The 214678-nt window shown below is 40.5% G+C and overlaps 6 protein-coding genes and 5 long non-coding RNA genes across 20 annotated transcripts; 4 read left to right on the top strand and 7 right to left on the bottom strand.

The window, feature by feature from the left end:
- Window positions 1–8710: 8710 nt before the first annotated feature.
- LOC125003648 lies at window positions 8711–9198 on the bottom strand. Its single transcript, XR_007112255.1, has 3 exons — window positions 9085–9198; window positions 8883–8995; window positions 8711–8791 (listed from the first exon to the last, which is right to left on the bottom strand). It is a non-coding gene; the product is annotated as an uncharacterized LOC125003648 (long non-coding RNA).
- A 25979-nt stretch (window positions 9199–35177) lies between these two features.
- On the bottom strand, window positions 35178–38296 carry LOC125004444. 2 transcript variants are annotated; one of them, XR_007112333.1, is made up of 3 exons: window positions 38011–38296; window positions 37199–37396; window positions 35178–37108 (listed from the first exon to the last, which is right to left on the bottom strand). It is a non-coding gene; the product is annotated as an uncharacterized LOC125004444 (long non-coding RNA). The 2 variants fall into 2 exon arrangements; XR_007112332.1 differs by having other exon boundaries at window positions 35178–36898.
- Window positions 38297–47902: 9606 nt separating this feature from the next.
- On the bottom strand, window positions 47903–51353 carry cbx8b (chromobox homolog 8b). 2 transcript variants are annotated; one of them, XM_047579093.1, is made up of 5 exons: window positions 51185–51353; window positions 51027–51070; window positions 50735–50800; window positions 50545–50611; window positions 47903–49366 (listed from the first exon to the last, which is right to left on the bottom strand). In XM_047579093.1, exons 1-5 carry the CDS (start codon window positions 51251–51253, stop codon window positions 48521–48523), a joined length of 1092 nt encoding a protein of 363 aa, XP_047435049.1. In that variant the 5' UTR covers window positions 51254–51353; the 3' UTR covers window positions 47903–48520. The 2 variants fall into 2 exon arrangements, with proteins under 2 accessions (XP_047435049.1, XP_047435048.1); XM_047579092.1 differs by having other exon boundaries at window positions 51027–51350.
- Window positions 51354–57588: 6235 nt separating this feature from the next.
- ccdc40 (coiled-coil domain containing 40) lies at window positions 57589–101460 on the bottom strand. 2 transcript variants are annotated; one of them, XM_047579354.1, is made up of 20 exons: window positions 100852–101460; window positions 100386–100513; window positions 78993–79086; window positions 78514–78644; window positions 78182–78265; window positions 77282–77501; window positions 76118–76275; window positions 75880–76002; window positions 75075–75196; window positions 74584–74827; window positions 74309–74491; window positions 70942–71187; window positions 70605–70818; window positions 70236–70405; window positions 70055–70146; window positions 69709–69829; window positions 59595–59741; window positions 59018–59206; window positions 58777–58935; window positions 57589–58548 (listed from the first exon to the last, which is right to left on the bottom strand). In XM_047579354.1, the coding sequence occupies exons 2-20, from the start codon at window positions 100506–100508 to the stop codon at window positions 58297–58299; spliced, it is 3072 nt and encodes a 1023-aa protein (XP_047435310.1). In that variant the 5' UTR covers window positions 100509–100513; window positions 100852–101460; the 3' UTR covers window positions 57589–58296. The 2 variants fall into 2 exon arrangements, with proteins under 2 accessions (XP_047435310.1, XP_047435311.1); XM_047579355.1 differs by lacking the exon at window positions 59595–59741.
- A 130-nt stretch (window positions 101461–101590) lies between these two features.
- Window positions 101591–183208, bottom strand: LOC125004621 (testis-expressed protein 2-like). Of its 7 annotated transcripts, XM_047579351.1 has the most exons (15): window positions 182909–183207; window positions 182318–182409; window positions 146243–147797; window positions 145216–145416; window positions 144871–144983; window positions 144653–144780; window positions 133084–133322; window positions 131365–131517; window positions 124733–124832; window positions 117672–117798; window positions 112790–112903; window positions 105068–105193; window positions 104074–104283; window positions 103613–103733; window positions 101591–103334 (listed from the first exon to the last, which is right to left on the bottom strand). In XM_047579351.1, the coding sequence occupies exons 3-15, from the start codon at window positions 147770–147772 to the stop codon at window positions 103191–103193; spliced, it is 3306 nt and encodes a 1101-aa protein (XP_047435307.1). In that variant the 5' UTR covers window positions 147773–147797; window positions 182318–182409; window positions 182909–183207; the 3' UTR covers window positions 101591–103190. The 7 variants fall into 7 exon arrangements, 5 of the variants coding, with proteins under 5 accessions (XP_047435307.1, XP_047435305.1, XP_047435308.1 ...); XM_047579349.1 differs by having other exon boundaries at window positions 144653–144983; window positions 182909–183206; XM_047579352.1 differs by lacking the exon at window positions 105068–105193 and having other exon boundaries at window positions 144653–144983; window positions 182909–183204.
- An 11613-nt stretch (window positions 183209–194821) lies between these two features.
- On the top strand, window positions 194822–196650 carry LOC125000996. The gene is made up of 5 exons (XM_047576876.1): window positions 194822–194847; window positions 195111–195135; window positions 195600–195902; window positions 196076–196536; window positions 196641–196650. Exons 1-5 carry the CDS (start codon window positions 194822–194824, stop codon window positions 196648–196650), a joined length of 825 nt encoding a protein of 274 aa, XP_047432832.1.
- LOC125004583 lies at window positions 196651–197924 on the top strand. Its single transcript, XM_047579292.1, has 3 exons — window positions 196651–197265; window positions 197360–197582; window positions 197679–197924. Exons 1-3 carry the CDS (start codon window positions 196673–196675, stop codon window positions 197859–197861), a joined length of 999 nt encoding a protein of 332 aa, XP_047435248.1. The 5' UTR covers window positions 196651–196672; the 3' UTR covers window positions 197862–197924.
- Window positions 197925–199909: 1985 nt separating this feature from the next.
- Window positions 199910–201628, top strand: LOC125004514. The gene is made up of 2 exons (XM_047579160.1): window positions 199910–200018; window positions 200633–201628. Exon 2 carries the CDS (start codon window positions 200756–200758, stop codon window positions 201464–201466), a length of 711 nt encoding a protein of 236 aa, XP_047435116.1. The 5' UTR covers window positions 199910–200018; window positions 200633–200755; the 3' UTR covers window positions 201467–201628.
- Window positions 201629–204301: 2673 nt separating this feature from the next.
- Window positions 204302–207232, bottom strand: LOC125004523. The gene is made up of 3 exons (XR_007112348.1): window positions 207176–207232; window positions 205424–205516; window positions 204302–205051 (listed from the first exon to the last, which is right to left on the bottom strand). It is a non-coding gene; the product is annotated as an uncharacterized LOC125004523 (long non-coding RNA).
- A 950-nt stretch (window positions 207233–208182) lies between these two features.
- LOC125004691 lies at window positions 208183–210311 on the bottom strand. Its single transcript, XR_007112376.1, has 3 exons — window positions 210255–210311; window positions 208836–208928; window positions 208183–208463 (listed from the first exon to the last, which is right to left on the bottom strand). It is a non-coding gene; the product is annotated as an uncharacterized LOC125004691 (long non-coding RNA).
- Window positions 210312–210830: 519 nt separating this feature from the next.
- On the top strand, window positions 210831–211768 carry LOC125004685. The gene is made up of 6 exons (XR_007112375.1): window positions 210831–210849; window positions 210938–210985; window positions 211145–211192; window positions 211287–211395; window positions 211482–211601; window positions 211693–211768. It is a non-coding gene; the product is annotated as an uncharacterized LOC125004685 (long non-coding RNA).
- The last annotated feature ends 2910 nt before the right edge of the window (window positions 211769–214678 follow it).

Genomic DNA, 214678 nt, shown 5'->3' with positions numbered 1-214678 from the left:
GTGGCTAGGTAGCGGCCGTTATAGACTACGTTTTTTCCCTCCTATGGCCTATATGTTAGGATTAAAACCCGGTGAGTGGTTTACGAGCGGTTTACTCGGACACTCTCCTCGCCCCGCTGATATAAAAGGTTTTATCATATGTTCTGTTATAGCGACGTGGTTCAGCATCAGGCAGTGGGTGACACTTATGCCCCGCTCTTAAGAACGGTTCAAATTGAGGGTAAATTTGGAAATGTTTTTTCACACACCTTCAGCTACTTACCAGTAGCAAAAAGACATATTGAAAACATCAGCACCAAGCTCAAAACCGATCAGAACCGGCCGGTAGATTTCAGGTTCGGGAAAGTGGTTGCGACGTTACATTTTAAACCGTGTAAAACAGTGAGCTGAAAATGATGGTGGTGGAGCCTCACCCTGATCTTTATCGATTTGTAAGTTATTATGAAGATCAAGTGGGAAGTGGCCTGCCAGGATTTCATGGAGCCCCCATGATGTACGGTAGGGGGCTGGGATCCATATTTTCAAAACTATTTAGGTTTGTGACGCCGATGGTTAAAAAAGGTTTTACCATCGCAAAACCTCATCTTCAAAACGCCGCTAAGAACATAGCATCTGACGTGGTCAGCAGGGTTGTTCGGCGCGTGAGAGGTTCAGAGGAAGAGAACCAAGAAGGATCAGGACTTATGCTTCTCGCTTGACGAGCCGGGAAGAGACCCCCCGGGCGTCGCGTAGCAGCTCATAAAAAGCGCAAGTCAACCGCTAATAGTAATTCAGTGCAGAGAAGAAGGTCCAGAGGAAGGAAGGCCGAAGATATTTTCTCCTGAAAATGGCTCTATTACATCACAAATCACCAGAATGCAGCATGACGGAACTGGACTTATTTGCTGCTCCGGTGACGCAGATGTCTATCGAGCAGAGTCAGTATACAGAGATTTCCCCTTTATCGGCTCTCATGGACACCGGTCCCATAGAATTTTTTATCCCGGGCGATGGAGAGAAATATCTGGATCTAGCCAACACTCTGCTATTCCTGCGTCTACAAATTACTAACGAGGATGGGACAAACTTGGCACAGGACACTCGTGTGGGCCTAATCAAGTATCCCCTCAACACCATTTTCTCGCAGGTCAATGTGACCCTGGGAGATAGATTAATCTCTCAATCCAGTGCTACACACCCCTACAGAGCTTTGATAGAGCTTTTATTGAACAGACATTCAGTCAGACAACAGTCATGAAACACTTGCTAGTCAGTGTTCAGCCAGTCTGTTTTATAAAGACACAGCCAGATTTATGGATTCAACCGTGGTGGCGACCGACGGTCCGAATCGGGGTCTGGTTAAAAGAGCTCAGTTTAGTGCCGCCTCGAGCGAGTTTCACGTGATGGGCCCCCTGCAAGGGGACATCTTCTTTAGCGAGAGACTTCTTTTGAACAGCATCGACTTGCGGATTAAACTAACCCAGGCGAGTGACGCTTTCTGTCTGATGAGTCAGGCCGAAGCGAACTCTCACCTCAAAATACTGGGAGCTTCTCTGTTTATGAAAAAAGTAACCATGTCCCCCGCAGTGCGATTAGGTCATTCAGCAGCTCTGATGAAAGGCAACGCCCTTAACCCCTTGTCGAGAATTAATGTGAAAACCTACTCCATTCCTCAAAACTCCAGACTATGCAATCAGGAGCCCCGACAAAGATGTGGCGGCTCTTTCCCCAGTATCTAGCGGTAGTTTGAGGCTGGAAATGAGATTTTGAGGTCCCCTTACCTCACACTCTGACCCTGGTTGTCTACGCCTGCTACGACTCCATTCTGGAGATCAATTCAAAACGAATTGAAACAATGAATTCTACTGAGCTGGAAACACTCCTGAGCGGACTACTGGGTAGCGTATTCTGTGGTGTCTGGGCTTCAGATGAATTACCCTCCCTACAACCCTCGCTGCCCGCGTACTATATCGTGAACACCCACCCTCGTCATCTGCCAGGAGAGCACTGGCTAGCGCTCACTGTGGAAAAACATGGAAAGGCCACATTCTTTGACTCTTTCGGACTCAGCCCTGATTTTGAATATTATCCTACAAGCATCCTGCGTTTCCTGGAACGTCAACGTGGAATAAAACAGATCCTGCATCACAATTGTCAGCTCCAGCATGAATAATCGGATGTCTGTGGTCAGCACTGTGCATATTATTTGTGTCTGAGAGAAAGCGGCCTATCGTACGCCAACGTGCTATCTCACTATAAAGACGATCCTGTCCGTAATGATGCCATGGTATCTGAATTTGTTAAAAAATATCAGAAATGTCTAGCACACCTCTGCGGCGGGAATTCTAACCAGCTAGCCTGTTCTCTGCAAATGTTTAAAGACTGTTACTGTTTGTGAAAGGAAAAAGTCGTTGAACGGATTCAATAAAGCTTTATTATTCAATGACTGATTTACAGAGTCTTTATTGTCGTACAATCGTCGCAATCATTTATTTATTTTTTTTGGTGATCTTAAGGAGAGAAATCCGTCCACTCCATAGTCAGACGTTTTTTCTTTTTTCTCCCCCCCATTCGATGAACAGAGGGGACTCTGCAACAGCAGCAGCAGCAGCAGCGTGCGTCTGCAGGGGGCCAGAGTTTTTGAGTCTCTTTAACTGCTCACGGGCCTGGGGGTTAGTCACAGAGCTCTCTGGAATATTGATTTCTGACAGAGTACTTAGAAATTCTATCCATCCTTCCGGTGGCTGATCATTCACTTTCTTATAGGAACAGATCAGATGTTTTACCAGATCAAGCATATGAGAGCCTCTCACGGCTTTACCCCTGTAGATAAATTCACCTCTCGGCGTCCAGCTACCGGGGCTCTTAGATAGTTTTTTCATCACATACTCTGCGTTTTTTCGACTGTGTGTCGGAAGACTTTTTTAAAACATCTTCCTCCTCCCCCACTTTCTGACCTTTCACCTCTGCATTCTCTGCCTGATGTACCTCTTCTTGCGGTAGACTCAGAGTTATTGGTTGAAGTTGATTCTCCCCTTGTCTGCTGAGGCTGAGATAGCGTTGGAGCAAAGTGTTATACTTTTAATTTTTTCATAAGGATTTAAACCTCTCTCCTCTAATATATCACGCATCTTTACATCCAAATATCGCTGGGCTGTTTGCCTGATGGTGCTACCTGTAGCAACTGTGGGTTGACTCAGGCGGTTTAACTGATGCGGAGACACCAACAACATTTTCTGCGTCGTCTTCAGAGCCATGGGAGTAGGAGGGGGATTATCGTCTAGCGAGTCCTCCTATTAATTCCCCGATAATAGGAATGGCTGCTGTAAGCTGAGGGAAAAGGAAGCCTCCTGTTTCACCCTACGTTTACTCATCACGCTGGCTTTCTTATCGGCAATGAGTCTGATATTTTTCTTATATCTTTTTAACTTCTGATATTGTTGCAGTGAAAGGGGTATATTCCCCTTCAAAAGATTCAGCGCAATCTCACATAACGTCTGGAGAAGATCTGGGGAGCACCCCCTTAATATATCCTTCCGTCTCTTTGGTGTGACCTTGGCCAGAACTTTAAGCAAGGGTGCGTTCCTTTTCAGATGAGCGCTGGTCATGATTCTTTCTGAATGTACACAACAGGCCACTGCTAGGGACGTAGCCCCATTCTCAGTCTGAACCTGTCTGGACAACGGTGAGTTAAATCCAGTAATAAATAGGAGTGCGGTTGACTAGTGGCATCTTTGAGACTTTCTAAAAAATATTTTTTTCTAGAGGGAAACATCTGTTGAGCTAGTATATTCATCTGCAGTCTGTCTCTGTGATTTTTGAACAACACCAGATAATTGGTGTTTAGACTGATGGTTCGACTGAATTTCCCTTGATGAAAAACATTCTGAGTGAGCATTATAATGCTCATATTTTGGTGATGCCGGTATTGGGTAAAAATTCTTACCACCTCTGGGTGATCAGACGCTTGAAAGATGACATCATCCAAAATAACCAAGTGTGTTTGGTCGGCTGGAAAAAGAGACTCATCTTCAAAAGAATCCGGTAATCCTTTAATAAATCTTATCTTTTTATTTTTATTTTGCAGTTCAGTATACAAAGGTTGAAAAGAAGTATAAATCCATACAATATTATCAGGTACATCATTCATGACATGTTCACAGTTTTCCAGAACTTTGTTTACAAAAACAGTTTTCCCACATCCACTCGGACCCACCACCAAACACAAAAAAGGAAGCTGCAATCTGGGGTCAAACTCAATCTCTTCTCCTAGAGAGTATGACATTTTCTGATTAATAACAAGAGGGGTCGGTTCGCCCGCCAGCTAAAAGACACCTTTTGTCATACACCACCCTGAGCCTCTTTTGAAATGAAGAATTTTCAGGGCGAAGCCTTTTTTATCTCGCACGATGTTCTGCTGAGGCACTGTAATGACGGCGTCGCTAAGAGGATTCTCAATGTAACCCTCTACCAACTGTTTAATACTCTGACGGTTCAGTGTGATACCCTTCACGCGCAGTGACACTTTAACCGCTCTGGTCTGATATGCCTAACTTTTAGGACCTGGTGCTGCAAACTCTTGAATGTAGTGCCCACCCAGCTCGTCTGTCAGCTGCTGCCCCAGGTAGTTACCTGTGGGAAGAGGCGTCTCCCCCTCTCTGACGACATAAATCAAGCTGTGGGTGTCATAGTACAGAATCCTTTCGTGATCATGTACCATCTCCATATATCTGTAAAGAGTCAGTCGAGCGTAGGATGTGGTAAACGCTGCGATGAAGATGTTATTACTTTTCCCGGGAGGAAGGATGTACCTGTCCCAGTACTGCCACTGCACCATAGCCACCTCATCATTCAGAAAGCCAAAGTACTTTACATCGTACTGCTCTGAAAACAGAAACTTGAAAACTCTTCAGGTTTTCTGATGAGGGTGGTCTGACCTAAGTTGGTTCTCTGGGCAAACTTTCCCCAAAAGCTGTTGAGACAAAGTTTGGTAATCTGTCTTTTTGCAGGATTTGGTGTGATTTTACTGTGGTCTAATTCAATACCTTGGTTGGCTGCGTAGTCTCTGATGTAATTATCTCTGCTAGCCTCATCCGATGCTTCAGGGGGGAAATCAGAAGCTTCCTGTTTACCCTTCAGAAAGGTGTTGATGTAGCCCCTAAAAATAGAGTCGCTCTTTTGCTTGAAATGCCAGACTTCTGTTATCTGGGCTACACGGTATCCACTGTCTAGGGCTTTCGTGAATTCAGGCGTCGTCCAGGTACCGGATAGAGCGCTTTCTCCATCACTATGCGTGCACGAACCAGCTTGATGGTTGATCTCAGCACACACGCGGCAGAGAGTAAACACCAGTTTGCCTTGCTCAGTTTTATGCTGTAGAACAGGTAGAAATAGCTTCCAAGGGGGATACACGACAGCTTTAATCAGGCCGAAGTACTCACGCAGATCTTTTAAACACTGACGGATAATTTCGGGATGGCCGAGGGGGTAGTGAAAGTGTGCGTTAACGTACGGATACAAGGATGTAACATCGACGTAACGAACCTGCTCGGTGTCACTTGTCGTGTACCTCAGACGGATGGGACAAGTTCTACCTCCAAACAGTGCATCGCGAGGTTTTAAGGGCTGCGGTGCACTATACTGAAGGAGGAACTGTTTCACTCCGTCATGAGATTTTGTCATTCGGATCCAGTCATGCTCCCATATGAACTGTACCGAGACGTGTAGCTCCGATCGCAGGGTCAGCAGCTTGGCTTGCCAGGCTGAGTGGAGCTGCTCAAAGGAAGTCTGCAACAGACGATTCACTTCGGTAGGCGAGTAACACTTTGGACAGCTGTGAAAGTAAAACACCCACGAAACTCCCATGCTTTTTTAACACCGTCAATCTCTGCATAGCCGTCCACAAAGTATTTCCCCAGTTTTTTCTCTCCTCCGTTCACAGCGTGTCGAATAGCGACGTTTTCATTCTGTGAGACCCACTAACCACTGGATCCCAGAGTCGGAGTAGGTTTTGAATTGCCTGTTGTAGTTATCGGCGGGCGGTAGAGCCAGAGTGTTTGGAGGGAGGAAATTTGTTTTAAAGACTTTCATGCAGGCGGAAGAGATTGTAATGCATGTAAAGGGGTCAATGCGTGTCTCTCGGATGAATTCTTCGCGAAACTTTAAGCATGATGCTGCCAGGATTTCAGTATCGAGATTGCAATAAAGCACTGCTTCTCTTCTGAAATCAAATGTACAGCCAGCTTTGGTGGCGTACCAGGCATTGAACTTTTTCAGCGTGTCTGAAGGCATCCTGTCTACGCGGTAAGTGTCTGGGGGAGGGTAAGGGCCTACATAATTTGAGCCTCTGAACTGAAAAGATGGGGGAAGAAACCTTTGCTTAGTTCCTGGTCGCGTGGACAGCATCGAGGCCCATGGCTGCGGGCATATCTGCTAGGCGCATGGTTAAGAAGGAAATCGAGTCGATGTATGTTTGACGGAACACCTAGGTAGGGGTGCCCTACCTTGCTGAATTATATGATTGAGAAGCAGGTAACTGTCAAAACCCTTAGCTCTGTGTGCTATGAAGATGCAGCCTCTGTATTTCTGTTTTCTGAAGTGTTTAAAGAAGCTAGCTGTGCAACTAATGCCCCAGGAACCCCATTTCTTTCCAAGCATCGACTGTGTACTGATGTAAAATGGGATGTGTCTGCCTGTTTCATCTACAAATGTTTCAAAATCATAAAACACTATGCGGCCCGAATAATCAGTCTCAACCTTCAAAGGAGTCATGTAACACAGATGATCCTCGCCCGGGTCCTTTACGGAACAGACCAGACATGTCTTAGCCCGACATTTGTGCTGGGTGCTGCCTCTGTTGGCCGAGTAATACACCACTCTGCAGGTATTGCACTTTTTAATTGTATCACAGTTGCTGGTGGCTGTACCGACGGTGGGGCAGTGACGAGGTATTTTATGTTTTAAATAACACGTGTTGGATCGACACATCATATTACAATCGGGGCATTTAATCAGTTCGGTCTCGGTCTTTGTGCAGTCTGATGTGAAGCACGCAGAACAACGGCCCGGGCACTGATGCTGCCATAAGTTAGTAAAACCTGTGTGGCAGTAACCGCAGACGTACCGTGCACCTAGAAATGTTTTCAGGTTGGTGATACCATAGTAATGGTTCTGATGGAGGAAGAGATAGAGGGTTTTAGGATCCAATCCTTCAGATGTTTGGAATTTAGACAGGGCCCACTCACCGTCCACTCTGAAGAAGACGTCAATTTTGCAATCTAAAGCCTGTTCAAATTTGATAATATCATTAAATGTCACAGGCGTGTCGCCCGCTAACCCTGCATGATTCTGTAGCACTTTAGCGTGCTCAGTGGCCTGCCGTGTGGTTAATTCACGGTTTAAAAGCTGAGCGAGGTTAATGGCAAAGCAGAGCTGGTTGCCAGGATTGATGACTATGTTTAGGCAATGGGCTTTTTTCCTGCAGATATCATCATCAAAGATGGTTTGCAGTTTTCTTTTAACACCCCCTGTAGGACTACGTACCACCTGCACAAGTAGCTCCATCTCATCTTCCGGCATAATGGTCATGTTTTATTGCACTAGACAGTCGAGAGCCTCTTGAACATGGTTTAGAGGTAGACCGCCTTTGTGTGTGACTGTGACAGAGGCGCTGTTTGATCTTTCCCCCCTTAATTCTAGTTGCAGCACATTCCCCTGTCTGGCATAGGATACAGCCCGTTCAACCGCTGCTTGGAGAGTCTCCATCACATTAAGATAAAACTCTGCGTAATTACTCACAGGATTGGGAAAGTTCAAATTCAGCATCCGTCTTATTTCAATGTTATTAAACCTGTCTTTGGAGACCCTCCTGGGGGCTTCAGGATTTTGACCCGTACCCGAAGTACGAGGACAGACCGGGTGACAGATCGTTTACGGGTAAAAGGTTAGACGGGCCAGGCACAGAATCTTCGGTTGGACGAACAGAGGGAACCTGGGACGGCCGAGGTAATGGTACATTACACGGACAAACGACGCGGGGTTGAGAGGGAGGAGGTAAGAGCTCCGGGAGTGGAGGACTGGACAAAGCTTCTCTTAAATGTTGAAGGGCTACATCAATACTTTCCAAATTCTGAAAATCAGAAGGTTCGTGGTGAGACTGAGACTCGTTTGAAACCTCTAAAGGCTGTAATTCAATCGGTGGAGGTAAAAGCTTGGGGGATGGAGGACTGGACGAAGATTCTCTTAAACGCTGAAGGGCTACATCAATACTTTCCAAATTCTGTAAATCAGAAGGTTCGTGGTGAGCCTGAGACTCGTTTGAAAGCTCTAATTATTGTTGTATTTCAACCAGTGGAGGTAAAGTTTGCGGGTGAGGGATATCTCTTAAGACTTCAACCATAGACTGTAAAGATAGCAGAGCTGACTGGGAGACCGAATTTTCCCCTTGATCATTCATCATTACAACACACACGACTCTACCTAGTCAAAGCTGAGGTCAATTCACAAACAGAAGTCAGTATTTTCCAAAAAGTCTTCACAACCTTCCCTCTCGATAGGCCCCAACATCCTGAAGCTGATCTCCTTGTATTCCTCATGCCACTTCTTCTACTGGAATGCTTCAGTTTGGGGTATGGCCTGGAGTCTACAGAATAGATAAAGAAATATTTATTTTATTTAGCTGATTAGCTATTATTTATTTTAAGTTTGTATAAAATTTGTATTTTATTCTTACGGTCAGTCACTGCTTTCTCTGGCGCTTCTGGTATGTTCATTTTGGATCCAGATGGTCCTCCGTCAGTGTCAGTTTCTTTAGCTATTAGAAGCATGTTAAAATATCACAATGAGTGACATAGTTTACTTATAATCATTTAGTTTCTAAAAAAAAGAAAAAAAAATGTTCTTACTGTTAGCCAGTTGTCTGCCTTGCTTTTCTGGCGTGTCGGGTATGACGAGTAGTGGGTAGACACCATCTTCGCTGGTACAAGTAGCCTTGTTCACCTTGTGAGCGGGTTCTGGTCTGCACTCACACAAAATGGAGAGAGACGGGTTTAGATTTATTTTACTTATTTATTTAAAATTTATACTTTTTTTTTCTTTTCCTCTTACCGTTAGTCAGAGGTGTCTCGGGCCTGTCTGTTGTGATAATTTTCAGATTGAGATAGAAGTCCACTCTCTTTCTCGTAATCCAAAACGCTGTCTAGTATTGCATCGTCACCTGCTAAAGTATAATACAAGTCAATAGAATCTCTCACATACATTCTGGGATACAAAGTCAAAGGGAAAGACGAAGAGTGTTCTTCTACCTTCCACTCCCCTGTGTCCACTCCCCTGTCAGATTATGGTCTGAGAAGGATATACTATAAACAGAAAACTATTTATTATAATACTTGGGTGAAAACAAACACACACATAAATATATTCACACATGCAGTTTTTTTTAAAGGAAAGTAACTAACCATTCTGAACTGATACAGATGGGGTGGATGTGACTACTTCAGGGGTGCCTACAAAAAAAATACAAGAAACTTCCCGAATTTCTTTCTTTTTTTTCTGTAAAATTTATAGCTTCATTTGAATCAAATAACTGCCTTACATAAGATGCCCTGGCTGTCCTCATCATATGCACGACAAAAAAAGGCTGCTTTCTCAGTGTCTGGAAGAAAGGCTCTGTGTTATCCTTATACCGTAACAATGAAACATGTATAAAATCATGTAGGTCCTAAAATGTTACATACAAGAATCCATTTTTGATGCTTTCAAAAATATCTGTGTTCTGAAAAACAGGTTCGGGAAACTATGTTAGGTCTAGTAAAAAGAATCACCCGATAATAAAGATAGAGAGATTACTTACCCTCCCCAGAAAAAAAAATTTGCTTCTTTGCAGACTCTCAGGCAGGACTGATGTCACGTCTTCAGCGGCAGGCCGTGATGAAATGCGTGTATGACATCCACTGACCAGCGGTTTTATACCCTGTTTACTAGCCCCCGGTGTTGAGAGTGCGTGAGAGATGGACAGAGCTTCAGATCCATCGCAAAGGTACGGGGAGTCGTGACACCTGATAAAATGAATTTAACATAGACCCTGACTTCCCGCCTCGGGGCTCGGGACTCCGCTGTTTCAATTAATAAAAAACGTAAAACGTGTAAAACAGTGAGCTGAAAATGGTGGTGGTGGAACCGAGCCCATCTTTTTCGATTTGTAAGTTATTATGAAGATCAAGTGGGAAGCGGCCTGCCAGGATTCCATGGAGCCCCCATGATGTACGGTAGGGGGCTGGGATCCATATTTTCAAAACTATTTAGGTTTGTGACGCCGATGGTTAAAAAAAAAAAAAAAAATCTTCAAAACGCCGCTAAGAACATAGCATCTGACGTAGTCAGCATGGTTGTTCGGCGCGTGAGAGGTTCAAAGGAAGAAAACCAAGAAGGATCAGGACTTGCGCTCGACGAGTCGGAAAGACACCTCCCGGACGTTGCGGTTGATAAAAAGACTTTAACATAGATTCCGACTTCCCGCCTTGAGGCTCGGGACTCTGCTGTTTCTCCTGATAAAAAGACTTCAACATAGATTCCGAATTCCTGCCCCAGGGGTCGTGACACCGCTGTTTCACCTAATTAAAAAAACTTTAACATAGACCCCGAATTCCCCCAAGGGAAGTGAAATGCCACAACATCCAACCACCGTTGGTTACGCCCACCTTGACAGTTGGTTACGCACACTTGATCGGTCACGCCCACCCTTTGATCCATCAAAGTCAATCAATTAAATTTTAACAGATGGTGTTTTTCTATCCTCTCTGGGGAACTATTGTTACTACTGGATACAAAAGTAATTTCTTTCTGTACATTGTAATAAAATATCCTGTGTTCATCACATTATCCCATCCCATCCCATCATTAGTTGTGTGTCATTTGCTACCGAATCAGAATCTAGAGAAGATAGACCCAACTGATGATACTGATTTATAAGCACACTGTCAATTCACTGCTGCTGATTATACTATATTACAGTAAGTTACAGGTAGATTCTATTATTCTATTATTTCTCAGCCCATCTAACCCAAAAGAGTAATTGTGTGCAACAGATGCATGTAGTCACCAGAGAGGGGCATCTGGTCAGACTGTGTTACTGGACTTGTACTGGTACTGGCTCTGCTCAACTGCTGGTTGCTCTGGTTGCTTGGAGGACTGTCCAAGACATCTTGTTGGCCTTATTAAAGGACAGCTGGTAGTAATATTTAAACACAGAAATTACATAGCTCAATGTATACGGTATATTAATACCTAACATAATTATATCCTCAGTGGCCATTGATATATTTTAAACTGTTTCTTTCTCAATATAATGCAGTACACCACTACTAAGACCCACTATGAAATCACTAAAGAACAAGGTGTAGTGTGTAGTCATCACATTTTTCAAAACATCAACAAAAATGTAGAGAAGATTCTTTGAAGTATAATTCATAGTAGAACTGCTGTATTGGACTGCATTGATTAGAACAGGTGGACCTAATAAGTACATTTTGACTATGCACATTTTTTTAATGTGAAAGTTTATTCCGTTCAAATTGAAACACATACTTGTCTTATTGAGCAGTGACAGACGTTTCCTGGCTTCAACTGGTCTCAGGACAGAAAGGAGGTCACTCTCCTTAGCTCAGGTCCTCAACTCCTAAACATTGCAGATGCTCCAGGTCTCTCAGTTTAGGCACTGATTTGATGAAAGACAGAAGCGGACTCTGCATTCATGACTAGGAGGACTAGAAGGGATGAAAAATGCTGTTACTGTCAGATTTTAATCTTTCAAACTCCAGATGACTCGGAGTCAACAGTGCTATGCTTAAGTGAAATTACTCTTGTCCCACAAAGCTTGTACACATGCAAATGGTAATAATCTAGTTTCTGCTCAGGCTTCCAACATTTCATGCTCTGTCTTGCTTGTTTCACTTCATACAATGCAAATGCTGGCATATAGGACACATCATGAGGTGTAACAATAAATTATACATGCTGGTCCTGCATCACAAGCATGAGCTCAATCTGTCCAAATTCAAGTGCCTCACCTTGGTTTAAACACAGAAAGAGTCTCTTTTTGTTCGGAGTGCCTTTCCACTGCATCTCCGTAGCTGCTCAACATTGGGGTTCTCCTACTGTGGAGCGCACCGCTTCACTGTACAGTTCAGCATGGAAAGGACTGGAGTTCTTAACCACCAGTTTATGCCATGAAATCAACTCTCACCACTTATCTGCAGAGAGAAAGACAAAACAATGATGAATCATGAAATTTGCCAAAATCAAAATAAATGCTATTGGTTGTGAAATAGTCGACCTAAACTGTGTTAGCTGATCTCCCCTCAATAAACTAGAAGATGATCGTTAGCTTATCCTTTACATATTTATCAGTATTGTTTTGAATTTCATGTTGACCACTGACTAGTGTTGCACCAAAATTAAAATTTGAAAAACCTTGAAAAAGGCAGAGTAGGTCGGTCCTCCTATATTTGTGAGAGGCAAGAGGAAGATGAAAATATTAGTTCTAAGAAAGAGTAACCAGTTGAAATAAACAATTACTAAATCACAGTATCATTTATAAAACATTTGTTCTCTCTTCTTTGGAAGAAAATCCACTTAAAATGGCTTATTAGCGACACCTGCAAATGGAGGAGTAGGAGCAGTCTGTGTGGAAAGAAGACATTGACATTTTGACATGTTCCATAAAATCCAGCTTCCTATCCTAGCCAGAAATCATGCCATTTCATGTCACACAGTAAAGGTTGTCCAAAAAATTTGTAAAAATGTAGAAGAGGGTTAATAATCGATTATTGTTCACTGTTGCAGCTCTAAACAAATGTTGTTCCTCTTTCTCTCCGCCTGTGTCAGTTAGTTCACAAAAGTAAATGTAATGACTCACTGTTAAGTGCTAAGCTAACGTTAGTGTAAATAAAATAAAAAGCGGTTGGTCTGGCTGAATACTAACAGTCATAGATATATATCTATGACCAACACTGGCAGACACCACGTGAAGATGACTCCACTGCCGCCACCAGCCATACTTTTGTCATCATAGTTAGCTAACATTTCAATGACGACATGCTAGCGCTTTTGTCGACTGAGTAAAGTCAGAGGCATGGTGGTAAATAAAGCTAATACTACTCAGCTTCAGTTTGATACTTGCTTTCTGCCTTCATCCTTCCTCCAGCCTCGACATTAGCTGCTGTTTGCTCCAAGTTTCTGTGACCAAATGGGAACAGTCACGTGGTGGTTGTTGACCTTGTTAAGCGTAACGTCAAAGACGTTCAGTGTCCCAACAGCCAATGGCATGTCTTCTTCTTCTTCTTCTTCTTCTTCTTCTTCTTCTTCTTCTTCTGCTCCTCCTCCTCCTCCTCCTCCTCCTCTACCAACCGTTTCTGTGGACCATTCCAAACGGGACCCGCGCTTTTCAATGCACGCACTCCAATGACATGTCGCGTTCACGTTTTTTTCTTTTGTGAGACGTTGCAGCAGTAAAATGTCTCCTGATTACACGTGTTTTGTTCAGACATGCTGTGAAATAATTCAAGACGTTGTGATTTACATTGGATTATGTGTGTGTGTGTGTGTGTATACACACACACACACAATAGCCTACAGTGTTAAATAGTTATTTTACTATTAATTTTTCAGTAATTTTTAATGATTTTTTTGACTTTTTTATTTGGAGTTTATAGTTTAATTTTAGTTTATTCCATTAAATAACAGACAAATATTTGTAAAATTACGATATAATTGTGAACATATTTTAACAATAAATATCTGTATTTCTAATGTTTTTTGGAAAACAACAGAAATATCGTGTTTTCACACGTGTTTTCACACATGTTTTCACAGTTACAGTGATTTCATGTTATTTTATAAATCACAGTCTCTTTTTGTAAATTAAATGGCATTTTAAAAATACAGAAACAGTCTGTAAAATAAACAGTAAACTTCTTTTATATTCCATTTTTTTTTTTTTTTTACAGTGTGGCTAAATTCTGCAAAACTAAGGTAGTGTCATGCAGTGTGTGTGGACGGAGACACCACCCCACGATGTGTGATAAAGGTGAAACCAGTGAAACCCAGAACAGCACTCAAGAAACAACTGAGGCTGTCATCTCATCCGTGGCCCCTCAAGCACAAGCACAGCAAAGCAGAACACAGTTCTCCTGCAAACAATAACAGCATTGGCAGAGGGAACAAGGGGGAAGAGGAAGATACGTTGTCTGATGGATGGAGGAAGTCAACAGAGCTTTATCCTGGAGAAGCAGGCAAGGGCATTAGGATTACCTGTTGTGAGAAAAGAGACTTTAAAGCTCCACACCTTTGGCAGTGACACCCCAGTAACTATGGAATGAAATGTTGTGAAGTTAATTCTGCAAAACATCTGTGACAAAGAGAAAACCCTTAAGCTCTGCTATCATGCAGGTTCCAGGAGAGCAAATCCAGCAGCAGTTGGAAAGAAGAAGACTGATATCAGCAGATGTCTCAGGCAGCACTGACCAGGAGCTGGAACTGTCCGTCTTGATGGGCGCTGATTACTACTGGAAAATGGTTTCTGATAGAGTTGAAAGACTGTCAGACACCTTAGTTGCCATACAGACTATGTTTGTCTGGACAGTACAGGGCCCTGTGTCCATGTTAAGCATGAGTGAGACTTCATGCATGAAGATCTGTACTGAGGAGACCATGCAGGTTTCAAACTAGCTGCGTGCATTCTGGGAAATAGAGTCTCTGGGCATCTCCTGCAAAAGTTAAGAATGGGCAGCGGACACTGAGGGTCAAGAACACTTCAGTAGGTCAGTCCACTACAAAGAAGGGCGATATGAAGTTAAGTTGCCATGGCATCAAGATACAACAGAGCTTCCAGACAATATGAGAATTGCCCAGAAAAGATTTGAAGGTCTGAAAAGAAAACTAAAAGCTGATGTAACACTGTTTAAGAGATACAAAGATGTGATAGACGACTATCTTCAACAAGGCATATGCGAGGATGTCCCAGAGACCAAAGTCACAGTTGGAGCAGAGAATAACAATGTCCAATACTACTTATCTCACCATGCTGTGATAAAAGAGGATAAAACAACAACCAAGCTGAGGATCATCTTTGATGCTTCTGCACATGAGGAGGGCTGTCCGTCTCTTAATGACTGTCTGCTCACTGGACCGAACCTGAATCCAGACCTCCTCACGTCCTTGTCAGATTCAGGTTGCACCCTATTGCATTCATGTCAGACATCACAAAGGCCTTCGTACAGATATCCACTGCAGAAGAGAACAGATAACAAGAACACAAACCTGTGTGTGCTGAGAATGACTTGTGTAGTGTTTGGTGTGTCTTCAAGTCCATTTTTGCTGGGAGCCACAATCAGAAGTCACCTAGAGAAATACAAAGCAAGTCACCCACAGGTCATTAACACACTAAAAGACTCCCTGTATGTTGATGACTTTATTGCCAGCTCAAGCAGTGTTGAAGAAGCTTACATACTGACAACAAGTGCAAAGAGAATAATGTCTGACGCAAGCATGAACCTCTGTAAGTGGACTACTAATTCCCTTGAACTGAAAGCCAAGTGGCAGGCAAATTAACTTTGACTTCACCATGAATCCTGAGACAAGCAGCTGTGTGTTAAAGGTGCTTGGCCTAGTGTGGAGGCCAGAGACTGTTGACTTTGTTTTTAACCTGAAGCACCTTATGGACATTTTTAAAGACAAAGAAAACACAAAGAGGCGCATCTTGCATTCTTCAGCCAAACTGTTCGACCCAATGGGCTTTCTGACACCATTCACAATAAGAGTGAAATGTCTTTTTCAAGACATGTGGCAAAGAGGCATCAGCTGGGACAAGGAGCTGCCAGATGATCTCTAATAAAGCTGGCAGCAGTGGTGTATGGAGCTCCTTCAGCTGTATCAGATTGTCATTCCCAGGTAGTATGGAACGGAGATGCTGCAAAACAGTCAAGCTCAGACAGTCAAGAAAGCATATGGTGCAGTGGCTTATCTCCAAGGACAGACAGCTGAGGGAGAGTCCATGATGAGACTGGTCATGTCCAATACCAGAGTTGCACCCATTAAGAAACTCACACTGCCACGCCTTGAACTAATGGGGGCTCTGATTGCTGCAAGAATGGGAAATAATCTGCTTCAAGCACTGAATATGCAGTCGAACCAAATCTGAATGTGGACAGACTCCATAATGGGGTTTCCAGCTCACCACACAGATGGAAACAGTTTGTTGCCAACAGAGTGATGGAGATTCAGACCCTGACCACACCACAAACCTGGTCCCATTGTAGAGGGAAACTAAACCCCGCGGTTCTCACTACAAGGGGCCAGAAGGAAGAGGTGCTTTGCTGGTCAGGGCCACAGTTACTGAGTTCAGCAGTGCAGCAATACTCTCTATTATAAGGCGAAGAGGAAGTAACGACTGAGCTTAAACCAAGTCATGTCACAGTCCAGCTCCACAACATGGAACAAACATCTACAGATCCACTGTTAAAACTGGAAAACTACAGTTAGTTGAGGACAGTTCTCAGAGTCACAGCATGGATTCAAAGATTCACACACAACTTACGCTCACGTGAAAAGCAACGAAGAGAGCTGACGGCCGAGGAGTTGGCTGAAGCTGAATTGATACTGGATTCTGCAGGTACAAAATCAAGGTTTCCAGAGAGAAAAAAGTGAATTAAGAGCAAGAAAAGACATTCACAGAGGCTCAAGAATTAGAGACTTGAAGCCTTTTCTAGATGAGCACGGTTTGATCTGCCTGGGAGGAAGACTGCAGCACTCAGACATGAGCTTCATCAAGCTGTATCCATACATCCTGCTTTCAGACCACAGACTCTCTGAAATGTCGATCAGGCGCTGCCATGATCAAGTGATGCATTCAGGTATGAGAGACACTTTAATGCAATTAAGAGGCAAATGTTGGATTCCACAAGCCTGACAAATGACAAAAACAATCATTGCAGCCTGCACTACATGCAAAAGATTCAGAGTAAAAGCAATGCAGCACACAACAGCACCCCTGCCAAGAGATCGGATAACAGAAGCACCTCCATTTGAGACTGTTGGGGCGGACTTTGCAGGCCCTCTGTTTGTCAGAGCTAAACAATACAAAGTGGAAAAGGCATATATAGCACTTATACAATTTTTAAAGCGATTTTAAATTCAGATTTTATTAGCATTTTTGCCTGCTTTTAGGATCCGATTTAAATCATTGCTTTTAGCAGAGATTGTTAGTGGAGTAGCCGAAATGGCTATGTGCATGACTACCTCGCTGCCCTACCACCTGCCCCCAGATATCCTGCTTAGGAAAGCAAACAAAAAAAATGGCTGACCTCACAGGAGATATCCACAGTGTAGAGGCTGTCTTACATTATTTTCTTTGCTTTTTTGGGGCATAACAATTACATCTCTACACAATAAAGCGTCATTTAACCTGAAACACTGAAAATATAATGAACTTCCTTTTGTTCCTTTTGTTTATATGAACCAACACAAATTTCTTCATATAAACAGTACTTCAAATACACGTCTATCTAGCATTATCTTAACTCAACAATCATTCAAGCTTAGTGTGAAGCACAAATCACATGTTTTAAACACAGGTGTGTCACACACACACAACATGAAATTATTCTTCCATCTCAAGCAATGAACATAACTTATCTATTGGTCTTTTCAAAATGCTCGTTTTTGTTTTCAGAAAGGCACGTCTAACAAGATCTTTGGCATCAGGAACTGTCTTTTCAACCTTTCCCATCAACCATGAAATTCGTGGTGCACTGTCATCCACTAAAAGAACGACATCTCCTTTTTTCAAGTTTCTCCTGATTTCTGTCCACTTCTGCCTCTCCTGCAGAAGCGATAGTACTCCCTAGTCCAATGTCTCCAAAAGATGTCAGACAGGTATTGCACCTGTTTCCACCTCTTCCTGGCATACAAGTCCTCCTTCTGAAACACTCCAGGAGGTAGCAGTGGTTGTTTTTTTCAAAAGAAGCAAATGATAAGGTGTGAGAGCCTCAATGTCATGTGGATCAGCTGACACTCTTGTTATAGGTCTGCCATTTACAATAGCCTCAACTTCACATAACAATGTGTGGAGACGTTCATCGTCAAGAGTTTGCTGTTTTAATAGCTGGTTAAGAATTCTCCTCACAGAACGAATTTGTCTCTCCCAGATGCGTCCAAAATGTAAAACTGCTGGTGGGTTGAACATCCAAGTGATTCCTTTCTGCATGAGCATATTTGAGATTTTTGACTGATTCCAGCCTTTGATTGCTTCTCGCATTTCTTTCTTTGCATCAACCAGATTTGTACCATTATCTGACCTCATTACAGACACTTGACCTCTTCTTGCTATAAGTCATCTAAATGCATTTATACATGAATGTGTCTCAAGAGAATTAACAACCTCCAAATGAATTGCTCTGACTATCAAACGTGTAAACAAGACCCCATACCTCTTAACCATGCTCCGCCCACACTTGACTTCAAAAGGGCCGAAATAATCTATGCTCACACTAGTGAATGGAGGGCTGTCTGGTATGAAACGATCTTGTGGCAGATTTGCCATTCGGTTGTAATGTTTCCTAAGGAGATACAGACTGGAACACTGTCCTACGTGAGTAAGCGTATTGCGTCACTTCCCGATTCTGCACCGCACCCCCTGCAGCTCCTGAGCAGCCGGGAAACCAGGGCGGCTAGGTGACGGTACGAAGGAAGCATAGTCTTACCCGACCCACGGAGCACCACCAACTGCTTCACGTTTCAAACAGATTTTCCCCACTTGGCGACACACCCGCTGAGAAGCCAACTCTGGTAACTGGCGACTCGATTTTGCGGAACGTGAAGTTAGAGAAACCAGCGACCATAGTTAGATGTATTCCAGGGGCCAGAGCGGGCGACACCAAATCTTACCTGAAACTGCTGGCTAAGGCTAAGGCAGTTATGATGCCTGGTACGATGGTTATTCACGTCGGCAATAATGACCAACGGTTACGCCAATCAGAGGTCACTAAACTTAATGTTGAATCGGTGTGTAACTTTGCTAAAACTATGTCGGACTCTGTAGTTTTCTCTGGTCCCCTGCCCAATCTGACCGGTGACGATATGTATAGTCACATGTCATCATTCCACCGCTGGTTATCTAGGTGGTGTCCAGCCAACCTATGTTGATAATTGGAACTCTTTCTGGGGAAAGCCTGGGCTGATTAGACGAAATGGAGTTCATCCCACCTTGGCAGGTGCTTCTCTTATCTCTAGGAATTTGGCCGATTTTATTAACACCCCAAAACCATGACAACCCAGAGTTCAGCCCAGGAGGCAGAGCTGCAGTCTTAGACACCTCTCTGCCGCTTCTCTAGTACTGTCTCACACCCATAACTCCACAAACTCCATAGATGTGCTGTCGACTCCCAGATTTTTTAAATGGAGAAATAACAATAGAGGAGTTATTGATAGGAACCTTACCCAAATCAACACAAATTCCCTAGTACAACACAGCAATAACAAAATTAAATGTGGTCTTTTGAATGTCAGGTCTCTCTCATCTAAATCTCTTTTAGTGACCGATTTGATAACTGATCATCAGATTGATCTATTTAGTTTGACTGAAACGTGGCTGCAGGATGATGGGTATGTCAGTTTAAATGAGTCCACGCCACCCAGTCATAGTAACTATCACATTCCTTGAGGCATAGGCTGAGGAGGAGGAGTGGCAGCAATCTTCCACTCCGATTTATGTATTAATCCTAGACCTAAGCAAAGCTTTAATTCGTTTGAAAGCCATACTCTTAGTCTTGCTCATCCAGACTGGAAAACACAAAACACAATTCTCTTTGTTGTGGTGTATTGCCCACCTGCTCCTTACTTGGAATTTTTAGCTGAATTCTCTGAGTTTCTATGTGATTTAGTACTTAGAACAGATAAAGTCATTATAGTAGGTGACTTTAACATCCATATTGATGTTGGCAGTGACAGTCATAGCTCTTCATTTATGTCATTATTAGACTCAATTGGCTTTTCTCAGAATGTAAATGGTTCAACTCACTGTTTCAATCACACCTTAGATCTTGTACTAACTTATGGCATAGAAACTGAAGGTCTAACCATATATTCTCACAACCCTCTATTGTCCGATCATTCTCTTGTAACATTTGAATTTACTATAAGTAATTACACAGAAATTGGAAAGACATTTCGTTATGGTAGACACTTATCTGACGATGCTGTAACTAGATATAAGGAATTAATACCTTCAGTATTTACCTCAGTGCCTTATGTTAGTGATGTGGGTGTCAGCAACCACAATCTAACTCGATCACAAATAGATTATTTTGACGACAGCACGACAGCATCGCTTAGTACAACTCTAAATCTAGTTGCTCCTCTTAAAAAGAAGGTGGTAAATCGAAGGATGGTAGCTCCATGGTATAATTCACAGTTGCGTAGTTCAAAGCAGACAGTTCAAAAGCTGAAAAGAATTTGGCATTCCTCTAGTTTTAAGGAAGCCAACATAGTCTGGAAAGATAGTTTAACAACTTATAAAAAAAAAACTCTCCGTAAGATTAGGACAGCGTATTATTCTTCATTAATAGAAGAAAACAAGAACAACCCCAGATTTCTTTTCAGCACTGTAGCCAGGCTGACAAAGAGTCACAGCTCTGTTGAGCCATCTATTCCTTCAGACCTCAGTAGTAGTGACTTCATGAGCTTCTTCACTGATAAAATTGTTGGCATTAGAGATAAAATTCATAGCACCCTTCCATCTGTCAAAGATGTAAGTGCAGTGGCATTAGAAACCTCTGTAGGACCTAGTCAATATCTGGATTCTTTCTCCCTAATTGATCTTCCTGAGTTCACTTCAGTTATTACAGCATCTAAACCATCAACTTGTCTTCTAGACCCCATCCCAACTAAGTTGTTCAAGGAGGTTTTTCCATTAATTAATACCTCCATATTAAATCAGATAAATTTATCTTTATTAACAGGATATGTGCCCCAGTCTTTTAAAAACGCTGTAATTAAACCATTACTTATAAACCCACTCTTGACCCAGATGTTTTAGCCAACTATAGGCCAATTTCCAACCTTCCTTCTATCTCTAAAGTTTTGGAAAGGGTTGTTGTCAATCAGTTGCTTGATCATTTAACGGGAATGGTTTGTTTAAAGAGTTTCTGTCAGGTTTTAGAGCTCATCATAGTACAGAAACAGCTCTGGTTAAAGTTACCAATGATCTCCTCATGGCTTCAGACAATGGACTTGTCTCTATACTTGTCCTGCTAAATCTCAGTGCTGCATTTGACACTATTGATCACAATATACTACTACAGAGACTTGAAAGTGTGATCAAGATTACAGGGACTGCACTAGACTGCTTTGAATCATATCTGTCAGACAGATTCCAGTTTGTCCATGTAAACAACAACTCTTCTATATATACCAAAGTAAGCTATGGAGTTCCTCAGGGTTCTGTGCTAGGACCAATATTATTCACATTATACATGCTTCCCTAAGGCAATATTATAAGAAAGCACAGCATAAACTTCCATTGCTACGCAGATGATACCCAGCTATATTTATCCATGAAACCAGATGAACCTAATCCGCTGGTTAAACTCCAAGCATGCCTTAAAGACATAAAGGCTTGGATGACCTGTAATTTTCTACTTTTAAACTCAGACAAGTATCCAGTATAAGTTTCTCTTCATTGGCTCCCTTTAAAATCTAGAATTGAATTTAAAATCCTCCTCCTTACATACAAGGCCCTGAAAGGCCTAGCTCCATCATATATGAAAGACCTCATAGTACCATACTGTCCCAACAGATCACTACGATCTCTAAGTGCAGGTCTACTTGTGGTTCCTAGAATTTCTAAAACTAGAATGGGAGGTAGAGCCTTCAGCTATCAGGCTTCTCTCCTATGGAACCAGCTCCCAGTTTGAGTTCGGGAGGCAGACACAGTCTCTACGTTTAAGGTCAGGCTTAAGACTTTCTTTTTTGAAAAAGCTTATAGCTAGGGCTGGACTTAACCATCCCTTTGCTGCAGGGGGACGATGCACTGAGGACATGTCCTCTCCTCTTTCTTCTCTGGCTCCTGTCCTCTAATATCTTATCATTTTATTTTCTATCTCTTATGATTTACTAACCACTGTGTCTTACTCTCTCCCCTCCGCTCCCCTCCCCCTCCATCATCTTGTGAGGGTCTCTGGTCTGGAATGCTGAATATCTGACCTGTGGAGTTCTAAGCTACATCTGCTGCTGTGGCCTCATCAACCAGCCCAGTCTTCATGGTCTGGAGTGCTGTGTATCAGACCTGGGGAGCTCCACAGACTACATCTGCCCCAGTCATCATGGCCTCCTCCAGTTGTCCACTCCTACCTAGATGAGCAATTCACCAACCTGCCCATGATTCCTGTTATACTCACAAACTGTCACAGATCATCAGCTATGTGTTATATTACTAGACCCTACATGTTTCCTTCAGCTTGATGTATGTATCTATGACAGAAGTTTGTTTATATTGTTTCTCCTGCTCTTCTTTTCTCTCTATCTTCTCTGTCACTACCCACCTGGCCTTCGGCAGATGGGTCCCTCCATATGAGCTGGGTTCTGCTCAAGGTTTCTTCCTGTTAAAAGGGAGTTTTTCCTTGCCACCGTCGCCCTCAGGCTTGCTCTGGAGGTTGCAGACTGGTTTTTGTGAAGCGTCTTGAGACGATTTGTATTGTTATTGGTGCTTTATAAATAAAACTGAATTGAATTGAATTGAATTCTCTGTTCACCAGGTTTGGCTGAGATTTTTATGCAGATTACACACTTTGAAAGTACCTTTCTAAGAGCTGAGTCTGCTTGTGGAACCCAGAATCTTTCTCTTAGCTTGGACAATGTATAACTCTTTCCAACGTGTCCTGTTTCTTGGTGAACATGTCTGAGGATCAAGGTTGACACATGTTGGTTCTTAGGAAGGATCACGGGATGTTTAGCATCTGCTGGAAGTGCAGACTGATGTACCCTTCCTCCTACTCTTAAAACCCCATCCTGCATGATAGAATCAAGCTTTACAATATGACTGCTTCTTTTCAGCTTGTCACCTTTCTGAAGAGTCATCAGTTCATCACAGAAACCTTGCCTTTGACACAGTCTCTGCCAGTGCAATATCTTCAGCTGAGAGCAACGATCCAGTGACAGTTATTTTGAACTTTTGCATCTGGTTTGCAACAATCTCAGTTTTCTTTTCAAGACTCAGTCTATTACTTGCTTGTGATGCGAGTAATTTGCGATGTGCGCTCAGTTTGAGCAGCAGTTGTTTCAACTTAAATATCCAGGAAACTGCTCTTGTTAACCTGTGCCGTTCTGAATAATGACAAATTAACTTGTTAAGTGTATTCTCATATGCATTTGTTGCATTCACACTCACTGCAGCTTTAACTTCAACATCGTCTTTCTGGATCTCTTGGATATTGGGTGAAACTGGCCAGTGTTTCTCATCTTTCTTCATAAAATCTGGCCCACCAATCCAGTCCTGACACTTTATGAATGTGTCTGCATTCATGCCTCTGGATGCGTGGTCGGCTGTATTTAACTCAGAATTCACATACATCCACTGACTTGGCTTAGTGTTGTCTCTGATAAGTGACACTCTGTTGGCCACGAAGGTTTTAAATATGACACTCCCACTGGCAATATATCTCAACACAGTAGTACTGTCAGACCAAAAAATGGATTCTTCCAGTGGCATTTTTAGCTCCTTTTTCATAAGCCTGTCCATTTTTACAGCGACAGCAGCAGCTGTTAATTCCAGTCTCTGAGTCGTTGTTTGTTTCAATGGAGAAACTCTGGACTTTCCAATGATGAATGAACAGTGAACTGAACCTTTTTAATTTTTTATGCGAAGGTAGGTGACAACTCCATAACCTTTCTCACTCATGTCCGCAAAGTGGTGCATTTGTGCAGATGTGACTTTTCCAAAACCAGACGGTTTTGGCCACTGTGAAACCATGAAGTTTTGCAAGATCCAAAACCCTTTTTTGTGACTTTTGAGCCAATTCAGGAGGGAACGGGTCATATACAGCACTTACAAATGACAGGATGCCACGTCTAGTGTATGGTGTATTCTTTGCATTAATTCTGACCTAAATACATCTGACTGTACACCAGTTCACTCCAAGGACTCTTCCATCAGGTAATTTATCTTGACTGAGGTCCAAATCTTTAACCTCCTTGGCTCTTTCTGACTCAGGAATGGAGGCTAGAACAGTCCTGTTATTACTCATCCATTTTGTAAGGTGAAATTCTCCACTCTCACACAGTGTTGTCAAATCTTTGACCACATTAACTGCTTGGGTTTCATCTGACACTGACAAAAGACAATCATCTACATAAAAATTGTGCATGATTGCTTTCACTGCAGCAGGTGCCATTTTGTCCTCAGCATCCTCAGCTGTCCTTCTTAATACAAAGTTGACACAGCTGGGGGAGGATGTCACCCTAAACAAATGCACAACCATTCTGTATTCTTTCAAAGACTGATTCAGATTTCCATTTGGCCACACAGGTGGTCTTGATCCTCTGGTGGTACTCTCACTTGATGATACATTGCCTCTGTGTCTGACATTAAAGCAATGTGTTAATGTCTGAATCTTGTCAACACTCCTATCAACGCATTTGTTAAACCTGGTCCTTGTAAAAGCTCTGTGTACCACACTCTATCATTTTCAGACACAATCTCTTTCTTTGGCACTTCCACTGCATATTCTTTATTGATCAGGTCAGACATGAATCTCTGATACTCTTTATGAAAGTCTTTGTTTTTGACAAGTTTCTTTTTCAGGTTTTCTGCTAAGAAACTCTAATCTTCCCTTATAGGGCTGGTTTCTGATTTTGAGACATTCTGTCAATGTATGTTGTTTTTCACAGAATGTACATGGCTTCTGAAAGGCATTGACGACTTGACGAGAGGATCCTTTACAGTTTTCAGGTGAGTTCTCATTTACAGCTGGTGAACAGCTGATCTGCAGCTACTTGAGCTTGTCTATTTATGAATCTGACCAGGTATGCAAACATTGGTCTCTTTCTGCTAGCTTCTTGGATATCAAATGCAGAAACTCTCCACATCTCTCTCATTTTATATGGAGACAATGATTCTAAGATTAGTAGGATTCTCTATTTCTTGCAGCTGATCAAGGGCTTGCATTGCATTGTTATAACCAGTTAAGAACAAGGAGTAACTATGGAGAGCCTTAGCATCATCTGACTTGATTTGTGACCAATTGAGAGCCCTGTTCATGTAGGCAGGGACGATTTTCAACTCATTACCCTAGTAATAAGTAAGCAATTTTCTTGCTTCACTGTAGCCTTGATATGAACTAATGTGTTGGCAACTCCTGACTAAGTCTCTGGGCTCACCTCTGGTGAACTGATCAAGGTAGTATAGCCTGTCATTATCATTATCAGTTTTATCATGGATGGTCAAAGGCCCTCATGAAAGATTTAAACTCAAGGGGGTCACCACTGAAAACAAGTATGTGGCTTTGGGGCAAATGAGTCAGTTTCTGTTGTTTGACTAACATCTCAGTAATGTCATTTTGTTTTAACATCACTTCACACAGGTTTACTGCATCATCACTGATATTAGCGTGCAGTGTCTCATTTTCTTGTTTTACTTTATTTACCTGTGACCTTTCAGTGTGCTTACACTGTACTGCTGGCTCATGTCTGGACAGCAGATTGTCCACTGATTTTGTCCCAACCATTGTTGGTTCTCATACTCACAATTCTCCATCACTTTTAATTTTGCTGAAGATGCAGCGATTGCTGTCTCGATCTCAAGCTGATCTTTCCTTGCCTTTAACTTGCACTCTTCAAGCTCTTATGCCTCTTTCTCTCCTAGGGATGCTGCTTGTGCAAGTAAGGCGGCATGTTCTGCTTGTTCCTTCTGATGCATAGATGAAATGGATGATCTTGAAAATTCTGAAGATCTGGATGATCCTGAAGGTCTGGACGATCTAGGAGATCTGGACAGAAGAATGGCCAGTACCTGTGCTTTGTACCGCATGGAGCACAGATTCATCCTCCGTTGGTGCAGCAACCACAGATATGCTGTCACAGATACACTGATACACAGATTCACAGCTTCTTGATACTTTTGCTGTGATGCATAGATCTATTCTTCTGTTTCATTAATAAATTGATTGAACCTTTAATTTTTTGGTTTGAACCAAAATGTTTAAGTGAACAGTCTGAATAAACCATCATTTGCTTGATCAAGCATTCAATCAAGTGTTCATCAACAATGTCTGGACTCTCATTATCTTTCATTAGTCCATTAATTTTGTTAATTTTTGATGTCAACTGTGATAGTTTTGACTTTCTTGTATTCTGAAATCTGTTTAGTAGCTCTACTAGCCCCCTTTCAGTGGGCTTTTGTGCCCTCTTATAGTCATTCTTGCTCCCGAAGTTCTGTGTTCTTGGTCTCGTAACGACGCCTGCTATGTTTGTGTACACAGCGTCTAAAGTTTTCATGAAAGGGTATAAAGGTAAAGGTAACAAAGCACAGAATGGCTTTCTTTATGAGTGTTATCTTCTGAAGACCCAACATGCTTGTCGTCTCATTTTCGTCTTTCATGTTCTTGTACTTTGACTTATCTGGACGCGTATTCTTGTCTCGTTGTGTTCAGCTCTATGGACATCATCTGTGTGTGAACAAATGGATGGGTCAAACAACAGGACATAATTTGCCCTCGAGGATCAATATAGTATATCAAAATCAAAAAAAAAAAAGAAAAAAGAGGAGGAGGGACTACATCAATTAAAAAAAATAACATGTTCTCAAATGAAATGTTTTTTAACAGTTACACATCATTTGAGTATCATGCCTTTGTTTTTAGCAGCCTCTGTGTCACAATCTACAGACCACCCCGTTATTCCTCCTCTTTTATCAGAGACTTCTCCGATCTGTTATTAATTATCCACACACCATATAACATAATTTTAATAACTGGTGATTTTAAAATACAAGTGGATGTCTCCTCAGACTCTATGTCCAGAGAACTTTTAAACATTTTACAATGCTTTAATTTAGTCAATATGTCACGCAGCCGACCCACAGCGGGGGCACACCCTGGACCTTGTCATATCTTATGGTTGTGTCCTCTGTCGTGGATCTGGCTGTGTCTGACCATTTCTGTGTGTTTTTTAACATCACCATTTTTAACCACCGAGATGCCCCTGTGAGAACAGTGGATGAAACCCTACCTTACTCCTGAAGTGGCTGCAAATTTTATCCAGGTTCTACAGAGCACTCCTGCAGAGATTTTACCAGCGTCCTGTGATTTTGTTATTAAGGATTTTAACAACAAACTGAAGTCAGCGCTGCACTCAATGGCTCCACCTGTTATTAAAATGATTAAATTGAAACTTACACTGCCGTGGAGAAATGAAGAAATTTAACATCTGAAAAGAAACTGCAGGAGTGCTGAGAGGAGATGGAGAAAATCAAATCTTACAGTTCATTATGAAATATTACAAGAACTCCTCAAAACTTACAATAACTCAATCAGACAGGCCAGAATTTCCCACCTCCACAAACTAATCACAGAACACAAAAACGACCCCAAGTTCCTCTTTTCCATAATACACCGTATAACCAATGCAAATTTTAACAGATCACCAAGGATACATAGTGACGCCCTTTGTGAGGACTTTGCAGACCACTTTAGAGGTAAAATCAATGACATTAGGTCGAGACTTTTACCTCAGCAGAGTTTAACCATTGACACACATGGATCATTTATTTTATGCAAGGAGACACTGGAGAGTTCTGCCCTGGTTGATGGGAGGACACTTGGTCAAGTTTTCTCCCAAGTAAAGCCCACAACCTGCCTTTTAGACCCAATTCCCACACTGTTTTTTAAAACATTTTATGGATTCTTTGAGGAACAGCTGCTATATATGGTGAATTGCTCTCTTCAGACAGGTGTCTTCCCACCTCCTTTAAGGTGGCAGTGGTGAGGCCCCTTCTGAAGAAGGGCAAATGGACCCAAATCATTTTAATAACTATCAGCCAGTATCCAACTTACCATTTTTAAGCAAAATTATAGAAAAAATAGTTTTGATTCAAGTCAATGATTTTGTGAGTAAGAACAACGTCTTAGAGAAGCATCAGTCTGGTTTTAGGATGAACCACAGTACAGGGACAGCCCTTTTAAAGATCTTAAATGACGTCAGGTGCACTTTAATTAACCATAAACTCACAGTCTTGGTTCTGCTGGATCTAACTGCTCGGTGATGTTACTGTCTGCCCATTGGGGCGCCGTTCCTTGGGTCCCTTTGGGCTGGGAAGTTAGGCATTCTGCACCTTGGTGTGGGGGTCTCTCTGCCTGAGTCAGGGTGACCTTTACACCGACGCCTCTATGATTTAAGGGCTGGGACCTCTCGGTGTGTATATATATATATATATATATATATATATATATACATATTTATGTGAAGCACTTTGGCTTGCTTTTTAGCATGATGCGTGCAGTCCACCTGGAGCTGGTCTCCGACATGTCTACAGAGACAGAGGCATTCAAAAGATTCATATCCAGAAGAGGCCTGTGTATATTCAGATAATGCACGAACATTCAAACGAGCTGATGGAAGACCATCAAGGAGCCTGAGCTCTTAAAGTATTTCACTGAAAAGGGCATTACATGGAAGAACATTGCAGAGTGAGTTGCCTGGTGGGGGGCTTTTGGGAGAGACTGGTGAGATCAGTTGAAACATGTCTAAGGAAAGTGATGGGAAGAGCTTCACTGAGCTTCAAGGAAATGACGCCTCTACTGGCAGAATCAGAAGCAAGCATAAACTCACTACCACTCACCTTTGTTTGCAATGAACCCGAACAGCCTCAGCTCACTTTCTTACTGGAAGGCGAATCTGCTCCCTGTCACCCAAGCCCTTTCATGCTGTCAGTCGCACACCCAGCTCCAACAGATAGGAGCTAACAAGGAGATGGAAATATTGCCAGCGTCTTCTCAATGACTTTTGGACTTGATGGAAAAGGGAGTACTTATTGGAGCTGAGATCTGCCCACACCAGTAAGAACTCACGTTCTACCCTTCTTAAGGAGGGAGATCTGGTGCTCTTTGGAGAGGAGAGGACACTGTGCCAGATTTGGAAGACTGGGATTGTCAAGGAACTCTTTCCAGGAAGAGATGGACTTGTGTGATCATGTGCCATATGCACATCAGACAAGACAATATTAAGAAGACCAGTTAAACTGCTGTACCCCCTAGAGCTTTAATTTCCAGGAACTGTCTTCATGGGGGGGAGGATGTTGTATCCTTAATTCATTATTATTATTATATTTATTATTATTCAGAAATCTAAGTTTATTATTATTATTCAGAAGTCATTCTTTACTTGCTCATTGATTATATTTCATGATTTATATTCAGATGGTATTAAAAATACAGTTAAAAGTAAGATTACTTATATACAGGATTCATTTACTGATATGAGCTCCATTTTAACTCTCCAAACTGGGTTAAATTAACACTACATGGTATGAAAAATAACACTATTTTTACTTATTTGTTTATTTAGGTAGTTTTAATCCCTAAATTTAATATGCAATAATTGAATAGAACTATAATAATATAATAATAATAATAATAATAATAATACAATAATAATTAAAATGATGAGAGAATTAATTCCAAGAACAATACATTTTCAAAAACAATTGTGTTAGGCTTTTTTCACAAGCAGTAAATTAGAACATAATAAATGAAAATATAACAAAATAAATTCAAAAGCACACCATCATAAGACACATTGAACACAAAATGAGCTTTAAAAAGCTCATCAAATGCCCCAAGAGAGCAGTTGGCCTGGCAGGGGATGAAATGCTTGTCCATGGCTATACAGAAGCCGTCGATCTTCCTCTTCTGGCGCCCAACGTCTAGGACACAGGTGTCAAACATATGTGGGCCAAAAGCAGCCTGCCAGAGGGTCCGATCTGGCCCGTGGGATGAATTTGGGATGAAAGTGCAAAAATTACATTAAAGACATTAACCGCAAATTTTCCAATAAAAGTAACTACTTTTCCTAGGTTTCACACAATTTTAGTAAGAGCTGTGGACAAAACACAACATTGATACATACAGAAATTGCACTTCTTTTTCTTAAGAAACATCTGTTTTTTCTTAAATGATTTTGTAATAGTCCAGGTTATTAAATGTAAACACTTTCATAATGTACTTCATTGTGCTAAAATAAATGGAAACATTTATAATGACAAACAAGTTGTCATTATTTGAAGGTTTGACCCCTTTGAGATCAAACGGTTCTGTACGTGGCCCCTGAACTAACATGAGTTTGGCACACCTGGTCTAGGAGGTACAGTTCCTGACTCTGCTGATTCTGAAGATGCTCAACTGTAATTTGTTCCATCCACGTTTTACCCAGTGAGTTAAGACAGCGACATGACAAATTATCATAAAAATTCTCAATATTAAATTACCTAAGATTACAAGCCTCTCAACTGCATCAGAGGCACTGATTTTTCGATGCTTCTCCTGGTGGTGGCGGAAGGGGATAGAACAGTAACAACACAGAGGCCATCTCTTGGTCCAAGGCTATGGACAAAGAGTCACAAGAATGAAACTAACTGCAAATACAAATACAAAATGTATTCCTTTGCCAAAGCACAACACGTTTAAATGAAAACTAGAAAGAAAAAGCTCCTTTTCAGCGACCAAACATGCCATTGGTTTGTCAACAAAACACTTACACTTCACCCGTGAAAGACTGTGAACTTCATATTAGCTCATTAACATTAGCTCCAGCCAAAACTAGTTTTGACAGTTACAATGATGAAGCTTTGTTTTACACCACTTCAAGCATGCATGAGACTTGGTAAATTGCAATGGATGATGTAGGAAACCGTTTTTCAGCTCGTTAATGTTTAAATGTTAGCTAGCCTTATAATCTCATACATTAGCTGTTCAGTACCAGGGACAACAAAGCATAGAAAAGTAGCCTATATACTCCCCATAGATATTTCATTTTATACACAGCGTTTCATTTAATATTTTCCTTCCCGTAAGTTTGACTTACACTTACCGTCTGCGCAAAACTCTCCATACAATACAGCATTGATCAGTGGTGAAACCAGCAGAAGCACATGAAAGAATGGCACAGCAGAGCAAACTATTAGTTGATCCATGGGTTTACCTGGGCTGAAGCCCACGGGCTTGACTAACTCTGTCAAATAAATCCAACAGTGAACACTTTTTGAATCAGAATGTGTTAAAATAACACTGTGAGAGTCGAAATCAACATGTTTAATCCTGAAATTTCAATTTCATATGCAGTGGACCTAGCCTATCCCAAGGAGCTTTCAGTGCTGTTTAGGTTACAACAGATTTTTATGAAATTGCAAATAACATTCAGGCGTGTCACTCACAATTGTTATAAACAGTCTAATATACAGTGAGTGATGTTGATGCAAATTTGTGATGGGACAAGTCTGTTTTATTGTTTTGGTTTGGCCAAACATGTTGTTAAAGATGTTTACACTGAAATAAAATGAGATTCTTGACTGAGATTCTTCGTATGGATGATGATCTTTTTCATGACATTTGGGTAGATTAGACATAAAAAAAAATTGTGGCAACAAGGTGACATTCAGTGTTTTTGAGTAGATTTAAAGTGCTTTAGTATTCATTACACCTTGAATTATCAGAATATATTAAGATATAGAAAATTAAGACCTGAAATATATAATGTTGTATTTAGCAAAAATATGCTAACATATGAGTTGATATAATTGATTATTGATTAAGTGGATCAAGATCATTTTTTAAAAATTCACATAGAATTTCAGTAAATGTAACTTAATATTTCACAGATATTGAGTAAATCTAAATTACTTATCCACAGTATATTTAGTTAATATGAATTACATTGTGTCAGATACTTTGCAAATACTAATAGATTTTTGTTGAATAATTGTTTGTATTTACTAGATGTTCTTCAGCAGTGTTAACTCATGAATTGGCATACTATTGCTAAATGTTTCATATTTCAAAGGTAGTTTTTATTAACATTTACTTATTTTTTGGTTTTAATTGTTTTGATAAATTCAATACAGTTTAGTCAAATTTTAGATAATTAAAATGAACTCATTTATATTAAGTGTCACTTTGTTGCCATAATTTTATTGAGTAAACACTGCTCACAGTTTTCGCAGTGTAGTTTCCAAGAGAGACCTACTTTAAAACATCTGACTAGACAATAAACACAACTTTTCTAGTTTTAACAATAAACCAATAGTCATATGTACATAGTTCATATTTAAATTCAAGCAAACTCTAAAATCTTTTCACTTCGGTTGTTCAAACAATTATTCTCTAAAGTCTCATAAATATAATAAAATCACTGCTGTTAACATCAGATAATAAATAACAAATACTAAGTTAAATAATCGTCTTCTCTGATATTAAACATTATTATTACTATTTTACACAATATTCCATCACAGTCAATTTTTTTTTTTTTTTTTTTTTTAAACACACAATATATACATTCCTGTCTCAAGAGTCCAGGCTCATCTACTGAGTGAGGGAATTATTGTTACCCAGCATTTTCTCAGGGTAGGTGTTCACATTTTCTCATACTTCAAGTACTGGAGCAGTCCTGACTCTGACAGGATAGCGTCTCTTGTTCAGTGGAGTCTGTTTGTGACTGAAGTCACACCTCTCAGGGGTGACGGATGTGTCAGTTAGAGATGTAGCAGGATCTGCCAGAGTGGTGTTTTCCAGTGACAGGTCAGGGATCTCAGTGGGTGTGCCAGGCACCACAGGAGTCTGCGAGAGATGGAATCTGTTCCCCCGCGGGCTGCCTCTTCTTCAAGAGGCAGCCCGCGGGGGAACAGATTCCATCTCTCCACCATGTGGGATCTGGGTGTTCCTGCAGTGGACACCACGGTGCCTCTCTGTTGCATGTCCTTGACACACACAGGCTGCAGTATTGGCATGTCACGTGCTGTGTGGCGACAGTTGTAGTTCTGCTGCTGTGTGTGTGTGTAGCTTTGCTCCTTTCTATTCAAGTCCTCCATATCTGTGCTTGATGAGTTGAGCCGGGAGGGAAGGACAGGAATTGTTGTGCGGATCTTCCTCCCCATGAGTAGCTCTGTGGGACTGTATCCATTGGCCAGAGTAGCAGAGCGATAGGCCATTAGGGCCAGGTAGGGGTCACTAGATTTCTCGAGTAGATTTTTAATCGTCCTCACAGCTACTTCAAAGAAGTGAGAATAATAATTGACTATGACTAAATACTGTTTGTCTTTCATTTGAAACAGGTCTGCTCCTACATAGACCACGGCCTTTGCAGGAACTCATTGGGCAACATTGTTTCTCTGTCATTGTAACACTGTCAGTCAAGACTATTTACCTTTTGCAGTGGACCCTGTCTGATAGCCTGTTGCAATTAGCATCGTACACCAGCACAACCGTCGACCCTTAGATATTTGGAGGAAGTGATAGGCTACATCGCTTGACCGTGTCTGTCTGGCTCAAGGTCGGTCACCCAGTATCTGAGGGTCAACGTTTGTGTCGGTGTACAACGCCAAGCTTCTCAGCCTCCTGGTATGAAGTAACCTGCGTTAGCTTCCATAGTCATAGGCCCTTTTCACAGTGACGTCAGACAACTTCCATTTTGGAGTGAAGCAAGGTATCTCTATATCTGTTGAGCCCTTTGAACTGAAGACAGGGGAACACAGGACAGCGCTCAATAAAATTCAGTGTATTTTCTAAAGGTAAGATTGAGACTATAATATTTCACTTGCTGTAATATGTCATCTTCATTTTCCTTGGTATTGTTAACGATCGTTGCAGTTATGTTTATGCCTTGACATGCAAAGTAATGTCAAGGTGTAATGTGATGTAATTCATCTTTTTCATCTCATTCATCTCCCTGTTTTCCTTCTGTCCATCTCTCGATAGCATACTACATGGCACAGTCAAAGAAACACTGCTACTGCAGTGTCCCAGGCTGTTCCAACAATAAGAAGAATTTCCCATATCTTAGTTTCCATGACTTCCCAATTGATGCTGAGCTTCGTGCCTGGTTGGTGAGGGCAATAAGTAGAGATGAGGGGCCAATTTTTACAATCCTTCGTGGTAGCAGTTATATTTGCAGTCAGCACTTCACATCAGAAAAGAAATATGTTTCTGCCAGTGGGTGAAGCAAGCTGAAGAAAGGAGCAGTGCCATCTAGATTCCTGTGGAATGACTGGGGCAAAGATATGAGGGCTGTGTTGAAGTGGAATTACCATTTTTTACAAAAATACGATCATTTACTCACCCAGATAACTTTGGTGTCATTACAAGTCATTCCAGCGATAACATCTAGTTCACTCACCCACTGACTGACTGTTCATGCAGATGTATGTGTGTGACTCCATTCATGAATGTTTAATAAAACTCAAGAAAGACAGATGACGTGTAAAGACTTCTTTTTAAATTCTTCATCGAATAGACAGAAATTATTTTTGCTACCACAGATGACAATCAACATATTTGTTATCGTAGGAAGAGGCTCACAAGCTCGGGAATCGCCATATCAGCGTGCAAGAAAACACCTTGCAGAGGCACATGACACTGAGATGCCTGCCCCTGAGAGTATCACAGAGGATGTACCCCATTCGGATCCAGTGCTAACAGACCATGACTACAACTGCCATCCCTCTCCTGGTCAGTATTTAAAAACTTGAGCCCATTCCTTCTTTCTTACGGAACACTGTTAAGCTCATTGATATCATCCAGTTATGAGTACAACCTGAAAACAGATAAGTGATACCAAATAAGGTGTATGCTCTTTTGTCCTCTAATGGTGAAATGGACAGTGCTGCTAGGACTCAGCAGTTGAAGGTGCAAGTGGTTACACTGGAACATGAAATCCGGCAGCTGGCACTGAAGAATCAGCAGCCACTGATTTCTAGGTCCTGTGTCACTGATGAGGACTACCGTTACTACACAAGATTCAGCTCCAAGAAGGTCTTCACTGTGTTTTGGGAGTCTGTTTACCCCTCTGCATCGAAGCTTGTCTATTGGTTTAAAGCACAGCGATCAGCGGAAGTGATGCCTAGCCAACAGCGAAAGCTTAAACTGAGATGAACGGTTCATGTTCCTCTGTTGCATAGCAGCTGGGCTTCAGGAGAAGACCTTGTCATCGCTCTTTAAGGTGACTGTGTCGTCTGTTAGTCGCATCATTCTCACATGGACAAGCTATCTCTACCTGGTTCTGGGATCACTACCATCATGGATGACAAGAGAGCAAATGCAGGCCACAATGCCTGACAAGTTCAGGCTCTACTGTCCTCAGCTCAGAGTCATCATAGATTGCACCGAGATCTGCTGTGAAACGGCATCTTCCCTCTCATTACAGTGAGAGACATTCTCAAGTTACAGAAATCACACCACCTTCAAGGGTCTGATTGGTGTTGCGCCATGTGGTGTTATCACATTTGTTTCGACACTGTACACTGGCTCTGTTTCAGACATTGAAATAACAAAGAGATCACACCTTCTACAGCTACTCCAGCCAGGGGATGAGGTACTGGTGGAAAAGGGCTTCCTGACTGAGAAGATGCTGTCAGAGACTCATCATCCCTCCATTAAAAAAGTGCATCCCAGCAAGGAAGACACTCAGAAGACCCAGGCTATTGCTCGACTGAGGATCCTAATGGAAAGGGCCATACGCAGGGTCAAGGAATACCACATTTGGGATGAGCTTGTTCCACTCTCTATGGTAGGATCTGTCAATCAGCTCTGGGCCATCTGTTGCCTGATGTCTAACTACCAGGGACCTCTTCATATCAAAGGGGACAAACCAGTACCACATTTGGTGCTTTGATTCTAAGGTGTTTGAACTTTGCAACTATATGACCAATGTTTACAAGTTTATACATCACTGATTCAGTGTCCTTGTGTAACCACCCATCTTTAATATAATCTTGTGACATCATTAACAAAAGTGTGTCATTCTCATAAGAACATGAGATCAGTATTCGATTCTGTTTGAAAACTGCAAACACTGCAACGCTGCACTGTAAATGAGAACACCTTTTACATTAGACTTTCTTACCTAAAAAAAAATAAAAAAACTAAAACATTTTGAAACCAATTAAAACCCATCTAAACTATTGTTACACATTTGGTGTAGGAGGAACTGTTGTATCAGCTTCATAGGTGCACTAGTACAACTACAGCACTACTTCACTGCTCTCAAGTCATTTTTAAGCTTTACTATGTAAGACATCCATGTAGATATTGAAATAGTCATCCAGCTTTTGGCACATTGACAAGATAAGCTCTTCATCCCTAAAGATTTGTTCAACTGTAAAGTCAGTGTGCGTATCTGTAATGAAATCACAACACTGAAGGCCACGTATGGCCAGTTGTCCTTGCACCTAATAATAGTATTTGTGAGTCTTCAAATACGTAGGCTTTGCCTTTAACTGTGGTCAGGTGTTTCATTTGTGCATCACTTTCCACACTGCAGGTCTTGACCTCTGCCAGGCCAAATGGTGGTGCTTCACAAGGGTTGAAGACTTTGGCATCAGGTGACCTGTGTCTGGGTGGATTATTACTCCAGAAGGTGTCACAGAGACATCACAAAAATGTGAATATTGCCGCAATATCTCCGACTCCAGGTCCAAACCTTGTTTCATGGCAGCAGTCTGAGGTGTTTCCCCTCAGGATGTGAGAATCCAAGGCTTTGGCAGAAGACCCCCCACGAACATGGCATATCTCACGGAATCATCTGGCTGTGGGTCATGTTTTGCGTACCAGGGTCCATAACTGGCATTCTGACTGCTGTCTGGTCTGGCAGCTGAGATCCCCCGTCTTACCTTTAAAAAAAAAGAAGAAGAAAAAATCTATGTACATTACATTAATTGTAAATATAAACAACGTGACAACCCTCGAAAAATAAAGGTTAAATAAATTAACAAAAAGGCTCTCTTATGTTCTGTGCAGTGTGCACTTTGCACCAGTCCTCCACTCCTTTTTGTTTTGGGCTTACACACTGTCATACCAATTGCTGCCTCTGGTCCAATTCCCTATAAAAACAACAACAACAACAATAATAATAATAACAATGACAACTGCAAGTCCTACATTTCCAAGAGTAGTAAATATAAATATCTGACCTGTGTCCTTGGCCGGTGCCAGGTCTGCAGCATGCTGGTGTGGGACAGTGGCAATGGCACAGTCTTGAACCCCAAGGTACTGTAGTGTGCTGTCTGAAAAAGCAGGGCTACCATGTGATTACACCAAGCTTTACCTGCGGCACAGGAACATGCGATGCACTCCAGTGCCACAGGGTCCTTTCCAGAGTCAAATGTAAACTGCAAATAGAGACGTGATATGTTGAGTTAATTTGGATGATTTCTAAATTATCAAAACACTAACATGACAGAATATGAATTTATGGAACCTTTTTTTTCATTGAGTGCATTTACATGCCCAGAATAATAAGCAGTGTGCTTTTAAATTAGTCCTCTGGGATACAAGTTATTTGAATTGAATTGAATTGAATTGAATTGAATTGAATTGAATGACAGTGGAACTTCGTGGGATACTGCAAAGTCTGCAACTGCAGCATAACATAACAAATGAGAAAACTGAACGCTAAAATCCTATTTAAAAAACCTGGAGATAATGAGGCTCCTTGTGTTTCTTCATTGAACATGTGACCGAGTGGTCAACAGCGTTTGACACTGTTCCAAAACAAAGTTAGGTGAGATCGGCATTACACATGAATACATGTGTATTGTTACAAAATACACATGTAACAAAAAACAAGCAAACATATACTAAGGTATCACACCAGTGTATTTACATGAATGAAAACAATAAAAGCAACAGTATAATGTCATGTAGCCAAACATAGCCAAACATGGCTAGTCGCAGTGCATTTTCCATGTTGACTTTTCTTAAAAGTACTTTAAATCAGTCCTACCCGTCTTAATCCATGCTGGGTCAGATCCTGACGTTTTAAAAAGGACGCAAGGAAAGCAGAATAAAGCATTAGCCTTACTATATGCAGTTTTCCAAGCCTTGTTGCTAAACAGGTCCTGGAAAAAGACGAGTGTACTGTCTCCCTCTGTTTTTTGGACTACTGATTAACTGTGATGTTCGGCTGATCAGGTCCGAACTCTTTCACGTCGAGCTTCTCTTCTCAAAAGGCTTTAGGTGACTTCACTTTATTATTTCATTTCTCTTTCTCCGTTTTGCATCTTTGTCCGATCGGCTCCAACTCAAGCGGCTCGACCTGTCAAATAAGCCGCACTTTATGACAGACGGCTGTGACGTCGGCACCATGGCTGGAGGGTGGTGGTATGCAAATCAAGTTGCGTTGACCTTAGTGGTGGGAATTTAGGCTCCTTTAAGTGAGCCGGATCATTTGGCTCAGCTCACCAAGAAGAGCCGGCTCTTTCGGCTCCCAAACGCCTCTCCATGTTTTACCACTTATACATTTTAGAATTCAGCCAAATTTAGCGCTGTTTTGACTTGTGATTTGTAATTGAACACACATATCACTTAAATTTCAAGAAATTACTGTAGCCAATTGCACTTACATTTGTAAAATCCCTTGTAACTCTCTAACATGCTTGAAGAACTACTCTGCTACACAAATCAGATAGAAAACGCCTATAAAAACCTAAGCATAGAAATAAAAAATGGACAGCTATTGACATTTTAATTTTTTTTATTTAAACACACACACATCTAAAAAAGTAGTACTGAAAAAAAAAATAGAAATTAAATACAGCAATCAAGTAAATGTGCTTTGTCAAAATGAAACCAAAATGTTTTTGGTATAGTAATAATAACAAATAAACAATATAATAAAAAGAAATAAAATACAATCTGCAAAACAGCAGCATCCAACAGTTTTAGGTTGCTCTTTGAACTAACCACCGTCATCTAACTGTAACTTTTTATTATTTTTTTCAGGGCAGATTGGCATTGAGGAAGACCAAGTGTCTCAGCTTAGAGGGGCTGATCCGGTTTCTTCTCTTTGTTATTATCTGCCCTGTTTTACACCACGCCACGATACACCACAGAGCGCCACAGGAAATCATTCCTGCCGGTGGCCATTAGCCTGTGTAATTCCTCACTCTGAGGGTAAAGAACCCATATTATTTATTTAATGTGCAATAATTCATTAATTTACAAGAATTCAATGATGCAATAATTCATGTTCACATCATCTCATATACCAGTACACATTCCTTGTATACTAGGGGATGCTGGTCTTACTATGTGCAATAATGTTTATAACTATAATCCCTGTTTATGAGTATACTGACCCTGAAATTGTGCAATAACCAATGCATAACTTCATTATTTTCATACACTTGTATATATTTCCTTATGTATTTCTCACCATGTGCAATCATTTTTTATAACTCGAAACACAGGTTCACTTCACTTATACTTGGATCATATTGTTATATATACATTTCCTATATTTTTCACATTCTCTTACTCTGATTGCTCTTTGTTCCAAACACTGGTACACTTTAGGTTGGAGCTGCTGTAACAAAAAGTAATTTTTCCCTGGGATCAATAAAGTAGTTCTGATTCTGATTCTGATTAGAAAAGATCCTTTCAGAGGGGACTGATATTGCTACGATGCACAGTCGCCCTGCCATCACCATGACTAGTCTTGGGTACACTGAAGCCCTGGACTCCCACCGGGTCTGCGGTTCTTTGAACATGGGGTTCCCCAATATATGATCTTACTTCCAACATTGCATCTGCTGAGGGATTTCTGCTAGCAGTCTCTTCTGTTGCTCTTGCATCAAAGAATCTCCAAACAGCTGACGTTTCTGGCGCTGATGCACTCTTGGCCTCCTAGTGGCTGAGCTGGCTGGCTGCTGAGGGTGCTTCTTGCTGCTGCTGCTGATACTCTCTGCTGTGACTCATCAACAGCTCTGTTGTCATGAAATGCCAACCTTTTGAACCTTAAGTCGAGTACACTGGTCTCTGGGAGAACAGTGTTGTACTCCATTCTGTGGAATTTTCTGTCCATAGATGTAACAAATTCTGTCATTTTCTCCTGTGTTACCTGTGTCTGATTGTAAGTTGTAATTTTCTGCGTACCCCAGCACAGGAGTAGCATTTTGGAGGCTGTCACATATCTGAAAGACAGAAAACAAAATAACTCAGAAAATTATGCATTATGCATGTGGTATATAGAATTTGTTTATTTTTCAGTTTATTCTTGTGTAATACTACAGACATTTACATCTAAAATGATCCTTAATATGTCATTACATAATAATAAATAATATAACAACAACTTGCATGTCCCTTGTGGGACCTCCCACTCCTCTTGGCTCAGAGCATCAACAGGTGCATTGGTAATTGCCAGGGTAGAGATTACTGCATCCTTGGACTCCAGAATGCTTTTCAGCATATAAAATGTGGAATTCCATCTTGTAATGCAGTTTTGCTTCAGCTTCAGCTCAGGCATACCCATTTGGCCATTTTATAATTTTCTATAAAATGGCACGTAACTGACATGAAAGAGGTGGTGGTCCTTGATGTCCAGCAATCAGTTGTAAGGCAAACTGCAGTCACTTCTTTAACTCTTTCTTGTAGTGAAGCACGTTCTCTATCATACAGTCTTGGAATGATTTGTTGAGAGTGTTTTCCTGCTTGGAGAGCCTGTATGAAACTTCTAAATCCTTTGTCCTCCATAACTGAGAAGGGTTGGAAATTATTCGCAATCGTTTTGGCCAATTCTTCATCAATTCGGTTCTGTTGTGCTGGGGTTATCGCCTTAGATATAAATTGGTTTATAGAGGTCTGTGTTGTTGTTGGTCATGTACCTGATGCATGGGGGGTAGCAGCACCAGCAGCAGCAGCAGGAGCAACAGGTGGAGTACTGGCAGAAGCAGGCATGCTAGCCTGCCTTTTTTCTTCCAACTGAACTTCTGGATGTACAGTTCTTAAATGTCTGTGTAAGTTATTTGTAGACCCTGCTTGATATGAGAGCTTCACTTTACAAATTCTACACTGTGCTTTCATGTTGTCACAACTGTCAAAAGGCATTCCAATAACTACTTTTTTTTTATGTTTTCACTCACCTTTGCACCGCACTCCTCTCTCATCTTCACTCTCTCTCTCCTTCAGCGCGTCTCTCCCTCCCCTCCTCCTGGCACCATCTCAGTGCTGCTACCCCCACCCCTCCCTGCTTGGTGGTATGATCCTTGTCAATCCTCATGATTGGTTGCACAGCATGCACGTGACACCAGGAGCCAACGCCTGCAGCGCCCACAGGTACTTTTTCGAAAGCGAAAAGTGAAAAAAAAAAAAAAAAAAAAAGGCTCACATGAGCCGGCTCCCATCGTTCACTTAAAAGAACCGGTTCATTGAACCGTTTCATTCGCGACCGGCACCCCAGCATGGTCCTATCTCTTGATTAGAGAGGATTTACTGCGCATGTACAACTTTTAACGAGAATCTGTGCCACCGACTATATTAGGTCTATGCCAGACGGCAACCTCCGGGGCTGAGCGATGAAGCCCATGCGGAAGTGCAAAATATCACAGTTAATCGAGTGGCTGCTTGAGGCTGGTTGCAAAAGGGAGCAAATCTCCATAGACCCCCATGTTAAAAAGCCCAAATTTACAGCATTATTAAACATGTTTACAGCCTGGTTCAAAAAATGATTTTGGTCTCAATGGTTTATTTCACTATTCGTGACAACTGTACGGGGGGGTGAATTTTTTTTGAACTCATTCATTTATTTTTTATTAACGTGTAAAATTCTGCATAACTAAAGGCGTTCCCGCTTTGAGTGACAGGCACTGCCAGAGGCCACTAGCTGCTAGCCTTGGTCTCTCTGCTAGTCCTCACCTAAGCTAATGACAACCTTTCGGCTGAGTTTGAGGTTTTGGTCCATTTGGATCATTTAAAATCAAAAATAATAGTTGTCTACTTTGCTGCACCTCCCACAAGACCATCCGGTAAGTGAATTTGGAGAATTACTCTTATGGCCGGTGTCGGTGCCCAATATAGCCAGTCCGGCAGCTGAAGTTAACTATCTAATTAGCCAGCTAATGAATTAGCCTCAGGCTAGCTTTCCCGCCAGGCACCGGTGTGTTAGTCAGGCTAACAGGAGGCTATCTATCAAACCGCCACCGAAGTCAGAAAATAAATAATAATAATAAAACTTTTAAATGAAGTGTGTCAATTTGGGAAATATTAATCCACCACGTAAAGTACGAAACATTAATGTCTTGTTCACATTACTTTTTCTATACAACCAATGTTACGGTAAAATATGGAAAAAGATATTAATGTTACATTGCAGTATGGGTATTGAAACAAGGTTTATATGTTAGTAGTTTAAGTTAGACGGTAATATAAATTAAGATCGAGGAACCAAAATGTGAATATGCGTAATAATATTCGGTACACATACACATTATGTACACATAACACACATTATTTTATTTGTTTGTCCGTGTAAATTCAGGCGATCCAGATGTTCTACGTGAGATGAAGAACTGGACTAGCAGGACTTGAAATCTGGGCAGAGAACACTTTGAAAGTCATCACTCCATTGCTGATTTTTATTACAGCCCAGATGTGAAATGTGACTCATAACTTGTAACAGAACCCCAACCTGACCCCCATATCCATATTTGGTGTATACAAGTGTGGGCGGATTAAATCTCATCCAACATGTCGACCACAGGCTCCACTCACTTCGGGCTTCATTTTTGAGATTCAGAATCCAACGGGTGACGTCACAATGGGTTTGTCCATATTATATATTGTCACTGGTCTATGCATGGGCAAAGATTTTTGCGCCCCAGAGCAGAAATACGTCACCAATCAGACAACGTCAATGAATGAAACAACTTTACTCATCATTAACTATAAAATATTTATCTTGCACATCTAAATATATATATACATATATTTCTAAATATTTTTAAGTTATTATTTAATTTTTATTTAAATTTTTTATGTTTTATTCAAGGTAATGTGGTGAGAGTTGAGTGGCGGTTCGGCCCCCTAGCACCCTCTATTGGCCAGCCGGCACTGATATCTATGGAGCAGGTGAGCTGTGTGGCCGCCAATCATACAGGATGATTAGTTACATTGAGAACTAGTACTTTCATACTTTGCACACAGACAATAGGCTTAACAGTAATTGAATATTTTGAATCCATGTCCAGGTACATGATGTTTGTGGTGTATCACATAACACACAAACATACAAAGAAACAGTACTATTCAGTTCTTTTATTTACTTAAAAATAGAATAAATAATATCTGATTTGGTATATTAAAATCTGTAACAGCCATTGAAAGAGGACAGTTTGAGGGCATGTCCACTGCAGACAGGGACACAATGTAGTCCTGTTCTGCCACGTGGTCTGACTGAGACCGAACCATCAGATGGTGGAAGATGGACTGGAATGGTGTGCAGATCCGTTCCTTTTGTATGAGGGAAAACTCATACAAAACATACAGAACATAAAAACTTATGAAATATAGAATTCACTGAAATTGTAATTGTGTAACGAGCGGCCCCTCTCAATTTGAGCTGATCCTTACTTCTATTGAAATGTGATTCGCTCAGTCAGTCAGGGAAGGGTCTCTGGAGGTTTCAGGCTGGTTTTTATAAAGTGTCTCGAGACAATTTGTATTGTTATTGATGCTATATAAATAAAACTGAATGAACTGAATACCCACATGTCAATTTTGTTTCACAACTTTGTTCTGTCGTCATATTGTTCTTCTTTTTTTAATTCCATTTTAAAATGAGACATTTCCTGTACAATATTAAAAAAATGTGATTTATCTTACATAAATGTTTACAAGCACCTCATCTGTCTATTTTGCAGTAATCTAAATAATTGAATGCAAATGTTATAGAATATCATTGCAAAAGTGTTAGCTAGTCATCAGCTAAAGAGCACCAGTATGTTAATAATTTTCAATTCAATTCAATTCAATTCAATTCAATTCAATTCAATTCAATTCAATTCAATTCAATTCAATTCAATTTTATTTATATAGCGCCAATAACAATACAAATTGTCTCAAGACGCTTTACAAAAAATGGCCTGCAACCTCCAGAGTAGCCTGAGGGCAACAGTGGCAAGGAAAAACTCCCTTTAAACAGGAAGAAACCTTGAGCAGAACCCAACACATATGGAGGGACCCATCAGCCGAAGGTCAGCCGGGTAGAAACAGAGAAGATAGAGAGAAAAGAAGAACAGGAGAAACAGATAAACAAACTTTTCTGCATAATATAGACCAATGCCGCATATTTGGTTATAATTATTCTGTAATTAGGCTTGGAAAGTTGGCCTTCTAGATGACATACATCAATCTAATATCGATTTAAAAGGTAATCATCAATTGTATCGATACTAGGAAATAACGCAAATACTGCAAAACTGGACAAAACTAAATTTACAAATTAGTTTACCGAAAACACAGTTATAACAATAGGCATTAGATTCCAACTAACATCTATGGCAAAATTAATGTATACGTTAATGCTAACATTCGCCTTCCCGTCTCCTCGCCTCCCCGCCTCATCCCATCAGTGACACACAGTGACCTGAACAAAAAGAAAACAACCCGATGAAACGTCAGACAATTAACGTGCAGCGTCGGTTACCACCATCATGTGATATTGTCAACAGACCAGTGTGTAGTGAGTAAGAGTAAGTGAGTGAGAGTCAGCGCTCAAAAGAGAAGATAATAAACAGAAACGGCCATGTGGTGTTAAACTTCTGGGCCATAATAACCTTGTTTTTTATTGATGCGCCGTCCAGTGAATTGTTTCGGATTGTATCGCTCTAAATGAACCAAAATCAGCCTTGAATCGTATAGGCAACCACGAATTGTGAATTGAATCCAATCGTTGTTATTCATCATTACACCCCTATGTAAAATAGTTTTGCAGCAAACTAAAAATATGTAATTTACTGGCAACCCTGCTACCAGCAGCATTCATAAAATAAAAAAAGGAATTTACTGTAAGTCATTCATGGTGTTATTACAGTATTATACTGTAAAGATTACAGTACAAGTGCTGTAAAGTAACGGAAAAATGTTGGCAACCCTGCTACCAGTAGTTTACTTTTAATTTACGGGACAACTTGTTACAGTGTAGATTTTCACTATTATTTCATGTTATAGCGATTTATTATTATAATTATTATCATACTTGTGCTACAACTTTTGTGAATTATTGCACAACATATTTATTTATACTTGAAAGTATTTAATATACTTTATTTATAACACATAAATAACATGTAAATGTACCTTTGTTTAACATTATTCACAAACTGAAATGCTCTATCATCCAGAATTGTTCCCTCTGTTTATTCATCTGGGCAATTTAACTATGAGCTGTGGTGGATGGACCTGACTCAGGTAAGGTTTATTATGACTCGGTAATTCACCCCTGTGTGGTTTGAGAAAACCCATTTTTATTTTATTATAATTTATATCTTGATTTTTTCAAAAACGAATGCGAGGATATAAACAAGCTCACTGACACTGTTTCAGCATGTTTTCAAAAGAAAATGATCTCAACTTAACCTAATTAGATTAGATTTCATTACAAGAATAACAGGGGGTCACTAATATGTCGAAGATGGATAAATCAAAAGTAATTGCTCCTGTTGAGGTAGTTCAGTTCTCCCTGTGTTTGCGTGTGTTCTCTCCGAGTACTCCGGCTTCTTCCCACCTCCAAAGACATGCTCGTTAGGCCAATTGGTGACTCTAAATTGACCCTAGGTGTGCACATGACTGCGAAATGTCTCAGTGTTAGTGGGACAAATAAAGGTTGACTGACTCTGATTCTGATAGGCTGATGCCAGCTACGATAGGCTCCAGCAACCCCTGCAACCATAGTGCAGGATTAAGCAGAATGGAAGATGAGATGAGATGAGATGAGATGAGATGAGATGAGATGAGATGAGATGAGATGAGATGAGATGAGATGAGATGAGATGAGGTAGTTCAGAAGAATAATCCTTTAATTAAAGGTATTGCAAAAATGTCACAGAAGTGGTGTAAGCGTTGGCCTGAAATCGAGCAACCATGGCCAATGATATGAACCTGTAATCCAGAAGTAATAAAAACAATACAGGTGCTTGTGTCCACATATAAGATGAAAAGAAAGGAAGAAAAGATTAAAGATGTAATCAGAAGAGACAAACAGAGTTTGGCATTCTCCAGTTGTTTGAGAAGGAGTGGCAGAAATGGATGGACATGAAGAAAGACTGTGAAGAGAAGACTGTAGACTAAATAAAAAAAAAATATGAAGAAAACAGAGAAGGTAATTGCAGAGACTGATGCACCCTTCTCAAATATGGTTCCAGTACAAAGACTTATTGTACTGTCTTGTTGTATTGTCTTTGTTATGAGTAAAATGTGTTAACAGTGAAAAAACATTCATTCTTATACTGACTAACAATTACATTTTTCTTTTTCTTTTTCTTCTTTTTCTATTGTATCATCATATACCTGAAACAAACAAAATAATGATAATAATAATGGGGTTTAAACTTTGATATTTTTAAGACACTGTATTTAAATTAAAGCTGCACACATTTTATGTAAGAAACTAATATACACTCACTTGTCAATTCGTACTGGTGAAACTGAAGGCATTCTAATATGACAAGACTAGATTGAGGTTCAAGCGGTACTTTCTGAGAGGGGCTCTGATGTTGTTTCCATCCACCCTGGATGGCTTTTCTTCCTTTAACTGGCAGTGCAACATCTGTTTCGGAAGGCGTTTGTTGGGCATGTGTGTGACATGGCCTGTCCATCATAGATAGTGCCTAGTGATTTTTGTGGTCATTCTGGCAATGATGACTTCCTTCAAGGTCCACCTATCTTTCCAGCTGACCCCAAGGATCTTCTTAAGGAGACATCGCTGGTGATATTGCTCCAGGGCTTTGCTGGCTGGACATCAAAGGCGGTAATTCAAATGAATGCATATGGGTAGTCAAAATAATAGGAACATGCGTTGGTACAGTACAATTAAAATCATTAGAACTATAAATACAGCCTCCAAAAACAAAAAAGCCAGGTGCCAGCTCTCTGTTATTTAAAATAAATGCTGAATGCCATAACCTAGCAATGTGTGCGTGTGTGTTCCGACTCTGGACTGGAAACTTATACAGATGTAATGTGTCGCACATAAGGATAAGGAGTGGTAAATGTGCCCAGCATCTGAAGAACAATTTTCCCTCAGGGATCAATATAGTATATCAAAATCAATGAAAACATCAAATCAAATGAAACGAGCATGCGGTCAGAGACAGTAAAACACACATTTAAACAAGGTGTAATTGAAGTAAAAGCGTCCCAAAAAACAACCCAGGAACTATCGGTAAATCAGTAATTTAATAAAATGCTGCCTTTTCTTAAATAATATGGTTTTACCAAAATATGATCAAGGTTAAAATGCATAATTATGGCCTATATATTAGGATTAATAGCTGCATTTAGTAAATTATTTAGATTTTTCTTCAATATGATAACACATATGGCGTCTTATTCCAAAAACTAATGGGCGCAAACATTAAAATGATCAGTCTGCTACTGACAGCAGTTCTGTGAACTCACTGGGAGCTGAATAGTACTGGGTAATTAGGCCTCCAACCTATACTGGAATTATAGGATCCTTATTTATGTTGGGGAACCTCAAAATATGTTTTTGTTTTTTTTTCGGATTATCCACTGAGTTGTAATACGTAAGTCACTAATATAAATTTGTTGTGAGATAAAGCTGAGAATTTAACAGTAGCTGCATTCAGGTCTAAGGAGGCGAAAAAGCAACAATGAAATGAGAAACGTCTAATGATTTATTGAAAACGTCTGACAGTTTGACACTAACTCTTGGTATTGTTACATCAAAACTTTATGAATGACGTTAATGGAAAAAAACATACTTTTATTATGCAGCTTGGGAAGAGTTCCTGTTGAGTTTATTAATTTAATTTACAATTAGAAACATTAAAAGGCCATACAAACTCCAAAACAGACTTGGCTGAAACACAAACCATTTTGCAATGCTTTTAATTTCAAAGTGCTTAAAGTAATTGTTTTTTTAAATATAAGACCTGTTGAACTGAGCAGGACTCATTTTAACTGGTTCTATTAGTGATATTTGACTGTTTACTAGTCTGAGCTAGCAGTAGAAACAAAACTACACCTCAGTTAATTAGAACTGTAGTAAATTTTACAAGCCCTGTACCCGACATAGCCGCTTGCTGCAAAGAAAACTCATGTTAACTCATGCGATTAAATGACCTTCAATTGATTTGGTCAATACATCAAATAGATGTCCAACTTTATAATATGTACACATATGCACATTATGTAATCTGTTTTTATACATGACATACAAAAAATGCTTAGCAATCACACTATAAACTTCAGAGACATAAAACGAGGTGAATAAATCATCTTTTGTCCGTGAAGAAGCCTTTTGAAGTGCTGCTCTCCTTGATGGTGACGGTCAGGAAGTTGGTGGTAACATCTGTCACAAGGACCTTTTCCGCATTGCTGAGAGATGGCCTCCACGTCACCTCATCCGAGTCATCATCGAGTCGGGTGGGGGATGGCCTGTCCAGAAAGTAAGGCTTTTCCATCTGTGGATTTTCGGCAGGGTAACTCAGGCTGTGGCTCATTTTAGAATGGTGGTTGAAGTGTGCTGTAGTTAGGTAGCCGGAGCTGTCCTTGGTACTGTGTGTATTCATGTCTGTTCTGTGTGCGTGCAGGCTGCGGTCCAAGTAGAGCTGCTTCAAGGACCTTCCATCTGAGATACCCCGATTGTGAGCTTGTTGAAGATGGTGGTGTTTGTGGCTGTGACCGTGGTTGTCTGGATGTCTATGGGAAAATTTGATCAGCCTCATCCCTTCATCCCCATGGAGCTTATCCAGTTTGTAATGGCTGTGGCTCTGTTCCTCTGCTTTCCTCTTGTGAGGTTCAAAAACGACAGGGGTGCTGTCCTTAAACCGAAGCTTAGGCTTTGGGCCTCTCTTTTTGGTTATGTGAATGAGTCCATCTGAAACGGTTTGCTGAAGCGCAGACTGCCGGTGCTCACGGATGCTCCGCTCTGGCTGTTGGAAACGTATGCTTTCTCCACGGTTGACAGCACTTGGCGGGAAGATGGTGGGAACAACTGCTCTTAGACCTTCTCTGGCCCTGGGAGTAATAACTGGCTCTGTGGCTGGGTAGGTGATGTGCATCCCTCGCACTGCCTCACCTCGAAAATCATATGACTTGGCTTTAACTTTAGCTTGAGCCTATTAGAAAGTGAGAAACAAAGTATTCATAAAAATTAAACTAAAATTAATGTGAGCTGTACATAGGTGATTTCTCAGAGTGGCCATTAAAACAACACTTAAAGAAATCCATACATTCTTCATTGCTTGTTTTTATGTAAATGTCTGTTTTTACATATGTTCCCTGTTTTCGTTACTGCTCAAGCACATTTGATACTACTTTCAATGTATACAATATTTTAAGTTACAGACACTTAATAATATGAAGTTACAAACACATATTAAGGGCCATCTGCAACAGGTTCTCTTTCTACAGTACTTATTAGTTCAATTCCACTAACCTTGTTAACAATAGGCCCATCAGCAGAGATTCCGTCAATTTTGTTCAAGACAATCTGTTGGTCATTAAGCTACCTTCACAACTCACTGTCCTGAACAACTGAAACATTGCTGCCAAGGCCAACATTCAAACCAGTTTTAATGTTTTAAATTTTTCCTCAGATAACTTCAAATTTAACTCCTATTTGCTGACATGAATTAGTTTAATAATTTGCAAACCGAAAAAAGAACAATAAACTACATTAAACCAACATTCTTTCTAGGTTTATTAAAGGGGTTTAGACAAATTATTTGACAAAAATGCCAGATTCGGAACTTAAACTTGGGGTTAAAAAATGTTGTAAAAAGGTGTCAATCCAAAACAAAACTTTTATTTCCATTTCTATTATTTTTATTTCTGTGTAAAGTTATTCTAGATGCTTCACATGGCTGGTTCAATGAAATCAAATCATTAACTCATTGGGGGACCTACAGAAGGTGTATTGATCGTTTTTAATCGATACCTTCTGATTGCACAGTGATTTTTCTATGGTGAACGAATCCTCTTTATAATCCGATTTCATTGTTGGTTCCAGTAATAGAAAATGATTTTACAAACAGATAAATGAGTTCAATGGCAGCTCTGAAACAAGATTGTTAAGGCATCCAAAGCCATTTTAATTAACATTAGCATGGAAGCATGCTGAATATACACTATTCAATAAGGAGTTGTTAATGATATGGATAATTCGCATCACAAAATAATGTCTGCACGTTTATTGAATCCAACAGAATATATAAAATAAAGGCAATTAAAGCCATGCCTATAAATACTCATAAATATGCAACGAACTGTTTTAAAAACATTCCAAGCTTTCTACCTTGAGCAGAAATGTCTTGGGCTTTGGTCCTCTCTTTTTGGGCCCGTACAGCTCCCTTTCACGCTCCCTGTGAAACGGACACCCATATTGAAAGCCACGGTAGAAAAGTCCACCAAGGACGGCGAACAGTTATTGACTCTGCCCATTAAATAATGATCATGATAATAATAAAAGATACTTGACATCTTACCTTTGGTCAAAAGCGACAAACAAGCGTGAGTCCAAAATATTCTCCTCTGGCTCCCACGTGCTGTATCTACGGATTTTTTTAACAGTTAGTTAGACTGGGGAAGCAACAGCCTCCGTGTGGATGATCTTGGACGTTAGCCTGTGAGCTAAAACATCTCCATCTGTACTGTGAATCATTTTAATCTCGCTGTCTGGCTAGCTTTGTCGAAGCTAACGACAGCCGAGTTAGCGCGGCATAAACGCCACAATTCGAGTCGGAAATATCAAAGAGTCACGCAGTAAACAGGACTTACTTTGGAGACCACCCCTTCCATTTCACAAGATACTCAATCCGACCCTGCGTGCCATCAGAAACAGACATGACTTCGTTAGCTTGCAGGGCAACAACAGCACAAGGTGGTGCATTGTTAGATTTGTCGGTGAAACAGAGCACGTTACACCTCGCGTCTACCTTCCTGATCCTCCGTTTGATGATCGACTCTGCAGCGAACACCCTCTCCCCGACAGCAGACAGCTCCATGTTTACACTAGTGCTATCCACCGTTAGCTTCGCTAACGCTACTGGCAGGGCAGGTATTTTTCTCCAGTCCAAACCACTCAAAATTCCCGACAGACCATAATATTCGCGAACAGAATAGACGTCAGAGCGACTTTTATGGCGTTGCTAAGAAACCACAGTCGGCGTAACCTCTAGGAGGGCAACCATTGGCTAAAACTGCTAGAACATTGCTACGTGGTCGGGTTGCTGGGTGATGGGAGGAGTCTGTATGGATTTTTACCAGGGAGCGAAATTTATTTAACAATTTAATTTAATTGAATCAATGTTTTATATTTTGAGAAAATATAGCCGCATTAGGCCCACATGTAATTCAAAGAGTGGTCATAGATTTAATTTAGTTAACAACATGATAATACTTTTTCTTCTACCGTTATTGGTGTTTACTGATTTTGATTTATGAAAACCAAACTGATGTTTTCAGCCACAGTTAAGATTTCACCTATTTCCCAGGATTATGGAAAAGATATGCACGTCGACTCTTACTCTGATTCATTTATTCAATAGAATCAATTTCTTAACTATTATTCAAACAAAATGATGGCATTATGTCACTTTGATTCCGAGTTTCACGCCCAGGTTAAATTAAATTATTTTTTCCTTAAAGCAAAATAACGAATCTGCAGTCACATAGTCTATATCACAAATGTGAAATAAAAATTCATTTAAATGTATATTCAATGGGGCGATGACCTATTGAATCAACATGTTTCTTAGTTATTGGAAACTCATGCTGAATGCCATAACCTCCACGAAGAGAAGATTCAGTGCAAGACTGTTATTATTAAATAGTGAATTAGCAGAATGCATTTGTTTTCATCACGTATCAAATGAACTGGAAAGCGAATTTTTCTAATCGTGAATCCAGTAAACACTTTTTAAGATTCAGGTGATTTTGTTCAAGACAGTCGGATATTATGCCACTTCACTTCTGGATCATCAAATGTTTACACTGTTCATGTGCACAGTGAAGGGACGTATTTTAATCACTGGCACACACACACACACACTGTAACGAATTTCCTGTAGAATTCACAGTAAATACCAGGCAACAAAGTTGCCAATAAAGTGTTGTTACTGTAAAATAAAATTACAGTATATTGCTATTTTTTTATTTATTTATTTTTTTAGTAAATTGCTAGGTTTTTGGTGTATATAAATTACAGCAATATATTGTTGTTTAATATTAGAAACAACCATTAATTGTATTCTAGGTAACATTATCTTGTATTCCATTCAAATTACACGAGTTACCTGGCAACTAATGTTGCCTGTAAATAGCTGTTACTTATTCATGATTCAATATCTTATTGTAAAATGGTTTTTACAGTTAATCTTTGTTTGTTTGTCACATTAGCAAATTAAGCACACTGTGATTGGTGATAATCGAAAATGTATCAACACTAGATTATCTTCAGCTGTTAAATAAAACAAGTCAGTGCTGGAAAAGGAAAATAAAACATTTATTAGGACTCAAGAATGCATAAACATAAGACAAACTGTACAAGACTAGTGCTGCATAGCCACTCACTGTAACTCAAAGTAGCAACAACCTTGTAACAAACATGTTTAATATGTAAAAACGAACCATATTTAGTCTAAAAATCATTCAAAGTCCATTAATCTGTGGAGAAGTCCAGAGACATGAAGGGCAACTGGACTTGTAGATTTTCTTGGAGATGTTTCACCGCTCATCCGAATAGCTTCTACAGTTCTGAGGGACTAATGGAAGTTGAGGTTTAAATAGGAAAACTCCGCGGGTAACACCCACCACAAATTTGTTTGACCAGAAACTGGTGTCTCTGTTTCCATAATGGCTGGGTACTTAGACTACCTGTAGTTGAATGGAGCTCGAACGAGGCTATAGTCAGTGGGAGCCTCCAGTCTTAAGATGTGAATGTTGTTGAAACTTCTTGGGGACAGAAGTCAGAACACAATTGTAAATAGACGATAAATTAAATCTCAGTTCACCTCCTCTGTTTAGAGAAGTTTTTTTCACTTCACTCTCTCAAACCATCTGTCCAGAAGACAGATGGTTTGAGAGAGTAAAGAATGAGTAGAGGAGTAAAGGAATCTCTAAACGGTCTAAAAGGAGGTGGACTGAGATTTAATTTACCGTCTGAACACGATGCTGTTTTCTTCCGTATGAGTAGTTTTCTTCACGTAAGAGAAGTTCATCTAATGTTATACTACTCGTATAACATTAGATGAACTTGCATACTTACATTAGCACATAGGTATTCACACATTATATATTGACTTACGTACCGACATACACACGTACTAAGCACACACACAGAGAAGCAAGCATTTTATTTAAACAGTATTACCCGAGAGATGTAGTCTACTCGGCGCAAGTGCTTCGGTCCTGACCGCATCACAGTCGTAGTCAAATGACGTTGAAGCACACCCTCGAGGATAATTATCAACAAAATAAAGTGTATAATTAAATATATATTCATGTTGATGGACATTTTGCTCTCAAAATCTAAAGTTTTTTGCGAATGTGCTTCCAGTTTCCATGGAGATAAATGGGGTGCGACCAATAACTGGATCACAATCAGTCACGTCAGTAGACTCCTGTGTGTAATGGAACCTAGTTCACCACTACAACAAATATTTCTAACGTTAGAAATGACCAGTGATGGGAATAACAGTGTTACTTTTTCAGTAACGGGATAATCTAACTAATTACTATTTCCATATTTATAACGCCGTGTCCGTTACTGAAAATTAAATAGGGCGCGTTACTTGGTTCTCAGCCACGGGAGCCATGAAGCTGTTTTTTCTTCTCCCCCCTTTATTTTTGGCGAGGAGAGGAGGGAGGGGCGAAACAACCGCATATGTGATGATGATTGGCTAAGGTGGAGTAGGCTTTCACGATAAACAAATCTCAGGCAGTGTTCAGTTTATACACAAATCACACCCACACCCAACTAGCAGAGATAAGCGGCAGCAATGCTGAATGTGGAGGAAAAGTTGCGAGCCGTCACTGGTTGGAACGGGTTTTTCTCTCTGACTCATATCTGCCTGTTACATTCTGTCTCGACGGCCTGACAGACTGTATCATTGTAGAAGCTTCAGCTCAAAAACAAGTTTTGATCTTCTCCCATAAACACTGATCTCTGAAGGCCAGAGATTGTTGTTCCTTTTTTCAGTCAAACAAATCAAATGTGTTACACGATAGTTAATGGAAGCGCATAGGCGAACGGCGACTGTGTTTATATCCAGCTTGTATAGCGATCTCCCACACTATAACGATCACGAAAAGGGGGATTTGGTAGCAGATATCGGGCTCTGTGCAGGACACAGTGATTTATTCTAATATTAGCAGCCTTTTGAAAGAGCGGGGGTTTGAGTGGTCCAATCTTCAAGTCATCAACAAACTGCAATTTTATCTGCAATGTATGCGATGACGTATGAGGGAGGAAAAAACAGGCACGCAGCTCTCACAGCGGGAGGTCCAACCCGGGACTTTTGCCGATGTGAAAGCGGTAGGCCTATATGTCTACCAGTTGGGGTCTGGGGTGCAATAAATATTAAAAGTTCTGTGTAAGTATGTGTCTATACAATTCTACTCTATGCAACTGGCTTGTGAAACCTGCTAAGAAAAAAAATCAAATTTTTAGACATATTTAAACTTAAAAAAAAGAAGAGTAACGCAATAGTTACTTTCCCTGGTAACTAGTTACTTTTAAAGTGGAGTAATTCAGTTACTAACTCAGTTACTTTTTGGGAGAAGTAAGTAACTATGACTAATGCCCAACATTGGTAACTTTACCGAACTAAATCAATAATACATAAATGAGCAAAAAATGCTTAATTTTATTGCCCAAGTTATAACAAAGATGCAGATTTTTCTTCTATAATAACAATAACAATAACAACAACAACAACAACAACAACAACAACAACAGCAATAATAATAATAATAATAATAAAAATTATAAAGAACATGTTCATCACGGTCACAATGGGCCTAGGTAACTTACGTCAAACCGATTCATTTTTAGCGTATTTTTCAGCCGTTTCCGGTTACAGTGTTGCCATGGAGATGGATACAATGTTGCCACAGACTTGGTGGAGCAATATTTTAAGTGATGAGTCAGCCGTGCTGTAATGCTGATTTGAGCACGTTCTAAATGTCTGACTGACCAATCAGATTGCTTGGTCGGAACTACTTGTTGTATAAACAACCATTATTACCACAGTCCCTGGTTGCAAAAGCATTTCACTTTTCTTCTTCTTATTATTATTATTATTATGATTATTATTATTATTATTTGGATTTCTATCAATCACCCGAAAGCTAAAATATACAGAATTATATGAAGGCACAACTACAAAAGAATATAATTATTTTATTGAAAGAATATAAATCAAGCATTTCAAAATGCACATACTGCAGATCCTTTATTTAGAGATCCTTTATTGTTAAACAGTGCCTCACTGTTTCACGACCCTTTACCGTTTCCTGTGAATGCTATGTACAGTTTTATCCAGCAGATGTCGCCACATTCGGTTTCTCCATCACTACCGGCAACAGAACAACAAAAACACCATTTAAGTTGTGGAGAGCACGAAAAAATCAACACAAACACACAGCAAATCCTCACAGACTATAATATTAATTTTAACATTACTCCAACAACTGTAAACAAAGTTTTTGCCCACGAGCTTCGGGAGATGTTACATCTCGGTGGAATCCTGATTTCTTTTGAGGATTTCCCACAATCTCTCTGTCGATACGCATTTCAACCACACACACAATAGACAGCAGTGGGCGCTTATCCCACATTTAGCTGGATTTACTGACATTCTTTTATCTATGCTACAAATAGTTATGATTAGTAACGGTTTATTTACTTCCTAAATATTTGTCCTGTCATAATTATTATTAACTAACTAAAGACAAAATTACGAAGTTATTCAATATGCGATTCGAATTCGGTTTTTCTCCGCCATGTATACGGCTTAATCGCAGTATTGATTGGATAATGCGTGTGCGCATGCTCACATGCCAGCTGTGCTGGCATGTGACCCCGGAACAAAAACATCCAAGAAAGCCAGTCGTAGAAGAAAAATATAAACACAGTCGCTAGAAGCACCGTTTGAGGGATAGCGCGGATCTTACCTGCACCAGAAGTAGTGAGAACATTACATAAGAGATTTAAAAATTTTGTATTATCCCTATGGATGCTGTTGAAATGCCGATCTGCCGCATGAAGGACTCTTGTTTATTATAAAATGTAATAGGTCAACCGGAAATCGGGCCGTACTAACGCGGTATTATCCCACTGAAAAGACGCTTATCGCCACTTAGTGTGGAGGAGGAGAACAGTTATTCGATTTTCTACACTGCATGTAAACTGGGACAACAACTGTAGTCAGAAAGTCGAATTTTGAGCATAGCTGAGTGATCATGACATTTCAAGAAAAGGTATTGGTATTGGCGATACTGTATTATATATTATATTTACTTGGTATCGGATCGATACCAAAAATTCCCATTATCGCCCAGCCCTACTGTGAAGGATGCAGAAGGCCTCACAGAGGGGGAGAGAGACTGAGAAGGGCTGTCTATTATGCCGTTCTAGAGACCGAGCCCACATGGGCAGGTACATGCAGCAGACCCTCTCTGCTCCACCTGAAAGCCAGCATGAAACAAAGAAAGAGGGAGTGAGAGGGATCGTCATACGTGAGTCACCACCACCAAGTCTTCAGGACACTTATTGAAAGGTTGCTACCACATGTCTGTTCTGGCTACTGCAGACAACACCAAATGAAATATTTACACAGGCAGATCACTATAAAACAATGAAATGACAAGTGATTTAAAGATATTTGTAATTTATCACAACAGAGAACGGTTGCTTTAAAATTGCAGGCTTTAGGCTTGTGAAGTTAAATTGGTTTTGGTGTGCTTTCATAATTGTGAAGTCACTGATTGATTTTTTGAGGACAGAGAAGACAGAAGTATTTCTTATGTTCCTTAACAAATATAAGAACATAAAGAGCTCCCATGTGCTGACAGACAACCCGTTCTCATTCCCAAGGCGTTATACCGACGATTTGTCACGCCCCTAGACGTCTGATATTGACACTAAAGGTACCCTTTCACATCTGTATGAGACGCGCTGGGTTCTCAATTGACCAGCGTAAACCCGCTCGCGGCGGTAAGAGACGCTTAGAGCAGAGGCTGCAGTCCTCCATTCACTACAATAATATCTCGTTTGCGGCAAAATATGACGCTGCGAGCTTTAATCTGATTGAAGAACGGAGGACACTCTGCCCGGAAGTGTTTTTCTCACTATTTTAGGCATTTCTTTTAATGAGATCGTCAACATTTCTCAACACAAACACATCACTGATAGTATCAGTATCACTGATAATTCAACAATAAAGTAGCTTCATGTTGTGGATATCACTTTTAGTTTTTCCTCCTTTGATTCTGAGAAACTTTTATTCAGATGTTTTCGATAGCGAAAAAAGTCTACACTACCCATAAGCCTCTGTTGTGGCTGTTGCCCGTTCTCATTCCCAAGACGTAATATACCGACGATTTGTCACGCCCCTAGACGTTTGATACTGACGCAAAAGGTAACCTTCCACGTCTGAATGAGACGCTTGATAGATTAGTGCATGAATAGTATTTGAGCGGATTTTTATTTATTTATTTTTTAAACTGCATTCCCAACATCCTTATTGCAGCATTTCTGTTTCAGTTAAAAAAAGACTGTCAACTCTAGTCTAATCTGTTTAATTTTGAGTGTTACTAAATGGACTTTCCTAAAGTGAACTTTTAGAGCATCTCTTCATGAATCATTTCCATACTGGATTAAAAAAGCCAAACTCTATAAAGGACCTTTTTGTTGATTTCATGTATTATCTCATGTTGTTTTACAACCAGTATTTCATTCAAAACACAGAATAAAGCAAACACCAATGACCTCTTGGTCTTCAATATTTCCCTGCCATCAGCACCACTGCCTCTTCTGTGCTCACTGTCACTGCTTTATCTTCCCCTCACTCATGGATTTTGCAGCCAGTGTTAATGCTAGTCTGCGGAGTGCGCCCTGATGCTGGGGGAATTCCTCACACATGTGGTGCAAGATGGTGCTGGTAGTGTGAATTCGGTGCATCTGGCTCAGCAGAGCAGCTCCCACTGATGTGCTGGTAGACAAGGCTTGGTAGCTGCCCTCACACACTCCCTGGAGTATCTTGGTCCGACTCTGCAGTGTCAATAGATGGGCAAGGTTCTAGATGGAGGGGGAGATACAGAATGAGAGAGGACATGTTTTGTGTTTCCACTTGTAAAAAACTGAACTGGAAACTGATGTGCAAGCGGAAGTAAAACATTCTCACCACACTGTCATGAGTATTATACAATGCTGACTAACTGAGCTCATATTTCAGCTCTGTATGAATAACAGAGGAAGAACGAAGATGGTACTAATTTTGTACCATGTGCTCCTTGTGCTTCTTACCTTATCTTTGGTGTCCTTGAGGCTTACAAAGTCAGAATCAAGGATGCAGCTGGTGCCACAAAGTTCGATCACCTGCTGCTTCTGCTGCACAAGCCTGTTACTCAGACTCACCTGGCTCTTCTGGAGCTCCCTGATCACCTGCTTACTCTCTGACACAGTCTGAACACACATACACATATTTAATGTAAGATAACTTTACAACCTGATGTACCTGCAGATACAGAGAGTTCACTTGTCCTACTTTGTGTTTCTCCTGGATCTTGCGCTGGAGGCCCTGTATGAAGTGGCTCAGTTTACCCTTTGTGGTCTGTTTCTGCGAGTTGTGTACAACGGCCTCCCTGTGCAGGACAATTGTTTCTCTCCTTGCCACAGTTGCTTCACTTTCCCTCAGCAGCCGCTCCTGTTTTTTCATCAGCTGGTTAAGACGCACCTGCACAAACACAAACACAAACACTCATTGATTGACAAACACTAATCCATATATAAAACCAATATATTAAAGGATATATATTGGCTAACAAGTCCACAGAGGACGGTGTAGCCACAGTCCTACATACTGCTACATCCCATCTGGAGCTATGCACGGCTGCTCTTCATGGACTTTAGCTCTGCATTCAATACAATCATCCCCAACATATTAGTGTCTAAGCTGTCTGTACTGGGAATCTCCGACTCTGTTTGCCTCTGTATCAGGGACTTCCTGACTGATTGGTCTACAAGGATGAAATGTCATCAGCCTCAGCACCAGCCCCTCTCAGGGCTGTGTCTTGAACCCCTTTCACTACACCTTCTACACACATGACTGCACCTCCACTCACCCCAGCAGCATTATAATGTGTGCTGACTACACCACCATGGTCATGGTAGGGCTCATCACAGGTAGGGACAAGTTGGCATACAGAGAAGAAGTGGAGCGACTGACAGTGTGGTGCACGGAGAACAATCTCATCCTGAACACCACATGCCTGTGGTAGTGGGAAAAAAACATCAAAGAATGTTGCTCAACAGGGGGGTCTATGGCTGCACTCTAGCTTGCACTCTAATGTCTGACTCCCTTAGATTTCATGGAAAAAAGTCTTCAAAGTTGTCTGTTGACCATACCTTGTGTTCACAGGGTTCCTATACATTTGAAATGTCAAAGTTCCATACTTTTTACATCTATCTATCTATCTATCTATCTATCTATCTATCTATCTATCTATCTATCTATCTATCTATCTATCTATCTATCTGTCTGTCTGTCTGTCTGTCTGTCTGTCTGTCTGTCTGTCAGTCACACCAGGTGAGGTCATAAATAGAGGAAGAAAGGGACCGGTGAGCTAGGCACTGGGAAGGGTTATGGTTTTTTACCAGGGTGAGAGAGGCAGCAGAAGCCATTGCTGTATGTTTTCTGTTTGCAAGTCTAGATAAACCACACCAAACCACAAAAGTAAATTTTGCCTGGACAATGGACTTTTTTCTCTCAATCCCTGCGTGATCTGTATCTCAGAGCCTCAGTGGCCATTTGATTTGAATTCAGTTTGCTAATGAAGAATTTTTTTAATTTTGTGAATGGATATCATTGAAATTTATTCAAGGAGGATTGAGTTTGTGGCCTAAAGTGGACAACACACAGAACTACCCAACAGGATCGGTAAGAATATTTCTTGAAGCCTGTATTGGAAAACAGCATTGTTTCGAATCATTCATCCAATACATGAATATTGTGAGCTTGAAAGTTTTGCCTTGTCTTTGAGATGGGTGCTCAGTGTGTTCAATCTAAAATCTCATAAGCATATGCCTCTGTGTGACAAATACTCACCCCATTTCCTGATTGTCACAAATTAAAATCTTTGAAGGATATCTTGAAGGCTGGAAAGTGGCTTAGTAAATGCACTGTTTTAAGTCATCAATTAATTGGAGTTTTAAAGTTTGTTGGACTTTGACAGGACACACTTGCCATTGCACAATACTCCGCTCTGCTGGATGTCTCTGACACTGATTCATGTCTTTGAACAAATACTCTCCTCGATTCCTGACCGTGGCAAATAAAAAAAATCAAAGGACCAGTTTAATGGCTTCAAATGAAAATTAAAGGTGTTGGTGAAATGAATGACACAATGTCTAATGTTGCATCAAAAGCCAAAGGAATATCCGACTCTGTGAAATGGAGACCCACATTTACATAAACCTTTCCATAAATAACAAGCATAATAAACAAGCAAAAAGGAACATGGAACAAATGAGTGTTTTGATGAAATCCACTGACAATGTTAAAGCAGTACAATATCAGTTGGACAATTTCATTCAATGTCCTGCAGATGCCATTCATGAGGCCATCTTAAGTACGAATAGAGCATGTGATGTCATGGTGAGCGGATATCTTGGTGGTCAAGGCCACTAAGTGGCAAAAAGGGACAGTTGAGCATGGAGATTAACCATATTAGTTTGAACCATAGGCTTTAATAACATCTAAATTGTACAAATACATTTAAAAATGGAGAAGAGCTGTTGTGGAAATGACTGTACCAACAGATTTGAAAAGCAGTCGGATATAGATTTTTACAGATCTGCAGATTTCCAACTGCCAAAGAACAGGGAAGTAAATGGGTTGCTGCATTACTAAGAAACAACTGGAATCCAGGCACCAATACCTGATGTTGTGGTTTTCTTTTTGTGTCAAGTAATATTACAGTTTTTCTCCATTGGTTTGGCTCATTTCTTGAAACAGAAATTACATTCTCAAAACAACATGGACAAACCTCCAAACCACTTGGCAATTGTTCACAACAGAATTGTATTTCTGTTGTGAACAATTGGACTGGGCTAAGACTGAGAGGTGGACATAAGGGATATTTCAATGGTCCTCTGCCATAGTGACAAAACATCTAACCATTTTGACTTGCAGTGCTCACACAATGCCAAAGGGACAATGCATTTGGGGGGCACCGACTGTTTATATGCGAAAGAAATTTAGTTTTGACACATGAATGAACTGTTTTGGGAGAGATATGAGCTTTTGGAGGTGGTGTTGTGCTGAACCATCCAGGTTATTTTGGCAAAAGCACCAAGAGTGTTGAGAACATCCAGTCTGTTTGGAGAAATGAGCCAAAGCGATTGAGAAGGATCTTTTGCCTTTTGGTGGCACTGACTATTTATATGGAAAAGGAATTTAGTTTTGAAGCACGAGTGAACGGTTTTGGGAGAGATATGAGCTTTTGCAAGTAAACTATGGTGTTGTGCTGAACTGTAAGACTGTTCTGCCAAATGATCTTTGAGTTTTGAGAATGTAATTTCTGTTTCAAGAAATGAGCCAAACCAATGGAAAAAAACTGTAATTCATGCTGTATTTTATTTTTTTTTTGTTGTTGTTGTTGTTTTGATGAAGTCATACCTTAATTTACTTGTTAAGTTACGTTCTGGAGGGTTATCATTTAAGTTTGTCCATGTTTTGGCGTAGTTACTGCCAACAATAACTATATATATATACATATATACATATATATATAGTTATATACATATATACATATATATATATAGTTATATATATATATATATAGTTATATATATATGTATATATATATATACACACATAATAAGCCATTAGCCACTGGTAAGCTAGAGCTACGAGCGGCTTGCAAAGTCAAAAGTAAGTTGCATTATATTTAACACCAGATGACAAATTCTTAACGTGAGGACTATTTTTGGCAGTATATTGTGTATAATAAGTTATCACCCATTCCTACTGTGCTGCCAAGTGCCTTAAAAACAGATCGATCCATTTATTTATTTAGATATTCATAATTTTATGTTTTAGAAAATTGACAGTGGTAACAGTCTTGGACACATGAATATGTTTCCATACTGTTCAAATCACAATTCAGTGAGCAACCTTCAACCAACACCGCTCCCTCCTGCTAGGATCAGAAATAAAACACTATCAGACACCAGCTAATAAGCCTAGCCACGGAAGTAAACCACTAGAGAACACCAGCTAAATAGCCTAGCCACTAGCAGCAGGTAAGAAATGATGGGAATGTGACCACACTCCAAACAAACAACTCTTCCTTCTCCCTATATCAGAAATAAGAAACAACCAGACACCAGCTACATAGCCTAGTCCACAGCCGGAGGTAATGAAAGGTGGTTTCAGGAGTAACACACAAGAAAACACCAGCTAACATGCCTAGCCAACAACAGTAGGCAGTGTGCAGTGTGCAGCACATCATTGGGGTTTTCAAGTGGGCACCTCCCTTCACCGATGTTTCGTTAAGTTAGGCCCACAACACCTCAAGAAGGCTTAACAGTGAACTCCAGCTTCCCTGAATCACCCCCCTCAATGCAGCCACCACGCCACCGTGTGCCTATCAAACGACCAATTAGATTAATCCTACTACAACTGCTACCAATTAACAGTACACAGCTAGCTTTACCTTAGCATGCTCCCAAGTTAGCATGTTTCCTTCTTAGTCACAGCCACTCACTCGCTCGCTCCGCTGCCAGGGACATATTTTTTACCACGAACCTCTATTCTTTTCCGCAAATGCCCAACTCGCACAGGAGAACAATGGTAGATTTTGCAACAAATCCACGGCAGCCAACCTCCACTGGGCGCACCCGGGCAGCTTCCGATGCCAACTCCACGTATCTATCTCTATCTTTCTTGCGCTCATTCGTCAGTCTTTTGAGGGTCACGGCTAATCCGTTTTTCCTCAGTTGCAGCTGCTAAGCATTTCAGAACCTGGTTGTGACGCCAGGTATATCTCCCTTGGGAGAGGCTAACCCTGCAACCTGTCAGAATGTGGCTAAGCGTACATACACCAGAACAAAGTGGACAGGCAGCATCCTCCCCTAACCATGGATTTAGGTTCTGGGGAGATAACAGCACATCATAAATAGCCCCTATCATAAATCAAATTCTACTAGCCTCAATGTTCCATACCTCTCTCCAAGACAACTTCCTTTTCTCTACATTCTCCCAGTTCACCCACTGTCCTTGCTTAGCCTCCAACACTGCCGTAGTGGATCTCATCGCTTCCTCTTGCCTATGAATTTCTTCCACTACCATGTTCCTTTTTTCCACTGTGGATGGTTTGCTCCACAGAGGTTTCCCTGCACACAATCCCAGGCCTCCATGGCCTTGCTGTACATGCCCTATAATATCCCTAAGTCTGAGGGAAGCCTGTCCTTCCTGAACCGCGTCTCTCGGATTCCACTTCCTCCCTGTTTTAACCATGGGGCTGTGTGCCTAACTACTGGATCTTTTGGCTGAGTGAGAGTCATCTCCAGTCTAGCCTTAGCACACTTAAACTCCTCTGTTAGACTAGTTACTGGGAGCTCCAGTATGTCTTTCCCATGCAAGGCTCCACTATTTAAGCAGCGTGGGACACCAAGCCATCTCCTAATTGATGAATTAATCATCCTTTCAAGTTTCTCAACCTTTGTCAGAGGACCTCATATACTGTCAGTGGCCACATTAGTCAGGGCAATAACCCAAATTACACCATAACCTCAGCTTTCATGGGAGCCCTGACCGGTCTGTCCTTTAAATGTCTTGTATCATTTCTTGTCTCAATCCCTCGAACTGAATGTGAATGTGCCAACTTCCCTTTTGCAAAGAAGTGCATTATAGGGTAAATAATTTTGAGTTGAATGAGTTTGAGTTTATGACCTTCATTTGAAACTTTAATGTAAATTTAGAGAAAAGAAATTAGTTATGGTGTTTAAGTATAAATATGAATATATGACTGAGATCCTAAGTTAACTTTAATGAATTATTTTTGGAATACACTTTGAAATAAATTAATGGATTTGTGAAAGTAAATGTCAAAATGTGATGGCTAAAGTATTTTTCTGTTTATTTCTTAGTTTTTATTATTCAAGCAATCCTCAAGGCAATAAAATCCAAAAAATAAGAAAGAACTGAGTCATCCTTTGCATTCTTTAAAGTTGATTATGCAGTTTTTTAAGGTTGGACAGAGTTGTGGTAACAAATATCAGACGGAACATGAGTTGATAACCAGCATGGCAGTGAAGACAAGACAAAGGCCTGAAGTCAAGCAAACTGTTGACACAAAGGAAGAGGAAAGTCTTCATGGTAAAACAGTCAAGCAACTAAAGGAAGGGAGGACCTTAGCTAAAACGGCCTTCATCAAGCAAGCAAACTACTTGAGCAGAGCTCATGTCAGTAATTCAAATGATGAATACAGGGCTCGTCTACTGGCAGACAGTGAGGGTGGAACTGATGATATAAAGAAGTCAAACTCAAATACCAGCAAGAGGAGCTTGACAAGACAATGATAGAGAGTGGCGCAAGACTGGATGAAGTCCAAAAAGCAGTCCAGTCAAACCTCTGGCCAAGGTATGGTGAAGATGAGGTAAGCCATGTTGAGCCATCAAGAATCCCTTGATGATCAAGGAAAGGAGGATGTGTTGTATGTGGAGACGAACGGAATCATGAGAAGATTTTCTTTTGCAAGGAGTTCAAAGAATTAAGGCCATGTGAGAAGCTAATTGCTGTTGAAAAGTTAGGAGCATGTTAAAGATGCATTGTATGTCATGCAGAGGTGTGTATAGACACCTATCAGTGCAGCAATAGAGACTGAAAAGAGGAAGCTCCGTTTCACCCTTGCTTCCTTTGCCCGAAAGGACACTTCAAAAGGAAAAAGTCAGAGAAGGTGCAAAAACTCAGTACAAGAAGGCAAACATTCACAGAAGTGTAAGAGAAATTAATATCCGAGCTCCCCCTGACATGGTAGACAGATTCAGGAAAGCTTTCACAAATATGGTTGGAAAATCGCACTGCACTGGATAGAACCTACCTAGATTGATGGACTCAAACACACGTGAGTTACCAGTTAGTCTTATACTTCTGGAACTATCAACGCAGGACAGAAAATTGGAAATCTCATTGACCTGGCATCAGATGTCAACAACTTTACTTACAAAGCTGCCAGGAGACTGAATCTGAGGCTTAAAAGTGAAAAGATCACACTTGTTGCTCATGGAATCGGAGGCATGCAAGACCAAAAGATACTTTCCATTTTTTCCCCATTCTTCTGTATGTGGTAACTGAGTCCCATTTTTGCCACCCCAATCCCTCTCTTGTCACAGCATCCATATTTTTCACAGTATGTGCGTGGAAAAAACAAAATCGAAGACTAACTTCAACCTGTCGCTCACAATGTGTTCATTTTTTGTGTTCTTTCCAATTTGACATGTTGTATCAGGAAAATGAGACTAATTGTTTGGAGGGTAAACCGAGGGCAACTGAACCCTGAGCAGAGGCACAGAGGAGGCACAGAGGAGCCTCACGTGATCTGATTAAGATTATGATGCAGGATGTCTTCCTCTGCATGAGGAACCTCCTAAAATGTAGGGTCAGATTAAATACACACTGAAGGGCTCCCCCAGCTCAGAATGGTATGCCATGAGTACTCATGAGGAGACTCCGTCTGGGCCGGCTGCTTTTCTGGGAGCCTTGTTAGTTGTCAGGTCACCTGAGCCAAAATGATGGTGGTGGCGGTGGTGGTGTGAGGGGTGGTTACTAGCCACTTGTCTGTAGTAGTGACTGGGGAAGGTGGGGCTGAGTATAGTTTTGCTCGTGGGAGGCGGGGGCAGCTAGCTGAGCCAAAGCAGAAAGAGCAGTAGGGGGTAGGGCAGTTGAACCTGTAGAAAAAGTCATTGAACCGATTGGCCCTCTCCTTATCCCCCTCCACAGTGCTCATCTTCTTGGACAGATTTCTTTTCAGCACTGTAGCCAGGCTGACAAAGAGTCACAGCTCTGTTGAGCCATCTATTCCTTCAGACCTCAGCAGTAATGACTTCATGAGCTTCTTCACTGATAAAATTGTTGGCATTAGAGATAAAATTCATAGCACCCTTCCAGCTGTCAAAGATGTAAGTACAGTGGCATTCAAAACCTCTGTAGGACCGAGTCACTATTTGGATTATTTCTTTCTAACTGATCTTCCTGAGCTCACTTCAGTTATTACAGCATCTAAACCATCAACTTGTCTTCTAGACCCCATCCCGACTAAGTTGCTCAAGGAGGTTTTTCCATTAATTAATACCTCCATATTAAATCAGATAAACTCATCTTTATTGACAGGATATGTGCCCCACTCTCTGCTGTAATTAAACCATTACTTAAAAAAACTATAGGCCAATTTCCAACCTTCCTTTTATCTCTAAAGTTTTGGAAAGGGCTGTTGCCAATCAGTTGGTTGATCATTTAAACAGGAACGGTTTGTTTGAAAAGTTTCAGTCAGGTTTTAGAGCTCATCATAGTACCGAAACGGCACTGGTTTTAGTTACCATCTCCTCATGGCTTCAGACGATGGACTTGTCTCTATACTTGTCCTGCTAGATCTCAGTGCTGCATTTGACACTATTGATCACAGTGTTCTACTACAGAGACTTGAAAGTGTAATCAAGATTACAGGTACTGCATTAGACTGGTTTGAATCATATCTGTCAGACAGATTCCAGTTTGTCCATGTAAAAAACACTTCTTCTATATATACCAAAGTAAGCTATGGAGTTCCTCGGGGTCCTGTGCTGTTGACATTATACATGCTGCTCACATTATACATGCTTCCCTTAGGCAATATTATTAGAAAGCACGGCATACACTTCTATTGCTTTGTAGATGATACCCAGCTATATTTATCCATGAAACCAGATGAAACTAATCAGCTGGTTAAACTCCAAGCATGCCTTAAAGACATAAAGGCTTGGATGACCTGTAATTTTCTACTTTTAAACTCAGACAAAACTGAAGTCATTGTATTTGGCTCTAAACATGTCAGAGATTCATTATCTAATCACCTGGTTTCGTTGGATGGCATTGCCTTGGCCTCCAGTACTATTGTGAAAAACCTTGGTGTTATATTTGACAAGGATATGTCCTTTAATTCTCACATAAAGCAAGTGACCAGGACTGCTTTCTTTCACCTTCGTAATATCATCAAAATTAGGAAAATCCTTTCTCAGAGTGATGCGGAAAAACTAGTTCATGCATTTGTGTCTTCCACGCTGGATTATTGTAACTCATTACTATCTGGCTGTCCAAATAGCTCTTTAAAAAGCCTCCAATTGATTCAAAATGCTGCAGCAAGAGCACTGACTGGAATTTGCAAGAGAGATGATATTACTCCAGTATTAGCTTCTCTTCAGGTTCCCTTTAAAATCTAGAATTGAATTTAAAGTCCTCCTCCTTACATACAAGGCCTTGAAAGGCCTAGCTTCATCATATCTGAAAGACCTCATACAACCATATTGTCCCATCAGATCACTAGGGGGACGATGCACTGAGGAAATGTCCTCTCCTCTTTCTTCTCTGGCTCCTGTCCTCTAATATCTTATTATTTTATTTTTTTTTTCTAACCACTGTGTCTCGCTCTCTACCTTCCCCTCCCCTCCCCCTCCATCTTCTTGTGAGGGTCTCTGGTCTGGAGTGTTGAATATCTGACCTGTGGATTTCTAAGCTACAAAGGTGAAAGGTGAATAGGCATACTATGTTTGTTTGGGAGGGAGAAAAGGACAGACCAGCAAGGATCAGGTATAGCGTAGGGCCGCTAAGATTCGGCGGAGCTGGGGAGCATGCTAAAGGTAAGGTTAGCTGAGCAGTTTTAATAGTTTTTACAGTTGTAGTAAGGCTAAGCTAATCTCTCGGTTGAAAGTCACATGGTTGCGTGGCGACTGCATTGAGGGGGGTGACTCTAGAACGCTGGAGCTCACTGTTGAGCCTTCTTGAGGTATTGTGGGCCTAACTTAATGAAATATCAGTGACGGGAGGTACCCACTTGAAAACCCCAATGATGTGTCGCATACTGTCTACTGCTGGCGGCTAGGCTAGTTTGCAGGTGTCTTCTGGTGTGTACTGGTGTGTGTTGAAAGTTGTGTTGAAAGTGTAATCACTTCTCACCTGCTGTTGGCTAGGCTAGTTAGCTGGTGCCTTTTAGTGTTTTAATTGCATTCTTAGGCAGAGGGAGAAGTGTTGGCTGAAGTGTAGCTGCATGTCCCATCACTTCTTACCCGCTGCTGGCTAGGCTAGTTATCTGGTGTCTCCTTGTTGGTTGCTTGTTTGTAGCTGACTGCTAGCCTGCTGGTTGGCTTTTCAGTTGGACTAGGCTTCTAAATGTGTTTTGCCTCAGATCATGGCACAAGGGATTGTAACATCTTATCCTGTGTATTTATGAATGAATAAATTGTTTATTTATAGTCCCGTTAGCACTACAATGACACCAAATGATTTTGATAAAAAGGTAAATAGTAATCAATGTAAAGGGTCAAAGACATTGATCTTTGCTTCCTTCATCACTCCCTGTTGTGCGTTCAACAACAACACAGGGATTTTTATCAGGTATTTATTTATCAATGGAATCAATTCACCACTTTGCGACCTGACCTGTAGGTGTCATGGATAAATATGATTAAAAAAAAAAAAAATAAATAAAAAATGACAGAGAAGATGGGAGACATAAAAGAAGCATATACATATATATATATATATATATATATATATACATATATATATATATATATATAGTTTTTAAAACATCTAAAAATCTGATTTGCAGCATCTAATTTCAGCCAAAGCCGAAAGCCGAAGCCAAAGGAGATTTAATTCTGGATACCAGAACTATATATCTCATCTCATCTTCTATAACCGATTGTTCACAAGAGGGTCGCAGGGGGCGGTAGCCTATCCCAGCTGTCATTGGGCAAAAGGCGGGGTACACCAGGGACAGGTAGCTAGTCTATCACAGGGCTAACACAGAGAGACAGACAACCTTTCATGCTCACACATATGGTATGACTGAGATCATATATCTTAATGACTTTATCAGAAGTCCTTCCATAATCAAGGAGTGTATTTTTTGCACATCTAGATGTGATATCACTGTTTATGGTCTCATTACATAATCATATTGTGCTCGCTGTATTTACCTCCATGCAATGTATTTCAGCTTTCATCACCTGGATGTCTCCCCGGCCCACCTCTGAGTCCACAGCTGAACAAGTCTCCTTTACAATCTGGGTCCTCTTGTCCCACAGCATGATTTGACGCCTGCAGGACATAAATTCAAAGCATACATGCAAGTAATACATGTCAATAAAGCAACCAGGATGCAAGGCATAACCAAACAATATATGAGATTACTCTGTACAATACTTGTCAACATTTGCTGTATAAATAAAATGTCACTGACATCATTTTTAATGTAAGAAATCAGATGGATGGACAGAATGGACCTATACCATATTCATCAGGGAATAACAAAATATGACTGACTCGGCCTCTAGCAAACTGTTGAGGAGCCACTCTTTCTCTTCCCGTGTCTTCTCATGCTTCATCTGTATCTGGACAGACTCCTGCTCCGCCTCCTAGCCATAATATTTCACATTTTGTCATCATTTACTTGAAAACTGCAGAAAAGAGAAATAGTAAATGTAACTAAGCAACGTTGTTGTGCCTTCAATCTGTGAAGGAAGTCTGTCTCCATGAATGCGTTCTCTTGCTCCAGAACGTGGCTCAGCTGTCTGTTCTTGCACAGCAAGGCGTTGAGCTTCAGCAGGTCTCTCTTCAGCATCTTTGAGTTCTTCTCCAGCTGATTTTCTTCTTGATGCCATTCTTCAAACTGACCTAGGGGGTTGGAGTTGGTGTCAATTTGTATGAGCAGATAGAGTTAGTAATAGAGTAGATAGAGTCAAGTGTTAAGTGTATGGTTAAAGCTTCACATATAATTATCAAACTTGCTGTTTAGTAACTTAAGATAACAAGTGGCCAAAAAAATAATTTACTGAGAGCTGACTGACTGTGTGTGCTTGCATGTACTGCTTACTCTCCAGGCGGATTTTCTTCTGCTGCATTCCAGTATATTCTGTCTGCAGTTTGCGCAACTCCCTGCCGTTGGCCTCCATCTCCCGTGTCAGTCCTACTAGAGTCCCCTGACATCTAATCCAGAGCTGCTGGTCACTCTTAATATCTGCTGTCAGCTCATCAATCTGAGCCATTATTGCTTCCACCTTGATTTGCAGAGGACTCAGGTCTTCATGCTGGAAACAGACACACACAAATCACAAAGGCAGCTTGACATTCCCCATCACTAGCCAGTTCCATTGATTTATCCACACTAACACCAGATGGCCAAGGAGTACTCTTTCCCCTAAATCTCTTACCCCAGTGCTGGTGAGGATTTGAGAAATCTTGGTGTTGCAATTGGCAATTGCTGTCTGCTTCTGGTAAATGAGTTTAATAAATGAAGAAGCCTTAGTCTGGTGGTCAGTCAGTAATTTGTTGCAGTTTGCAATCTCCTCATCTAAGGCCTCTTGGGTGTGGACCAGGTTGTCCACGTGTTGGTCGATCTGTTGGCTCTCAAGTCTAACTGCGAATATTTTGTTCTCCAGCTGCTTCAGCTGACATATCTAGAAGGGAGAAAGAGATGATGAACAAAATGTTTTTCTTTTAAATATTATTATTATGTTTTGGCTATTGTGCATCTGCTGTTTATGCAGTTTTGTGTTTTCCACTTTTGCTGCTCATTTTTCTTCTGGTTTCTATGGGGTGTTACATACCGAAGCATGAAAGGACCAATCTATGGAAAATGCCATCTGTGTCTCTGAATGAAACATTTGAAATAATAACCCTGGATGAACAATTCTTCAACTTGTCCATGGTTCAACATTTAGCAGAATCTTTAAGAGGGCTGCCAGGTGTTTCCTCTGAGAATCTAAGTATCTACTGAATCCTTTCTGGCACTCTTAAATACAGTTGTCCATCGACTGATGTTGCATTGTATTGATACCTTTTACCTTTATCCAGTGTTGGGACTAATGCATACCAAAAGTAATGCAATTACTGTAATGCATTACTTTTTGCTGTAATGTGGTAATGTAAGGCATTACAAAAACTTATTGCATTGTAATTGTAATTGTAATATTTTATTTGGTAAAAAATATCAGCAACCTGTGTAACAATGGATTTTTAATGAGAAATTAATTAAATTAATTAAGCTGCGTGTTCTTATACAAATTCAAACATTCAAACATACAAACATTAGTAGAGGAGAAAAAAATTTGAGCAAATGTTAACTTTTTGTTAGTGCTAGAGAACAGCTGATCAGGGAGAAGATGACTGCGGCGGCAGAGTCAGACTCTACATTCGCAAGATGGACATATGCTCATTATTTTCAGTTCGTCAGTGAAAGGGAGACAGAGAACATTACAGTTAAGTGCACTTTCTGTGCAAAAACAAAATATTTCTGTACCTCGCAAAATAGCACAAGTAATTTAACAAAACATCTAGCGCAGTGCCAGCTTTCTTTAGGTGTTTGGTTACAATATATAGTAGTAGTCTCTAGTAATATTCATTTCAATATGAATACATCTAAATTTACAGTATCTCTATCACAATATGTATTGTGCCAACAATACATATGGGCGTATACTTGTGGGCAACAAGTGGCCATTACACTGTACTGTTATTAGCGTTAAGGCTAACTTAGTCAATCTATGTGTAAATCTAAATATGCAAAATCCATATTTCCAGTTATTTTTAGTGAAAGTAACACTGCCCATATCAACACTGGGGACAATTTAACAGTCCCGTCCAAAAGTATTAGAACAGCAAGGCAAATTCCCTTGTTTTTGTTGTTCACTGAAGACACTTGGGTTTAAGATCAAAAGATGAGTATGAGACAAGAGGTCAGAAAGTCAGCTTTTATTTTCTGGTATTTACATCTTGATGTGATAACAACTTGATTTACACCACAGCAGTTTTAGGTGAGCAAAAGTAATGGAACATGTGACTGACAGGTGTTTCTTGTTGACCAGGTGTTGCCTTTAAGGTTACTTGTTCAAACATTAAATAGCTCTCCATAACTAGTCTATTTTTTGGCCTGGGTTGAAACCTATGAAGTATGCATTTCTTGTTAAGAGGATAAACCAACACAAAGACCATAGAGTTGTCCATGGGAGAAAAGCAAGTCAATTTCAAGCTGAGAAAAGAAGGAAAATCAATCAGAGCCATTGGGCATAGCAAGCACAACAATTTGGAATGTCCTGAATAAGAAAAACTACTGGTGTACTGAGCAACAGACGTCGAACAGGTCGGCCAAGGAAAACAACAGTAGTTGATGACAGAAATATTGGGAGAGCTCTGAAGAAAACCCCCAAAACATCAGTGAGTGACATCACCAACAACCTCCACAATGCAGGGGTGAAGGTATCACAATCCACTGTTCTAGTAAGACTCCGAGAGCAGAAATATAAAGGCCATACCGAAAGATGCAAACCAGCTTTAAGAATCTGAAGGCCGGATTGAAATTTGCAAAGAAGTACAGAGATGAGCCACAAAAGTTCTGGTACACAATCTTATGGACTGATGAGGCCAAGATTAATCTCTATCAAAGTGATGGAAAGGCCAAAGTGTGGAGAAAGAAAGGAACTGCTTATGATCCAAAGCATACAAGCTCATCTGTGAAGCATGGTGGAGGTAATGCCATGGCTTGGTCGAGTATAGCCGCTTCTGGAACAGGCTCATTAATATTCATTGATGATGTAACTGATGATGTCAACAGCAGAATGAATTCCGAAGTGTACAGAAACATTTTGTCTGCCAATTTAAGGAGATATGCATCCAAACTGTCAGGAGGAATTTTATCATGTATTTTACCACAGACTTCATCAGGGGAAAAAAGGAAGGTTGTAGACTGGCAAAAAGTCAGTCACCTGATCTTAACCCAACTGAGCAAAACAAACAAGAACTGAAAGAAACTGCAGTCAAAGCCTGCAATAGTATCACAAATGAAGAATGCAACAGTTTGGTGATGTTGTGAATGTCTCCAGTCCAGTGAACAACAAAAACAAGGGAATTTGCCTTGCTGTTCCATTATTTGTGGAGGGGACTGTACATCAATTTGTTGAGTCTGTGGCTTCTGGGCCTACTAGGCCTCTGACTAACAGACGTGCATCAACATCACATCTTCAGCTTTTATCAAGTATTGGTACATCCTCATAAGATAAATCATGACTCGTAAAATGCTAAAACAACCCCAACAAAAGATTGGATGATGTTATTAGAGATGTCTGGGAGCTGAAGACCAGTTTGGAATTTATTCAAGAAAAGTTTGAAGGGAATAGAATGGGGTGCAATACGATTGTGACCAAAGTAAAGACATTTGAGATCACCATAATGGCAATGGATGTAATAGGGTACTGGTTCAAATCTACTCCACGTCCATGGAGGATCCTTGAGCTGAGGTTCACCTAACACCCCCAAAGCGCTGCCAGGGTGCTGCATGTATGGTTCAAGTGTAGTCACAACTGCTTTAAATAAGGCAGGCCCACTTTCGAACAGAAAATTACTACATATAATAAAAAGTGATATCAAACTGATTATTTACATGGAGGATCTCTAAACAAAAATACTTCATTATGACAGATATTTAGTGTCCGCTAAACGACTAATGACTAAACAATGATGAAGGCTTTCCCGTAGCTTGAACTTTCTTAAAGCTTTTCCCACCTTTATAAGGACCATTCTTACCTTCTCGTCCTTGAGACTGCTTATCTTACTGGTGAACCTTTGGGAGTACTTGACAGCCTTGCTGTGGTTGAGCTTCCGATTTATGTGCGTCATAATCTTGTCCTCCAGCATAAGACGCAAAGAGCTCTGTTTTTCTACCTGCCGTTGCTGATCCTTCAGTTCAGCCTGGTGTGTACTGGCTTCCTAGAAAAATTAAGGAGTAAAGATAGGAGAATGAAGGAACACATAAGGGTCTACACACTGGAAAAACACAGGAGCCTTTGTGTTCTATCTACCTTTGTGTGTGTGGAGAGAGTACACTCTATTGCACACAGAGTGCGGAGACATGTGCTGTAGTGGGCCTGCAGAGCCTCTTGCTGAACCTGTTTCTGACTGATCAGCTTTTTGGAAGTAGCTCCATCTATCTGAGACCAGTTCAACTGCACAGTCAGTGACTCATTTTGCTCTTGCTCTGCAGTTGTGGACTTCTTGTAGCTTTCAATCTCTCTGTCCAGCAAGGCCACCTGATGCACGACCGCTCTGAAGGAATCAAGCAGTAATGAAATTGGATATGTCTGTGAAGGTTCTCAGTCATCCAGGTCATGGTAATCCAAAAGACGTTTAAAGAAAGGCAATTGAACTTGCAACTGAAACATCGCAAAGATACTGTTAAAGAAACATGTCTCCTGGAGGGACATCATCGGTTACATGTACACTATGAGCACATTTAAAGTGATTTGATTAGTGATGAGATTAATATTCAGCCATCCTTTTCATTAGTTCTCACCGCATGGCCTTCTTCATGGCACTGAAGTCCTCATCTCGTCTCCTCATACTCATGAGGCTGCTGTTCCACTGCTGCAGTAGCTGTTTACGGACCATCAGCAGAGACTCAATTTCCATCTCCGCCTTGAGAAATAAACAAGAAAGGTGTTAAGAATGCTCTTGTTTTGATACTTCACTAAACTTTATACTTATACTACACTTAAACCTCAAAAACCCCTCTAAACAGCCTCAGTTACTCTTCCTTTCACACAATTCAGCACCACTGTACTCTGCCGGATTTAAGCTCAGTCATGCCCCTTGATAGTTCATTTTGTCATACAGTCAGTCATGTGCCAGTCATTTCTGATTTCTATTATTGTTGTTGTTACTAATTTTTGCCTGCAGTCTCCTTCAGCCTGACTTCAGACCTCCTGACTCTCTGCTTCCTTGACTCACTCTGCTTGGCTCCCTGCTGTATAACCCCCTGATTCAGTTGGCTCTTCTCCACAGCTCTACCCTCTACATCAGCTACCTGCTGTCACTACTGTGACAGCAGGTAGCTGTAGTGACGCCAGTGAAAAAAAATATATAATTTTTTTCCCCCAGCTTCCCATCTCTATGTTTCATACTCTTTTTCTTTCACTAGCCCATTTGTTTTATTAGTTCTGAAGGAATCAAATAATGCAGACAATAGTATACTGTGTGTGTGTGTGTGTGTGTGTGTGCGAGAGAGAGAGAGAGAGAGAGAGAGAGAGAGAGAGAGAAAGTGAGACAGAGAGACTGATTTGAGTCTTTGAGCATGCAGGTGGACACTGTTTCACAGTTACCTCAGACAGGGCCTCTTTGGCTGCCTGTGTCTCCCCTTCTTGAGCGCTGGCCTGGGTCTCATACAAGGCTTTCTGCTGTGTCAGTTGCTCCATCTCATTTGTTAGGCGCTCCACATACAAATCCTGAAGAAACAGGTGTTTTTATAACAGTGTGTTTTTATAACAGTAACCTAATAGATTATATTTTAATGAAATTTAAACTTTGAAAGATCAGATGTTTTTAACGTGTCTTGTCCACCTGCTTCAGTTTCTGGTCTTCTGCCTGAGTCTTCTCAGCTTCCACTTTGCATCTGGCATTATTCATGATTTTGACTTTAGAATGAAAATCTTCACTGACTCCTTGTGCAAAGATAAGGTGCAGCATCACATTGTCTAACTCAGCCTGTAGCTGAGACACTAGGAGAAGATAGGGGAGTCAGCATTAACAAAATTAACATCAGTTTACATATACTTCCAACCACTGATAATTGTGGTTTAAACCCGAGCTCTTGATCAAGTGGAAAAAGTCAAATCGTGACACACTAAAGTCTTGACCCATGAGTTTCAGTCTATACAACTTCACCCAAAACTATCAATGTATATGGAGTTGTGTCACTTTTCAGAAGTTACCATAATACAAGTAAAATTACAACAGAATTAAAACTGTTCTTACTGGTGACAGCTCTAATACCAAGTGCTTCTAGATGGGTATACAATATACCTCTTTGCCCGGGCATGATTGCACTTTTTTTTTTTTTTTATTCATTTATTTATTTTTTATTATTTGTTTATTTGGTGAGGGCAGTGCAAATTACTTGGTACACTTTATACAAACACATGACATTGTGTAAATATGCCAGATTTAGCGACAAACTAATTTCCATCCGTAGTCCTCAGACATTGGGAAACAAGCATAACATAACATAAACATACAGACACAGCAGCCAATATCTACAACACTATATGAAAGCAACAAATAACATTTCAGTACAATAAATTAAAGGCTGCGTAAAAGTGGGATACTATTTTTAGTGTATTAAAGTGGATATTCACATACTTTCACAATCTCGATTAGTTTTCAACCATTTATTGAGTTGTTTTGTAAAAGCAGTGAACCTTTGACAGAGATGGTGTTTTGACCGGTCTTTATAATCCCCTCTGGAGGATGATCTGGAGACTGATCTGGAACTGAGTCATTTCATCTAATAGAGGTTTTATAGAGGGAACACGTTTTGTTTAAAAGTTTTTTAAAGCTTAATAAATGGCACTTCTCTAAAGTAGCACAATGGTGAAATTAATATGTTTTTTGGCAAACACCTTGGTGGCGTTTTTGTGTACTATATGTTGCTGACTATAACTGTGCAACAGTGAAGTCATTTCCTTGATCACAAGACATGATGAACTAATAATGAGTCAGGCTCACCTTTGGCTTTAAGTCCCCTGTCCTGGCTGGTGATACTGGCATACTGACTCTTTGTGGCCTCCAGCTGATCCTGGGCCTGCCGATGTTTTGCTTCAGCCTGTGATTTGGTCTTATGGCGGTCTTCCAGTCTGTTCTGCATTCTGGCCAGCTGCTCCTGTACCCTGAACATCTCAATACCTGCTTCCTGTATGTGGCAGGCATCAGCCTTTTCTGTTGCCATCTGGGGCAGCGTGAAAGAGCACAGCAAAGAATGAAAAAAACAAACAAACAAACAAAAAACAATGAAAAATAAAAACAATAAAAAAAATGCTATGACACTTGACACGTGCATTCTTTGTCACAGAATTGATGTTATGTTAATTGATGTTATCATTTTATATAGAATAAATTATGTATTTGCAGCACTGAAGATAAATGCCAAAAGGGGCGGCTATGGATAGGTAGAGTGAGTTTTGTACTAACAGGTTAGTGGTTCAATCCCCGGGCACATGCTGAAATGTCCTTGAGAAAGACACAGAACTCCGAATTGCTCCCTGTGCGGAGCGCTGGTGAATGTGTGTGTGCTTGTGTGAGTGAATGGGTAGATGCATCTGTGACTGTAAAGCACTGAGTACCAACTGGTAGAAAGGCAAGAAAAACAAGGCCATTTAGCATTTACCAAAAGTGTGGGAGCTTAGCAACTGAATGCTCTGACACAGACAGTCGGACAGATAAGGCAATGAGTTCAATGACACAGCATGGTGTGAGAGTGCATGAATGTATATAAAGCTTGGTTTTGAAGGGCCTTCAAAGTTAAGTAGCAGTATATTGTAAACGTAATGTGTATGTGTGTTCAAATAGAGTAAAGAGGAAAAAGAACAGAAAATGGCAGAAAAAAATTGTTTACGAAAAATAGCCAACCTTTTCCTTTAGTCCCAGGTTGATCCTCTCCAGCTGTTGGCTGAGCTGGATGCTCAGAGCAGCTTGTTGCCTTCTGACCAGTGGCTAACAACAAATTAAGTGTGGTATCAATGAGATACAGTGAAAAAGATCTCATTTAATGTCCACAAACATGCCAGATGTACTGTCAAAAGTACACTGTGTGAATGGGATCACATTCAGCTCCGTGGAGAGCCACTTGAAGAGGAAAACTATTTTTTATTGACACCAGTGTCTACTCTTTGAGGAGAAGTAAGACAGAATCTATTTTAATCATCACTGATTGCATAAATATTGGAGGATAAGACACTAACATGTTCAGGGTCAAGAACTATGAACTCCTCTTCCTCATCTTCATCTTCTGGCAGTTGCTCCTGATCCTCTTCTGATGTACTGACGTTGAAAAGGCGAGGTGTCTCCAAGATCAGAGAAATATTTTCTTCCACTGAAACACACAAAATAAAAATGATTTATTTCTCATCTTTTCTTCTTCAATAACCACTTGTGCTTGAGAGGGCCACGGGATGGTTCTAGCCTTTTCTAGCTATCGCAGGGCTAACACAGAGAGACAAACAACCATTCACACCCACACCTACGGCCAGTTTAGAATCATCAACCATATACTGTGCAGGTATGCATCCTTTAAGCAGGGAGAGCCTGCCAAGGATTTCACTATCAATTTATTTCTGTCTGAAACTTTCCAGTTTAATTTCCACAGTATGTGGTTGTGATGTGTTGTGTCATGCTGTGGTGCTTTGTCATCAATCTCTCAGGAATTTTATGCGTGACTTACAAGAGTTTGCAGCTGCAGGGGAGTGTTCATATGCAATACTCAGGTCACTGTAAGGCTGCAGAAAGGGAAAATCTGACTGCGGTGATGACTGATCCTGTGGGTCACAGAGAAAACATATAATAATATATATATAATATACAGACAGAAACAGCAGCCTGCCGGGATAAAGTGATCTTGAATCTTGAATCTTGTATTGAAAAACGCAATGAAATATGATAACTCGTTTAAGTCCCTTGCTCAGTATGTATAGAGGGGCATATAAAACAAGGACCCAAATACTTAGGGTCTGGGACAAAAATGCAAATAAATCACAATAGAAGACCCGCCTCAACTTGACCCAAAGCATTAATAGTATTTTTTTTTTTTTTGTTGTTGCAAATTTTTCCTTTTTTCTATTATTATCAAATGCATTGCATGCAAACCCCGACTTGCGACTTGCGTTTATTAAATTTTGGCCCGCTATGAATTTGAGCATGACACCCTAGTGCTAGTTGGACCGGACGAGAGGTAGTGCATGAATCTGCAACCGCGAGTGTAAGTTGTCAACATGTTCGGCATTTGTTCTGCCTGGATCACATCAGCTAGACGGATTTTAATATCAGTGATGACATCTACATTTTTGTTTGTATTTGATTGCGTGCGTGTTACTTCAAGGGTATATAACTGTAGAGGCTCAATAATACAGATATTGAATAAAAGGCCATAGGGAGGTTTTCCTTGCCACCGTCGCCCTCAGGCTTGCTATGGAGGTTGCAGGCTGGTTTTTGTGAAGCGTCTTTAGACGATTTGTATTGTTATTGGCACTATATAAATAAAACTGAATTGAATTGAATTGAATTTATTGCAAAACAGATACACTTTAAAAAAAAAAATCTTATTTTCATGTATTTCAGTGGAAGAAAATTTGTGGTGAAAATACAATAAAACCTCTAAACTCTAGATGATCATGTGATTTTATGTGATTACACATACTACTTGTGTGAAAGTAAAAGCCTTTTTTGCTCAGACAATAACTACCATTCTATCCCTAATCTGTTCATATGTCATGCATCAACATATATTTTTTTAAGGTGACAGACAGTAGAGAGGCTGGAGGAGATGGAGGAGGAGAGGGTTCATTTCAGTTCATTTCTGTTACAGACCGGTGTAGGCATGTGTTTGGTTCTTTCAAATAGGAACTAGTGGACACTAATCTGCTTGTATTTGAGTATTAGTGACAAACACATTTACATTTCATTTATGTTTATTTACAGTTTGTATTGTATTTATGTATTTCCAGTATTGTTGATGGACAGTATGTTAGTATTGACAGTATGATGCAGAGTTGCACTACAGCCCTACAGCCCTGCATCACAGAGTAAAGATGAGAACTCTTCAAAGTTGTCAACTTTCAGGAGTGCTACCTTGGAGCACTTTTGTGTCCTTTTTGTATTAATTTGACTGGTAATTTAAATGATCTGGTAAAATAAAACCAACAGCCAAAATAATCACAGAATTAGCATGATTAACAACTGTACAAAAGTAGTTAACAAAACGGTGTCCAAGGTGATCCGGTTGTTTGGCCAGTTGCAATACTGGCATGTATCGTCCCGCATGCTGTTGCCTTGTCCACTGAGGGAGGGATGTAAGACCCAAGAATACATCTCTATCCGCCTGTAGAGTCCTGAAGCCGGGCATAGACGTACTGTGGTCCATATGAACCTAGGCCATACACTTCTCCAAAACAATCCCTCTCTGGCCTTGCTACAGGCGGATCAGGGTGCACAGACAGCACTAACAGCTGATCACTGGAATACACTAATGGACACAAGGCCACTACGCCAAACTCCACAGCCAGTGCCACAGCGAAAAACAAAAAGTCCAGAAAAAAATGACAATAAAAATATAAAAACAAGACAAAACGACCAAAAACCATGTTGATTGGTTCTCAGAACAGAAAGAGAAACAACAACAACAACAACAACAAAAACAAACAACCAATAACACAATAAGAATAACCTAAAAAAGTAAAAACCGGATAAGACCTGGTTCCTCCCAGTGGCACCCTGTGACTCCTGGATGCGATGCACACTGACACCTCCCTGATGCTCACCGGCACCCACTGACACCCTGTGACTACCTGTCAGGATCTTTCAGTGGCACTGATGCCTCGTGACCACTAGGTTAAATCCTGATACTGACGCCCTGGCTCGACACTGACGCCCTGTGCCTTATTGGCAGTGACTGCCACTCTTTTGAGAGATGCCGTGGCTCTTGACAAAGTTCGTAAAGTGCATTTTTATTCATTGTGTTGGAATTAAATTAGATTAAATTAAATTAAAAAGCAACCGGGAAGAGAAATACCCCGTTCAGTTTTGTTTGCAAGTTTATATTCAATATCGAGTAACAATGAACACCGCTAATGTATTTATTTGTTATTTTTGTCATATCAAACTATATGTAATTCTGCACCTATTGTTATATTGCTGTTATTATAGTTACGATTAGCAGTAATGACAACCAACTCCCGTTTCATTAATGAAATCCTAAATAATAAATAAATGGTGGATCATAATTGTCCAGTGTCCATGAGGTGGTTTTGAGCAAACAAAACAAAACAGAGGCAATGTGCACAGTGCCTCGGAGGCATAAAGATCCATGGAAACGATCCACCATTTATGTATTTTTTTTTAAGTTTTTGTTTTTCATATCCTTTCATACTCTAGATAGCGGTCTTACTCCAGGTCAGTGCAGTCAGCCTTCGCACGGTGTAACATTCAGCAGCAAGGATAATCAGTATCATCTGTCTTCTCCATACAGGCACCCACCACGCTGTGTGGTCACGATCGTGACCACCCACAAAAATACTTCTCACCCACTCACATTCTTAGTTCTCAGCCCACTCATGCCACTGGTTCCCATATGTTAGACTGAGATTTTTCTGTGACACCGGCCTGTTGCAATTTAATGACCAGCCAGAGGGCTACAGAGCTTGGCGATGCTCTTTCCTAAATGCAGTAGGAGGCCTCAAGCTGTCATACAAAGAGGAAATGTATCTCCTGGTCAAATGGCTGGGTAAAGAATCTGCCAAGCATGCTAAATGCATCAGATCCATCCACATAAATCAGCTGGGATCGGGGCTGCGAATGATATGGACCAGGCTCAGCTGAGGCAATTGAGAAAGGTTTGCATTTTGCATGAAACCCATAGAGGAAGGAAAAAACTTCCTCAAGGAGAATGGCATCTGTTTTAAGTGTTGTGCATGTACATCACACACTGCGAAAGAGTGCCAGTGTAAGGTGCACTGAGTTTGATAGCGACAGACACCTTACTGTTCTCCATCCAAGTCTAGCGTCATAGATCCATGAGGTAGAGAAACCTTAATCAGAGCATGGTGGGGAGCCAGAGCCCACTCAAATGTCAGAGGTCACAGCTCAATGTACAGAAGTCTGTAGAGGAGACCTCATTGACAGGGGTTGTTCAAAGATTCTCTTAGCCAAGGTCTATCCTGCAGGAGGCTATGATCAGGCGAAGAAGGTTTACATCATCCTGGATGAACAAAGTAATAGATCATTGGCTCGCTCTGACTTCTTTGACACCTTCAGCGTCCAAGGCCCCAATGCTTTATATTCTTTGAAGACATGGGCAGGACAGCCTCTGGCTTCTTCACAGTCACTGGACGGTGGAATAGTTCAGCCTCTTCCGAGACTGTTGGAATGCAATGAGATACCAGATAACCGAACAAAGATTCTGACACCCACTGCTGCCTTTTCCCATTGTCACCTAAAACCTATAGCGCATCTCATTCCAGAGATGGAGCCCAACGTTCCCATCATGCTACTCCTTGGTCGCGAGATCATCAGGCTACACAAGGTATGTAAGCGGATCAACGGCCCTCCAGATGCTCCTTATGCTAAAGCTCGACCTGGGATGGGTAACTGTGGGCAATGTCAGTTTGAGAAGAGCTCACAAGACACTAAGGGTGAATACTTTCTTTATCAACATGTTTGAAAAAGATCGTCCAACCATCTTCAAGCCCTGTCCCAGTGTTCTTAATGTGAAAGAGCAATATGGTCCCAAGTCCTTAGAGCTCCCTGTCACACACCTTAGAGAGGATACTTCTCTACATCATACGCTGTTCCAGCTCATTAGTAATGACAATAAATGCAGTCGCTATATCGAGGATCTCACCTTTATGGTGATAATGGAACAGGGTCTCAAGAAGGATGAGAGTAACAGCTGGGTAGCTCCTCTGCCTTTTCAGCAGCCAAGAAGACGGCTCCGAGGCAGATCCCAGGCTCTCAACCGCTTCTTCTCTTTCAAACGAAGCCTTGAGGGAGAGCCAGAGATGAGTCAACACTTTTTCTCACTGATGGAAAAAATATTTGAGAATGGACATGCCAAGGTTGCCACTGCACACAAGGAAAAGGAGGAATGGTGGTATCTACCTACCTTTGGAGTTTACCATCCAAAAAAACCTGGCAACATCTGTGTTGTGTTTGATTCTAGTGCCCAATATGATGCAGTGTCTCTTAATGATGTCCCACTGCTTCCTTGTTAGGGAACAGGATAGTAACTTCTTATGCTTCTTTTGGTTCAGAGACAATGATCCTGCTGAAGATGTTATTGAGTATCGCATGACCGTGCATGTCTTTGGGACCAGTCACAGTCCAGCAGTTGCCACCTACTGCCTCAGACAGTCCACGAGGGAAGGAGAACCACACAAGGATCCTGAGGTGAGGCAGTTTGTTGGCTGTGACTTCTATGTAGATGATAGGCTGAAGATGCTTCCCACTCCTGCTGGTGCAATCAGTCTGTTGAAGAGGACCAGGGACGTTCTTGCCATCTCCAATTTGAGGCTGCACAACATTGCCTTGAACAGTAAAGAGGTTATGGATGCCTTCCCACCTCCGGATCTTGCCAGTGACCTAAAGGGCCTGGATCTAGGCTCAGACACTCCTCCAGTACACTGGAGCCCGGGCCTTAATTGGGGTTTGAAGTCTGACACGTTCACCTTTAAAGTCGACATCAATGAGAAGCCTTTCACACGCCGGGGTGTCCTGTCAGTAATGAACAGTGTGTATGACCTACTTGGATTTTTGGTTCCAGTCACTATTCAAGGGAAGCATATCCTAAGAGAGCTCACACAAGAGAAGGGTGACTGGGATTCACCGTTGTCGGAGAAGATGGAGGAACAATGGGCATCCTGGCGAGAGGTCAGCTGAATCTTAGAACGTTTCGCCACTCATCCGAGTAGCTTCTTCAGTTCTGATAAACTAGTGGGAAATTGAGGTTTAAATAGGAAAAACTCTGTGGGTATGACCCACCCGAAACTTGCATGACCAGAAACTGGGGTCACTAATTTCCATAATGGCTGGTACTTACCTGTCCTTGAATGGGGGGAACTGTGCGCCTAGGCTACTTACCGTATGAATAGAGCTCTAATGAGGCTATTGTCAATGGGAGCCTGGAGGCTCAATGTGTAAATGGTGTTGAAACTTCTTGGGGACAGAAGTCAAAACTGAATTATAAATAGATGGTAAATTAAATCTCAGTCCACCTCCTCTGTTTAGAGAAGGTTTTTCCACTTTGACATAGATGGCTTCCTTTATTCCTCTCTCAAACCATCTGTCCTCTCTGGCCAGGACTTTGACGTTGGTATCTTCAAAGGAGTGTCCTCTGTCCTTCAGGTGGAGGTGGACCGCTGAGTCGTTCCCTGATGAGCTGGCTCTCCTGTGTTGGGCCATGCGTTTGTGGATGGGTTGTTTTATTTTCCCAATGTACAAGTCTATCCAAGCAGCTGGTTATTGGGCCACAGGTGTGAAGAGACGTGTAAGCAGCATCATACACCATTGTGTCATTTGTCACAGACTACCTGGCAGCCACAAAACACAAAAGATGTCCGACTTGCCAGTTGATCAATGGAGCCTTCATTTACCAACATGAGGTTGGATGTTTTTGGTCCCTGGGAGGTTGAGGCATGGAGGACAAGAGGTGGTCTAGCCCACTGTAAAAGATGGGCTGTGATATTCACCTGTATGTCTGTGAGAGCTGACAAACTTCTGTTGAGAGGTACCTTGAAGAAAACGGCTGATCATGGCTCTTCAAACCTCCACATGTGTCTCACATAGGGGGTTCATGGGAGAGGATGATATATAGCCATGTTCCTTCAACTCAGACCTTCCAAGCTAACACAAGGTCCTTGTCACACTGATGGCAGAGGTGGCAGCCATTATCAACACCAGGCCCCTCATACCTGTGTCTGTTGATCCAAGTGATCCTCGCATACTTACTCCTACCACTCTGTTGACTCAGAAGACAAGTTTCACCTCAGTTCCTCCAGGCAACTCTGGAGTCAAAGACACCTTTAAACACCAATGGCACAAACCTTCTGGAGCAAATGGAGGGCCAATATCTCTCAACACTGCAGCCAAGGAGAAAGTGGCAGAATGCTTAGCCTAACCTAGAGCCTAGTAGCGTTGTGCTCCTCAAAAGATCAGTATCTTGAGAGGAATGAATGGCCCCTGGGAATAATTACTCAGGTTTTCCCCAGCAAAGACGGCAATGTACGTAAAGCAGAGATCAAGGTTGCCCGGAAAATTGGAACAAAATTGTTCTTGAGACCTTTGTCCGAGATTGGTTTTCTTCTCCCCCCTAAATAAATGTGACTTTCTTGTTGAAGGGTTAGTAGTGGGATTTAATCACGCCAGACGGGGAGTGTGCTGTTACAGTTGTTCTTTACTGCCCTTAGTAGTGAGCAATGAGTTAGGTTTCTTTTTCTCGGGAAACAAGCAGATGTTCCAGTACTGGGTTTTCATGCTGTTAGACCTGACCACCAGAATCAGATGCCTGCTCGCCTTTCATCTTCTGTGGATTGTCTGTATGTATAACCTCCATTTTTCTGTGCCATTATTTGAAATTTCATGATGTTTGACTGTATGTGTTTTGTGATGGCAACTGAATTGTTGTCATGCTAGCTAACTGTAGCTTGCATTGTTGTCATGCTAGCTAACTGTAGTTTGTGTTGTTGTCATGCTTGCTAACTGTAGCTTGTATTGATTTCGCATTTGTATTTATTATAGTTTCACATCTTCATACATTATTAAATTTGTGGACTACGCGTACGTCTTCAGCGTCATGCTGTCAATGAGACAATATAATGGGGTAGGCTCCCAGTGCCACGGAGGCATAACAATGCACTATATTTGTCTTGTCTAATCCTTATCCACTTATCCGAGTCGCGGGGGCAGCAGCTTTAGGAGGGAGGTCCTCTCCCCGGGCCACTTCCACCAGCTCCTCTGGAGGAATCCCCAGGCGCTCCCAGGCCAGATGGGAGACATAATCCCTCCATCGCGTCCTGGGGTGACCCCAAGGCCTCCCAACAGTGGGACATGCCTGGAACACCTCTAAAGGGAGACGTCCGGGGGGCATCCTCACCAGATGCCCGAACCACCTCAACTGACTCCTTGCGATGTGGAGGAGCAGCGGTTCTACTCTGGGCTCCTCCCGAGTGTCCGTGCTCCTTACCCTATCTCTAAGGCTGAACCTGGCCACCCTACGGAGGAAACTAATTTTGGCCGCTTGTATCTGCAATCTTTTTCTTTTGGTCATCACCCAAAGCTGATGATCATAGGTGAGGATTGGAACATAGATCGACCAGTAAATTGAGAGCTTTGCCTTTCTGCTTAGCTGTCTCTTTACCACGACGGACCAGTTAAGCGCTCGCAACACTGCAGATGCCACTCTGATCCGTCTGTCGATCTCTCGCTCCATTCTACCCTCCCAAGGTACTTGAACTCTTCCACTTGAGGCAGGACTTCCTTCCCGAGCCGGAGTGAGCAATCCACTCTTTCTTCCGACTGAGAACCATGGCCTCAGACTTGGAGGTGCTGATCTACATCCCAGCCGCTTCATATTCGGCTGCAAACTGCCCCAGCAAGAGCTGGAGGTCGCAGTTCAATGAAGCTAAGAGGACCACATCATCTGCAAAAAGCAGGGACGAGATCCTCTGATCACCGAACTTGACACCCTCCTCCACCCGGCTGCGCCTAGAAATTCTGTCCATAAAAGTTATGAACAGAACCGATGACAAAGGGCAGCCCTGGCAGAGTCCAACCCCCACTGGGAACAACTCCGACTTACAACCTGCTACACGGACCAAACTCGCACTCCTTTGGTACAGGCACTAAATGGCCCTTAGCAAGGGGCCATCCACCCCATACTCCCAGAGCACCCCCTACAGGATGCTCCTGGGGACACGGTCGTAGGCCTTCTCCAAATCCACAAAACACATGTGGACTGGTTGGGCAAACTCCCATTTCCCCTCCAGCACCCTAGCGAAGGTAAAGAGCTGGTCCATGGTTCCATGTCCGGGACGAAAACCACATTGTTCTTCCTTGAGGTTCAACCATCCGGATGGTTAAACCTCAAGGAGGAACAAAGTGGTTTTCAATGATCAATGTGATCCCCCTATACACACACACCCTCTGGTCCCCTTTCTTAAAGATGGGAACCACCACCCTGGTCTGCCTCTCCAAAGGCACTGCCCCTGATGACCATGCAATGTTGTAGAGGCGTGTCAACCAAGACAGCCCTACAACATCCAGAGCCTTGAGATACACAGGGCGGATCTCAACCTATCCTGGGGCTCCACCGCCAGGTCACCACCTCAGCGACTTCTGCCCCAGAGATTGGACGGTCGAACCTCGGGCCCTCCGGCACTGTTTCCCCTATGGAATGCATGTTGGTGGGATTGAGGAGCTCCTCAAAGTATTCCTTCCACCACCGGGCAAGTGGAGATGTCAGCAGCTCCCTGCCCCCACCGAAAATGGTGTGGGCAAGTTGCCATCTTCCGCCCCTGGACGCTGGACGATTTGCCAGAACCTCTTTGGAGCCGATCAATAGTCTTCTTCCATGGCCTCACCGAACTCCTCCCACACCCGAGTTTTTGCCTCAGCGACTGCCCTGGCAGCAGGCCATTTAGCCATCCGGTACCGGTCAGCGGCTTCTGGAGACCCACAGACCAACCATGTCCTGTAGGCCTCCTTCTTCAGCCGGACGGCTCCCTTCACCTCTGATGTCCACCAGCAGGTTCGGGGGTTACCACCACGACCAGCACCAGCGACATGGCGGGTACACAACTCACAACAGCCGCCTCGACAATGGCGGAGTGGAACATGGCCCATTCGGACTCAATGTCCCCCACCAACCCCGGGACGCAGTTGAAGCTCTGTCGGAGGTGGGAGTTAAAGACCATCTTGACAGGTTCTTCCGCCAGGCGTTCCCAGCAGACCCTCACTATTCGTTTGGACCTATCAGGTCTGCGTGGCGTCTGCCCCTGCCATCTGATCCAACTCACCACCAGGTGGCCCACCTCAACATATTCCCTCTTGATGGATATAGGATGCAGGTGGGGCCTGGAACCTCTGGAATTCCACTGTCATCTCTTTGGTTTTAGCCGAAAGTCGTTCACACCAGAGACAAAGTTGTTCACCAGATTCCGGTACTCCTGCTCCTGCCCATCCCTGGTACACCACACAATTGCAGTGGGGTGCCTCTGAGAACTCCTGCATATGACATGACCCTGTGTTGTAAATGAAGTTCATGGTGCACAAGGTGAACAGGACGGGAGAACACAGTCCCCTGTGATGCTCCAGTGCTGCTAACGATAGTCCCGGACCAGTGATGATTCAATGGTCAGAGCCCCCCTAGTCTTAAAGACAATGATATGAAGGTCAGTATAGAAAAGCAACCCCGCCTAAGCGACAAAATCATTCTATCTTTTGTTTCTCTGTTTGGACTGAACAGACCCTGTTGACTCTATGCCGCCTCATCTTGAGAGATACAAATCTGTCAATTACTTTTTCGTGCTGGAATCTCCCAACCACTTCCTCCTCAATGAACATCACAGCTAGGTGCTGGAGTCTGCTTTGGCCAATGGTCCTTTTCAGCCAAGTTTAGCTTACAGGCAGTATTCTTACATCTTGGCTTTAAAATCTACACATACGCCTACCAAAAGAATAACTGCAGCACAATAGCGCCAATATAAACTGTGGACAGTGGTTCATTGACAGCCAAACCCAAGTCCTGGTTCACAGTCAACACGAGCAACGCAATGCGATGCACATCCGTTCATAATGGAAATCAGAGATGGGGACTTGAGTCAGCTCAAATCATTGTTTTAATAACTTCTGACTTGACAAAAAAAAACAAAAAAAAAAAACTTGAGACTCAACTTAGACTTGAAAGGTCAAGACTCTGGACTTGATGACTTGATTGTTGTTCATTTCATGTTTTCAGTTAATATGAAATATAAAATAAATATCTCTAGCCTGTTACCCAGTATGTGAGTACACGCTGGGGATGGTGTCTTTACCACTCTACTAATCTACTTGCACTGCCCCTCCATCAGACGTCCATCATCATGTGAGGAGTGGGAAAGGTGCCAAATGTCTTTGCTTTTGGCTTTAACTACTACACATGTGAAGGGACAGGTTCACTGCAGAAAGCAAAACAAGCAAAACAACAATTTTGCCTGTCTACAACATCAAACACATTTGAAGAGCCATTCTGCCGAGAATGTAAATTAGCTAATATTAGCCTGTTAGTTATTGTAGTAGCTAATCTAGTTTTCTATCTTTAACTTGGTATGAGCATGGATACAGCATTTTCAGTACTTAAACATGGTTTTAAAAGGCTGTAAATTTTATGTGTCATGACTTGAGAACAGAAAATAAATTAAGTAAATGTGGTTTAATAAGGAGTAAGTTAATAGATAAAAACACAGATTTACAGAGTATGGAAAGGCTAGAAAAGTCTGCAGTGATTCTACACAGTTTGCAATCTCTCAGTTCGTCCAAGCTCGTCCTCTGGAAGTATATTCCGTAAACAATAGAAAGAGTTGTTTAAAATAGTAAGTGAAGTAATTTTAAAATATATTTGTGTTTTATTTGATTCCTTGTATATCACTGAATATACGAGTATTTAACATGTTGGTAACACTTTCTATGAAGGACGTATTTATAATGCCCTATGAATGCATTAATAATGTTTTATAAGGTGTCTATAAAGTATTGTAATGCTCATTATTACCATCTATATGTATTCACAACTCGTCATAACAAACTTCATGATGCATTATGACAACTAATTATGAATTTTAATCTGAATAATGCATTATAAATATGTCAATATCTGCCTAGTCACTTGTCAGTTTTGATTAGTTATGATGCATCATAACTAATTTGGTTTGCTAAATGCGTATAGTGATGCATAATGAGTTTTGACTCCTACTATAGTCCTTTATATCTGTAGCTATAAGTATATGTAATAAAGTTATAATATTGTATACATCTCCCTACAGCACACAATTATAAACAGCTATGCAATATCATAAGTGCTATTTGTCAGCTCTAAGTAAAGTGACAAGAATATGATATACAGATATAACAGATATAAATTTACTATGAGCAATTAAAATGTGCAATAAACTAAGTACCAAGTCTGGTATCTTTACCACATATGCACAGTATTATGAATTACTAGGTTAATATCATAGGTGTTATTTGTCAGCTATAGGTAAAGTAGTACAAACTAGAAAATTCCCTCTGGGAAATTTTGAAGGGGCTACGGGAGCTAATGCCGGGGGTACCGTCTCTGTCAACATGGAAATTAGCACACTTTGCCTACATTTACCACAATTAGCTTATGGTTAGCACAGTTAACTTACAGTGAGCACAGTTAACCTGCAGTTAGCACACTTAACTCACATTTAGCAGAGTTAGCTTACAGTTAGCATAGTTAGCCTAAATTTAGCACAATTGGCCTACATTTAGTTCAGGTAACCCACATGTCGCACACTTGACCCACATGTAGCACAGTTAGCACACTTAACCCACATTTAGCACAATTGGCATATGGTTAGCACAGTTAGCTTACAGTTAGCCTGTGTGTGAGAGAGTAATGTTTGTAATGTAGAGTAGCATGTTTGTACATCCTACGACTCTTCCTGAGTGTATCTGTAACTGTAATAACATAAAGTTCTGTGTTTGTGTGTGCATGGGGAGGTTTGTGTGTTGGTGTGTGTTGTTGTAACATAAATGTATGGGACACAGGGATCAGCTGTATTAACAGCAGAGACAACTGATTAATGAATTGGTCCCAGCTGTGGCCCAGAGCTGCAGCTCAGGGGTTGCCGTGGCAACTCACAGTGGTCGTCAATGACGACGGAAGCGCAGAGCCGGGACACAGAAAAGAGCGAGATTTTCCTCTTTTTGCCGGTCTCACATTTGGACTTACTGTGACAAAACCGTAGCTCCTATCAGAAGACCTTCCTGAAGACTTTGATATGTTTTTTTGTCCTTGTAGAATAAATATTTTGGACACACTTGCGAGTTAAAGACAATGGTCCCTTCACCTTCTCTCAGAAAATCTTTGCATTGGAGTGAATGGACAGTAGACAGGTACTTTACCGCGAACAGAGGCTCGCAGTTTAAATTCTGTAAGTCTCACTGCTTTGCCAAGAACATTGTGAGAGACACAACAAGTTTGTCTACAACTGTGGAAAAAAATCATGTGTCTAGTGTGTAAATTGTGGCTGGGCCGAGCATGGAATGAGAAAAATTTCAGGCGATTTCACACACGTTCTCTCACTCTTAATACGAACATTCTACACTCTAAAACAAGTTTTTTCAAAAAAGATCATGGACATTGAACAGTGATTGATCAACAACGATAAGACCTATCAAAACGAGATGATAATACACCAATACACAAGGCTGGTGTCTACATTTTAAAGTTTAAATAAAATCTCTAGGTGAAAGTATGCCTGAGCAGTAGACCTTTGAAAGTCTGTCTTTTTCGGGTTCTTTTTTTCATCCGTCCCATTCATAATTAAGGGGAAATTTTTTGCAAAATTCGTATTTCGGATAGAAAAGTAATAGCACACCGATCCCGATCAAGCCGCACGTTGTCCCAGTGATTTCGAATGGTTTCAATCATTAAACGCAAGAATATGAAAACGATCTGACTTGTGAGTGAAAACTAGCTATGTCTTGAAACTTTCATCTACCTATCTTAAGCCACCTACGTGTAATCTGCGGTGCCTGCATGTAATGCGGTAACATAATGTCTCATTGGGCTGCTTTAAGCCTTCTGTATTTATTTAGAAAAAAACGTGATCTCTTTATTAGTTTTAAATCAAATCTTTCTGCATAAAAACCAACCCAGCTAGAGCACTAAAGATTTGCCTCCGTCTTGTAGTTGCTGTGAAAACATCCCGTGAATCACCTCACCAACCCAAAGGCACTTTTAAGAGCCATATCTCTATCTTTCTATCAATCTGTCTGTCTATCTGACCGTCTGTCTGTGTGTGTGTCTGTCTTTATATTTTTTCTTTATTACTGTCTTGTAGTGTGTCTCTCAGTGTGTCATAATGCTGGGAGGGTGCATGGCAGACCTTTAAAATGGATGTTTGGCGGCATCGTGGTAACCGTTCATATAAACTTTTAAAAAAATAACACCTGAAAGGTCACACATACTTGGCCACATCATACATTATATAAGAAAATACAATGTGCATGAGTGCTAAGTAGGTATATTTTGATTAGGGGGAAGTTGGGTGTTTTACAAATTTCAGTAATTATGTTGCTTGTAGACTACTGTTGGCCTGTTGGCCTATTTACTGTTATATGATTTCACTCCAGTTTTATGCCTGCATTACATCATTTGCAAGACTGGCATGCATATGAAAATTTTCCGAAGATAGATTTCAATGGCATTGTGAGTTTTGTTCCAATAATAACCACCACGACGTAGTATAGGACCATACCGTGCCACTTTTGTGGCCTGTTTCATGTGTTTCATGTGTGATGTGCTCACAGCATTGAAAATCATTCTGATTATGTGTGTTGGTTTCAATGAAAATAAAGTGAACTAAATTCCTTTTGTTGTTACTGTCCAGGCTCTCACTTCATTGTGCCTCATATTTGTTTATAATAATCTCATATCTATTTATAACAACACCTTATTTGTACTACTTTACCTAAAGCTGACAAACAACACCTATGATATTAACATAGTAATTTATAATATTGTGCATATGGGGTAAAGATGCCAGAATTGGTACTTAGTTCATTGCACCTTTTAATTACTCATAGTCAATTTATATCTGTTAATAATAGTGTCATATTCTTGTCACTTTACTTAGAGCTGACAAATAGCACTTATGATATTGCATAGCATATAATGCACTATTCAGATTAAAATTATAATCATTCATAATAAGTTGTCATAATGCATCATGACGTTTGTTATGACAAGTTGTGAATACGTATAGATGGTAATACTGAGCATTACAATGCTTTATAGACATCTTATAAAATATTATATTATATTATAAAATATTATTTGGCAATTTTCCCTTTATTAAGACTGGATTCTGCAGGTAAGATTGCAATAATGTGACTAGTCTTGGACTTGACTTGAACCTGTGACTTGATTTGGACATCCCTTGCCCAAAAAAATGTTTACTTAAGACTTATTTCAAACGAAAACTAAATACAGCTTTAAATAAATCAAGATGACACAAAATAATGCACTCCTTCGTAGATATTTTTTGATATTTTTGCATTTCTTTTGTTTGTTTGTTTTTTTCCGTTTGCAGACATATTCATTAATACACGATCCCTTGTGCCATGATCTGAGGCCGTTGTGCCATGATCTGAGGCAAAAACTCCTTTATAAGCCCAGTCCAACTGGAGGACTGACCAGCGGTCAGCTACTAACTAGCCTAGCCAGCAGCAGTAGGCAATAAAGATGATGGGACATGCACCTACACTTCAACCAAACATCTCTCCCTTCTGCCAATATCAGAATTAAGATAAAACCAGACACCAGCTACATAGCTTAGTCCACAGCAGGAGGTAATGAGAGGTGGTGGGACATGCGACTACACTGCTCCTTTCTGCTAGGATCAGAAATAGAACACTACTAAACACCAGCTAATTAGCCTAGCCACAGAAGTAAAACACTAGAAAACACCAGCTAACTAGCCTAGCCACCAGCAGTAAGTAAGAAATGATGGGAATTGCGACTATCCTTCAATCAACATCCCTTCCTTCTGCCAAGATCAGAAGTAACACACAAGAAATGTGAGCAAACAAGCCTAGCCAACGGCAGTAGGCAGTGTGCGGCACATCATTGGGGTTTTCAAGTGGGCACCTTCCTTTAATGATGTTTTGTTAAGTCAGGCCCACGACACCTCAAGAAGGCTTTACAGTGAGCTCTAGCGTCTCGGAGTCAACCCCCTCAATGTAACCACTAGGCCACCGTGTGACTTTCAACTGACAGATTAGATTAACCCTACTACAACTGCTACCTATCAACAGTACACAGCTAGCCTTACCTTTAGCATGCTCCCCAGCTAGTGTGTTTCGTCCTTAGCCACAGCCACTCACTTGATCGCTCCACTGCCAGGGACATATCGTTTAGAGCGACCCTCTCTTGGAGCAATGGTGGATTTTGCAACAAATCCACGGCAGCCAACCTCCACTGGGCACACCCGGGCGCTCCAGCCTCGCTGCTCAGCCTCGATGCCAACTTTGCGGATCTATCTTGCGCTCATTCGCCTCCTCAACTCTGTCTTCCCACAAGACAGTTAATTCCACAAAGTACACTTTCCTTTCTATCTCGGACCACAACAGCAAATCCGGTCTTTTGAGGGTCACGGCCAGCTGTTGTGGAATGCTTAACCTGCCATCTAAATCGGACCTCAGCTCCCAGGCTCCACCCACACTTAGCTGCCCCGCGCTGTGCCTGGTTCTTGCTGATCTGGCCCAATGGTCTGGCCTTATCTGCCTCCCGAACGAACATAATATGCCTATTCTCCTTTCTAGCAGATGAGGAATTTGCTTCAATCCGTTTTTCCTCAATTGCAGCTGCTAAGCATTTCAGAACATGGTTGTGACACCAGGTATATCCCTTGGGAGAGGCTAACCCTGCAACCTGTCAGAATATGGCTAAGCGTGTATACACTAGAACGAAGTGGGCAGGCAGCATCCTCCCCTAACCATTGGTTTAGGTTCTGAGGAGATGGCAGCAAATCATAAATAGCTCCTATCATAAATCTAATCCTTCTAGCCTCCATGCTCCACAGCTCTCTCCAAGACAACTTTCTTTTCTCTACACTCTCCCAGTTCACCCACTGTCCTTGCATAGCCTGCAACACTGCCTTAGGGCACCTCATTGCTTCCTCTTGCCTATGGATGCCTTGCTCCACAGAGGTTTCCCTGCAACCAATCCCAGGCCTCCACGCCCCTGATGCACATGACCTATGATATACCTAAGCCTGAGGGCAGCCTGTGCTTCCTGAACCGCATCTCTCGGATTTCACTTCCTCCTTCCTCACTTTTCCTCCCTGTTGTACAGCCCCCTCCCTGTTGGGGGCTGTATGCCTAACTACTGGATCTTTCGACTGAGTAAGAGTCATCTCCAGTCTAGCCTTAGCACACTTAAATTCCACTGTTAGACTAGTTACCGGGAGCTCCAGTATGCCTTTCCCATACAAGGCTGCAACGTTTAAGCAGCGTCAGACACTAAGCCATCTCCTAATTGATGAATTAATCATCCTTTCAAGCTTCTCAACCTTATATAAACAACGTTATAATCATTGTACAGTGGATTTCACTCGCAATGGCTCAACAAATTTACCTGGCTTAGGCACGGTGCGGATGGCATGACATGCTACGTCTGCCAAAAGCATTGTGCAGCCGCAGCGCAGCAACTTGCTGGTGGGTTTGTGAGGCAGCTGTCCACAAGCTACAGACTGGATTCCCTTAAACGCCACGAAATGAGAGACACTCATAAAGCGGCAGAGGAGAAAGAGAAACAACTTAGAGAAGGTAGTACTTTACAAAGCTATACTTAGTGGTTTACAAGACATGAAGGCTGCTTCAAAATAATATATGAATGTCTGAAGCAAAAATGGCCCCATCACACCAGCTATGAGTCCATTATTAATCTATTCAAGCGATTGGGCTGTGCTTATTTTGATGGTTTAAATGTAAGTCTGCAGCTAAACAATAATGATGGAGCTGAACATCTTCAAATTACTGTCAGTTAATCTAATCACTTTTCTGCCCCTAGGTCAGTGCCAACACCAAATACACAAGCAGCCACATAATCAATGAAATGGTGCAGATCATTGGTGACATTGTGGATGATCATCTATTGGCAGAACTGTCAAAATCCCCAGTGTGGGGATTAATGATTGATGCGAACACAGACATCTGTCACCCAACAACTGGGTATTACTGTGAGGTGAGACTACTCTTTATGAATAAAAAATCAAACTAAATAATAATAATAAAATATATATTAAAACTATTTAAATTATTTTGACCATAAATATTTATTTCTATAGTTTTTTGGGACCAGATGAACTGGGAAACACTACAGTGTAAACCAAAGCTGCAACTTTATATAACACTATACTGGGGGTATAGAGATGAAAAGAGGCTACGAATTTCATAGGGAGGAGGAAATGCTACCAGGTGGTAGTCAAATAAGGAAGCAACAGATGTGATGCGGAGGAGTCTGCCTGCTCTTGTTGCAGACCTCTCTCTCCAAGCCCAAACTGAACCAACAGCTCAGGGACTGTATTCCTTTGTAAAGCATGAGTTCTTTCCCCCTGCACTGTGCCTAATGCAAATTGTACATGAGAGGATCCACCCTCAGTTTCTGGTTTTTCAGAAGAGAAACATTTTCTTCTCCCAGGTGGAGCAAGAGGTAATGACATCAGCCCCACAGTACTTGTTTTCCTGTTAAATGAATGATATTCCAACTCAGCTATTACATTTGACTACAGGTCGCAGTGCTAAAAGCATCTCTGACACAGTTGAAAGAGATCAACACAGTCAAGGACCGCTGGCAGGCATGGCTTCAGTCAGATGCTGGTCTGACGCCTCTGCAGGATGAAATTCCTGCATTCTTCAGAGAAGATGTCTGGGAGAGGTTCAACAACACAAGTATTTTATATGACATAAAAATACATTTGAATACATAGATTCAAGAAGTCTTATTGACATATTTATATGGTGAAATGAAGACACTCTCAGACTCGTTTCCTAGACTGAATGACCCTGACCTGGTATCTGAGTGGGCCTCCTACAGACTGAGAGTGAGAAATCCTGATCTGAACGTATAATCAACCAATAAATCACAACTCACCCAATATATATGAAAAATTGCCTTTTTCTTTAAAAATGTTTAATTTGAATGGAATTTTCACATGATTATCTGAATAAATAAATATTAAGTGTTTGTGTCTTTGTTCTCACTTGTGCTGTACTTCAGAAAAAGTCATTGGAGGAGATGCTTTTATGGCTTGTTTCTCCTGAACCCTCTCTACTATATCCTGCTCTGAGCATTGTAGCTGCAATAGCCCTGACAGCACCTTTCCAGACAGCAGATGTTGAGAGGCTATTTTCTGCACTCAAGATTGTAAGATATGGGGAGGAACCTGATAGCTGAAGGCTCTACCTCCCATTCTACTTTTAGAAACTCTAGGAACCACAAGTAGACCTGCACTTTGAGATCATAGTGATCTGTTGGGACAGTATGGTACTATGAGGTCTTTCATATATGATGGAGCTAGGCCTTTCAGGGCCTTGTATGTAAGGAGGAGGATAAATTCAATTCTAGATTTTAAAGGAAGCCAATGAAGAGAAGCTAAAACTGGAGGAATATGATCTCTCTTGCTAATTCCTGTCAGTGCTCTTGCTGCAGTGTTTTGAATCAATTGGAGGCTTTTTAAAGAGCTACTTGGACAGCCAGACAGTAACGAGTTACAATAATCCAGCATGGAAGACACAAATGCATGAACTAGTTTTTCCGCATCACTCTGAGAAAGGATGTTCCTAATTTTGATGATGTTACGAAGGTGAAAGAAAGCAGTCCTGGTCTCCTGCTTTATGTGAGAATTAAAGGACATATCCTGGTCAAATATAACACCAAGGTTTTTCCCAGTAGTACTGGAGGCCAAGGTAATGCCATCCAACAAAAGCAGGTGATTAGATAATGAATCTCTGACATGTTTAGAGCCAAATACAATAACTTCTGTTTTGTCTGAGTTTAAAAGTAGAAACAGTTACAGGTCATCCAAGCCTTTATGTCTTTAAGGCATGCTTGTAAAAAAAACAGATGATTAGCTTCATCTGGTTTCATGGATCAATATAGCTGGATATTATCTGCATAGCAATGGAAGTGTATGCCGTGCTTTCTAATGATATTGCCTAAGGGAAGCATGTATAATGTGAATAATATTGGTCCTAGCACAGAACCCTGAGGAACTCCATAGCTTACTTTGGTATATATAGAAGAAATGTTGTTTACATGGACAAACTGGAATCTGTCTGACAGATATGATTCAAGCCAGTCTAATGCAGTCCCCGCAATCTTGATCACACTTTCAAGTCTCTTTAGTAGAACACTGTGATCAATAGTGTCAAATGCAGCACTGAGATCTGGCAGGACAAGTATAGAGACAAGTCCATCGTCTGAAGCCATGAGGAGATCGTTGGTAACTTTAACCAGAGTCGTTTCTGTATTATGATGAGCTCTAAAACCTGACCGAAACTCTTCAAACAAACCATTCCTTTTTAAATGATCAACCAACTGATTGACAACAACCCTTTCTAAAACTTTAGAGATAAAAGGAAGGTTGGAAATTGGCCTATAATTGGCTAAAACATCTGGGTCAAGAGTGGGCTTTTTAAGTAACGGTTAATAATTAAAAGTAATGGCAGTTTTAAACGACTGGGGCACATATCCTGTTAATAAAGACAAGTTTATCTGATTTAATATGGAGGTATTAATTCATGGAAAAACCTCCTTGAGCAACTTAGTCGGGATGGGGTCTAGAAGACAAGTTGATGGTTTAGATGTTGTAATAACTGAAGTGAGCTCAGGAAGATCAATTAGAAGGAAAGAATCCAAATATTGACTCGGTCCTACAGAGATTTCTAATGGCACTGTACTTACATCTTTGACAGAGGGAAGGGTGCTATGAATTTTATCTCTAATGCCAACAATTTTATCAGTAAAGAAACTCATGAAGTTGTTACTGCTGAGGGCTGAAGGAATAGATGACTCAACAGAGCTGACTCTTTGTCAGCCGGCTACAGTGCTGAAAAGAAATCTGGGGTTGTTCTTGTTTTCTTCTATTAATGAAGAATAAAATGCTGTTCTAATCTTACGGAGAGTTTTTTTTATAAGTTGCTGAACTATCTTTCCAGGCTATGTGAGCTTCTCCAGAACTAGTGGAATGCCAAATTCTTTCCAGCTCTCGAACTGCCTACTTTCCCATTTTACATGCAGCGCAAGAAAATCGAATAACTGTTCTCCTCTTCCACACTTGGTGACGATGCGTGTCTTTTCTGCAGGATACTACCACGTTAATACGGTCCGATTTCCGGTTGACCTATTACCTGATACATTAAACAAGAGTCGTTCATGTGGCAGACCGGCATCTCAAACAACAACCAGACGGATAATAGTACATTTTTTAATCTCGTACGTAATGTTCACACTACTTCTGGTGCAGGTAAGATCTGCGCTATCCCTCAGACAGTTCTTCTAGCGGCTCCGGGGTCACACGCCAACGCAGTGGTTGTGGAGCATGCACACACGCATTATCAGCTTGAAAAATCCGATTCTAATCGCATTATCTGAGTGTCTCAATCGAATAATGAGAACACTTGTTTACATGCACTTAAGTTCTCCTGTTATAGTCCGATTACGGCAATAATTTGTTTTTTTCAAGTGCATGTAAACGCACTGAGAGAGAAACTCGAGGTTCACTGAGTAAAATCTGGTCCTGACCAGTTTAGGTTCATAGAGTCTATTACTATGGTAACTGACCAAGAGCTTAAGTAACCTCTTTCTGTGGAACAGGATAGAGTTATCTGGCTTTCTCTGGTTTGAGTTACCTCCCTTTGTGAAACAGAAAACTCAGAGTTTTCCTCATGTCAGGGTTAATAAACTCAGAGTTTTCACTAAACCTGCTTTGTACAACGGGTCCATGGAGGGTGCCACCTGGTCGTGGGGGAGGGAGGGGTAAACGAGAGAGGTGGATCATACCACTGCAACGCAAGAGGGAGGACAGGGGTGCTGCACTTCCTTTTCGAAATATTACGTTTAAACCACTTACTTTCTACTATTGCGCTATTGGGTGTCATTTTATCATAGACGAGCGTTTTAGAAAAAAACCTTTTCAACTTTTATTTTTAGGGGTGTTGTGACCACTTAGCGAGTCAGTCAGTCAAAAGAACTGCGGTTCCCATCAATAACATACTGAGGTCTGATAGTCCTCTATCTCAGCGGGAAACCACACACATCACAGGTTTCCAGATACCATACCTGTGGAGCAGATAGGACAGTCGCATCACTGTCCTCTGCTGCTCTGTCACTTCCATCCTGCAGGTTGGTGTGTTTCTCTCTTTGGCTGGAGCTTCCCTCCGCATCCTCTCCTGTGCTCTGCATCAGGTCTGACGAGAGCAACAAGTACACTGACGTTATATTAACATATTTCACACGAAGTAGTTTTCTTTCAACAAATTAACTTTCACGAAAATACACCGTACTTCTATTACTGCATTTTTATTTAGTTAGTCTTTGTTTGTTATATGCGGATGTCACAAACTCATCAAAGTCAGAATCAAAAACACGTAGCTTGCTTAGTGCTTAATAGAGCGCAGACGGAGGAAGTTAAAATCAGTCACAACAGAGGAAGATAACTTTTGATTTATTATCAATCACAGAAAAAGTACAATATTTCTAAATATAAAATAACAACAATATCCTTTTATTTGTACCTCATACTTACCACCTTTACACGATTGCCGATAAACCAGCTAACCGACGTTTCTAGGCAACAGTAAACTTCTGCTGGAGGAGTCTGCGCAGTGCTCGGAATCTCAGACCGGATGTGGTTAATCGACCGACATTTTTAGTCATTATCTATTCAAAATAAAAGTCGTGTTTTGTGTTTTGAATCACCTATAACCGACCGATAAGGCAATAATATCAATAGTATATATAACTTTACAACGTAAAGGGGCGGATACTTTTATAACAGCTACAATCCTTAGTTCCTTCACACAAATCCTATAAAAACATAATACGTCAATAGGATAAGCGTAGCACCACCATAATATTGCATTCGTAAACATCATCAGGTGAAAATAATGACGATATATTATAATTACAATATAATGTAACAGTAATATAATATTTATACTATATATATAATCCCAGCCCAGTTGTCCAGTTTAGGTTAAATTTATCACCACCATAATATTACATTAGTAAACATAATCAGGTGATATGTACTGAAACGCTGGTAGAAGCAATTGTGACAACACTTTTTTTTACTTCTAATAATTCTGAATAACCTGACCTTGAAAAGCATTTTCTTTTAAAATGTCATGGATACTTCCTCCGCCACTACAAATACCTGTAAATGTAGATGGGCCTCAATAGAATACCTGTTTCAATCTAAAAGCAACAAGCAATATTTACATCTGCAATTCAGAATACAGAAACTGAAGAAAAAAAAAAATGTCTTTAGCTAATAGATTTATTTATTTTGCTCTATAAATAAGGCAGTTAGACGATCAATCAATAGATATCAATTATTAATTCACAGATAGAAATCTTATCATGATCTTCATATCTCATCCCTCAAAAATAGACATAATCTGAAACCACAACCCACTTCATGTGGTCATTCAACAATACATAACACAAAAGAGCCTAGGCATTAAGGAAAAAGGTGATCATAAAGAGCAAAAATAATTTTGTGTTGCAGTTAAGTATGCAATGAGAAGAAACAAAAACAGCATATCCTGTATGCAACATCAGCTGTAAATATCACCTCACTATGCTTTATTAGTACAGGACACGTACCTTTAGGCAGATTCAGTACTGCAGGCTTAACCGAGGTTTTTGTTTAAGATTTGAAATATGGGTACAAATATGAGTCCTGTAGATAAGGCTTTACATTTTTTGGCAATATTTAAGGCAAGTACCTTAACTTCAGTCAAGTGTTGTTTCTCTACACTGAAGTGTTACTGGTTATTTTTAAATCACTGTTACATATCAGAGAATGTCATTTACATTACTTCCAACATCATCATCATAATCACTAATACCTTCAAGTGTAAGTGATCCACAAATAAATACCCCTATTTGTACTTGCTTAGCACATTGACCAAGACAAAGATATGAAAAAGAAAACAGTTTACTAGTTTAGTGCAATCATTTGCATAGCCAGATGAAAATGTAAGTGGGTCAAAGCTGTTAGATTAGAATCAATTAGAACCAAATATATCCACACATGCATTCAAATAGAGCCCTTGAACTTCTTATCATACATACACTTTTATATCAATACAAGATCATTGTAAAGCCTATATTGCTTTTCTATCATTTTATAAAACAGTTTGTCATTGATTTTACATAGTGACTGACACTTTTCCTACATTGTGTTTGCTTGCTTTTGAGCATGACCATAAGACATTGGCCAGTGGCATAAAAAGAGGATTTTGGCAATTCAATGTGCGATCATGATAACACCCTTTAAAAATTTCTGCAATAGACATGAATAGACTGAATGAATAGACATCAAGTATCTGCACTATTTTACCTGATTCAAGATTAAAAAAGACCCTCTAATTTCAACACAAAATAGATCAACTTGCTGCAGCTCTAAAGTAGGGGCCTGCCATGTTCCATCTCATCATTTGCAGAATGTAAGGTATCTAATGAATGCTTCCACATTGACAAATTCATAGGACATAATATGTATACACCAATAGATCCCCATTTATTATATTAACCCAACCCCAGCTATGAGCCAAACATGACTCCATTCATATTTCAGCTCCCATTCAATAGGTTATTGTTAACCCTTCAAAGACAATTCTTCTTTCCCTCTGGCATAAGAAATACCGCAGAACTTAGTAGCAAACAATGGTCTTTAGTGTTAGCCTGGTCAACTACTTTGTTCGTGTAAAATCCTTGTGCTCTCTTTAATGTTAAGTAAAAAGGGTCCTTCCTATGGGAATGTGTTACAGTAGCGCCAGACATACTGACTTTGTCTCCAGTTCCTATTTTGAGACTTTGAGAACAAGATTTAGGAAACACTGTAAACAATATTCTTGGCTAGCTGGTGTTCTTCGTCTCTGGTTGGGACAGCTCTGGGTCCACGCAGCAGCCAACTAGGGGTCCACCAGCTGTGCGTAGATCCATGGCAGAGTGCATAATAGTCAGCCAAATATCGTCCATGTTTGGCATTACAAGGATTTTCTAAAAGAGTGCAGAAAAAACAGAAAGACAGTAAGTGGTGTATCAGATATTTAGTAGTCTTGACACGTTTTGGCACCTACTGTACAGTTAACCATATGAACATGATAGGCAGTGTGCAAATATCACTTACAGGATTAGGATTGTATTGCACAGATCCTAGATGTGTTTTGGGTAAATTGGTCAATTAACAACAAATATTTTTTTGATGAATGTTTTGGTGTGCTACATACCAGTGTGAACATCGTCATTGAATTACACAATGTCAATATTAACAATACCTGGAATTCCTGGTCCAGTTTTTTCTCTATCCAGTCTGTAACATGAGCCAGAGTGACTTCTCTTTCTCCCAGTTTAGGTCGAGCCTTCAGTTCTAGGCGAGGTGGAGTCCTAAAACCATACCTACAAAAAAATCATTCATTTATCAGATGAAGATCTTGGATCACCACGCAGTGCATTGAAAATTGTGTGCAACATTTCTTTCTTTCAATAAAACATGGGGCCGGTACAGTGGATAGGTGGTTAGCACTGACACCCCACAGCAAATAGGTTCCAGGTTGGAATCCAGGCCGACTGGAGCCTTTCTGTGTGGAGTTTGCATGTGCCTTTGCATACAAGAGGAAACTGAACTAATTAAGAGTAATCTTAAATACTTTTGTTTACACCAGATTTGCATTTTGATGACTGTGAGAAAGTGCCATCACAAATAAACAGACAGAAGAAAAAAAAATGGTTAACATACCATATCCTGTCAGTTGGAGGAGGGGGTATGTTGACAGACAGCGTTCCTTGGAGCTGCTGCAACTCCACTGTGAGCAGAAGCGGTGTATTGGACACTTCCTCCATCTTCTTTTTGATGAACTCCGTCTCTGTGGCCTTCTGGAAGTATTTGGACTTCGTAATCTTGTCCACAAAGCGCATGATCTTGCTCGGTTTATGTCCTCCGACTAAACTGTGGGAGAATGAGATAAAACAAACATGTGTTAACCCTATAGAAGTCAGGCAGTGAATGTTGTTTCTCAGTTTGTAATAGTTCTCAGTCACTACTTCAGTTGCGATGAGGCCTTTGTAACAGAAGGTCTGTCTCATAAAATAAAGCCTTTGTCTCATTTACAGTGATAAATACATATATAAAAAAACATTTATTTTTTAAAATAAAGTTTAGTTTGATGGGGAAATGAGGCACTCAAATTGGAGTAGTGAAAGACACGATGAATGAAAAACAGTGAAATACTGCTTTCATTCATGACCACCATATTCATAACAACAGCAAATCAAAATTCTAAACATATATAGCTGCAATAGGATGAATAATATTTATGCACATCACACTCTTCATTTCGGTTTCAGTCATCTGAGTTCAGTTAGTTTCTTGTCCCCAAACCACCGGCTTCCCCATTTCTTCCACTTGTAGTCAATAACAACAATGTGCCTTTCCATTTCATCTTGAAAGGGAAGGGAACAACACAGCCTCCTGCTGTCTCCCAGACCATAATCTTCAAGAAAGTTGGGTCTGCAATAAACAGAACGAGCATTTCCAAGGCATATTTCTCCAATAATACCCCAGCCCAAATCCAGTCTCAGAAAAAAAGCATTGACCAGCTCTTGCACTTTATGAATTCTTAAAAAGTCTGTCTCTAGCAAAAGTAGGATTTGAGCATATGCCTCAAGTTCAAGAATGTGATGTACCAATGACTTCAGTTGAGGATGACACTTTTGGAGTAGGTATTTCATACCTGTAAGTGGAAATTTGATCATACTCGATCAGTGGTGGTAAGGTAAGGTTGGATCCTCCACTCATTGATTCAGTTTGAAAGACTTTTGCCTTTCTGCCAGGAAAATAGATGACTCCCACACAGGTTCTTAGTGAGTAAGGAGAAGAGTGAAACAATTCAAAGAATTCTGGTCATGCCACTGAACGGCTGCTCTGTTCTTTTTTTTTTTTTTTTGCAAGTTTGTCACACTTAAATGTTTCAAATCATCAAACAAATATTAAATATTAGACAATTATAACACAAGTAAACACAAAATGCAATTTTTAAATGAAGCAAACAAGAACAAGAAACAAAATTCAAATCTAGATTGGCCCTGTGTGGATGTGGATGTGTGTGTATAAGGCCTGGGTGGAAATCTTAAGTTAAAAATTACCTGCCTAACAAAGTGAAGCAGACCAAAACATTCTCATCAATTATACACATTAACAGCAAAAGTCTATATGAAAACTTTATATATATCAAGCAATATTTGGATCAATTCACACCATCAATCAACATTGTTACTATATCTGAAACAAGGATTAACGCAGAAAAGGGGAGGAGGGGGCTTTGATCTTTACGGTTACGAGTTTGTGCACATGTAAAAAATAAAAAAAAATAAAAATAAAAATGGAGGTTTCAATATACGTGGACAAAAATACAATTGACAGCATGCTTAAGCTGAGCTACACAAAGAAAAGCATGGACACCAGCTTCAAATACTGAACTGTTCAAGGAGTGGATGGAGGAAGTATTTGTAAACAAGAGTCAATTTTCATCATGGAGACTTCAGTATCACCAGACCCAGCTGGATAACTTCCCCCACTGTTACTCTAGTTGACAATATATTCACAAATGACATTGTAAGCAATACAAGAAGCGGACTACTCATCAGTGGCCATCTTCCAGTTTTCACAGTATATGACAATGACCACAAGACAAATCTACCTGACAGAAACCTACTTATAAAAGATTGAGATCAGAAGCATCAATAACAGCATCCAAAAGGGATGAAAAAAATGGCACAAACTTGGGATAATGTATATAATAGCAATACCATATTACCCTTTCACATTGAATATCTATCAGAGCTGCGTGCCTATTTTGTCCTCCCTCGCATACATCATTGCGTTGACAACATCATTATTACATATTTAAATACAGTAGGCTACACTACAGGTAATTAATGGACAGCATAGTGTATTTTTTTAACGCTTTCAGTTTGTTGATGACCTGAAGAATGGACCAGTCAAACCCCTGCTCTTTCAAAAATCTGCTGATATTTGAATAAATCAATGTGTCCTGCACAGTGTCCGATATCTCCTCTTCTTCTCCTCAGATGCAGAGTAGCTCGCAGATCTCACAGTGATGTAGTATCCCAAAGTGTGTGTTATTGTTACACAAGCTGTATATAAACACAATCGCATATGCATTCCCTGATCGGTGCAATTTCCCAAACATGAGTAGGGCTAATTCACCTATGCGCTTCCATTAACGGTTGTGTGACACATTTGATTTGCTTGATTGAAAAAAAAAAATTAACAAAAATCTATGCCCTTCAGAGATCGGTCTTCTGCAATACACTTTTTAGTAAATACACTGTACAGAGAATTTATCTGAAATAAAACCAAGGAGACAGAAAATAAATATAAAAAAATATAAAAACTAATTATCTAATATTATAAGCCAAGAAAATTATATTACAACAGCATATTAGATGACAACAAGAATAAGATTAAAGGTACACTACCATCAAAGGTTTTAGAACATCCCAAGTTTTCCAGTTATTTATTGCAATTCAAGTCGTTCAAGTCCAATGAATACCTTGAAATAGTACAAGGTAAGTGGTGAACTGCCAGAAGTTTAAAACAATAAATAAATAAAAAAAAGAGGTAAGGTTCCCCAAAAATTGAGCATGGTCTTAGTTCTGGCAAGTCAAGTCAAGCCTAAATTAATGGTAACAGCAGCAGCTGCTTCCGTCAGCTGATGACTCAGTTGAACTCCTCACAGCCTCCTTGACCTCTTGGACAGTTGCTTTAGTCTGATGTATGTTTGATAGATGTGTGTTTATCTAGTTTCCCTGCTGTTCTCTTCTCTCTGTTCTCAGTTGTACCCAGCTGGCCTTAGACAGATGGGTCCCTCCATATGAGCGGGGTTCTGCTTAAGGTTTCGCCCGTTAAAAGGGAGTTTTTCCTGTGGCCACCATCGCCTGCAGGCTTGCTCTGGAGGCTTCTGGTCAGTTTTTGTAAAGCATCTCATATCAATTTATATTATTGAAACTATATAAATACAATGAAATCTCTGCTTCTGTCAGGTTGTTCTTTGCTGCTGTGGACTCTGCTGTAAGCTTTCATGATGGCTTGTGAAGGGCAGAAAGGTGTGGTCTTCTGCTTCTGGCTTCTAAAGCCCCTTTCATATTGAGCAAAAAATATCAACCCAGGTTTTCCGCTCGATGTGAAAAAGTCAGCAATCCGGCAATCGGTTATGGCTTGACGGCCGCTTTGATGAGAACAGGAATGCCACGTTGACCAGTGGTTTTCGCTTTTATATTAATGTATCTGCCTGTTACATTCTGATTTTGTCACCCAACAGCCTGATTGTATCACTGTAGAAGCTTCAGCTCAAAACCAAGTTTTGGTCTACTACCATAAAGATCGATCTCTGTAAGGCAGAAAGTTTTGTTCATTTTTTTCAATCAAGCGGTAGCGTAAAGCGGTAATGCAAGTGTGTGGAGAGCAGGGTCCCTGAAGGTTCTGTCAGTTTGTTCTTTGCTCCTGCAGAGCCCACTTTAGCCTTTCATGATGGCTCATGATGGCTGCAGGAAGGTGGATTTCCTGCCTCTAACGCAAGCATGGAGAGCAGGGTCCCTGAACAGAACCTCTTCTTGGATTTCCACACAAGTGCATAGAAGAGCAAGGGGTCCCAGAAGTCCCAGCGAGTATCAATTGAACAGTATCGTACTGCAGAAAGTACTGTGTTGCTACAAAAATGTCAAAAAGGCAATTAACGGGGTGGTGTTTAGCTCAATGAGTAGAGCACCCACCCCATGTGTTGAGGCTACAGTCCTCTGCAGGTGGTCCCGGTTTGAATCCTGAACCGGGCGACCTGAACCACACACACACATGTATACATATATGTATACATATATATATATACACACACACATATATATATGTACACACACACACAGCCACACACAGGTGCGTGCATTACTCTGTCACACACAGATTAACTGTGCTAACCGTAAGCTAACTCTGCTTACCGTATGCTAAATGTGGGTTAACTGCACTGAACTAAACTAAGCACTAGACTAACAGTGCTAAATTTAGGCCAACTGTGCTAAATGTGGTTTAAGTGCGCTAACTGTGCTAAATGTGCGTTAACTGTGTTAAATGTGGGTTAACTGCGCTAACTGTTCTAAATGTAGGCTAAGTGTGCTAACTCCCATGTTAACAGAGACGGTACCCCCGTGAGTAGCCCCCCATGGCCCTTTCAAAATTTTCCAGAGGGAATTTTCTAGTTAGGGCCACAGGGCCACGGGGCCACAGTTATATATCCAAACGTGCTTGATTGGTATTGGTGTGCTATTGCTTTTCTCTATGAAATACGAATTTTTCGCAAAGAAAGTCGTAAAAAAATTGCAACAAAATTCTATTGAAATGAATGGGATGGGTGAAAAAAAAAGTGAAACGTCTATTGCTCAGGCATACTTTCACCAAGAGACTTCATTTGAACTTTAAACTGTACACACAAGCCTTGTGTATTGGTGTATTAATCCTCGTTTTGATAGGTCTTACAGCTTTTGATCAGTCACTGTTTAATGATCATGATCATTTTGGGGGAAATTTCAAGATGAATGTTCGTGCTAAAGTACGTGACATCATCACATAGAGTGGAGGAAGGTGTCTGAAACTGTAACTTTTATTTTTCCACGCTTGTCCTGGCCACAATTAGACACATGATTTTTCCTACAGTTGTAGACAAACTTGGTCCGTCTCTCACACTGTGGAGACATTTAAACTGAGTCTCTGAGTGAGGCCATGTCTCTCTCTGCTCTCCATTGACTGTAATGCAAAGATTTCCTGAGAGAAGCAGAAGGGACCGTTTATGTTACAACAACACACACCTCTCCACCCACACAAGTAACTTTGTAATTACAGATATACACACAGGCGCGTGCAAGCGCGCCACACACAAACACACAGGTACCTTTATGTTATTACAGTTACAAATACACACAGGAAGAGTAGTAGGATATAGAAAGATACGCGCATTAATCTCTCACACACAGGTAACTTTGTGATTACAGATACAACACCTAGCCTCATAGTGCGCTGACAATAATCTGCTCCTTAAAACCAGCAAAACCAAGGAGTTCATTGTGGACTTCAGGAAGGAGACAAGCATGCATGACCACATCTCAATCAATGAGATGGCCGCCGAGCATGTCTTCAGCTTCAAGTTCCTGGGGACCCACAACTCAGAGGACCTGACTTGGACTGCCAACACCTCCAGAGTGGTAAAGGAGGCTCACCAGTACCACTTCTTCCTGAGGACACTGAAGAAGAACCATCAGTCTTCATCCATCCTGGAGAACTTTTACCACTGCATGATCGAGAACATCCTAACCAACTGTGTTACAGTCTGGTATGGGAGCTGCTCTGTTGCAGAGCACAAGGGACTGCAACAAGTAGGCTTACCACTGACTACCAGAAGCGTTGTCTGAAACGAGCTCACAGCATTCTGAAGGAATAATGCACAAATCCATCTGTATAATATGTTCATAGTAGCTCAATCAATCATTGTGTATATTTTGCTCACTCAACTGTAGATGTGTCAATGGGATCTCTCCCAAAACAATCACAGTGTCATGTTGTGTTCCAAGGATGAGGCTGTGTTGTTAGCAAGTAACTTATTTTTAATGACTCAGGTTATTAACAGCATACATGTGTCTTAATGCAGTCTTTCTCTAATCCATTATATGGTACGGTAAGTTGACTAAAAACCAGTATTGCCGCCTAGCAATAGGTCAAATAGGTCAATAGGTCAAACATGTAATAACATGCAATCATAACATCTCCCTTTTTACATAACCCTACTACACATGTGCAGTATAAACAGTATCAGATTGCATAACCCAAATCTAAGCCAACACTAGACCAGTTAGAATACATTCACAACATCAACCAATATACATTCTGTTTAACATGTATATTGAATTTCATTTGCTTATAAGTTCAGTCTATCAGGCTTTCTGATTTCTCTTGTGGACCTTCTTAACTCAGGTTCACTTGGATTAGGTGTGTGAGAGTCAGTTTTACAGTCTATAGCAGGTGAGGGAATTACCTCAGATTCAACACAGGTTAAACTGAGATCACCAACAGTCCCTTGAGGAGTTTTTAACAGACTGCAATGATTGCATCTGAGGATTTTTCCATCATCAGTTGTATGTATTAAACATCAACAGTGTATGATCGTGGAGCAACTTCTTGCAAAACAGTCGCTTTTGTACTCCATCAATCAGCATCCTCAATCCTGACTGTGTTGTTGGTAGTGAAAAAAGAAGCTTGGTTGTTCTGTCATAGAATGACTTTTTCATCATTTTCTGCTGTTGTAGCTTATGTTCAATCTTTGAGGGATTCTTTTGCTTTTATTTGTCGTTTGGATGACTCGGCAAGGTTGTTCAGAGCTTTCTCTTCATCAACAGTTCAGCTGGTGATAGACCGCACTGAAGAGGTGATGCTCTTCAAACATGTAACAAGCATGCATGACCACATCTCAATCAATGAACATGTAAGTCTTTCAGTGGAGAAGGAACTCTGCGTGCTGCATGCACAACTGGTTGGGCACCTTCTTTGGTGCTGTATTTTATATGTGAAGGGCAAAATACCAAAACCCTTGAAAACATCTGAAAAGTTCTGAACTATTGTGTGCATAGACTCATTTACTGGGTTTATGCTTGGGATGGTGCGACACACTCTTTTCACAAGCCCCAGTTCTTCGCAGGCTGTCACCCAGAAGTGATTCCCATCTCTCATTCACAACAAAGAAGAATAGGTGGTGCACTTTTCCTTTTACTGTGACACTCAACCTGGATGTGCCCAAACATTTAATTGGCAGCCCATTGTAGTCTTTCAGTCCAGATTCTTTCCTTTTTATTTGTGGCTTATTTTCATTGCATTTACATCACATATGCTTAAGAGATTTGCTTTCGCACCAGTGTCCAGTCTCATGGTGACTTCAGTCCCATTTATCATTAGAGGAGCTATCCATTTATCTTCTCCAGTGACATCATTTACATTGTCCGGATTATTTATTTGTTCAATTTCACAGTTCACCATACCAACAAAGAACGTGTCACTGACATCAGGCTCCTCCACTTTTTCCAAGTTTACAGAAAGTTTACAAATCCATGTCATCCATTACAGTTTTACTCATGGTACCATGTCATGTTTGTGTTCCAAGGATAAAACGGTGTTGTCTGCAAGTAACTTATTTTTAATGACTCACGTTATCAAAAGTAGTGTTGGGTTGTTCACGAATGATTCGTTCGAAAGAACGAATCTTTTGAGTGAACGAACTCTATCGAATCACTTTATGAACTGATTAGTTCTTTTCTCAGTTCAGTTCACAGAGCTCAGCCGCGAGCGCATGGCCCACGTGTGCATTCTCTGACTCGTGACTCTTCGTGAAACTTTGGCCAGTGCCGCAGTTTGCCGGCAGATAGCGCAGGGGAGGGTGCATGTGTGTGGTGTGAAGGGTTAGTTTTTTGTTTAGAGAGTTATTTAGATATTTGTTTTTATATTTTTAATATTGTTTTTATATTTTCTTTTTTATTGCATATTTAAGACTATTTAAGTTTATGTTGTTCTTCTTTGCATTTTTAATGCAGGTTCCATATCTTTATTTTTTATGGCATTTTCTTGTAATTGATATATTCGTTTTCTTGCACTAAACTGAACGAGGCCTATTTTTATTTTTGATTGAAATGTGTTAATATTTTTAAATATACAATAGTGTTTGTTTGTCATTTTGCATTATATCTATTTTCCACTTTCATAATTTTTTTTTATTAATTTCAGTGGAATAAAGCATAGACAGTCACAAAGGCTATACTTTGTTTATTTGAAAGGCTGTAAATGCATCTCTTAGTGTTGGGTCTTAAGCCTATCCTGTGGCAGATAGAAAGGTCAGCATTTCAGAGTCTATAGCTCTATATTTTGAGAACAGCTGCTGGAAACAGTGACAGAATCCTGACACCACAACCAATTGATGTAGACTGCCAAGCTGCTCTTTGTTTGCCAGTTAGTGTAGCTGACCGATCTGCTCTGTGTAGCGTTAACCCCTCTAGTAGGAAAGCAGAGTCAGTAATACTTTGATTCAGCCAGGTCTCCCTGAAAGCGGTCACACAAAAGTCTCTCACATTCCGATAGGAAGCCCTCCAAAGTCAGATGTAGTTGACAGCAGAAGTGTGGGTATAACTGGTTTGTGAGGATAAGTGGCTAGTCGGTCTATGTTAATACTGTACAGTTTCTTTTTTTTAATGTCCAGCAGAAATTGACGTTTGTACTGCTGGGTACCAAGTTGCTGTTTTGCACTACATAAAGTAAATGTCTTCAGCTGCCCTCTGCTGACATTTTATGGACACATATTTATACAGTACTGTATTGAACTGCTTTTGAACATCTTTAGTCTCATCCTTACCCTTCTGCTCCAGCCATATCATTCGAGAGGTCAGAGGAGTCTTCCTCATCTGATGAACCTGCGCTGGATGACTCTTCATCACTATCAGCCAGGCAGTAAGTGCGTGGCCTGTATCTGAAAACATATGAAAAAAATGGATTAGAGAGAGCACAGACATAAACATAGGAGTAAGCATGGACAAGCACATGTATGTGGTTTTACAGTGTTTCAACATGGTTACTGTGTGCATTACCAATCTCTTGAATTTGGATAGTCCTATCACTAACACTGATCTCCATCTCATAAGGAGGATGACAGAACATCATTAGTTTGACAACATATGTGCTACGAAGTACTAGTAACTAAGTGTATTGCGTCACTTGTCACCGTTTTTTGTGGCGCTGCAGTGTTTTAGTTTCTTCAAAGGGGACATGAAAAAAATTAAACACACACCAACATAGTTAAAGTGTACATATTTAAACACAATGCAGGAATAAATCATCATAAAAGGACGTTTTAAAGAAAATCAGATTTGAAATACATTTCTGATACATTTCTGCCTTAATTCTTTGTCAACAAGGTGTTGAAAGAGATTTTGATTCACATTGACATGATAGCATGATGCAGTTGATGCAGATTTGTTGGCTGCACATCTAGGACCCGTATCTACTATTCCACCACATCCCAAAGGTGCTTTATTGGATTGAGATCTGGTGACTGTGGAGGCCATTGGAGTACTGTCCACTCACTGTCATGGTCTAAAATGATGATATGAGCTTTGTGACATGGTGTGACTGTCAGAAGATGGATACACTGTGGTCATAAAAGGATGGACATGGTCAGCAACAATACTCAGGTATGCTTTAGCATTTACGTATTGCTCAATTTGTACTAAGGGGGCCAAAGTGTGCCAAGAAAATATCCTCCCGCATAATTACACCACCACCCGCAGCCTGAACCGTCGACACAAAGCAGGATGGACCCATGCTTTCATGTTTCATGCCAAATTCTGACCCTGCCATCTGAATGTCGCAGCTGAAATGGAGACTCGTCAGACCAGGTAATGCTTTTCCAATCTTCTATTGTCCAATTTTGGTGAGCCTGTGGGAACCGTAGTCTCAGTTCCCTGTTCTAATTTGACAGAAGTGGCACTCGGTGTGGTTTTCTGCTGCTGGAACCCATCTTCTTCAAGGTTCGACATGTTGTGCGTTCAGAGATGGTATCCTGCATTTATTGGTTGGAATAAGTGGTTATTGGAGCCCCGTGGCACTATTGTTATACCGCATGTTTCTTATTTTTCCTCTTCCTTTTTTTTTTTCGTCGCTTATATATCAAAACGTGTGGTTTGATCAGGAACGGTGTGTATTACTTTTCTCTATGAAATACAATTTTTTTTCTTGATGTAAGAGAAAAACTGTGAAAATTTTCTCATTGAAATAAATGGGATGGGCTTGTTCGCCCATCCCATTTATTTCAAAAAAGAGTGGAAAGAAAAATCAGTGGAGTCTTTCAAACGTCTACTGCTTAGGCATACTTTCACCTAGAGACTTGATTTAAACTTTAAACTGTAGACACAAGTTTTGTGTTTTGGTGTATTAATCCACGTTTTGATAGATCATATAGTTTTTGACCAATCACTGTTCAATGACCATGATCATTTTGGTAGAAATTTTGAGTTTATAATCGGTGTGTATTACACAGAATGTTCATGCTAGAGTGAATGTCACTACTTAGAGTGAGAGAGGTTGTCTGAAATTGTCTGCAACTTTTCTCTTTCCACGCTCGTCTCGGCCATAATTTACACACTAAACACAAGATTTTTTCCACATTTGTAGACAAACGTGTTCCGTCTCTCACAATTTGCTTGTCAAAGCAGTGAGAATTACAGAATTGAAACTGTGAGCCCCTGAGTGAGCTAGAGTAGCTGGAGAAAACCCATGTAGACACAGGGAGAACATGCAAACACAGTGCAAAATGCAAATTCCAATTCAAGATTCTTCCTTTTGAGTGTAGTTAGAACAGATGGCCGTATCAGCGGTAAATGATGGAAATGAACTGGTTTCTCCCTGTTTTAAACTTTATAAAACTCGTGTTAACATTCAGCAGCAGTGCAGAACATGCCCCCTTTAATTCCTTTCAGAATCAGAATCAGCTTTATTGGCCAGGTAGATTAAGTGTTAAGTGGCCAGTTTACAGTCGAATGATGTTCTTTCCACGTCCGGATTATGGCCCAAACAGTGCTCACTGGAATGTTCAGAAGTTCAGAAAACATCCTGAAACCAATGCCATCCAAATGTTTTGCAACAATAAGATTGCAAAGGTCTTGAGAGAGTTTGTTGCTTTTACCCATCATGAGATGTTCCTTGTGTGACACCTTGGTAGTGACACACCTTTTTATACAGTAATTTTCAAAATAATATATACCAGTAGGTGCAGTAGATTCTCAGAAAACCAACAAGACCCAGCATTCATGATATGCACACTCTTAAGGCTGTGCAATTGGGCAATTACCGTGTTTTCCGGACTATAGAGCGCACCTCAATATAAGCCGCACCCACAAAGTTTAAAAAAAAAATTGGAAATGTACATATATAAGCCGCACCGGGCTATAAGCCACTGATATCTACTGAACTGATTACTTTAACTGAACATAACTAAACTGATCAGTTTCTGAACGGTGCCTGTAACATAAAAGTAAAAGTGCTGATCAAATAAAACAAAAAAGTTATTGATTGGTTTATTCATCCTCCTCCTGCGCACTGAAACCACTGAAGTCATCTTCTTCTTGTCGGAGTTGAACAGCCTCAGAAGAGCTTCATCAAATACCTTTTCTGTGTCTATGTCAGTGTTGCTCTCCATATCGCTGTCATCCCGGGGTAAAGCTTTTCGCATGCGGCCAGTTTTTGTGAAGGATTTATCACAAAAAAAAAAAAAAATCCACAGAAAAGCCGCATTTTTGCATAAGCCCATGGTTCAAAGCATGGGAAAAAAGTAGCAGCTTATAGTCTGGAAAATACGGTAGTTGAAAGGGGTGTGTTCAAAAAAATAGCAGGGGGGCTTTCAGTGAGGTCATCAATTATGTAAAAAAAAACAGGTGTGAATCAGGTGGCCCCTATTTAAGGATGAAGCCAGCACTTGTTGAACATGCATTTCTCTTTGAAAGCCTGAGGAAAATGGGTCGTTCAAGACATTGTTCAGAAGAACAGCGTACTTTGATTAAAAAGTTGATTGGAGAAGGGAAAACTTATAAAGAGGTGCAATACATTACAGGCTGTTCAGCTAAAATGATCTCCAATTTTTTAAAATGGACAGCAAAACCAGAGACACGTGGCGGAAAACGGAAGACAACCATCAAAATGAAAAAAACAGGTGTGAATCAGGTGGCCCCTATTTAAGGATGAAGCCAGCACTGGTTGAACATGCATTTCTCTTTGAAAGCCTTTCCATTGAAAGATATGGCATGCTTTTCTTCCTAGCACATAGAAAATAGAATAGAAAAATACTTAAGTCATCCCCTTGGGAGAACATACCCAGACATAATATAACAGCAGAATCAACAAAGGTAATGGCAGTAAGAGCAGTGCAAATGGAAGACTGGCTATATATATATATATATATATGGCTGTATTAAATATGCATGTCTGTGAAAAAGAGCAACAACAGTGCATGAAAGTGTCAGTAGTAAACAGTTAACTGGGTATTTTTACATGGGAACATTTAATCATTTAAACAGTGGCGTTGTACAGTCTGACGACTGTGGGGAAAAAGGTGCTCCTGAAACTCTCAGTCCTGCATAATGGTAAGAGAAGCCTCTCACTGTTGCTGCCTGAACAGTCTCTTAACCAACCACCGTCAGGTAGAACACGTTGAAGGATCTGAGCCTTTAAAGGAAGAAGAGATGGTTCGTCTCAATCCTGTACATGCAGACCAGTCCAGTCTGTTGATGAGGTGCACCCCTCAACAACGTATAGGTTTGCACTCCTTTAATGTCCTCCCCTCTGATGCTGACTAGCAGCAGCTGTTGCTTAGACCTCCTTAAGTCAATGACCATTTCCCTGGTCTTGGAAGTATTTAACAGAAGGCAGTTGTTCGTGCTCTAGTCACTGAAGGCCCTCGTCAGGTTCCTGTATTCCTCCTCCTGCCCATTCCTGATATATGCCAAAATAGCCGCATTATCAAAGTACTTCTGAATGTGGCAGACTTTAGACCTGTACTTGAAGTCCAACGTGTACGGGGTAAACAGGAAAGGGGCCAGAAACGTCCCCTGAGGAGCCCCATTGTTGTTCATTGGCATCAATGTGGTAAAGTTCCTCAGCAGGACAAACTGCGGCCTACCTGTGGGGTAGTCCATGATCCAGGAAGTGAAGGAGAGATCAACCTCCATGTCTTCCAGCTGATTCTGGAGAAGAGGGGCTGGATGGTATTAAATGCACTTGAAAAGTTCAAGAACATGATCCTCACATATCCACCAGGTACATCCAAGTGCGAGTGAAACTGGTGAAGCATGTAGAAGACCAAATAATTTTCCCCTTTATTGTTTAGAATGAATTTGGAGGTTGAAAGCAGGGAAATACAATGATAAGTGCACTAAATACATAAAAACCAAATAAATATTTAATGATTGGCTGCACTGTGTGGAATTAGGAAATGAGACAAGTCCCAAATTAAAGTAATTTTAACTGGAAAATGAAAGCTGAAAGATAACTGTTGAATGTGAAGAAATACATCAGAGTAAGCACAGCATAACGGTATAGAGGGAAGAGAGACAGAAAAGATATAGAGAACTCAGTCAAACAGGTGAGAGATGTGACACTAGACAGAGACATAAGTAAAGGGGGAAGTTACATCAAATCCAGGATGTTCTAGGATATGTGTGAGGTGTGATGGAGTTTGACTGCCTTACCCATCTTTGCCATTTTCTCCTAAGCGGAAGCTTTCTCCTTCTTTTCCCAGGCGGACAAGGTTCATCTTGGTTTCCAGGGTCATCAGGAAGGAGCCACTATAGGAGACCTCCAGGTCAAACCACAGACCTAATAAACACACCACAATGATTACAAATATTGATCGGAGTGAAGGCATAAAATGGGAAAGTTAAGTTTAAAGTGTCAAATGTGGGGATGTGAGATCAAAGGGAAACAGATATTCCATCCATCTTCCTCCTCCAGTATTGGTTTGTTTTACGTATTAGTAAGTATCAGGCATCGCGTCTAGATGGGCGGTAGGTGGAGAAAAGCTGAAGGGAGGGCTTCGCCACCCTCCAATTAGGACCTACATGGGTGACATGACGAATGCATTGTCAACTGCTCCATGTACTAGAAGACCGCTGGATAACCTAAATGGCAACTTCCAGTGGGCTAGAATTAAAGAGAGCTGAGAGTGTATTTCAGTTGTTAAAGGAAAGGTAGTAGATAAGAGATTTGTTATAAATGAGGAGGTGGTTCCGGCAGTACTAGAGAGGCCAATGAAGAGTTTGGGAAGGCGGTATGATGCTAGTCTTAGTGATAAAATGAAGTTTGAAGGATTGAGGCAGGAAATGATTCAAGGCATTTGAAGCATAGACTAGTCAGGGCTCCCAGGAAAGCTGAGGTTTGGTGTTTCCAGTTTGGTTTATTGCCCCAGCTAATGTGGCCACTGACAGTATATGAGGTTCCTCTGTCAAAGGTGGAGAAGCTTGAAAGGATGATTAATTAGGAGATGGCTTGGTGTCCCACGTCGTTTCATCTGCGCAGCCTTGTATGGGAAAGGCATACTGGAACTCCCAGTAACTAGTCTGACAGAGGAGTTTAAATGTACTCTCGGTCAGTCGAAAGATACAGTAGTCAGGTGAATAGCGCCCATGGTTAAGACAAGTGGAATCCAAACGACGCAGTGCAGGAAGCACAGGCTGCTCTCAGGCATAGGGATATCATAGGTCATGTACAGCAAGGGCGTGTAGGAGATTCGTAGGCAAGAGGAAGCAGTAAAATGTACTAAGGACAGTGGGTGAACTGGGAGAATGTAAAGAAAAGGAAGTTGAAGTGGAGAAAGCTGTAGAGCATGGACTCCAGCAGGATTAGAATTATGACAGGTGCTACTTATGATGTGCTGCCATCACCCCAGAACACTGTTCTACTGTATGGACATTTAGCCACATTCTGACAGGTTGCACAACCAGGTGCTGAAATGCTTAGTACCTGTAATTGAGGAAAAATTGGTAGAAGAAAATTCCTTATTATGTTTGTACGGGAAAGAGAAAAGGCTTGCGAGGATCAGGCACAGCGAAGGGCTGCCAGTGGTGGCTGACGGCTAGCCTGCAGGTTGTTTTGTTTTGTTTTGTTTGTTTTTCCGCCAGTTGGACTGAGTTTCTAAATGTGTTTTTTGCATTGTGTTTTGCAGAGGGGAGATCCCCTCATTTCTTACCTATTGCTGTTGGCTAGGCTAGTTAGCTGGTGTCTTCTTGTTGGTTGCTAGTGATACCTGACTGCTAGCCTGCTGTTCCATTTTTCAGTCTAAATGCGTGTTGCCTCGGTTCTTGGCACTAGGGAATGTAACATCTCATACTGTATAATAATGACTGCTAGACATATTTAGTCAAGGGAAACATTCACACATTGAGCCTCCAGGTTCCCATGGACAATGGCCTCGTTAGAGCTCTATTCATAGGATAAGTTAGCCTAGGCACACAGTTTCCCCCCATTCAAGGACAGGTAAGTATCAGCCATTATGGTAATTAGTGACCCCAGTTTCTGGTCAAGCAAGTTTCTGGTGGGTGTTACCCACAGAGTTTATTCCTATTTAAACCCCAATTTCCCACTAGCTTATCAGAACTGAAGAAGCTACTCGGATGAGTGGCGAAACGTCTTCAAGAAATTCTACAAGTCCAGCTGACCTTATTCAACGCTTTTTTGGATTACCATGACCTGGATGACTGAGAACCTTCATAGACATACATATGGAATTCAAAAGTATATAATGCCCGTACATATACATGGTATATACATGGTATATTCATTAATACACAGGATGAGATCCAACCAGCAGACCAGCGGTCAGCTACTAACTAGCCTAGCCAACAGCTGTCGGTGATAGAGATGATGGGACATGCAACTACACTTCAACCAAACATCTCTCCCTTCTGCCAATATCAGAAATAAGATACAACCAGACCCCAGCTGCATAGCTTAGTCCAAAGCAGGAGGTAATGAGAGGTGGTGGGACGTGCAACTACACTTCAACCAATACCACCCCCTTCTGCTAGGATCAGAAATAGAACACTAGAAAACACCAGTTAATTAGCCTAGTCACCAGCAGTAAGTGAGAAATGATGGGACATGCACCTACACTTCAACCAAACATCTTTTCGTTCTGCCAACACCAGAAATAAGATATAATCAGACACCAGTTACATAGCCTAGTCCACAGCAGGAGGTAATGAGAGGTGGTGGGACATGCGACTGCACTTCAACCAACACCACTCCCTTCTATTAGGATCAGAAATAAAACACTATCAGACACCAGCTAATTAGCATTGCCAACAGCAGTAGGTAAGAAATGATGGGACATGAGACTATACTTCAATCAACATCCCTTCCCTCTGCAAAGATCAGAAGTAACACACAAGAAAATACTAACAAGCCTAGCCAACCACAGTAGGCAGTGTGCGGCACATCATTGGGGTTTTCAAGTGGGCACCTCCCGTCCACCGATGTTTTGTTAAGTTAGGCCCACGACACCTCAAGAAGGCTTTACAGTGAGTTCCAGCGTCCCGGAGTCACCACTCTCAACACTGCCACCACACCACTGTGTGTCTTTCAACCGATTAGATTAATCCTACTACAATTGCTACCTATTAACAGTACACAGCTAGCCTTACCTTTAGCATGCTCCCCAGTTAGTGTGTTTCCCCCTTAGCTACAGCCACTCACTTGCTCGCCCCGCTGCCAGGGACATCCACGGCAGCCGACCTCCACTGGGTGCACCTGGGTGCTACAGCCTTTCTCCTCAGCCTCGATGCCAACTCTGCGTATCTATTTCTCTTGCGCTCATTCCCCTCCTCAACTCTGTCTTCCCGCGGGACAGTTAATTCCACAAAGTACACTTTCCTTTCTATCTCAGACCACAACAGCAAATCTGTCTTTTGAGGGTCACGGCTATGTGTTGTGGAACGCTTAGCCATCAGCTCCCAGGCTCCACCCACATTTGGCTGCCCCGAGCTGTGCCGGATTCTCGCTGATCTGGCCTTATCTCCCTTCCGAACAAACATAATATGCCTTTTCTCCTTTCTAGCAGACGAGGAATTTGCTTCAATCCGTTTTTCGACAAATGCAGCTGCTGAGCAGAGCCTGGTTGTGACGCCAGGTATATCTCCCTTGGGAGAGGCAACCTGTCAGAATGTGCCTAAGCGAACATACACAAGACCAAAGTGGGCAGGCAGCATCCTCCCCTAAGCACTGGTTTAGGTTGTGGGGAGATGGCAGCACATCATAAATCCAATCCTACAAGCCTCCATGCTCCACAGCTCTCTCCAAGACAACTTGCGTTTCTCTACACTCTCCCAGTTCACCCACTGTCCTTGCTTAGACTGCGACACTGCCTTAATGCATCTCATTGCTTCCTCTTGCCTATGAATTTCTTCCACTATCATCTTCCTCTTTTCCGCTGTGGATGCCTTGCTCCACAGAGGTTTCCCTGCACACAGTCCCAGGCCTCCACGCCCTTGCTGTACATGACCTATGATATACTGGGTTTCTACAGTTATACTTGAATAACAATTATGATCATGATATGGGTTATCTGGGTGAAGAGTTGCATTTTGGCTCAGATCACTTGTTCCTCCAAGGGAAATTTGAGGGCAATACAAATTAAATGCATCAATATTATAATCATTATATGAATGAAATAAGAGGTAACAAGAAAGTTTTAAAGACAAATAGATGTAGTATGGGATCCACTGCAGTGCATACCAGGAGAAGGTGGAGGTGGAGGATGCCATTTTTTATTTGCTCCATCAGACTCTCTCACACTTGGACAGGGGGAATGCTGCTGTGACGATCAAATTATTATTATTTTTTTTTAACTTTTCCAATGCATTTTGGGGCAGCTATGGCTCAGTAGGTAGAGTGGTTTGTCATGAACCGAAGGGTTAGCGGTTCGATCCTCCGAGTGTGCCATATGCCGAAGTGTCCTTGAGCAAGACACTGAACCCCCAGTTGCTCCCAGTGCAACTGGCACTGGTGTGTGAATGTGTGCGTGCTTGTGTGAGCGAATGGGTGGATGTGTCTCTGACTGTAAAAGCGCTTTGAGTACCTTTGAGTAGGTAGAAAAGGGCTATATAAGAGCAAGACCATTTACCATTTACCATTCAACACCATCCAGCCCCTGTTGCTGAGGGACAGGCTACTAGAAACGAGAGTGGACTAACACCTCATTTGCTGTATAGCAGATTATCTAACTGGGAGACCTCAGTATATCAGGTTGGGGAACTGTACATCCGGGACTGTCCTCAGCAGCACTGGAGCACCACAGGAGACTGTGCTCTCCCCTGTCCCATTAATCCTGTAGGGACTTCAACTGCAACACTGGGGCTTATCATATGCAGAATTTATCAGATTACACTGCAATTGTGAGGTGTATCAGGTATGGACAAGAACGGGAGTACAAATATCTAGTGAGCAACTTTGCCTCACAGTGCAAAGCAAACCACCCTGGACTCAATATAGCTAAAACTAAAGAGATGGTAGTGAATTTTCCAAGGTCCATGCATCACCTGCGGCCTGTAACCATAGACAGGCAGTGTATAGAGGTGGTAGACTCAGTTTACAAAAAAGGTCACAGACGTCTCTATTTCCTTAGGCAATTGAGATCATTTAATATCTGCCTGAAGCTGCTGGACATTTTTTACCAGACTTTTGACGCTAATGCTTCCAAAGTTGGAAGCATGAAATTGTCCAAAATCTCCTCCTTAGTTCCTTACAGTGGAACTATGGGTCGAGCCCAATTTTTGAAAAACAAATCCACACCATAAATAATCCCCCCTCCGCCAAACCTCACACTTGGTACAAAGCAGTCAGGCTGGCAACTGCCAAACCCGATTTGTACATCTGAATGCCAGATTGAGAAGAATGATTCACTCCAGAGAATGCATCTTCACTGCTCTAGAATGCTTTACACCATTGCACCCGACACTTTGAATTGCACTTGGTGATTTATGACTTTAATGGCTAATCTGAAGGCCACTTGAAGTTTGGCGATCTGTAGCGACTGACTCTGCACAAAGTTTGTGAACTCTGCGCACTATGCACCTTAGCATTTGCTGATGCCGCTCTGTCATTTTACTTGGCCTGCCACTCTGTGGCTGAGTTGCTGTAGTTTCCAACCGCTTCCACTTTGTTATAATACCAATGACAGTTGACTGTGGAATATTAAGTAGCGAGGAAATTTCATGACTGGACTTACTGCACAGGTTGAATTATATCACAGTACAACGCTGGAACAGAGCTCCTGATAGCAACCCATGGTTAGTTTTAAGAAATTGCAGACCACCTTTTGTTCACCTTTTTTCATCTGCGTTCATCATTGTTCAGTTACCAGAATAAAGGACTGAACTGATCTATAGATCCAGTGTTCTAATGTGCACACCACATGGATGTTCAGTGAGCCAGCACCACCACCACCACAACCAGCATATTTTTTTCAACGACCTACTTGTGGTACCTAGAATTTAAAAAAAAACAAACAAACAAACAAAAAAAACAGCTGCAGTCTCCACCTCCCGTTCTATCGGGCTCCTCTCCTGTGGAACAGCTCCCAGTCTAGGTTTGGGATGCAGATACCCTCTCTACTTTTAAGGTCAGGCTTTCCTTTTTGACAAAGGTTATAGTTGGGGCCGGAATTAACCATCACGTAGTTATGTGGCAATAGGCCTCGGCTGCTGGGGGACAATGCACTAAGCACATGTTGTCTACTCTCTTCTCTCTCTCGCACCAAGCTAATTTGTTATCCAATTTCTTCTGTATTTATAGTCAGGCAATTATGTCAATTATACACATTGGATGTATGTCCCCTTCATGCTTGCTCTGGAGATTCCAGGACCGGTTTCACACCGGATTTTGCAAAGCGCTTTGAGACAGTTTGTATTGTACATAAGCGTATTACATTCACTTGAAGATTTATTTATTCATTTATTTTCTGAAACCCCACTCCTCTGTTTTCTGTGGTAATTTTTCTCCCTGCTGTTTCAATGTAATTTTTTCCTAAATTATTGAGCTACTTCAAAGTCCTGTGAGAATCTCAGTCTCCTGATTGTCTCTTGACTCACCACGTAGCCAACCTGAATGCATTTCAAATGCATCATCTGTACAGTATGCTGTATATTAGGACCAAATCAACCATGATTAAAAATAAATAAATGAATAAATAAAAAATACCTACAGATTTATGCCACAAATAAATTAATGAAGAACTAAATCATATAACACCAAAATGTATTTTTCATAAATAAATAAATACCTAAATATATGCCATGAATGTTATATATTTATTGACTGATTGATTGACTGACGTACGTATGCACTTCAGTATGCACAAAGAAATGTAATGCAGATGAGGGGGCTGTCCACATTCACTGAACTTCTCGCCTACTGGTTGATCGGTTGATTTTCACAGCCAGCCAGGTAGTTTGAACTGAAATGGTGCAGCAATGGAGGGGGTCAGCGCAGCCTCTTGGTGTGAGACTGGTGGGAAGGTGAGGTTTAAATAGGAAACTTAAACAAAAACTGGTCCACTCCAAAAACAAAATACCCAGGCAGAAGCAGAGTAATGTGGAGTAATCATGGCAACACCTTTTGTGTTGCCATGATGACTAAGAACCTTCACAGAGACATTCCTCATAAATAGTGCACAGAGCTCATGACCATTGTTACTGACCATAAATTTCAGTGTGCGTGTGTGTGTGTGTTATGGTTTTTAAACGGGTCTCTCTCTTGCCTCGATAATCAACACAGGGTTTCGATGCTCCAAGGATTCTGGGAGTGGCTGAGCCCATGTCCAGTTCTGTCAGAGTAAGCTCATTCATGAAGTAAGGTAACTGAAAGAGACAAGGATAAAATTGGGCTCAGGACAGTTTATGTGAACAATCAATTTCAAGAACATTACAAAGCCTATTTGAGAAAAAAAAAATACACAAATAAAACCCACAGCAGACATAGAGAACTACTATATACTACTAATCAGAGTTCGACTACAATCTTGGAAACAAGTATGAGATTTTAGTTAATAGTTCAATACCAGTATTACCGCTTTGTTTCAGGTGGTTTTACATCCTTCTTTCTGATTCAGGGAGCAATTGATACAGTATTGAATCAATACAGTATTGCATTTAACCTTGGTTTGTGTTCACAGGATGATCAAGACAAAGTTTTGACTTGACTTTCATTTTAACGCACCACACCTTGGGGGACTATCCAGGATTGGTCAGGGTCAGGGTAGGCTACAGGACGTTAGTGTGCTGCAGTCCTCTGACCCACTCGACCCGCCTGCTTTCCCGCTTTCTTAATGCACCATACCACATCCAGGGTCACAGGGTCACAGGGTCACAGTGAAGGGTTATGCTTCTGCATCAGGGACTGAGGAAGCACAGTAATAGGGACACTATCACTTTTCATTATTCCTTGGCATGGCTCGGGGGGCCTGGTCCTCCGCTGGTAGGGTCGTCTTGGGCTGGCAGTCTGTGGCCGCACGGTGACTGGTCGGGGTAGTTACCTAGGTTCTCTGGTGTCCTCTTGGCCGGGCTTTGTCTCCCGGCGGCTCCCTTGTGGCGGCTCCCTTGGGGCACTGTCGATCCAGCATAGATTGGTCTGGGTGGTGGCTCGGTGCTTCCCCTCTCCCTTCTGTTGGGGGCTGGGGTCTCCCCGTGACAGGTGTGGGTTCCCTCTTCCTGTGGTCTCCCTCGCCCGGGTGTGTTAGGGGCATGGGACCGGCACCATGGCCCCCCTGCTCCTATGGCCCATCCCTTGTTGGGCACTCGGCCTGGGGGTGATTGCCATCGCTCGCCATGTCCCCCGGGGTGTGGAGTGCCCCGTGGCTATGGTGGTTCTCTAGTCTTGGTACCCATGCAGCCCACACTGGGGTGGTGGTTCTCAGGGGTTGGGGCTCCTGACCTGACTCTGGGCCCTGGTAATGGTCTCACTCTTACTTAGGGAATGCCCACACGCATGTGTGATGTCACCTGCCAGCCTGTGCTGGATCACATCAATAAGAATTGATGAGTCCTGTCTAATAAGGGCTGGACTGTTCTGTAGCTCTAGCGCTGCCTAGAGCAGCAGCACGTCCGAGTAGCTCTGTGTTATGCCGTTGTTTTTTAGTCTGTTTATAGTGTTTATATATCTATTCTGTGTAGGTGTTTGTTATATTTACCATAGTCTTTCATCTTTATAGTATATATTACTTTTTTTAATTTTTTTTTTTAAACTTACCGATCGTGTACACGAGGGTAGACCTCCTAGTTACCAGGGAAATAACTATTGCGTTACTTTTCTTTTCTTTTTTTAAATATGTCTAATAATTTGGATTTTTTCTTGCAGAGTAGAACTGCAAAGACATGTACTTACACAGAACGTTTATTTATTGCACCTTAGACCTCAACTGGTAGACATATACCGCTTTTACATCAAAAATCCTGCATCGACCCGGGTCGACTCGCCTTTGGTGCTTTCACATCAGCAAAAGTCGAGACGGGTCTGTCTGCGGCCTGCAAGAGAGTGGCGTGTGGAGAACACAATGGAAAATCACGTTGAACCACGCGAGATGTAAGGAGAGACCCGCCAAAACCTAAAACAAAAAAGGAAGTGAACCAAAACAGCCCAAAAGTAAAAGAATGGCCGACTGTTAAGTGTCAGCATAATTTATTTAATACATGAATAAATGTATATAATAGTTGTATTCAGCAATGGACTAAGCAAGTAAGATATAGGCTATATTTATCCATAGTATAAAATATAAGTGGAGAAACAGAACAAAGCCGGCCCCTTGCTGTTTAAACTCAGCAAAATGGGGTAATGTTAGCAAAGTTTCAGAGGGTTACTTGCCTGTTTGATGAGTGACATACAGCATATACATACGTTTTATTGTAAATGATCCTAAAAGGTTGACCCAAGTTGATAGATAAAGATAGATACATCTAAGCTAATGGTAGTTGTAATGTAGCCAGCAATGTGATGAAAAGTAACTTAGAAATTGTGACTCTGCTATAATATTAACCAGCTCATTCAAAAACATTATTCTCAGTGTGGTCTAATGCAGCAATGCACAAACTGAAAAAAAAAAACAACTTTTATGTTTGCTTTCAGCTCCATCCAACCATCATCATTGACGATGGACATATTTAAATGTGTAATGTAACATGTAATTGAAAACCTTTAATGTATGTTCTTTTTTGACAGTGAATTAAAAATGATGGAGGAAGCGTTGGTGGGGCACTTGCCGGAGGAGGCACCAAAAAAGCTCCAACCATTCAAGGAGCAACTAGAAGTAGCCCTGTCCTCTGAGGCATTTCTCAGCTGGCTCTAAAATAATATTTTTGTGAGAAGCCTTGAAATGTTTTGTATTTTTTATGTAATTTTATTATATTTTATTTAAAAAAATGTTTTTGTAGAACATATTCAATTTCTACATTTGTGCACTCTTCAATACATTCATAATAGGGCAAAGAATGCGTAGGAAAAAACATTGACTTTTGTGCAGCTGGAACATGTTCATACTGTAGCTACTTGAATCGTGTTTAGGGCCTTTTTTTTAGTGTCGGGGAGCTTGTCGCGTAGTGACGCCACTACTCGACAGGTCCCCAATTCGACACGCCTCTCTCTCTTGCGGGCCGCAGTCACACTTGCTAAAGTCCCGGTTCGGACCTCCTGCTGTGAGAGCTGCGTGCCTGTTTTTTCCTCCCTCAAACGTCATCGCATACATTGCTGATAAAGTTGCAGTTTTTTGATGACCTGAAGAATGGACCCGTAAAACCCCCGCTCTTTCAAAAGGCTGCTGATAATAGAACAAATCACTGTACACAGAGCCCGATATCTGCCGCCAAATTCCCCCTTTTCTCGTTTGCAGAGCACTGCCATGATCGTTAAAAAAGTGGGAGATCGCTATACAAGCTGTATATAAACACAGTCCGTCGTGTAACAACACATTTGATTTGTGTGACTGAAAAAAGGAACAAAGATCTTTGCCCTTCAGAGATCAGTCTTTATGGAAGCAGACCAAAACTTGTTTTTGAGCTGAAACTTCTACAATGATACAGTCTGTCAGGCCGTCGACTGTAACAGGCAGAGATATATCAGCGTCAGAGCGGAAAAAACAAAAAACAAACGGGTCGACGCAGCCCAACCAGTGATGGCTCACAACTTTTCGGCTCCCGTGGCAGAGAACCAAGTCGGATGACAACAGACAGCTTTAGTTTGTAACACGCCCCATTTAATTTTCAGTAACAGATATGGCGTTACAACGATGGAAATAGTAATTAGTTAGATTATCCCGTTACTGAAAAAAGTAACGCCGTTTGTTTTAACGCCGTTATTCCCATCACTAGTGAAGACGCAATGACTGTACCACGAGTGCAGCCTTATGTGTTTAACAGAGACCTGGCTGAACAACACTACCGATTCCTGTGTCAATCTACCCGGCTTCACTAGTGTACTGGCAGACAGAGACGCAGCAACGAGCGGAAAGAACCAAGGGGGGTGGGGGGGCTTCTGTTTGTAAATAACAGATGGTGCAGCCATGGACATGTTACAGTCAAAGAGACGCTAGGCTGTTGGGATATTGAACTGCTTGCAGTTGGGCTGAGACCATTTTATGTACCGAGGAAGTTCTCACACATCATCGCCATTGTTGTTTACATCCAACCGCGTGCTGAGCGAAGTCGCGTGTGACGTCATCCACGAGACTATCGCGAGGATTCAATTCAATTCAATTCAGTTTTATTTATATAGCGCCAATAACAATACAAATCGTCTCAATACGCTTCACAAAAACCAGCCTACAACCTCTAGAGCAGCCTGAGGGCAACGGTGGCAAGGAAAAACTCCCTTTTAACAGGAAGAAACCTTGAGCAGAACCCAGCTCATATGGAGGGACCCATCTGCCGGAGGCTAGCCGGGTAGAGACACAGAAGATAAGGATACAGACTTAAAGTCGCTTAGAGATATCCAATTCATCCCCACTGTGTTCAAATCTCTGACAATCTATCGCAGAAAAGGTTAGACAGAAGCAACTGAGTAAAGAAACAAGAGTACAGATTTCTACATTTAGGAAAGAAGGATACACTGACAGAGAAATTGCAAAACACTTAATGGTGTCCAACAAAGAAGTTGACTACACTCTGAAGAGACTGGAAGAACCTGGACTTTATGATGACAGAAAAAGGCCTGGAAGAAAGAGTGTTACGACAAAAGCAGTGGATAGACATATTATTGTTACCAGTCAGAGACATCGGTGAAAAACAGCACCACAAATAAGGGAGGAAATCAACATGACAAGGTCAAACCCCATCTGTGACAACAGTGAAAAGATGCTTGAGAAAGGCTGGTCTGAAGGGGTGTGCATCTGCCAAAAAAAAAAAAAAACAAACAAACAAAAAAAAAAACTACTTCGTCCACCGAACAAGAAAAAGAGATATGAGTGGGCAAAAGTTCACAAAAAATGGACCTATGATGACTGGAAACAAGTTCTGTGGACTGATTAAAGTTTGAACTATTTGGTTCAAAACGCAGAGTCTATGTCCGCAGACAAACTAGTGAACACCTTAAGGGACCATGTGTAACACCCACAGTAAAGCAAGGAGGTGGTATGGTATGGGGATGTTTTGCAGGTGACTGAGTAGGAGATTTGTTTGAAGTAAAGGGTATCATGAAGAAGGAACAGTACCACTCCATCCTCCAGCATCAGGCAGTTCCATCTGGAATAAGACTTGTGAGGAAGGTGTTCTTCAAAAGATGTTTTGGCCCCCTCAGTCTCCAGACCTCTCTCTAATTAAGCTTGTGTGGGATGAATTGGATCGATCAGTCAGAAAAACACATCCCATGAATCAGCAGTCTCTTCTTGATGAACTTAAGAAAGCTTGGAATGTAATTTCTGGCACATACCTTAAAAAACTTGTGGAACGAATGCCTCGTATATGTCATGCTGTTATGAAAGCCAGAGGAGGTTACTTTGAAGAAAGCAAAGTCTAAGCAAGAAAAACTCAAATGCATGATAAATTATAGTAAAACTGTCTTCTGATAAGTTCCACACATATCTGGTCTATATACATATATTTTTTTGCACTGTAGATGATTTTGTTGGTGTGTGTTATGTTGATGTCTGTGTATGTTTGTGGACAAGCTACTGGACACTTGAACGAATAAAGTATTTTTCTATTCTATTCTATTCTATTCTATTCTATTCTATTCTATTCTATTCTATTCTATTACTAGTGAGGTGATTTGGGAAGCACAGAATCCTACACCACCAGTTCCTACCAGCACCACATGCCTCTCTTCCACTATCCATCCTTCCACATCTTTTCTGTCCTTTGTTCTCCCCCTCTATTCACTGAGGTGTAGTACTGCCTTCCCTGCCACACAAGGTCACTATATTCAATAAAGATCATCATGATAGTTCCCAGGGAGGGCTGGTGATGGTCACACAAACGCACTGAAGCGACAAAATATTCAGCTACAAGAATATAACTGCATCAATCTCATATAATGTTGACACCCTGTGGTGTTTAATGTAGACAAATGCAGACAACAAAAAACAAAAAAAACCCCAACAATATTATGTTTTTGCAAACAGTTTTGGGATTTTTCAGAGTTGGTAGGGGGAAAATGCCACCCATGTGCATGTGCTAAGGCCACCATCAGTAATGACTCAACTCGGTTTATTTGTTCCAAAACAGTGTGTGATTTCTGCAATCAGACTAATGAGGACTGTCGTGGAAATTTTCCTCTCTGCTGCTGGTGAATAAGGAAATTGAGACTTCTGCCAGCCAACAAGGATTTTATTTCTTTAAAGAAAGGTCAGTCTACACAGGAGTAAAAGCCCCATAGGGATTTGCTTGACAAACAACACATGTTAGTTTGCTTGCTGGCCAACACGAAAGCCTACAAACCTGGGTACTCTGTGTTAAGTTGCAGTTGTGTTTATATACCTTGTGCAAAACCTAGGTAACTGACCTTATCTGACTGTGTTTGAAGTGTGTCAGTCTAAATCATCTTCCAGTTGTTCTGCACTTAAAATAGATAGTTTCAGACAGAGCATATTGTTCACTCCACACTTCTTGTTGGACAACAAGGTTTCCACTGGGAATTTGGGATGTTCCCACAAATCAAAATATATTAATGCCTCTTTTCCTCTGCTTGTAAACCCAACATGAAGCTTCAAGGATATTCAAAGAGCTGCAAAGACATTTAGAGACCTTATCTGTGTCTCTACATGTGTGGCTGTAGACAAGTTGCCAGTAGGAAGTTGAACATGTTTTTCTCTGGTCTGCTGTTTCAGTTTCTATTCTATTCTATTCTATTCTATTCTATTCTATTCTATTCTATTCTATTCTATTTTGTTGTAGGCGTTGTTCCACTCACCCGTATTTTGCTGAGCTTCATCTGAATCTTCTTGGAGACCAGTTCAGACCAGCAGGACTCGGTCAGGAAGTCCCAGAAGATCCGACCAAGAGCCGCATTTATCCAGGCAACATTATCCTCCTCTCCCCTGAGCTGCACCAGAGGTGAAGTACCCTGAAGGCAAAGCAGATGAGTTATCACAAACACAAGGAGAAAATAAAGTGAATCTTACATGTCTCTGCTACAACAATTGGAAATGAAAAAGGTAGATAGAGAGACATCTTTACTACAGGTTGTACCCTGGTGAAGTCGTTCTATGTATTTACAAAATACGCAGGGAAGGAGCCCCTCTGAGACCTATTGTCAGCAGCATAAACTCTGTCACATACGGTTTAAAGGACGGCACCTCGACCAACCTCACCCCCAGACCTTGACCTGTACCTGACTTTCAGCTATTTTAATTTTAATGGAGGTTTTGTCAGGCAAAAACATAGCTGTGCAATAGTGTCACCCCTGTCTTCAATAGTGGCCAATCTCTATGTGGAGTAGGTAGAGATCAGAGCATTGAACTCTTTCACAGGCATCACGCTCACACACTGGTTCAGATATGTGGGTTGGTTAAAGTCAGAACACAGGAGGTGGAATCTTCCACGTGACACATCAATGGAGTGGATCGCAACATCAACTATGACTGATAGGACATCCATGTAGATAGTTTGGCCTTCTTGGACTACACTGTGCATGTGGAAGAAGACAGAAGCCTCAACAGTGGAGTATATAGAAAACCAGTGCAGTGGTGAGTGCACATACTTGAACAATGGGGAAACAAAACAACCCATCCTAAGTGCATGTCTCAACACAGGAGAGCCAGCTTATCAGGAAGCAATTGAACAGTCCACCTCACCTGAAGGACAAAGCACAATACGCAAGAGGAAACACTAATAACAAAAAAATCTGGGTTCTCATCCCGTCCAGAGAGGTAGGTCAGACATCTGACCGAGGGGCTAGGGCTAGGCTAATATGCATATTGCCATTGGCTAGGCTAGTTAGCTGGGGTCTTCTTGTTTGTTGCTAGATTCTAAGTTTGTGTTTTGCCTGGGATCTTGGCACAGGGGATCATAACATCATATGCTGTGTAATAATGAATACTTTGAAGGCAACTATATCCACATTTTAGCCAGACAAGACAATGGTTTGAGTGAGGAGTCAAACTGGGAAGTCCTTCTCTGAACAAAAGAGGTGGACTGAGATATAATCTGATATAATTTTATAAAACAGTTAAGACTGTATCTTAAGTAGTTTCACCTCCATTCAAACCTTGAGACTGTAGCCTCTGAATGACTGAAGGATAATGGATTGGTAGAGCAGCATTCGTTTGGAGAAAGGGGACAGAGACAAACAGTTAACAGACACTAACCAAGCGAGTATCTGATGGCTACACCCACAGATGTTCCTATTTAAAGCCCAATTCCCCACCAGTCCTTTCGAACTGAAGAAGCAACTTAGATGAGCGGTGGAATGTCTTCAAGAAACTCTATAAGTCCAGTTACTAGGGCCTTTCTGTGTGGAGTTTGCATTTTTCCCCTGTGTCTGTGTGTCATTTATCCAGGTACTCAGGCTTCCTTCCATCATCCAAAGAAATCCTCGTTAGGTTGATTTGTTTTGTTTGTAACACAGTGAGGTTAAACAGGAAATGATATGAAATTAGACAGTAAAACATGTTGATAAAGTATGTGCTACCTTCTTATGAGCCATGGGGCTGCTCTGCGGACTCTGGAGAACAGGGCTGGAAGCTGTAGAACTGACTGCCAAGTGTTGTGGCAGTAAAGAGTCCATGTAGATATTGTAGTCCAATGTAGGCTTAGTTTTGGCACTGCCAGCAGATGCTGGGCAGACTGATAATTCCTCTGACCTTGGCTGGCATCCCAGTGCCTCGTCCAGACTGCTGCAGCTGTTGTTGCGACTGTGAGTGTTCACGACTGGAGGGTACAGCAAACATCGGAAAGTAGAATTAGAGGCTTCAGTTTTTATATGTGGCTATTTTAGAAACATAAAGAATGCAGAATAGTATCTTAACCCTGTGGCCTCTATGCTTGACATGTGTCAACTTCAGTTTCTTTCCGTGACCATTTTAGCTGTGTCATGAAAGAAATTTAAAATGTTTAAAAAGGATTTAAATTTTTGGAGTTTGGATAAACTACTAAATTTGGGTTAAGAACTGTCCAACTCACTAACAAAAATGAAGGATAGTGGAAAACCAAGCTGTTCCAGAGTGATGGATGCATCAGAATAAGAAGGGAGGCAGATGAAGTGATGCACCCATCAGACGTAGTGCCTGTGGGGGCAGTGCTATGATCTGGGTTGCTTCAGTTGGTTAGGTCTAGGTTTAGCACATTATGTGCCCAAAGAATGAGTTCAGCTGACTATCTCAATATACTGAATGACCAGGTTATTCCATCAATGGATTTTTTTTTCTTCCCTGATGGCACAGGCAAATTCCAAGATGACAATGCCAGGATTCTCCCGGCTCAAATTGTGAAAGATTGGCTCAGGGAGCATGAGACATCATTTTTATACACAAATTTTCCACCAGTCCAGACTTTAACTACATTGAGAATCTTTGGGATGTGCTGGAGAAGGCTTTGCACAGTGGTCAGACTCTCCCATTGTCTTGGTGAAAAATGAATGTAACACTGGATGGAAATAAACCTGTGACATTGAAGAAGCTCATCGAAACAATGCCACAACGAATGCATGCTGTAATCATAGCTAAAGGTGGTCCATCAAAATATTGTGTGCGTGTACCCTTTTTTTGGTGGCAATTTTCTTTCTGGCTAGGCAGTGTAATAAAACTTAGTTAAATGGCTTTCAGTCTAAACTCAACACTGAAAAATGTACTTTTTAGTGTATTCCTTGGTATTTTTGGCCAAAGAAGATGCCAGATAATGACTAATGTTGGTGTATGAAAACTGTATTTGCAAGACAGAGTGAAATAGATTATAAATTTCTGCAGAATGATGTTTTGTTTCATAAAAATGCCACACAAAATAGCCCTTATGTGCCCAAATATCTACTCTTATAAATAAATAAATAAAAATCACAGGACATCTTGCAGAGGTCAAAGATGCAGCCACAGTGGAAACAAACTATGGTCCTGTTTCTAAATCTGTTCTAGAGTTTATGAAGACTTAGTCAATACTAATGTTCTAAGTTAGCCTTAGTTCCCAGATGAGATCGGTTTTTCTCTGGCAAGATGGCAAGAAGGTCATATTCACTGCATGCATGTGATGTACTCTGAAGAAAAAGATACATCTTCTACCCAAGATGAGGACACATACTTTCCTGAAGAAGAGGGCACACCCTCCTCAGAGGATGAGAAGTACTGATTCCTCTTCCTCAGAGGGTGAGGATGATACAGATACAGTGGTAGAGACTGAGCAGCTAAAGGCAGAGAGAGTAGGAGCAGTGGCAAAGACCTGATGGCTGACTGAATGTCTTGTCATTGTAAAATGATGTGGTTTCCCGTCGTCAAAGAAATCCTACACTACAGTCTAGTACCCACTGCTATCATGCCATCGTCCACCCTGTGTGCAATTTTCTGCATCAGCAGAGGTCTGCCTTTGACCTGTTTATAACGGAGGAGATGATTCAGCTGCTGTGCATGCATGAATTTGATGTTCGTCTTCAACAAAACTATCATGGCTTATATGCCCAAGCAAGAAAGAATGTGATTCGTTTGAGCACAAGGCACAGGGAACCAGCAGTCAATGACAGTGAAAAGAGGAAGCCTACAGCAGCGTTCGACTACAACAGAAGCAAAGGTGACATATATAACCTAGACAAGGTTGTTGGCACATACAATTGTTGAAAGGAACCAGAGGCTAGTTGTTTTGTGACTGATATTCAACAGTCTAAATCACAAACAGACCCACAGTTCTGACAGAAAACCATCTTGACACACCTGACAAAGTGAAATAGACCAAAAGATCCTTAACAGCTAGACATCATTCAGAGATCAAAAGAAATTCATGAAGAAATGAGATGTGCTTCAGTATGGTATGGGTCAACAGGACTTAGATGGCCAGATGGATGGCGCCGTAATGGCAACATGCAGCAGTAATGTGTGAGAGTGGGGTGTACTGTTTGTCGACTAACTTGTCCTTCACGTCTTGTATTTTTAAAACCATGTTCGCATGAGGCTCTGCGATAGACTGGTGACCTGTTCAGGGTGTACCCCATCTCTCGCCTGATGAGAGCTGGCATAGGCTCCAGCAACCCCTGTGACCCTAATGAGTATAAACAGTAGTAGAAGATGAGTTGAGATGTTTTGCATGAGTTATTGAGGCAGTGATGACTCACTTCAGTTTTAAATGTTTTTCCTTATATTTGTGCTTCTGTGACACTTTTTGAGAGGACTATGTGAGGCTGAGACCCATCAGTATGGTTGGGAATTCATTCTCCTGCTCCGTGATTCGAGCATGGGAGTCCTGGACAGCTCAGCCATGTTCCTGACAGATATTCTCCAGCATGCTTATTCAGGGGATGCCGGTATTCGAGGATCCAGAGCAAGAGTGGTAAGAATATGGGGTAAACGGGGAGGAGTACTCCAGAGGCTTAAGAGGCAAGGCCACTGGAGGATCCTCCTTCCAACAATCATCCTTGCCAATGCACAGTCACCCTGAAACAAGATTGACATCTTGCAGGCAAATGTCAACTTCTTATCAGAATGGTGAGCGGCTATAGCTCAGTAGGTAGAGCGGGTCGCCATGAACCGAAGGGTTAGGGTTCAATCCCCCGAGTGTGCCATATGCCGAAGTGTCCCTGAGAAAGGCACTGAACCCCCAGTTGCTCTCAGTGCAACTGGCATTGGTGTGTGAATGTGTGTGCTTGTGTGAGTGAATGGGTGAATGTGTCTCTGACTGTAAAAGCGCTTTGAGTACCTTTGGACCAGGAACTCCATATATAAGAGCAAGACCATTTACCAAAAATGCTTGTCTTATTGCCCTGATGGAGACCTGGCTAAAACAATTCAATTTTATTTATATAGCGCCAATACCAATAGAAATTGTCTCAAGACGCTTTACAAAAACATCCTGCAACCTCCAGAGCAAGCCTGAAGGCGACGGTGGCAAGGAAAAATTCCCTTTTAACAGGAAGAAACCTTGAGCAGAACCCAGCTGTTTATTCATCAATAAGGCAGTGCAACATGGTGGTAGTCTAGGAATCTCTGTGGTCCCGACATTGATCTTTTATCAGTGTCATTACATCCTTTTTTATTTCCCAAGGGAATTCCCTCAGCTGTTTCTCATGTTTGCACATATCCACCCGAGTGCAAATGTAGATACTGCAAATAAAAAATTGGGGATACTGTACACAGGCTTAAGAGTACTACTCCAGACATGCCTAATTTTATTACTGATGACAGAGAGCCTTTTGTCATGTCTGAACACTGTCGTTTATTTAGTTCCCATCTACAAACCTGCCCTGAAGGAAACAAAACCCGAACATCGATTGGTTCCGGTATGTTCAGTGTTCGAAGAACTGTTCAGTGTCTTGAGGAGCGTTTCTACTGTACGGATGGTATCTTTTCAAATAGAGTTGCTCTGATTCGGATGACCTGACGGAGACTGTGACAGATTATATTAACTTTTATGATTATTCCAAAAAACATCAACATCTTTCCTATTAATAAACCTTGGTTGTCTAAATGCCTCAAATACATCATCAACCTAAGAAATATTAGTTTCATTCAAGACGATGAAACTCGTAACAGGGAACTGCAAAAGCAAGTTAAGGGGGAAATTAAATTTTCATAAGGTGCAAACCCTGCTGAAAAGTGGGAACTCACAGCCCACTTGGTGGGGTGAAAAATCTATTATGGGCCTGAACACTAAAAATGTGCTCAATTTCCGTTAATTTCCCTCAAATCAGATAGGGAGGTGGCAAATGATCTGGACTCCTATTACAAGCGTTTTGATATTCATGACTTAAGTACTGAAATGTCTGTGTATAAGAATCCATCTTTACAAAAAATAAGTATACACATCAACAGTGAAGCTGTGGTTAAACTCTTCAAAGGAGTAAAAGAGAGGGAAAGTCCAGGCCCAGATAACATTAGTGGCCGCCTTCTCAAGAACTGCGCAGCACCGTTGTCTGACATCTTTTCTTTCATCTACTCACAATCACTTCAGCTCACTAGAGTTCCCAGCATCTAGAAAGATTCTGATTGTACCTGGGCCCAAGATCAAACACCCCCAATCACTTAAGGATTTCCGCCCCATGGTTCTCTCTCACCATGAAGGCTTTTGAGAAGATCATTAAGGCTGAGGTTTTAGGGGTACCTAAGGAAATTCTGGATCCATTCCAATTTGCCTATATGTCAGGCAAGTGTGGAGGATGCTGTGATTACCTAACTCCACTCACATTAAGGCCATCTACATCGTGCTAGGACCTTTGTACAGCTGCTTTTTATTGACTTTTCTTCAACTTTTAATTGTATAGAATCACATATTTTAGCTGAGCAACCTGCTGGCATAGGCACTGATTATGGTCTTATCTGCTGGATAACTGACTTTTTAACTGACAGATCCCAGAAAGTGAGAGTTAATGGTGTTTTATCTAAGGTTCTTCTGTTCTCCACTGGTTCACAGTTCACTCATCCTCTCAACACTTTTATTCTCCTCGTATACAAATGAATGGCAGCGTCATTATGAAGGCAGAAACATTTTTAAGTTTGCAGCCCCATCCCGATAAATTAATTAATCCATTAATCAATGCCTCTTTATTAAATCAGATAAACATATCTCCATTAACACTATGTGCCCCAGTCTGTTAAAACTAACTAAAACTGTAAGTAAGGCTTTACTTAAAAAACCCACTCTTCACCCAGATGTTTATGCCAACTATAGGCCAGTTTCCAACTTTCCTTTTATTTCTTAAAGTTGTGTGACCATTTAAACAGAAATGGTTTGTTTGAAGAATTTCAGTCAGGTTTTAGAGTTCATCATAGCAGAGAAACGGCTTTGGTTAAAGTTACCAAGTTACTCCTCATGGCTTCAGATGATGGACTTGTCTCTATACTTGTCCTGCTAGATCTCTATGCTGCATTTGACACTATTGATCACAGTATTCTACTACAGAGATTTGAAACTGTGATCAAGATTACAGGAACTGCATTACACTGGTCTGAATCCTATCTGTCAGACAGATTCCAGTTTGGCAATGTAGACAATAATTCTTCTATATATTAATAGAAAGCATAGCATAAACTTCCATTGCTACACAGATGATACCCAGCTATATTTATTCATGATACCAAATGAAATCCGCTGGTTAAACTCCAAGCATGCCTTGAAGACATAAAGGCTTGGATGACCTGTAATTTTCTACTTTTAAACTAAGACAAAACAGAAGTCATTGCATTTGGCCATAAACATCACAGAGATTCATTATCTAATCATCCTGTTTGTTTGGATAGCATTACCTTGGCCCCCAGTACTACTGTGAAAAACATTGGTGTTAAATTTGACGAGGAGTGTGTCTTCCAGCCTGGAAGGCATGTAACTTATTACTGTCTGGCTGGCCAAATAGCCCTTTAAAAAACCTTTAAATTTTAAAGTCCTTTAAAAAAAACAATTGATTCAAAACGCTGCAGCAAGAGCACTGACAGGAATTTGCAATCCTCCTCCTTACATACAAGGCCGTAGCTCCATCATATCTAAAGTACCTCATAGCACCATATTGTCCCAAAAGATCACTACAATCTCAAAGTTCAGGTCTACTTGTGATTCCAAGAGTTTCAAAAAGTAGGATGGGAGATAGAGCCTTCAGCTACCAGGCTCCTCTCCTGTGGAACCAGCTCCCAGTTTGGGTTTGGGTTCTCTACTTTTAAGGTCAGGCTTAAGACGTTCCTTTTTGACGAAGCTTATAATTAGGGCTGGACTTAACCATCCGTTAGTTATGCTTCTATAGGCCTAGGCTGCTGGGGGACAACGCACTGAGGACATGTCCTCTACTTTCTCTTCTCTGGCATCAAGCTCCTGTCCTCTCATCTCTTATAATAGGGGGTCCAAGCAGCGAAGCTGCAGGAACCCCATTGTTTTTCTACGTTTTATTATTATTATTATTGGTGGGGGTTCAAGCAGCCCAGCTGCAGGAACCCCATTGTTTTTGTTAGTGTTATTATTATGGAGGGTCCAAGCTGCTGGAACCCCACTGTTTTTGTTAGTGTTATTGTTATTGGGGGTCCAAGCAGCAAAGCTGCAGGAACCCCATTGTTTTTCTACGTTTTCTTCTTATTGGGGGTCCAAGCAGCAAAGCTGCAGGAACCAGATTGTTTTTGTTATTATTATTGTTATTATTATTATTGGGAGTCCAAGCAGCGAAGCTGCAGGAACCAGATTGTTTTTGTTATTATTATTGTTATTATTATTATTGGGAGTCCAAGCAGCGAAGCTGCAGGAACCCCATTGTTTTTGTTAGTGTTAGTATTATTGGGGGTCCAAGCACCAAAGCTGAAGGAACCCCATTGTTTTTGTTAGTGTTATTGGGGGTCCAAGCGGCGAAGCTGCAGGAACCCAATTGTTTTTGTTAGTGTTATTGGGGGTCCAAGCAGCAAAGCTGCTGGAACCCCAGTGTTTTTGTTAGTGTTATTGGGGGTCCAAGCAGCAAAGTTGCTGGAACCCCATTATTTTTGTTAGTGTTATTATTATTATTATTATTGGGGTTCCAAGCAGCAAAGCTGCAGGAACCCCATTGTTTTTGTTAGTGTTATTATTATGGGGGGTCCAAGCTAATGGAACCCCATTGTTTTTGTTAGTGTTATTGTTATTGAGGGTCCAAGCAGCGAAGCTGCGAGGAACCCATTGTTTTTGTTAGTGTTAGTATTATTGGGGGTCCAAAAATGTCATGTTCCCTCATGTCACTTGATGTGTTTGGATATAGACCTGAACTGCTTTTCATTTCCCACAAGGGGGAGCTCAAAGATTTTCTACTGTCTCTTCATATGAACCACTGCTGGCCAATTTTTTTTTTTTTTTTTTAACATCTGTCCCACCAGGGGGGACTCAAAAGCCACACATTTTGGCCTGGCGGGATATCAGGTCATATCTCGTTTAGACACATAGAAATTAAATTTAATAATCCGTCTCCAGACCCTGCCTCTATGACACTTGCCAAATTTGGTGTCATAAGGCCACTCGGGAGCGCTGCAGGTAGCAAAAATATCGTGTTAACTCATATAACTTGATATGTTTGCATGTAGGTCTGAACTGCTTTTCATTTCCCACTAGGGGGAGCTCAAAGACCACACATTTTCAACTGTCTCTTCATATGAACCACTGCTGGCCCAATTTTTTCATATCTCTCCCACAGGGGGAGCTCAAAGGCCGCACATCTCGGCTGTTTTCTAATTTCTGTTCATATGAACTGCTGACAGCCGGGTTTTTTGCATCTCCCCATGGCGTCATCTTGCTGTATGGAGTCCATAACTGCTTGGACCCCTCATTGCTGCATGCAGCTATATTTATTATCATTATTCCGCTTTCTTCTGCCACTGGAGTCTGTGGCAGCTCATAGAACCGTATGGTAAAAAGTTGTGAAATTTTGCACATAGCTTAAGGACAGCGGTATATTTAATTTAACTGAGTTACATGTTGCCAGTAAGTACACTCTAGTGCCACCAATGGGTCAAAGTTGGAAGTACATTTGCGCACGTAACTTCTGAATCGTACGCCCAATTTTCAAAAACAAGGTGCCCTTGGAATCCTTGGTTCCTCCTGAGTTCAACCTATCCTATGACGTCATGATGCGTCATGATAGATTGTCCGCTATTTTGGATTTTGTCAAAAACCTTTAAAAAGATTCAAGGGTCGCAAATTTTGTCCGATTCTCACGAAAATCAGCACAGACTTCAGACCAAGCTGCACAAAAGTTACTAGATGGGTTTTTTAATTTCCACTTCGTTCGTCCGCTGCGGCCAATCGAAATCAGCGGCGAAGGCGCCATTTTCGATGTGAGCTCATATCTGGGCAACAGTGTGACATATTGACATCACATTTGGCAATATGGGTCCTGACTCGGTCCCAGGTGAACACCATGTTTGGTGCCATTTTGCCTCTAGGGGGCGCTGTAATTAGAAAAACATGATTTTGCTCATATCTCTTGATGACTTTATATTTGAAATGTGACATCCACAGGTACTGTGGGATGCCCTATTGATAGTTCATGCCAACTTTTCATGTTAGCCAATCATTGTCGGCAGCAACGCCACCAAACAGGAAGTTTGCTCGTATCTCGGTGACGCTTTGACTTCCGAAGACCAAACTTAGTCATTCGGCCTCTAGGGGGCACTGTAATTAACAAATTGCGTTTTTTCTCTTTTCTCTCAATGTGTTAGGATTTCAGAGTAAATTTTCATGTCTACTTATACTGTGGTACTTATACTGTTATACTCTCAAACTTTCACATAAGATTATCAGCTATATCTTGTATTATTAGATTCTATGCATTTCCTTCAGCTCGACACATGTATCTATGAGAGAAGTTTGTTTATGTTCCTTTTCTCTACCTTTCTGGCCTTCAGCAGATGGGTCCCTCCATATGAGTTGGGTCTTGCTCAAGGTTTCTTCCTGTTAAAAGGGAGGTTTTCATTGCCACCGTTTGTATTGTTAGTAACGCTCTATAAATAAAATTGAATTGAAAATTAAATTGAGATGACTCTGCCATTGTCTCACTACTAAGTCAACATGACCCAGTGCTAGATGATTTTATTGCTTGGTGCAAACGCTCCTTCCTAAATATCAATGTTTCTAATACCAAACCCTAACCCCTCAAGGATAATAAAGTTTATGTTGACCTTACTGTGAGCACCCTCAAGCTTTCGGACTCCAGCAAGACATTATCCACAAAGGGTCAAAACATGGAACAGTGGAGAATCATCCCAGGAGTGGCACTGTAAGAAAGAGACTGAGCAAATATGGCCTGCATGGCAGAATTCCAAGACAAAACCTACTGCTGAGCAAAAAGAACATAAAGGCTCATCTCAGTTTTGCTATAAAACATCTTGGTGATCCCCAAGACTTTTGGGAAGTACTCAGTGCACTGACAAGAAAAAAGTTAAACTTCTGGAAACGGTGTGTCCCATTACATCTGGCATAAAAGTAACACTGCATTTCAGAAAAAGAACATCATACCAGCAGTAAAATATGGTGATGGTAGCGTGATGGTCTGGGGCTGTTTTGCTCCTTCAGGACCTGGAACACTTGCTGTGATAGATGGAATCATGAATTCTGCTGTCTACCAAAAAATCCTGAAGGAGAAAATCTGTTTGTGACCTCAAGCTGAAGCGAACTTGGGTTCTGCAGCAGGACAATGATCCAGAACACACCAGCAAGCCCACCTCTGAATGACTGAAGAAAAACTAAATGAAGACTTTGGAGTGGCCTAGTCAAAGTCCTGACATGAATCCTACTGAGATGCTGGGTCATGACCTTAAAAAGGCAGTTCATGCTTGAAAACCATTCAATGTGGCTGAAATTGTGCTGTAAAACACTCATTGTAAGTTATCGCAAACACTTGATTGCAGTTTTTGCTGCTATAGATGGGCCAACCAGTTATTAGGTTTAAGGGGTAATCACTTTTTCACACAGGGCCATGTAGGATTGGATTTTATTTCCCTTAGTAATGAAAACCTTAATTTAAAACTGCATTTTGTGTTTACTTGTGTTATCTTTTACTGATATTTAAAATTGTTTGATGATCTGAAATATATAAAGGCAGGGTGTGTAAAATCTGTGCTGCCCCCTCCACTCCCTTCCCCCCATGAACACGCACATTGGTGGAGCAATTATTCAGTTATAGACCATGGTCGAGTCACAAGGTAAGTACTTTACCATTCTATCTATCATGCGCTAATTTAATTTATCAACAAACAAACGTTATTTCAGCATAGCTATTGACTAGCAAAGGGACGTGAACATGCACAATTTACTTTATGTGGAATAACTGATAGGAACACCCAAAACAGCGACACTGTGGCCTGTAATTGATGGAAAACTTCTGACTAGATGATTTTCATAAAGCCATCAAATACAGCCAGGAAAAGGCACAGAAGTTAAGCTTTCTCTTACAGCACTTGAATTACAGTATACGGACAGGCTTTTATTGAATTTGGACAAAATTACGCCTATTATTTTTTAACATTTTTTTTTACCTGCCCTGCCTTTAAGTGACAAATGTGCACAAAAATTAAAAATCAGGCAGGGGGCCAACAATTTTTCACACCACTGTAAGTTGTATTATGTTTTTCCTTAATAATAATGAATAATTACCTTCATTTGAAGACTGCATTTTGTGTTTACTTGAATTATCTTTGATTAATATTGTTTGATGATCTGAAATATAAGTGTGACAAACGTGCAAAAAAATACGAAATTAGGAAGGGAGCCAACACTTTTTCACAGCACTGTACACACTAACCGTTGTTTTTGTTTTTGAGTACAACAAAGGCAGGAGGACGTGATTTTAGTCAACAGTTCTTCAAAGACCCATGTAAAAACATGCTCTTTTATCAACTCTGAAATGATCAGTTTCACACAAGCACACAGACAGACAGACACCTATGCGTGCAGACACACACCCACATTTGGGGCCCCCTGGTGGTCACAGGCCTCCATAATATAAATGGTAAATTTAAAAGAATTTCATGCATTGGCCCAATGGCGAAATGGTTGAATCCATTCAGAAAATGTCAAATATCCCAACTTTTCTAGATGAAATGCAAACATTACAGAATGCATGGTTTTGTATTGTAATGATGATAATGATAATGCAGTAAGATTAAAAAATGTGGTTATAATGAAAGTCTATGGACCATTTTTTGGGAGTATCTGGCACTACATAAAAATACTAATGCAATCAAACCAATTTTATTGCTAATCTTTGACTTATCCAAGACTGTAATCATCAAAGCCCACCACTTCTGTTTTATGAAAAATAAAATTAGACTGGTATTTAAAGGGTTAAAAGTACATTATTGGAATTTTGGTAGTTGAAGGATTAAAACATTTAAAAAGCAATGAATATTTTATACTTGTGAGAACAACTAATGTTAGTTAAATGCGTTATGCACTTTATGCAAGTAGCAAAAAACATTAAGGAAAAGAAACAACAACAACAAAAAAAAACAGATTCAATCTGTGCCCATTTTTTGTCAACGGCAAGCTGATTAGATAGAGTTTTTGACCAAGACTACAGGGTTAATCTATGCTCAAAAATAAATAAATAAATAGATGCAAGCACTTTCACTCACCTCTCTTACTCCCAACAACACAGGAACCTTTTTTCAAGTCTGCCTTGAGCTTAGAGGCTACAAGAAACCTCTGGAACCATTCCTCCTTGTCCCTCCCAGTCCTTCCGAACAGGTAGATGGTCAGACCTCTGTTGGGAGAGGAGGACAACCTTTGCTCCTGTGCTACTCCGTTCCCCTCTACTTGGCGCTTCGTGCTAATGTCATCGCTGGCCTCCCACCTGTCTTCTTCTGCCTTTGACATGAAGTCATCTTGTTTACAAAGTTCAATGCAGATGGGGTATTTTTTGTTCCAGATTCGCTTCCTGGCAAGATTCAGTGGTGCCAGATACACCTAGGCAAAAATTGGAAAAAAAAATCTGAGTCACATTCTTGTTTAATTTCTTCAAAATCAATCAAAATTGCAGATTTTCTATGATCTCCTGTTTATAGACTTTTTCTATGAATATTTCTGAGCCTAATGTTATTTGACATTCACTGTTTGCACATGTTATAGAATCTTAAGAATGACTTTCATAAGCATTCAGAGCTGTAGTATGTTGGATACGTAACAGTGGTGTACCCACATTGCTGTTGGTGAGGTCATAGATCTTCTGACTGATGAAGTTTACATCTGGTTTTGGTTCATTATGTGCAGCACGACGGGAAATGTTGTGGTTAGGTTTAGACAGACGAATGATGGAACCCTCCAAGCGGACATACACAGAGTGTGTCAGTGTGGCATGGTATGTCTCTGGGTCATAGTTCAGTATCTCATTCATCCAGCCCTGGAAGAAGGACATTGTTGATTTTACAAAAAGTGAATGCCATTCAAAGCACTAGGTGGCCACCAGACATTTACAATTGAAAAGTTTTTGCAGGAGTTGTGAAATGTTGTCAATAAATAAAATATCCTGCTCCGTCTAGAGCAGGGGTGTCAAACTCATTTTAGTTCAGGGGCCACATACAGCCCAATTTGACCTCAAGGGGGCCAGGCCAGTTACCCAATAGCTTATTACGTGGTAAATAACGACAACTCCAAATGTTTCCCTTTGCTTTAGTGCAAAAAAGTACAGCTACATGTAATGAACAACTGTGAAATTTCTTATTTCGTCAAAAATTTTCAGCTAATATCTTCAGTGTAATTTTTGCAAATTCATCCCACAGGCCAGATTGGACCCTCTGGCGGGCCGGTTCTGGCCCCCGGGCCTTATGTTTGACACCCCTGGTCTAGAGCATCAATCTCATCCATAAAGCTAAACGCAAAATAAGAGCAGTTGCATAACTTTGTCGGAAGATGGTGGTGTCAAAACAGCACAAAAAAAAAACTTTGTTTAGTTCAAATTAGTTCTGTGTCTCATGGAAGATTGCCTGTGGTACAATAAGGTACACATCTCTTTATTGTGACATTTTGTGAATTACATTTCAGCCAAACTATTGTCGGTCACAAACAAATGTTAGGAATGCACCCAAACTTTCCTCTATTCAAGTCAAACGTTTTTGCAACTCCAACAGTTTGATTTAATTTTTAAATGGTCAAAATACTTTACATTTTGCATCGGACACTGCAGCATGACAAAATGAATCTGACCAACGAGTGAGAGATTTACTGACCTTACAGATTTCTGGTTCTTTGGTGTCCAACTTGGTTACATTCCAAAGGTTCCTGTGGCGTCTGGAATCATTTTCAGAATGTTTTGGTCCAGTCACCCACACAAGACCAATGGCTAAAAAGAATCCCAGCCCAATCCCAAGCATCATTCCTCCAATGTACGTTGGCAGAGGTAATACAAAATACCCATAGACCAACAGAGTAAGGATGACAAGAGTATAGTGGGGAACACTAGGTGCCGGTTCAACACTTTTAGATTCATCTTCCCTGCATGTGTCAGTACTAGCACTTAGTGGCATTTTAGTCTGACCACCAGTTCCTGTATTTTCAGATCTATCAACAAATTCACCCTGTGTATCAGTATAAGTGTCTAAGTCATCACTATAGTGGATGCAAAAGTCTTCATCCTCCTGTTTAGAAAGAGCGGACATCGAATACTTATCCAGTGACATAGAAAGTAAAGGTGATTTGTTAGGGCTTTTAGTGTCAACAGAAGGGTTCACGGTTGATTCAGATGTACCAGTAGCTCTGCTGTTAGGGCTTTTGGCTGTCAAGTCACATGCTTCTTCCTCCTTGATGAAGTAATTGTTATTGCTCTCGAGGGAACCACGGACTGAATTAATGTTTGAATGTTCTACAGCACTGGCAGAGAGAGACTTGGGCCGGTAAATGCTACTACCAACTAAGCTACCACTCTTTTCATCCATGATTTTGCTCAGGAGTTGGAACGGCTCGGCAATAGCTTCAGAAAGACGTCGCTTGGTGTCTTCAATTCGTGCCTCGACTTCTGAGACTTTGAAGAAGCTCCTGTTATCTGGTGGGGTTAACGGCAAGCAGGGGGCAGTTTTAGTATCGCTAGCTGATGACACAGCAGCAGATGGCATCCGGGATTGTGCAAATTGCTTAAAAAGTTGCAGGTTAAGGCGGGATTCTGGAAGACGGTAGGGTGTGGTGGAGGAGGGTGGGTCCTGAGATGTATTTGAAGATAATGATTTGACCAAAGTCTTCATGAGATGCTTATGCCCTAATGGTGGAGCAGGAACAGAAGAGAACCCGTCATGAGACTCAATGCCAGAGGAGAAAGACTTTACCAAGCTTGTAAAAGGTTTGTCACTGGAGGGAAAGCTCAAAGATTTTGTGGGAACAGAACTGAAAGTTGAGGCTTTTTGCTCACAAATATGTGAAGACATAGTTTGTGTGGGAGAGGTGTGATGTCTAAAAACAGGAGAAAGTGTGGATGATGTAATGACATCCAAAGCAGCAGAGTCCAAGGGCATCTCTTCAAACATCTCCTCACATACTTCTAAGGCTGTCACAATATTCGAGTCATCCATGGTGGCTGAGGTAGTGGAGGAAATTGTATTGTACAGCTCTTCTTCATCCTTCTCTTCCTCTTTCCCAAGTGTAGAGAAGTGGATGGTAATGTTTTCCTTTGACAGTGATCCCTGGACTTTGAGTTTGGGGGGCACAGTGGATGGCTCTTTATTTGTAGAGGAAGTGCTCTCTGCATGGCTAGGATGCTGGCTGTTCATTTCAGTACTCCCACGAAGTCGCAGTCTGCAAATGAGGTAACAAGATTACACTAAAAAGGAAAATAATCAGGAAAATAATCAGCTCTTTTGTCACTAATTACACAACACAACTAAGTAGTACTGCATTTTTGAATCCAGCAGGTTGGTCTGAAAAAACTGCGCCAAAGTCCACTTCAAGTTAGAAGAATAATCCCTAGGAAGTCCTCGCACAGAGAATCTGCCATTCCTGTTGCGAATAAGCGAGAGGTGAAAATTTCTAAATTGAATTTAAGAGGAGAACTATCAGATAAAATCAAGGAGATGATACATCATTTATCATGCCAGTGATAAATGGCAAATCTTCTCCTCCAAGATTTTATGAGCTAGTTTACATTCTTTCATTTGTGTTTTTAAACAAAAAAATATATATATTTGCATGTGTGACTGTAGTGTGGGTACTTGCAAATGACCTATTATCTAGGGATGGGTACAGATACTCGGTAACGTAATGGAATCGGTGCTGATGCAAACGGTACTAACAAGACCAAAAAGCAACACATATTTCGGTGCCACTAAATTTTTAATTATCGCCCCATTAGCTCTATTGCTGTGCCAACACTACACATGACATACGTCTGTTTTTCACCTGCACGGATGGAAGTGAACCGTCAAATCTGAGGACATATAACATTTGCACCATCTTTGATAACCTGTGAGAGCTTGTTGCTAGGTGTTTTTGAACACTTTAAAACTTTGGCATGTTCTCTGCGTTCTGTATTTTCTGTATTCTGTATTGCTGCTGGTTTTGATACACTGATGTTTTTATCACAATAATTAAATTACAATTTGTGAATTTTATTTTATACTGGTTAATGTATTAATTAAACATAGGTTTTTTGCTAGTTTTTTTTTTATTTTTTTTTGTTTTTTTTAAATGCGCCTGAAAGAGTGGCTGCATGTTGCCAGTAGTTCCACAAAGAATAACATTTATAGGTTAAAGAATAATCTTTATAGGTTATTCTTAGCATGTTAATGGCTGAATTTTTGTCTGACTTGTTGGTTTTCTGTGCCTTAAATCAATCAAATGGTTTTTGGTAGTTTTTGTCTTCTTCTGCTGTATTTTATTTTTTTTTTTCTGGACTTTTTGTATTTGGCTGTGTCATTGGTTGTTGATTATAGAGTTCAGCAGAGTGGCCACTGTGTCCATTGGCGTGTTCCTGCTATTGGCTGCTAGCGCTGCTAGCACTGTCCCCTGAGGTAACCGGAGTGAGGCCTGAGGCTCCTGCTAAACTTCAGAAGAAGTGCTTTGGATGCCATGCTGGAGCTGGTGGCCGAGAAGGAGGTTCGGGTCGGTGCCATCTGTACTCACGGGGAACATGAGGTCTTCGGCAGCAGGAACGATGTACTGTGTGCGCTTGATGGGAACCAGAGGGAGTGTGTCGTCAGAAGTGCTTTAGAGACCTGGTTCATAGGACGACAGTACGTCTACGCCCGGCTTCAGACGCTGTGGGCAGACCCAATCCGTTGACGTTTACATCCTTCGTTCAGCCGATAAGGAAACAGCATTGACAAGAAGCACCATGACGACACAGTCCACACCACTGTTGCTAAGCAACTGGCCAAACATTCACATCACCTTGGACTGTTTTGCCAACTACTTTTGTATATTTTCATAATGATAATTCTGTACATTTTTTGATTACACTGCTTATTTTTATTTTACTTTAATTTAATCTCATTTTATTTATCTTTCTTGTGGTTGTTATGAGTGTTTACTTTTATGTGCGACGAAGCTATGGCGACAAAGTAATTTCCCTCGTGGATCATCAAAATCTGTCTAAGTCTATATAATTTTAATAAATATTCTGTTCAACTTGGACATCACAAAATGTCTTAAAAATGAAAATATTTTTTGACACAATTTGTATGTTTTCTATTTTTTAAAAACTGGTTCCTGCACAGTTTAAGCACCGGTTTAAGCACTGACTTGTTGTTTTTTCTGTGCCTTGGACCAGTCAAAATGTTTTTTTGGTTGTTTTGTCTTTTTATGCTGTTTTTATTTAGTTTTTTCTGAAGTTTTTGCTTTTGGCTGTGGAGTTCGGTGGAGCGAGTGTTGGATCCATTGGTGTATTCCTGCGATCAGCTGCTAGCGCTGTCTGTGCCCCCTGAGCTGCCTGGAGTGAGGCCTGAGATTGCCGCTGAACTTCAGAAGCAGCATTGGGGATGCCAGGATGGAGTTAGAGGTGGAGGAGCAGACAATATTTCGCTTGATAATACTTATTTTTATTTTACTTTAATTTCATCTAATTTTATTTTATCTTTCTTGTGTTTTCATGAGTGTTTACTTTTATGTGCAACAAAGTCTAAGTCTAACGACACCCATCTCTAGTATCATCAGATCTGATGACCACATTCTCATATTTAGCAAAAATTGTAAAGTCTAAACAGGTCAAATCAAGGTCAGAAATGCAAGCATATGAAGACTGTAGCAGCAAAAAAAAAACAGAAAAACATATATTTGGTCACGTGGTAAGGAGAATATTGCATTTTTTTCCAAGCACTGGGTTTTGCAGTTTCAATGTATTGCCAACACTTAAACCATATAAAACACATCTCAGACTTTGAAGAACGTGTCCAGATACAACAGATGCCATTCTGTCCTGTGCCTTGTGCCACATCCAAAACTTTTCTGATGACTCTTCCATAGTTGGACGTATCGTTGTAATGATGACGAGGAGCAGTACATAGGAGTGATCAAAAGTTTGTTGTGTTAAGCAACCAGAACCACCTACAACTCAACATCACAAAGACTAAGGAGGTGGTCGTGGACGACAGGAGGAACTGGAGGGGACCTGTCCCAATCACAATCCCGGGTGAGGACATGGAGAACGTGGAATCGTACAAGCACCTTGGGGTCCACATCAACAACAAACTGGACTAGACTAGACACATTATACAGACACCCACTACAAGAAAGGACAGAGCAGGATGTTCTTCCTGAGGAGACCAAGGTTGTTTGGACTCTGTAGGAGACTGGTGGGGTTAACAAGCTCAACAAGCTGGTGAGGAAAGCCTGTTTGGTGGTGAGATTGAACTTGGACTGTTTGGAATCAGTGGCTTAGAGGAGAGTGAAGGACAAAATCTGTGCAATATTGTACGACAAGCTGTGGCTCATTCAGCCCGCAGATCATCCCACCATCAGCGCTCAGAATCTACGCTCACTACCTGCCAAAACAATAACATTGTGATACATTGATGGTAGGGTGGCACAGTTGAGGTCCTGCCTACCTGTGAGGTGAGGAAGACCAGCAGCAAGTGAGAGGATGCAGATGGAGAGTGTTAGGCAGTGGCACACACACACAAACGAGAATTCAGACATAGAGAAAACAATAATTTTTACCATGGTCAATTCCACCGCAGTGTATGTTGTATTAAAGTCTGTTTGATTAACAGGAGCATAATTTGTCCTATGTTACTTTGTTTATTGCACTAGTAAGTAGAGTACAGATTTCATTTCGGACATGTTTGTGTGCCATGTTATTTTGTCTTTTGCACTAATATGTCTTTGTATTTGAAAATATAGGCCCAAGGCATAGTAACACTCCATGTCTACCATCACATATTTGAGAGTGCTTCATTATTATTGATTTTCGCTATTTTTCTTATGTAAAGAAGCCAGATAGGTGTTCAGTAATTTTTTAACATAAATGTGAAGCACAATAACCACTGTATTGTAACTGATAAAAAGATTGTTAAAGATGACTGATATTCTGGGCTGTTCGGGGCAGCAGCTCATCCTGCACACCACACAGGTGGGGACAGTGACAACTTTTTCCCCCGTAGTGCTGTTTATTTCAAAGTAAAATTGCATCATTAGCTATACATGGTCGGTATACATTTGTCATTTCACAGATAAACAGTGGGCAGCATGGTGTATTTTTTTTTAACGTTTTCAGTTTGTTGATGACCTGAAGAATGGACCGGTCATACCCCCACTCTTTCAAAAGGCTGCTGATATTCAAATAAATCACCATGTCACTCTTTTTTCCTCACTTGCAGCTACTAATTTCAGAACCTGGTTGTGATGCCCAGAATTTGCCCTTGTAAGAGAACAACCCTGCAACTGGTCAGAATGTGTATACACAAGAACACAGTGGGCAGACAACATCCTCCTGTAACCACTGGTTTAGGTTCTGGGGAGATGGCAGCACAACACAAGTAGCCGCCATCACAAATCTAATCCTACTAGCCTCCATGCTCCACAGCTCTCTCCATTTCCTTAGTACATCTTATTGCTTCCTCTTGCCTATGAATTTTGTCCACTACCATCTTTCTCTTTTCTGTTATTCATGTTGCTCCACAGAGATTTCCCTGCACACAGCCCCAGGCCTCCATGCCCTTGCTGTACATGACCTATGATATCCCTAAGCCTGAGGGCGGCCTGTGCTTCCTGTACCGTGTCTCTCTGATTCCACTTCCTCAACGTTTTAACTGTTGGGGCTGTACACCTAACTACTAAGTGAGAGTCATCAGCAGTTTAGCCTTAGCACACTTAAACTCAGCTAGGCTATTTACTGGGAGCTCACTCCAGTATGCCTTTCCCATACAAGACTGCACCGCTTAAGCAGCATGGGACACCAAGCCAGACTGATGAATTAATCATCCTTTCAAACTTCTCAACCTTTGACAGAGGAACCTCATATACTGTCAGTGGCCACATTAGCCAGGGCAATAAACCAAACTGCACACATCATAACCTTAACTTTCCTGGGAGCCCTAACCGGTCTTTGCTTGAAATGCCTTGAATCATTTCCTGCTTCAATCCTTCAAACTGCGCTCTTTCACAAAGAGTTGCATCATACCACCTTCCCAAACTCTTCTCTGGCTTCTCATATACTGTGGGAACCAACTCCTCATTTATGACAAACCTCTTATCTACTACCTTTCCTTTAACAACTGAGATACTCCTAGACTTACTCAGCTTCACTTTCATCCTGGCCCACTGCAAGCTGATGTTTAACTTATCCAGCCGTCTGCTAGTACATGGAGCAGTTGACGTCACAGTCCATCTAGGCCCTAACTGGGGTGAGGCGAAGCCCACCATGCAGCTTTTCTCCACCTACCACCCATTTTGAGGCCCTTATAATCACCTCCATTGCCATTGTAAAGGCAAATCCATTTTTCTCCAAGTAACTGGACAGCCTCTGTGTCACAAAACTGAAAAAAACCATCTCCTCAACATTGAGCAGACTGATCGGTCTAAAATGACTTGTCTCTAACAAGTCCCTCTCTTTGGGAATGAAAATCCCCCCTGCTCTACGCCATGCCTTGGGAATAGGGATCGACCGATTATCGGCGCCGATATTCAGCATTTTGATGCATATCGGCATCGGCCTTTTTAGTTTTATCCGACGGCCGATAAGAGATCAATTTAAAACTGGATTATTTGGGCTCTGATGCAGCTGTGCCTCTCTGTCTGCTGTCACTACGCTGTCTCCAGCATTGTCCCACCCACGGCACCGTCTGATTGGTGACACGCAGAGCCATGGCACGGGTAACAGCCAATCAGCAGCGAAAGTTGTACATGCACATTGCACACACAGACACACACGGCGGAGAGGAGAAAAAGTTTTGCCACCATTGAAAGCCTCAAAATACCTTTCATCGTCACATAGTGCCTAATCCTGAAACGACTACTTCGCTTAACGAAACTCCTGAGGCAGAATGAGTAAAGCGGGTAGATCGGGCGGTAAAACTGAAAAGCAGCAGGGTGCTAAAGCCTGTAGCAGAATGGCGGAAGATCCTGTGGCACCATTAACGACGGAGACGCTTGTCCTAGAACTTGGAAAAATGAGAAGGGATATGACCGCCGAACTCACAGCTTTACTAAATAGCTCACTGGAACCTATCTGGTCGTCGGTCTAATCCTTCCATCTGAGCTTGGCGGCACAAACTTCTACTATCAAAGAGATGGAGACTAGCTTATCCGACCACAGCAACAGGATAACGCAACTAGAACTGGACGTGAGCGGGCTCCAGTCTGACCTGGGATCGGTGGTGAAAGAGAATACAGAGCTCAAGGCAAAAGTGGAGGACTTGGAGTCCCGCTCAAAACGCCAAAATGTCCGTGTGCTGGGACTCCCGGAGAACGTGGAGGGAAAAGATGCGAGGGTCTTTATGGCCAAGCTGTTCGCTGATTTACTGGGAGACCTGCTCTCTGGACCGCCTGAGCTGGACCGCGCACACCGCAGCCTGCAGCCGAAACCCCGACCGGATGATCCTCCACGTCCTGTTATCGTCAGGTTCCACCGCTACATGGAGAAAGAGGCTGTTCTGAGGTGGGCAAAGTCACATAAGGACTCTTCTTACAATGGCCACGGAATCAAAATCTACGAGGATTTCAGCGCAGCGGTGGCGAGGAGGCGAGCAGCATTTAACCCGGTCAAGGGGCTTCTCTACCGGCGGGGAGTGAAGTTCGGTGTGCTGTACCCAGCGCGCCTCCGAGTCACCCACAACAACAGGGAGCACATCTTCAACTCTCCCGAGGCCGCGGAGACTTTCTACCGGCAAAACTTTCCAGCCTAGGAGGCTCTAACGATGGAGTAAAAATACATTCAGGTGACGCTGCTTTGGCTAAGGTATTAGTTACAATATGTTATCGGACTTTTGTTGGCCTGCTGTTAAAGTTACGTTCATTCTTGTTCGGTACCGGTTGTATGTACACTGGCTCTGGCAGCTCGTCGGTTTTATTCGAGCGTTCATCAGACATATATTACTGTATCTCTCAACAGATGTAAGCTATATGTGGGGGGTGGGGTGGGGTGGGTGGGGGCTGTGCGCCTTGTTCGGTGTTTTTTTTTTTCTTTTTTTTTTCTCCTGTTTGTTTGCTTGTTTGTTTGTTTTTTTTTGTTTTTTCCCTTTTCCTCTTTCTTTACCTTTGGTCCCAAACTACTGGTTTCACTCAGTCTTATCTACCTTGTGTATCATAAATGGCAAATGCTTCTGTTGTGCCAGGGGGAGTAGCCGGACATAAAATTAATATTATTACTTGGATTGGAATGTGCGGGGTTTGGGGGGGCAGTGTAAGCGTGCCAGAGTCTTTTCACACTTAAAGTATCTCTCCACTGATATTGCTTTTTTGCAGGAGACTCACCTGCGTACAATTGACCACACTAGGCTCCGTAAACCATGGGTTGGACAGATATTTCACTCCAATTTCAACAGTAAATCCAGAGGCACAGCCATTTTAGTACATAAACGAATTAAGTTTGTCTCTGATCATATATACTCTGACCCTGGTGGTCGTTACATTATAGTTTCTGGTATTCTTTACCAAACTCCTGTTGTGTTGGTCAGCGTGTATGCACCTAATTGGGATAGCCCAGATTTTATGTCCACGTTATTTTCCCATCTGCCAAATTTAGATACTCATCATCTTATACTAGGAGGAGATTTCAACTGTGTCGTCGATCCAAGCCTTGATCGTTCACAGCCCAGATCGACCTCAACAACAGCAATGTCTAAGACTTTATTAACACTGATGGATCGTGTGGGGTGCGTTGACCCTTGGCGTTTCTTTCACCCTAATGCTAAAGACTTTTCTTATTTCTCTACTGTCCATCAAGTCTATTCCCGCATAGATTTTTTCTTTATTGATAAGGCCCTCTTACCTCTCGTCAGATCTACAGATTACACAGCCATAGTAACTTCGGACCATGCGCCTCACATACTCGAGCTTTGTTTCCCCTCGGGTTCACATAGGCACCAAGGAGGCTGGAAGTTGAACACGGGTTTACTGGCCGACGCAGAGTTCTGTAATTATGTATCTTCGGAGATTGATTTCTTTTTAGAGACTAATAGGTCTGATCACATTTCCCCATCGCTTCTGTGGGAAACACTGAAAGCCTTTTTACATGGGCGTATCATCTCTTTCAGTGCGCATTTGTCCAAAACCAGAAGGTTGAGGCAGCGACAACTTATGGACTCTATCTTAGACATTGATAGGCAGCATGCCTCCTCACCAGATCCTGCTCTGGCAACTAAACGTCTGCAGCTGCAAACCGAATTTGACCTCCTATCAACAGGTAAAGCGGAACACCTATTACAACGGACGAGAGCAACTTATTATGAGCATGGGGACAGAGCCAGTCGCCTTTTAGCCTCGCAGCTGAAGCATCAGCATGCCTCTCACTTTATTTCACAAATATATGACTCTTCCCAGAAACTGACAACAGATCCAGCAAACATAAATCTTGAGTTCTCTTCGTTTTATTCTAACCTTTACAAATCAGAACCTTCCCCTGATACCTCGGTCATGGAGTCATTTCTTAATAATTTAGATATACCAACTGTAAATAAAGAATTAGCAGAAAATTTAGATAAACCATTATGTCTACAAGAAATCACTTACTGCATTTCTCTGATGCAGAATAATAAAAGCCCCGGCCCAGACGGTTTCTCAGCTGAGTTCTTTAAAAAGTTTGCTGTACAGCTTGCCCCTTTATTACTAGATGTTTTCAATGATTCGTTAGAACGGGGTGTTTTGCCGCCAACACTAAATGAGGCGCTGATATCTCTTATACTTAAAAAGGATAAAGAACCAAATTTATGTAGTAGCTATAGACCAATTAGCTTGCTTAACAATGATGTGAAGTTGCTGGCAAAGATACTGGCATGCCGACTTGAGACATGCCTCCCTGAAATTATATCAGAGGATCAAACAGGCTTTATTCTGGGCCGTCAGTTGTCATCTAGTGTACGTAGACTTCTAAATGTGATCTTGACTCCCTCTTCTTCTCCAAATCCTGAGATGGTTATTTCACTTGATGCGGAGAAGGCATTCGATCGGGTGGAGTGGCAATATCTGTTTACAATCCTCCAGAAATTTGGATTCGGCCCTAAGTTTATCTCATGGATTCGCCCTCTCTACTCTGCTCCGTTGGCAAGAGTTAAAACAAATTCAGAAATTTCGCCCCCTTTCCCTCTTTCGCGTGGCACGCACCAAGGATGCCCCCTTTCACCGCTGCTTTTTGCTCTCGCTATAGAGCCTCTGTCTATTGCCCTGAAAGCTTCCACATTATTTTCAGGTATAATCAGAGGAGGGGTTGAACACAGAGTAGCACTATATGCTGATGATTTATTATTATATGTTCGAGACCCAGTAAATTGTGTTGGTGGAATAGTAAATCTGTTAGAGACCTTCGGAATATTTTCTGGTTATAAGCTGAATATCACAAAAAGTGTGTGTTTTCCTGTTAACCAGTTAGCGAAATTGATTTCTCCTGACGTGCTGCCCTTCCATCTATCTCCTAGTGGCTTTAAATACTTAGGTGTAAACATCTCACATTCCTTTAGCTCACTTTTTAAGAATAATTTTGTGGAATTGACTGAGAAGATTAAATTAGACCTACAGAGATGGGGTGTGTTACCTCTCTCACTAGTGGGTCGTATCGAAACAATTAAAATGAACGTATTACCCCGGTTCCTATTTCTTTTTCAAACTCTCCCTCTCTTCCTCTCCAAATCTTTTTTTAAATCACTCAACACCATTCTACTTTCTTACATCTGGGCAGGCAAGCCCCCCAGGATTCAAATATCTATCCTCCAGAGGCCCAAACAAGATGGGGGCCTTGCACTTCCCAATATGCAGTTGTATTACTGGGCTGCTAACCTCCAAAAGCTTAAATCATGGTATCATTTCCCTGACACTAGCTGGTGTGTTATAGAAGCTAGCTCTTGCACTTCATCCTCTCTACCTGCATTGCTTTTTGCTCCGCTCACAACGCGCCCCTCTCAGTATACTAATAACCCTGTTGTACTTTCCTCACTAAAAATCTGGAAACAGTTCAGGCAACATTTTGGATTAAAATCTTCCTCTGTCCTTTCCCCTATTTGCAACAACCACCTGTTTCTACCTTCTCTGCTAGACCCAGCTTTTAAATTATGGAAAAAGAAAGGCCTGGTTTCTTTCTGTGATCTTTTTCTGTGATGAAACATTTGGTAGTTTGGAAAACCTTGTCACTAAATTTGGCCTGTCAATTCAAGGTCGATTTAGATATTTCCAACTTCGTAGTTTTGTAAGGACTAATTTTACATCTTTTCCTAAACTGCCTGAGAAGACTCTTTTAGAGAATATGATGTCTCCATCATCAAAATCACAAAACAGCATTGGGTCAATTTATAACCTTTTACTCTTTTCACAAGTATCTCCCCTTTCATGGCTCAGGGGCACATGGGAAAAAGAGCTCGGGCTGGGGCTGGACGAGGACTGGTGGAGAGAGTCACTGCTTAGGATCAGCTCCACTTGTACTTGTGCTCGTATGAGCCTTATTCAGTTTAAAGTGGTTCATAGGGTCCACTATACTAAGGCCAGGCTAAAGAGATTATTTCCTGATACAGATGATTCTTGTGTTAGATGCTCTCTCTCCCCAGCAGACCACACACACACGTTTTTCTCCTGCCCTAAGCTCAACTCCTTCTGGTCGTCTTTCTTCAACTCCCTCTCTGTAATTCTGGGCATCCCCCTGACCCCTTGTTCCTTAACTGCTATTTTTGGTGTGTCTCCTATGGGCAAGTTTAATAAATATCAGGCTGACCTTGTTGCGTTTGCTGCCCTCATCGCCAAGCGACGCATCTTGTTACATTGGAAGAGTCCTAATCCCCCTGGCACAACCTCCTGGTTAAAAGATTTAATGTCTTTTCTTCATTTAGAGAAAATCAAACACACAGTCAGAGGATCTGTGAAAAGATATCACAGAATATGGGACCCCTTTCTTTCCTATGTCAACTCTTTAACTTTGATAGACTCTTAAATTAAATAATTAATAAATTTTTTTGTTATTGTGTGTTTCATTAGTATTGTTATTATTATTATTGCTATTCTATTATTTTCTTTATTATTATTATTATTAATTTTTTCTTGACCTTTTATTTACCACATAAAGTGAACTTTGTACATTGAGCATTGGGCTGGGTGGGTGGGTGAATCGGGGGTGTTGGTTATTTGGTATTTTGTCTGGACACTCTCTTACAATTAGATTTACCTCTAGAGAAAAGGAAGCAAGAAAATGTCAGACTTCCTACTTACAGTTGATTTGTGTTTTGTCTGTAACATGCTGTGAAGTTTGCACAATAAACATATTATAAAAAAAAAAAAAAAAAAAAAAAAGCCGGCGCTGTTCCTGCGGGCTTGATTTCGGGGTAAGTTAAGGCAGCAGAGTCTCCCACAATTGTAATAAACATCCCAGTCCTCTACAGCTCATAACTACTAGTAAAATTACTGTGATCCCATTAATGTTATAAACACATAAGCGGCAGCTCTGCTCTGCTTGCCTGTTAATCACTCATAACAAGGTTGCTGATAATATCGATATGTTTTCTGGAAACGAATATCGGCTCCAAATATCGGTTATCGGCCTCCTTGACAACTAATAATCGGTATCGGTATCGGCCCTGAAAAAAACATATTGGTCTATCTCTACTTGGGAATAACCTGTTTCTTCCATACTACCCTCAACAATTTCCAAAAAAATCTCAGTACATCTGGTGCACTCTTATACAGCCGATATAATGATGACTCAGTTAGGTCCCAGGGCTGAAGAGGCTCTTCACCTTCACCTTCCTGAACCTCTTTCCACCTTGGTGGGCTGTCATCCCACTGACTACCTATCTCCCCAATTGGTGGAATATTAGAGGGGAGTGCCGTCTCCCTAAACCTTTACTTATCGTTATGTATCTAAATCTAAACAGATCCCTATAAAATGCTACTCTAGCCCGCTCTTTCCTTCTATATTTTTTTCATGGTTTCCTCTCTTGTACAAGTCTGTCGATATCTTGCTGACGCCTAGACATAACTACCTCTACCTCTGGGGTACTGTTTCTCAATAGTGCCAAATCTTTCCTTACCATAATCGTATATAATATCTCCCATCTTCTCCAACTTACTCTCTGCCATCCCTTTTAGCTTACCTAACGCACTGGCCAAATCATTATCGATGTCCTCCCACTTCCTACTTTCAGCTGCACCTGGCCACTTCACCCATGTTTTCTGACTCCTTGGCTGGCTGGCTGTTCTGCCTCCGTATTGCCCCAACATTAGGGATGCTGATGTCTTGCGAACAGTAGGTTACTTCCCGGTACTTCCTGTCGCCGGACTTCAACCGACTGACTTGATACACTTCTTAAAAAGTAGCTATAAATGCAGGTTCCCTCTGTTCCCTCTACCAAGCACTTTTTCCTCCCTTGATGGATTCTGAGGCTTTTTGCTGTTGTTACTTTCGCCAGCCACACACACAAACCTGCTGCTTCTTTCCATCTCCATCAGAACCACTAGCTTCCATAAACAAGTTTTGCCTACTTGTTGTCACATCCATTCCATAGTCAAACCCGTGTTAGTCATCTTCCACCCCTGTCCTTGCCAACTCTTGGGGTATTTTACCATCATTCAAATCTGTAGCTACATAGGGTGTAGTCAATGGCTTACCAAAGTCTTGGCTACTGTTACAGTGAGGTGCTAACCCACTGTAGCCCCGGTGGGGACTGTTCCCTCCTGTCAGCTGTCCATGCTGTCAATAAGTCTTTCCCTACTTACCAGCTGCGCTGTTGACAGCAGTCCCTAGCCTAGGCTAGCTTTCACATTCATTAATACACAGGATTGTGCCATGATCCAAGGCAAAACACATTTAGAAGCCTAGCGCTTTGGCGTTCATATGTGTATGTAACTGTAATCACAAAGTTACCTGTGTAGTGTGTCAGTGTGTGTGTGTGTGTGTGTGTGTGGGTGAGGAGGGTGCGCTTGCGCGCGCATGTGTTTGTGTAACTGTAATCACAAAGTTACCTGTGTAGTGTGTGTTAGTGTGTGTTGTTAAATAAATGTATGGGACACCGGGATCAGCTGTATTAACAGCAGAGACAACTGATCAATCAACTGGTCTCAGCTGTGGCCTAGAGCTGTGGCTCAGGGGTTGCCGTGGCAACTCACAGTGGTCGTCAATGACGACGGAAGCGTGTGGAACCGGGTCACAGAAAAGAGCTAGATTTCCCCCCTTTTCGATGGTCCCACATTTGGGCTTACTGCGACAAAACGGTAGCTCCTATCAGAAAAACAAGCAGACCGTGGATGTCGTAAGACCTTCCTGAAGACTTTGATAAGTTTTTTGTCCTCCTGGAGTAAATATTTTGGACACACTATCGAGTTAAAGACAAAGGTCCTTCTCCTTTCCTCAGAAAATCTTTGCATTGGAGTGAATGGAGAGTAGACAGATACTTTACCGTGAACAGAGGCTCACAGTTTAAATTCTTTACGTCTCACTGCTTTGCCAAACACATTGTGAGAGACACAGCAAGTTTGTCTACAACTGTGGAAAAAATCATGTGTCTAGTGTGTAAATTGTGGCCGGGCCGAGCGTGCAAAGAGACAAATTTCAGGCGATTTCACACACGTTCTCTTACTCTAAGTACCAACATTCCACACTTTTTTTGGAAAAAGATCATGGTCATTGAACAGTGACTGATCAACAACGATAAGACCAATCAAAACGAGGAAATAATACACCAATACACAAGGCTTGTGTCTACATTTTCAAGTTCAAATGAAGTCTGTAGGTGAAAATATGCCAACCTACGTCACGAAAAATTCATATTTCAGAAAGAAAAGTAATAGCACACTGATCCGGATCAAGCTGCACGTTTTGATATATTTTGATATATAACTCATCCTACAGCTTGAAGAGCCCTCTGGGCATCCACACTAATAGGAAGAAACGTAGCCCCTAATAATAATAAAAATAATAATAAGAAGAAGAAACACGCGGGATAACAATAGGGCCTCAGGAGAAGCCCTAACTAGAAAATTCCCTCTGGAAAATTTTGAAAGGGCTACAGGGGGCTAATGCCGGAGGAGTAAACACACTTAGCACACTTAACCGACATTTAGCACAACTGAATGTGGGTTACCTAGTTTTAGGTATGGTTTTAGTTCACACAACTCTCTGCTGTAGTTCCTGTGTATGGGAGTGACAAATTTGTCACGACAAAGAAATGATGGTATAGGATCAAGGGGCGTGTCTGTGTGTGTGCATGCATTTCTGTGTGTAATTGAGAGTTTCTCAACTATGTCAAATAATGCATGCACAAACACTGCACTGTAAGCAGTCTTTCAGTGGTATTGTTTATATGACTTTATTTTTAAAAGTATATTTATTCAAAGAAATCAATTTATTTTTCTTTCATAGTTTTTGGAATTACCCATAAGTAAAAAGTGTGAGTATTTTCATAACTTACTATTTTATGTGATAAAATTAATTTGATTGGACTTCACCATAAATTGATTTTACAAAACTCAGTTTAAACGTTTATATCCGATGTAAAACGTCACAACACGCCCACTTGCAGCAACGGAAGAACAAGCCTGGGCCTTTCGAATGTTCCTGGAGTGAAGACAGGTTTGTCGCGGAGCCTAAGGAAAACTCTTGTAAGTACCAAACTCATGTAAGTAACTCTTTATATTGTTAAATATCAGATTTTACCAGAATTGAAATTCATAAATTTGCAATTTGAAAAAAGCATGGCTCTGTTTCCTACATTATGTTTGCTACTTTTGCCGTCGCCCACCACCATTTTGAAAAGCTCATTAACTTTAACCAACACTGTGCGGTCTATAATTAGCGTTTTCTTTGTGTGGTAGTTTAATATTTTAAGTGACTTTTACTAGAACTGAACCAGCAGTTGTTAGGTGGAGGTGAGCATGCAGCTAGTTGGCAGGAGCCCCAGGATAGCCAATTAGCACAGCACCATAGAGGGATCCCTTTGCAGCATGTGGCTGGACATGCATCTATCGTCTTAAGTCTGATGTACAAGATCTAAAATTACAACTCAAATGTTTTCAAAATGGTCTTCAAAAAAGTAATCATCTGAATTAAGTCACACAACTTATATTAAATATAAAATGAGATTGTTTTTCTCAGTTACTGTTTCTGTATCTTAAAGGGAACTGCAGAAAAAACGGTTCATGAGGACCTGAAAATGAAGAATTTGAACATCTACGTCTGTCGTGAGCCAAATGCAGTAGAAATCATCATTGAGGGAATACCAGTTACTTATTTTAATTAAGTCTAGTGTGTTTAATATGCTGATGTTTTTTACACTGATTTTACTCAATTTCTTGGCTTTTTCTGCAAATGCAACTTAATATTTTTGCATACATTGAAATGCATATTATTAAGTTCTTCTTACTCAAAATACCAATGAGTTCACTAAACTGATAAGAAGTGGTTGGAAAATGTTGCCTTATTATCATCTTTTTTTTTTTTTTTTTTTTTGTTAGTTAGATCTAGGTAACCGTTTTTCACAGTGTGGCATATATATTAAAAGTCAGGAAATAATCAAACTTTTGGTATTTGTGATTAGTAATGAAGTGGATTTAAATATGCATTTATTTTAATATTAATATATGCTATTTTTAGGACATTTTTGAAGAGGACACTCTTCCCTTAATGGTAGCAACGTGACAATTTCAAAATCAGGTATGAGCGTTAAATAACAAGCGTTGCCAGCTTGTTGCCTGTTTCCTTAGTTAAGTCGAGGCTGCCACACAAATCATCGATCTCATCATCCTACATGCTGTGCAGCTACTCACTGTACACATTGTACAAGGCTAAAACAGTCACAATAAACATTGCCATTGAAAATAGATATTGGCACAGATAAGAAAAACTTGAATTGAAAAGCATTATTACACAGGATGAGATGCTACAATCCTTTGTGCCAAGATCTGAGGCAACATGCATTTAGAAGTCCAGTCTAACTGAAAGCAGTCAGCTACCACTAGCAACCAACAAGAACACACCCACTAGCGTAGTCAGTAGCAGAAGGTAAGGTAAAAACACATTTAGAAACCCAGTCCAACTGAAAGAAAAAAAAATAAAAATTCAACCAGCAGGCTAGCCATCAGCTACCACTAGCAACCAACAAGGAGACACCAGCTAAATAGCGAAGCCAACAGTAGGCAGTATGCAGCACATCATCTGGGTTTTCAAGTGGGCACTTCCCTTCACCGATGTTTAGGTAAGTCAGGCCCACAACACCTCAAGAAGGCTTAACAGTGAGTTCCAGCATCCTGGAGTCACCCCCTCCATGCAGCCAAGCAAGCGACAGCTTCTTGGCTATGAGGAGGCAGTGGGGACCATGGTGCAAACAAGACTTTAAACTGGGGGGTGTCAGGGGTCACTTGCTGCGGTCTCTCTGGTAAATCTGCTTTGTGCTAATCTGTTATAGTTTTGTTCCTCTTGAATGACTTTAGTTTAAGGCTGCAACTGTTCATAGACGTCACTGATTACATTGACTACTTAAATACACTGATGTGCATAAATTACATCAAAGCATCACACTAGCTGGGTTTACATGGAGCCAAATATTTCGATTACAATCAATTTAGAAGCCCAAACCGAATGAACATGCTCCATATGTACACCTAAAACAGAATGAAAAGGCCTGAACTGAATTAAATTTCATTCGGTTTCACAGGGATAGAATATTCCCCAACAGTGAATCAAAATGCAGTCCAGCTCCGTTCTGTCTGCGAATGCTGTCTTGATCTAAATGCGCAGTGACGTTCAAGTGACGTTTCCTCAATTGGTCTGCGGCGCAGCGGAGAGCTTGTTTTTAATAACAACTCTGAAAGAAGTAGTGGTAGTAGAATGTAATAGAAAGTAGTGGAACATGTAAACATCAGCTGACCCGAAACCTTCAATCAGGAAAGTCTCCATGTCAACACAGCTTCTGTTTACTAAATAAGCACTTATCTGAATGTCAAAACTGAGGGAATTAATTTTAACAAGTAGAGGGTGGTAATCCAACCAGTAGTTACAGACTTACTAAATTTTAAATGACATCCAACCTTAGCTGAGTTGCTGAATATTTGGACCATTATCTTAAATTTAGTCAGACTGTTAGTTGATAGTCAGAGCCTAGGAGTCGTTTTTGTGTCCACATTACTTGTTTTTGAGAGAATAACTCAATAGAGACTCAAGAGCAGACGCTTATCATTAGCATGTCAGTACAGTTGCAGATAGTTTCTGGATATACAGACTCCTAAAATTAAACAACCTTGTAGGTGGGAGCAACCTTTGGCTAAAGCAATCATCAAAGCATGGATATTTTTCTTACAGATTACTAATTACAATCAGCGCACATCACCAGTGATGGGAATAACACCGTTAAAATAAACAGCGTTATTAACGGCGTTATTTTTTTCAGTCACAGGCAATCTAAATAATTACTATTTCCATCGTTATAACACCATTTCCGTTACTGAAAATTAAATGGGGTGCGTTACAACTAAAGCTGTCTGTTATCATCCGACTTGGTTCTCAGCCAGATTTGTCAATCAAACAAATCAATTGTGTTGTTACATGATTGTTAATGGAAGCTCAAAGGTGAGCGGCAACTGTGTTTATAAACAGCTTGTATAGGGATCTCCCCCACTTTTTTAACGATCATGGTAGCGCTCTGCATCCGAGAAAAGGGGGGATTTGGCAGCAGATATCACAGCTAAAGGTCCGACCCGAGACTTTTGCCAATGTGAAAGCACCAAACGCGAGTCGACCCGAGTCGGATTTTCATGTGAAAGAGGCATACCAGTTGGGGTCTGAGGCGCAATAAATATTAAAAGTTCTGTGTAAGTACATGTCGATGCAATTCTACTCTATGCAACTGGCTTTTGAAACCTGCTAAGAAAAAAAATCCAAATAATTAGACATATTTAAACTTAAAAAAAAAGAAGAGTAACACAGTAGTTAATTTCCCTGATAACTAGTTACTTTTAAACTGGAGTTATTCAGTTACTAACGCAGTTACTTTTTGGGAGAAGTATCTAGCAACTATAACTAATTCCTTTTTAAAAGTGACATGCCCAACACTGCATGTCATTTAAGTTAAACATACTCTATGCATTCTAACTATTGAGAATACATGACAGCATATAGTAAAACATGTTAAGCACACTAAAGAAATACGAAATTTTGTTGCATAACTTCTTCTACAACCACTCTCCTCCCCAGTTTTCCCCAGTGTTGTTTTTGTCAGCCATTTTAGATTTAGTCTTGGTCTTTTGGGCGAAAATACTTAAGTTTTAGTCAGATTTTAGTCACTTCTATACGTGATGGTTTTTCGTCAACTCTAGTTTAGTCTAGTTATATTATAAACTAAAAAAGAGAGAGAGAGAGAAAATATTAGTCTTTTAATTAATTAGTTGTATTACACACTAAAGTGACTAAAAGATTTTAGTCAGTTTTGACTAAAAGGCTTTAGTCAGTTTTAGTAAAAAAAAAAAAGAAAGAAAGAAAGAAAAAAGAAAATATTAGTCTTTTAATTCATTTGTGTCAGTAAGTGTTGGAATTTGGAATCAAGGTTGACAGCTTGTATGTAAGCATTGCAAATCAACAGCATTGCAAATCAACAGTAAAACAAAAGTTAATCTTAATGCTTTTGATAGATAATGCACTGTGTTATCCATCACATACAGATGAGGACTTAACAGGTGTATGGCTTGAGGCCTCTCCACCACCATCTCAAAAGTTTCCTGTCTGCAGCCAATTACAGAGCCAGCCTTCCTGATCAGTTTATTCAGTCTGTTGGCGTCACTGGCTGCAATGCTGTTCCCCCAGCAGACCACATCACAGAAAAGGGCGCTGGCCACAACGGACTGATAGAAGATCTCCAACATCTTACTACACACATTGAAGGACATTAGCTTCCTCCACCACCTCCACATCCCTGTCAAGGATGCTGAGGGGCTGAGGGGCTGAGGAGCTGTTCCATTCCTCCTTAAGTTAATCACCACCTCTTTGGTCTTGTCCACATTAAGCAGCAGGTGATTCCTTCCAGGCCACCCCACAAATCCATCCACCAGTCCTTTATACTCCTTCTCATCCCATCCACCGCTTATACACCCCACAACTGCAGAGTCATCAAAAAATTTCAGTATGTGACATGACTCTGAGTTGTGCTGAAAGTCAGTGGTGTATAAGGTGAACAGGAATGGAGCAAATACAGTCCCCTGTGGGGCTCCCACACCACTCACCACCACATCAGACAGGACACGGCCCAAACACACAAATTGTGGCCTGTCTGTCAGGTAGTCAGTGATCCAGGAAGCAGTGGATACACAAACACCCATCGACCGCAGCTTCACACCCAGCAACCAAGGCTGGATGATGTTGAAGGCACTGGAGAGATCCAAGAAAGTGATCTTTCTTTTTCTTCACTTTCTTTTTTAACTTTTTATCTCCATATTTCAGCTTGTGTTTTTTCATGAATTTATGACCTACTGCATCATACACGTGCATCACACAAAAGTTGTGAAAATAGCAGATCTACAAGATCAACACATTGCAACACATCGTGAGCTTGTAGATCGGCTATTTTTTTTTTTATTTTATTTTATTTTTTTTACCAATAATTACAATAATAAAGGAATGGTTTTAGACATACCATGTCTAAAATACTTTCTGATCTACTCAGGATTATGCTTTACACTAAGATAAAGTGGTAACAGTGGAATCAATGTTCATTACTCCAAACAGCAAAGAACAAAAACAGTCTTACTTTGGCAGTTCTGACTTTATTTCTGAGAATTTGCTAAAGTGAAATAAACGTACACATGCCCAACAAATATAACCGATGGATGAGGAACACATAGTTCAAGTTGACCTTGTCTGCGAGACCAGACTATCACTGAATGTAAACATGGCTAAACATACTGCTAACATTACATTAGCTATAGAAGTGTGCTGTTCATTTAGACACATGGGAAACAGCAACAGGTGTGCTGCTACATTTTCCTCCATGTTTCAGTCACTCAGACATGGGTCAATATGACAACGTATTATACTTATCTGGTCAAAAGTTCCTGCATGTTCTACACATAACAGTAACACACACATAAGCTAATGAGTGACTTATTGTTCTGGGCTGCTTTTTTGTAATTTAAGCTGCATTTATTTCGTTTTTCTGGACCTTTTTTATGTTTTGCTGTAGCGCATAGCAGAACGGCTGTCTGTTGGTGTATTCAAGAGTGCAACTGCTAGCACTGTCCGTGTCCCCTGTACTGTCCCGAGTGAGGCCTAATATTCCTGCTAAACTTAAGAAGAAGTGCCGGGGATGCTGTGCTGGAGTGAAAGTTAAATATTGGAGAAGGAAATTCAAACTGGCAGTACCATCTGTCCTCATGGGGAACGTGACGTCTCTTACTAATAAGATGGACGAACTATGTGTGCTTGTAAGAACCCAGAGGGAATAAGCAGTCACTAGTATTTTGTGCTTTACGGAGACCTGGCTGCATGCGGACTTCCCTGACCACAGTGCTTCAATACCCGGCTTTAAGTCTATACAGGCGGATAGAGACACGCTCTTGAGAAGTAAGAAGCAGGGGGGCAGGATTACTGTTTTTGTTAACAAGAGATGGTGCAGTCCCGCTCATATAACTGTGAAGGAGCGTGTCTGTACACCGGACATTGAACTTTTAGCTGTGGGAATGCATCCATAGTCTTTACCGAGGGAATTCACCTATGTCATCTTTATCGGAGTTTACATCCCTCCTTCAGCAGTCTAGGTAACAGCATGTGATGCGATTCACTCCACTGTTGCTAGGCAACAGAAGCGTCTCGACGCGCGGCCACGTGGGCATTACATCTCTGTTCTATTTTTGAAGTTCGATGCGAGCCACACGCGTCAAGCTAGACAGAGAGTGGCTCGTTCGGACAGGAAGTCAGACAGAAACTGAAGAGCGAATCTGGTCGTTTTTCAAAATAAAACACAATGAGCAGACTCCGGGTCGTATTTCCTGTCATTCCGTAGCAGTTCTAGTTTTGACGGAGCCGTTGCTAAAGCACGCCAAGCTCAACAGCACAGATTGCACCAGGAGAGGAAACCCGACACAGAATCAACGTAAAACACGTCCGCCCCCTTTCAAAATAAAACACAATACGCCGTTCACGTAGCCTCACAACTTCACATCAATATTACGTCATGGCCGAATTGAAGTGGAGCAGCATAGAATCATTTATGATACAACACATTCTTTTTATAAGGACAATACAAGAAAGGACAAAGCCTGGAATGCAATCTGCGGTCTCACGTATGTCCAGGATTCTCGTGCGATCTCTTGATATCGCGTGAATATGGCCGGCTTGCAAGCCAGCGCTACGCTGCCTTTCCGCGCCCGTGATGCGCCCGGTAGGTGTTGACGCCAAGTGGAGGACGGACCAAATACGCGACGCTCATGCGACACGACGCGGATGGACCCGGTGGAGGAAACACTATTGACGAGAAACGACATGATCCACACCACTGTTGCTATGCAACTGGCCAAACATCCACATCACCTTGGACACTATTTTGATGACGCTGCTCATTTTTATTTTACTTTCATTTAATCTTATTTTATTTTATTTATATTTCTTGTGTTTTTTATGTGTGTTTACTTTTATGTGCAATGAAGCTATGGTGACAAAGTAATTTCCCTCATGGATCATTAAAATCTGTCATTAAAGTCATATATACATACACACACACACACACACACAAACACACACATATATTTACATACATACATACACACACACACACACACACACATATACATACACACACACACATATATACCCCTGTTGAAGACCTATGTTCTAGGAGGTTCTAATTTTGCAGTCAACAATTGTGTTTTACTAACCTGTCAACTTCAGCCACTGCCCATTGCCGCGCTTGTTCTGGCGCTACAGAAAGGAGCGCTATTTGTGTCGGTTGGAGTCTATTGCATCATTTTATATCATAAACATTAACATGCTAAAAAGACAACAAAATAAGTGCAGCGTCGACCAACGAAAACAGACTTTCCAACTGCCTGTCACCCTTTGAGCCCTATTAGTTTTTCCTAATTTTTAAAGATACCAGCGCAACTCCTTTGCATGTGTGCTACTGGATACATATTTCTCTTCGTGTAGAATGATGAAGGGATGTTTAGTGATGATATTTAGTAGCAAATGCGATAGAAATTGACGCACTGTACAACCCTGAAGTGGTGTCTACACTAAAACTTCTCAGCTTCTGATAAATGTCCATGCACTGGTGGGCTTTTGTGCAAATTGCATCTGTGTTGGCTTCACACACACAAAGTGATGTTGCTATCAATGACAGACTTAAACAGACTTTAATGATTCACGAGGGAAATAACTTTTTCACCGTAACTTTGCTGCATACAAAAGTAAACAACACAAAAACACAAGAAAGATAAAACAAATGAGATCAAATTAAATAAAAATAAACAATGTAATCAAAAAATTTACAGAATTAGCATTAGGCCTGTATACAAGTTGGCAGAACAGTGTCTGAGGTGCTTGGCCGTTTGACCAGTTGCATAGCAACAGCAGCATCTTGTCGAATGGCGTCTCCTTGTATAACCAAAGCACTTAGGCCATGAACATGGATAGCGCTACCAGCCAATAACAGGAACACACCACCGGACACAACGGCCACTTCGTCAAACACCACAGTCAAAGACCAACGACACAGCCAAAAAACAAAAAGTCCAGAAAAAAATTAATAAAAACAGTACAAAAAGACTAAAACGACCAAAAACTATTTTGATTGGTTCAAGGCACAGAAAAAAACAAGAACAAGTTAGCCAACCATTAACACACTAAGAATAACCTTAAAGGGTTATTCTTCACGGAGCAACTGGCAACATGCAGCCACTCTTTCAGGTGCATTTTTCAAAAATAAATAAATAAATAAATAAATTGTATTTGTTGTACAGTACCAACAGTTGAATGTGGTCAAGGCTTTTTTTTAAAAAAAAAAAGCTCTCACACCATTCGCTAAAATCATTAACCACTGGGCCGTGAATGCTGTCTTGATTGCTTAGGAGAATACTCTTCATACTCTACTTCATACTTTTCCGATATGCAGAATGGTTGCCTTGACAATGATTAAAACTTGCACGCCAAATATGACAAGGCACATGACACTCGTGCAGTTTGTATCTGAGATAGTAGAATAGAATATCAAAAAGACAAATGTAATGATAAACCAAAACTATTCTGGAGATTGAACTATTCCCTTTTACACTCAATAGGCTGTATTTTAATTCAATTTTAATTCATGTAATAATTATGGATGTATATGCAATATTGGTTGTTAAAGTTTTGCATTAAATGCAGATAATATAGGTGATCTAGGCTGACTTGAAGGGGCAGAATATGACTGTGATGACGATTTGGTGCCTGTCAGAGACAACAGGGTGAGTGTGGCTCAGTAAGCAGAGCAGTGGTTTGATCCCTGGAATGTGCTGCGTACTGAAGTGTCCTTGAGAAAGACACTGAACCCCCCAGGTGCTCGCATTGTGTGGCACTGGTGTGTAAATGCGTGTGCGCTTCTGTGAGCGAATGGGTAGATGTGTCTGTGACAGTAAAGCGCTTTGAGTACCAATAGGTAGAAAAGTGCTATATAAAAACAAGACCATTTACCAGTAGACAATAGTCTGAATTACCAAGCTAACAGACAAATGCTGACATGAGAGAACCTGACTGCAGAAGTCTCAATTCTAATGTAACATAACGGACTAATCTCCCGGTCAAAATCCACTTCCCAAAAGTTATATGCTGATTCCACAACCAAATTAAGTTAAAAAACAAAAAAAAAAAACACAATATTTGTGCCTTTTCGAATACTGTTTTCAGGTCTGGTTCCACCCCTAGTCCCCGGGTAACATTAATCCAGTCCAAATATTTTTTTTATTAAAAAAACAAAAAGCTAAATGCAAGAAGCAATGAGCAATGAAAAGTTAATTGTAATCCGTTTTTATTGCCAATGTCAAAATTTTCTTGTGAAAATGACATGACAAGAGTAAAGACTTACAAGTGGTCACCAAGACAGCAGGATTGCTCAATTATGTTGTCTGCAATGTTTTAGCTGTTGATAACAACAGTGAAAACAAACTAGCTTGTGATGATCATGTGGGGAAAAAAAAATAAGTAAACGAAAGTTGTGTTTTAAGTATTAGATGTTGAGGAGAAAGTAAGAGAATAAGAGACACAATGACAGCCACCCAGCCAAAACAAAGAAAATAAAGAACTCTGAATTTAATTAATAATGTTTGTGATTCAGCCTATGTTGAATAATGCACTCCTCTTGTAGCTCTTTAAGTTCATAAACAAGCTCTTATTATTTTCAATTGATTTCCCTGGTTACCCTGGCTTTGGTGATGACAGAAGTATGACTCAGTCAGAATTAACAGCAGCACCCGAGGAGATAACTCACTTTACTTCAAACTTAAGACATATGATGGACCCTTTTAACAGCACTTACACAACAAGTAATTTTCAAAGCAAAATTTTTACCTTCTTTGTTAGTCTTTTTAATTAGAACTCCCTTCATTAGTATTTTAACAAACTGTCCTTGTTTCAGTTATAACCTTGAAGCAGAACATCACATATTCAGTTCTTTCTTACCAGAGAATGGTTACAGAAACAATGAAGAGTTCAGTTTCACTGAGCTCAAGATGCCCAACCATGTAATAATGTTTTACACACAAGCTATAAATGCAGGGCTCTTTTCATAAGAGCTTTACTTGGTGCTCGGTTAAATCATGGTCTACAGTTCTGACAAAACCGAATAGTGATGAAATAAATCTCTTCAAGATAGAGCACAAGTACAGTTATAATGTAATTCTGTTATCTATTAAAAGATTAACCCAACCAGATCACAGTCAAACTAAGCCTTTTTGGCCAACAAAAGAAAATTGGAATGGTGTAGTAAGCCAAGCCACAGTCTGCATCCAGGCCTTTGAGGAAACCATCTGAATGCAGGACAGCACACGACGAACATCCTTCTTTGCTCCCACAAAGAATTTTCTTTTCTTTGAATAGTTCCCGACCCTTGCCAAATGTCAATATGCTACATAATCATAATAATCCGTCTTGGACCAGAATTATCGGATAGGATGATTTCTCGACAGGTTTCCTGTTTTCACTTCACCTGTGAAATTAAATTTCATGCTTCTAAATACGGTTCTATGACAGCTAGCTTCTGAAGGGCATACAAGACACTGATGAGAAGCTATTTCAGAAATGAATAAAACAATTATTAATTTCAGAGGTAATACAGTGGTTCCCAACCTTTTATGAGTTGTGACCCTGTGATGTCACAAATTTCTGGCGACGAAGTGAAAGTATAGCATAGAGTTGTTTACGATTGTTTAATATAAAAATAAATAAATAAAAATAATAAACATTTTTATCAGTATTTTAAAAAAAAAAAAAAATAATTACTAGACATTTGGCAACACCATTTGAATTCCACGTGGGGTCAAAAAACACACCGACTTAATGAATAAAACATACATAATTCCACAGCACAAAAACTAAAAGACTGGAACACAATTTCTCATGCAAAATGCTGATTGCATTGCAGCTTTGTAAATGATGCTTCGTTTTCAACGTAGGAACTCTGAAGCAATATAAGCTTGCTATATTTATACATCTTTACACATCCTACCTTGCCTCTGTCTCTTTTCTCTATGAATAAATGCATATTTGCTTGTTTGATGGCACTTGCATTTTTTTTTTTTTTTTTTTTTTTTTTTTTTACATAGAAACAGAGTGTCTTCAATGATGAATGGCACTCCTTTATTGACCGACATCACAATTATCTATAAAAGCCTACAAAGAGCTTTATAGAATTCAGTAAAGACACACCTACATGGAACTCTGGTGAGACCACATGCCAGCAATGCCTGGATATTGGACAGGCTCATGTTACTCTTGGCAAAACTTTGCATTGCTGTAAAGACTAGCATGGGTTCCCAGACTGGGCCAGAATTGAGTTACACCTTCATTTGTATAGTTTTTCCATCACTTCAGTAAATGCCGAAAAATTATGTTTTCATATGGATCTGTAGATAACTGTATGTAGACTTATAAACTCATCTATAAGAGCGCAGAGCACTACTTGGTTAGCTGAATTAAAAGCCACGTTCTTGAAAGAGGAGGTTTGGATTTTAAGACTTTTAATCAAAATAAACCACGAGTCAACTTGATATGGGGATGATATGACGAGACTAAAAGCCAAATGGGGTTCACATATAACACAACTGCCTACAAGTTTCATGTCTTGTAGATATGGATCAGATATGAATTGAAAAATAGAAGCCTGTGTTGAAAAGAAACTATTATAATCAAAGGTTACTATGCACACTAGTCCTATTGAAGGCTTTACAGGTTGCAAACCACTAATAACGGTCCTTTTAATTGAAAAAAAAAAAAAAATCAAATGTCTGTAATTGGACTAAACTACATGTTTTGACCGAATCTTGTCCAAAACAACAAAGTTTTTCAGAAAACAAGTCACAGGTACATAGTTACAAGGCATGCAGGCCAGCTCCACCACATGACAAGCATGACAAGCAACGCATGCTTCTTGTCTCAAAATGGAAGATGAACATGACACACACCATTTGAGAAAAGGCACTGCCTCTACCGGTTTTACTGCATTGCAAAGAGAGCAGAAATATTTTGTTAACAAAGTGACTAAAATCAGAGACAGCAGGACCAGCCGGTGTGGCTTTCTACATTGAAAGTAGGGCATTTCAACCAATGCAAAAGGTGACAGCCAGGCTCAGGGGCCAAGAACACATTTATTTTTAGGTTGTTTGTCTCTTAACCACTTTCCCTGTGAATGGTGCTCTAACGAAGCCATTGCCAATGAGAGGCCCTTCTTGGGGACCGAAGTTAATAAGTATTGTAAATTGACAACAGATTATATCCTTATTATATACTCTTCTCTCAAACCATCTGTCTTCTCAGGCTAAGATATTGACGTTGTTATCTTTAGAGGGGTGTCCTTTGTCCTTCAGGTGGAGGTGGACCACTGAGTCATTTCCTGATGAGATGGCTCTCCTGTGTTGGGACATGTGTTTGTGGATGGGCTGTTTGGTTTCCCAAATACAAATACAAGTCTGTACATTCCTCAGTGCACTGAACAGCATACACTACATTACTCTGGTTGGACCAGTTTTTGTCTAATGAGAGTCTCTTCAACACACCAGCTACATAGGAGGTGACGATGTTCTTCCTCCTGCTGTACACCTCCTCCCTGTCTTTTTTGTGATATCTTCTAGAGCAACGGTTCTCAAACTGGGATCCCCAAGCCATAGCTTGGAGGTCTGCAAAATAATTTGTTAAAGTTATGCCGTTTCATGAAAAAAGTGTATAATTACATGTGGGGACCGCTACACCAATAAAACAAACATATTAAACCAATTAATCCATCCTACATTAGCTTTGGGTCAATAAAAAGTCTGATATGATTGTGACACCATGTAAATCCGTCACATCACTCCCCTGTCCCTGTCGCTTTACTCATGAAACATTTGCCGTACAGCTCCTGCGCTGCTTGTTTGCCTTCAGGTGCTAGCAAATGAAGCCCTGAAGCCAGCCAAGCTAAAATGGCATCTCAACACACAGCACACAGAGTGTACGGACAAAACTAAAGATTTTTATTCCTCACGAAAGGGTGAAGAATATTGTTATTCAAATTATTGGCAGAAAACTGAACAAGGGGCAATAAATTGTGTTAAAGCTAGAGCACTTAAATATGTTTTGAAATGAACTGATTCATTTTGGCTGTGCCAGTTTTGATAATGTTCAATTTCTGAAAGCTTCAAGATCTATAACTTGAAAATAATAAATGTTGTGAAAACAAAATGTCATTTGAATAAAATTAATTTCTGTGTAAAATGAAATGATGTTTAAAACAAATAATTCCTATGGCATCTGGAATCACAAATGGTACTAAACATATGTTTAATTGGCGTGAGGTGTATGAGGGGGTTCTTGAAAGTTTTCTACCCGTAAGGGGTCCCTGGCTCAAAACAGTTTGAGAACCCCTGTTCTAGAGCCTTTGGCAAAGGCCCAACTGGGATATCAACTTGTCTTAAGGGTTTGTTTGCTGTGTTTTTCCTCCTCCTCCTTTCCATCAGTCCAGGGCTTATTCCAAAGGGTGGTGGGAATCAATAAATAGTGATCAGGAAATAGGTAGTAGTCAAGCACTGGTCAAGTAACACACAGACTTGGTCTGGGGTGAGGTTAGTTATGCCGGCCAAGGTGTCATCCTTTGCCAGTCTTTCCCGGACTACTTTTGTGGCTTCTCTGGTGGGAATAAAAGTGAGCAGTGAGGTTACATCATAGCATACGCTGATTTCTTCTGGACCCAGTGTGATGTTCCTGACTTTGTTAACAAAATCCCTTTCACTTTTCAATGTGGTAAAGAGTGTTGCCCACCAACAGAGACATATTACTCCATGTAATGGAGTATATATATACCACACACACACACACACACACACACACACACACACACACACACTAGGGCTGGACTATTGAATGTGCCGGGCACCGAATTTGCAAGTGAGTGATTGACAACATGGCAAAAAGCCAGCCTGAGCCTTTAGTTGAAAAGAAAGGTAGGACAACTTTGGTCATTTGGAGACATTTTGGATTCAAATTGTCGGATGTGGAGCAGAGGGAGATTGTTTGCAAAGTTTGTCGCGCCGTTGTGTCTGCACCCCAAAGCAACACGACAGATTCATATAACCATTTAAAGTTCTGGCATAAAGTGGAATATGACAAAGTTTTGAAGGAGCAAAAGACCCAAAAAAGGGCGTCAATTTCAGCCACTGCCACTGCCACCACAACACAGTCCTCCGTTGAGGACACTCTTTACAATGCCACTCCATATCCCACAGGCTCCCAGCAACAGCAAGAGATAACGGTTACATTTATGCTATAAAAAGTTATATTTAAAGTTGAGTTTTGGGGGTTCAATAAATACTTTTTTTTTTTTTTTTTAAATCAATGAATAATCGTGTTTGTTAATTTTGATTTCAATATCAATCAAAATAATCGGGATTATTATGTTTTCCATAATCGCCCAGCGCCAATATATACACACACATGAATACACACACACACACATAAATATGAGTGTTTTTTGGTTGTTAGTTTTTTGGCAATTACAGGTACATGTCAAAAAAATTTGAATATCATGAAAAAGTTCAATATTTTTTGTCACTTATTTCAGAATGTGAAACCCATATATTATATAGATTCATTACACAAAGAGTGAAACATTTCAAACATTTATTTCTTGACATTTTGATGACTGCGGCTTATATATAATGAAAACCCAAAATGCAGTGTCTCAGAAAATTAGAATATTACATAAGACCAATGAAAACAAGGATATTTTAAACAGAAATGTCGGGCTTCTGTAAATTATGTTAATTTCCATGCACTCAGTACTTGGTTGGGCCTCCTTTTGCATGAATTACTGGATCAATGTGGCGTGGCTTTGAAGCAATCAGCGTGTGGCACTACTCAGGTGTAATGGAAGCCCAGGTTGCTTTGATAGCAGCCTTCAGGTCATCTGCATTGTTGGGTCTGGTGTCTCTCATCTTCCTCTTGATAATACCCCACAGATTCTCTATGGGGTTCAGATCAGGTGAGTTTGCTGGCCAATCAAGCACAGTAACACCATGATCATTGAACCAGCTTTTGGTACCTTTGGCAGTGTGGGCAGGTGCCAAGTCCTGCTGGAAAATGAAATCGGCATCTCTATAAAGCTTGTCAGCAGAAGGAAGCATGAACTGCTCTGAAATTTCCTGGTAGATGGCTGTGTTGACTGTGCACTACAGAAAACACAGTGGACCAACACCAGCAGATGACATGGCTCCCCAAATCATCACTGGAAACTTCACACTGGACTTCAGGCCACATGGATTCTGTGCCTCTCCACTCTTCCTCCAGACCCTGGGACCTTGATTTCCAAATGAAATGCAAAATTTGTTTTCATCTGAAAAGAGGACTTTGGACCACTGAGCAACAGTCCAGTCCAGTTTCTCCTTAGCCCAGGTAAGACACTTCTGACGTTGTCTCTGTTTCAGGAGTGGCTTGACACGAGGAATGCAACATTTGTAGCCCATGTCTGGGAATCATCTGTGCGTAGTGGCTCTCGATGCGCTGACTCCAGCTTCAGTCCACTCCTCGTGAAGCTCCCCCAAATTCTTGAATGGATATGCGGTTACTCCTTTTGCTGGTGCACCTTTTCCTACCACACTTTTTCCTTCCACTCAACTTTCCATTAATATGCTTGGATACAGCACTCTGTGAACAACCAGCTTCTTTAGCAATGACCTTTTGTGGCTTTCCCTCCTTGTGGATGATGTCAATGATTTGTCTTCTGGACATCTGTCAAGTCAGCAGCCTTCCCCATGATTGTGTAGCCATCTGACCCAGACTGAGAGACCATTTCAAGGCTCAGGATACCTTTGCAGGTGTTTTGAGTTAATTACTTGATTAGGGTGTGACATCATGACTTTCCAAGATTGAACTTTTTCACAATATTCTAATTTTCTGAGACACTGAATTTTGGGTTTTCATTATCTATAAGCCAAAATTATCAAAATTTCAAGGAATAAATGTTTCAAATGTTTCACTCTATGTGTAATGAATCTATATAACATATGGGTTTCACATTCTGAAATGAGTAACAAAAAATATTGAACTTTTTCATGATATTCTAATTTTTTGAGATGTACCTGTATACACTCACCGGCCACTTTATTAGGTACACCTTGCTAGTAAAACATTGGACCCCCTTTCACCTTCAGAACTCCCTTAATTCTTTGTGGCATACTTTCAACAAGATGTTGGAAACATTCCTCAGAGATTTTGGTCCATATTGACATGATAGCATCATGCAGTTGCTGCACATCTACGATGTGAATCTCTAGTTTCACCACATCCCAAAGGTGCTCTATTGGATTGAGATCTGGAGACTATGGATGCCATTGGAGTACCGTGAACTCATTGTCATGTTCAAGAAACCAGTCTGTGATGATATGAGCTTTGTGACATGGTCAGAAGATGGTAACACTGTTTTCACAAAGGGATGGACATGGTCACCAACAATTCTCAGGTAGGCTGTGGCATTTAAACCATGCTCAATTTGTACTAAGGGGCCCAAAGTGTGCCAAGAAAATATCCCCAGCTCCATTACACCACCATGTTGTTTAGGCCAAATTCTGATCCTGCCATCCGAATGTCGCCGCTGAAATTTTAGATTCGTCAGACCAGGTCCCTGCCTGATATCTTTCCATAGCTCTCTTTTCTTTTTCTGGAGATATTTTCTGTGTATCTGGGGATCTCTACTTTATGATGGCCTTGCCTGATTCCTTCAAAGCCCCATTGACTATTTTAAGCTACACTACTGGTCAAAAGTTTTAGAACACCACACTTTTTCCAGTTTTTACTGAAAATTATTCAGTTTGTATCATTGCACTCTGAAATGAAAGCGTAGAACAAATAAGCAATTTGAGTTGAAAAAGAAATCATGGAATCAATTTATAGACCAAAATGTATTCTAAACTTTTGACTCATCAAAGTAGCTACCTTTGGCAGATATAACAGCTGAACACACTCGTGGCATTCTTTTCTACAATAGAAATCTAATATTCTTCAGAAAGTTCTTCCTAAGTCTGTTGCAGAAGTTCTCATAAATATGTGGCACTTGAAGGTTGCTTGGCTTTCACTCTTCTGTCCAGTTCATCCCAAACCAGCTCAATGGGGTTTAAATCTGGAGACTGTGCTGGCCACTCCATGTTTTCAAGGTTACCATCTTGTTTTTTCCTGAGGTAGTTTTGGCATAGCTTGGACTTGTGTTTTGGGTCATTATCTTGCTGTAGGATGAACCTCTGACCAACTAGGCGCATACCAGAGGGTACTGCATGGCGCTGCAGAATGCTGCGATAGCTGTTTTGGTTCAGGATGCCGCTCATTCTGTACAAGTCACTGACCCTAGATCCAGCAAAACAGCCCCAGACCATCACACTTCCTCCTTCATGTTTGACAGTTGATGTCACACACTGTGGAACCATCCTCTCGCCTACTCGACGGCACACAAAGATCCTGCGTAATTAACCGAAGATTTTAAATTTTGATTCCTTAGTCCATAATACCTTCTTCCAGTCTTCACTAGTCCAATGGCGGTGTTTCGTGGTCCAGGAGAGCCTCTTTGTCTTATTCTGACCTCTTAGCAATGACTTTCTTGCTGCAACTCGTCCTGTCAAACCTGCCGTTCAAAGTCTTCTCTTCACAGTTGAAACTGAGACTTGCTTACTACGACTACTATTAAGCTGTGCTTTAATCTGTTGTCCTTTGAGCCGCCTATCACACAAGCTGTTAACTCTCAGAAACTTGTCCTCTGATTCAGTTGTGGCTTTGGGTCTGCCAGATCGCTTCCTGTCAGGGTTTCCTCCAGTTTCTGAGTCCCTTTTGATGGTGAAGAAAACTGTACACACTGACACCTTGACTTTCTTTGCAATTTCCCTGTGGGAAAGACCTACAGTGATGGTCTTTCTCTCTACCATTGTTAATTGCCTTTTTCTCACCATTTTTGTAGCAACACACTACTTTCTGCAGTACAATACTGTTCACCTGATGCTCATGAAGGTCTGGTAGCACAGTGTGTTCCAACACCGCTTTTATGCAGACAGAGGGGGTTGTAAGTAATCAGGAAAAGTTGGAACACCTGTAGGAATTAGTAACACTATCTTTTAAGGATGATTCAACCTACATTGCTGCAGAACAGCTTTAAATTGTTAACCCACTTCATGTTCCCTGAAAGAGGCCTTTTTGTATAATTCTGAAATGTACACTATTTTTCAGTTTTGGGTAACCAAACCTTTTTTTTTTAACCTCTGGCTGTTCAGTACTTACCGTTTGTATCATTTCAAGCTATTCATTGGGCTTGCATGACTTGAACTGCAATAAATAACTGGAAGAATTAGTGTGTTTGAAAACTTTTGACCAGTAGTGTATATCACCACATGTTTAGTACTTAAAGGTGTTTGTTGATATTGTGTCTTTATTTTACCACTCACATTTGTTGTAGTTTGTGTTGCAGGCCTTTTATGTGCTCCATAGTCACCTTAAGAACTTAAAAACTACACTTTAATATTACAGTGTATAACATTATGTTTAGGACTAGAGTGGGATTGACTGTTTAACCTGTTTGCTCATGGTATCACGAATGTTCTAATGAAGGTCTTATGACCAAAAGCTCAACATTAAAGTGGAACCATTGCACAAATTCAAGTGTGCAGAAATCTTTTCTTTATTTTAGGATTTTTCCAGCACCTTGACAAAGACCCAGTCAGTTTGAGCAGTAGTCCTCTTATATTTAGCTGACATTTATTTTTTAATTTTTCCATCACATACACGTTAAATTTTTATTTGTTTTGCAGATTTATTTTTTTCAGCCACAAAAACACATTTAGGTGCTTACGCTTACACTTAGGTACTGCTTAGGTGGTGCTGTGATGTAGCAATACCAAACTTTTATGTGAGACAGAAGACTTGATGTCTATAAAGAGATTGAACTGTTAACCAAGTGAAAATTGTCTGGTTGTAAATGTTGTCTCTGCACTCCAATTTCACTATCATATCTTAAATTAAGATGGACACTGGAAATAGTGACTGTAGCATGGAATAGGTAGTCTTAATCCCTACATCCGCTGGACACAAAGCCTCAAAACTCCAAGGCGGAATCACCTCAGAGTAGCTGATGGAAATTTACTTCCAAATATCTACAAGTCATTCAAGAATTAGATGTCAAGGAGAAATGTTCTTATTCACAGTTCCTGGACCTGACTACCCTTAAACAGAATTTATTTTCAGAATAAAGTAACCATTCCAAGTAGTACACGATCTATGTAAGGGATAATGTATAATGTCATATATCAACAGCTTCCATCATCAATAAATCATTATTACATGACTTTTTAAACACAACAGCATTCAAATCACCAGATCGTTAAGGAAAAATATATAGAGAAGGGATAAAGTCACTATCCATAACACGTCAGCTGACATTTTAAATATACCTCGAGGTCAGTGTGTGCATAGAAATCCGTAAAACCCCTTACTGCCATTGATAAGACAAAGCTGTGGCTTACACTTGTAATATTTTTGTCGAAAGAAAAACAAACCTCTCTTCTCATTCAAGGTTTTGAGGTGTATGTGTAAAATACACCGCAAAGCCAGCCAAGTATCCAGCAATCTCCGCATCTCCCTGTTTTCATTCAGGTGAGGTAAAATCAGATTATTGAATTTATCCCAATGGGGGAAATCTGCAGTTTTACAGCAACATATAGATAAGGACAATGCAAAAGAAAATGAAAAGAAAATGTAAGTACAATAGCAGTTCTACAAATGTGATCTACTACTACAGGCTTGGTTGGAGAGCCTCACAGCTGTATGTGGCACAGATATTTCCTTTGATCTTTGAAAGTTTCTGTGCATGGATTATTTTCTTCTGCTCTTCATTCAGCAATGTATTTGTCCTTCCTGTCTCCCTCTCTATTTTCTGTCTGTAACTACCTAGGCTTTGTCCTCACTAAGGTCATTCATAGCTCAGGAGATGGATAAATAATGAGTTTAGATTTACTAGCTAAGTGCTTACCTTGTATCCTCAGTGCCATTTAATCCATGTATGGGCTTGCATCTGTCTGCTGCGGAGTCAGGTTTCACATTTCCACAGTGCCCAGGAGTCGTCTGAGAAACACATGAGCAAGACAATGGTATAATTCAGAAGGAAAATAAAACAAGAATATCAGTAATCTAAACTGAGGTGTATTCTTCTTGGTAGGTGGCCTTAGTGCAGCCTTTTTGCGGACTTGGAGCTAACCATATGGCAAAATAAAAGGCATTCCCAGTAGTAGTTAGAATAAGAGTACTGCTGTTAGAAAGTATATTAGCTAATATGGGTTTTAATTTAATATCAAATTCTTGACTTTTAATAACCAAACGACATCGACTAGTGAAACTAGGCGATGCAATGTTTACTATTAAAGCCAAGATAAGAAGGTAACGTCGACGGAAATTGAGACTTTACGTTGGCCGTTAACATCGATGTGGCTTCATATTAAGCTACGTAGATGGAAAGAGAAAAAAATAGCTCGCTTCAAAGCTCATTTCTTTTAAAGTCTGTTCGAGATTATAGTTAATGTTTTTTTTGTTTTGTTTTTTTAAAGTGAGACGAGTCACAGCTTACCGTGTCAAGAGGATTATTTACGTCAAAATACACCGAATAAATATCCAAAAATCGGCAAACGATTTACAAAAAAGTTTGCGGTATCCACGTACCAACTTAGTTCAACGACTCGTTTTCTCGCCCAGGATGTTTACAACGACAAACTGGACTTAAGTCAGTTCCTTAAAGAAAAAAATGCACTGGAGTCTATCCAGGCTGGAATAATCAAACTCCGAGCAACAGGATCACTAACTTGATATGCGGTTGCACGACGACCATCGATCTTAAATGGCTACAAGAGCTGGCCCGCCGATAATGTCCAGCATAGACATGGATACCTAGACGCCGCATTGAGCGGGTTGGTCCGTTGCTGCGATACGTCAACGCGTCCGCCATGTTAGATGTGACAAATCTGCGCCGTGAACTAATAAAAGCCAGTCGACTGAACTTCATAAAGCGCCTTTCTACAAAGTCCTTTAAGTTAATGCCTCGCATTCACCCATTCACACACACAGTAATATATTTGGGAAACAAATAGTAATTAGATTATTTACATTTTATTTAATTATTTATTTTTAAATTATTATTAAAAAATAAATTATTTTAATTTCAACTAGTCCTGCATACATATCATTGTATTTGAGGGTAAAGAACAGTTAACCACGTGAGCCAAGCTTTTAGAAATAAGTATTAGTCTACTTTTACCCAAAATACCCTATGCCTGTCATGGGGACTCAAATGTCTCCGAATAGTAGGAATGACCCATATGCATACATCAGCACGGGTGGCATTGATAAACATTATATTATATTTTAGTTTGTTCTGCTGCTGGAGAAGAGGACATCTCAAAAGCAGACAGGGACATGGTCTCATCCTCCCACTATTCCTAATGTGCTTGGAGATACACTGCACCGCACCATCAGAGAGCGGAAGATGGCCCTGAACTATCTGGCTGTAGGAGCGTTATTCCAGCCCCCTAAAACACATACAAACCCCATATTTACATTCACAGTTACCCGAACAATATTGACAGCCGACGTTAACAGCCGTTAGCTAGATATGTGCAACCGTCCAAACAACAACCCATAAGACCACAAATTGGCATATTTAAACAAAATCAACTATAACTACCAACTATTCCATGCATCAAAAAGGTAAAGGTAATGCCGTGAGATCTGGTTTGTACTGTAAACCTGTTGTTACACTTCCACATGAAAATGAATGAGGAATCTTCTCCGTTTGCTCCACTTTGCCACATCCAAGATGGCGGCGATGTTGACGTACAATTCAGGGCTCAGTGCGGCGTCCAGGTATCCATATCTATGGTATTCAGCGCATGTATTGCTGAAACTACAAATCCCAGAATGCTCTGCTGATGGCACGTCAATCAGGACAGGGCCCGTTAACACCCTCCAATCTGTTGATAGAAGTCCCAAAATCCGCATGCGACTACTGGCACAGTGCTACAGTACCCAAACATGGAGAAAAGAAAGACAAAAAACAGGAGTTTTCCAGACAGGTGGGAGGCAGAATACCTGTTGTTTATATATATATATGTATATATATATATATATATATATATATATATATATATATATATATATAATACAACAGATAGAAAAGAACAGGAGGGCTGGTTCGGTTCTGGGGAGGAGTCTGGACTCTGTGGGGAGTCCATGTCCTCCCTGTGGTCATCACAGAACACATCCCACGTTGTGCTGTCAAGACAGTCCTTTAGAGTCTCCACAGACTCTTCGGTCCAGATGCGCCGTGTGTGGATGACTGCTGGTCAGGGCCTAATTTAGTGCCCTAGGCAAGATTACTCTCCAGCGCCCCCACAAACAATTGGATAAACTTACATGCTTCAGGGAGTGGTGTTTCTGTGGGTGTGATCAGAAGGCCCCTCTCCATTAGCAGCGTTTTTTCGCGCTGGAATACTTTTGACCACAAAACAGCAAAGATAAGACATACTGTATGTTGTTGTTTTTTTTTTTGTTTTTGTTTTTTTTTGCTACTCTTTGGGGGCTAGCTTGGGTCTTGGTGCGAGTAGACGCATTCTTTTACACTACTACTCTGTTTGTCCATTCTGGCCTCTGAGTGGTTTCATTTCCCTTTGCAAAGCCGAAAGCGTCACCAAGATATTATCCATGTTGCGGTTCAAGTTCTGAATGAGCGCCAACAGCTCTGCCCATCGCTGCAATCATGGCGGGCAGCTTTGTGGGGCTTTGGTCAGCTGTCACCGTTTTTTGATTTCCTCGATAAATCAGGGCAATGTCTAATCCAATCAGCAAAAGACCTGTGATATCTATATCAGCATATTCACTTTCCAACACGGGGAAACAACACTCTGGACAATGTTTTTACCTCTCACAGAGGAGCCTACAAGGCCCTTCCCCTCCCCCACCTCGGTGCCTTGTACCATCTCACTGTTATGCTAATGCAAGCATACAGACCACTGGTTGAGCCACTGAACCAGTTAGGAAACAGGTACGAGTGTGGCCAGAGGGGTCCCAAGAGGCACTTCAAGACTGTTTCACCTCCACAGACTGGGACATGTTTAAACAAGCTGCCACCTACAACTCCACCACTGACCTCCAGGAGTACACAGAGACAGTAACTGCCTACATCAGCAAGTGCATGGACGATGTCACCGCCACTAAGTCCATCACTGTCCGTGCAAATCAGAAGCCATGGCTGACAGGGGAGGTCTACAGGCTGCTGAGGATCCTGAACACCGCCTACAGATCTGGGGATGAGGAGAGCCTGAGGACAGCAAGGGCCAACCTCTCCCGTGGCATCAGAGAGGCCAAGAGGCAGCACTCCAGGAGGATTGCCAACAGCTTCAGTGACAGCAGAGACACCAGAAGTCTGTGGCGAGGAATACAGACCATTACGGACTATAAGCCCTCTCCACAGACCTGTGACAGCTCCACCTCCCTGCTGAATGAGCTGAACAACTTCTTCGCTCGTTTTGAGGCGGCGTTTTTTGTTAGTGTTATTATTATCATCATTATTGGGGGTCCAAGCAGCAAAGCTGCAGGAACCCCATTGTTTTTGTTAGTGTTGTTATTATTATTGGGGGTCCAAGCAGCGAAACTGCAGGAACCCCATTGTTTTTGTTAGTGTTATCATTGTTAGTGTTATTGTCATCATTATTATTATTATTGGTGGTCGAAGCAGCGAAGCTGCAGGAACCCCATTGTTTTTGTTATTGTTATCATTGTTAGTGTTATTATCATCATTGTTATTATTACTGGGGGTTGAAGCAGCAAAGTTGCAGGAACCCCATTGTTTTTGTTAGTGTAACTATTATTATTGGGGTCCAAGCAGCGAAGCTGCAGGAACCCCATTGTTTTTGTTAGTGTTAGTATTATTATTATTATTACCCCTTGTTTTTCCACATTTTCTTGTTATTGGGGTCCAAGCAGCAAAGCTGTTTCTACGTTTTCTTCTTCCTCTTGTTATTATTATTATTATTATTATTATAGTAGGATCTTTAATTTGCATGAGTTACATGTTGCCAGTAAGTACGCTCTAGCGCCACCAATGGGTCAAAGTTGGAAGTACATTTGCACACGTAATTTTTGAACCGTATGCTCGAAATTTACAAACAATGTATCTTTGGAATCCTTGGATGATGCTGAGTTCAACCTACCCTATGACGTCAAAATGCGTCATGATAGATTTTCCGCCATCTTTGGAAAAATTGCGAATTGCAAATTTTGTCCTATTCTCATGAAAATCGGCACAGACTATCTTTACGCCAAGCTGCACAAAAGTTACTAATGGCCATTCTCAGCGTCCCATTTGTACGCCCACCACTGCCAATCAAATGTGACGGCGAAGGCACCATTTTTGATGTGAGCTCATATCTCAGCAACGGTGTGACATATTGACATCATATTTGATATTATGGGTCCGGACCCAGTCCTGAGTGGACACAATTAATTTGGTGTCATTTGGCCTCTAGGGGGTGCTGTAATTAGAAAAACATGATTTTTATTCCTATCTCTTGATTGGTTTGTATTTGATAATGACTTTGTGATATCCACAGGTACTGTGGGGTGCCCCATTGATAGTTAATACCAACTTTTCGTGTTAGCCAATCGTTGTCGGCGGCGAGGCCGCAAAACAGGAAGTTTGCTCATATCTTGGCGACACTTTGACTTCCAAAGACCAAACTTTGTCGGACACTTTGGGACTGTATCCAAAATGTGCAATAAAAATGTGGTGTCATTCGGCCACTAGGGGGCGGTGTAAATAACAAAATTGCGTTTTTTGCTCTTTTCTCTTGACGTGTTACAATTTCAGAGTAAATTTCATGTCTGCTGATACTGTGAAATGTCTCCTTTCAGGATCTGGCAAAACATTTCATGCAATTGCAAGAATTTGTGCGCCATATTGGATTTTGTCAAAAACCTTTGAAAAGTTTCACAGGTCGCAAATTTTGTCCGATTCTCACGAAAATTGGCACAGACTATCTTCAGACCAAGACGCACAAAAGCTACTTAGTGGCATTTTCATTGTCCAATCTGTTTGCCCACAACAGCCCATCAAAATTGGTGGCAGAGCCGCCATTAAGGAAGTCGGCTCGTATTTCTGCCAACCCTTCGGCCAATTGGCCGATGTGCTTGGACCCCCTCATTGCTGCATGCAGCTATATTTTTGCTCTTGATATGTATGATAGTTCATCAATCAAGTTCTAAATGAGATCATCTAGCCCAGCCTATTCTATTTCCTGTCTGACTTGTGCCTTGCAAGTTACTCTTTTCTCTCTGTGTATCATTAGACACCAGACGTGACAGTACTTAGCTCTGTTTTCCTGAAAGGCATTCCTATTTTACTTGGTGACGACTCCAGTGAATTCTCCAAGGCATGCTCTGTAAGTACTTGCACATGATAAAAAGTTTGATCTGCAGTAAAATAGAACTATATCTGTGCTTACATAGAAGATGTAATTCTGTCTCCACAATATACAATATACATTTTGTACAGTGATTGATGTATTTTGTATAGCAATTCCTCCACAGCTAATCTGAGAGGTATTTAAACAGCCAGTAAATAAAAATGAAATTTGCCACCTAAACATTGTACACATTCATTCATTGTAAATCTAAGGAGCAGGAGTCCAGTTTGAAAAGTCAATGTCACTCTTCAAGAATATATGGACCTTGTGGATCATAGCTTTAATTTAACCATACCAAATGAAGTAGTATTCATTAAGAATATGTGTGTGTGTCTTTGTGGGATACAGCGGGGGACAAAGCCCTAGAATGCACTGTTGGTGTGCTGTCAGTGAAGATAATCCTCATGAGGGTCCAAGTTCAGTAGACCTCCAGCCCATCTCTACTGCCGTCATTCTGGAGGGAGGTATCGTCATGGATTGTATTAAAAACTTGCCTCAGGCAGTTTTTCTGTTATTTGGGCTTACATAGGCTTACATAGGTAATAACAGCTAAATAGATATGAAATGGGATAGAAAGAGAGGGAGAGAGAGAGAGAAAGAGAGAGAAGGACAAGGACCCATTCAAGAAAATTGGTTTGTTTAATTTAAGTGAACTAAAAAAAAAAATAAAAAAAAAGAGTGAGTAGTAAGTAGTAGGTATTTAGTAATTCTAAGTAGGGTTAAATTTGTATCAAGCAGTCCAAACAAAATTAAAAAAATAAGTTAACACTAAGCATGGCTATTAAGTTATGTGAATTTTCTTGACTTTGCATACTTTAAGTAAGGTCAACTAATTAGATTTTACAGTGTGTAACATTAGTGTTGTGTTGCTTTGATAGAACTGCATCATCACAGCCTAGCCTCCTGCCAAGTTGGCTTATGACTGACTGACTGAAATGAGGAAATAGGTATTTTAAAATATTATTAAAATTGTTATTACATATTATGGAGAACTAATCTTTTACTTTCTTTGTGAATTATGTCTAGTTTTTTTTAACGGGGGTGAACTTTTTAGTTTTTTTGTGCACTTTTTGTATTCAAATATTGTAAACATTATGAAAAAATAAAAAACAACACCATCTGTCACTTTTTAATCGAATGAATTTGATGGATCAAAGTGGGCGTGACCGATCAAGTGTGTGTCAGCAATTTTCAAAGTGGGCGTGACTGAGGAAGTGGGCGTGACTGAGGAAGTGTGCGTCACCAACTTTCAAGGTGGGCGTGACTGAGGAAGTGGGCGTCAGCAACTTTCAAGGTGGGCGTAACCAACGTTGATTGGATGTTGTGGCATTTCACTTTCCTTGGGGGTAGGAAGTTGGGGTCTGTGTGAGAATCTTTTTTAAGATGAGTCAGCGGGGTCACGGCCCCCCGAGGTAGGAAGTCGGGGGGTATGTGAAAGTATTTTTATTACCTGAAACAGCGGTGTCACGACCCCCGAGGTAGGAAGTCGGGGATTATGTGAGAATCTTTTTATTAGGTGAAAAAGCGGTGTCACGACCCCCGAGGTAGGAAACTGCAGTCACGCCATCTGCGCTTCGGCGAGGCACGGTCGCGCTATCTACACTTGAAAATCGAGTGCCCGTCTACATCGCATCGGACGGTAAAGCGTTTGAGCGGCTTTATGGTGCATTCAAGTACATACCGTAAACTCGGAAGTCTATATTTTTCTTCTTATTTTCATTTGTTGAAATACACATATCAGTCATTACTTTGTTGTTATTTTACTACATTCTATTCAATGATTAACTAAATGATAGAACAAAATTATTGAAGCATATTCGGAATCCAACTCATTTTTGCATAGTCATATTTGAAAAATTAATTAAGAAAAGAATCAAATTGTTTTCCGCATACTCTACAGCTACCACTGTGGTGATTTTCAACTTATTTCACTGCATCATTTTCTGATAATGTGATGTTGAATTCATTTCCAATGAATGATGTATATGAGCAGATTAAAAAAATAATTTAAAAAAATAAACAAATTGTTTTCTGCAAACTCAAACAGATTCTTGTTCTACATGTCCCCAGCTACCACTGTGGTGATTTTCAACTTATTTCACTGCATCATTTTCAAATAATCTGATGTTGAATTCATACCCGATGAATGATGTATATGAGCAGATTAAAAAATGGATAAAAAAAAAAAATCAAATTGTTTTCTGCAAACTCCACCAGATTCGTGTTCTATATGTCCCCAGCTACCACTGTAGTGATTTTCAACTTATTTCACTGCATAATTTTCAAATAATCTGATGTTGAATTCATACCCGATGAATGATGTATATGAGCAGATTAAAAAAATAATCAAAAAAAATAAACAAATTGTTTTCTGCAAACTCAACCAGATTCTTGTTCTACATGTCCCCAGCTACCACTGTGGTGATTTTCAACTTATTTCACTGCATCATTTTCAAATAATCTGATGTTGAATTCATACCCGATGAATGATGTATATGAGCAGATTAAAAAAATAATAAAAAAAAATATAAACAAATTGTTTTCTGCAAACTCAACCAGATTCTTGTTCTACATGTCCCCAGCTACCACTGTGGTGATTTTCAACTTAATTCACTGCATCATTTTCAAATAATCTGATGTTGAAATTGGCTCAATGAATGATGTATATGGGCAGATTAAAAAAATAATAAAAAAAAAAAATCAAATTGTTTTCTGCAAACTCCACCAGATTCTTGTTCTACATGTCCCCAGCTACCACTGTAGTGATTTTCAACTTATTTCACTGCATCATTTTCAAATAATCTGATGTTGAATTCATACCCGATGAATGATGTATATGAGCAGATTAAAAAATGGATAGAAAAAAAAATCAAATTGTTTTCTGCAAACTCCACCAGATTCTTGTTCTACATGTCCCCAGCTACCACTGTGGTGATTTTCAACTTATTTCACTGCATCATTTTCAAATAAACTTGTGTTGAAATTGGCTCAATGAATGATGTATATGAGCAGATTAAAAAAATAATAAAAAAAAAATCAAATTGTTTTCTGCAAACTCCACCAGATTCGTGTTCTATATGTCCCCAGCTACCACTGTAGTGATTTTCAACTTATTTCACTGCATCATTTTCAAATAATCTGATGTTGAATTCATACCCGATGAATGATGTATATGAGCAGATTAAAAAAATAATAAAAAAAAATAAACAAATTGTTTTCTGCAAACTCAACCAGATTCTTGTTCTACATGTCCCCAGCTACCACTGTGGTGATTTTCAACTTATTTCACTGCATCATTTTCAAATAATCTGATGTTGAATTCATACCCGATGAATGATGTATATGAGCAGATTAAAAAATGGATAAAAAAAAAAAATCAAATTGTTTTCTGCAAACTCCACCAGATTCTTGTTCTACATGTCCCCAGCTACCACTGTGGTGATTTTCAACTTAATTCACTGCATCATTTTCAAATAATCTGATGTTGAAATTGGCTCAATGAATGATGTATATGGGCAGATTAAAAAAATAATAAAAAAAAAAAATCAAATTGTTTTCTGCAAACTCCACCAGATTCTTGTTCTACATGTCCCCAGCTACCACTGTGGTGATTTTCAACTTATTTCACTGCATCATTTTCAAATAAACTTGTGTTGAAATTGGCTCAATGAATGATGTATATGAGCAGATTAAAAAAATAATAAAAAAAAAAAAATCAAATTGTTTTCTGCAAACTCCACCAGATTCGTGTTCTATATGTCCCCAGCTACCACTGTAGTGATTTTCAACTTATTTCACTGCATCATTTTCAAATAATCTGATGTTGAATTCATACCCGATGAATGATGTATATGAGCAGATTAAAAAAATAATTTAAAAAAATAAACAAATTGTTTTCTGCAAACTCAACCAGATTCTTGTTCTACATGTCCCCAGCTACCACTGTGGTGATTTTCAACTTATTTCACTGCATCATTTTCAAATAATCTGATGTTGAATTCATACCCGATGAATGATGTATATGAGCAGATTAAAAAATGGATAGAAAAAAAAATCAAATTGTTTTCTGCAAACTCCACCAGATTCTTGTTCTACATGTCCCCAGCTACCACTGTGGTGATTTTCAACTTATTTCACTGCATCATTTTCAAATAAACTTGTGTTGAAATTGGCTCAATGAATGATGTATATGAGCAGATTAAAAAAATAATAAAAAAAAAAATCAAATTGTTTTCTGCAAACTCCACCAGATTCGTGTTCTATATGTCCCCAGCTACCACTGTAGTGATTTTCAACTTATTTCACTGCATCATTTTCAAATAATCTGATGTTGAATTCATACCCGATGAATGATGTATATGAGCAGATTAAAAAAATAATAAAAAAAAATAAACAAATTGTTTTCTGCAAACTCAACCAGATTCTTGTTCTACATGTCCCCAGCTACCACTGTGGTGATTTTCAACTTATTTCACTGCATCATTTTCAAATAATCTGATGTTGAATTCATACCCGATGAATGATGTATATGAGCAGATTAAAAAATGGATAAAAAAAAAAAATCAAATTGTTTTCTGCAAACTCCACCAGATTCTTGTTCTACATGTCCCCAGCTACCACTGTGGTGATTTTCAACTTAATTCACTGCATCATTTTCAAATAATCTGATGTTGAAATTGGCTCAATGAATGATGTATATGGGCAGATTAAAATAAAATAAAATAATAAAAAAAAAAATCAAATTGTTTTCTGCAAACTCCACCAGATTCTTGTTCTACATGTCCCCAGCTACCACTGTGGTGATTTTCAACTTATTTCACTGCATCATTTTCAAATAAACTTGTGTTGAAATTGGCTCAATGAATGATGTATATGAGCAGATTAAAAAAATAATAAAAAAAAAAAAATCAAATTGTTTTCTGCAAACTCCACCAGATTCGTGTTCTATATGTCCCCAGCTACCACTGTAGTGATTTTCAACTTATTTCACTGCATCATTTTCAAATAATCTGATGTTGAATTCATACCCGATGAATGATGTATATGAGCAGATTAAAAAAATAATTTAAAAAAATAAAACAAATTGTTTTCTGCAAACTCAACCAGATTCTTGTTCTACATGTCCCCAGCTACCACTGTGGTGATTTTCAACTTATTTCACTGCATCATTTTCAAATAATCTGATGTTGAATTCATACCCGATGAATGATGTATATGAGCAGATTAAAAAATGGATAAAAAAAAAAAATCAAATTGTTTTCTGCAAACTCCACCAGATTCTTGTTCTACATGTCCCCAGCTACCACTGTGGTGATTTTCAACTTAATTCACTGCATCATTTTCAAATAATCTGATGTTGAATTCATACCCGATGAATGATGTATATGAGCAGATTAAAAAAATAATAAAAAAAAAATAAACAAATTGTTTTCTGCAAACTCAACCAGATTCTTGTTCTACATGTCCCCAGCTACCACTGTGGTGATTTTCAACTTATTTCACTGCATCATTTTCAAATAAACTTGTGTTGAAATAGGCTCAATGAATGATGTATATGGGCAGATTAAAAAAATAATAAAAAAAAAAAATCAAATTGTTTTCTGCAAACTCCACCAGATTCTTGTTCTACATGTCCCCAGCTACCACTGTGGTGATTTTCAACTTATTTCACTGCATCATTTTCAAATAATCTGATGTTGAATTCATACCCGATGAATGATGTATATGAGCAGATTAAAAAATGGATAAAAAAAAAAAATCAAATTGTTTTCTGCAAACTCCACCAGATTCTTGTTCTACATACCCCCAGCTACCACTGTGGTGATTTTCAACTTATTTCACTGCATCATTTTCTGATAATATGATGTTCAAATCATCTGTGACATCCCCTCATCTCTATCTATTACTCCCCTTCTTTCCTTTTGCAGAATGTAGTTTCATATTACTATTTTTGGTTTTTCTTGCTTGATGTCCTTGTATGTGTGTATGTATGTGTGTGTGTGTGACCATATTCCTTATAGGACATCCAGCCCTGCCTGCTCCAGCCCAAATCAACTGATAACCTCTATCTTGTTTGCACCTCTCATCAGTCCAATACTGCCAGACAGGAACAGAACCCAGGGTAGTGTTTAGCTCAGTGGGTAGAGCACTCACCCCATGTGTAAAGGCTACAGTCCTTGCTGCAGGTATTTATTTACTTATTTCCCTTTTTTAAATTTCACATCCCAATGTTGCACTTAATTTTCCAGCTTTTTAGAAACATTTTGGATTCATGTGACACAACAAATAAAATATTTCTTGGTAACAATATTATGTTGTAGGCTAAACAGCTACATAGATCACCTATACCCATAACCTTAGAGCCACACTATATCGAAAGTTCAGAGTAGGTATTAGGATGGAAAATATAGCAAAAGAATACAAAAAAATAGTAATAGAAAAGGTCCTAAATGTAATGTCCTTGTTACGTGATCTTCACTCGTACATATTTCCGTTAAATAAGTTTTAAATATGTTGAGAATTGCTACATCAGATTCATCAATATCCATTTTTTGGGGAAATCTGAGAAGATATTTTATTATTATGTATTAATTGTGAACAAAATCTTCCATGCAAGTGGCCACTATGACAGGGTTCTTATAAATTTTTATGCTGCAATTCCCCCAGAATGGACCATTTGCCCGTTTTTATTATCACATGGCACTGTTATTTTTTATGCAACATTTGACTACATAGACCACAAGGAGTACGTTACTGTTTATGGCAGAAATTTTGAGAAAACTTCACTAGACAATTAATATGAAATTGAACAAGAAAGACTAAGAGGCCATCTTAGAGAAACAGAGTGCGTCACATATTCACGAGTGTTGCTATTCTATTAGATCACGTGATTAACGCATCCCTTTAACTGCATTACGCAATCCTATAGGCGTACCTTAATTGACAATCCCCCCCCTCCCCCCCGAGCATATTATCGACATTTACTCGTTTCTTGACGCTGGAAATTTCTCTTGATCTAATCTGAAAAAATGGCAGAGCGAAAGGAAAAACATGGGTGAGTTTGTTTGTGCATACTAATATGATCTTTTTGTGCTTGCCTTTGGTTCTTGTTTAGGCGTTCTTTGTTTTGTTTTTAATAACAGCGGGGTTGTTCATTTTGTGTGTGAATGTGGACTGGACAAAGTTTGTTAACGTTAGTTATGATAATTTCCCATGAAATGGACTAAAAAATAAACTAACTATTGTTATTAACTGTTCTAAAGTACTTCGTCGAAAATTAACTTGATTGTACTTTTTTCTCAAACATTTTCCATCTAGAATTGTCTTCAAAACATTTGGAAAGGTAAGAAAAAGACTCCAAGCCATTTTCAAATTTTAATATGGACTAAAAGAGGCACAGAATGTTTGACAATAATATAACATTTTAAGCTTGCAAATTTCTTCTGTGTACTATTAAAACGTACCTGTTTACCACTGGTACAAAAATGTGCTTTTGCCTCAACAGTCCAAAAGAAAATATGTATCTCATGAGGATATTTCAAAGCACATCCGAAAACTTCAGGATACATCCTCTGAGCAGAAAACAGGGGAATGTCCAACAAGCAACCCTAACTTCTGGCCAGAACTTTGCACTGTTTTGGGTGTACCGAACACATCCACAAATAGATACCGACTGAAGAGGGCACACATCAGAAGTATTAAGGTCTGTCAGATCTATTCTATATATTTATGTATGTATGTATCTATGCATCTATTTATCTATCTATCTATCTAATATTAAACTGTGTGTCATGTTTCAAATATCAGGCTTCAGGTGGAGATAAACAGTCTGACACTGTTGTAGACAAAAATGATGTACCAGAACTTGTACCAAAGGAGGAAGAGGAACAGGAGATCTGCAATGTCCAAAATAATAAGGATATAACAGGAGAGGATGCACAGGAAAAAGACTTAACACAAGAATGTGAAGGTGCGCTTGACTTGAGAGTTTTTCACAATGAGGACATCAAAACAGAGGATAATGAAAAGGACGGAGCCTTAATACAAGAGGAGGAAGACTTAAAAGAGGAAGTTGCACAGGAGACGACAGATGCACAGCCAGAGGAAGATGTAAGGAATTACATTTAATACATATGGTACACATTTATTACAATGTGTACCACCAGTAGCTGGTTTTACAAAACCATCACAAATGGTTAATCTCAAGTCATTCCTCAATAAAATGTGGCAACTACCTTACAAACAAAATATAGTTTCCTAACTTACTAGTTTTTGTCTTGCAGGTCCAAAAAGAAGACAGTGACAGCTGGAGTGACAATGAAGATGATGACACTTATGACAAAGAAGAAGAATTCTTTATACAGAGTCTTCCAGCACCACCTTCATTTTTTTTTGTTCCTCGCAATGCTTGGACAAAACTACGGAAAACTCAAAAGAAGGACCACTTCAAGGGACTGCAGTGGACTAACATAATTTCAGCCGGTATACGCAAAATCCATCCACATTGCAGTTTTGCATTTTTAGGACACAGGGTCAAGGTTCGTGGATCAAAAAGGAATGCACCTCTTTTTAAATGCTCTGCACATTGCTTGTTCAGTGACTGCCCAGTGGAAGCTGATGTTATTGTGCACAGTGAGACCACACTTAAAGCACACGTGTACTTCAGAGGTGAAACAGCAGTGCATAGTAAAACAGAGCTGCAAAGGCGACCTGTTAGAGCAGACAAACAAAAAATAATATACCAGCAACTTCAAAACACCCTTCCAAGGGCACTTCATCTTGAAAGCTTGGAAAAGCTCGAAGAATCAGTGGTTGAGTCAGGCTGTAGAGATGAAGCACCATCATCAGGTGTTCTTAAATCCATTTCCTATAGACAAAGAATGAAGGAAAGGAAACATAAAAATGAAACTCTTAGTCTACTGAAGATGGTAGAAGAAAAAAAAGATGAACCGGATGAAGTGCTTCAGAAAGTAATACTTCATCCAAAGGGTGTGATGCTTTGGTCTAAGAGAAGCATCAGCATATTCCACCACCGATCTAAGGAGGACATAGTGTACCTAGATGCAACTGGAAGCATTCTCAAGAAATCAACACACAGCGAGGGTCCTTTTTATGTGTATGAGCTGGTGGTCAGAAACGCAAAAAAGGGTTCGTCTCCTTTTCCTGTCGCTACATATGTGACCTGTGACCACACAACGGCCTCTGTTCTTTATTTTCTTAGTTCCTTTCAGACAGATCATGCCAAACAATATGGACCAAAAAACATCAGTCCACTCATGGTTATATGTGATGGCTCCATGGTCCTCATGCAGGCCTTAACAATGGCTTTCTGCAAAACAAACCTGAATGCCTTGCTCCACAGTTATTATAACATACTGACAGGGAAAGGCACTGCTCAAGACTTCAACCATCCCATCCTTCACCGCTGTCTCAGTCACGTGATGAAAAATGCAAAAACTTTGTGCAAAAAGCAGTAAGTGAAACACTTTTTTTAGAATGCAAATATCTATACTACTAGTGTCAAAGTGCTTATTAAGACAATGCAATAATTTGTATTTCTCTCGTAGTGCGTCCAACAACTACAAGCTGGCCATGCATGTGTTTGGACTGTTGACATCCGCAAGTTCCATCGGTGAGTTAGATGAAATGCTCCTCAGCTGCACTGTCATCTTCTCCAGCCCATGCAGCTCAGAAAATGTTGAGAAACACTTTAACAACATTCAAACGATGCTGACAGCCATTGGGGACTCAACTGTTGATGACAGCAGCATTGTTCCTGAGGATCTTGAGGTACCCACTAAATCTCTAAATAATAATTTGAAATAATGTCTTTTGTTAATCGAGTCTTAACATTTTTTTTTTTTTTTTTCTATTATCTTCTTTAAGGACACCTTTGGTCCAACACCTTTTCAGCAACACTTCACAGATGTCATAAACAGCGCACCCCTAGACAAAGAAGGGGACCCTAATGCCTATTACTCTGAGACATTCATCTCGTCGTTGGCAGCTTACTTCTTGCCTCAGGCAGCTCTTTGGACAAGTATGATGTTGGGTCAGTTACACTTTTAAATGTTTTCAGTTTGAATGAGACGAATTAATAACTTAAAAATATTTATGGTTCAAAAACATCAATTTAACACTGATGTGGACTTACTGTGACCCAAAACTGTTTGTCAGCTGTCCCTAAAATTTTTGTCCCACTGCCAGTGCATGACCTAACACTGACTTTGCTCAAAGGGAACATATCTTGCAATCTATTTGTCTGATTGACATGAAATCAATTTAATAAATTCAAGGGTCATGGACTTTGCTAGTTTTCTATAGTGTAAACATCAAGCCAAACTCTCAGCTATTAGGAAATACAAAGACTGGATTGCTGTCGTGACTATGTTGTTATTCCTCCATCCTAACCATCACATCACCTTGCCTCTCTAACCAACATTTGGTAAAAATCGACATGTCAGTGTATATTGGGTGTATTGTTGAGACATTTGGTAAGCACATTCACAGTCCCCTGAGGATTAACCCAGTAAATTCTGATTGAGTACAATGTATGCAGAGATGTGTCCCTAAACTATGTACAAAAATGATCTAACTGTAATGTTTTACATCTTCAGGTGATGTCGGCAGGCATGGTGAAGGGCTCCCTTATCAGAACTTCTCAAAGAAATTTGCCAAGATATCGGAGAAAAAAAGCCAGGTGAGGTATAAATTGGATGAATATTAAAAATGTCATGGAGAATTTAAACCTATTGCTTCACTCATAATAGCTAATAAAGTATAGTCAAGCAAATACACAATAATTGTTCTTTTGTTGTTATCAGAATTTCACACAAGACAACAAGACACAGGGAAAAGAGTCAGTGGGACTTGAAAAAAATCCGCTTTAAAGGAAGACGACTGACCAGACTAGACGACTTCATCAACACTTACAAAGACACTCACAGAGCCCTTTTAAGGGAATTTCATGACTCCCAACGGATCACGAAAAGAAAGGTGAGATATCTTACATTTTTATATTTTATATATATGTACCTTTAAAAAAGAGTTTATACTTGACAAGGATGTTAATTTATCACCATATTACTACAGAGACTAAAACATTGTCCATGCTTCAAGCACAATGTGTCACTGAGTGCAATTCAAGTTTGTTTTGTGTTTCACAATCTACAAAAAAATCTTGGGAAGTGTTTTTGGACATAGTGTATTGATAGCTGTGTCTGTGTCACACAGTAGTGTGAGGTCCGATTATACCAGCAGGCACCACTGTTAAGAAAGGCACAGGATAGTTACAAAGAGTTGTGAAGTTATTTTATTTGTAATGTCCTTTTTCAAAACAGTGACAACAGCTGTTGCTTTAGAATGCCAATAAAACAGTCCATCCTTTTAAATAAAAAGGGGAGGGAGGCTACTCGAGTCCAAGGCCTATGCCACGAATTTGAGCCTTCAGAATGTAATCAGCAGTCAGTGAAATGTGGAAAGCACATTCATATGTTATCATTCATATGATTTACCATATGATGCAATTTTCCAGTTTAGGTTACCTTGAGATCTTTTCCCTTGCACCAACCTTTAACCATCATAAACAAACTTTATTTCCCTTACTGCTTGCATACTCCTGACCTGGTCAAAGATAGCAGGGAACAGATCCAGGAGACATAGGCTTATTGTAATCAAGTACTTAATGCCTTAAGCAAAAGTAGCATCAACAGCTAAGTGGTAGATATGTTACAATCAAAATACCTTATAATAAAAATTGATTTAAGTGAGTGAGTGGCTCGTTCCTTTACATTTTGGAAGTTAGCATGAAGACATACTGGAGAATTTGAGAAACAGTTTAGAAACGTCACTTTCACCACAAAATGAGTGATATTACTTATATATCAATTCATACATTTATTCTTCAAGGAGCACCGTATTCTGAAGGAGAAGTGGAGGCAACGAAAGCAAAGTAGGAGAGGAGTTTATGTTACCTCCATCAAGCACCCATTCCAGTTCAAACTGAAAAAAACTATGGTAATATGAAGCACCTTTGGAAATGGTACTTAGCATAGAAAAAAGTTTGAAAACTAACTGCAAGTTTCTATTGCTTCTCCTGAAATGAACCAGGTGTCTGCAGCTCCGGTGACAACAACCCAAGCTCCAGATGCTAACCAATCAGCATCACTGCCACCTACGGACAATGGGGACCAAAAGCCAGTTACCAAGGAGACGCATGATTTGAAGGTACACTTTATTTAATTGCCTTTTGTAATGTTCATAGAACATTTCCATTGCAAAAATGTGATTTGCGGTTGAAGAACTAATGAAATGATTTGATTAGCCAAAAATGGTGGATACATCTATTAACACTGTTGACAACATTTTGTAGTTTTTAATGCTTTTCCTGAAATGTAACGGGTGACTGCTGCCTAAGTGACAGCAAGCAAATGTTCACTTGACAGCAAAACATCTTAAGCAATGCCCATCTATGGCCATAATTTGACAACCAAAACTACTCCGGTACGCCTTTCTATATAAACGTAATTAGGATTTAAATTGTAGTAAGTGAGTGGAATTACTTATTTTGATTTCCTTATTGGTATACTTAATAATACCAACTTAATAACAAAGACTTATTGAACTTGATGATGTCACAGTTCTGTATGCATAAATACATTTATATCCAAATAGTAATTGGATTTATGTAATCCACATGGCATGAACAGGTAACACCAACTGACCAAACATTTTTGTGAGACAAGACTGATGAAAAACATGTCTAAGAGGGAGAGGAGCTGGAGAGTTGTAGGCCAAAATTTTACAGTAAACTTTGTGTTTGTATGCTGTTTGTCTCACAGAAAAGGAAGAAAAAGCCAGGACAAAAGCAAAGGAGCCACGGACCACTTTGGACAAAACACTCACCAAAGGAAGTCATCCCAGCCATCAAATTACAAAAACCAGCATTCATTCATCAAGACCAAATGCTAAGCATCCTGGACCACAAAACGTGGCTCAGCAGTGACGAAGTGGATTCAGCCTGCTTTCATCTAGCGCAGAAGTTCCCTGATGTGGATGGGCTTCAGTCCTGCCTTTGCTACCAGGCTCTTCACCAGGGAGGTGTGGTTGGGACACCAGAAAAGTCATTTGTGCAAATATTAAATGTAAATGACAACCACTGGATCACAGCAAGCAATATTTTCTGTGGACCCAATGAGCTTTGCATTTATGACAGTCTGAACACGAACATCAACAAGAAGACAAAGCAAAAACTCTCCTGGTTAATTCGTCCACAAGCACCTCACTTCCTCATTAGAAGGCCTGCCGTGCAGAAGCAGCAGTCAGGTAGCAGTTGTGGACTTTTTGCATTGGCTTTTGCATCAGTGTTGTGTGAGGGAGTCAGGCCAGAGGAGTGCCACTTTCAAGAGAACAACATGCGACAAAGACTGTACAGAGCTTTGCTGAACAAAATGGTTCCAGGCTTTCTTTATAAAAACATAAAGGCAAAGCCTGAAAGGGCCTCAGTTCAGGTTGAGGTTCACTGCATCTGCAGGACCTCACACAACAGAGAGGTGATGGTGCAGTGCAGCAACTGCAGTACTTGGTACCACCCCAATTGTGTGTCTGTCCCACACCAAGCTTTGGACAGTACTGCAGAAGAGTGGAACTGTGAAAGATGCAGAGATCAAGAGTGAAAAGTTGTGGGGCTTGGCCCTGGTCCTGCTGCCCTTGGGGCAGGGTTGTTCACTCTGTGTTGTGTGTGCGTGTGTGGTGTGGATGTGTTCATGGGGCTTCTGTTCATGTGTTCCCTTTTGCTGTTGTTTGTTGCTTCAGTTTTGCTTTATGATGATGTTTTGATAAAAGTTGTTTCTGGAAGATTTCAGAAGTTATTCAATTAAAACATTGAATATGCACTGAATATGCATTTTACATCACTTTACTATCAAAACATTTCAACTAATAACGTCACTGGTGATTTCAACACAAGTTTATTTGAAAATGATGCAGTGAAATAAGTTGAAAATCACCACAGTGGTAGCTGGGGACATGTAGAACAAGAATCTGGTTGAGTTTGCAGAAAACAATTTGTTTATTTTTTTAAATTATTTTTTTAATCTGCTCATATACATCATTCATCGGGTATGAATTCAACATCAGATTATTTGAAAATGATGCAGTGAATTAAGTTGAAAATCACCACAGTGGTAGCTGGGGACATGTAGAACAAGAATCTGGTTGAGTTTGCAGAAAACAATTTGTTTATTTTTTTTTATTATTTTTTTAATCTGCCCATATACATCATTCATTGAGCCAATTTCAACATCAGATTATTTGAAAATGATGCAGTGAATTAAGTTGAAAATCACCACAGTGGTAGCTGGGGACATGTAGAACAAGAATCTGGTGGAGTTTGCAGAAAACAATTTGATTTTTTTTTTTTATCCATTTTTTAATCTGCCCATATACATCATTCATTGAGCCTATTTCAACACAAGTTTATTTGAAAATGATGCAGTGAAATAAGTTGAAAATCACCACAGTGGTAGCTGGGGACATGTAGAACAAGAATCTGGTGGAGTTTGCAGAAAACAATTTGTTTATTTTTTTTTATTATTTTTTTAATCTGTCCATATACATCATTCATCGGGTATGAATTCAACATCAGATTATTTGAAAATGATGCAGTGAAATAAATTGAAAATCACTACAGTGGTAGCTGGGGACATGTAGAACAAGAATCTGGTTGAGTTTGCAGAAAACAATTTGATTTTTTTTTTTATTATTTTTTTAATCTGCCCATATACATCATTCATTGAGCCAATTTCAACATCAGATTATTTGAAAATGATGCAGTGAATTAAGTTGAAAATCACCACAGTGGTAGCTGGGGACATGTAGAACAAGAATCTGGTGGAGTTTGCAGAAAACAATTTGATTTTTTTTTTTTATTTTTTAATCTGCTCATATACATCATTCATCGGGTATGAATTCAACATCAGATTATTTGAAAATGATGCAGTGAAATAAGTTGAAAATCACCACAGTGGTAGCTGGGGACATGTAGAACAAGAATCTGGTTGAGTTTGCAGAAAACAATTTGTTTATTTGTTTTTATTATTTTTTTAATCTGCTCATATACATCATTCATCGGGTATGAATTCAACATCAGATTATTTGAAAATGATGCAGTGAAATAAGTTGAAAATCACTACAGTGGTAGCTGGGGACATATAGAACACGAATCTGGTGGAGTTTGCAGAAAACAATTTGATTTTTTTTTTTTTTTTTTTTTTTAATCTGCTCATATACATCATTCATTGAGCCAATTTCAACACAAGTTTATTTGAAAATGATGCAGTGAATTAAGTTGAAAATCACCACAGTGGTAGCTGGGGACATGTAGAACAAGAATCTGGTGGAATTAGCAGAAAACAATTTGATTTTTTTTTTTTATCCATTTTTTAATCTGCTCATATACATCATTCATTGAGCCAATTTCAACACAAGTTTATTTGAAAATGATGCAGTGAAATAAGTTGAAAATCACCACAGTGGTAGCTGGGGACATGTAGAACACGAATCTGGTGGAGTTTGCAGAAAACTATTTGATTTTTTTTTTTATTATTTTTTTAATCTGCTCATATACATCATTCATTGGAAATGAATTCAACATCACATTATCAGAAAATGATGCAGTGAAATAAGTTGAAAATCACCACAGTGGTAGCTGTAGAGTATGCGGAAAACAATTTGATTCTTTTCTTAATTAATTTTTCAAATATGACTATGCAAAAATAAGTTGGATTCTGAATATGCTTCAATAATTTTGTTCTATCATTTAGTTAATCATTGAATAGAATGTAGTAAAATAACAACAAAGTAATGACTGATATGTGTATTTCAACAAATGAAAATAAGAAGAAAAATATAGACTTCCGAGTTTACGGTATGTACTTGAATGCACCATAAAGCCGCTCAAACGCTTTACCGTCCGATGCGATGTAGACGGGCACTCGATTTTCAAGTGTAGATAGCGCGACCGTGCCTCGCCGAAGCGCAGATGGCGTGACTGCAGTTTCCTACCTCGGGGGTCGTGACACCGCTTTTTCACCTAATAAAAAGATTCTCACATAATCCCCGACTTCCTACCTCGGGGGTCGTGACACCGCTGTTTCAGGTAATAAAAATACTTTCACATACCCCCCGACTTCCTACCTCGGGGGGCCGTGACCCCGCTGACTCATCTTAAAAAAGATTCTCACACAGACCCCGACTTCCTACCCCCAAGGAAAGTGAAATGCCACAACATCCAATCAACGTTGGTTACGCCCACCTTGAAAGTTGCTGACGCCCACTTCCTCAGTCACGCCCACCTTGAAAGTTGGTGACGCACACTTCCTCAGTCACGCCCACTTCCTCAGTCACGCCCACTTTGAAAATTGCTGACACACACTTGATCGGTCACGCCCACTTTGATCCAACAAATTCATTCGATTAAAAAGTGACAGATGGTGTTGTTTTTTATTTTTTCATAATGTTTACAATATTTGAATACAAAAAGTGCACAAAAAAACTAAAAAGTTCACCCCCGTTAAAAAAAACTAGACATAATTCACAAAGAAAGTAAAAGATTAGTTCTCCATAATATGTAATAACAATTTTAATAATATTTTAAAATACCTATTTCCTCATTTCAGTCAGTCAGTCATAAGCCAACTTGGCAGGAGGCTAGGCTGTGATGATGCAGTTCTATCAAAGCAACACAACACTAATGTTACACACTGTAAAATCTAATTAGTTGACCTTACTTAAAGTATGCAAAGTCAAGAAAGTTCACATAACTTAATAGCCATGCTTAGTGTTAACTTATTTTTTTAATTTTGTTTGGACTGCTTGATACAAATTTAACCCTACTTAGAATTACTAAATACCTACTACTTACTACTCACTCTTTTTTTTTAGTTTTTTTTTTAGTTCACTTAAATTAAACAAACCAATTTTCTTGAATGGGTCCTTGTTCTTCTCTCTCTTTCTCTCTCTCTCTCCCTCTCTTTCTATCCCATTTCATATCTATTTAGCTGTTATTACCTATGTAAGCCTTTGTAAGCCCAAATAACAGAAAAACTGCCTGAGGCAAGTTTTTAATACAATCCATGACGATACCTCCCTCCAGAATGACGGCAGTAGAGATGGGCTGGAGGTCTACTGAACTTGGACCCTCATGAGGATTATCTTCACTGACAGCACACCAACAGTGCATTCTAGGGCTTTGTCCCCCGCTGTATCCCACAAAGACACACACACATATTCTTAATGAATACTACTTCATTTGGTATGGTTAAATTAAAGCTATGATCCACAAGGTCCATATATTCTTGAAGAGTGACATTGACTTTTCAAACTGGACTCCTGCTCCTTAGATTTACAATGAATGAATGTGTACAATGTTTAGGTGGCAAATTTCATTTTTATTTACTGGCTGTTTAAATACCTCTCAGATTAGCTGTGGAGGAATTGCTATACAAAATACATCAATCACTGTACAAAATGTATATTGTATATTGTGGAGACAGAATTACATCTTCTATGTAAGCACAGATATAGTTCTATTTTACTGCAGATCAAACTTTTTATCATGTGCAAGTACTTACAGAGCATGCCTTGGAGAATTCACTGGAGTCGTCACCAAGTAAAATAGGAATGCCTTTCAGGAAAACAGAGCTAAGTACTGTCACGTCTGGTGTCTAATGATACACAGAGAGAAAAGAGTAACTTGCAAGGCACAAGTCAGACAGGAAATAGAATAGGCTGGGCTAGATGATCTCATTTAGAACTTGATTGATGAACTATCATACATATCAAGAGCAAAAATATAGCTGCATGCAGCAATGAGGGGGTCCAAGCACATCGGCCAATTGGCCGAAGGGTTGAAATAAGTTGAAAATCACCACAGTGGTAGCTGGGGACATGTAGAACAAGAATCTGGTGGAGTTTGCAGAAAACAATTTGATTTTTTTTTTTAATTATTTTTTTAATCTGCTCATATACATCATTCATCGGGTATGAATTCAACATCAGATTATTTGAAAATGATGCAGTGAAATAAGTTGAAAATCACCACAGTGGTAGCTGGGGACATGTAGAACAAGAATCTGGTTGAGTTTGCAGAAAACAATTTGTTTATTTTTTTTTATTATTTTTTTAATCTGCTCATATACATCATTCATTGAGCCAATTTCAACACAAGTTTATTTGAAAATGATGCAGTGAAATAAGTTGAAAATCACCACAGTGGTAGCTGGGGACATGTAGAACAAGAATCTGGTGGAGTTTGCAGAAAACAATTTGATTTTTTTTTTAATTTTTTTTTTTAATCTGCTCATATACATCATTCATCGGGTATGAATTCAACATCAGATTATTTGAAAATGATGCAGTGAAATAAGTTGAAAATCACCACAGTGGTAGCTGGGGACATGTAGAACAAGAATCTGGTGGAGTTTGCAGAAAACAATTTGTTTATTTGTTTTTATTATTTTTTTAATCTGCTCATATACATCATTCATTGAGCCAATTTCAACATCAGATTATTTGAAAATGATGCAGTGAATTAAGTTGAAAATCACCACAGTGGTAGCTGGGGACATGTAGAACAAGAATCTGGTGGAGTTTGCAGAAAACAATTTGATTTTTTTTTTTTATCCATTTTTTAATCTGCTCATATACATCATTCATTGAGCCAATTTCAACACAAGTTTATTTGAAAATGATGCAGTGAAATAAGTTGAAAATCACCACAGTGGTAGCTGGGGACATGTAGAACACGAATCTGGTGGAGTTTGCAGAAAACAACTTTATTTTTTTTATCCATTTTTTAATCTGCTCATATACATCATTCATCGGGTATGAATTCAACATCAGATTATTTGAAAATGATGCAGTGAATTAAGTTGAAAATCACCACAGTGGTAGCTGGGGACATGTAGAACAAGAATCTGTTTGAGTTTGCAGAAAACAATTTGTTTATTTTTTTAAATTATTTTTTTAATCTGCTCATATACATCATTCATTGGAAATGAATTCAACATCACATTATCAGAAAATGATGCAGTGAAATAAGTTGAAAATCACCACAGTGGTAGCTGTAGAGTATGCGGAAAACAATTTGATTCTTTTCTTAATTAATTTTTCAAATATGACTATGCAAAAATGAGTTGGATTTTGAATATGCTTCAATAATTTTGTTCTATCATTTAGTTAATCATTGAATAGAATGTAGTAAAATAACAACAAAGTAATGACTGATATGTGTATTTCAACAAATGGAAATAAGAAGAAAAATATAGACTTCCGAGTTTACGGTATGTACTTGAATGCACCATAAAGCCGCTCAAACGCTTTACCGTCCGATGCGATGTAGACGGGCACTCGATTTTCAAGTGTAGATAGCGCGACCGTGCCTCGCCGAAGCGCAGATGGCGTGACTGCAGTTTCCTACCTCGGGGGTCGTGACACCGCTTTTTCACCTAATAAAAAGATTCTCACATAATCCCCGACTTCCTACCTCGGGGGTCGTGACACCGCTGTTTCAGGTAATAAAAATACTTTCACATACCCCCCGACTTCCTACCTCGGGGGGCCGTGACCCCGCTGACTCATCTTAAAAAAGATTCTCACACAGACCCCGACTTCCTACCCCCAAGGAAAGTGAAATGCCACAACATCCAATCAACGTTGGTTACGCCCACCTTGAAAGTTGCTGACGCCCACTTCCTCAGTCACGCCCACCTTGAAAGTTGGTGACGCACACTTCCTCAGTCACGCCCACTTCCTCAGTCACGCCCACTTTGAAAATTGCTGACACACACTTGATCGGTCACGCCCACTTTGATCCATCAAATTCATTCGATTAAAAAGTGACAGATGGTGTTGTTTTTTATTTTTTCATAATGTTTACAATATTTGAATACAAAAAGTGCACAAAAAAACTAAAAAGTTCACCCCCGTTAAAAAAAACTAGACATAATTCACAAAGAAAGTAAAAGATTAGTTCTCCATAATATGTAATAACAATTTTAATAATATTTTAAAATACCTATTTCCTCATTTCAGTCAGTCAGTCATAAGCCAACTTGGCAGGAGGCTAGGCTGTGATGATGCAGTTCTATCAAAGCAACACAACACTAATGTTACACACTGTAAAATCTAATTAGTTGACCTTACTTAAAGTATGCAAAGTCAAGAAAGTTCACATAACTTAATAGCCATGCTTAGTGTTAACTTATTTTTTTAATTTTGTTTGGACTGCTTGATACAAATTTAACCCTACTTAGAATTACTAAATACCTACTACTTACTACTCACTCTTTTTTTTTATTTTTTTTAGTTCACTTAAATTAAACAAACCAATTTTCTTGAATGGGTCCTTGTTCTTCTCTCTCTTTCTCTCTCTCTCTCCCTCTCTTTCTATCCCATTTCATATCTATTTAGCTGTTATTACCTATGTAAGCCTTTGTAAGCCCAAATAACAGAAAAACTGCCTGAGGCAAGTTTTTAATACAATCCATGACGATACCTCCCTCCAGAATGACGGCAGTAGAGATGGGCTGGAGGTCTACTGAACTTGGACCCTCATGAGGATTATCTTCACTGACAGCACACCAACAGTGCATTCTAGGGCTTTGTCCCCCGCTGTATCCCACAAAGACACACACACATATTCTTAATGAATACTACTTCATTTGGTATGGTTAAATTAAAGCTATGATCCACAAGGTCCATATATTCTTGAAGAGTGACATTGACTTTTCAAACTGGACTCCTGCTCCTTAGATTTACAATGAATGAATGTGTACAATGTTTAGGTGGCAAATTTCATTTTTATTTACTGGCTGTTTAAATACCTCTCAGATTAGCTGTGGAGGAATTGCTATACAAAATACATCAATCACTGTACAAAATGTATATTGTATATTGTGGAGACAGAATTACATCTTCTATGTAAGCACAGATATAGTTCTATTTTACTGCAGATCAAACTTTTTATCATGTGCAAGTACTTACAGAGCATGCCTTGGAGAATTCACTGGAGTCGTCACCAAGTAAAATAGGAATGCCTTTCAGGAAAACAGAGCTAAGTACTGTCACGTCTGGTGTCTAATGATACACAGAGAGAAAAGAGTAACTTGCAAGGCACAAGTCAGACAGGAAATAGAATAGGCTGGGCTAGATGATCTCATTTAGAACTTGATTGATGAACTATCATACATATCAAGAGCAAAAATATAGCTGCATGCAGCAATGAGGGGGTCCAAGCACATCGGCCAATTGGCCGAAGGGTTGAAATAAGTTGAAAATCACCACAGTGGTAGCTGGGGACATGTAGAACAAGAATCTGGTGGAGTTTGCAGAAAACAATTTGATTTTTTTTTTTTAATTATTTTTTTAATCTGCTCATATACATCATTCATCGGGTATGAATTCAACATCAGATTATTTGAAAATGATGCAGTGAAATAAGTTGAAAATCACCACAGTGGTAGCTGGGGACATGTAGAACAAGAATCTGGTTGAGTTTGCAGAAAACAATTTGTTTATTTTTTTTTATTATTTTTTTAATCTGCTCATATACATCATTCATTGAGCCAATTTCAACACAAGTTTATTTGAAAATGATGCAGTGAAATAAGTTGAAAATCACCACAGTGGTAGCTGGGGACATGTAGAACAAGAATCTGGTGGAGTTTGCAGAAAACAATTTGATTTTTTTTTTTTATTTTTTTTTTAATCTGCTCATATACATCATTCATCGGGTATGAATTCAACATCAGATTATTTGAAAATGATGCAGTGAAATAAGTTGAAAATCACCACAGTGGTAGCTGGGGACATGTAGAACAAGAATCTGGTGGAGTTTGCAGAAAACAATTTGTTTTATTTGTTTTTATTATTTTTTAATCTGCCCCATATACATCATTCATTGAGCCAATTTCAACACAGTTTATTTGAAAATGATGCAGTGAAATAAGTTGAAAATCACCACAGTGGTAGCTGGGGACATGTAGAACACGAATCTGGTGGAGTTATGCAGAAAACTATTTGATTTTTTTTTTTATTATTTTTTTAATCTGCTCATAATACATCATTCATTGGAAATGAATTCAACATCACATTATCAGAAAATGATGCAGTGAAATAAGTTGAAAATCACCACAGTGGTAGCTGTAGAGTATGCGGAAAACAATTTGATTCTTTTCTTAATTAATTTTTCAAATATGACTATGCAAAAATGAGTTGGATTCTGAATATGCTTCAATAATTTTGTTCTATCATTTAGTTAATCATTGAATAGAATGTAGTAAAATAACAACAAAGTAATGACTGATATGTGTATTTCAACAAATGAAAATAAGAAGAAAAATATAGACTTCCGAGTTTACGGTATGTACTTGAATGCACCATAAAGCCGCTCAAACGCTTTACCGTCCGATGCGATGTAGACGGGCACTCGATTTTCAAGTGTAGATAGCGCGACCGTGCCTCGCCGAAGCGCAGATGGCGTGACTGCAGTGGTAGGAAGTCGGGGATTATGTGCAAGTATTTTGATCAGGTAAAAACAGCGGTGTCAAGACCCCCGAGGTAGGAAGTCGGGGGGTATGTGAAAGTATTTTTTATTAGGTGAAACAGCGGTGTCGCGTATAATACCGCTGGTCAGTCGATGTCATACGCGCATTTCATCACGGCCTGCCGCTGAAGACATCACATCAGTCCTGCCTGAGAGTCTCCAAAGAAGCTAATTATCTTTTTTCTGGGGAGGGTAAGTAATCTCTGTACCTTTATTAGCAGGTGATCCTTTTACTACACCTAACATAGTTTTTCCGAACCTGTTTTTTCAGAATAAAGATATCTTTTCGTGAAAGCATCAAAAATGGATTCTTGTATGTAACATTTTAAGACTTACATGATTTATACATGTTTCATTGTTACGGTATAAGGATAACACAGGGCCTTTCTTCCAGACACTGAGAAAGCGGCCTTCTTTTGCCGTGCATATGATGAGACAGCCAGGGCATCTTATGTAAGCCAGTTATTTCATTCAAATGAAGCTATACATTTTACAGAAATTTCAAGAGAATTACTCTTGTATTTTTTTTTTTTTTTTGTAGGCACCCCTGAAGTAGTCCCATCCACCGCATCTGTATCAGTTCAGAATGGTTAGTTACTTTCCTTTAAAAAAAAAACTGCATGTGTGAATATATTTATATGTGTGTGTGTGTGTGTGTGTGTGTGTGTGTGTGAGTGTGTGTGTGTGTGTGTGTGTGTGTGTGTGTTTCACTAAAGTATTATAATAATAAATTGTTTTCTGGTTATAGTATATCCTTCTCAGACCGTAATCTGGCCAGGGAGCGGACTGTTTGAAGGTAGAAGCACTAAACACTCTCTTCCGCTTTCCTTTGACTGTGTATCCCAGAATGTATGTGATAGATTCTATTGACTTGTATTATACTTTACCAGGTGACGAAGCAATACTAGACAGCGTTTTGGATTACGGGAACGAGAGTGGACTTCTATCTCAATCTGAAAATTATCACAACAGACAGGCCCGAGACACCTCCGACTAACGGTAAGAAGAAGAAGAAAAGAAAAAAAAAAGTATAAATTTTAAATAAATAAGTAAAATTAATCTAAACCCGTCTCTCCATTTTGTAGAGTGCAGACCAGAACCCGCTCACAAGGTGGACAAGGCTACTTGTACCAGCGAAGACGGTGTCTACCCGCTACTCGTCATACCCGACACGCCAGAAAAGCAAGGCAGACAACCGGCTAACAGTAAGAATTATTATTATTATTTTTTTAAGAAACTAAATGATTATAAGTAAGCCATGTCACTCATTGTGATATTTTAACATGATTCTGATAGCTAAAGAAGCTGACACTGACGGAGGACCATCTGGATCCAAAATTAGCATACCAGAAGCGCCAGAGAAAGCAGTGACTGATCGTAAGAATAAAATACAAATTTTATACAAACTTAAAATAAATAATAGCTAATCAGCTAAATAAAATAAATACTTCTTTATCTATTCTGTAGACTCCAGGCCATACCCCAGACTGAAGCATTCCACTAGAAGAAGCGGCAGGAGGAATACGAGGAGATCAACTTCAGGACGTCGGGATCTATCGAGAGGGAAGGTTGTGAAAACTTTTTGGAAAATACTGACTTCTGTTTGTGAATTGACCTCAGCGTTGACTAGGTAGAGTCGTGTGTGTTGTAATGATGAATGATCAAGGGGAAAATTCGGTCTCGCAGTCGGCTCTGTTATCTTTACAGTCTTCGGTCTCGCAGTCAGCTCTGTATACTTTACAGTCTATGGTTGAAGTGTTAAGCGATATCCCTCACCCGCAAACTTTACCTCCACTGGTTGAAATACAACAACAATTAGAGATTTCAAACGAGCCTCAGGCTCGCCACGAACCTTCGGATTTACAGAATTTGGAAAGTATCGATGTAGCCCTTCAGCGTTTAAGAGAAGCTCCGTCCAGTCCTCCATCCCCCGAGCTTTTACCTCCGCCGCTTGAATTACAGCCTTTAGAGGTTTCAAACGAGCCTCAGGCTCGCCACGAACCTTCTGATTTTCAAAATTTGGAAAGTATCGATGTAGCCCTTCAACGTTTAAGAGAAGCTTTGTCCAGTCCTCCACTCCCGGAGCTCTTACCTCCTCCCTCCCAACCCGCGTCGTTTGTCCGTCTAATGTACCATTACCTCGCCGACGCAGGTTCCTCTGTTCGTCCAACCGAAGATTCCGTGCCTGGCCCGTCTAACCTTTTACCCGTAAACGATCCGTTACCCGGTCCGTCCTCGTACTTCCCACCTGCAACACCAGCCGCTCAGAGGGGTGCGGGTCAAAATCCTGAATCCCCCGGGAGGGTCTCCAGAGTACAGGTTTAATAACATTGAAATAAGACAGATGCTAAATTTCAACTTTCCCAATCCTGTGAGTAATTACGCAGAGTTTTATCTTAATGTGATGGAGACTCTCCAAGCAGCGGTTGAACGGGCTGTATCCTATGCCAGACAGGGGGATGTGCTGCAACTAGAATTAAGGGGGGAAAGATCAAACAGCGCCTCTGTCATAGTCACACACAACGGCAGTCTACTCTAAACCATGTTCAAGAGGTTCTCGACCGCCTTGTGCAATCCAACATGGCCATTATGCCGGAAGATGAGATGGAGTTACTTGTGCAGGTGGTACATAGTCCTAGAGGGGGTGTTAAAAGAAAACTGCAAACCATTTTTGACGATGAAATCTGCAGGAAAAAAGCCCATTGCCTGAACATTGTCATCAATCCTGCAACCAGCTCTGCTTTGCCATTAACCTCGCTCAGCTTTTAAACCGTGAATTAACCACGCGTCAGGCCACTGAGCACGCTAAAGTGCTTACAGAATCATGCGGGGTTAGCGGACGACACGCCTGTGACTTTTAATGATATTATCAAATTTGAACAGGCTTTAGATTGCAAATCGTCGTCTTCTTCAGAGCAGACGGTGAGCGGGCCCTGTCTAAATTACCAAACATCTGAAGGAATGCATCCTAAAATCCTCTATCTCTTCCTCCATCAGAACCATTACTATGGTATCACCAACCTGAAAACATTTCTAGGTGCACGGTACGTCTGCGGTTACTGCCACACAGGTTTTACTAACTTATGGCAGCATCAGTGCCCGGGCGTGGTTCTGTATGCTTCACCTCAGACTGCACAAAAACCGTGACTAAACTGATTAAATGCCCCGATTGATATATGACGTGTCGATCCGACACGTGTTATTTAAAACATAAAATACCTCGTCACCGCCCCACCGCCGGTACAGCCTCCAGCAACTGCGGTACAATTAAAAAGTGCAATACCTGCAAAGTGGTGTATTACTCAGCCATCAGCAGCACCCAGCACAAATGTCGAGCTGAGACATGTCCGGTCCGTTCCGTAAAGGACCCGGGCGAGGATCATCTGTGTTACATGACTCCTTTGAAGGTCGAGACTGATTATTCGAACCGCATAGTGTTTTATGATTTTGAAACATTTGTAGATGGAACAGGCAGACACATCCCATTTTACATCGGTACACAGTCTATGCTTGGAAAGAAGTGGGGTTCCTGGGGCATGAGTTGCACAGCTGGCTTCTTTAAACTATTCAGAAAACAGAAATACAGAGGCTGCATCTTCATAGCTCACAACGCTAAGGGTTTCGACAGTTACCTGCTTCTCAATCATATAATTCAGCAAGGTATGGCACCCCGTATAATCATGCAGGGCAGCAAGGTGTTGCAGATGGTGGATGAGGCGTTCCGTCAAACATACATCGACTCGCTTTCCTTCTTAACCATGCGCCTAGCAGATATGCCCGCAGCCATGGGCCTCGATGCTGTGAATGCTCCACGCGACCAGGAACTAAGCAAAGGTTTCTTCCCCCACTTTTTCAGTTCCAGAGGCCACTTAAATTATGTAGGCCCTTACCCTCCCCCAGACACTTTACGGCGTAGACAGGATGCCTTCGGACACGCTGAAAAAGTTCAATGCTTGGTACGCCACCAAAGCTGCTGTACATTTGATTTCAGAAAGAGGCAGTGCTTTACTGCAATCTCGATACTGAAATCCTGGCAGCATCATGCTTAAAGTTTCGCGAAGAATTCATTCGAGAGACACGCGTTGACCCCTTTACATGCATTACAATCGCTTCCGCCTGCATGAAAGTCTTTAAGACAAATTTCCTCCCTCCAAACACTCTGGCTCTACCGCCCGCCGATAACTACAACCGGCAATTCAAAAACTACTCCGACTCTGGCATCCAGGGTCTCGCAGAACGAAAACGTCGCTATTCGACACGCTCTGAACGGAGGAGAGAAAAA

Source organism: Mugil cephalus, chromosome 2, assembly GCF_022458985.1.
Source record: "Mugil cephalus isolate CIBA_MC_2020 chromosome 2, CIBA_Mcephalus_1.1, whole genome shotgun sequence".
In the NCBI taxonomy this organism is placed as follows: domain Eukaryota; kingdom Metazoa; phylum Chordata; class Actinopteri; order Mugiliformes; family Mugilidae; genus Mugil; species Mugil cephalus.
The sequence above is the reverse complement of the archived record's forward strand: the minus strand, read 5'-3'. Positions and strand labels throughout refer to the sequence as shown.

Coding starts and splice junctions, on each gene's coding strand:
- ccdc40 (XM_047579354.1), bottom strand. CDS start 100,508: ATGCAGAGCACAGGAGAGGATGCGGAGGGAAGCTCCAGCCAAAGAGAG. Junction 70,819..70,941: donor AAATCCTCACCAGCACTGGG/GTAAGAGATTTA, acceptor GTCTGTTTCCAG/CATGAAGACCTGAGTCCTCT. Junction 59,742..69,708: donor CTGAAATACATTGCATGGAG/GTAAATACAGCG, acceptor CCACTACCACAG/GCATGTGGTGTTCAGGATGA.
- LOC125000996 (XM_047576876.1), top strand. CDS start 194,822: ATGGCAGAGCGAAAGGAAAAACATGG. Junction 194,848..195,110: donor GAGCGAAAGGAAAAACATGG/GTGAGTTTGTTT, acceptor TTTTCCATCTAG/AATTGTCTTCAAAACATTTG. Junction 195,903..196,075: donor ATGCACAGCCAGAGGAAGAT/GTAAGGAATTAC, acceptor TTTGTCTTGCAG/GTCCAAAAAGAAGACAGTGA.
- LOC125004583 (XM_047579292.1), top strand. CDS start 196,673: ATGAAGGAAAGGAAACATAAAAATGAAACTCTTAGTCTACTGAAGATG. Junction 197,266..197,359: donor AAAACTTTGTGCAAAAAGCA/GTAAGTGAAACA, acceptor TTTCTCTCGTAG/TGCGTCCAACAACTACAAGC. Junction 197,583..197,678: donor TTGTTCCTGAGGATCTTGAG/GTACCCACTAAA, acceptor ATCTTCTTTAAG/GACACCTTTGGTCCAACACC.
- LOC125004621 (XM_047579349.1), bottom strand. CDS start 147,772: ATGAACAGCCAGCATCCTAGCCATGCAGAGAGCACTTCCTCTACAAAT. Junction 105,194..112,789: donor GATATGGCTGGAGCAGAAGG/GTAAGGATGAGA, acceptor TTACTCACTAAG/AACCTGTGTGGGAGTCATCT. Junction 103,335..103,612: donor AACTGGACCAGGAATTCCAG/GTATTGTTAATA, acceptor GCACTCTTTTAG/AAAATCCTTGTAATGCCAAA.
- LOC125004514 (XM_047579160.1), top strand. CDS start 200,756: ATGCTAAGCATCCTGGACCACAAAACGTGGCTCAGCAGTGACGAAGTG.
- cbx8b (XM_047579092.1), bottom strand. CDS start 51,253: ATGGAGCTGTCTGCTGTCGGGGAGAGGGTGTTCGCTGCAGAGTCGATC. Junction 50,801..51,026: donor TGGAAGGGGTGGTCTCCAAA/GTAAGTCCTGTT, acceptor AAAAATCCGTAG/ATACAGCACGTGGGAGCCAG. Junction 49,367..50,544: donor CCAAGACATTTCTGCTCAAG/GTAGAAAGCTTG, acceptor ACTTTCTAATAG/GCTCAAGCTAAAGTTAAAGC.